General features: G+C 45.7%; 3 protein-coding genes across 3 annotated transcripts; 2 read left to right on the forward strand and 1 right to left on the reverse strand.

Annotated features, from left to right (window-relative positions):
• The first annotated feature begins 32,154 nt into the window (after positions 1-32,154).
• Positions 32,155-188,566, forward strand: Ankrd55 (ankyrin repeat domain 55). The gene is made up of 11 exons (XM_051183054.1): positions 32,155-32,306; positions 32,589-32,679; positions 52,182-52,304; positions 56,425-56,555; positions 61,262-61,371; positions 70,462-70,522; positions 81,421-81,549; positions 89,472-89,656; positions 95,920-96,087; positions 100,570-101,234; positions 187,872-188,566. Exons 2-11 carry the CDS (start codon positions 32,625-32,627, stop codon positions 188,564-188,566), a joined length of 2,322 nt encoding a protein of 773 aa, XP_051039011.1. The 5' UTR covers positions 32,155-32,306; positions 32,589-32,624.
• A 10,637-nt stretch (positions 188,567-199,203) lies between these two features.
• On the forward strand, positions 199,204-227,211 carry Il6st (interleukin 6 cytokine family signal transducer). The gene is made up of 15 exons (XM_051183066.1): positions 199,204-199,282; positions 204,445-204,750; positions 205,757-205,877; positions 208,923-209,083; positions 209,707-209,852; positions 212,508-212,667; positions 214,662-214,744; positions 215,687-215,897; positions 216,381-216,563; positions 218,328-218,429; positions 218,599-218,745; positions 219,296-219,436; positions 221,696-221,792; positions 223,447-223,528; positions 224,241-227,211. The coding sequence occupies exons 1-15, from the start codon at positions 199,219-199,221 to the stop codon at positions 224,979-224,981; spliced, it is 2,745 nt and encodes a 914-aa protein (XP_051039023.1). The 5' UTR covers positions 199,204-199,218; the 3' UTR covers positions 224,982-227,211.
• A 12,601-nt stretch (positions 227,212-239,812) lies between these two features.
• On the reverse strand, positions 239,813-270,977 carry Il31ra (interleukin 31 receptor A). Its single transcript, XM_051183060.1, has 14 exons — positions 270,884-270,977; positions 268,369-268,483; positions 265,678-265,841; positions 260,555-260,697; positions 259,373-259,526; positions 257,023-257,102; positions 254,578-254,794; positions 250,004-250,189; positions 247,439-247,540; positions 245,967-246,113; positions 244,512-244,652; positions 242,795-242,888; positions 241,372-241,453; positions 239,813-240,283 (listed from the first exon to the last, which is right to left on the reverse strand). The coding sequence occupies exons 1-14, from the start codon at positions 270,936-270,938 to the stop codon at positions 239,813-239,815; spliced, it is 2,151 nt and encodes a 716-aa protein (XP_051039017.1). The 5' UTR covers positions 270,939-270,977.
• Between the last annotated feature and the right edge of the window lie 17,381 nt (positions 270,978-288,358).

Genomic DNA, 288,358 nt, shown 5'->3' on the forward strand with positions numbered 1-288,358 from the left:
CTCGCTCCCCACCATAACGACAAATAGATTGACCTCTGAAACTGTAAGTCCCTAGTTAAATGCTTTCTTTTATAAGAATTGCCTTGGTCAAGGTGTCTCTTCACAGCAATAGATAGTGACTAAGGCAGCCATATTGCTTGCTACGAAGATATGTCACCTCTGGGGCTTAGTTTCCAAAGTTTCTGAAATTGAAGAGGAAATATTCCTGGTGACAGGGAGAATGGTGGCTCAATGGGCAGAAATACAGAACAGAACGGGAGAGGTAGGGGCCACATTTTTCCATACTGAACATGATGTGCTGACAGAGAAATCCTCAAGTAAGGCACAAAAGTCAGAGTGAAGATCCAGAACTAAACCCTTGGGAGATTGACACTATGCAGCTCTCCTTTTGGGAGAAAGCTAAGGGACCCCTTGGGATCCACTGCACACATGCAAGAGCCAGTGAAGGATTTACAGGGTAAGCAGAGAACCTCAAAGGAATGCTTCTGAAGGAAAGACATCTACAGAAGGGTGGTCTACAGTTCCAGTGCCCCATCCCCAAATCAAGACAATCAGAGGATAGGGAGCATCAGGGGATCCTGGTGACCTTCCAGAAGTTCTGGGGGGTCCAAGCCTGGGCACCGTGGTTAAGAAGAGGGTCGCAGAAGAAATGACCTGGATCAGGTAAGTGTGTGCTTCCTCTACAAGGAATATGGTGTCATCAGAGAAGTATGGTCATGACGTGCTGTCGAGAAGAATCCACCTTTGAGAGGTCTCCACACAACGCATGGGGACTACTTTGGGGATGACTTGTCATTTCTTCATTAAGATGTTTATCTTGTTCAACTCAGATCTTGGTCAACTTAGCATGGAAAGAACAACGCCCAAATCCTCTGATGCCCATCTTCCCTTCTGATACACAGTTGGTGTTGCCTGGAGCAGTTGTGCCTCACTGTTAAGAAAAACCCTAAAGCATTTTAAATGCCATATTCTGTAGGTCTTCGAAAGGTTTGAAGAATTCCTATCCATTTGAAATATATCTCTGTATATCTAGAACACATAACAAACTTAACGATATGTTTTGACTATTATAGGTAACTATAATCTGTACTAAATTATACATTATATTTTTTATTGAGCTATATAACACAATACCTAAACAAGAGGAGAAATATACATAACACAAAATCGACCTTAAATTTGTATCAATAAGTGAAAATCCATTCCAAAACAAATACCATAATCCCCTTTTTACCTTAAAAAAATTGGTTGTGATCATTAACCATTTATAACCAACCCCATTTAAATGAAAACAAACATTTATAAACAATATTTGGGAATTTGATAACTGTTATATATTTTACTATGTTAAAGTTAAAACCCTTATCATTTAGACAGAAAAGAGGAGATGATGGGAGATGTCATTCTGTAAATATGTTTCTCTTATTGGCTAATGAATAAAGCACTGTTGGCAAATAGGAAGGCAAGATAGGTGGGACTAGGAGACAAGGAGGCTTCTGGGAGATGTAAGAGAGGAGTCAAGATGTAGGGACTTGAGAGAAGAATGTCTGGACTCTCTCTTCAATAAGATAAAACCCCATGGTAATATATTTTGATTAATAGAAATGTGTTAATATTTAAGACAGAGCTAGCCAATAAGAAACACTAGTAACTGGCCAACAGCTTTATATCTAATGCAGCGTCTCTGTGTTATTTGGGGCTGGCACAGTGATGGGACCAGGCTGGTGGGAAAAGTGTCCGGAATACTCAGGTTGGGCACTTTTCACTCTGTGGAGAAGGAGTCGCAAACAAAAGGAGATGATTGCAGGGATAGAACCTTGGAGGCCAGGATCCAGGTGCAAAGGGAGCAGGGTCTAGTTCTGAAGCTGAGTCATCCATAACATCAGCTCCCCAAAAGTTTATTTGGGCTTGTGGTTCCAGGGGGTTCTAACACGAGAATGGAGTTAAGGCATGGTGGCGGCGGCCTAGCTGAGAGCTCACACCTTGAACGGCCTAGCTGAGAGCTCACACCTTGAACCACAGGCAGGAAGCTGAGCATTGGGGATGGTGTGGGGCTTTGAAACCTAAGTCTATACCCAGTAACACACCCCCTCCAGCAAGGCCACAGCTGCTAAACTTACCCCCTCCTGGCAGCTCCTCCATCTGGGAACAGGTATGCAAACACTGGAGCCTATGGGGGCTATGGGGATGGGGGGCATTCTTATTCAAACCACAGCCGGCTCCTGATGCCTACAGAGTCAACCTGGAAGGACTCCAACTCTCTGCCCCCTTCACCATAAATATATTCATGCCATCACTGCCATTTTTGCCTTTACATGTCTACAAGGCTGAGAGTGGCCTCTCCTCAGTCTGAGCCAGTTCCTGCCTTGACCCACACCTGCTTTTTCTACCTTACTTTGCTGCACTACCAGCTCCTCTCCGGAGCTACCAACTGGGCCGGGAGTTACTGCAGACTCCTCCTGCCTGAAACACTTGCCTTTGATCGCAGGCTTTGGCCCCTATGAGCCCTGCTCTTTCTTTTGTCACTAACTCTTCGGCACCCTTTCCTCAATCCCCTGCCATCTGGCGTCCACGTCTTTCTTTAGCCACCAGGTGGCCCCTGTGGGTCCTGCTCTCATCTCATGACTCCAGATCCCAGCCACCTTCTGCTTTTGTCTGTGTGGGTGACCACTCACACCTGCTCCAAATTCACTCCCATGAGCCTGCACTTCACGATTTCCTTCCTAACGTCTTCATTCAGTTAAGCAGACATGGGGAAATGGCTCAAAGGTTAAGAACACTGGCTGCTCTTCTAGAGGACCCAAGTTCAATTCCCAGCACCTACATTGTGCCTCACCAACATCTCCAACTCCAGTTCCAGGAGATCTAATGTCCTTTCCTAGCTTCCACAGGTGCCATGCATTTAGGTGGCGCACAGACACACATGCTTGAAAAATACCTATACACGCATAAACAAACAAACACACATTTTCTGGCCCTGCCATAGCTAGGGATGACACAGATCTAGGGATGAAGACAGCTGAGCTGTAGTGAGAAATTCACTCTGTCTGCACCTGTGGCACTGACCACGCCCATTGGGGGTGGGGACGGGCAGATGTGACCTGGGGAGTAGGTCTGGGGAAGGGGCCCCGAAGCACACTCTTGCTTGCTGGATGAGGACAGAGATCATCCGCAGGCATCCCTGGGACCAGGAACCTGTTGGTGTTCATCTGTCTCTGTTCTAAGTTATTCGCCTATGAATAAACATCTATTCAGCCTATCGGTTTTTCCCGATCCTTACTAATTCACAATACTGAGCCAATGCTTATTCTCATAAACAATGCTGTTTAATTGGAGACAAACTGCCAGACAGCTAAGAGTAAAGTATATGGGATTCTTGGCTTTCAGGGCAGCAATGTAAACACTGAGTGACTGAAGAATGATCCATGCCTCCGAGAGGAAGACAGGTCCAAGGTCCAACAAGTCTTGTGGTCATCAAGCAGTCACTTTCTGCTCATGTGTGTTTCTGTTTAAAGACACCCAACTTAATATATCTTTAAGGTAGTTAATTGCGTGAAGGACTTCTTTATTTAAGAAAAAACTACCAGCTAAAGAAGTTTAGTATTTCCTTGATCTTAAAACAGGAACTCTCCTATGTAAGGAGTAAGGTTTTTTCCTCCCGCCTCTGGTCTTGTCTCGCCGCCACAGCGCCAGCCCCAATTTAACACACTGAGACTCTGTATTTAATACAATGCTGTTGGCCCATTACTAGCTTCTTAAGGGCTAGCTCTGTCTTAAGTATTAACCCATTTCTGTTAATCTAGTATTTCCATGTGGTCTCATCTTACCAGGGAATACGGCAGTCGTGTGGTCTCCCCAGTCTCTCCATCTTGACTCCTCCTTACTACTTCCTCTTTCCTCCTTCTCTCCTAGTCCCTCCTATCTTGCTTTCCTATTGGCCAACAGTGCTTTATTCATTAACCAGTATGAGAAACATATTTACAGAGTGACATCTTCCATCGCTCCTAGATCGGAGTCTTCTTGTTCACTGAACGCATCTTCTAGGTCCTGAAACTTCAGAACCAGCAGCCTTAAACTGTGCCCTTGTTTGTGCAGATCTCCCCCAACCCACAGCCAAGCATAAAGCTACACAGTCATGTAGCATCTTTCAACTGTCAGCACCTGAGTCTCACCACCACCCTACAAATTATCCTGGCACTTGAGTTACATTTCTTCAACCAAAATTCATGGACTGCCATGATTAACTTTCAACCCAACAGGTTATGTTTTCCCAGGGACAAAGATGGAGCTGGCTTAGCCAGGACTGGGTGACTGAGTGTGAAGGTGGCAGCAGAGCCCTCAGTGGGCAGTGAACCTCAGGACAGTGCTATCCGGTGCCGACAAGACCTCAGACATAGGCATGTGTCTTCTCTGAGCCTCGACTAACTCATCCCTTAAATGGTAGGAGAAGGCTTGGAGGTTTTAAATGCATGCTGCAAGTGGATTGCTGCCTCATAGTGGGTCCTGACCACTGGTTAGCGCTGCAGGCTTCTGTTGGTTCCCTAGCATTCAGACTTCCTCGACTTTCAGGACTATGGCCCTGTCCACCTGGCTGGCTGACTCCCTGTGGGACACTGCAGTACCACCAGCCGTGTGAGAGCCTCTGCGGCACTTCAGGGGAGGGAACCCGCATGGATGACCTAAGGGAGAGACTTAAAGAAGAAGCAAGAACCTTGGGAAGGAAGAAAGGCAGGAGGGGAATGGAGGCCACTGTTACCATGGCAGTGGGCAGAAGACGGGCAATAAGGCCCAGTGATTGGGGAGGAAGGCCCCGGAGGGAAAGCATAAATCTATACGGAGACCACAAATGAACTGTCACAACACGAAACACAACCTCCTGATTCCCAGGGTGACTCGGGCTCGCCTTGGTCAGACTTGGCTCACGAGAAGAAGGGAAAGCACCAGCAGCAGGTCACACGGAAATGCTGTGTGATCCTGGCCAGGCTGTGTGAAGAAATGGGTTGACGGGGAATGTCTGGAGAAACCGGGGATCCCGGTTCTTATGGTTCTTATTCCTGGTTGTCCTGTGAGTTCTGAATCCCAAGTGAACCAAACACAAGGACCCAGATTTAACCCAAAGTCCAGCACTGTGCTGCTATACGCCTGACGATGACACAGATTTAGACATGCTCCCTGCGTGATGGTCACCTAGCGGTGACAGGTTTGGGGACCTCTTTTCCTAAGATAACCTCTCTGCAGAGACCCAACGCCCATGTATGAGCTTGGAATCCCTGGTTCAGTTTGAAATGAAATCCCACAAAAGTAAAGGAAGGACCCCCACTCAGTTTCTGAAGCTAACCCCTTCCCATACATGCAGAGAGAGAACTGGAGTCCTCGCGGTCCTCAAGTGAAGTCCTCCGAGGAAAAGGACCGCCGCCTCCCCTTCCTCGGTATCCCACAACAGCAAACCAGCACAGAGACGCCCTCGCTTCCTGAGTTTCCTTCTCATTCACTCCCCACACCCCCACTCTCCCCGTTTTTTCCAAATCCCTCTTCCCAGTGAGTCAGGGATTAAACATTCTTGGCATCCTTGTTGAATAAATAGTGTTGCCCACAGAGATACTGGTCAGTGGCAAATTGCCGTCACTCTGAGACAAGGAGGGGCTAGTACACACCCACGTGTCTGTCCAGGACCCTGGGTGTCAGGCTTGCTTATGCTCTCTTCCCCCAGCTCGCTGGACTGGCAAGCACAACCCGGAAGAGGTAAAGGGAGAGAAGAGAAAGGGACAGACAGACGGAAGGGAAGAGAGCCCCTTTGATACAACTCTCCTACTTGCTTGTGCCTGGCGTGCAGGTAAGACCCCTCCCATTTTGTTTTACAGATCTCCCAAGTACCGCGAGGGTAGAATTCTGACTCTTACATTCTGAGGGGACCCTGCTGTCCCTTGTACCACATCAAACCACTGGTATGGGTGGGCAATTAGCCGACCAAGCTCCGGTTCTGTTCTGCTGCCCGGAGGCTTCTGGAGACACGCTGCCCCTGGGAACATAAGCTGTTGCCTCCTCCCCTTCTGTCTTAGCCTCCCCCATGGAGAGAGCTGTGTGTTTGGGAAAAGTCTGAAAGGCACATATCCTGAAACCTACGGGTACAGACTAGCGCCCCCCACCCCGGAATCCCTGAAAATCCCACAGGGTTCGGCAGGAATCACTTACCTGCCCTAGCAGGCCCCGCCCAGCATCAGAGCCTTCATTAGCCAAGGAACTGGAGAGCTCTCTCTCTTATTTCCATAGGTTCGGGACCTCTGCTAATGCCCATGGTTAATACATTGAGTGTACAGATTAATAGGCCACCGCGGGGTATTTGCATACATGCACCAATCATGCCTTGGTTTTACCACTTCCCCTTCCCTTCTTCCTGGACGGTCTATTTCCAGATACAGACATCTGTTTGGATGCTTTTAAATTCGAGGGTTTGAAGGCTCACTCAACTTCCAGAGTCCATGTGTAATCAAGCCCCAAGCCCAAAGAGAGCGTGGGCAAGTGCTTGGAAAGACGGGCATCCTTCTCTGAAGCCACACAGCCAGGGAGTAAGAGCCCGAGACACAGTCACTCACCACGGTCAGTGGGTGCTTAGCAACCAGTGGGCACACCACTCTGCCTGCTCGAAGCTCATCACTCTCAGAATCATGCTTGGATGCCCCTGCTGCTGCTCCACTGTGCCCCTCTTCCGGAGACCCCCAAGGCCACGGGCAGCATTCCTGAAAACTTAGAAGAGGGGCCTTTGTGTGTAGCCCTTTTCCTCCGCCGCTGGAACCCTGGAATGCATCTTTATGGGGCTTGCCGATTCCCAGCCCTGCTGTCTTTCAAAGAATCCCCTGGCCTGCGTTGAGTCAACACATAAAAGAAAGGGCTGGTTAAAGTTCTGTCATGGAAGCCAGTTGTCCCTTGCGATAGCAGGATGCTTTCTTTAACCCCAGGCCTGACTCTGGCCTCTGAAAATGCACCATGGTCCCCCAAGTGCTCAGCGTCTGTGCAGGAGACTTCAAAGCTCCCTGTGATGAGGGTGATCAGCACAGCCTGTGCCCTATCCAACCTTGTTCCCTAGCGCTGGTCTAGCCTGTATCACATGTTGGGCGGTCCTGAACTGCCTTAAGGTTTGTTCTCAGGGTCATGTGGGCCCGGTTTCTCTGCTTCTCCATTGAAAACAGTTGCTACAGCCTGTTCGTGTTTACTAACCATTCTGAAACAAGGAATCTGTTCTATGATCTGTTCATTTGCCCATTTGTTCAAGGGGCTGAGACCTCGACTCTGCTCCAGGCCAAGCTACCCTCTCCCCAGCTGACAGGAGTACCAGTAGCTGGTGATTCACAGCCCAGTTCTCCCTGGGAGCCCTCCCTAGCCAAAGGGAGCTCTGCCCCTTGGGGAAATGCCTTTTCTTGGGGCAGCTAGCGTCCGAGGCCTGGTTGAGGTGGAAGTCTGTGCCTCTGTAGGCCCGGGCCTCTCTGTCTCACTGAACTCTGGAGCAGTGTTTAAACTTTAAGGACCTTAGGCATCTAAGCCCCTGCCACAGTTCATCACATTCCACCTGCTGCCACCCCCTCTGCCATGACCCCTTTGGTTATAGTTCCCGGGAACAGCCCTGCTCCAAGGAAGCCTTCTGCACTGCACATAAGTTCCCAGCTCGGAGTGCTGTTCCCAGGGAACTTGTCCTGAAGCACCTGCCAGCATGAAGTGTACATACTAGAGGAGAGACAAGATAAGCAAAACAAATAATCACAGCATGGGAACACGACACGGCTGTGGGAAAAACTAAAGCGGGCTCAGCAAATATGCAATATGGAATGGAGGATGATTAATTTTCGTAACTTTGTTTGTTTGTTTGTTTGTTTTGTGCGATGGCCCCATGTAGCCCAGCCTACCCTTAAACTTATTACATAGCCGAGGATGACCTTGAACCTCTCTCTGTCCTTCGTGCGTCCACCTCCTGAGTGCTGGGGTTACAGACCACACCCACTGGAAATGGAATCCAGAGTCTCAGGCATGCTAGGCAGGAGCTCCACAGTCCCAGCACTCATTTCCAAAGAGTGATGGGAGTTGAACTCTCTGAGACCTTTGAGCTGGCTTGAAATTAGCAAAATTGTTACTGGTAGAGCTCTCCAGAGAAACATAAGCAGAAGTGTGTGGTGTGCATGAGCCTGTGTGTGAGCATGCGCATGTGCATTGCTTGTGAGCATGTGCATGTGTGTGCATCCATGTGTGTGTTTGTGTGTGTGACTGTGTATGTGTGCATTGGGTACGTGTGCATTCATGTGTATGTGTGGTGTAAGTGTGTGTGTGTTTGTGTGTGTATGTGAAAGTGTACATGTGCATATAGGAAGGGTGTGTATGTGTGCATGGGGGTGTGCATGTGTGTGTGCATATGTGTGCGTGTGCACTCCTCGTGCACGGAAGTCTGAAATCATCAGCAGGCTGAACTAGAGTGGCCACAGTCCTGGGGCAGAATTTGTCCTTCTCAGGGGACCTCTTGTTTGCTTGTAGGGCTTCGGTTGATGAGACGACCACGTTGTCTAGAGAAGTCTGCTTTATTTAAAGTTCATCACAGTAGATCAAATCAGCGGGTACACTAGCCCTGCCAGTTTCACTGAGAAAAGGAACCCTCAAGCTGCTCTGCTCCTCCAGCCAACTCTGCCTCTCTCCACATTTGCCTTCCTCCTGGTACATCTCACGCCCTGTCTGCCTTCTTGTCTTCCCTCCCCATCACCAGAAGGTGCCTCACACCGAGGCAGGGATGCTCATCTTTTTTGTTCTCTGTTGCCTCTTTAAGGTCTAGAATATGCTGACCCATATAGGTGCCCAGTGATAACTTACAACTGAATAGTGAATGGATTTTAACCTCCCATATAGCAAGAAAGCTTTCCAAAATTTTGCAAAACCCGAGAGGGATCCAGGACACTAAAAATTGATATAAAGGAAAGGTCTCCTTCCGGGTGCTACTGGAAAGGGGGTCGGGAAGAGGGTTTTCTGACCAGAGATGCAAAACATGAGGATAATTTCCGAAATTCACCTTAGCAGTTCATGCAGGATCCAGGGAGGGGACGGTCAGAAGGAGAAGCAACAGAAGACGGCAATAGAACCCAGCTGTTTCATTTGTTCGGCTTTGTTTTCGATGTGGTGCTGGGATTAAAGGCGTGCGCCACCACCCAGCTTCCACGGGCTTCTGTAGCACGTACCTCACCAATCAAGCCATGCTCACAGGCCCCAGATTTGACTGCTGACATAGGATGCGAACTCAGTTCTCTATCGCCTCCTTGATCCCCAGTGATGCACACCGAGGCCACTTGTCACGTGGTACCCACTCGTCATGTGGTCCCTGCTTGATCTCCCGAATATATATCAAGTGGGTACTTTCCAGTTCGAGTACCTCAGAGAGAAAACAATCATATAAATAAAATATTAAGAGATGGAAATGTTAGCTACTGCCAATGAAGAGAATGACCCGGAAGGATGAAGTGACATGGTCCCAAAATAGCATAAATATTATGCCATCGTTAGTACTGCAGAGATTTGGAAACCAAGAGGGGTAAAGTACTTGCAAACCACACTTCTATCAAGGGTTGGTGTGCAGAATATGTAAGACATTTTAAAAACCCCAAGCAAACCAATGAAAAATTAGAGCAAGGTTGATTCGTGAGGCATTTCCCAAGGGAGCGTGCACAAACTATGGTGAGAGGGGCGGGGTAAATGCAGCATGGCTTATCGTAAGGGAAACAGCACCTCGCCCAGTAAAGACAGTCCATATCAAAAGGGAAAAGGTGACAAGCAGGAACCACAAGAGTGTGGAAGAAAGAGTACTTGTGTACACTGCGGTAGGCGTGTCAATAACACACAATGCAAAGCAGTGTGGTGGACCCCTCGGAAAATTAAAAAGAGAATTACAAAACGGCCGGGCCCTCCTGCTGCTCTGTTGATAACTAAAGGAAATAAAACTGGGAAGTCAGAGGCATCTCCACTCTGTGTTCACTGCTCAGGCTAGCCAAGAAAGCAGAATAAAGACGCACTATGAAATGCAATTCAGCCACACAGATAATGAAACCCTGCCATTTGCAACAACACAGGTGAAAACAGAGATCGTTGTGCAAAGTGAAAAAAAACAGACACAGAAAGACCAGTACCAGCTGACTCATATACGGAATGCTGAGCCAGGCATGGTGACACAGCCTGTAAACCACAGCACTTTCCAGGCCGAGGCAGGAGGAACAGTGGTTCAAGGCCAGCCTGGGCTACGTAGACTCTGTCTCCAAAAGTTGAAAAAGAAAACTAAAACGGTGAAACCTTGGCACTACTTCAGGCACACGCACATGCACACACACACGCACACACACACGCACACACGTGCACACACACACACACTTTACACAAATGGAAACCCAGGGATAACTTGAGGCAGTCAGCCCTCAGGCGTGACCTAGGGCATTCACCGTATGAGGGGTAAAAACAGGCCGATGGCAGAAAAGATTATATGATTGAAGAATAGAACTTAGCCCAAGAAAAGGAGAGAGTAGCCTCCGATGAAGACGCCGTTCTGAGTGAAGGGCAAGGTAGGAGCACACATACGTATTGGGCGACAGAATTCCTGCTGTTACCAAGTGCCACGGAAGCAGTGCAAAGCGAGGACACTTTTCAAACTTAGAACTAGCATGTGTAAAAGGACAGTAAGATTTCGCTTCTGATTTGTAAAGTCAGTTGTACAAATTCTCCCAATTTAGGAGACTGATGGGAGATGTCATTCTGTATATGTTTCTCATACTTGTTAATAATAAAGCACTGTTGGCCAACAGGAAAGGAAGATAGGAGGGACTAGGAGACAAGGAGGAAATAGGAAGTAGTAAGGAGGAGTCAAGATGGAGAGTCAGGAGAGAGCTGGACGCCAGCCGCCTCCCCGGTAAGAGAAGGCCATGTGAAAATACATAGATCAGCAGAAATGGGTTAATAATTAAGGCAGAGCTAGCCGATAAGAAACAAGTAACCGGGCCAACAGCATTGTATCAAATACAGAGTCTCTGTGTATTATTTGGGGCTGGCGCAGCAGCAGGACAAGACGAAGCAGCAGGCAGAAAAACCGTACTCCTTACAAGGAACACTTCTCTTAGGCCATAATAAACCACTCTGAGAAGAGCCGAGCCTTGCCCTGAGCTTTGCCCTGCTCAGGATGATTGTCCACGCCTTTCCTGTGTGCTGATCGATCATTTGTTGCTGCTCAACTCCAAACCTAACCTTTATGCCTTTGCCTTTGAACATGCTGGACCACAGCAGATCCGTCTGGGCTTTCCAGGAGGCCTTGTCAATAGAGACCTTGGTGTGTGACGGCGGGTGGCAGGAAGAAGGCAGGAAGTACCTTCCTGCACTTTCAGCTGTGGGGCTGGCTCCAGATTTCACCCACAATCAGCCTTTCCGTGCCCCTCTGAGGGACCAGCAGCAGGCTGAGGGTGCCAGAGATCTTCGTTCAGCCCTGGGTCGTCCTTAACAGAGTTCCCTTACTCTGCCGCTCCCCCCTCCCCATTCTCTTCACTGATAATTTATTTCTTTGTTATTTTTTTTCCTCTGAAGCTGACTTCAAATCACATAAATCATTTTAAAGCGCACAGCTCAGATAGCAGACATCATCACATACACCTTTAATATCAACACTCAGGAAGCAGGATCTCGGTGAGTTAAAGGCCAGCCTGCTCTACAGATTATACCCACCTGTCACTTAAGCAATGTGTTCAGACTGCCACAGATTGAAAAGTGTCCATACCAAGGAAATAAGGACTCAGGAAGTTGGCCTAGAGCCCTCAGTTCCAGGTTTCACACGCTGACTGTTCCAGGTTTCACACGCTGACTAAGCCAAGGAGATGACTTTCCTGTGTCCATGGCTGCTGAGCCCATGAAAGCTCTAACTCTACAATCTACACAAGTCTTGTTGCTGGAGAAAAGTGGGATAGGAAGATAACAGGTGGACGAAAGCATGGAATCCTCAGTGTTTTGAAGTCAAAGCCAATCCCATTGCTACGGTCCATGAGGTCAGATGCCTTCTCTCTTTTCGAGTGTCTCCTGTACCTGATCAGAGATGTGAACTCCAAAGGAGTTTACATCAGCTTAAAGACTCAGAGCTGGCTAGCTGTGGGCAAGGACTGGATGCTCTCTGAGATGAAGCACCTCTGACCCCCACTGGCTGCTGCTGTGCATTGCACCTCTAGATAATCAAGTCTTCCAAAGGGCTGCATCTTGACTTTCGTTATTGCTGCTGCTGCTGATGATGATGATGATGATGATGCTGATGATGCTATATTTCTCCCCTGTGGTGGTAGGTAATTATACTGTCACTAAATAGTTTATAGAATTCATCTGAACAGAAAATGAGTCTAGAGAAAGTCTGAAGGTTTTACATGTGTGGTTGGTTTCCATTTTTCACTCTCTGGTCCTTTTGCTGGTAAAACGCCAGGCCCTGATTCTTTGTTTAGGTCCTCCCTGAAGATTTCAGTGCTAGACATGGAACTTTGCCCATCAAGTTATTGGTCAGAGAGGCCCTGCAGGTACCCCAAACAGCAAAATCCATTGCCATTGGTGTAGGTTGCTGACATAACTAAATGGAAAAGCTCTATTGCTGAAGACACCATCCACTTGAGTTACAAAATAGTCTCAAACTGATCAGGGTGTTCTCTCCCTGCTGGCTAGCTTTCACAGTGCTGGAGGATGTTGTGAAACTGACTGGGGGAGAGAAAACACATCAGAGGTCTTTCCCAATGCTGGACCTGCACGCTACAATAGCAACCTGCAAGCAAGTTGTGCCCACTGCAGCAACAGTGCCACAGGGGTGATGGCACTGGATCTGAGACCTGTTCCATTGGAGGGATTTCACGTCTGGTACTGAAACCTAGTCAAAAGCTTATGACTAAAGAGACCACAGGTTCTAGAGGGGAACTTACTGACCTTTCTCTAAATGGTCATGTGTCAAACTGCCTTCTCACCATTTATGTTTATACTCATGGATTTGTGCTGATCTCTGAGGGGAGATGTCATTCTGTAAATATGTTTCTCTTATTGGTTAATGAATAAAGCACTCTTGGCCAATAGGAAAGCCAGATAGGCGGGACTAGGAGACAAGGAGGATTCTGGGAGATGTAGTGGAGAGGAATCAAGATGTAGGGACTTGAGAGGAAGAGGTCTGGACCCTCTCTCCAGTAAGATAAGACCACGTGGAAATACTTAGATTGATAGAAATGGGTTAATATTAAAGACAGAGCTAGCCAATAAGAAACACTAGTAACAGGCCAACAGCTTTATATCTAATACAGTGTCTCTGTGTGTTATTTGGGGCTGATGTGACTCTGGAACCAGGCTGGTGGGAAAACTTCTTGTTACAGATCTCAACCTAGGTCAGATAAATTTCTCTTTACAGTGGGTAGTAATTGATCCAAAGACTCAAACCTGACCACGGTTCTTACAATATGTGACTACAGAGCTTAGCAGTAGATGGCTCATCTGTATCAACCCTACCCACCCACACCCTTCAACTTACAGCAGCTCTGGCTGCCTACATAAGACCTGTACAAGATCAAGTCAGTCGAAATTCCAGCATGGATAGAGAGAGGTTTACAAAGACCCATTCCTAACATAGAAGCTACTGACAGATGGGTATTGAGGGACAGAGTCCCTTTTTTGGAAGAATGTTACCAATGGTGTTGTCTGTGCCCTCGTTTATCTCCACATTCTTATGCACACATTGAACTTAGGGAGTTATTGGTAGCATTATTACTCTAATAAGTGAAAGATGACATGAAATTGGGAGGAAGATGGGTTGGTAGTGTCCTAAAGCAGTCTGAGGGAGATAGTGAAGAGGAGATATGGTTACAATACATTAGATATAGGTACATATTTTTCAAAGGTCACCCACGGCACATGCGCCCTTGTGATGCCCTCGTAAACCAAAAGCTCTAAGTATAGTAGCCAAACAGGCCTGGGCCTGGCACCGAATCTCCACCGGAGCTGAAGCAGCCAATGAAGCCTGGGGACAGAGTCCTGGAGAGCGTTAGAGATCCTCCATCCGTGGGTGATTCCATTCACCCACTCTGTACTTCTACGGCATCTCTCTCCCTAGTACATACTGCTCTGGTTCATCTCAGTTCCCCTGCCTCTGCCTCCTAAGTGCTGGGATCACTGGCCTCCAACATCATCCCTAGCATCTTTCATCATTTCCCATTATGGCCAGATGAAGCCTCCTCTTTACTGAACAAGGATCTCCTTGCTTCTCCGGGTGTCAGTTTTCAGCCACAAAATCCACGCGTTCTGCTTCTGTTTCTCACAGGCAGCCTGAAGTCCAAGGCACTGCTCAGGCAAAGCGTGTGATTAGGTATTGGGCGTGGTGAAAGGGGCATTGCTTTCTTAGAGAGGCGACATTTAACCCCCAGGCTTTCCAGTGAACACACAAAAGATGTGAGAAACGCAGCTAGTGTTCAGGGATCACAGGTGCCCTCATCTTCATGTGGAGTAGAGAAGGCATTTGTAACCACATCCACCCCTGGCAGGAAGAAAGAAAGCAGTTTTGATACTTTTGAGAATAGAAAAAGCTAAAGGGGGGGGGAGGAGGTGGAGGAGGGCGAAGAGGAACAGGATGAGGAGGACAATGGAAGGAAGGAAGGCAGGAAGGAGGGAGGGAGGGAAGGAGGACGGGAAGGAGGGAGGGAAGGAAGGAAGGAGGGAAGGAAGGAAGGAGGGAGGGAGGGAAGGAAGGAATTATCCAGTGTTGGCATCTGTGATGGTTATTTTTATGTTTAACCTGGTTGGATCAAGGAAAACCTACATGATAGAGAAGCCAATGGAGAATGTGTCTGCAATGGCATTTCCAGACACTTGGACCATGCGTGCTCTCTTGAGGTCATAGATGAGTGCCTTGAAGGAGTCCTTATGCAACGGCATTTTTGAGAGGTAGCGAAAGACAGAAAAAGCGCAGAGAGCATGTCCTCTGGAAATGTGTCTGCCCTGGTCTCCTTCCTCTTCTCCCTCTCTTTTCTTGTCCTCAGTGAAAACAATCTTCTGCCACCATGATGTGTTGCCCAAGTGCGTGAGGCCAAGGAGCCATAGGCAAAGCCGTCTGAAACCAGGAGCTTACGTCTCACTGCTTAATTAAAACTGCTTCCCTCTTAGCTGCTTATCCTACATGGAAGCTCGCTAATACAACAGTATGCCCAGGCTGGGTGGAGGAGGAAGGAGATGGAGGAACTCAGAATCAACCTGTGCTCACTATAGTCCTTCAACTGAACAACTTTACAAATGTCCTATTTTTTCCAACAATGTTATTTTATTTTTTTGAGCATTCCTCTGCTTGTCTTGCAGCTTCCTGGCCTGACAGTATTCAACGTGTAGAAAATAAATTCTTTGCTTCTATAAATATCTATTAATATCAACAAACTACTCTATTTTGAATGGACCACTATCTAGTGAATAGTAGTGAATGGACAACTTTACCATTTCTTGGCACATGACTCTGTGATCATCAGCCAGTGTCTCGGTAGATTTACTATTTTAAAAAAAAAAATGAGGTGAATTTTATTTTATAATGCTAGGGAAGAATGGTTAATAGGTTGAAAAACATGGTCTATCTGTCATAGGTAGAGACTATTCAAGGCATTGCAAAGACCACCAAGACCCATTAAGTGTGGACTCTGAATCTTAAAGTTGACTGTCTACTCAGAAAGAAGTATAATCAAAAGCAATAAAAAGTATCAGTCTGTTTGATGCCAATGCTAGTGTTGAGTGCTGGAAGTTTATTTTGTTCCATCCTTCATACAAAGTACTTTATAAACTTTATCTCTTTAAATCCCTAGAGCTCCCTTATGAGGTTGAAGCTGCTATTATTATTCTCATCATAGGGATATGAAAACATACGCAAAGTTTAAACAACCTGTCAGGATTTCATTCCAAAGTGAAACCAGATCCTGCCCTTCAACATCAGGGTGTCGCCTGGCTAGGAAACTCACAGCATGTCTGGGGGGGGGTGGGGGGACATGCCTGGAACTGGAGCTTAGATGTGGCTCTTGGCTAGAGAAAGGAGAAGTTAGTCTTCTGGGGGAAAGAGAGACTGGGGACATGTGTGGCTGGCAAGTGAGAATCGTGGGTCACCTGGGTTCCAAGAGTGAAGCTGCCGCCTGCCGCATGTCACCCTTCGTGCAGGGAAATGGCTGGCGAAGGACAGCGGCCATTAATACATCCACACTGAAGTCAGGCCATGGGGTGACTGCCCTGAAAACCGCCACTAGAGACTGGCGTCGTAGAATGTAAAACATGACCAGAAGCTTTCAATGATTCTCTGTAAGAGGCTACAATGCATGGAGTTAAGATGTGGGTAGGAAATTCCAATAAAAAGTGAGAAAGCTTCCTAGGGTCTAGCTAAACCCAGCCTTGAGCATCTTCCATCATAGTCCTTATCAGGAGCTATCAGACACTAAGGTGTTTTCAACTTTGGTCCAGTGGTCTGAAATAACCATCTCAGACAAATCCTGTACCACGTCCTTTCCATGTGGCTTTCATTCTCATCAGTGAGCTTAGACACCATTGTCTCCATCAGCATCACATACCACAGTCACACACAGATGAGGTGCAGGGTGCTGAGGGTCGGGACCTAGGACTCCACACATGCCAGCTGTTCTATTGCTGTGGAGAGACCAGGGCAACTCTTATAAAGTAAAACACTTAACTGGGGCTGGCTTACAGTTTCAGAGGCTCGGTCCATTGTCATCATGGCAGGGAGCATGGTGGCCTGCAGGCAGATGTGGTGCTGGAGGAGTAGCTGGGGGTCCTACATGTCACAGGCAACAAGAAGTCAACTGATGCCCAGCACTATCGCCTTGCCTGCAAGAACGACGCTCAACAACAGGATTCTTCTGCAGCTATGTTTATTGCGCGGCTCATTACAGCAAGTTGAGGGAAGACCCCGAGGAGGAAAAAGGGCTCTGCTTATATATGCTCAGAGGAGTCGTGTCCATTACTGACAGGTGCAGCCCGCAACGCTTGTAACGGTCACCCCATGACGTGGATTGCGCATCCACGCCTTGCTGGCTTATGGACAGGAAACCGGCGCCATCTTTGGGAATGGCACCAGTGGCTCTCTACAAACTGAGACACTGGGTGGTGTCCTGAGCATAGCAAGCCTCAAAGCCCGCCCCCACAGTGACACACGTTCTCCAACAAAGCCACACCTCCTAATAGTGCTGCTCCCTGTGAGATTATGGGCCCACTACATTGAAGCTGCCACATTAGGCGCATACTCCTTCCCTGAACCATGCTCCCAGCACCCTTCCTTACGCGGATTTACAGAAGCGTCTCACATTTCACCAAGATGAAGTTCAACCCCAGATTATCTTACTCTGGTGTTCACTACTGTATTCTGCAAACATCAGCTGAGCAGTCACACGTACCGAGCATTATGCCAGGCAATAGGGACTCAGAAAGACGTGGCTTATAGCCACCGCTTTGGGGAATGCATGGAGACTGCAAGGATAAACTTAGTAGAGGTGGTAACTGTAGATGCCAACAGTACTCTGTTAACTGTCCCAGCATTCCTAACAGGGTCAATGTGTATAAAATATCCAAGAACTGTTTTCAAGAGGAAGGGGTCAATTCAAAGACAATTTATTTCATTTCTCACTCTTTGCATGAGGATAACTGAACAAGGCCAGCCATCGGTCCTTCATAATGGACCCCACAGTGATGAGGGATGATTTCTACTGTTGCTATTAAACTTCCTCTTTGCTCTTTGTAGGAGTGCTGACTGATACAAGCCTGCCACCTGCTGGAGCCAAGCAGAACTAAAGCCAGGTTCCAAGGGAATGCTGTGAGCCAAAGAGCAGAGTGGGTTTCCAACCCTGCTGTCTCCTTAGACTTCGATGTGCAAACACCCAGTAACCACTCCCAGCCAGCCCATCTTTAATGAGTGGAAGCTGATGAAATCAAACAGGAGAAGGTTTTAAGAAAAGAAGTGACAAAGAGACCTAAGCTCAAGTCACAACGGGGCAACTTGCCATCCATAGGGAAGTACTAAAGTTCTCCAAACCTCAGATTCCTTGTCTGCGACACAAGCCTGAGTGTCACAGCCCAGTGACTGGAGGGGACGGGGTGCATGGATGCATTTTGTGAGTGGGATTAGGAAAAAGAAAAACACATGCAGAGAATTTCCTGTGCACAGCACAGAATCACAAATAAGCAGTGGTGAGTGGTGTAGCCGAATAATCTAGTGTTTCTTTTCATAAAGGTATTGGGGGGGGGAACACGGTCCCCTTTCAGATCTATATAAACTGGAACCAGTCCAGTTTCTGCTCAACTGAGGTTCTGAGGTAACATACATACATACATACATACATACATACATACATACAGTTTGTACCATGCCTATCATCAACACAGGAGGTCACTCTGCCCATCTCATCTGTCCCCAGAGGAGGAACCAGATGCCCACTTGCATGTATTTGTGAGATGCTCAGGGCTTTCAGTAACTAGCTCTGAGGTAATTTCCTTTCATGGGAATCTGATACTCTGCAGGAGCACAATCCGAGGACAGCTGTGGCTGCAGTGAGCATCATGTAAGCCTGCTGCGTTCCAAGCATTGTTGCATTCCATCTTTCTAATAGCCATGTGGGTCAGCAGCTGTGTGGACCAGGCATTATCATCACTGTGTTGTGGATAAGAAAAGCAAGATTCGACAAACTCGAGTGTAGCAGACGGACACCAGCCGCTGGGCACCCGTACCCTCTTTTTTTTTTTTTTTTTTTTTTTTTTTTTTGTCCGCCAAGCTCAAATTTCATGGAATCACCCACCCATCCCACCCCAAGAGGCTGTGGCTCATATACAGATTTGGGAAACCCAGAGGGGAATTCTCCTGGCTTAGGTGGAAGCAATGTCCTCGGCTAGGGCACAGGGCACATTCTCTGGGAAAGGGTCACCAGCTCAGGAAGAGGAAAGCAAGGGTAGAAATGCGTTTCTTCCATCAGCCCTCCTATCTGGGTGTATCTCGGGGAAAAGAGAAGCTAACAATGGCAGAGACACTGAAGGAGACAGGATAGAAAGACGGCCGGGACCTGGCATCTTCCTGATGCTCTGGAACTATTTGGTCCCAGCCCTGGAGCACTTCTGTTCTGGCTCAGTAACAAGAGTTACTGTTCCGGAGGCTCTAGTTCATGCTTGCATTCGAAGGCTCCAGTGGAAACTCAATGGAGAAGATGGAAGGGCGGCATTAGCCCTCCCTCCTCCCTTCTACCCCTCAGCTCAGGTCCTCTGGTTAATGACAGCCTGAGAACACAGGGTGGGAAACATCAGTTTACCTGGACCCTCGGTTGCCCATGGGGTCACCAAACGGAAGGGGAGAGGTCAGAGGTGAGACAGACCCTCTGCATGCGACCCTTGTCCCAGGCTGAAAACCCCATTCCGCATGATTTCTACCCAGCCCTGCCCAGTCCTTCACCTCCTCCTCCCTGCACCGTCCAGCACTTCCTCGCCATGCCTCCGAATTCTCATGTGACTTTATTTCTGAGTTTTAGGGCTTGGTTGTGTGCTCTTTTTCAGGTTTATCACTGTGACAAACCCTGAGAAGGACAGCTTAGGACGAGGGGGGCACTTACGGTGCTCGTGGTGGGTGGGGCGTGGTGGAGTGTGGGGCGTGGTGGTGGGTGGGGCATGGTGGTGGGTGGGGCATGGTGGAGTGTGGGGCGTGGTGGTGGGTGGGGCATGGTGGTGGGTGGGGCATGGTGGTGGGTGGGGCATGGTGGTGGGTGGGGCATGGTGGTGGGTGGGGCATGGTGGTGGGTGGGGCATGGTGGTGGGTGGGGCATGGTGGTGGGTGGGGCATGGTGGTGGGTGGGGCATGGTGGAGTGTGGGGCGTGGTGGAGCTGTTTGCAGCATCACAATAGAAGACCCCTGGGGCTCATCTCCAGAAACCCCTGCTTCTTCCAACCTGACCTCACCTTCCACAGCCCTGCTCCCTCAATAGTATTCATTTCCTTTACACAAAGGGGCTAAACCGTACATCACCTCCAAGCCTCTGCACACACCTCGCAGACACATCCAAAGTTGTGCCTCATCAGACTAGGCATTATCACTCCAATGTCACAAGCAAGGTTAAATATCATAAGCTCCGTGGGCCCTTCCCAGCCAAGATAATAAAGGGCTATATACATTTTTAAATTGTAGCAGAAAGTGGGGGGGGGAAGGGGGTTGGGAATCTCTCTCTCTCTCTCTGCCCCCCCATGAATGTGACGTGAACCAGCCTGAATTTGGTTACGTTATTAAAGCTAATATTTTAATGTAATGTTTACCCCATTTTCTCTGGTTAGGGAAGCAGTCGGGCATTGCCAAACCTTCATCTCCTGTACAGTTCATTCCGAAAGCATCGTAACTGGCATCTTCTCATTCCCCCATCCCAGATGTTGGTTGAATCAATAGCATCTAAAAAAGGCACTCAGGAAATGTTAGAAGATCCCCTGCAAAAACGTTCTACACTACACTTGCATTAGCTGGAGCAGATTGCAGGTGCTAGAGATCAAAAATAAATTATTTTGTATTCAGAGAGTAGAATGCCACAGGATGTTTTTTTCTAAAGGATGTAGCTCATTGTGGAGGGATATGGTACTCACTCTAAGAAATACTGATATGATGGGGAGAATCCAAACACAGAGCTTGGGGCACAGTGTTCTATTGGTCAGGGTGAGACAGACTACAAGGTAGAGGCAATTTAATCATAAAATTATAATGGTTTAACACGGTACAGAGCTGAGTGTCTAGCTCATTCTTTATGCCCAGTACTGGTTGACGAGCTGAGTGTCTAGCTCATTCTTTATGCCCAGTACTGGTTGACGAGGATTCTCCTGCCCCTATTCCAGACTGAAGGATGCTCTAACTTATGACCCTGCCATGTAGCCAGTGGGCTTCCAGAATTGCTTCCTGCACCACTGTCTCAGGCCAGAATGGCAGCCCACCTGCTCACAGCCATTGCCTAGAGTTCTTACACGGACCACTCTGAAGTGAACCATGGCATTCTGTCAGCCTGAAGAGGAAGAAGGAACCTCTTATCCCATGGCTTGTGGTCCTACACTGGATGTAAGGGGAGGGGCTAAGCACCAGCTTCCTGACTGGGTGTCTAACCTTCCCACCACCACGCCTACAGCAAGATTTGCTGTGCTCCCTTGGAAACTGGACCCCAGACTGACAACTGGGAAACCAGCATAAGACCAGCCCAGACCCCCTGAATGTGGTGTTAGTTAGGAGGACTGGGCAGTCTATGGAGCCTCTGGTAGTGGATCAGTATTTATCCCTAGTATACAAATGGACTTTGGGAGCCCATTCCACATAGAGGGACACTCTCTCAGCCTAGACACATGGGGGAGGGCCTGGATCCTGCTCCAAATGATATGACAGACTTTGAAGACTCCCCATGGAAGTCTGCTCCCTGGAGAGCAGAAAGGGGATGGGATGGAGGGTTGGTAGGGGAAACAGGAGAGGGCAGGAGGGTACAAGAACTGGGATTGACATGTAAAACTTGTTTCTGATTTAAATTTTAAAAATTATGAAAAGATGTCAAATTTTTAGTTTAGTAATTGGTTTTTTTTTCTTTACAAACGTTTTATTTGTACCTATTTTTCTGTTGGAATTGATACTTTCCTAAATACAATATATTGTCTTCAAATATTTAAAATGCTAACTCTTTGGCATATTTGCGGGGAAAATTGTCCAAGAGCAGAGTTATCGTCATGATTTCCATGCTACTTTAAAATGAAGATTACTGAAGATGTGCTAGCCTTGTCAGTTGAGTATTGGCTTTTGTGAAATGAGACTCTGCCGTGTTTAGCTGTTTCTGACAGAGAAAAGAGGGGTTTCTGTAAAGCTGGTACTTTGTGTCAAGCAAAGGTTTGGGTGTTGGTTTGGGGAGTGAGGTGAACCAGATCTGAGGGAAGGCATACATACCCAGTTACAAAGCATGTTGGCACCTAGCATCTGGTGGGCACCCCGTGAGTACCTAGCATGTACCTTTCATCAACAGCCAACGGACGATGAGATCTAATCCACAGTCCTAACTCAGCGCTGGGCTTTCCACTTAGAGGAACACAGGCTTCCGGTTTGGATTTCTGTTGGTGTCTGGAACCATAAGACTTAATACACATGACTCTGGTCCATTCCAGTGGAATAGCATGATGTTTCTTCAAGCTGATTTCCCCATACAGGCTCTCTCCCTATCTCTTTTGATAACTTGGGAATCATCATGATGTATCTGGTTCCCAGTAATATTACTACCTTAATATTGGAAAATTATACATTATCTAATCAACCAAACAGAGTATTTCCAGTATATTCTTTGTACCCCCAATTGTTAGATTACAGTTTATGTGTTATGGGGATGTTGTAATCAGTGATAAGTATGTTCACAGGCTGTAGAATGCCAATTAGATTTCTTACTTGCCAAACTGAGGGAAGGGGACTTCGAATTTGTCATTTGAAGACTTGGAGATTAATTCAAATTTAGCTATTGAAAGTTAACTTCTTTGTTTTGCTAAACCCAGTTATGCCAAAGTTTTCACCCTGCAGACTGAGATCTCATTTTCCCATCAATTCTTCAATTTGAATTCAACAGTAGAATTCCCTTCCCTGAAGAAAAGAAGAAAAAGGAAAACATGTCAGAATATAAATTCCTGAGCACTGGAGCTGTAGCTATGTGACGTGTTGGGTAACAGCACCCTGTCATGAGGAACTCAGCAGGGCTGAACAGAACAATAGCTCCTAGTCATAAAGAATTGGTTACCCCAGCCTGACCATTCCGCTCTACCTGCAGAAACAATGTTCCCAGCTATTGAAAAGGGCTTCACACACACACCACACACACACACACATACGCACACACGCGCACACACCACACACACGTGCACACACGCGCACGCACGCGCACACACACGCACGCACGCGCGCACACACCACACACACACACACACACACACACACACCGGCTTCCAGCAAACCACAAACCAATAGCTGCAACTTCCTGGTAGCTACTTAAGTATGTTGTATGTACAGACACATGTCCCCAGCCCTACTAAGTGCACTCGACCTTCATCCCACGGCAAGGCTGAGGCCCCTCCCTGTCAATACAGCAGTTTTAACCGATTGAGAGCAAATCTGTCTGCCTCCATTTCCCTGCACACCCAAAATAGTATCAAAGAAATCAAGCTCATGAGAAGGCCGTAATATTGTTCTGACTATGCAAATGAGGAAACTAAGGCAGAGGCCACACCCTGGCAGCACGCTGAGTGAAGTCCCCACCCTGAAAGCAGGACCCAGGTAGTCCAGAAGCCAGGTTCTCAACGCTGGTGCACACCGGCCTCTCTGGGGAAAGCCCTTGGGTGTTCCGAAGAACGGAGATGGGGGGGGGGATCAAGACAGACAAAAATACGTGAGCACAGCAGGGTTGTAAGGAGAGTGAGCAGCTGCGGGAGACGGAGGCCTGTGCCCTGAGGAGTGTGGAGTAGAGGAGGGGGTTAGAAGACTAAGATGCTAGCATGGGCTCCAAAACAGGTGCCCGTGAGGCTGAGGGAGCCGGGAGGCCAGCATGTGCTTTGTCTGCTGACACCACAGGTAGCCTTCAGCCAGGGATAGGGAAAATGGCCCGGTTGGTGGAAAGGAACCGGCTTCCCAAGTTCCTGAGGAATGCCGGCTTTTGTCTAAGTGCCAGAATTTGGGGAAATGGAGTGTTCCTTGGACCTGATAAGCCTTAAGGTCCCTTAGGATCAGGAGAGTCAACCCCGTAGTCAGTGCGGCCCTCTTAAGGGATTGCCACGCTTTTTTCTGCAGCAGCTGGTGTCTTCCGATTAATGTACCAGCTACAATTGTGTAGGCGGATGTGTGAGTTTAGCAGCAAGTGTGGATTCAGATCCGCTACTTGCAGATTCTGGCACGCCTGCTATGTGTGAACTTTTGAAGAAATGGTCCAGCTTTGTTTTGGTATGTCTCCGAGGCTGAATGCTGCAAGCGTATGTTTAAGCGAAGAAGTGGGTCTATCTATCCTGAGACTGCACAGCTTGAAGTCTGATGCTTCCCCTGAAGGGGTTCAAGGCTTATGGAGCAACACACTCCAAAGGTCCGCGTCTGTGCTTAGGGTTCCTAGGAGATGGGAAGAGCAAATCACCAGTTCTAGACTGGGTGCGCCAGTCAGTGCTGTTATCCAGAAAATCTGGCTGCGCCCCTTGAACTTGGCACAGTGCCTCTGCGCACCCTGCCTCTGCGCACCCTGGCTGTGTGCACAGGCGCGGAGGTGCTCACTTCTCTCTTCTTCTGTTCTCTCTCTGAGGAGGCAGCTCTCTCTGTCTCCCAGTGTCTCTGTCTCTTCTTGTATCTTCATCTTCATCCTCTCTCCTCTCCTCTCCTCTCTCTCTCTCTCTCTCTCTCTCTCTCTCTCTCTCTCTCTCTCTCTCTCTCTCTCTCTCTCTCTCCCCAGTCCCTCCCCTTTCTAATAAACTTCCTTCCCGTGTAAGTTCTGCTTGATGGTGTGTTTGTCCTCTGCCATTGGATCTGTCAGGGTCCTAACTCAAGCTGTATTCCTAACGGTCAGAATTCTCTAGAAGAACAGAGCTTAATATATAGATTTATATTAGACACATAGAAGGGGGGATTTTTAGAATGGGTTACAGGGATGTGGATCAGTTAGTCCAACAATGGCTGTCTATTAACAGAAGGTACAAAACTCCAGTCCTTGAGTCTGGATGTCTCAGCTGGCCTTCAGTACGCGCTGGAGTCAGGAAGAAGTAGGCGCTAATGCCAGGGAAAGCAAGAGCAAGCAGAGAAAGCCAGAGCAGGCTTCCTTCATCCATGCCCTTTATAAAAGCTGCCAGCAGAAGGTGTGACCCAGGACAAAGGTGCAACTTCCCACTTCAGGGATCTGGTTTAGAAGTAGGTCTTCCCACTTTTACTTAAGAAAAAAGTCCCACACAAGTGTGCCCAATCATTTGGGTTTTAGTTAATTCCAGATGTTGTCAAATTGTCAACCAAGAATGTAGACGCAGTCTAGCTGACAGCTGGACATCGGCAAATGTTCACACTTGGTGCAGCTCTCACAACATGCACTGTTTCCTCTTCTTCTTTTATAATGGACAATTACTTATTTATTTGTTTTTACTTTACATGTCGATCCCAGTTCCCTCTCCCTCCCTCTTACCCTCTCTGCCCTCTCACATGCACCCTGACCACCCTCCCCTCCCATTCCCCCCACTCCAATTCCACATGTAGGGCAATGCCATCCTGGTGGGGTCATGGAGGTCTGACAGGTCATGTGAAGTAGGGACTAGGACTTCTCTCCTGTCTCTAGGTTAAGGGAGTTTCCCTCCATGGGGGATGTGCCCACAAGGTCCTTTTGTGCACCAGGGATACATCCTGGTTCCACTGTCTGAGGTCCCTTAGACTGCTCAGTCCTTCTGGCTGAGACCCATATTCAGGGGGGCCTGAGTCAGTCCCATGCTGGATTCCCAGCTATCAGTCTGGGGGCCCGTTAGCTCCTCCTTGTTCAGGTCAGCTGTCTCTGTGGGTTTCTGTAGCCTGGTCTTGTCCTCTCCCTCTGCATCCGGATTCTAGTTCGACTCAGTGTTTAGTTATGGGTGTTTGCTTCTGTTTCCAACAGGTACTAGATGAGGGCTCCATGATGGTGGATAAGTTAGTTGTTGATCTCACTCCGGGAAGGGCATTTATGGTGCATGCACTGTTTCTTAAAAAGAACTATTGATAAGGAAGTGGGTTTAAAACACACAGTGAAAAGCCATATCAGTCTGTAAGTACAGCTCTCGGCGTGCCGGTAGATACAGTCTGTAACCTTGGTAACCTTGGAAGGAAATCTGGAGAGCCAAATTCAATTACATACATTCCTTTCAAGGACCTCCTCTCAAAAAATTAACTAGATGAAAAAAAAATACTGCCCTGGATATTTCAGAGCTCCCAAGAAGGGACAGAATGGGGGAGTGATAGGGCTGGGACCAGCCCTCTCCACAATGCAAACTTAATTCACAGCACAAGACTGCATTTGAACCTACCAATCAATAGCGAGCTAAAAGTAGAAACAGAGACTGTGTGGTCCAAGTTAGAACTTTTTAAAGACACTTTGGGGGGTGTTCAGCAAATTCACCATCCACGTAAGTCTCAGGATGTGCTGCAGGTTGGGTTACCCCCCACACATTTGATTCCTTGTTCCCCTCAAATCTACTGTCTTGCTGAGGAAGTGGCTATAGTTCAGACATACGTGGATGCAAGTCCCCAAGGCTTCCATAGGAACAGAATGAAACAAACGCACTTCAGAAAATGAAAATAATCCAAAACCATCTATTAGAGATTTGAAAACAAAGGCCACATTTTTTCTGAGCAGTGGATACTATGGTAACAGGAAAGCCCACCAGCCAGTATGAGCCTAGTTACATCCAATTATCATAACCTTATTTCCATGTTTTATCCAGGCATGGTAGGCTAGCCAAAAAGAAAAAAGAATAAACAAAGGTCATGCCTTGAAGAGTTAGTTGCCACTTTGTATGCCACTGGAAGGTGGTAGAATCCTGAGGATGTGGGGCCTGCTGGTTGGAAGTTACAACGTAGGCGCATCCCCTGAAGGGACACTGGGCTTCCGGCTTTTTCCTTCCTCTTTGTTTCCTGGCATCCATGAAATGAGTAGTGTTTGTTCAGTCACTTTTTCCCCCCTGCATGACGATGCGTAGGCCCCAAACCAAGGCACTGACCATGGACTGAAACCCTGAAACTACGAGACAAAACATACATTTCCTCTTATTGTCTGGGTCAGGCATTTTGTCAGCATCAGAAAGCTGCCTAACACAGTCAACATTCACTGGAAATATAACTAAAACCATATTTCATAAACCTCAATGACAAGTTTTAAATGAAGAAATGTTGACCAAAAGATTGACTAAATGTTCAGCGAAGTGCTAGGTCGACATTAGCTTTTGTTTACATAAAATTTAAAAGTTTAAAATTAAAAAGTTTAGCAAAAACAGTATTTGCCTGTTACCATAAAATTTAATTTATTCTTATTTGTTATCTGTGCCTTATAAAGCTGTGTCTACTATTTAAAGAAGACACTAGAGATATCATGCTGAAACTTTTGCATTAATAGATCCAAAGTCTTTCCATTCATTTTCAGAATCTATAGACCTTGAAAAGTTTACAGAAGAGAACTGTTTGTTCACTTAAGTTGCAGCTTCAGATATCAGAAGAGATGCATATTTCCTGGTAATGTTACAAATAATTGACCTACCAAATGAGTTCATTTGAGTCTACTTTTACTTAGCATGGATGCGTGGACAAGATGGATAGATGATTGTCTTATGCTTCTAAAACCAATAGCAATACAGTTTTCTTTTTAACTGAATAAAGACATTCACAAGATTTCTTTAAGGTCAGCGCAAACTCTGATTCCCTGATAGGATAGCACTTCATGTACGTTACAACAGCCCCAATGGAATGACTACTGTATGCTACTTATAGTATGTGATGACTCGCTTATAGCTGAAGCAGTTTGTTTAGGATTGACAGCCTGAAATACGCTGTAATGGGATTTCAGTTCACAATTGAGTGGCCACACACCCAGAACAGCTCACATGTCCTCTGCCTGTGCTCTGCTTTCATCTGGGTAAAATATAGGACTTCTGAAAGCCTGTGTCCGTTCATTCTCCTGTGGTGGTCACGTGGTCGGAGCACGGTTCAAACTCACCAGCGTCTCAGAACTTCCCAGTGCTCACCCTCTTGCCCACACTGGAAGACAGCAAGGACATCAGAAAGTCCCAGTGTCCAGTAGTTAGTGGATTTTAACAACCCTTTGTCAATGAACAAGACCTCGGCTTAGGTGTGGAAAGTCCTTCAGAGACATTACATTGCTCACCGAATCTTCCTGGTTCCCTCTCTGCATTGTACTACAGAGACATGGAGTAGGCGATTGAAGACAGGCCTGTATGGAGTTCACGCTCTTGTGGAGAAGTACCATTTGCGGTTTTGCTTGTTTTATTTTTATAACATCTCAAGTAGCCCAGACTGATCTTGAATTCACTATACAACCAAGAGCAGTAACCTTGAACTCCTGATCCTTCTGCACCCAACTCCAGAGTGATGGGATTACAAGCAGAGTATCAGTTGTTTAACCCAAGCAGGCCCTAAGACGAGGATGCCATTTAGACACAGTTACAGCAATGAAACATTGCAGCAACCCCTAACCCTGCAACAACAGGTTTGCCTCACTGCACATGGGATCAACCACAGCAAGGCCAGAGGACATCTGGTGGGTTCTGGGTAGTATGGCTGTAGACTGAGCAAGGTCGGACTGGTGTGAAAAGCTCTAGATCAGGACAGTGGTAACTGTTTTAAAGTTAGTTTGCAACTATAAACATACCCTATAAATTATAAACATCTGAGTAATCATGTGCTCATTTTTGTGTTCATTTTTTAAAACCTTCTAATTTCCAGCATTGCTACTTTTAACCAATTTGCTTTGAAAACTTAGGTTGACATTATGAGATAAGTTACAGAAGATTGCACTGTTTATTTTGTCAGTCTATTAAAGTGTGAGTTTTATACATTTACCCTTTGAACAAAGTGCCAGGTGCTGTGAGCTTGACAAATGAATACAAGGTGTGTGCCCCAACCCCCCGCCAAGATGACTATTGACTATGAACTCTCTTGTGCCCCTTTTAGCTCATCCCTCTCTCTGGAAAGCACCCTTGAAATCTCTGTCTCCATGTTTTGTTTTTGTTTTTGCCAGGAGTGCTTTAAAGAGGGGATTTCAGTATGTGGCCCTGTCTGTCTGGTTTCTTTCACCCATCATCATGCACTTAAAATCCATCCTTTATCAGAGGTGCTCAGCTCAACAAAATAAGCTAGACTCAGAAAGACAAACTCCATATTTCCCCCTCACGTGCAGGGTGTGTGTGTGTGTGTGTGTGTGTGTGTGTGTGTGTGTGCTGTATGCATATGTGCGTGTGTGAATGTATGTGTGTGGAGTGTTTGTGTGTATGTGTGTACATGTGTATATGTATGCATGTGTGAATGTGTGAATATGTGTACATATGCATGCATGTGTGTGTGTGTATGTCTGTATGTGTATGTACATATGTGAATGTGTGTGTGTGTAAAAGAGAAGGAACAATATCTCTGGAAAGAGGAAAGGAATCAAGGGAGGGAAGGAGAGACAAGAGAAATAGATGTGAATATGACCAATGAATACAAATTACATGAATTAAAGTCTCATTACAAAATAAGTGTCATAGTGAAGGTATGCTTTAAAAAGTACAAAGCAAAATGAGCTTTATTATGTCTTTGTCCTTTGGAGCCTGTGCCGCTTTCTTACCATTGAGAGTTGGATTCTTTGTTGTCCACCAGCTTTATTGCCTCCACCCATGGCATGCCTTTTAATGCTCACCCCACCTCTCCAGGAGCAATGTCAAGTCACAGTTGTTACTGTGGTTGAGGAACTGAATTTATAAATTTAATTTTAACTTAAACATCCATATGTGGCCAGTGGATACTGTATATGACTGAACGGACACATTGATCCCCAGTGGTATGGGAATTTATAGCCTGGCCGCGTTTCCAATCCCGTCCTCTCTCCTTCCTGACCTACCAGTTTAACAAGCTACTTTCTCACACTTCCTCCAGCAGGGGGCTCCACAGAGCACGTGTGACTCTGCATTGTTCTTCCCATGATGGGCTGAACCCTTGAGCCAAATATAAATCTTACCTCCCTTAAGCTGCCGCTGCCAGGAAAAGTAGCCAATCAGCTGTGAGTATCTGCTTGTCAGGGGAGGGGCTAGCCATCATGGAATGCCAGAGAACTTTCAGAGCCATAGAAATATCCCGTATTTTGATTGCAGTGGGACGTTACTTGCTCACTCCAATGTACCCTAAAATACAGTTCTTAAAATATCCAAATTGTTTGAAGCCCAGAAAGGTGAAAGAATGATGATGAGCATGAATCCTCAAGGAGATTAGTGTGTGGGGTTGCCATGTAACAGATTACAAGGCAGAGCTCCACAAGGCTGTGCAGCCTGCCCAACCCACACCCATCAGACCCCAGTCATGTCCCTTTCGATCTACCTGCCCGCCTTCCTTCAGAATGAGCCCAAAGCAGCCCCCTTACAGCATGATGAAAATGTCTATACCTTTCCGCTGTGTAACGATAAATACTCTCACAGAAACGTACTGATCTGGGGAGATTGTATTTTGAGACTCCTCTGAGTTAATTTCTTGAAGCCGCTACAACAAAATTACCACAAACCTAGTGGCTTATAACAACAACAACAACAACGTGGCAAGCTCCCTCAAACCTCGGCCAACATGGCTTCCCACCGCGGTGGGCTGTACTCTCCAACTGCGAGCCAAACACTCCCTGCTTAAGTTGCTCTTTTCAAGTATTTTGTCACAGCAACAAGGAAAGTAGTGAATAGACTCCCCAATCTGTTCCCCCTCTCCCAGGTTGTGCTACGTCATTAACATAGGGATTGGTGTTGGGAGTCTTAAGACATTCGCCAATGAAGTATATTTGAGTACAGGGTTATTGAGCATATGTCTGGATGCATTCTTAGATTTTAATTGTATTTCTCTGTGTGTGCGTGCATGTGTGTTTGCTTGTGGGTTTGTATGTGTGGGTGAACATGTTTGCACATAGATGTAGGAGCCAGAGTTGACCTGGGGTGTCTTCCAAGCTTGTTCACCACTTTATAATTAAGGCATGGTCTCTGTCTTGAAATCAGAGCTCACTGATGGTCGAGCCACCTGCTTGCTCCTGAAACCCTGGCTCGCCCTCCCCAGCACTGAGATTACAGTCAGACGGCCGTGTCCACCCACTCTGAAATGCTAAAGTGAGAACTTGACCACTAAGCTGTCTTTCCAGCCTCTGCTTGGGTTTTTAAGTCAAGCGATGCAGAGTATTTTAAAGGAAGGAGCCCATAAGGGAAAGGAGAGTGATTAACAACATCGTTCGGAACGTAATAATCTGATGAGTAATAGTACTATGAAGTGAGTGACAGGGCTAGTTAGCGGCTGAGCGATAGTTTTATCAAGTGACTGTAATATTAATTGGGAGTGAGTATAATATTGTCACTGGGATATGAGGCCTTCCTCTTTTTTTTATGGAAAATAAATGATAGGAACCTAGGAAAACATGAGGCAAAAGATAAGAAAGGAATCTGCCTACAGAAGAACACAGAAAATAGATTAGGTCGCTGTGTCTAAACAACCGTAAAGGCTAAGAAGGCATTTCAGCGGTAGAGCTCTTATTTTAGTATATGAAGCCTGGGTTCAGTCCCCAGCACCACAAAAATTATCAATACAGCCATATGCAGAGAGAAATGATTACTGCATTTTTCCGAATTCAGATATTTGTTAGTTAAGAAGAAAAAGGGTCTGTCATTATCAGTGACACATAAAACTCCAGGTAATGTCACTTATTATCCCAGCACTAGGGGGGGACAGATAAGAGAATCCTGGGACTTACTGCCAGCCACCCTACTCACATGGCAAGGCCGAGCAAGGCTGAATCTAGAATTAAAGTTCCCTGAGATCAACCTCTGGTGGATCCACGCACATGCACACACATGCACATGTAGCTACACACGTGCAAACACACACAGATGTGACGCCCAAACACAAATTAAATGCATTCATTTCCTAAAAACGCAAACAAATGGGCTGTATAGATGCTTTCGCTTAGCAGTAGATAGTGCCATCCCGCAAATACGAGCAAGATTCCCCCCTCAGGGCTTTGAGCCTAGTGAATGAATTTGCTACCATTGTCTTAGCTGCTTCTCAAAGACATACATTTGGTGACGTGCGGTTCCAGGCTTGATGCAGTAACACCCACCCTCGTGACTGCAGGCTGTTTTGATTTAGTGGGCAGGGATACTCGAGCCTTGACAAGCGACCGTTCAAATGCCACTCCCCTCCCCCCAGGGCTCCGGGTCAGGAGGAAGGGGCTGGAGGGACCCTGGAGAAAGGCAGCAGCCCCAGCGCCTGACTGCTCAGCAGGGCGTGTGGCCTGCATCCTCCGCAACAGTATTTACATCCAGTCCCATTGAGATGGCCCCTCTCTGCTCACGTGACCGAAATGCAGTTCTCACTCCGCCAGGCACAAACAGCCCAAACGCAGTCAGCAAAAGCTTTGCACATGCTCCGTCTGGCCCTGTGAATCCTCACTCATTGAGATTTCTATTGGTTTAAAGCCACCTTCCAGCCGCTGAAGCTCCGAGACCCTGCAGCATTTCCCTGGCCCAGATCCAAGGTAGGCACCGGCACGGAGACTTTTATTTTGGGATTTGGACTCTGTCTGTTTGGGGGGAGGGCTGTGTACCTACTCACACAGATGATGACTGGGAGTCTGAGAGGAACTCTGCCTCTCCCAGTTTTTATAGGAAGAGTATTTTACATCTTTTTGACGTTGGCCTTGGAGGCAACCTGGAGATCTGATGCACACTTAATTTTCCAACAGGAGCCTCAGCCAACGATGCTGAGGCTGACTAACTTGTTGGCTGCAGCTTGTGAGACCCTGTTTTCTTCTCTCCAGATCCCTGCTTATTTTTTGCCGTTCTTGTGGTAAAGGATGAGACAGGCTACCATGGATTTCAGCACCTCGTCTGTGTTTGATCAGCAAAAAGGTAGAATGATGCTTTACTACGTCGTTGGGTGCTGAGTACAACAGAAGGGATTTCCAGTTGTAAGGAAAGGTGTGTGTGTGTGTGTGTGTGTGTGTGTGCGCGCGCGCGCGCGAGTGTGTGTGTGTAAAATCCCATTAAGAATTCTCTTTTAACTTGATAAGCTTTAAAGAAGAGAAAAAACAAAAAGCAAGCATATGGGTTTTCTGTCTTGTTGACGTATTCCTGCTCTCATTTTAAAGCTTGGGTTTAAGGCATACCAGGTAATTTAGATGGTGGGGTCTTTATGCAGTGTCTTAAAGTATATTAGAGAAAGTGATATCAGAATACACCCCATGTCTCTTTCAGCCTGTAAGTCTATTTCATTACTACCTCCACAAGCCCCTGTGGAATCCCCTCCAGGAGAGACATGACCCACAGACAGGATACGCCAACACAATAGCTCATTCAAGACTGTCAGTGACTTAATTCCAGTGACAGAGTATTTTCTTTCTTACCCTTCATTTGCATGGAGGAGGTCATCTTCCAAAGGAGACGCAGACTGAGATTAATTCATCCCATCCCCATCAGACACACAGCCCTTCAGGCTGTGCCTGTGGTTTTGCATTTGCCTCCATGTATGTATTTGTCATCCGTGTAAACTGCATGGTTCCTCTATGCATGATGGTGGGGCGGGGGAGTGTCCACCCCTCAAACATAACAGACTTTTCTAGAACCTTCCTATGAAATATCTGGCACCTAGCCCACTCTTCACACTGAGAATCTTCAGCACCTCCAGAGAGACCTTCGATGGTCTCTCTCCTTCAGCTACAGCATGAAATGGTGGCCTGGGGAAGCCTCATTAGGAAAATGCATTTCTTATTTCTCTTCCCCAATGCCGCTGCTTCAGGACAGTGTTACGTCCTCTGGATCTACATCTGGCTTTGTGAGGGAATGATGTTTGCTCGGTGGGGTTCTCAAATAATAACTAGATTTCTGAGGCAGCTGGTAGATAGAGTCTTAGAGTCTTCTCCAGTCTTATTGAGGGAGGAAGGGGGAGAGGGAGAGGGAGCCTTGAGGACACCTCCAGTCACCGAGCCTGGAGACAGGCACTGTAGGGAAGGGGCTTCTTCTCCTTCCCTTAAAACTCCCGTTTCCCTCCCTGTACGTTTTTTCTCCTGGTGTCAATCAGCAGAAATGAGAAGTCTGCTTAGAATCAGAAAACAGTGCTGCTGAGCCACGGAATCACAGGGAGACACACTGGGCTTATTCCGGGGGCTGTTTTGAGGGACCAGGGACTGACTATGGAAGGACAAGCCCTTCACAATAAATCAATCTGTCCTACCGGGGTGCTTCCTATCTGGGGTGAGCCCGGGACATCCCTAAGAGCTAATTTAGAAAACCTCTCTGCAGCATCTCTTATGGGAGCAATTTGCAACAATCCCTCTACCTGAGTCTTCCCATAAACAACATTAACCCTTCCACTGCTGTCTCTGTACATCTCCCTCCTTTCTCTATGGAATCAGTACCTGCTGGAAACAGGTACTGTTTCCTATAGTTGCAGCTCTGAATGGCAAATCTGTATAGCTTTGCAACCTTAGCATTCATTTTACCTAACCTCCTCTGGGCTTTCATTTCCTCAGCAGGAACATGATGGGAACGATGTTTATGTAGTAAGGTCCTCACAAAAATCCAAACTGACACTTAGGAAGCAGATCGCCAGGTCGCTGCGGTGCAGTGTGTTCAGACCATGGCTGCTGTGCCCTTGCTGGGTGTGAGCCACCTGATCTCCTCTTGGCTTCCAGTCAGGGCTCTCAGCCGCTGCCGCCGCTGGGGGACTAGACTGCATTCCATTTCCATTCAGAACAGCAGGGAATCGCCAAGAGTAAGTTCTGAGAGACCATGAACAGAAACAATGCCCCATAATTCTCTCACCCCATTAACCCTTCCCGAACCTCAAAATCATGGGACAGCCTAGCAAGTTTTAAGGCCTGAATAGATGTCAGGATTATGTCATTTAGCAGACTGGTAAAAGGCCCGGAAGCTGGGTGTGATCGCTTCGGCTTAGTGTCTGACATGGGAGGGAGGGAGGTAAAATGGGAGCTTGCCTTGTTCACTCTGTGCATCCGTCTGACCTGGTGGTGTCTCCGGGAATGGTGTACCTCTTCTGGAATACGTAAAAGTGGGCTGAGTGTGGAACTTCAGGGAAGGGTTTTCCCATGGATCCTAACAACCAGAGATGTGAAACCAATAGCACCAAGATCTCTAGGGACATGGAGACAAACGTCTGCCTCCTCCTTACGGACCACCGAGGACTGAGAAAACTAATCGGTTTGTTACACTTGCTTGTGAGCAAAGTTGAGGAGTGACCCCGAGCTGCCACACCACCAAAAAAACCTCACCTGACATGGTTGATAACTTCTATACTACTGCGTAGGAGTCCCTTCTTACTGAACCATCCACAGCCTGTATATTCTAGCACCTCCCAGGACCCCAAGGCCACATGCAGTTAGGGTAAAATTACATACACATGTCTAGGCTGTGTAGGAAGGAGTGGACAGAATCTAAGGCAATACTCCCGTGACCCCTCCGCCAATGCCTCCTTCCTGAAGCAGAGTTCAGGTAATAGGCTGTGTTTGGAGGGTCTCTGCAAGTAGCAAAGCTGCTCTGATGAAAATGGTAGCCATTGGGCTCAGAGGATAATGCTCTACAGTGGATATTACACAGCCCACTACATCTTGAACTTGGCTCGACAAAAATAGGCTGGGGGTTGGGAGGCAAATCCCACCTGTGGGCTTTTCAAAGAGATGGGTATGGCTGTGGCTTGGTCCCCATCCCAGCATGCCCCAACATGAAGCAAAGATTGTGACTGGCTCGGTTCATCCCGTTAACTCTTCAGGGGGTTATGAGGATAAGGCAGCTGAAGGTACCTCTAGCAAGGATCACAATCTGCCCGTTACTCACAGAGAGGACCCAGACCCCGGTGCTTTCTGTGCTTTCTGTGCAGACGAAGCCATCGTAAGCTTCCAATGTCTCAAGCTCTCGGGTCTAGCAACAGCTGGAGGTAAGCCCATGCCAGCTGTCAGCTCATGGCTTTGCAGAGGGCGGGGAGGCACATGCAGGGATCTAGGGAGTGACAATATTTCTCTAGAAAGTCTTGCTCCCAGCCTCGGTAGCCGCTGGGCTGGTGGCCCTGCTTGGCTTCAGTGTCCTCTCCCGTGTGCTGTGGATGGTTTCCCTGCGGGCTTCAGGTCAGGTTAACTACTGGCCCGGACTCTGGCCTGCTCTGTGTACTGCAGAGGGAGAAAGCCTCCCTGCGCCTGCGTCTTGTGCTATTCTGCTCTCACCGTAGCAACAGCTCTCATCCTACATGTCCCTGCTGGCTGTCTGCCCTCTCAAGGCCCACATGCAAGAAAGGAGTATAGTAAAGTGATTTACTACAGAACGCAGAGGGCTCTGCTCCTGGAGTCAACGTGCTCCCGCACTGAGGGGCGCCTGCATTTCCATGCCCGCCGCAACTCACAGAAAGAAAAGCTTTCTGTGTGTGGAGGGACCCCTGACCTCAGGGAGAACTCAGGAGGCACGGCCTCTCTCCACGGCCTCCTTTTTCCCAGTCAGCCCCGGTGCTGGTCAGAGGCTCTGATGTGATGTGACTGCGTGGACAGCGTGCGGCCACCTCGGAACGGGGCCTCCTCACAGCCTGGGTCTCCTGTAGAAGCTGCAAAGAGAGGGGGGTGGGTCTCCTGCTCAGCGGGGCACAGTTAGCCAGTGTCCTTGAGCACTGTCATGAAGCCCTATCCGAGGGGTGCCAACAGCAGAAGTCTTCTCTCTCACAGACCTGTATGGAATCAAGCTGTCAGCAGGAGCACACTCCTTCTAGAACTTTCAGGGAAGCCTCTCTCCTCGCCTCTTCCAGTTTCAGGCTGTCGTGACCTTAGTATTCCGCCTTTGTCCTCCATCTTTGTCTACCAGGCTGTGTGTACCCACCCTCTCTGTGTGCGCAGTACAGGGTGCGAGCCTCAAACTCCTTCTGCTCCAGACAATGCAGCATAAATGCCTCATAACCTATGACTCAGCCTCACTGTTTCACATCTAAGGCAAGTGTGTGTGCGTGCGTGCGTGTTATAAAGCGATCACCACAGGTTTCAGGACTTAAGGCATGAACACATCTCCAGAGCTACAGGAAATGAGTACTGTCAGAAAGATGTTCGGAATATTTTTTTGTCAGCCTGACACAAGTTGGGGCCATCAGGTAAGAGGAAACCTCAATTGAGAGCGTATCTCCAAAGACTGGCTTATAGCAAGTCTGTGGAGACATTTTCTTGATTAATGGTTGACATGGGAAGGCCCAGCCCATTGTGGGAGGGGCCATCCCTGGGCAGGGGGTCCTGGGCTCTATAAGAAAGCGGGCTGAGCCAGCCGTAGAGAGCAAGGCAGTAAGCAGCCCCTCCATGGCCTCTGTTCCAGCTCCCGCCTCCAGGTTGCCTTGAGCCCCTGTTCTGAATCCCCTTCATGATGGACTCCAAGCTACAAGATGACACAAACCCTTCCTACCTCAAGTTGCTCTTTCTTATGGTGTGCAACCCAATGCTAGAAAACCAAACTAGGATCTACGGCAAAGACATAACATAACATAACATAAGATGGCTTTCGGTAAAAACCCACTCCTATTTATGGTGTGTGGGCATTTGGCGTGTTAGAGATGAGAGAGAACATCCCTCTGGTGCTTCCTCTGAACAGACACGGGAAAAACACGGTAGGAGAGTTGATGTCTACTGAGCACCCAGCCTCCTGCGCTAACTCCTAGAATTCCATCAGCCTATTTGCTTTATTCCTCTATCAGCAGGTCAGGAAGCTTGTGACCTAACCCGACATTACCACAGAGTAGGACAGCGAAGCTGGGGTCACACCTTACGTCTGCCTCTCTCCAAACCCCTGCTTTTTTTGCCACGGTGTGTTGATTCATTGGACAGCTATAAAACTTAACAGAGAGACCACGGCAACAACAGCAAAAGAAATCAGTGAACCACTCCATTTTCTCAACCAAGCTGTTAACCTCATGGAATTTTAGGGTCAGCATGCAAATGTGCTGACTTTAAAACTCAGCCTCTCACCTAAGATGGTAACACCAAACAAAGAGGCTTGCACTTTGTAGAAAAAGCGAAAGTTACACTGACCTACCCCCAACTTCAGAAAAGAATGCAGGCTAGAGTCAGGGACATCCCGTTTAGTTATCATGCTGCGTTCCTTTATTTCTGTCTGGTACATTCCTGCAGGATCTCTTTGTCTCTTATGACATTGAGAGTTTTGAAATTATAGTCTTCCTCATTTGTTAAAAGTTGACTTGCTCATTTGTGTTTTGTATGAATCTTCCTCATTGCTCAAGTGAGATTCCGCCTTGCTCCCAAATGGTGTGTCTCCAGTTATCACAGTATTGTTCAAATCCTTTATAGTGACCAACCGGGGATGTCGCAGCATTCCATGTCAGTTCATTCTAACAGGGTCAAACTTTCCTATTTATGAAATTGATAACTTCTTCATTAAAGAAAAAAGGCAATACAAGAATAAGCAAAGGTTAACGGTGTAATACTGCCTTATGTAATGAAGAAATGTGTTCTTCACAGCCTCATCCCAGCCTGTTCCCAGTTCCTCATTAGCAAGACGGCTCCATGACCCTCTTGGGTATCCACTTCCAGAGAGAAACAGTCAGCAGAAGACTGTTAACCTCCAGTGACAGTTACAAGGAGAGTTAGAGCTCCATTTCCTGTAGGGGGCAGTGTGGCAAACTCTTCATTCCAGCCATCTCGTTTAATCCTTGCCACAGACTCTGAGATAGACTCGGTTCTTCTCTACCCCAGCCAACAAGATGAGGGGAAAGCAGCCATGCTAAGCCAGGTTTCTTGATTCCAGTCCCTTTTCACACCACCCTTGGCCCCCAGATGCGCCAGCCCTTTACTGACAGGTGTCAGTAGGAGGGTAAATGTAAGACAGCTGGGGTTCTTGGCACAGCGTGAGTCTTCCTCTCCTTTGCTGCCCCTGGGCTGCGCTTCTCTCTGCAGGGAAATGGGCTAAGAAACCTCAGCTCATAGTGGCAGCCCAAGCTCTTCCAGGGTGGGGTGGAACCCATTCCACAGAAGCTGGCTTGTGGAGCAAAGAATGGCCCCTACATCTGAATAGGGGAGGGGAGGGGGGGCTCAGAGCCTGAGAGAGCACTGGAATGTGACCTGTGGAAGCCCCGTGATGGCCCTGGCCCGTGGGGGAGGGGGGTTGCATGGACGGGGCTTGGCTTCCATCACAGAAGCTTCCCAGCCCCCCTCAGCTTCCCAGCCTCCCTTTCAGTCAGTTTGTTCTATGGAGCAACAAGTTGACATTTCTCCAGAAGACAATCCAGAGACCTGGGTGCATCGTAAACAAAGACACTGATAAAGAAGAATCTTTTCAACGGAGGGTGGGGTGGGGGATGGGGGTGCTCGTTGGGTATGGTCCTGGGGGGGGGATCTTCAATCAGAACTCAGCTATTTTTTAACACCTTGTTTTTTTTTAAATAGTTGAGGGGGCATCTAAATTCACCTGTATTGCTTCACCTGTATTCACCTCACTCTTTGCTTACATAATACTATATGAAGCCATCATCCTAGGCTTTGGGCCATGGGCAGGTTGACCGGTAGGGGTCATTGAACACAGGGCATGGTTGGCAAGGGATCTACTGACTGTCACAGAAGAAGCAATTATGTAAAGATGGACCCTAAACTGCTGTTTTAACACTTGGGTGCCACCCAAGTTTCTCAGCCTTAATTGTCATAGTAATCACTATGTTTTGAGGAAGACTGTCATTATTGTAATAATTATGCTTTTATAACATTTGTGTATTTCGCGGAAGAAATCTCCTTAGTTAAATTAGATGCCCTTACTGACTCCTTTGCTTCCTCTTTGTATTTGTTTCTGTTTGGAGGATGGTAGCACAGCCATGCCCTTTCTATAAATTATAATGGCACTTTTAGAGTTGGAAGTTAACTCAATGAACTCCCACACTCTACCTCTTTCCCTGTGAGGGCTGAGACACAGAGGGTACCCCGTGCTGGGAACTGTTTGGCCACTGAAGCCACACACAGACCGCTCAGATTCCAGGGGTGCCTCACACTGTTCAATGTCTCCGCCCCTAGCTCTTCCCACCTGGTAAGCCAAGATGGTGGTGCTAAAAAGGTGTGATACATAGGTTGAATTGATTGATATACACAAAGTACCTGGAACTGTGTCTGGCCCGTGGCAATTTCTTGGTAAGTGTGTGGGCTGTAGGTGACTTAAAAGGGTAGTTACAGCAATCCCCTTAAGATTTTCATCAAGACTTAATGAAGTAATACATTCAAAACCCTTGGAGCCATCCCAGCCCATTGTGATGACTTGGAAAGTGCTGGTGACTATTACAAATGACTCACCTAAGGTCATGTGGACAAGCCATCGGCCCAAAGCTCAAGCTAGCTCCTTCTCTGGATTCATGACAGAAAACCTCTTTTCAATTGATAGGTGCCGACATCACAGCAGAAGAAAACTAAGCTCCCTGGCAGCTGGTAGATCTTAGAGCATTGTTACTGAGTTTTTCTTACCTCGTCACCCTTTGTCAAAAATGGTGGGGGTAGTTTATTGGTGCATATGGCAAACCAACGTGTCCTTATGTCCTGTCTTCTAGTAGCAATAGAACTCACTTATCACTGGGTTTATCCTGTAGAATGTAATTTTCAACTTTGTGTTTACAAATTCAAATAATCCATAAATGCTTCTCTCTCTCTCTCTCTCTCTCTCTCTGTGTGTGTGTGGGGGGGGGGGAGTGCTTGCACGTGCATGTGAACACTCACACTTTAGAGTAAGCTAGAAAAAGAAAAGCTTCAGAGTATCATTCCCTTTCCCTTTCTGCACGAATTGCTCATTTCTCAGTCATTGTGGCGTCTACCCTCACATTTTAAGAAACCCCTCTCACATACCCTGTTGAGTTCCTGTCACCAGCTTCAACACCTCCCCTGGCTGCGATCAATGCCAGGCTGCGCTTCCTACTTGGGGTTGACTGTGAAAAGCATTTTTGCTGCAGTGAGCATAAACTCTGACACAATTACAGTTGTGAGCCACAGAGCTTGTACAATGGTAGAGAATGGGGACTAGGCTGCCCTAAGACAGAATGAAACGTGGGAATGTGGAGTGCCCGTCCTGAGCCAGAGAAAGGTCAAAGTTCATGGATTATATGGGGTCTTTGCAGGCTGGTGAAAGGGCAATTATAGGCCACAGTGCCCGGGCAGTTACAGGCCATGGTGTCTATGGGTCAGAGGGTAGAATCTGGGCCCAGCAGCCTTCAGCCGTGGTTGGGTTTCACCCATGCACCATTGGGTAAGTCACTTGCTCACTCTGAATCTGGGTTCCTTCACCCACAAATGAAAGTAATTGCAGTCCCCACTTCCTAAGGTGAGAATTAAATGGTCAGATGTGTGAAGAGTGCTCATCCCAGCGCCTGCCTAGACGGAGCATTATGTGAGGGTTTTCCACAACTGCAAATCTTACCCAGACAGTGGCACAGTCCTCCAAAGACCCCGAGAGCCCTGCAGTAACAGCGGATGCAGTGGGTTCCTTGCTGTGACGGGGAGCTGCCCTGTGAGGTAGTTTCTGCTAACGCTGGCTTTGCATTGTCCTTTCTCCAGAAGTGCACCCAAAGGTTTTAGAATCTCAAAACTACGTAAGAAATAGCAACAACAGAAAGCAAAGAACTTTTACTGCAGACATCCATGAGATCCCGGAATGTGGGTGTGGCACACATCACCAAACTCATGCACGAATCACAGCAGAGTGGGTAGTGCTAGGGATCCCTGCTTCTCACGCCAGAGTTCCACAGCAAGGGCTATATGAGGCCCCTCCTCAAAACTGTTGATGATTTAGTTTCTGACCAGGTAGCCATTATAAATTAGTGGGGGGAAATGAATTACCCAATAATTGACTGGTTGGGTAAAGTCAATTACCCAAAAATAAAATTTTAAAAATCATGTTAAGCACAGTTAAGCATTCACAAATAAGGCAATTTAAAGTTCAACAAGGAAGACCTTTCCGATCATAAATGCAAATGATGTAACTTTTTAAATGCAGTATACATAGATTTTTTTTGATTATATAAGCACTGAAAAGCTTGTTCTTAAAACCAAACAAAAATTAGCAAAGCCAAACTGAGAACTTAAGAAATAAACAGGGGATGAAGGAAGGTCAGCCTTGCTATCAGAGGAAGGATTTTAGGGTCCCTACTGCATTTGAAGCTCCTCCGGCAGACTGACACCTTGACGTAACAGAGTATAAAGGACAACAGTAGATAACTAATTCATAAATGTCCGCAAAAACTCTTAGGATAAAAGAACTGACTGTTGAAAATGACATAGTAGGCTCTTTTCACCGTAGCACTATTTGTGAAGAATATTATTTGTATGCTGTATCCTTGAGGCTGAAGCAAAACAGAATATTGAAATATCTAGTAGTGAGTAGATTATCAAATTAGCTGGGTTAAGTTCAGTTATTCACATTTTAGCCATACTTTACAAGTAATTTTAGATATTTTGACATGGTAACTTGTTTTTAATCTGGCATTATATAATCGTGTTTATATTGAAAGCAGAAAAAAAAACCCTAAACTATTTATAGTAACGTGGTTATACTGTTATGCGTAACTTGTACTCAAACCTGTTAGCTATTGTTATTTCAACATTACACTAGTTCCAAGGCCAGTGAGATTGCTCAGCAAGTAAATCCTCACCCTGCTCACCTATTTTTAGGTTCCCAAAGCTACCAAGGCTAGCACACAACCCTTTACAAAAATGAATGTAAAATTTATACTTGCCTAATTAATGAAGGACTAATGTAATATATTAACATCAAGAGTTCTACCAGAATTCAAAGGGTGAGAAACCCATTTCCATTTGGAAAAATGAACCTGAAATTGATCAATAAATACAAATATCCTATTTTAAAGGTTCTACAATTTAGGGGGGAAACCCCATCTTTTTAAGAGTTAGATTACTGACAGTGCATACTGAGGATGTTTTCTAAATTTGGAATGGCCATGTATTCATGCACTCTCAGCACGAGGGGAACTGAGGCAGGAGATTCACCAGCAGTTCAAAGCCAGTGAGTTCAAGGCAAGCCTGGCGATTTACAGAGACCCTGTCTCAAAACAAAAACAAAGCATCAAAACCCGAGGCATGGTGAAACATGCCTGTAATCCCAGCACTCAGAACAAAGAGGCAGGAGGGTTGCTGAGCAACTGAAGCCAGTCTACAAATCCAGAGTCCTGTTGTCGTCCCTCCCCCTCCCCCTCCCCCCCCAAAGGTTACATAACGTGGGAGGCTGCCTTTTAAAAAGTAACCATTTAATTAGTCGACAAATAAATAACCAAACATAAGAAAAAGGAAAACAAATATCTCCTAGACAGGCATCTTTACTTGTTCCTGAATGTCAGTCAGAGCACTCCATACTGGCTCTGAATTATATTCAAAGTTATCAGTGTTCCCCTGGCTCAGAGCCCAGGCAGGGACCATGGACTCTTCCTCACCAGCAGGGGGCAGTGTTGTCTCATGGAGCCATTATGGTGCCTCCTGAAACGAGATAAAGCCTTATTTCCTTATCAATAGTTAGGTCCTTCTAGGTTATAGAATAACTATATGGAAAGATAGAGGAATCCGAATTAGGAGAATACCGTGAAACATTCCTTTAATTGATTTTACTGCCCCATCATAACAGCCCGAGGAGGTCTCAATCACTGCCCAGACAGACATCTGTCTTCCCACTGGATCGTGTTGTTTTAAAGGACAGAGAGGCTACACCTTTGGGACCAGACTTTTGCAGAGTCCGTGGGTGCCTGAGTTTATTCAAGTTCTCCAGAGGCAACCAGTCCTATCTGAAAGAATAATCCAAGATCTGCAGATCTCTCTGTAAATGCTCAGAATGAATTCCGTCATGGGTGACTCAGTGGTGAGTTCAGTCACCCAGGGATTCTCAAAATAGAATAAAGTATCTCAAACCATCTAGTTTGGCCTCTGAAAACTAAAATGGCCTTTACCTTGACAGGATCCTTCCACAGAAAGGTCACAGCTTAATCAGTGCACATGTTAATCTGACCTCGAAGCAATTTCAACAAAATGGACTCAGTAACAGGGGCAATTGATGCTTTCCTAAGAACTCTCCAGCCGTCATTAAAACTCTAAAAGTGGAACCTTCATATATATCAAATCTGAGGAGCTGGAAGCACCCAAAACTTTGCTAAGAGCCAGTTGTATACCCGAAGCCCTAAAGTCAGCACTGGCCCTTGAGATTAAATAAACAATTTCTAATATAGCCAGAAACCAACTTTGTTTATGACCATGTAGAATAAGGAAAGAGATGATATCAAAAAATGTCTGCCTAGCCTTCCACTTTTTAGCTAACAATTAACCATTTAAAATGTCACCTGTTTTGTTTTGTGCTTACCCACAGAGTATTTAGAAAGGTCAGCACTGTCTCTAAGTTCACATCTTATTAGATGTAGCAGTCGGAAGCTACTCTGCAAAGCTGCTGTACGGTTCCTAAGCACGCAGACACTTCTCATCTGGCTGAAGGCTGCAAATAGCTCGCAGGCAATACCAAATAATACTACTTCAGCCCGGTTCTCGTTTTCCTTGATCATTACAACTTTTACCTTTATTTTCTTTCTACAACAACTGTATTGACATTAGTAATCACTCACTGAGTAAACCCCAAATCCCCTTTAAACAAAGCCCAGAAGTTAATCATGGCCTCGGGAGTAACCTACGACATGACTTTATGCTTTCCTGTTTGTGTGCAAATCAAGAGATATTTCCTGTATGTTCTCTATAACCCACAGTTAATGTTAGAAGGTTGGAATTTTAAAACACGGCTCTTTGGTTCTGAGGGTTTCGAATTATCCAGGAACTGTTTCCTTACATGTCATCTTATTGAAGCTTTTGCATAGCTCTGACCACATACTCAAAATTCACTTTGAGGGTTCAGTCCATTGTGCAGGCAAGACAGGGGAAACCATTCACATCACAGTAGTAAGAAAGTATCGTAAAGACAAGAGACCCCAAGGACCCACCCCAACATGGCTTCCCCTAGCTAGAACCTCCTAATGATCTCAGAACCTAATGGCGTCACCACTTGAATGCCAATCCCCCAACGCATGAACCTTTTGGGGCAACAAATTCTATCCAAACGGTTAACAGCGATCACTGCACAAAGCTCTGCCTAGTAGTAAAATACTACTGGGAAGCAGCAAGCCACATCGCCCTCAACATCCAAGAGGGAAAAAGCTTGGTTGCCTCTGTTGAGCATAAACAGTGTAAATTCGCCATAAAGTCTGGAAAGTAAAATAGGTTCAGAACATGTCCAGGACATCCAACTCTTCACAGATGCTCTTCTGGTCCTTCCCGCGTTTCGTGTATATACACACATAAAATGTTTTAGAACATACAGCCGACATGTGTCCACATGGTGCTTCCTGTTCCTTCACGTGTCATGTGTCCCCCACTCATGCCAGCCTCCTCCTCTGTGTGCTTTCTAGACTGCCTCTGCACGCAGCAGACATGCCAGCCTCCTCCTCTGTGTGCTTTCTACACTGCCTCTGCACGCAGCAGACATGCCAGCCTCCTCCTCTGTGTGCTTTCTACACTGCCTCTGCACGCAGCAGACATGCCAGCCTCCTCCTCTGTGTGCTTTCTAGACTGCCTCTGCACGCAGCAGACATGCCAGCCTCCTCCTCTGTGTGCTTTCTAGACTGCCTCTGCACGCAGCAGACATGCCAGCCTCCTCCTCTGTGTGCTTTCTACACTGCCTCTGCACGCACCCCTGTCTCAGCCTATCTGTTTAGGCTTCAGAGAGGCGAGGAGCGCTCAAAACATGCTTCCTGGGAAGAACGTTAGACATACAACCATGCACTAAACAGGTAGATGATAAAAGACAGATACATAATACATACATACATACATACATGGAAAGATACATAGAGGAAAGAAAGGCTGTGTGCTGGTTAATTATATAGAGTTACTGGAAGATGTTGAGTTATGATCTTCTATTTTAAAAAACAAAAACAACAAAAGAAACCCCGCCAACAACCAAACCTCCTGCCCCATTTTAGATTCCAAGGGACCATCTGCCGCTCTTTCCTTCACACCTGCTATTTCAGCAACATCTTTTCTAATTTCTGCAAACACTTCTTTGTCCCAGCTACAAGGTTAGGCCTAGGGCTCTCCACTCCCCCTGCTTTAGACTGAACATTTCTACACGGCCGCTAGGGAAGTGTCTCTCAGTTCCTAATCACTAGTTGCGTAGCATAACCTAAGCTAAACAAACTCTGAAGCTCATTTTAATCTGCCTTGTAGATCTTCCCTTCCCCCTTCTCTGTTCTTCGCTCCCAATTCCTTCTAAGCACACTTCCCGAATGGCCTTCTAGCCAAGACTACCCATCTTCAATAACAATTGAATAACAATCACCGCTGACTGCGACCTGGAACATTTCGGTCAAGCTCTAATAACTCAGATACCATTTCCTGTCACTCAGTCACTGTTACTTCTAACTGCTTAGGAGTCACCGGACAATTTCATTGTAGGAATGTTTGCCTAAAAGTCCTCTGAGAGCAATGATATTCACAACAATAACAAAAGAATAAAGTACTTAGGGATAAACCCAACCTAGAAAGCAAAAGATTTGCGTACCCCAAACCACAGTGAGTTACTAAAGTAAATTGAAGATGTTGCCAATAAATGAAAAGACGTCCTGTGTTTCCTGAGTCAGAAAATCATATCAAGGCGTCACTGCTTCCCAAAGAAGTTTGTAGATTGAGTACACTCTCTGCTGAAACTCAATGACAGTTTTACAGAAATGGACTCCCAGACATTTAAGACAATTTTACAGAAGAAAAACAAAATTAGAGGGGGGCCTCACCTCTCCTGATTTTAGAAGTTATTATAAAGCTACAATAATCAAAAAGTGTGGTACCGGCATGAAGATGGTAGTCATATAGAGCAATGGGATGGAACTGGGGGCTCAGAAATGATCCCATACAGCTATGTTTTTATTTTGTTTTGTTTTTCAAGGCAGGGTTTCTCTGTGTAGCTCTAGCTGTCCTGGAACTCACTCTGTAGATCAGGCTGGCCTCAAGCTCATAGAGGTCTGCCTGCATCTGGGATTAAAGGCATGCACCACCACCATCTGGCTTGATTAGCTAATTTTTAAGAAGGGGCTAAGATCACTCAGTGATGATCTTCAAAATAGAATGCTTGAGAAATTAGATAGTCATAGGAAAGGAGGATCTTAGACTCTCACCTTACAGCATATCGGAGACCCAATCATAATGCCCAGAACCATAAAACTCTCTTTAAAAGGCCTAAAGAAATCCATCTAGCAATGGATTTGGTAGTGCTTTCCTGGATATGATGTCAACTGTACAGGTAACGAAAAAGAAACATAGACGAACTGAATTGAAAGACGCTATTAACAGTGCCAACAGGAAAGCCATAGAGTATGAGAAGATGTGTATGCACCAAACATCTCATACAGGAGTTAATATCAGTAATAGAGTTCTTCATATATCCCTACAAGACGGCACCACAAAACAACAACAGTCCTATTCCAACGTGAACAAAGGATTCTAACAAGCCTTCCCCCAAAATTCCTCCAAAAACAGAGGGACAGGGACAGCCAAGGATACATGAAAAGTTGTTCAACATTGCCAGTCATTAGGGAAATGTAATTTAGAACCACAACCAAATACTGCTTCATACTGGAAAGGATGGCTGTTACACATAATAATTCATTTTCACACATAAGTAAGTACAATGCGATGTGGGGAGCTAGAAGCTGTGGGCAGATACGGTGATAAAAAACGATAAAGCTGCCTTGAAAAATAGTGTCCAGGTAGGGGGTTTCCATCGCTGTGGCAAAATACCATGGCCAAGAGCAACTTGAGGGAAGCATTTACTTCATCGTGAAACCCTCAGGTCACAGCCCATCACTGAGGGAGGTCAGAGCAGGAACCCGGGAGCAAGAAGTCAGAGAGTCAGAGAGAGGCCATGGAGGAGCGCGGCTTACCGCCTGTTCCCCATGGCTTGCTCAGCCTGCTTCTGTGTATAATTCAAGACCGCCTGCACAGGGATGGCACCACCCATCATGGGCGGGGCCCTTCCACATCAATCCTAAAACAAGACAATGGCCTTAGACTTGCCTACAAGCCCATCCTATGGAGGCATTTTCTCAACGGACAGTCCCTCTTCCCAAATGACTCTAGCTCGGGTCAAGTTGATGCAAAACTAACCAACACGAACATCTGGTGGACTGTTAAAAGCTGAACATAAGAACAGTAATCATGATCGGCGGTTCCACTTCTGAGGGCATGTCCAAGAGAGCTGAAAGCAGCGTCAGCAATCTGTGCACACATGCTCACTGCAGCATTACTCACAGAGGCCAAGAGAGCAGCAGAGAAAAACCAAGTGTCCATGGAAAGATCAACAGAGAACAGAGAAAAACCAACTGTCCATCGACAGATCAACAGAGAACAGAGAAAAACCAACTGTCCATCGAGAGATCAACAGAGAACAGAGAAAAACCAACTGTCCATCGACAGATCAACAGAGAACGACCAAGAAAAACCAACTGTCCATCGAGAGATCAACAGAGAACAGAGAAAAACCAAGTGTCCATCGACAGATCAACAGAGAAGGGCAGTATGGTCGGTTCACGTATAGGAGAAAATACCACTCAATATTCAAAAGGAAGGAAAATCAGATACGCATTCCTCCATGGATGAGCCTTGAAGACACTTTGCTGAGGGAAATCATCTAGTCACAAAGAGGCAAATACTGTTGATTCACGCAGATTAAATAAAAGAAGAAGAACCTAGAGTCACATTCACAGTGTCGTGCTTTCTGGGGGCTGGGCAGGAAAACATGGGGCTACTGCTTAATGGGACAGAGTTCTGGAAAGAGAAAAGGACTTGGAGAGGGTGGCGGTAGTGGTTATGCGATGCTACAAATGCCTTAAGGCCATAGAACTGAATGGCTAGAAATGGGTAAAACGGTAAAATGTATATTGTGCGTGCAAACTACCTAGACCACGATCTTGACCTCATGGAACTCTCTCCAGAACAAACCCACCTACTCTCCTGAACCACTCATGAGACACAAATGAAAGCCACTGCCTCTCATTCTAGCCACTCTCAACATCCCCAGCCTCCTCCAGTCACATTTAACCCACAGGCTAGAGATCTCAGTAGACACTGATCCGTGAAGGATGGGAGGGCCCTGTCACCTCCTCCGTATGACTACAGTCAGTTTCTGCTAGTGCGTTGAACATCAGTTCCTGTGGGCTAACATCCGTCTGACACCTTGTGCCCTTTGCTAACGTACCTCTGCCCTCACTGTCCTTGCTCAGAGCTCCCCCACAGACTGAAAAGAAAACCGAAGCTCACCCACAGATGGTACAAAACGGCAAGCCAGGAGAACAAACTAATAAAGGAACATATCGGCATATGCAAATGTTCCAGAGACACTGTTGACCTAAGTAAGGGGTGCTGTTCAGGTGTTAAGCCCTCTGCTTCATCTATATTCTTCTTAGACAGCTTTCCATGTAGAAGCTGCCTGCAGGCTTCTGAGAGAGAGAGAGACAGAGAGACAGAGAGAAAGCGCGCACAGCGCCCTCAACCACCCCAGTTAGATATGCTTGCTTTTTACAAACTCTAATCGGGTCACAGCCCTGAATACGTCACCTTGGCCACGATGATGCAAAATCTTAATAGCTTCGTTCCAGGTCACATGCCCCACCTCTAGAGCAGGACAAACTAATCCACTGAAGCAGCTGTTTGTCTGAAAGAGAGTGCTCAGAGTAAAGCCAGCATCGGTGGTGTGAGGGGAGGTTGAGTGACAGAGAGGACAGCGTCAGCCACCTGCCCGTGAGTCCCAGTAGGTAGTTCACAGATTCAGACATGCTGCACATTAAAGGCGACATTCCAACCCTCCTGACTAAATATTTAGGGTCCCAATCTAGGAGGCTGTGCAGTTCACACTGTGATGAAGGTGCTGTCGCTACCTTATCACACTCAGTCATGAACCGAACAGGAACACGCTATTACATAGCACATAGTCTACAAAAGCCCACAGTTGAATCTGGCTTGATGGTATTCACCTGTAATCTCAGCACAGGGGAGACAGAGGCAGGAGGATCGTCTTAAATTTGAGACCAGTCTGGTCTACAGAGTGAGTTCCCGGCCAGCAAGAGCTACATAGTGATGCCCTGTCTCAAAACAGAAAGAGACAGAAAGCTCCATGGTTCTGTTGTTACCTCTTGCAGCTCCCTGAGCCAATCACAGTCCTCCTGCCAAGGTACCCTCATCAGCATCTTTGAATGTATAGCTGAAAGCAGGTTCATCTCTTAGGCCGGGGCCCTACTTCTTACGCCCAGAGACTGGGAGTCACCATAACAAAATTCCAGACTTATGTGAAGATTTGTCATGAGTTCTAAGTGATATATGGCTTCTTTGATAGCCATAATTGAGAGAACCCCTTTTAAACATATGCCTCAGACATGAAATGCTATCTAAAGAAGCCAAACTTCTAAGTGGAGCAATAGTCATATGATGCTTACTAAATGCCAGGCTGTTCCTGGGCACACAGGACTCATATCAATGCGGTGTCACCCCACACAGATTCCTAGGGGAGGTAGTCACTAGTGTTGCCAAGATCACTTTCATTTTACAGACAATGAAACTGAAAGCCAGGTGAGGGTGACTGACCCACGCTTCCAAGCAGCTGTGCAAGCATAGCTTGTACCGACGGCATCTGGCTCCAAAGTCATCAGACCGAGCACACACGGGTGTTTTCAAGACACACACCCTTCACCCAGCATGCAAATGAGCCTGCTTCAAAATACAAAGCACAAAGCCAAGCGTGGACAAGTTAGAAAGCAGTCACTCACTTTACAGAACAATGTCATCGTAAGGGAGCCATTCTCAGTGACAAGCTTGCCCTGTACCTGGTTTACTGGTTAAAAGTCATTAATGGTTTCTCAGAAATACGGGGACAGAGGAACTAAGCCAAAACTTAGTACTTGTGCCAGCTAAAGTTCAAAGAACCGAAAAGCCTGGTGTCCACACTAGAAGAAGACAACGTTAAGACTGTTGAGATTCCTCCTCTGAACATCAGTTACACTTGGAGAAAACGCCACTGGGGGCAGCTGTAACAGGGGACCTTGGCACAGCCTCCTTCCAGGAGTCCCCACGTGAGAATTGCCTCCTAGCCCTCTGCACACCCCGGGGTCACCTGACGCAGTCTGTTGTCACCCTTGGCAGCAAAATCTGTTGGATCAATCCTTCACAAAGGTGCAGAGGCGAACAGGTGGCTACCTCATTCAAAGAAGTTTATTCAATCTTAGTTCTTCTAGAAATAGCTTCTATGCAAACCCAGGTGGTTGAAAATGAACAGACTTAGCTGGGCAGTGGTGGCGCACGCCTTTAATCCCAGCACTTGGGAGGCAGAGGCAGGCGGATCTCTGAGTTCCAGGCCAGTCTGGTCTACAGAGTGAGTTCCAGGACAGCCAGGGCTACACAATGGGAACTCTGTCTTGAAAATAAAAAATGAGAGAGAGAGAGAGAGAGATCCAAATATAAATCAACAGTTGCACAGCAGTGGAGAGCAAATACTCATCTTACAGATGAAGGACAATGGTGGTGGACAGATTATGAGGGGCTAAGTGAGAGCCAGCTCCTGGTTGAAAGGGGCAGCTACTGCCAGAGGCTGATTGAGGGGCAGCCCATCTTTCCTTTCCCAGCTGCCAGTGCCTCCCTCATGCAGCAAGAGGGTGAGGGCATCTGGAGAAGATACAGTCAGCAAAGAAGAGGACCGGAAAAGAGGAGAGAATCTCCAGAAGAGAAAGGAGGGGAAGCATAATGCTTCTCCCAGTGGATGTTCTAGGAAGACAGGCCATGCGCCCACGGATGTAGCGCAGTTCATAGAGGCACACGCTTTCAGTCACCAACATCTGCATGAAACCAGTCAGGGTAGCCCACATCTGTAGCACCAACACTCAAGAGGAACAGAAATCCAAGGCCAACCTCAGCTATTCAGAACGTTCGAGGCCAACCTGGGGGACACGAAGCCCTGCCTCTAAAACAAGGAGCAAAAGCGAAGAACATTAATTAGGATGTTTCAGGTCTGGCAGAGTAGACGGGCCCCAAGGGCAGGGCCTTCTTCCTCACTGCTCGCTCTAATTTTGGGAAACCCAAATGCCTAAAGAGTCATAACAGGTCAAAGGGTGCCTAATTAAGGCTCCTTACCAACACGTGGTGTTGCCAATGCCCCCAGTCGCCCACTCTTCCTCAGAAGTGTCCAGGGAGCGTTTGGCCAGGCTGACTCAGCCTCTGCCGGATTCGCTGGGGTGGGAGGGTTAGTGAATCGCCTGTGTGGGTGAGAGTTTGGACTGAATTCACTTCCACCCGCTAACAGAATCTGTTTGATTCATGGAGGTGACTCATCTGAGGAGGTTGACCTGACCATGGTGTATCAGGCGGCATCTAACGGAGATGTCAATGCTCTGACTGCCGTGATTCGAGAGGACCCGTCCATCCTGGAATGCTACGACAGCGAAGGTGAGATGTCTGTGCATTGCTTTTTAAAACCAGGCTGCAATGCTTTACTTCTCAGGGATGGTCTTTGGAGATGAGCCATACAGTTGACATCCTTTTTGACTGGCCAAGTGATAGTAGAGGTACCTGGCCAGTGGTTCCGTGTAGTGCCCCTTGGCATTTCTCTGCATAAAGGTGTTAGACCCAGACCCTCAGCATCTTGCTTCACGTGGAAATTAGATTTTAAAAAAATGGGGTAATAATTAAGACAGAGCTAGCCGATAAGAAACAAGTAACTGGCCAACAGCATTATATCTCGGTGTGTTAATTGGGGCTGGTGCTGCGGTGGGTCCAGGCCAGCAGGGAAAACCTACTCCTTACATTTCTCACTGGAATTTGGAACGTACCAAATAGGCTTACCTCGCTGGCCAGAGAGCCCCAAGTATATGACTGTCCCCATCTTCCCAGGGCCAAGATTACAAGCACAAAACATCGTGCCTGGCTTTCTTAAGTGTGTTCCCACTATCCTACTTAGATCCCTGTGGTTGCACAGCAAGCACTTAAGGTCATGAGCCTTCTTTGACCACCAGTATTTGTAGCAATTGTCTAAAAAGAGATGGTGAATTTAGAAGAAATGGGTGTGGTGCAAGGGTAGGTGTCATTGTCCTTTGGAGAGCAGAGGATTTGGCTCATAGGAAGACAGCATGGTGGTATCTCCCCCTCTATTCTTTCTAAATGCAACTACAAACCCTGATATGAAAAAAAATAACTCTGGAAAACAAAGAGAAAGTGATGCATTGACTAAGTCCTGGGATCTGAGGACTGGCATGGTGGTGATTTCTCTGGATCATCTTTTTGTCTTACACATCCCAGGGTTGGGGATGAAGGAGCTGGTAACACAGAATGCCAACAGATATGAACAATAGAAAAGTTCCTGAAAACTTGCATTATCTAGGCAAAACACCAGGATCAACAATGTGAAAATACTGTTAAAAAGAAACTCTATGTACTAACGCATGGCTTCACAAAGAGAGAATACTTCCATCATTGGTCTTATCAGGAATAAACCAAGGGCATGAAACTACCACAATGGACAGGAATACGCACACTTAGTGAGTGTTAATAAACTATTTTAATGTAAGCTACCATAAATCCCTCTAGTATGAAGTAGACAATTTGAATATTCCTATAACTATTTAAGAAATTAAATTCATAATTTAAAGATTCCTCAAGAGGAGTACATTCAGCCCCAGATGATCTTACAGATTTCTATAATTCGTTTATTTATCTGTTACTTGGATTTATTTTGTGTGTATGAGTGCTTACATGTTTGTGTATCACATGTGCACTGTCCACAGAGGCCTGAAGAGGGCGCCAGACCCTCATAACTGCAGTTTCAGAGGGTTGAGAGCGGCCATGTGGCTGCGGGAGCCAACCCCAGGTCCTCTAAGAGCAACAAGTGTTCTTAATCACTGAGCTGTGAGATGTCTCTCCCGACCCTCGACAGGTGTTTAAGGAATAATCAGCCCTAATTTTTTAAATGATTTCTTTCAAAAAGAGAAAAGCAGAAAATACTTCTTAGCTGTATTTATGAACTAGAATTACACTAACATCAATACCAGATGTTTTAAATCCCTGCATTTAGCAACTGTCCTCATAAATACAGATGAAAAAAAAAGACAACATATGAATTCATGAATATATGAATTATATCATGATCGAGTCTTTGAGAAATATAAGGATATGACAATACTTAACAAACCAACAAAAGTCTCCTGAACTAGCTGGTTAACTAGCAGGATAAAGAAGGAAAATCATGTAATCATATTAATTGGCATGGAAGCATTTGATGAAATTCAATACACATCCTTACTTTTAAAAAGCAGGAAACAGAATGGAGAGGAGCTTTCTCAGTATGACAGAGATCAAGGCCAGGCGAGCTAAAATGCAAGAGTACAAGGCTATGCTGGGTAACTTAGCAAAGCTCCATCTCCGGTTTTCCAGTCTAGATCAGTGGTTCTCACCCTTCCTAATTCTCTGATGCGCTAATACAGTTCCTCGTATTGTGGTGACGCCCACCATAAAATGACTGCTGCTGCCACTTCATGGCGTTCTGAATCATAATGTAAATATCTCTATTTTCTGATGGTCTTAGGCAACTCCAGTGAAAAGGTCCTTTAATCCCCAAAGGGGTCACGACCCACATGCTGAGAACCAGTGGTCTAGAGGAGCAGTATCACTGTTGTTAAAGGATGAATGTTTTGACTCTGAGGTTAGGAACACAAGAGGCATGTCCACTCTTGGCACCCATATTCAATGCAATATAAATTCAAAAGGCCAGGGGCAGACGGCAAGGAGAGGAAATCTCTTACATACGTAAGAGAACAGCAAAAATGTCTGCTTTTTGAACAACTTAATTGTCACCATAGACCACCCTAAGGTGAGAGTTCAGAGGTCACAGGTACAAGATGAGTACATCGACCTGTGTACTAGCAACTAGTATATAGAAAACAAAATTTAAAATACAATACTGTTAAAAGGAATTCATTAATAAACAAGTACATATATATACATACATATACATATATCATATGCAGAACACATAAAATACCAATGAGATAAATATAAGAAAATCTAAATAAATTTCATGGTCATGGAAAACAGTATAATAAACACATAATATTTATATAGGATTAACACAATTTCTAAAAGTAGACAGGTCACAACTCTGTCAAAACCTGACAAGGGGTGTGTGTGTGTGTGTGTGTGTGTTTACACAGGCACACTCACAAGCAAACATGCAGAGGCAAATTTCTTTTCAAACAGAAAAAAAAACCTAGTATTTGTATTTGTAGCAATTTCCTCTCAGCTATTTACATCTTGGAGGGAAGTTCTTAAGGTATAAGATGTCTAAGAGGAGTTGGAATATTCTATCCTGGAGGAACTCTCCTTTAAGTTAGGGGGGAAAAAAACCTCAAAAGCTTTAGGAAGTCCCTGAAACTGACCAGATGCACTAGGCCCCTCCCTCACCAAGCATATATAAGCAACAGGAACTGATGAGGAAAACTCTCAGACTAGCCAAGTCACCTAAAAGAGAAAGGCCAGCTCACTCCAGCTGAGCTGCCTGAAAGAGATGCTCCACATTATTGTTCTCTGAATAAACTTATATAGAAAGTACAATCTCAAAACTGATATAAACTAGTCAGGCAGAACATACACTTTCACAAAAAACAGTTTGCAAAAATCTATTTGCTTTATTTACTGAATATCTCAGATTCACAAATTGCTTCCTTTTCTTATCCATTTGTCCTTCCCCTTCTAATGGTCATAACTCAGAAAGGACGGCTGCTGGGTCACCAGCTGCCTTGTTCAGTGAGAACGGCAGTCCAGACATCCATCCATTCTCAGGGCTCTCCGTGGACCACAGCTGGGTCACCCAGAGAGAACCACAATCTCACCGTGGGTCTCCAGCTCAGTAGAATCCAAGTATGCCATTTCGGCAAGGGGCTGGATCTAAGCTTGGTCTCTTGGACTGAAGGAATGTGACATTCCTTGCTTGTACCAACAGACCCACAAAGTTAAACAAAATGGGTCCATTCATCTCTATTTTTATTCAGAAAGAAAACACACTGGAAAAAAATGCCATTGGCTGTATTGATTCAGAAAGAGAAGGATTCAGTGAGGTGAATCCTACTGAGAATCTGTGGAGCCCAAGGCTACCATCAGCTTTACCACCCACATGTGCTGAACTTGTCTGCCTGGGTGGACCAGAAGCTATTCCGGATTCTTCTGTACTTCCGCTTAGTCAAGATAAACTTACCTTAGTCAAGATAAACTCACATCCCTGAGGCAACAACAGCCAGTTTTGGCCATCTGCCCAAAGTGTTTTAGCTCACCAGCAATCGCAGACAATTGAGCAGGAGGAGAGGGGAGACTTACAGACGGTTGCAGGAAGGGAGGTTAGAAAGAAACCAATACTTATGCAACCAGAAGCCATCATCTTCCTCTCCCTTCAGCCCCACAGAATCCAGCAGCTGGATCTCTGTTACAGAAAAGCAAAATAAATGAATGAACAGACAAGTGGGCTGCTCAGAAATCTCGAAGGTTAAACGCTGGTAAAGGCTGCTGAAATGTCTTATTCCAGGGTGCACACCCTTGATGCACGCCGTCTCTGGGCGTCAAGTGGACACGGTGAAACTGCTGTTGAAGATGGGCGCCAACATTAATACCCAGGATGCTTATGGCCGCACCAGCTTATGCCTGGCAACCTATCTGGTATGAATTTATGTTTGTTAATGGGGCTACAGAACAAGGAACCTAAAAATGTCGTGTGGATGAGGCTCGTAGAACGGTGCCCACGGGCTGACACAGTAGACCAGGGAAAGCAGGACTTCCGGCTTCCCGGATTATCTTCAAGGCTTGCTTGAATCCTTCACGAGCTGTGGAGAGGTGGTGTGGCCACCAGGGAAATGTTTTCTCTTTCTATCTCAGCACCAGAATTTCACCTGGGACATTTCGGGCCCTCTAGATCTTTCTAAGAGGGCTGATATAAATAACCCCCAGAGGGTGGTAATGATTTGAATATCCAGCTAACAGCATTGGGGTGGGTTTACATGGAGATTAACTGAGTGGAAGCTTCAGGCTGAAGAATGTGAGAAATGGTGAGAATTGGGAAGAGCAAGAGGGCAAGGGCGTAGGTCACAGGGCAACGCCAAACGAAGGACTTGGCTCATAGCGAGTGCTCACGTTAGAAACTCTAATGCCATCCCTAAGTTCAGCATGGCCCAACACAGAAGCAAGGCTTGGCTAAGACTCACTGCACATCCACTCAGCTGTCCTTTGCGATCCTTCTGGGGTCTCCCGGGGCTGGCTTAAGTCCCTGTGACACAGGCCTACCCACCAGGAGAGGGACAATGCTTTTCTCCTCCAGCACCATGGTGCCACCCTGTCACATGTGCTCCCTCTTACATTTGTCACTGCTGCCAGTGGGTAGCAGTGGGTTCACCCCAACCCAGCCCTCTACGGCGGCGTCTCACTGAGGTGAAAACGCTTCCCTTCCCCAAACACGGCCAGCCCTTCCCGCCACAATTCACAGTCTGCAAGGATGCATTGCTCAATTCCCACAGAGATTTTTCTCCTTCCCTAAAGCCCTAAAACAAATCTGGGCAGAATATTTTGAAGGGTGGTCCACAGGACTCTTGGAGCAATATCCCTTAGAGGTCTTGTTTGCAAGGCAGGTTCTGAGGTACACTAAGGTGTCTTAGTTGGATGCCCTCTTGAGTGTGGTGGGACGGAGGGGGGGGGAGTCTGCAGGTTAAACTAACCTCCCTGGAAACCTTTGTCCACTTGAGTTGAAGCCCACTGCTCTGTGTGTGCTAGCCGAGTGAGCTTCCACGTCTCAGACAGGTGTACGTCCTCCCTCTCAATTACCTCCCTTTGTAGCATAACGGCTCTTGCTACAAACCTTTTTTGTGTCTGACCTAAAGAAAAGCAAACATCTAGATTAAGGGGCAGAAGGGAGGGGTGGAAATGGTCTCCAAAGCCGATCAACACCAGACTCTTTAATATGGCGGAAACAAATCATATGTCCTTTAAAAGTCTAAAATTCAAAATTTGAAAGGACCGGAAGGGAGCGCTCCTCCAAACATCGATTACGAGGGGCAACTTGGATCCTAGAGAGTAACATCTTGGCAGGCAGCTCTTCCCATTCTGAAGGGCTGTGTGACATGACACCAGATAGGAAGGCCTTCTTACCTGTGGCTGGGGTTCTCCAGCCAGGACCCCTCCCTGTCTGCTGAGGCTCTGGGGAGAGGGGCATCTAGCAACACCTAGACTTGATCATTAAGAGAAACTTGGTAAAGGAGACAGGTAGAAACTGGTTCTCAACTCAGGGTGCAAAGGAGTTTGTAGAAATGTGATCTTTTGATGCCTCTATCCTTATTTTGGGAGGTACAGGATAAAGTCACCTAAACTGGTCACACCTGAAGGAAAGGGTGAGATCAGCTAGCACGTGGTAGGGATGAGGCTCATTTGTTTCCAAATGGGATCAAGGGCTTCAAATATCTTCACTGATTTCTAACTTTTTTTATCCTGAAGTAGGAAGAATGAAGAAAACCACATAGACACATTGGGTTCCAGGAAACATTGCGAAATGTTTTAGATGTTTCAAAGCTTACCCCACCAAAAGATCTGCTTTTTCAAAAGCCATTTGTAAATCTTGGGCAACGCTGACGTTTGCGTGGTGTGCCTTGATTTTGGGTTCCCTGATCAATTTTTTCTCCTTTTGAGCAGAGAACTTGATGACTTGTACATTAGCAACTAGAAACATATTTAATACATTATTAAACTATGACTCAATACTGGCAATGCCCCCCCCCAAATATTTGTTTCTACTATAGACAGATTTTGCTGGCCAATTCTATAGAATCTTACCTGGTATTATAGTCCATGAAAGTTTTTAGTTTTGGTTTTTTGTGGCATGGTCTCATGTAGTCCAGGCTGGCTTCAAAGTCACTATGTTGCAGAGGATAGCCCTTAACTCCTGATCCTCTTGCTGATAGCCTCTCAAATTCTGGAATTCTAGGTCTATATCTCCATGCCTGGCTTAGCCCAGGAATTTGGATATGCTTCTCGTTAGCAGATATTATCTAGCCTCTTCTAAAGCACAAGGTTCTGTTCATATTATTATTTCCTTTCTTCAATAAGTTTGTTAACTCTTTAGGTTCTGATGCATCCAATACTGTCACAGTAGAAGCTTCAGCTGACTCACCTCACTGGGACATGTCCAGGCTTGACTGTATATGCATGGAAGAAGCCTAGAAACAGCTTTGAAATAAAAGATCCTCACATCATTCTTCTCTTATATATTATTGTATATACTATATATGTATATTATATACAATATAATATTATATATATTTGTCTGGTTATAAGTAGTTGAGTAGCCCAAGGGCTGTAAGTAAATGTAGAAGGTCTTCTGCTTAGCAATGAGAACCAAGCTTGCTTATCAGCAAGGGTAGGTTAGCTAAAGAAGTATAAATTAAGAAAGCAGTGTAAATCTGGGCGGGGCTAGCTGTAACTAGACGTTTCTCTCCTGCCTGCCAGTTCACAAACACTCTGAGGCTTAATATTAATTATAAATATTTGTCCAATGGCTCAGGCTTTTACTAGCTGGCTTTTACAACTTAAATTAACTCATTTCTATTCATCTGTGTATGGACACGAAGCCTGTGGCTCATTACGTCACATCTTGCTTCTGTCATCTCCCTGGCCCTGCCTTCTTTATCCCTGTATCTTCGCTTGGATTTCCCACCTGGCTATATTATATTCTGCCTGGCTATTGGCCAAATCAGCTTCTTTGTTAACCAATGGTAATAAAGCATATTCATGGCCAAAGAGAGACATCCCACATTAGCTAATCTCAGGTCACTAATGTGGCTGGAGAGATGGTTCAGAGATCCAGAGCTCTTTCAGAGGTCCAGAGTTCAATTCCCAGGACCACGTGCTGGCTCACAACCATCTATAATCAGACGCAATGTTCTCTTTTGGCCTGCAGGCAAACATGCAGACAGAATACTGTATACATATTTATAATGCATTTTTTTTTAAAAGATCCACCTGGACATGCCGGTGATAATATCAAGTTTCAGTTGGTACAGTTATGGTGCAGGGAATTCACACAGCCTCCTAAGAAATATGTAGGTGCATAAAACCTTCCACTGTGTATCCCTTGGGGAACGTTAGTTGTGCTTTCACCTTCGAGATTCAGGGTGTCAGCATTAGAAGTGCAGCTCCTGGCAGGGCATGCGGGCTATGAGTCTAAGCACCGGGGTTTCACTGACTCAAGAAAGCAAGATGCTGTCCTTCGGGTTACTAGGAACAGAGCATGAGGTGATAAAGAACCAGGACCTACAGGTTAGACATGGGGAACCGTCTGAGCATGGGCGCGGGACGCAGACATGGTGTAGGAATCCAGCTTTCAGAGGCGGGTGTTGTCATCCAAGTTAGACAGTGTTTGGAGCTAAGCCGCATGCCAGGGCAGGTGGCCACCCCCTGTAACAGGCTACCTTTGTAGCCACTGAATCCCGGTGAGTGGTCCTGGAAAGGGGAGGGGGAGACAAGAGAGCCTCTGCATCAGTCTGATGTGAAAGGCCAACAAGCATACAGAAACCCTGGGGAAGCTCAGGCTCCTCTCTGCTGAGGGCCAGAGTTGAAAATGTGGGCTTTAATGATTTCAGCTTAAACAAGCTCTGAGCCAAACTAAAGATGTGGTCAACACCACACACACACACACACACACACACACCACCACCACCACCACACACACACACATACCACAAACACACACACATACCACCACCACACAAACACAGACACACACACCACACACACACACCACACATACCACCACCACAAACACACAAACATACCACCACCACACAAACACAGACACACACACCACACCACCACAACACAGACACACACATATACACACACACCACACCACACACACACACACACCACACACACCACACACACAAACACACACACACACACATACTACCACCACACAAACACAGACACACACACCACAAACACACACCACACACACACACCACACACACCACAAACACACACACATACCACCACCACAAACACACAAACATACCACCACCACACAAACACAGACACACACACCACACCACCACAACACAGACACACACATATACACACACACCACACCACACACACACACACCACACACACATGCCACCACACACATACACACACACCACACACATGCGCACACACACACACACCACCACCACACAGACAACACACACATACACACACCACACACACCACACACACACACCACACACACACACACACACACAGGTGTGTGCGCTATAGAAAGCTTCTTGACTCCTCATATTATATGAGGCTGTGTTATACAATGATGTTATTGCGCTGCCTTTCAGGGCTGGCTTGAAGGCTGTGTGAGTCTGCTCAGAAACGGGGCCAAGCACAACATCCCAGATAAAAATGGCCGCCTGCCACTGCACGCTGCCACTGCGGAGCCCGATGTGAGGTAAGCAACCCATAATACGCCAGATGGAAAAGACCCAGCTTGCATGAGAACAGCATGGAATCCATCCCTCTGTGGCTGTTAAAAATGAAACTTACCATTTTTGCAGACAGGACCTCAACACAATGTTCTAGAGTAGTCATGAGTTCCAATATCACTCCCTTCTTACTTCAGTGACAGCCTCTCCTCACAGTCTTTTATTTTAGAAGAAAGGCTACCTGTTAACTATTATTGGAACTTCATTATGAAGCAAGCAGAAATTTAGTCCCTAACAATGCCACAGTGAGCAAGGCAGTCTCTGATGTCCCAGAGCAGACACTGTTGTGAAGGAACCGAGTGGCTCACCAGTGAACAAAGGAACAAGATACTTTCCAATAGTGACAAGTGCGTGGCAGACACCCAGACAAGCTAAAGCAGCCATGCCGTGCATGCGTGGCAGAGAGGTGAATGCCCCAATGGAGTGTGCTGCTGGATTTGAAGAGGACCGGAGCCTGAGGCAGAAGTCCGGGGCATGGAAGGAAAACCAGCAAGGTAACACACATGGGCTCGTGTGAAGAGAGCTACCCAAAGGAAGCCAATGATCGAGGAGGCCACCATTTGCTGAGATTGAGAAACCAAGAGGAAAAACTCCCCAGTCCAGTGAGCTCATTCCTCGCTGTCAGATTGGCCGCTGTCTCCATCGTTTTGAAAGCTCCTACAGCAAAGCTGGTGATAATGTTCCCAACCCCAGGCCCTGGCCTGCAGCATGGGGGGGGGTGTGCCTCGCCCTCAGCACCCAGAGCCTGAAGGAAGACCTGACTGATGCTCTGTGGGTCTGAAGACGGGGAAACATCCTCCAGGCAGGAAGATGACAGGATCTCTTCATTCCAGTCACTTTTATAGAAAGTAAAAGGCTTGGAAAATCCCAGGACTATCCCTGAGGCTCGCCACTTAACTACCTTGGACTACGTCCAGAAATAACAGAATTTACCCAAAGCCGGATAAAGCAAGCAAAGTTAGAGATGAAAGTGCCAGCCCAGACCAGCAATTATCAGTAAATACCATAGGTAAGGGTGTGGTCTGTTTTCAGAAGAAACGGGAAGGGGAGGAGGAGGGGAGAGGGGGCAGAGGGGAGGGAGGGCAGCAGAAGACATTTGTTTTTAGACAACTCCCGCAAATATTTAGCCACAAAAGTAAACTGTTTCTGCAAGAGTGACCTTGAGAAAATAAGTTTTGAAAACATACCTTCTAAGAATTATTCTGCCTTGATTACTGAACAGTAACTGACTTTATCTGTTCCTCCTGAGTAATTTTAAAAGCTACTTATTCTGAAAGATAAATGCCTGCTTAAGTGGTGGTAATTATAGGTGTTGTAGCCAGTAAAACCCAAAGCTAGAATGTTTCACATCCAAGTTTTGGTTCTCAGACCTATCAGTCCCAATGTGGGGGTTACTAAGTGATGGCTGTCTCCCCTCCACATGGTGATTCAGGGACCCGAGCATCTCCCATCTCGTAACTCCCATCCTGAATGACCACAGAATGTCCCTCACTTGGCCTGGTAATGGGCAAAGAGGAGCAAAGCGAGCCTTGTCCATTCATACAGAACCTCAGGCAAGCATCACTGTTCACCTTTGTCCTCTTCCCATTAACAAGAAGTAGTCATTTGTGCAGGCTTGAACAGCACGAACTGCAGGAAACACTGTCCCCGACAGACTCCGTCCACCATTGGTGATTCCAATCCATGAACTGGGAACTCAGATTTGGATGAGAAGTTCTCTCTGCCATCGCCCTCTACACCTGAGGTGTGAATTAAGTCTTTTCAATCAAAATTACATGGATTAGTTAGGTTCAACCTCTGAAATGATTAGTAGAAAAACCAAAACAAATTTATGCCCTCTTCCATGGACTTTTTCTTTTCCTTTCTTCTTTCCCTTTCTTCCTTCCTTCCTTTCTGCATCCCTCTCTCCCCCCCTTCTCTCCCTTCCTTCCTTTCTTTCTTTCTTTCTTGTTTGGTTGGTTTTTGGTTTTTTTTTCAAGACATGGTTTCTCTGTGTAGCTGTGACTGTCCTGGAAATCATTTTATAGACCAGGCTGCTCTTGAACTCAGAGATTCGCCAGCCTCTACCATACCAGCAGGCCCAAGTGCTGGGATGAAAGGTGTGAGCCACCACGGCCCACTCTGTGGACTTATACTATATATAGCCATGTCTCTGGACACTCTCGGATCTATCCCACGTAGATGGAACTTTGAAAGCAAAGAGTTGAGGCTTCCTCGTCTCTGGATATTATACCTAATGACCTAGCCAACATCCGCCAGTGAGCTGAATCCAGAAAAGTTAACAACCTTCTGTGTGTCAAATGTAACAGCTTTCTTCTTGGAAATGGATAGATGATAGGGAATGGTAAAGCCCTGCTTTAGTTAAATGCTACTCAACTAATGAAAGCTGAAGCTGTGACAAACTATTTTGAAAGCAATATTTTGTTAGTGAATCTTCTTCAAAATGGATTAGGTCAAATGCCTTGCAACCCATAGACAATAAAGAAGTTAGTGGAATTACCTGCAGACTCTCTGGGAAGCAGCTCGTCCTAAAGGCTTCCTCCTGGGAATGAACTGATAAATAATAATGATGATAATGTATTTTACAGTTGTCTTATGAGAATTCATGGCACAGTTTCATCTGCATTAGCAGATGGTTAGCATTTGAAGAAGCTAACCAAGTCATGTTTTGTAACAGCATTAGGCCAAACCTGGTTTGAGCATCAGCATACTCTTGCTTTCTGAAGAAGGCAGACTGTCTTAGTTAGGGTTTCTGTTGCTGTGAAGAGACACCGGGCCACAGCAACCCTTATAAAGGAAACATTTAATCGGGTTGCTAGCTTAGGTGTTCTGCGTTCAGCCCATTATCCTCATGACAGTGTGCAGGCAGACATGGTGCTGGCTACATCTTGACGTAACCTGAGCAAAGCTTAAGTAAAAGAGACCTCAAAGCCTGCACACAGTGACACTCTTCCTTCAACAAGGCCACACCTCCCAGTAACGTCACTCTCTGTGAGCTGATGGGGACTAGGACTAATTAGCCTACCATACAGACTTCGTCTGGCTTTATAGGCAACCACACTGAGAACAGAGAGTCTCTCCCATTCGGCACATGAGCCTAGTTTCTTAAATGAACACAACCTTTAAAAAAACGTATTTATTTACTTTGTGTGTGCACGCATGTATGGGTGCACAGCATGGCATACACGTGAAGTCAGAGGGTAACGTACAGAAGTTAGTTCTCCCCTTCACCCACATGAGTTCAAACTTAGGATCAAACTTAGGTCCTCGGACGTGCAGGAAAGCGTGTGTACCCACTGAGTGAGCATCTCACCAGGCCATCCATGGGTATAACCTTAGACCGGTTAAGCAAACATTTAGGTCTGAATTAAACCAATAGCAAATAATGACAATGATGAGGAGGAGGCAGGTAATGTTCATTGACGAGGAGGAGGATGGTATTGCCTTTTGTTTTTCGAGACAGCATTTCTCTGTGTAGCTCTGTCCTGGAACTGGCTCTGTAGGTCAGGCTGGCCTTGAACTTAGAGATCCCCTGCCTCTGCCTCCAGAGTGCCGGGACTAAAGGTGTGCACCACCACCCAGTGGATATTAGTTATTATCAGTAATGCTCTGAACAAGATTCTTGGTGTTTTCTAGGTCTTGAACCATCTAACACACCACTTTTCTAGACAATGTGTAAAACTTTTACCCCCACTTCACAGAAGAGAAACTGAGGCAAATGGAAGCTGACTAACTAACGCACACATGAAGGAAACCTGCCTGATGGGTCTGCTGTCTTCCCCAGAGCCACTGTTGCGGGCCTTGCAGAGTTTATTGCAATGGTCACGTTTTTATCAATAAGCCCTTGGCCTGTGCTGCCAGGCCTTATGAGAAACAGCCTTTCAAAACTCACTGGCTCATGATCAGGTCATATTTTATTCATTACAACATCTTTTAAAATCCTATATACGAAACCACGGGGGGGGGGGGAGGGGGAACTTTCACTAAAGGGAGGGATTACTCTGCTTCTCCAGAGAAAATAGTGGAATTCAAATTATAGGAACACCATGGTTTATGAACCTGGGCTTCACTCTCCGTGCTTAGAAAATTCAAAACTCAGTTTGGAACCCAGACATACACACAGGACTGTACATATGTCTTCCATCTTCTGCCCTGTTTTCTCTAGCTAATTTTTTCACTCACCTTGTTTTTATTTGTGAACCAAAACTCACTCACAATCCTCGTTGGGTTGAATGAGGTCGAGCGTGGCTGGGCGTTGAACCAAACTTGAATCCGGCCTTATCTGACCAGCCACTTCGTCTTGAATAAGTTACTATGTGAAGGCCCAATGTGGCTCTTTTCTAGAAAGTAAATGGAATCCAATCCTTCCCTTATTAAGAAGGTCGGCAGAAATAGAGGAAAACACATTGAAGCCACTGAGTGCAGTACCTAATGCGCTCTGCTCTGAAAGCGCGGATGCTGAGTGGGATATTAATGGCGATAGGAGGAAGTAGATGAACATGAATACAACGTGCTGGCATTAAAGAGTAGGCCCCACCTTCTGCCACCCGCCGGCTCCCACCGTGGCGCACACGGCTATTTGTGCACACAGCCCTGTGGCAGCATACAATACCCATTTGTTGCAAAGGATGCTGGGCTAGGAACACTCATTCCCCTTTGTGTAGACGCTGTTGGGCTTCAGAATCTCAAGCCATTCAGTTCCCCCAGAAGCTCCCTGTGCAGCCTTCGTGAGCACAGGGCCATCTGTATTTTCTCCATATTAGTCAGCAGAACAAACAGCCACCTGGGGACCTTGTGAAAATATGTTTACACTGGCTTAAAAATCTGCTGACGCTCAGGTTTCCAAACATCGAGTCCCTCCCATGTGACACTCACTGGAGGCTATTGAGAGGGAAGCTTCAGACTGAAGTTGGCTTCAAACAGTCCAGAGGGATGCTCACTCCGCCCTCAGCTAAGGCCCAGGGAAGAGGGGGCTGGAGCAGACACTGGATAATTGATTTGCACATTAGAACACAAAAGAGCCCAGGCTTCATCCCTCAAGCCCTGTGCCTGCTCCGAGCTCTCTGCCTCTCAGGAGGTCCAGGTTTTCTCCATTTCAGTGCCCCCAGCCTTTGGCCGGGACATGCCGAGGGTGCCAGAGTGAGAAGGGGGACAGGATCATTAGGACAAAGTCGCAAAGACACGGAGTTGTGTGGGTAGAGCCCTGTACAGTCCTGAAAGGCAATTGGCAATTTCCTCTGAAAGCAGCCACTGGGCTCTCTAAAGGGCTTCATGGTCTCCGTGGTAACAGAAAGATTTCCCCCTTTTTTCTGTGGTTTCCCTTGCCAAGGCTCCAGCAGTTCCACACCCTTTCATTGCCCTTGACTTCAGCCAGAGGGTTTCCTGGCTCTGAGTTACTAACGCTCTGACCTGGGTGCATATGTCATTATACCAGAGTCTTGCATCCAGATATCATTAGGGCACGAAGGGGAGATGGCTGGCTTGGGCTGGGAGCCTGTGGGGTCAGCAAAGGAGAAGAGATTACAGAAGCAAGCCATCCTGTGTTGTCTCTTGCTGATCCCTGCTGCCACCAGAATTACCAGAAGGTGATCAGGAAAGACCCAGAAAAGGCAAGACCCAGCAAGGTTTTTAAAAATGAACCATTACAGAGGAGTTGGGAATAGGGACATGAAAGCTATCCTACCTGCTTCGTAAGCATTGCCTCCACTAAAAATTATAGCAAGTCTTTAGGAATAAGAAGGTACCCATTTCACAGACAAGAAAATGAGCTCCTTAGAGTGTTGTAACCCTGTCAAGGCCCCTGGCTAGTTGGTGAGAAGGGGGGATTGTAACAGCATGTGTGTTCTCATTACTCAATCGTGGCCCTGGGTGAGGGAAGGCACCTCCTGGGGATCCCTGTTTGCTGGAACCTGGTGTGTAGAGATCTGGAGCTGTTGCTCTGAGATCTGGGGGCAGTTTGAGCAGGTTCCCGGGGGATGGCTGATGGGATGTTTCTGGCCATAGCATCACACTGGAGAGGCTCTAGGAGAATAAAACTGGGGCCAGCAAGAGATCCAGAGCCGAGATAGATGGGGACTGAGCCACAGTCCATCCACACCACGGAACAGCAGGGTCACTGTTAGTGTTCAGGCATCTGTGCTGACCTGTCCTTGGGGTTCCGACAGGATACGTCCTCAGCTGCAGCCACTAAGAGCACCCCCTGTGCACATTTGCTACACTCCCTTTTAAAAAGGCCCCTCCCACCTCCCATCCCTCTCTCCCTCTCTCCCTCTCTCTCTCCCTCTCCCTCTCTCTCTCTCTCTCTCTCTTTCCTCACCCTTGTCCCCAGAAACTACATAGTGACCATCTAGTCTCCAGTTCAGGCTGAACCTCAGAAACACTGGCAGGGGTTGGGGGTGGGGTGGGGGACGACACACAGGACTCTCCGTTTGAATATCTGTGTCCAGTAATGAAAACCCCTGAATCTTGAAGGCTTCAAATTCAAAAAGTTAGATAGCACAGATTGATCCATTAGACAGAGAAAACAGGAGATTACAAAAGGTAGCAACTGAGGAAAATCCAGTGAGAGCAAGAGACAGAGGTCTCTGTTCACCTAGCACAATGGCACATGCCTGTTACCCCAAGCTGAGGGAGGACGCAGAATCACAGGTTTGATGTCAGCCAACATAACCTAGGAGCTCAAAACCAGCCTGGGGGACACATGAAGACACAAAAACAAAATCAGACTCAGAAGGTCACTTGGCAGTGGGGCAAGAATTGAGCCCCGGCAGCAGCTTTTAGCTCCCCCAGAAGAAGGTGGAAAACTAGATTCAAACCCAGCCATGTCCTGTCCACAGCAAATAAGGGTTATCACATCCCCGTCCAAGCTTGCCTTGCTCCGCGTCTGTTACAGAAGCCATAGGATTGTTCTTTCTTGTTGGCAGTAATTTAATTCACAGGATTGGGAATGTCATCTAAGCCTAGGCACAATGACATCTGGATGCAGAGACTGGGAAGATGGGCTCCACCACTAAAAGGGCTTTCCACTGAGTGTGGATCCCCAGCACCAAGTAAAATCATGGCACCCCAAATCTGTACCTCAGAGACAAGACAATCGCTCACAGGCCAGCCTGGACATCAGTAAGTCCCAAGCTCAGAGAGAGACCCTGTTTCCAAAAAAGATGGAGAGCAACTCAGGGCGACACCTGGTGTCTGCCCTGTCCTACACACACACACACACACCCACCCACCCACACACACACACACACACACACACACACACACACACGAACGCACGCACGCACGCACGCATACATAAGAACACATGAACACATAGGACACACATGAACATATAGAACATGCACAGAGAAATAGGAAAACTGGATTGGGAAACAGAAATAACCAATTTCATTTTGCAAATGATTTTTACAGAAAAAAAAAAATCACTTGAAGCTCTTTGCCTGCACCGTTCTCAGCCGGCATGGTGGGAATTCATTAACCAGCACTTTCTCGAAGGTCTCCAAACATGGCTGTTTACCAGACTGGCCTGCAAAGGTGCTTTTCAGCTCTAACGACTAGGCTCCTCCAAGACCCACGGAGTACAAACCAGTTGTTTGCGGTTTAAAAACAAAAATTCCCCCTGGTGGTTCAGAGCTGGTGCCAAGGCTCAGCAATCTAGGACTAAGGATTCTAGAAATAACACTTTGTGTCTCAGCCATAGTCTACATGCTCTGTGCATGTCACCTCACTCAATGCTCACAATGAGCTGTGAGACCAGGGCTTATTACCCCAACACAGGATGCTTGGGCAGAGGTCACCTGCCTCAGAGTACAGTTCGCAGGTCTGCCATGAGAGCCCAGACAGTCTGGCTCCAGAGCTGGCCCTAGGACCAGGGCAACCACCCGCCTCTCCCTCACAGAGGGAGGTGACTTCAGCCAACCAAGCACAAGCCAGTGAAGCTGGACTTGAGTGAGAATCACTGGCCTGCCTCTCACTGAATCCTGTCATCCCTGCTCAGGTGTCCCTGTCTGTGTCACCAGTGAGCAAAGGTGTAAAACAGCAGCACCGTGCATTCAAAGTGACTGAGCTCTCCACACAGCTCTCAGGAACAGCTTTGGCTTTGGGCTACCAGCTCACAAAAAAATGACATGGAGGCTTAGTATTAATTATGAAAGATCAGACTATAGCTTAGGCTTGTTTCTAACTACCTCTTATAACTTAAATTAACCCATTTCTATTGTCTATGATGGGGGAAGTCCTTCTGTATATACGTTTCTCTTATTGGTTGATGAATAAAACACTGATTGTCCAGTAGCCAGGCAGGAAGGATAGGCAGGGCTACCATAGGAGAAGAATTGTCGGGAGAGGAAGGCAGTGAGGAGCAGCCAGAAGGTAGGATGCCTGGGCATTGTCTGGTAAGTGAAGACCACATGGAAACACTTAGATTAATAGAAATGGGTTGGTAGTTAAGAGAGAGATAGCCGACAAGAAGCCTGAGCCATTGGTCAGACAGTTTATAATTAATATAAGCCCCTGTGTGTTTACTCGGGACTAAACGACTACAGGACCAGGCGGAAAAGAAACTTGCGTTACACATTTACATGCTGTCACCTGGCTGGCGCTTTTACCTCTCCATCCAGCTAGTGATTCCCCCTTTCTTCTTCCCGGAGATCTTCCTATTTGGAAGTCCCAACCACACCTCCTGCTGCCTAGCTACTGGTCATTCAGCTCATCATTAAACCAATCACAGTGACACATCTTCACACAGCGCAAAGGAACATTCCACAACAGTGCTTGAGTTTGGCTACTGAGGTTCTACCTAGGTGACCGAAGGGGAGGCTAAAGGCTCACTGTCCTGCCTCCCCTCCGTCCCCAGCAGCACCAAGATGCCAAGAAGCTGGAGAAGACAGCGGTGTTTCTCTGTTTCCCTGCTCACGTCTTCCCGTAGCTCTTTCTCTTGGGTCAGCGGGGAGAGCCTCGTTTTATCTGGAGGCCTCCAACTGTATCTGTGCTCCGATGTCCATTCTAAGCGCCCACGACTGTCAGTGCTGTTGAGCCTCTCTTGTTCTTCCCAACAGGGTCCTCATAGCCCTGCTGCAGCAGTCCAGCCTCTGTGAAATCAACCACCAGGACACAGAGGTGAGTCGCTGTCCTCGGCCACGGGGAGGGCAGAAGGCACCCTTTGCCTACAAGCAAGCTTCTCTGCTCCTACCTTCAGGCTGAACTCTATCATCTTGGGTGTGGGCAGCTTCTACCAGGGAGAGGCTTTCTTGCATTAAGTACTTAGGCGTCAATCATGTGACTGAAATTTCCTAATTTCTCTCTGGGCATTCCCTCTCCTGTCCTCTTGAGTCCCCCAGACATAAACAGCAAGCCGTGACTCCAGATGTGTTCTTTCCATGTTCAGAGGACATGCAGACTAGTCCCAGGCCAGCATCACTAGTTAATCATAATTGCTATTTCCTTCACATTGCTAAATGTCAGCCTGGCAGACAGAAGCTTCCAAACCATCAGTCCCCACCCCTGAGCAGAGTTCTCGGTTAGACCCTGTAGTGCTGTTCCAGACCAGCTAAGGGCTTTGTTATAGCTATGTCCAGTTGTTCAAAAATGAGTACTGATTTTCATCAGTCAGTGGATTTTTATTACAATTGTCCTGAATCCAATTGAAGTGCCTGGGCTCTTAGTGGGCTCTCTGTATAAACATGTGTTCGGTTAGGTTGTGTAAGCAGTACGGTTTTTCCTCCTGCTGCCTAGTCTTGTCCCACCGTCGCGCCAGCCCCAAATAACACACAGAGACTCTATTTGATACAATGCTGTTGGCCTGCTTACTTGTTTCTTATCCGCTAGCTCTGTCTTAATTATTAACCCATTTCTATGTATTTCCACATGGTTTCCTTACCAGCGAGAGATGGCTGGCTGTTATGCTTTCTCCTGATTCTCCATCTTGACTCCTCCTTACTACTTCCTCTTTCCTCCTTGTCTCCTAGTCCCTCCTACCTTGCTTTCCTATTGGCCAACAGTGCTTTATTCATTAACCAGTATGAGAAACATATATACAGAATGACATCTCCCATCAAGGTTGCTCTTCAGTTAAGAAGGGCCGGTAACAGTGAGAAAGGCTATTCACACTAAAAACACACGCACACGAGATGCCACGCTACACTGGTTTTGATAAATCCAGGCAGTCCCAGACACTGAGGAGGCAGTCAGCCCCTCTTAGCTTCCTCCTGGCCTGCCCCCATCTGTCTTGAGTCTTTCATCAAAGGCTTCCTCCTGACCATCATGATTACCACACCAAAAAGCCCCTGTTTGCAGCTTGGGTTTGAGATTGGACGTCTCTCTGATTTGTGGTCACATCCTGTGTTCGTCCCACACATCTCCAGTGAACCAAAGCCAAACCTCAGAGGACAGAGCAGTACACCTTCTTAGACTTCTGCTTTACAAAGGAGAACCAGGGCCAGCTGGGAGATGTGTGCGCTTATCACTCTGGACCCACATGGGAAGCAAGTGCTTGGAAGATTGCGCTTGTCAGCACAAGGGGATGTCTAGACCCTAAGCTACCAACTACTTCCTCTACCTCAGCCTCACCGCAAAGTGGGTCTGACTTAGGTAACTGGCGATTGAGTCATCCACACCCTAACGCCACTTGCAGACTGCAACCCTGGCTACTCTGAAGCTGAACTAGCTTCCCCCAGCAAAGCCATAGTTACCACCCTACTCCCATGGATGCAGAGGCAAACTCTTTCAAATGGTTCTTCCTCTGTATAAAAAAAATAAATCTGAGGGACATCGTGTTCATGTCTTTAATCCCAGAACAACTCGGGAGTCAGAGGAAGGAGGATCTCTGTGAGTTTGAGACCAGACTCCAGCAGAAATACGTAGAGATACCCTGTCTCAAAATGACGAGTTTTCTTGTTATCACATCACCATTTAGACCCACTGAATGCTAAGCTCAGAGAATGGCGGCCTTGACGATGATGATTGATGCTGATTCCTACCCGAGGCCACACTTCCCTCTTTAGCCTGTGTCTCATCAGGACCACATTTGAAACTATCCTCTAAGCAGCTTCCTGCTGCAGAGCGCATGGCCTGCGGGCTCTGAGGTGTTCGGCAATTAGGATGTCCGCGCAAAATTTGTCTTTCAAATATGCTTGGTTTAGTCACACAAATATCCCTTATAGGACCATGCCAACAGATGTGTCAGCAAGCGGGGAACAGCTAGTGAGCAGGATTCAGCTGGAGATGCTTCTATGGTCAGGATGCCTCAGGAGCTTCGTGGGCTCCTCCACAGTTCGGTTGTGTCAGGCCAGGACTACGGCACTGGTGGAATTCACAAGGTTCTGGCCACAGGCTAGTGCTAGCAGGTGGGCAGTCATGTGTGAGCCCAGCAACTGTGCCAAAAGTTCAAAGGTCACTGAAGCCAGGGCCACACACAGGCCTCTCGGGTCCTCTAGTAATGAGTGTCAACACAAGAGGCCAGAGAAGCCGAGTCTTGGGGACATGGCAGCAAGGTCCTAGAGCCCATTACCAAAGTTCCAGCCTTGTGTGTCATTTCACTGGGCGGTGGGTTTGGGCTGTGCCGGCTCAACACGGAGGGACTAGTTCTCTAACATAACAATGCCATCTTGCAGGTTGCAGGAGCCTGGCTGGTGCATTAACTTCATCAGACCCTCTTACCAGAGCTGCCTGGTGTCAAGCTTACAGGCCTATTCTAAGTCACACAAAATGGTTGTGAAGTTACACAAAATGGTCACTTCTGTTCCTAACACCCGTTTTTCATACTGTGCGGACCTATATTAAAACATGTAGGTTTAATATAGAGTCAGTCCTCTGTATTTATGGGGAACTAGTCCTGAGTTGTCTCTGGGATCCCAAAAATCTTAAGTTCGAGTGCCTTCTACGACACGGTGTAGTTTTTGCCAGTAACCTATGCACATCTTCTCTCGGACCTCAACTCTTCCCTAGATCACGTACAGTACCTAATGCCATGTAAGCAATGTGTTAATGGTTATTATACTGCATTGTTAATGACAAGGAACACTATGCATGATTAACACAGGTATGATTTCCACAATTCCTTTAATCCTCATTTGGTTGAAATGAGGCTTAACATGAATGTGAAGCCCACAGGTGTGAAGACTTATGAAAAGAAGAAAGGAAAAAAAAAATCAACTTCTGAAATCATTCTAAAACTAGAATGTGATGCCCTTAATGTGGCAGAAATGGGTATCGTCTCCAAGAATGTCCTACGTGAGTTCAGAGACGTGAAACGACTCTGCTGTGGTCCAGTTTTTGTATAATCACATTTTCTTGCTGCTCAGTAACATCAGTGCTACAGGTAACACTGGAAAGACCCTCACCAACTCCGCCCCAAACGCCTTTGCCTCCAGGGAAACAACTCACTTCCCAGTCTTCCCAGGCATTCGTAGGAGGCACGGAACATCGCGTAGGAAGTGTCACACGGGTTTCCTTTTTCAATTCTCCATGTTTATAAGCGGAAATCTGGTCCATTCCTTTTAAGGGCTCTGTAGTGTTCCATACTATGAAAACACTTTGGTCCATTTTGCTACTCCCCTGTGGATTCAGGCTGCCCTCCAGTTGTCCCACGGTCATTACACTAATCTAAAGCAGTCTTACACAAGTCTCCTTGAGTCTCTTAGGGAAGACCTCTAGAGAAACAGCTTCTATGTTGGATTTTAGTTTGATACAGTCTGCCTACTTGTTCCCGGAAACAGCCATTTACAGCGCCACCAGTAGGCTAAGTAACCTCCTCTCTGATGCTCTTTCTGTATCTACTTTCACGATTTCCATTAATTAATTAATTAATCTACAGGGGTGCCTGTCACTTTCTTGTTCCACATATTCTGAAGGCTAGTCCTTTGTCCCTGCTGGGTTTAAAATATATTTCCACAGTCTGTTGGACTGTTTACAGTTCCATATTCTGAAACTTGTGATTGTTCTTGCCTGTTAACTGATTTTGCTTTGGTACACCGCCCCGCCCCCCACTTTTTTTTAAAGAATGCCTAGTTTCCCTCAGAAACTTGATCACAGTGTGCTAGGTTTTCTCTTAGTTTATGGGTACTTTCATCTCTGAACTCTTTGTTCTACTCCAGGGACTGACTTGCTTTTCCTGTTTCGTTCACACTGTGCTGTGTGATTGTGCGGTGACTTCTGTAGAAGCCATCCACACAGAAGGGTTTCACACGGTGGGAAAAGCATGATGGATTCCAGGCGTCCTTTGCATAGTTAGTCTAAAAGGTGCTCAGAGAAATAGATGGTTTAGAGAGAGGTTTGTCATTTTCAGAGAGAGGGAACTATGGAGTTGGCGAACATCTGGAATCTAGCCTCTCCTGCTCCCTCTGAGCTTTCGCAGGGAAGGCTGTGCACTGTCGGCGTCTGGGTTAGTAGTCTCGGCATGCACTCAGAGAAGCACCTTCCTTTAGCATGGTATTTAGGATGTAGTGTTGCTCTTATGCACAATTTTATTGCAGTAGAGTTTTAGGAGCAGCTTCATAATCCAAATACCAGTTATAACAGTACTCCAAGAAAACAAATTCAACTTGCAAAACCAGATGTGAAGTTTTGGACATAATTCACAGCTCTGGCTCCATTCTGCAATTCCTAATGTGTAACCCTAGCCAGTGTGCACTCAAAAGCAAAATCAGCAGACACAGTCCCAGACTTCACACATCTCACTTGAAGTTAACTGAAGGCAAAATGTTACAGCACCTCCAAATACCCCAAAACTGTGCATTTCAAAGTGGAGTAAGGTCATTATTACTCAACAGCCCTCAACCCCTCTATCCCTGACCCTAGAAGTCCGTAAGTTTCTGAGGACATTGTCTCTTCCTTCTTTGTATCCTTGACTCCATCTCAGTAATTTACACAGAATGAATATCAAGAAGTACGTGTGTGAGCCGGGTGTTGGTGGCACACGCCTTGAATCCCAGCACTTGGGAGGCAGAGGCAGGTGGACCTCGGCCTGGTCTACAGAGCAAGTTCCAGGACAGGCTCCAAAGCAATACAGAGAAACCTGTCTCGAAACCTCCCCCACCAAAAACAAAACAAAACAAAACAAAAACCAGTGTGTGTGTGTGTGTGTGTGTGTGTGTGTGTGTGTGTTTTACTGGAGAGAGGGCTGAGTGGGCAACAGCATGTACTACTCTTGCAGAGACCCCAAATTTAGCTCCCAACACCCATTGCAGGGTGCCTCACAATCACTGTAACTCAGGATGTCAATTCCCCTGGTCTTTATAGACACCGGGGACACACTTTATAGACACACACACACACACACACTTCTTAAAATAATAAACATCTTTAAAACTATGTGCATATTTACAAATGATCTATCTTAATCAATATGATACATACGCACATTACATATACACATTCTAGAAGGAAGCTAAAAATTTAAACTCAACAAAGTCACACGATTCATGTTATTTTTACATTGATGACCCTTCCCCCCGTTTGTTACCTAACTCAATTATACATTTCACAAGTCAGACAGTTCCAGGTAACATTAGTTATTTCCCGCATCTACTCTGACAAATAAGATTGTGTATCGCTTAGCATCTTCCAAAACTGTCCTGTAGACTCAAGAGTAAGGGTCCTTCCCCGTGTTTTGCAGCCTGAATCCCTCTCACCTGCTGATGAGATCTGTGGACTTCTCTGGAATTACACAAAACAAAATATATAGGGTTACAGAAGTCATCTGCTGTTTTTGAAATATAGTTATCAGACTGGTGTAAAGAACAAATCGATAATGGTAACACGGACATGGCTGCGGTGCCTATTAACATGTGAAAGCCAAGGCTGGCGATCTCTCCCACCTTCACTGAATGCCTGTGGCTTTTCCCAGCACTCTCACCCCTACCCTGAACTTCTTCCTCCCTGAGCTGGGTTCTGCTTCCCTTCCCCCAGCTTCTCTTTCCATTTGGGACACCTGGTCTCTTGGCTCTTTGGGCTCCCAGCATGCTCCTGGCCACCTAACCACCCTCTCCCACTCTGCCCTCTGCCTCTGCTCTCAAGGCCCGGTTCATCTGCTGGCCATGCTCAGTCTGGCCTTTCCAGATGCCTCTAGCTGAATTCTCCCTCATATCAGCCCATGCCTACAAACAGTCATGTCCTTATTTTCTTATGTCAGTTTTGAAATGTCAGCCAGGAAGAGACTAAGCTTCTTGGCAGTTCTAGACCCTTCAAGATGTGGAGCTGTTTTTCTGAACTCTCAGACGCTGCTTTTGTTCTGTCCTCTGCATACCTAGACAAGCCAGGCCCTGCATGTGACCACGACATTGTTCTCTGTCCTTCATTGTTAAGTAGCAATGGTAAAATTGCTTCACATGAGTCAGATTTCTGGTTCAGAAAACAAAACTAACCCATTCCCCCACCCCCCAACACACACCCAAAGTTAGCAACGGCTGTCAGAGGGAGACCTAAGATTCTTGTAGAACCTGTCAGCTACGCCGGACTGAAACTGCACAGCACAGGCTCAAGGCACAGGATTACTCATCTGCAAATGAGTGCCATTTCACAACAGCCCACCAGCTATGGTGTGCAGACTCCTGCAACAGTCAGGACACGTCCTGAGTCAAAGGAACACGTTCTGAAGACGTTCCTAACTGAATGTGAATTATTCTCCAGTCATTGAACCAACGCTGGTTTATATTTCATTTTAAAATGGAGTCCTGCAGCCACCAAGGCCATCTGGGCACTTATTTGCACCATATCTGTGATTTCTTGAGTTTTTACCTCCTGAATGTTTCCAGGGTCTAAGTAAATCCTCAGTGGAGCCAAGGAGACAGATGGTGGGAAAAGCAGATGAGGGAAGGCTATCTCATGTCCAATGGGTTCCATACTCCCCATGTCCAACAGATCCTTCATAACCTGAAACTCACTACTTCTAGAGAACATGTCTCAGACACTTGCCGTGTGCTCGGTGCAGTAGACAGCATCTCCATTTACCTGTGACACTCTGCTGTGGTATCGGCTTCCAAGCCTGAAGCCAAGCCTTCACCATACACAGCTTGACTGTCTGCAGGCTCCACAGGATCTGAAGAAAAGAGGAAACATTGTAGGGAAGCGTTCCTCAATGAAGAGTTGCACAATACCAATGGTTGGTTACCCATGAACTTTTGAAAGCTTTGGCTTTCAGAGTACTCATGCTACAAGGATTTATTTTTATTTCTCATTAGCTCAGCAAGGGGAAAAAACAGCAACAGGAAATTTCTCTTGACTGAAAGTTTACAAATTCTTTACATTGTAATAGTACTCAGGGAAGTTTAATCAAGTCGTAGTAGATAGCCACAAAGAGTCATTTCTAGGCAGCCGCGGTGGTGGCAGGCCTTAATCCCAACACTCAAGGGATAAAGGCAGGAGGCTCTCTAAGTTCAAGGCCAGTCTGATCTACATGAAGAGTTCTAGGACAGCCAGGGCTACACAGAGAAACTCTACACAGAAACATAGCAACGAGAAAGGAGTAGTTTCTAAAGGTCCGCTAGTTATTCTTTTAGGAGGAACCTAGAGACAAATAGCGTAGCCAATACTATAGGATGGCACCCTGTACTCTCGTGATAACACCACTGCATAAAGTGGCAAGACTTGAATCAGTAAGATGTCTGACACACACAAAAACAGAATTTCCAGCACCTGAACTTCTTTCCAAACATGGTGTCTACCAACATAATGAAGATCATTTTTCTTTGGAACCACAGACATGTGAATCTGAATTCCAGCCTTACCAAGCCCTGAGCCACTGGCTTTAGGCAAGTTGGTTGACCTGTCTGCTTCAACTTCCTCGCTCCAAAAGTGATTCTAAAACTCCTACCCTTGGGATCACTGTAAACTCCAATAAGACAATGCACACAGACTTCTTAGTGCCAAAAAGGTCACAAAGGTATGTGTGGGGGCTACTGGATAGCTAAACAGGAAGAGACGGTTGCCAGCAAGCCCAGCAACCTGAGTTCTACAAGCTGGGCGCGGCCCCCCAACCTCATATACACACTTGGTGACATTTTATTTCTGCAGGACACAATAATCACAGTTTAATTTACAACCACGTTTTCACAATGAGTTCTTGCATTCTTAAGTCATCCGTTCTACATAATCATTGCTGCCCATTGCATGTTTTCCCTTGCGTGTTGTATACATTTGTGCTTTTGTGTGTGTTAAGACGTCAATGTCGGCTGTCTTTCTCAGTTGCTCTCCGCCTTACTTTTTGAGACAGGTTCTCTCCCTGAACCTGAGGCTCACCGTTTCAGCTACACTGACTAGCCAGCCAGCCCCTGGGAACTTCCCACCTCCATATCCCCAGCATTGGCGTTACAGATGTGCGCTGCTAGGCCTGGCCTTTTAACAGGGCTGCTGGGGATCTGGGTTCAGCTTCTCTTGCTTTTGAGCCAAGTGCTTTACAAGCTGAGCTGCCTCCTCAGCTGGAAAGCAGTACACAATGAGGTCTTCTGGAACGCTCCCCCCCAAATTCTGAAGAGTGGGTTGATAAGTTGGTTACAGTGATCATTGAAAAGGTTACCTTGTATGGAGAATTCATTTTACTTCTTCTCTTTTAAGTGTGTAAAGCTGGGGAAGTGGCTCTGTCAACAAAATCCTCCTCCATCATGAGGACAGACCCAAGTTTGGATGCCCAGGCCCACATAAAAGGATGGGCACAATGTGTACCCATAATTCTAGCACTAGGAAAGCTAGAGTGGGTCCCTGGCGCTCAGCTGCCAGTATGCATAGCCTAGCCCATTCAGTGAGCTCCAATTGTTTCAAAAATCAGGAAGACCCTGGTCGTCAACTTCTGGCTTCTACATATACACATACTCACAATGACACACTTTTTCACCCACACGCCCACGCGAGCACATGCATGAACATACACACACATATACCACACATACACAAATTAAAAAATGATAAAAAAGCAAAGCCAGATTTTACAAAATCAAGCAATGCAGTCAGGAACTGTGGGGATTCATTCACTGGCTTAATTAATGAGTGGTATTTCCTTAGCCTCTACAATGCGCTCACTGTCCAAAGCTCTTGGCATTGAGACAGGCAGACGAGAGCAGCTATCATGAACCCAATGGTTAAGATGGGATCTCACAACTTGAAAAAGACTAATCAATGTGAAATAAAAGAAAAAGAATCCGGCTCCCTTGTGTTTGGATTTCCAATCCCAGTGGCCTAGTGAAAAATGAAGATCCATAGAAACTCATGCAGTGACTGTATTCCAAGAAAACGCAGCAAGTAGGCAACACCCAGTCTTTAGTCCAGTACTCTTTTCCATGTGGAATCAATCTGTTAACTAGCCCCAAGAACAGCTCTAGAGGGTTAGCCTTAGAGGACACTGGGAACTTGAAACCCCGCCAGCATGCCATAAATTACAGACTCAAACTACAAAACTGGTTGGGGGGATTTAGCATCCTGAGCCCAGCACCCCACAGACCTCAAACCCTGGGCTAAAGAGGTCTGTTCTCACTCAGAATTGAATACTTTGCTAGGGCTGTTTCCTCTTCTAGAAAATAAAAGAATGATGGCATAGATCAGGGTTAGCTAGCTGCCGTGGTAACTCAAAAACTCTCAGTCTCCTGGCACAAGAAAACGGAGTTCGGTTCACATCAGGGTCAAATGCTGACTAAAGAGGCGGGTCTGTTTACCTCAGCAGTTAGGGGCTCTGTAGTTTCATGGCCCCGTCACCTTCTACAGCCCTGGCCCCCTCCACATTCCGTGGCGGATGAGAAGACCTGTGGAGAAGGGTTTGCTTTCTAGACAGGCCTCCGGGAGTGCTTGTCCCTTCTCGCTTTCCAATGGGCTGAACCTGGAGTAGAAAGCTTAGGCTGTGGTCTGACTGTGTGTCCTGGGAGGAGAGGAAGTAGCTTGGGAGCATGGGAGAGATTTCACCACAATCCTTACCCAAGAAGTGAGATAGTAGCTGTGAGAACTCAAACGAAATCCTGGGTCAGCGGGTACCCGGGGTAGCGAGGTCGAGGCCTGTCTCCCCCTCCCAGCTCATCCTCTGCAGCAGAACAGCCTCTTACCCACCACCCCCATGCTCTTTGCAGGAATAACAGAGAGGCTAGGAGGCTGCTCCAGTCCATTGCAGCCTCGGTGGGTGCCCTGGTCTAAGTCATGTTGGAGGTTTCCGTGTGGAGGAGAGGAGTGATCCGGGAGAGGCCACCTTTTGTGGCTTACTCCCAAATACTACTGTTCCTTTGGAGCTACCATTGCCCAGCAGGAAATCACTTGCCACGAAGGCATTCCTTAACTGTACACCTTCAGTTTTCTCAGAGACGCTGAGGTTCATCGGCGAGACCTATCTAGCTCCCCGCTCCCGGCTGCCAAGAAAGGGTTTCCTCTCAGCAGGGTAAATCGGATCATTCCAGCACCCCCTTCCACTGATGCGGAAAATAATCCAAATGATTTGCGCAGATCAGTAGCCCTACTGGCCTCCCAGGATCAATTTCATTTCTCCTGTGCCCTAGTTCACTCCTCCATCCATTCATTCACACAGTCACCCCACAGCCATGCAGTCTCAGCTCCAGGGACTGGGAAGTCAGCAGCCACGTAACGTTCAGGACTTGACAGGGGATTGGTTGTATCCCTGCATGACCGCAGTCTCAGATGCTGTCCTTGAGCACACCCTCAGCTATGTGGCTTGGTGCTAGTGTCCCTCCTTCCCTCCTTCTCACAGAAGCCTGTACAGACCGGCGTTGCTCCTCTGGCTATGCTCTGTGTGCCAACCAGGAAAAGCCCACGGCTCGTCCGAGTGCATTTACCGCCTGTCTTCCTTTATTTTGCCGCAGCCAACTCCCATGAGGGCAGGGATTTTGTTTCTCATCCTCACTTTTGTAATCCCGACACCTGTTAACCTGGCAAAAAGTTAATCATCAACGATGGCTCCAACAATGGTTTAATAAACGAAGGATTGCGTTGGTGCTCGGGTGATGGCCAGCTGGCTGGGGGAGGGGGATGAGAACCTGAGTCCTCTTAGGAGCCCGTGCTCATTTCTGTCCCCTCTGGTCATTATATTGCAGGGGATGACACCACTCCATTGGGCAGCTTTCCACAACCGGCCTCAACACACCCAAATGCTGTTGAAGAAGGGGGCAGACCCCACCCTCGTGGACAAGGACTTTAAAACAGCTCTCCACTGGGCCGTCCAGGTGAGGGGCAGGCTGTGAGCTTGTCTCACGTTTAAATGATGGGAAGCTGTGTTAACTGTTTCCTGAACAGGTGTGACCACCACGCGCGCCAGTCCTGATAGTTACTTGAGATGTAGATGACAGAGCAAACAATCTCTTCTCTGCCCTCCTCCCATATCCAGAAAGGCAACTGCAAGCCTGCCACTTACACACACACATACACACACACACACACACACACACACACACACACACACGCACGCACGCACGCACACACGCACGCACGCACGCACGCACGCACGCACACGCCCTTAATGCGCTCTCTTCACCCTCGAGGCTTACCATTGATGTACAGAAACCCTCGGAGGATCACTGGGCACTTCCCTTCAAAACCTTTGGACCAGAGCTCGCTGACTTCCCTCCATCCCAGCCCTCCGCAGCCGTGCACTGCAGAGGCACAGAGCAATGAAATGAATGATCCACACTGCCCGTCACTGTCACAGGAGACGAGCCACATGGGTTCACACAGCCAAAGATGGCAGAATAGGCCTGTGGGTCCCAGAGTGTGAGGAAAGAGTGAAGACAGCTAAGAGCTCTGAAGTCTATCCTCCTGCCAAGGGGGTGGGGAGTAACACATCAGTGGAGACTCGTGTGTGTGTGTGTGCGTGCCTGTGTGTGCACAGATCCCCGCTCGCTCCCGCCATTGGCCAGCCCGCTCCCGCCATTGGCCAGCCCGGGTAGCTTTTGAGAACCGCTGCCAGCCTCATTGCGTGAGTCATCTCTGCTGCCCGGCTATGGTTTCACTCAGGGTTTTCATGCCACACAAGTAGCACCTGGGACTTTCAGGGCTCACAGATGTGCCCCAGGGAAGGGGAAAACAGAAGCAATTTGGAAACCCCTCTGGTTTTTTGTGTGCGTCTCTAAGCTTGGCTTCAGTTACTCACAGGGCACTGGACCCAGCCCTGGGCAAAATTACAGAGTGAACCAGACCTGTTTTTGTCATCCCCACCTGCTGTGCCATCTCCTACAAACTTTCATTATCTAACCATGTGCCCCGCCCCCACCCCGCCGCAGGCTCTGTTCGGGGCACTGAGAGACCTGGCTCCAGCACCCCAGCAATGTCCTGTACACATTGGTTCTGGGCTTAAGTGAAAATGGTGTCTGAAGTAAGCATTTTCTACCTATCCCCTCTCAATACCCTGGCACTCTGACTCCTGCTTCTGGGCGCTGTGCCCTCAGGATGCCCCCGCCCCGGCCGCCGCCAGTAATTTTGATGGACTTTTGATGGACGTGCATCACTTGCTCTCTCTTCCTCCATCCCAGCCACAGTTTAGCCCCTTTTAAATTAGCCCTTGCCATGGAATGAATCCCCAGCAGGCCTGGCCCAAGGGCAGACTCCTTAACTCCACCCCACACCTTCTGAGTCTGGCCCTCTGGACATGAAACCTCTGTCCCTATCCTCTAGGTGGCAGTTTGGCTAAGCCAGGGCAACAACACACTGAATTCCCATGACAGCCCTGGATTTGATCTAAGGAGAGCCACCCACATCTGTGCAGCTTAACTCCAAATGCACGTGACAGCTCTAGGGTGTGATGGACTGGAAGAGACAAGTCACTTAGTTGTGTTCTCTGACTCTCACAGAGACTTGATTGGCGAACTGATTATTCTACTCTCTAAAATTTAGAGTCTGAATGACCGTGCTGTCAAGGATATTTATTGCTCCCAGCCTGCCATACTTATGAGATTCATCTAAAGAGCTTTAAGTGCCGTGGATACTTAGGCCCAACTCTTAGATTCCCCTTCAGTTATTCTAAGATGGAACCCAGGCACGGATATTTAAAAAAAAAAAAAAAACAAAACAAAACTCCTTCCTTCTCCCAGAAAGTTACAAAGGGGTCCCAGGATTAAAAGCTGCTGTCATAGTCAGACTCATGTTAATGGATGCCAATATCTTATCTACTCTTTGCTTCGAGTCTTGGGTTTTCACCACAATCGCACACATGAAATGCCTCACGTACTTGCTCCATCACGACGCAATACACTTTCTGCAACATCTACTCTATATCTGGCTCCGGCACTGAAGAGAAAATGAAACACCCAAGTACAAGGAATAACCCTACAGTATTGTGTGTGCAGGCCGTGTGTGCTCGCATCCATTCTTCTGAGCCCACAGGTTTCTTCAGTCACTCGATGGCAGTCGATAAGTACATCAGCGTGGAAAGAAGCGTGCTCTGGAGGGCCTGAGCTCCTGCTCCCTTCCATGTGGTTAGTACTGGTAGAAGCATTCCCAGGCTGCGTGTGCTGCCCTTTACACTGCAAGCGCGAGGGGTAACCGGAAACCTCACTGGTCTTCTGTGCTTGCTCCTCATTGCACAGGGCCAGCACGACACTCTCTTTAAAGTGTTTCCGCAAGATGAGTCCACTTCCCATTGTCGTTTATTCCTTTGCCCAACTTCCTGCTTTCCTCTTGGACTGTGTGCAGTGAGATCACATTTAAAGATACGATGCTTGGAAATAATAAAGCCTTTGTATTTGACCCAAACCACCAAGGCATAAAGACGTGAAACATCAGGCCCAGAAACCAACTTACGCTGCTACTTTATAGGTCCCTTATTAGCTAGGGATACACTACAATGGCCATTGCCCTTTTTCCTATTCTCCTATCTGTCTAGAAGATACCACTGTGTGGCTGTAGCTGGGCTAACAAAGCATGTCGCTTGCTGCCTGTCATAATCTTACTAAGTGTCCCCAGACCCACAGGACCATGTTCTCACCTCCCTGGGATGGCACTAGCTTGTCAGGTATCTCTGCCTTGTCTCCCTCTACAGCCAGGCATGGAATGACACCCCTGGTGTAATTACCTCTTAAATGGCCATTGGTCAGTGCTATTACTTGGCAGAGGAGGCTGGGGGATTGGCAAAATGACTGCTGTACAAACCTGGGGACCTGAGTTGGAATCCCTGGCACCCACATAAAAAGCCAGGCATGATGGTACACACCTGTAATCCCCGTGCTGGGGAGGACACCTGGAGCTCACCTGCCAACTAACTAGTCTGTGAGCTCTGTGTTCAACATCAGGCTCTGTCAGCAAACAAGGTAGAGAGTGACAGGGAAAGATGCTCAACATGAACCTCTGGCTCCCACACATACGGCTGTGCACCAGTACACAAATACAGGCATACACTATCCATATCTATATACCACTATCCATCATCTATCTGTCTATTCATCTATCATCCATCATCTATCTATCTGTCTACCATCTATCTATCTATCATCTATCTATCATCTGTCTACCATCTAGCTATCTATCATCTATCTATCCATCATCTATCTGTCTATCATCTATCTATCATCTATCATCCATCATCTATCTGTCTACCATCTATCTATCTATCATCTATCTATCCATCATCTATCTACCCATCATCTATCTGTCTATCTATCATCTATCTATCCATCATCTATCTGTCTATTTATCTATCATCCATCATCTATCTATCTGTCTACCATCTAGCTATCTATCATCTATCCATCATCTATCATCCATCATCTATCTATCCATCATCTATCTGTCTACCTATCATCTGTCTATCCATCATCTATCTGTCTATCCCCCCTTCTCTCTCACACAAGCAAACACAAACAAATGACATTGGGTTGGAAATTAAATTTCACAATGGGTTTTATCAGAGACAAACCACATCCAAAACAATAGTTTCTAACTTCAAATTCTATTTGTGCATTGCCAGTACATAGAAAAACAATTTTGTCTTCTCTAAAATGTGTGTCTTCTATTTTGAAAACTTGTTACAATTGTTTCTTAGTTTCGGGGCTCTGAGCTTCATCTGTTTTTCAAATATTCTACATAGAAAACCAACGTTAGATGCAAAAAGTCATTGCCGCTCTCCCTTCGCAGCCATCTTCTTTGCTTTCCTTCTCCTGTCTTAGTGCAATAGTTAGGACTCTGGCCCGCGAAAGGCTAACTGAGGACAGCTCCGATCCTAATAGTTCAGAGGTATTATGTGCGTTCTTTCCTCCTGCTGGTTAGCCTGCAGCCCATTCCTGAATGCTTACTCTGTGGACTCACTATCTGCATTCCGGTCTGGTTTGTCTGGCTACCCTGCATCATAAATCCCTCAGGCCTTTAAGGAGACGTGACCAAAGCGCAGACACTAACACAGTGGCCTGATTCGTATACTCACGAGTACGTGCCAAGTGATGTTGACATCCCCTCACTCAAGGCGGAAAGAATAACAGACTCCCCTGGAAAAGGAAGGCGCCACACAACTTATTCTGCATTAATAACTGTGCTTGTTGCTATGGCAAAGGCAGCAGAAGGATAGGTGCGCAGTACACAGTGGAAGGAGTGTGCTGGCAGGAGCTGGAGGCCGCTGGTCACGTGGCAGCCACAGTCAGGTAGCAGAGAGACGGATGCCGATGCCGGTGCTCAGCTCCTCTCCTCCTATATTTATATACAGTCTGCGATTCCACCCACAGCATGGTGCTGCTCGCGTTCAGGGTTAAGTCTTCCATCCCCCTAAACTTCTGTGGGAGCATCTTCACACACACCCAGAGACGTGTTTCCATGGCGATTCAATGATGCTAACCCAGTCAAGTTGATAATGAAGAGTTCCCCAGACATATGCTGATAATCAGCTGGTCCCACAGCTTCCCAATGGACCTCTTTCGGAGGACACTGTCTTAGTTACTGTCCCATTGCTGTGATGATACACCATGGCCAAGGCAACTCTTATAAAGGAAGCGCATAAGTAGGGGCTTGCTTGCAGTTTCAGAGAGTCCATGATCATTGTGGACAGGTGCGTGGCAGTGGGCAGGCAGACATGGTGCTGGAGGAGCGGCTACGAGCTTATATCCTAATCCACAGGCAGGAGAGGAGAGGAGAGAGGGAGAGAGAGACAGAGAGAGACAGAGAGAGAGAGAGAGAGAGAGAGAGAGAGAGAGAGAGAGAGAGAGGAGAGAGAAAGTAGACCTAACCTGGCTTGGGCCTTTGAAACCTCAAAGCAAGTCTCCTTCAGCAACCAACCGGGGACCAGCCATTCAAATATATGAGCCTATACGGGCCATCCTCATCCAAACCACTTCAGGCACCTAAAATATAAGGAGACCACAGCCGGGCTACTCTGCTTTTTACACATAGCAACATTATTGTCTCTCAATTCCGCTTTCTCTTTGGCAAGCCTTCTTCTGAGTCAAGCTCCTCTGCAGTGCCCTCTGCTCGTGAGGGATATAGAGAAAACAACTAGAACACAACAGTCCTTAGAGGCCATGAAGGCAACACGATGGTGATTATCCAGCAGCAAAAGCAAAGGGAAGAAATACACCAAAACAACCCATGTCTCGGATCTAGCTTCCCGGTGCAGAACCCAAGAGCACAAGAACAGGCTGCGTGTGGATTTGTTATTCCCCTGGTGTAGTAGCTTTTCCCACTGCTCTTCCTGTAGTCCCGTCTGGGCATCCCTACCTGTGCTCTCTTACTTCTTGGCCTCAGTGACCTCCCTGGCCCCCTCCCGCCTCCGTCTGCACCTCCCTTTGGCCGATGGCATCCAGAGTGCTTGTGGGAGTCCAGTGTGTCACCAAGAGATGATCATCCCTGGTCTATGGCTTATAAATCAGTGCCGCTGGGTGCCTCGGATTCTCAGGAGGGCACCATGGCGACCTTCCTAGGAGAGGCTTTTCAAATGCCTACGGATGAACTCATCCTCAGTGGGCAAGGCTCCTCATAACTACTTATGTGCCGGGTCTGAACAGCGGCTTTCCCTCCAGCTTCCTCGGTGTGAACATGCAGGGCCCTTTTCTCAAAGATCCAAGCCTACAAACTCCACAGAGTCTATCCCGGCTCAGCCGGTTCCTACCTGTGACCCAGAGCAAATTCCTTAGCCCCCTGGCCTCTGTTCTCTGACCTCTCCGTCTACCTCTGGGGGTAATTGTCAGGAGTGGCTTAGGAAGGAACTAAGAAGCAAGCCTTCCCTCGTGCAGATAGCTATCATCATTATTACTGAGGAATGCTTACAAATAAAAGGAAACTACAAATGGTAATGCTACATGTGAGACCCAGGAGCAGGCAAAGGAATTATCTAGAAAACCCATGACAGCAAAAGGCAGGCTGGAAAACGTGTAAAGTGAGGTCATTCGTCTTGCCTAGCCTCATCCAGAGGGGTGGCCTACAGCATTCAAGCTTCCAAGACACATGGGGAAAGTTGTCAGATTTCAGAGGAGGCCCACACAGGTGTCCTAGGCTGTAGCCATTCCTCCGTGAATCCTCCCAAGGGTCAGGCGAGGAGAAGGCGCAGCAGGGTGAGGCGTGTCCTTTAGTTTTTCCCATCTATCCTTAATGCTCCCTCTTCTACAAAGAGGGGAAGCTGAACAGAGCTGTTTTGCCCTTTGAATCCCCTTGGCAACCCAAATGCCTTTTCCCTTCCAGGAAACTATAAACAAAACAAATCCAGCAAGCTGGCAGGTCTTCTCTGCCTTCCTTCCCCAGCAGCTGGTACTTTCCAAGAAAAACGAGTCTTGACTGCTTTCAGCTCTACTGCAGACCCCTTCGACATGCACTGAATGACCCTAGGAAAAAACTGTGAAGCCCTAGCTATGCGTTCAGCGTGGCGGCAGGCTTCTTGCAACAGGCAGGCATGGCACACTAAATAGTCGGTCGAGTTATATCGAAGGCGTGTAGAGCAAAGGCTAGATGGGAAGAGGAAGGCAGTAAACACATGAGAGATAAGAGAGAGAGAGAGAGAGAGAGAGAGGGTCCACCCTCCAGCTGCGTGGCCAAGATCCCGGAGACAGCGGAATGCAATGTTCTGCGGTCAGCACCGAAACTGAAATTCTGTTTTTAAGTGAAGTCGGCTGAGGCAGCACCAGCCTTCACGCACACAACTCCAACCCCCAAACTCCCGTGTCAGGAGCCCAAGTCCTGCCCAGCCTCTGCCCTGTTCTCTGGCAGGGGCCTTTCCTCGTTCTGTGGGAGGGAAGAGCTCAGCCTGTGCCCTGTTGCAGGATGGACCTTGGGTAACTGGAGGTGTGGTTTGAATCTCCAACACAAGCAGTGACTAAAAATCACCATGCCAGACCGAGGGGCAGGCCTTTCCCACAGCCCCTCCTCCTCACTGAGTTAATATCGAATTTAGGTGGGCACGTGTCTTCATGGCCACCTTGTCCAGTGAAATGGGAAGTCAAATGAGCAGATCGAATGAGTAATTTGTTGTCTAGGTGACCCATCCGTCAGGCTAGCTCTGACATCAGTTGACATTTGTCAACAAATCTGTCATCAGTCCACTAGGTGTGGGTGTGGAGGACATTAACCCCAGCGGGGACAAAACTCCCGGCAGAAAATTGAGATAAATGGAAATTTGTTGAAGAAATTGGATATGAGTTAGCCATTGTTTGGGATTAGATTTCTGTACTGGCCCCGACAAAGCAAACTAAAAGTAAAAATGGAGTCACCACACTTAAGCTCCATCTCACGAACGCCAAGCTAAGCTGTTATCTGAACTTCTGAGAGGGAGAGACAGAGAGACAGAGAGAGATCATAGAAAAAAGCCACATGATCATGAAGTTCACTCCTTTCTAACTCTTCCCCCTTCCAAGCCTGCCTCACCTTTCACAGAACTGTGAACTTACTTAAAACATTGTGAGGTTTTGTTTATTTGTTTGAAAAAGAATGGGGATAGTTTATGTAATTCTAGAGTGTGAACTTAGGACAAAGTACCCACGCTGGGAAGCCAAGGGGCTGGCCCTGCCTGTGAGTACAGGGCATGCTGATTTAACTAAGCAGATGGGCTGTGGCTCCTTCTTCTTTGTTTCTGTTTGTTTTGTTCCCTTTAGCCACCCTCTGTCTTTAAAGCACCTCCCCCGCACCACGCGTGGATAAGAACATGCACAGGGCTGCTCATGATGGGCCCCTCTGATTCTTTTTCCAGAGTGGAAACAGGATTCTGTGCTCCATCATTCTGAGTCACCACCAGGGCCCATCCATTATCAACTACGACGATGAGAGTGGGAAGACGTGTGTCCACATCGCCGCAGCTTCCGGTTTCGGTGACATTATCAGCGATCTGGCAAAAGTCCCCGAGTGTAACCTGCAGGCCCTGGATGTGGATGACAGGTATCCATGGCAACTCAGAAAGCGATGGGAACTCCCAGTCATCATCCCCTAATGTTAATCTTAAAACAAAGGTACTAGAGGCACCATCCTTTCCGACTATATCCTTATTGCTGGTAATAGGTGTGTCTGTGACATCAAGCCTGGGTCTATTTTAGTAAGAGAAGGAAAAATCATTGTTGTGAACAGAGGTCATGACTACGGTATGGTCAGATTTTCCACTTTTAACTGAATATCAGCAATGTTCTCAGAAGGCTGACATGGGCCTTGGTTCTTAGCGAAGTTTGTATTTCCTTCTTCATTCCTGAGTTATATCATAACACCCACAATTTCTTATCCAGGATGGTGAGATAAGAGGACGAGAGGACTTTTTTTTTTTTTTTAGTCACTGATGACATATTGGTTGGAAAAGGAAGTTGGGTGCAGAACGGGAAAAATGATTTGTCTCAGGCGTTGTTATTAATCGACTGAAGGATTGCACCTGTGTCTTGTAAATGTAATGCTCACCGCTCACCTACAATGACATGCTTACTAGCCTTTGTTTAGTTTAGTCACTGAGTCTGGGGAAATGCAAGGGAAAAATATAACAGTAAGCAAAACTATTGAAAGTAAGTGTAAGAATTACAAACTGAGTATGTAGTCACCATTTTCTGTTAAAGTGAGACCTGAGCATATGACAATCTTAGAAGTCCCACATATCTGAAGTTCTTTTAGCGTGTGTGTGTGTGTGTGTGTGTGTGTGTGTGTGTGTGTGTGTATGTGTGTGCAGGGGTCTTGTGTCCTGCCTGGGTCTCAGGGGCTGGAGGTGGATAACCTGATGATTTTGATTGAAACTGAAGGCTACTTTTTTCTAAGAGCTGGTGTTGATCCTGAGAAGGTATGAAAGGGGAAGTTAGTCACACCAGGCGTGAGTGGAAGATCTGAACACATTGTAGCACTGAGATGAAAGGAAGTTTGCCTGCTTCAAAAGCTCCCCGTTTTGTAGAACCACACGTTAAAACAAGAAAATCCATTTTCCTAAGCTTCAGGGAAGGGAACCCAGAGAGGACAATCAATACAGAAGATTAGGTCTGATGAGCAGGAAAGTGCAGTTCTGTGATCACACGCACACGCACACACACACACGCACACACACGCGCACACGCACACGCACACACGCACGCGTACGCACACGCACGCAACGCACACACGCACACGCGTGCGCACACACATGCACACATACACGCACGCACATGCACGCACACACACACACACGCACACACACAGGCACACACACACCAAAGCACTGGGTAAGCCATTCCAGGGCCTGCATCTTGTGTTCTCATGCTAAACATGAAACTGTCTTTTCCGAGTAACTATGAATTTCTGCTAATAGTTGAACTGTTCAAAATCCTCAGAAGCTTAAAGACATCTGTTTGACTTCTGTCCTGCTCTTCCCTCCCCCCCCCCTTTTCTAGTGAAAGATTTTCCCCAAAGAAAGGTTTTGTGGGAAGAGAATCATACGATTGGAATGAGAGGTATGCAGGTAAGGGGAGGGATTTGGAGAACTAGTCTGCCCGTTATTAGCATACATCAGAAAGAAGGCAAGGTGGTACACCCTGGAACCACAGGCCCCAGAAGGCTGCGGTAGGAGGTGCACAAGTTAGAGGTGAACATGGGCCACAGCAACACACACCCTTTTTTTTTTTTTTTGGCCAGGAGGATGGCTCAGGAGATAAAGGCACAGGCACTTCTATATGTAATGGAAGGAGAGAACAGATTCCCACAAAGTTATCCTCTGGTCCCCACATAAGTGTCATTGTATGCAACCATGCAGAGGCACGTCCACACATAAGAAATAAGCGCAGGGATAAAACTAAGTCACGCGATACAAATATGGAGGTACTCACCTAAGATTAATGCCAAATCACAAATAAGGCAGAAGCAGCCTGTACTGTATGTTTTAAATATCCCAACTTTATCAGTCTATGAGGTCATAATTCACTTCAACAAACAACTCATTCCCTTCAGGGAGGACAGCCTTTTATCAGATTCTCCTCTCTGCACATTTCTGGAAATTCTCCAGATGTTCACAGGCCTCACAGAGCAACCCTTAGGAACTGACAGCTGTTGTGGCCCTGCGTCCTTCCAGCTGTCAACCCTCACCACCCAGGAACCCCCCCCCTCCGCCCATGTCAGTGCTGGTCTCTGTTGGATTGCCTTAAATCACAAATCACAGGCCCTGACCTTCCACTCCTCGACGGCCGCGGCCGGCTTGCAGGATCACGCTGCAGCCTTGAGATGGGAAAGAAACTGCAGCTCAGACAATGTGGCAGCTGTGTCACAAATTTGCCAGAGAGGCGCTCAGGATGTAAATCAAAGGTTGTCAACGTGTTCCCTTAGTCTCTGTACCCCTCCCGTGGCCGGGGGAATTAAAACAGTCGATCTCAGCAAGTGTAAGGCAGGGTTTATTTCACAAACCTTCAAAGTGAATTGTTGCATGTTGGTAAGCCTCCATCAACTGAACTCACTGGCAGTTTTTCCCTCTACATGGAGAGGATGACCTGCTGTAGCATTTCAGATACACGGTGTGGTAGGTCACGGGCCACCGCACACTCTGAGATATCGCTGTGTTGATGAGACATTGCCCTCAAAAGTGTCACAATGTGGAGAGGAGTGTTACAGAGAACACAGTCTGAGTGTGGGACAAAGGCCACACTGTGTGCCTAGACCCTCTCTATGTGCTTGGGCCCGAGACCCTTCTCTGCCCACGTCCAGGCACTCCCAGGCCTGGGGGTTATGTGGCTCTCTCCTGTGTGCCCTTCTGCCTAGAGCCCAGGTCCTAGAGCAAAGCTCAGGAGAGATCTGGCATCCTGTGCCCTTCCTTGCTGCCCCATTGAGGGGGACAGGAAGCTTGGTGATTCTCTATAAGGGAGACCTCGTCCATAGAAATGATACCATTTTGCCTTCCTAATCCCAGTGCCGGAGGGGGGAGGGGGATAGAACCTGATAGTGTGCCATTTCATCATCCTAAAAATGCCCTTCCCGATCTTGACTAAAACTATAGTAGCTTCAATGTCTAGTCCCTTTATTCAGTATTTTCCAGAAGCCTAATGTCCACAGTCACTCATCACCTCTGCCTAATGGCCACGGCTACTCACCACCTCTGATCTGATAGGCATTTCCAAGCAATTACAAGTCTACAACATCCAAACAGGCAAGAGCACAAGACAGCACGTAGCTGAGCAAATCAGAGTACACTCACTCTGAAGAGATACAATGCTCTCACTCCACCCCACTCCCAAGCCACTGCCTCAAGCTCCGCTTTAGACACAAAGTTCCCATGTACACCGGAATACTTAAAGGCCCCCTGAAATGGCGCATCAAAATGAACTGTCCAAATTCCGCTATGGAGCTGTGGAAAGTCACAGTGCACTGTTACCCAGAACTGTTTTGTCCATGATATAATTAAGACAGCATTATCATCAAGGCATCCTGTCAGTAACCATTTGATTGAGATCCTAGGGAGGCTAGGAGTCACAGTATGTGCTGGAGGTACAACACACTGTGTGAAATGTTCTCAGAACATTTCCTTCTTGCCTGTGTGTAAAGTATACCCAAGGGAAAGAGTGGAAAGCAAAGCTTTGTCACAACCAAGATTTTTAGAAATCGTAATCATTTTTACTATCTATAATTTAATCCTTTTCCCCCCAGTATAGAAACCGAGAATTGAACCTAAACCTTCAGTATGCTAGGCAAGCACACCACCACAGAGCTTTCACACCAGCCCTATAATTTCTCGTTCTTACCATCTTTTGGCTGACTACAGAATTTCTCACAGTCCCAGAGTATGTAAGAATCGAGGTGGGAGATGGCCTTCTTGCCACTTGTCTTTGTCCTTTTGGGTCTGATGAGCCTTCACCCTGGGCTGTACCTGGGAGGAAGGTGATCTTGGGCTGCAGGGGGTCCCATTGGCTAGACATCACTAGACATGACAGGCCCCGCCCCCGCCCTCCCAGAAGCTCTATCAAAGATGCTAAACTCGGGTGCCTATTGTTTAGCCCCGTAGTCCCTTATGCCCTTATCAACCTCAATTTTTTAATGGTACTGGGGTTCAAATCCAGTGCCTGGCACATGCTAGGCTGGCCCTTTACCACCCTGTGTCACGTCTGTCTTGACATCTGAGGGAGAATTCGCTGTCTAAGGTTGGGAAGGACAACTTCTTCCGCATGCGCTTCCAATCTGCTCCCAGTTCTGAGCCTGGCTTTTGGGAGCAGGAAAACACTATTTGTCATATTCACCCTGCCACATCTCTCCTCTAAGATTAAGTACAAAGTTAACCATACCTTTAAATAGAGGACAGAAGAAAAGCAGAAAAGATTCTAGTCACATGGATGAATGGTGTTGAGAAAGTGTGCCGTGTATTAGAAAAACACACACCCACGCGATGCTGTGATGGGAAGCATTTCAGGTTTCTGAGGTGTTGGTATGGGAAGACTTTCATACATGAAATGAGACATGTTGAAATGAAGCCAAATCTAAGTGTGTTTAAACACACAGCCTGGAAAAGCAATCCTATCAAACACTTTGAGTGTGCTTGCACTTAAGCCCTGACTTGTCCTACAGGGTCAGATGCAGAATTTTCCCTTGGTGGCATCCAACATGTCAGTGCTCAGAGCACTTCAGAGTTCAGATTTTTAGAAGAGGGAAGGTCACTGTGGGACCTTTTGCGATTGGCTCACATCGCTTAGCAGAACGCACTTGCGGCTCATCTCTACCGGCCTGCACTGGTACCCTGCATGTTCATTATGTCACTAAGTCATTTACACAGAGAAGAGGAACCACGGTTTGTTTACCCATTGACCCCTGGAAGGATGGTGGCTTGCTTCCATTTGGGGAAGTTGTCACCAGTTGCTATAAACATTTGAGGGCAAGCTTTTCATTTCTCTACCTAGATACATAGAAGTGAGATTTCTGGGTCACATAGTTGAGATATAATTAACCCCGTAAATCTTCCACTAAGATTGTAGACAAATTCCAGGTTGCATTTTTGCTTTGTCAAGCTTTGTTGGCCTTTGCCTCGTTTTAATCATTTTTACAGGCATGTGGGCAATCCTTGCCATTTTATCTTGCATTTCCCTAATGACAATTTCATTGTTGAGACAGGGCATCACTCTGTAGGGCAGGTTGGCCTGGAATCTCCTGGGTACTAGGACTTCAGGTGTATGCCACCACACTGGCTTGGCAAGTGTTTTTGAGCCCGGGGCACCTCATCTATCTTTTTTTGACAAAATTTCTATCCTGATCCTCTGCTATTCTTCAAGTGAGTTTGTTTTCTTGTTCAGTACTGAAAAAATGTTATGCATTCTAATTATAAGCCTTTTTGTTGAACACGTGGTTTGCAAATATTTTCTCCTGCTTCCTGACTGGTCTTTATTAAGAAAACACTAGTTTTACATTTTAACAAATGGTTAGATATTGGTGAATATCTCTCCTGGTTAAGTAAGGACTTTGTGAACAATAAAGAGATAAGACAAAATGCAATTGAATGTGAATGCTTTCCATTTTTTATAGAAAAAAAATCACCAAAAATTTAAAGGTTAAATAACAATATTTTTGAAGTTTGTATAGATGACCTATAAATGATCGATATCTTTAGTATGCAAAGAGCCCATTCAGATTAGTAAGAAGAACATTAATGTTATAATAGAAAGTAGCAATAGATAGAAGCCGGCAGAGTGGCAAGTGCCTGTAATCCCCACATTTGGGAGGCTGAAGCAGAAAGAGTTGCCTATTCAAGGCTAATGCATTCTATACAGTGAGAATCTGCCTTTTTAAGAAAGCAGAACAAACGTGATTTCAAGGAAGAAATACAAATGGCAAATTTAACCTCATCCGTAAATGAAGAAATACATAGGAAAACAACAAAGTATCATTTGCCACCCAAATTGACAAAAGATTCTAAAGATGGTGGTGGACTGGGTGTTCAAGAGGAGTATGAGGGTAAAGTGAAGGCAGTCGGCACCGTATATAAAGAGACTTAAAGCCTCTCGTGCTTAGGGGATTCTCAGGAAGAGCAGAGATGGGGAACCAGGGAGAAAGCACAAGGTGGAGGAAGCCTCTGGTACTCGCCCTAGACTCTTACGCAGGGCCAGGCACACCATTCCATACTATGGACAGCAATGGGATCGTCCGCCTTCAGCCTGACTCTGGGTGGAAGCCGACCACGGCTAAACAGCCTGTAAGGTTCTGATTGGGCCCTTGTGTTTCTTCTGTGACTCCTCCAGGACACCCCTGCACTGGGCTGCGGCTGCCGGCAAAGCAGAGTGTGTCCAGTCATTGCTGGAGCTGGGCATGGACAGCAACCTGAGGGACATTAACGAGAGCACGCCCCTGGCCTACGCCCTGTACTGTGGTCACACAGCCTGTGTTAGGCTCCTCTCCCAAGAAGGCCGGTGAGTTTATCTAGTGTCTTCCTCTCAAAGATTTATAACATTAACGTTTCTCTAAACCACCAGTATGTAAACCCAGCAACAACAACATTGCCTCTGGGGTGTGTGTGTGTGTGTGTGTGTGTGTGTGTGTACATTTGGAGATCAGAGAGCACTTTTCAGAAACGTCTCTTCTTCCGTGATGTGAGGTCCAGGCTGGAACGCAGGTCATCAGGCTTGGTGACAGGCATTTTTATCCACTGATCCATCTAGTGGCCACAGTAATTTAATAATATCAGTATTTCATAATATAAGTTACAGTATTAATTACCCAATTAACTATGTGTGTTTGCTGTCATCTGACACACGGTGAAACGACCTCCATTATGTGGGACACAGTAATAGGAACAAGCTTGAACCCGTCAAATATGGGTCTTAGGACGTGAATGCCCTCTTTCCTTCCCCCTTCCTCTGCCCAGGACATTTTTTCTCGAGACCCTTATACACTCAAAACTTACTGAAGATGCCAGAGGGCTTTTTAAAATCTGTTACACCCATCACTATTACGGTGTCAAAACATTTAATTAAGAAAATTTTAATAAAATATTTGATTTGTTATTTAAGTATTAATAAGTTTGTGATTGCTACATGTTAGAATAAAAAACATATTTTAAGTCAAACAGTACTGTACCTATAATCCTGGGAAGCTGAAGTGGGAAGGGTCATGAGTTTGAGGCTAGTTAGGGCTGTCTGTATAAGGAGACACTGTTGATAAATGGGTAAATAAATAACTTGACTTCATTTAATGCACCTATTTTCCAAAACAAGAAAAATTAATAAGAGCAGCACTGTTTTCCATTCTTGGCAAATCTCTCTCTCTCTCTCTCTCTCTCTCTCTCTCTCTCTCTCTCTCTCTCTCTCACTACTAGACAATTAAGTCCACTTTGATTGAATTTTGCACTGTGGTACAGAAATTTCATATGGTCAAAGCCCAACACCAGTGAAGAGAGAAATTACTGGCACCAAGATTTTCCCTTCTCTCATCACACTGGGGCTGATTACCAGTCAATCTACAGGTTTTGTGTCCCTCTGGGCTCCGTTCTGTGCAAATCCATGCAAGCTTTCCACATCAGAGTTCTTAATTCTCCTGGGGTTGGAGCTGGGGGCTATCAAACCTCAAGGCAACAAAAGGTCATCAGATCTACTGGGTCCAAGACCAAAATTTAGTTTAAGCACTGTCCCTCCAAACAGAGCGTGCCAGTCGCTAGGTGTGACACCCGTTGCTGAGTGAGACAGATAAAGGTGATTGACAGCTGCATCAATGAAGCATCTGATCAACAGCGTGCTTAAAATCCATGAAACTGTTCCCACCCATTGCATTTCAAACCAAGAAAACTAGGGAGTGTGTTTAAAAAAACACTAGAGACTGTTTCACTTATAAATCCAGAAGCAACGAAATGTCACTCCATCAGTTCAGAAAGTATCACGAAAAAAAATGTGAAGACAATAAATACAAAATTCATAGTCAGCTTTTCTCTTTTTCCCTCAGTTGCTTTTATAATACCACCTCTAAGATATACACGCTTGAAAGCCTGGATTTCTTGTCCAGGCCCATTAAGTATTTCTAGAATGTTTTGTCTCATCATTCACACATTATTCGACATGGCTACCTGGGTAACTTGAGTAGTCCTCATTCTGGGCAGTCATTCATTGATTGTGTGATCGTCATGTTGAAAGGGAGACAAAAATGTATTAGTAATTAAAAGATACAAATGGAGGTATGCGCGAGCAAAGATCCACAGTGAGAGAACATGCATTGTCCGAAGAGTAGTCGTGCGCCCCCCCCCCCTTGACAGCCTGTCCACGGGTCCAGTTTCATGGCTGACCCCTAACGCAGAAAGCTTCGACTTGACTGTGGCTTCAAAAGAGACAGCACGGAGTTCCCAGAGAACTGGAACAGAACAACACCTCAGGGAAACTCGGCTTGAGCAAGCCTGCCAAACAGCTGCCACAAACATTTTTCCCTTTGAGTTTGCTTGTGAGTTGAGCATTGCTCACATCTGCCACGCCCAACCTCTGGCACACACGGCTTCCTCTTCCGCTGGAACTAAGTCTTCGCTGCCTGTTTCCTTTAGTAGAGCATTTTTCACAGCCATATTTAGAGGGTATTTTTTTTTTAGATGTGAAACAAAGAACAAACGGCATAAAACGGGCAAGATGCTGGGTGCATGACGTCAGAGCTGCTGGATCCCCTGGGGTCTTTCACTCAGAGCAGACGCCTTACTCTTCGCCTCTAAGGCCGATGTCACTGTGCACTGTCCCTGAGAGAGTGGGGACACTTGAAGGTGTTTTCAGCTTACTCAGCTGACAATTGAAAACACCGCTGTGCGGTCATTGAAAGGCTATACCCTCTGGAGGTCAAGGGGATGACTCAGCCGGCACGAGGGTCTGACTTTGACCCTCAGCACCACGTAAAAGACAGGCATAGGAGGCTGCAGCTGTAACCCCAGCACTGGGGAAATGGAGACAAGGGTGCTTGTGGCTTGGCGGCCAGTCAGTCTGGGAGCCACAGATTCAGTGAGAGGCCCGGTCTCAAGTAATGAACATATAATGATGTTGGTTCAGAGACGTGGTTCAGCAGGTAAAGAGGCTTGCCGTGCAAGTTTATGCCTGAGTTCTATCCTCGGAGCCCACACAGAGTTCAAAGGAGAGAACCAGATTCACAGGGCTGCCCTCTGCCCTCCACAGACATGCCCTCTGTACAAGCACCTGTATGTACACCATGCTATGTCAACACAGACACACAACTCTCCCCTCAGAAGGAACCCTGAGATGGTTTGTTCCCGAGCCAAGTATGAGTGGCCAGTGGCCTAGGAACATAGGTTTAGGTCACCTCATGTCCACGTTCCAAGGTAAGGTTCTTACAGAAACAGAACAAAGACATTGTGCATCAAGGCACCTTGCAGATACATTGCTGGAAACATTTGGTAGGCAGGTTAGAACAGAGCAGGGGAATTTCTGACATTCTTAGCCTTTTGGTTGATGGGAGCGAGGCTTCAGTTTGTTCATTCCAAAGGATTTACCTAATGGTCAGAGGAGGGCAATGAATGGCTATCGGCTATGGAGAGGGCTGAAAATGGCCGGATGTAGTCGGCTCTGAATTGTAACATTCCAAACCCTCCCCAGTCACTGACGATTTAATCAGTTCATTACAGAAGGGTCAGTGGGGGGGGGTTGCAGCCTTTTTCAGAGAACTGTCATTCACATGCTCAACAATGATAAATAATGTCAAAGACTAATAAACAAGCAAGGTTGACAGACACAGAGGAAGACACAAACAACAACCTCTGATCTCCACACGTAGGGAGAAGAGGAAGGAGGGGCGGGGAGGAAAGAGAGGAAGAGAGAAAATAGCCCCCGTGGAAGTTAATGCAGAAACCCATAAAGTGGCCAAAGAGCCAAAAATAAACAATAGTGGGGTACGGGGTCCCACATAGGACGGTTGTGTCACGCAGGCCAAGGCTCAGGGAACGTCACAAAGACAGGGGACAAAGGAGCCGGCGCTTGGAAAGATGTGCAGCAAACCGACGTCTCCTGGACGTGACTCACCCATCGCACTCACGAACCCACTCTGCTGGGCTATCTGCATAAGACCCCTACATTTCATCACGGATGGGGAGTGGTCCTCCCTAAGGAATTATTGCCTGGAACTCACTGCGATCTGCTGTCTGCCTCCTGGGTGCTGGGATTAAAGGTGTGCACCACCAGGCTAAGAAGTCATTTTCTTACCATGCTATAACGATGATAAGGTGCTTATATGAGCCAGTCAAATCTCTCCCACACTCATGCAAGAAACATTAATTAACAGCAGTGGGAATGCCAGAAAGGAGAGGTTTCAGTGGGAGAGGGAGAGGGGGTCTGGGGTGAAATGACCAAAATTTCTACATGCATGTATAGTATTACGTTACATACATGTACAATACTGTCAAAGAACAACAAAGAAACAGGAACTAACCCATGAGGAGTCGAGAGACATGGGTAGCATATGCTTATAAGCACAGCACTCAGGAGGCTGAAGTAAAAAGATTACGGGCTTGAGGCTACATTATACAGAGAGTCCCTGTCTCAGGGATAGAGAGAGGTGTTGAGTACGTCTCTACAAGGAGTTAATTGAAGGTAGGGTTCTATTTTGGTTTTCCGAGACAGGGTTTCTCTGTGTAGCTTTGGAGCCTGTCCTGGAACTCACTCTGTAGACCAGGCTGACCTGGAACTCACAGAGATCTGCCTGCCTCTGCCTCCCGAGTGCTGGGATTAAAGGCGTGCACCGCCACCGTCCGGCAGAAGGTGGGGTTCTTGAGCAAGGCCTTGACTTGAAGACTGCAGGCATCTGGGGATGAGCCCAGACAAGCTGACCAAGCAGATGACATAAAAGGGGGTTTGGGGTGTCAGTATCTTGTTCTTTCTCGTTTCCTGTCATGGCATTCTTGTTCTTTTCTGTTGCTCTAGAGCAGAACCTTCTCAGCCTCTCCCTTCCCAGAACAGCCGACCCCAGAAGAAGGAAGGACGATTCAGTGTGCTCAACCAAATCTTCTGCAAGAACAAGAAAGAAGAGCAGACAGCCCACCAGAAAGACCACACCAGGGGCAGATACAAGGAGGGCGACACCTCGGAAGTCAATGACATCATCGCCACCTTTGACAGCGTCGTGGATACCAACTGCCAAGATCAGCCTGGTGGCCAGGTGGCTATGGTTGTCTTTAAGAAGAGGACCTCAGAGAATTCAAAGTATCTCTTGCCAGAAAGGAAACCTCTGGCCCGGAAGGGGCTTCCACCAATCAGAACACAGAGTCTCCCGCCCATCACCCTGGGCAATCACTTCCTGACAGGCTCCCATGGAGCTACTTCCCATGTAGGCCTGAGTTCTGGTCCTCAGCACACTGCCCCACGTTCTCAGAAGAGTCGGAGCGAGCAGGACTTATTAAATAATGTGGCTGGCTGCCAGGTGTCACTAGATCATCCCTGGAAGGGTGACACTAACCCCGTGTTCTCCTGCAAGGCTTGGACCGTGTCTTCTTCTGATAAGTTGCTAGACAAGCTATTTGCTGGCCAGCCTGGTCACCAGGAGCCCTCTGGGCCACTTCATCTTCCTCATCTACATAACTCCTCACCAGGTAACGGCCTTCCTGTCTCCTTCTCCTTCCCAAAGGCCTCCCTCATACAGGGCGTGTCTCTCGTAGAGTTAAGCTAGGAACTGCCAGGCCAGTAGCCTGCAGGCAAGGGCAATAAGATGCAACCACAACACGTTTTTATTTCCTCCCGAACAAAATAAAAGTCTGAAGATTTCTGGGAAGTGAAAACTTTCAGCTTTTCCGCCCTGAGTGTGCTGAGGTAAAAGTATTCTTGGGGTGTAAGGGGCGGGGAGAGGGTATTGCTATTTCCTCTAAAAGTTATTTGCTGTAGTGTGACACTTTTACGCCCACAATGCTAATTTTCTTGTGCACAACCTACCGCACCAACAGCTTTGGTGCGGAAAATGGCAATAGCGTATTTGAACCTGTGTAGAAAGGTGACATATTTGCATATTTGCACGTGTATGGTTTGTATCTCCCCACACACCAAAGGCTTGCATGGGCCCTGCTCCCCTTGTCCCTTGCCCGGAGCTACCAATGTCATTCGATTTTCTTTTTTCTCTTCTTGCCTTTCTGCTTATGCCCCCAAACACATTCTAAAGAACTGTGTGTAGGTGGTCTACTGCATAAGCATGAGGTCGCCTTTGTCCTCTCTGTGTCCCTGTTTGCAGGAGTCTTAGATTTTCTCTACTGCTGTTTGCTCTCAAACTCAAACAAATTGTCCTGAGCCTTAAAAACCATCATTGCTACAAAGAAACATCAACTCTGTGCAGAACCCCTTGTAGTAATTACCATACTAAAGAACTTAAAATGTTTTCTCACACCTTTAATCCCTTAGGAGGCAGATGTGAGTGGATCTCTCTGAGTGTATCAAGGCCAGCCTGGCCAACGTAGATAGATAACTCCTGGCCATCCAAACCTACATAGTGAGGCCCTTTCTCAAAAGAGTAATTTTTAAAAGCCTGACATTTTATATTCATATTAATATCATATATTAAAAGATATTAATATATTTATATCATTACTATGCTCATTATAAATAAAGCATCACACCATGCTAAACAATTCATTTTGCTGTTTGCTTTTTGACAGGGTTAGCACTGAACTTACTATGTAGCTAAAGATAACCTTCACTCCTAATTTTCTGCCTCTGCCCCTCACATGCTGGGTTATAAGTTTATGCCATCTCGCCCAGCTCTTATTTTCTACATATATATACCACTTTTCTAAAGTAATATATATATATGGGGTTGTCAACCCCTCTGAGGCTGTGAAACAACTTTGCTCACTTGGTTTGCTTTTAGATGAACCAATTGCCAATACTTAAAACATGACATTGTATTTACAAATCTAAAGAAAGATGCTAGATTTCTCTTGAGAAATGGCAGCCAGCATTCTCATGTGACAATAACTGATTACCTCTGAATAATTAAGGTACCCTGGGACACCACTGTTTCCAGTATAATTCAGAATTATTTGCATCACTATTCTCTATCAATATACTTCAGGTATGTTTTTTCCTTAGAGTAGGCTAAGGGAGAAGAATATATTTATTTAACCCATATTTCAGTCTAAGTATGAAAAAAAGAAAAACTAAGGTTTTTTGTTGTTGTTGTTGTTTTGTTTTGTTTTTTTAAGTATGGAAGGGTCATGTTTGAATGTGGAATTTTTCCTACTATTTTTTAACTTGAGGTGGTCAAGGGGCAGTTTTGGATGTCACCCTTGGGAACACCATCCACCTGTTTGAGGCAGATTCTCTCACTGACCTGGGGTATACCAACTGAGCCATCTTTGTAGTGGTTTCAGTAGGAATGGCTCATGTGTTTGAATGACTGGTCATCAGCCAATAGCACCGTTAGGAGGTGTGGCCTTGTTGGAGGAAGTGTGTTCCCGGGGGTGGGCTCTGAGGTTTCAGATTCTCAAGCCAGACCCAGTGTTACTCTCTCTTCCCGCTGCCTTGGGATCCAGTTGTAGAACTCAGCTCCTTCTCCAGCACCATGTCTGCCTGCATGCTGCCATGTCCCACCCTGACAATGATGGACTGAAGCTCTGAACTGTAAGCCAGCCCCAGCTAAATGTCTTCTTTTATAGAGTTGCTGAGGTCATGGTGTCTCTTCACAGTCATGAAACCCTAACTAAGACACCACTCCAGCCCCAGCATGCTGGGCACTCCTCCATCATTGACACATGCTTGATGTGTGAAGCTTTCAAAGAAGAATGTGGCTCTTCTCATGTATGTAAATATGCATATATGTGTCTCAACACAGGATAACTATGGATGTCCACATGAAGGCTATTTGCTGATATCTGAGATGAACCCCTTAAGATTTTACTTACTCCACAGAGCACTGAAATCTTTGGCTGGTTGCATGAATGTTGACGTGGGTAACAAGAGAACACACTGTTCTCTTTGACAATTTGGTGGCCACTGAAGCTATTGTCTAGTCTTCCTTTTGGAGTTAGTTTTGACCTGGCAAGCTAATAATGCTTCCTCTAGGGAGCCCTTTGAAAACTTGGAGCTCTTGTCCTTTTCTGTCTGTTTAATGTAAGTGACTGAGTTCAGTAATATAAGGGTTGGTTTTAGCTACCTATAACAGAAATCCAAAGTCACGGTTGGTTGGTTGCTGGTTCAACAGCATAGGGGTTAACACACTGACAGCGGCACAGTCCTCTAATAGCAGCACTCAGGAGACTGAGGCAGGGGTCTTTGTTCTAAGTCAAAGTCTGGTGAGACCCTGTCTCAAAAAGAGGGAGGTGGTACTTCACTTGCTATCCAAACATGCATACTACGCTACCCTCTTCAAACTTTACTAAATTGCTGAAATCAGTGTTTGCAAAAGACAAAAAGTTGATTGGCAACAGGGCCAAGAAAAGATGCAGGGACCCAAATCACCTCCCCAGGTCCAGGGTTTGAGACTATTTATCGGCTACAGATGCCAGTGCGCTAGGGCGCGGGGAAAGATAATCGGAGGTGAGGGGACCCTTTCATTCATCGTCACAGCTCTTCAAAGATGCGTGTTCAGGGTGGCACTGCCAGCATGAACTGAGGGTGGGGTTTTGCCTTCTTACCGCAAAGGGTCCCTACCAGACATCTGCACCAATCCAAGTGAATAGTTGGTAATTTCTGTAAAATCACCTCAAGTCCATGAAAACTGTTAGTCATCATGACCTATGCATCGGAGATGTTAGGCATTGCCCCGATTTTTGGTGGATATGTCATCACCAGAGACACAGCTTCCTTCCATCTGCATGCCCGCCCCTCAGCCTAATTCCTAGCTCCCTGTCTGCAGGTCACTTCACAGTCCAGGGCTGATGTAGCAGGAGGAGAGGAGGGGTAGAGGGAGGCCTCCCAGCTCAGTAGCTCCCACCCAGGAGTCCTCTGTCATAAGCTCACACACGCGCTTGCATCTCACTGGCCGGCTGGGGGACATACTCATACCTATCTACAGAGAGGATTGGGAACTGTAGTCTTTACATCTGGGTACCGTGTTCTGACCAGCAAATACGATCTCTGCTTCTAAGGGAGGAGAAAGTAGATATTGGGAAGGAAACTAGCAGAGTGTACCTGGCGTATCATCCAAAACATCTACATTACTTAAACAAGAGCACATTAAATGCAATGGCTTTGAGATTTGGTCAGGCCCTCAAGAAGTCACCGGTGAAGTCCGCAAGCAACAGAACAATGAAAAGGAGTAGTGAACGTCGCTAAGGGATTCGGAAGATCTGAACAATGCGTATAGCAAAATGTTAGTTTTATTTTAGCCGGTACTTACTAGTGCTAGTTATAGGTAGGAGACATGCATGGAAACTGAGTCATGATAACAAAAATCTAAGAGTCTTAATCCTATAAGTGACTTTTCAGGGAGACGGAACTGCTAGATGATCATGCAGCTGAACTTGGGGTCTCCTAAATGTGAGCAAGCACCCCATCCCAGCCCCCAGCGAGGCACTGGGCGATGTGAGCTAACTTTATGGATAGGCCTGGGAAAGGAGAGAAGGACTTCAAAGGATTGAAGTCGAGATACAGTCTCCAGGGGCACAGCTGGCTCCAAGGAGCCGCTCCCTTGAAATCCATCTCCCTCCTAAGTTCCTATCGCATCCGTGTAGCGTGTTGGATTGTGAATATGCAATGGAGTAGTCACTTCCCAAAATCCCTGTCACTGCACACTGCTTCATGGAGAGCCAAGTCTTCCGTGCGTGAGCCTTTGGGGGTCGTTTCAGTTCCTAGACCATAGCGTTTCTCATTTGCAAAGTGGGAGAAAGTGCCTAACTCACCGGGTCGGGGGCAACTGTTGGGATTGAGTGAGTTGAAGGCTGGGGAGATGGCCCAGAGCTTGATAGGAAAGCGTGAGCTTAGATTATGTAGGTATGGCAGCCTTGGAAGACAGAAACAAGGAACCCCAAGAGCAAGCTCCCTAGGAAAACTAGCCATATCAGCCAGTTTGGGGCTTGATTGACAGAGCCTGACTCAAAGAATAAGTGTGATTATTAACACCAACTTCAGGCCACCACACGCAAGTGCCTATACACTCGCAAAATAACTAGCAGCACACACTTTCACATTCTCGAACACATACTCGCATACACAGACACACACACTCACATACACATACTGTAGGCAGAGTTTTCCTGTCCTGTAGCCTCTCTCAGATAAACACACTGAGGCTTGTATTAATTATAAATGCTCAACCAATAGCTCAGGCTCACTACTAACTAGCTTTTACATTTTAAGTTAACCCATATTCGTTATTCATGTGGCAGTATCTTTATTAGCATGGCACACTCATCTCCTGTTCCCTCTGCATCTGACTGGTGACTCCAGATTCTTCCCTTCCTCGTCCCATCAGTTTGGCTTTCCCACCCAACTGTATCCTGTTCAGCTATTGGACAGTCAGCTTACTTATTAAACCAATCATAGCAACATATATTCACAGAGTGTACAGAAGGATTGTTCCACAGAACTCACACACACGTACACTCACACACACACACACTCTCACACATTCACACATTCTCACTCACATACTTACACACTCATGCTTACACACTCATGCTCTCACACCTAATCATACACACACCCCTACTCTCCCTCACACTGACACATAAGGAAATAGAGTGAGTTGGTGTGGACAAAGTGATTGCCAGATGCTCCTAGGCAGATATGTTTTGCTGTTGGTATTGGCGTTATTTTGGTTTGATTGGGTTGTTTTGGGGATTGTTGATTTGCTTTTAGTTTTTTGAGACAAGTCCCACTCTGCAACTCAGCATAGCCTTGAACTCACAGTAATCCTCCTGCCTTAGCTCCCAAATGTTGGATTATAGGAGTAAAACAGTACCTGGCCTCCAGCTTGTTTATAGATGTGAGTCAGTCCCTATGCTAAGCAATACACATTGGAAACAAGCTACTAATAACCTGTATTTAAAAACTGATGAGTTCTGCCAGGTGTAGTGGCATGCCTAGAGTATACTCACAGCTCTCGGGATGCTGGGGCGTCTTATTAATACAGCATAGGCTACACGATGAGACCTACGAAGGGAAGGCAGCAGAAGTGTGTGGAGCATGCCTTGGTCCTACTCCACCTGGTTGCCCAGGGCTGTGCTTCCCAGGCTCCTGGCCTGCTGACTTCAGTTAGTATCATCCGGTAGGAGGCAGAGGCGTAGGAACCCAGTGAATCTCCATGGCAACCCTGCCTCCTGGGGGAGCTGCAGTAGGCATCATCCCCTTCAGCTCCCTCAGAAGTGGCTCGGTGCTATGACTCCCACTCAGTTTCTGGCCATGGTAGCATCGTCTCCTCCTATTATTACTCCTCCAGCAACGGACAGAACAATCCCTCAATCTAGGGCCTGTGTTTGGTTCCCCTGGTTTTTTCTATAACAAACATCTGTATTAAATTCCCTCTCTTTGAAAGGGCCTTTTAACGAAGCAAGAAATGCCTTTCTGGACTACAGTGTCAGAGAACCATCAAGACATGGGGGTTATGACATGTTCATGTCATAAGGTCCTTTCTTGTTATAATTCATCACCTAGAAAAAGTTAAATGATTTACTCAATGATGTTCCAGTCAATTGGTAATATATTCAGAACTTGAGCCCAGCACTCCTGCACAGGAATATCCTAGTGCTGACACTGAATTTATTGATATGTTTACCAATTGTATATCATGATTTCCTTCATCAGTTATACTGGCCCCAAATGAACAGACTTCCTTATCTTCCGAACTTTATTTTTGTGGATTTGTGGATTTGTGGATTTGATACATTGCTTTCAGAACTACTAAGTCTTTTGCCTTAAACGCAAATGGCATGGGCCAGCAAGGTGACTCAGAAGGTACAGGAGCTTAGTGACCTGAGTTTAGTCCCTGGAAGCCACAGGAAGGAGGAGAGAACCCCTATTCCCACAGGTTGTCCCTGACATCCTCACACAAGCCATGGCCCAAGTACACATAGGGAGAGAGAGAGAGAGAGAGAGAGAGAGAGAGAGAGAGAATAGGTAGGTAGATAGATGGATAGATAGATGCATACATACATAAATGTAATAACATTTTCCTTAAAAGTCAAAAGGGTTCACAGCAGTGATTGAAACTGTTACTTCGAGCAGGTTGAAATTCCATGAAACTTGCGGGTTTTTACGGCAAAACCTTACTGTGGGGAAGTGTGTGGGTAGTTCTACAGCACTGGCCTTTGTTGAACGGTCTCTTTAGCTCAGGATCTCTCTTCTCCGCTGCCTCAGTCCAGCAAGGCCAATAGGAGCTAATGGTGCAGCTGTCCGAGTTCCTGGCATCCGCCCCTTTGTGCTTGCTCAGCAACCCCAAACATTCAGCATTAGCTAGGGTTGCTCGGCGCATTTATCGAGACCTGTCAGTGGGCGGCATGAGTGATGAGGGAGAACGCTCAGCTTAATGAGTTGGAATTTGGAGTGCCTTAGCTCAATCCATTGCCATCAGCGTGCAGAGGAAATAACAGAAAGGGCTGTGTGTGTGTGTGGGGGGGGTCCTGCTAGCCTGTTATTTACAGGCCATGGCGGGGCGCGGGTTGGGAGGAGCTCACTTCCTTGTTTCCCTCAAGAAAAAGCTATCCCCAGAACTTTCTAGATTATCCCAGCAACAATGCACTCTTCAGGCTAGGTAGGTCAGCACCAATGACCCCTGCATTGAAACCCAACAGTGCTTTTCCAGGCCCAAAGCCAAATTCCTAACCCGGGTAAACACAGTGCTCACAGTGTGGACTGCCTGCTCCTGGCTCCCAGCGTACGTCCCTTCTCTAAGCCCGACACACAGCCCCGGCAGTTCCCAACTAGCTCTCGGTTTCTTGAAGACCTGCCTGTATTAATTTAGCTTCTTTCTACTATGTTTGACTGATTCGGACAATATTTAAAGAGCCAGCTCAAGCTGGGCACACACCCGTAATTCTAGCACTGAATTTAGTTGGAGGCCAGCCTGGGCTACATAGGAGACCCTTTCTCAGGGTCTTAGGTCAAAACGCATCTTCTCTTTGAAGGTCACAATGACACCTGTAGATGGCGGTTCCTCCTTACTGAGTACTTTCCATCGGTGACATTGGAAGAAAGATCTTTATTCTCAGTTCCCACTTTCGAGACGCAGTGCTTGAGACTCAGAAGTTAGCTCACCTGCCTAAGGTCTCAGAGCTGGATAGAAAGGGACAGACATAACAACCAAGGCCTGTAGGATTCAAAGACGTCTCTTTCGTAGGGCTTGGGTCTGAGATGCCCTCTGAAGCATTGTGCACAGACACAGAGTAACTAATGCAGCCCCCTTGTCCACCGAGGTGACTTGGCATAAAGTGTCTCAGCCCTTCCTGAGGGACATCAGGATTCTGTGTAAACACAAACTAGATCTGGAATAAGTGAGCTCTAAACAAAACAGGTAATCACTAACTTTATCATTTATTGTCCCCAATGGGGTGTGCTCCCTGAAGCCTGAGATACCAATAAGAGAGCTTTGGGCTATGCACAGATCCATCCTGACCCTCATAACAGAGCAAGGGGCCAGCATGGAACCTTCCAGATCACTGTCCATTCTCCCATCCAAAGTCTAGGGACATTCTCAATGTGAGTGTTAAGGTCAGATATAGATAGTCTGGAGCCTGGGTTCTGTCCTTTCCCAGAAAGTGACCTCGAACAAATTTAGAATTCCTCCAAACCTCAAGGTCCTCGTTTGACAAATGAAGAAGATAATAGTTATCAAGACAGAGCGAGATCATGCCTACAGCAGTTTGCCCGGTCCCGGAAACAGTGCTGTTTAATAAACAACATCCATAAGTAGCTGTATGTAGTATGACTTTCTTCCCAAGTATGACCCCAGTGGGGACTAAAAATGATTCTACTCAAGAATGTTTCCTCTCTAAATAATGGATCCTGGAGTTATTTTGCTTTCAAAGTTAAAGGAATAAATATTCTGGCAAAATGTCAATCACAGAAACGAACCTTGGAGCAGGCTCTTCTATGGCATTGCTTAGGCAGTGGTGCATAGCATGCCCTTGGAATCTCTTCAGTGGATGGAATCTTGGCTCATGCTCTCCTGCCCCTATGCTACGGATCGCTTTGTCCAAACAGAAGGGCTTGAACTCAGTGAAATTTGCTGCAGTCGGGTTCCTTATTAGACTACCAGGCAAAAGATAATTTTTTTGCGTGTGCACGTAAGGGGTGTTGGTTTTGTTGTTGTTTGTTTTGTTTCTGCTAAGATTGATTACTTTATCCTGTAAGCCAGTGGTCCTCAACCTTCCTAATGCTGTGACCCTTTAATACAGTTCCTCATGTCATGGTGACCCTCAACCATAATGTAAATATCTGATACGCAGGATATTGACCCCCCCATAAAGGGTCACGACCACCCCCTCCTTAGGGGGTCACAACCCACAGGCTGAGAACCACTACTGTAAGCTAGAAGCTGATGATGTATTTATTCTCCAACTGTCTCAGGACAATCGGAAAGAAAGAAAATTTCTATCACTTTACATATTCGGAAGTTGGGGCTTAGAGAGGTTATTGTCACTCGAGCAAGATCACCCAGCCAGAGCATGGTGAAGCAGGAAAAGAAGCTGATCCTGCCTGGTGTCAAATTGGAACTCTTGCCCACCATTTCTCCATCAGAGCTTAAAAAGGACTTCAGGAACTTTTTAATGTACATATGTTTTCACTTTTACTTTTTTATACGTATGGGTGGTTTGCCTGTGTGTATGTCTGTGTACCACAGACTGATGACTGATGTCCAAGGAGACCAGAAGAGTGTATTACATCCCCTGAAACTGGAGATATAGCCAGTTGTGAGCCACACCATGTGGGGCTGGGAATTGAACCTGGGTCCTCTGGAAGACTAGCCAGTGCTGTTAACTGCGGAGCCATCTCTCCAGCCCCTAACCTTTTCCCTGTGTGTGAGTGTTTGCCTGCATGTATGTATGCATATCATATATGTACAGTGCCCAGAATGGCCCAAAGAAGGTGCTGGACCTGGAGTTACAAACAGTTGTGAGCTGCCATGTGGGTATTAGGAACTGAACCCTCTTCCTCAGCAAGAGCTGGGGACAATCTTAATGGCAAAGCCTTCCCTCCAGGCACCCCACCCCACCCCTTTAAAACTAACTTACATTTCCTAGTGCTTTCGGATAGCTTGAAAATCCATCTCTCGAGATCAGCAACATGCTGAATTTTTAACAAGTGGCCTTCAAAGGTCAGTCCTTGTTAATTTCTGTGGTGGAAATATTGCCACTCGATGGCCACAGACAAAACACCGGGTGTCCTTAAAAGCTTGTGAGAGTGTCAACGGAAAACTAGGTCTTCATGCACACATTGCTCCAGAACACCAAAGCCCTTAAAGCTAAGCCATTTCTTGGCCAGTCATGGTGGCACATGCCTTTAGCCCAGCACTTGGGAAGGCAGAGCGGGGTGGATCTCTGGTAAGTCTGAGGGAAGCCTGGTCTACATATCAAGTTCCAGGACAGTCATCGCTACATAACAGAGACCCCCGTCTCCAGAATAAACAAGCAAGCAAACAAACAAATAAAACACAAAACAGACAGGCCATTTCCCAAGTGCATCCTAAGTTTCTCATAGGTCAGTCATTTTTAACTCTGACTGCACGCTTGAGTCAGTGTTGAAAATCCTGACCGGTCGAGCTGCAGAGATTCTGATTTAATCCACTCAGGGTGTGGTTTGTAAACTCAACCTCAGTCTTATCAGCTTGCGAATGAAGACTCAGGTGTCAGATGTGGGGTGGAAACCTGCTGCTCAGAGAGGCTGAGGAACAATCAGCTGGCTCCCTCCTTAGCTGATTCCCAGGAAATAAGAGCTTCTCTTCCTAGGTCCTGATCCCAAAAGGCCGCCAAACTCACAGTCCCTCCTTCCTACTTCCTGCGTATGTCTGTCTATTTTCCTGATTCCCTCTGACTCTCTGTGACTACTTCCTGTCAACTAACTAATTGCTGGCTCTACCTCTTGCCCCATGGTTGATTTTATTTAATTAACACAATCTCAGGGTTCACAGTATGATCAAATATCCCGCAACAGGGTGTGGCCCAGACAGCAGTAACTTTAACCTAAGCTCAACTCATGGTCTGTGCAGCAGAGATTGAGAACACTATTCCAGGACAATGATACCCTAGCCATCACTCACACTCAGTAGAGACGCCAAGGCAGGTGATAGCACGAATATGCATGACTGGCATTTCCCCGACATTAAATTTGTGAGTTTAACTCTCTAGAGCACTGATTATGCTCGCTTATGACATTTTATGTAAATTAGTTCACTTGAAAAAACGACTTCTGGATGTGGCCAGCCATCTCAGTGGGTAAGGGTGACTTGCCACCAAGTCTCCTGACCAGTGTTCTAGCCCTGGGATGGTGGTGGGAAAATTTTTACATGGTGAGATTAGTTAGGTAACACATAGCACCACCCAGAGCAAAGCCAGAGGCTAAGCATAGCGGCTCATGCCTGGGATGGCAGGCTGAAAAATGCTGAGCCCTGCGCTCACACGAGTGTGCCAACACACACTGAAAGAGTGTGGCCGTCACTGCCGTCATTGTAACTGCCATGGGATCTTCAACAACTTCGATAACCCTCTTGTCCGTTGGACTTCTTAATTTGCTTTTGGTTAAGTCTCAAGTGATTGATACGAATGTGTTTGTTCCCAGGACATACTCTTCAGCATCTCTCCCCAAACAGACCCAAATTCAGGGATCTCCCTTTCACTCGGAAAAGCCTTGCACCTCTGCCGGACCAAAAGTGTAAGTCCTCACAACCCCACCCCACCCACCCCCAGCTTCCTCCACGGGCATTAACACGTGTAGACAAACCCAGCGGCATCTTACTTTATTTTTATTTTTCAAACGAACGTCAGGTGCCAACACTTGAGGACAGAGAAAAATCCCTAAAAGGCTCTTGACATTAGTATCGCCTTTTTCCCATCAGGGAATTTTGTTTGAAATGCAAACACAATAGCGGAAGTTCATTCAGCTATGCATTATTTAATGTCTTTAAGAATGTACTTTGAGCTGGAGATGCTGGGGCATGGCTTTAGTTCCAGCACTCAGGAGGAGCAGAAGTTCAAGTGTAGTCTTAGAAGTATAAGGATGGGATGGATTTGAGACTGGCCTGTCTGTGCTGCATGCGAGGAATCTCAGCAAGGGGGAGGGGCCTGAATATGCTCGATGTCTTTGCTCTGTGGGGCCCAGAAATCATTTGCTTCTAGGGCAAACATTCCTAAGCAGAAAGGAAGTACTTGACTTGTTTGGCTCTGTTCTGTCTTGTTTGAGACACAGACTCACTGTATAGCCCAACCTGAACTGAAATTCTTCTGCTTCAGCTTCACAAATGTAGGGTTGCCAGTCTACCCAGCATGCCTAGGGTTGCCGGTCTATCCCAGCATGCCTAGTGTCTTTCGCTTTCTTTAGTTAGCCTTATGTATTTTAGGTAAAACTCTCAAAATGTAAAACATACTCTCTTAGACCAGAAATCTTCAAACAGAATGAGCCCAAGTATCACCCAGAATGCGTATTATAGGGGGCCCAACACCTGGGGTTATGAGTTTACGCACCCTTATATCCACATTAGGCAGGCTGTCTCACGTTTGCATTAGACAGGCAGGGAAGCTAACTTCAGAAAGGACTTTCCCAGCGTTACTTAGGTAGTAGCACCTAGCACAACCAGGAGCAAGGCAGAGGCCACTCGTAGTGCCTGGCGCCTGTAGAGCTTAGTGCTCAAACGGCTGAAGCAAGGGGCAGTATGAAATGCCAGCCTCTGTTACATAGCTAGTTCAAGTACAGCCTGAACGATATAGACACTATCTTAAAAAACAAACGAACCATAAAAGATAATCAGTGGTCTCAAGAAACAAGCCAGTTAGTTTCTTCTTCTTTACACAGTCCTACCCTGTTACACACACACACACACACACACACACACACACACACACACGCACGCACGCATGCACACGCGCGCCTAACTGGCCTAACAATTCCAGACAAGTTCCTAAGCCTTTCCCTCTAGAGCTGCAACTATAAAGTCAGTAGGGTGAAACTGTCAAGGGCTTAAGCGAGACTTAGGCATTGACATACCTAAGACACCTAGCATATTTATTTACACTGAATAAGTGGGCAACGCCCCTTTCGTCCCTAGGCTATAGTTTGAATGGGGCCAACCAAGAGTTCTAGGGCTCTAAGTCAAAGCAGTGAGCTATGGGGTCATGGTTCAATGTCAGCTTTTCAAAGTGTGGTAAACTCAGAGCGGGAGCCGTTGGTCCAAAGTCAGAGTTAGAAGTAGAAAGCCAGGGTCTCTTCCTGACAGACTGATCCTCTGCCCTGCTGATTTGTGCAAAGTGAGGGCTCTGAGTGGTGTTAAGTTTTCTCACTTGGGGAACCTCCGGCCAGCACTTGGCCTTGAATGTGGCCTGGTAAAGACAAAGAGGCCTTCACAATTAAATTCCAGGAGACAAGACCAAGATCTCTAATCAATTCAGCTGATCACAGAAGAAATTGGACAAGCTGAACTCTTCATAAAGTAAACCTGAGAGTCTTTGGAGGTTTACATGAAAGCAAATATCTCCAGGCTTGTTCAGATCTGTGTGCTCAGCTGCTCCAGCCCAGAAAACTGTGCCCCTCGCTGCCAGGCATGCACAGCCACACGTCGTGGGTCCTGAGCTGTTGCAATCCTGTATTTGTGCGTTTTTCAAGTCCCTGACCTGTAGTAAGCCTGATTAGATATGAACGCACAGCTTTGCGTCTTAGTCCAGCTCCCACCAACACTGGTTTCTTAAAACGCTCCCTCTCCCTGCGAAATCACAGGGGTTCTATGACACCATCCCATCGCAGCCTCTGGGAGACACGCATCTCCAGTGTGTCTCATTCTCCTGCTCTTTCTCCAACCCCAGTTCTCTCTGGAGAACCCCTGAGGACAAACCGAGTGCTTCCAGCGATCCCAAGCCAGCGGGGACGTGGCCCACCAGCTGAAGAGAACGCGCCATCTGCCGTCCCCACCCTGGATGAAAACTGACTGCGGCCGCCCTCTGTGGAAATCTAGAAGACATAAATTTTTCAACTCTCCAAGGGTGAGATTATTCTAGTTTATATGAACAAAGTCTTAATTTAGTAAGCTGTGTCCTACAAGCCATTCATGGTTTTTATAATTCAAGATTCCTTATTTCGAATAAATATACTTCCTGACTATGAACTTAGAATCTTCAGGTGTGCAAACATTACCAAGCCTATGAATTTCTGTGAGCCCTCTACACACTGTAATTCAGGGGGGAAAGAAAAAGAAAAAGACATTATAAGCAAGAAGATTTAGTACGTTTCATTCATGTTTGTGGCATGTTTGTTATCTTGTCTGTTTTTTTTTTCTTTTGCTTGTTAGAAGATTTTATGTATTTTTAAGTGTATGCTTTGTTAAATAAAAAATATATATATATATATATATATATATATATATATATATATATATGAAAAGTAAACCCTAGGCTTGTTCTTACATTTATTCCCATCCTACCTGGGCCCAACGAAACTTCATTAAAATTTCAATACTAAATTCCTATCATGGTGAGAGTGAGTGACTTTGAAACACACAATCTCCTGCCAAATTATTTCTGATATTGCCAGCTCTTGGCTAAAGCCCAACTCATCTGACAGTGTTTATGTCTCGTCTCTGTTGTTTAATTATTTCCACCTTCTGTTGTCTTCAGCTACATCTGACCTCCAATAATAGGAAGGGTCATGGGATCTAGCAGGGTGTGTGTGCTTCCTGGCCTGACAGAATTTCCCAACCATCCCTCAAACAGTCCACATGTCAAGAATTTTCTTATGTTTCGGAACATTATCACCGGGTCCGCAGGTTTTGGAAATGTGTCACGTGTAACGCGACTTTATAGTATGGGTACTCTCTAGTGAGAACAGACCCTGCTGTCATGACACAGAGCTGCCTTCTTCTCGTGGGATGTTACAGGATGCAGTGCAGACCCTCAGACAGTGACTCCCTGCCCCCCACCCGCCCCTGGAAGGGAGAGGAGATGCAGAGAGGGAGTTGTCAAGGGCAGGGAAGGTAAGAAGTGATAAGAGGTGGAATCCATCCATCCAGTCTGTGATGGCTGCGCTTGCATCTGTGGAAGAGAAAGCTGACTGCTCCACCTCCCACAATGAGCAGAAGCCAGGGAAAAAAGCAAATCCCATCTCTATTGTCTAATTCTTTTTTAATTAAATCATTTATTCTACATCCCAACTACACTTTCTCCCCCTCCTCTCCCCTCGCCCCCTCCCCTCCCTGTATCCACTCCTCCTCCGTTTATGTTCAGAAAGGGACAGGGGTGGGGGGGGACACACATGGAGCTCCCTGGGAAGACAAAACAGAAGAAATCTCACGGGTAGACTGGGGCCGGGTGGAGGTGGAAACAGGAGGGATCAGGTGTGGGGAGAATACTGAAGCTCCCAGGGTCCACACGGATGACCCCAGCTCCCAAGGGTCCACACGGATGACCCCAGCTCCCAAGGGTCCACACGGATGACCCCAGCTCCCAAGGGTCCACACGGATGACCCCAGCGAAGCCTGGAAGCAGAGCCTGAACCGACCATCTCCTGTGACCAGGCAAGACTTCCAGTGGAGGGACCAACCCAGCCACACAACCTTTGACCTCCAGTCTGTCCTGGCTATGGGATACGATGGGGTAAGGCTAGTGCAGAGATTGTGGGAGTGGCCAACCGATAACTGGTCCAGCCTGAGACGATGCCACAAGAGTGAGCCTACCCTTGACACAGCCTGGAGTGTCAGAGCCCAGAGGCTGGATGGCCCGGGGACCAGGCGAGAAAAATGTCAAGGTCACGATGCCTGGCGACACTCTGCTATGCTCATAGGTTGGTGAGTGCCCCAGTTACCATCAGAGAGCCTTCACCAATAAGACAGAAACAGATACAGATCCACAACTGAACACTGGGCCAAGTCCAGGAGCCCGCTGAGGAGAGGGAAGAGAGATCAAGGAACCTTTAAAACGAAGCTTCCCGAAAGGTTTTCTTTTTCCATTGTTTTTGTTTGTGGGGCACTTTTGTCTGTGAAGCCTACTTTGAAGCATCAGACTGTTAACTTGTTCTTCGTCTCTCCAGGCTGCTTTAGAATCTGTTTCCACCCATTTGTAAATGCCTTTCCCTGTGCTGCCTAGACTAGCCAGGATAGGCCAGCTTCTGCTTCAATAATAAACATCCCCAAAGTCTCACTGGTCAAGGCATTTTGTTCATCAGCCACTACACATGTCCCCTACCTGCTGGCAGAGTTGGCTAGTATAGATTCCATCGCAGCACGGTTTCCATGGTGATCAAGGCAGAGGAAATGAGCTGAGTGAGTCATGGTTTCCTCTCAAGTTTCCTTTGTCAAATCAAACTGTGTGAATGTGAGGCCTCTCAAATGGGGAAGGAGCACAAGAATTCAGTCTGTCGGTATTTGTAGAAAAGGGGGGATTCAAATATTTGCAAATGATTCCCAACCATGACCGCACTCACCAAAACAGAGAGGGCCTGGTTGAATGAGTGGATAGACCGAAACAAAAATTTAAATGCATTCAACTACGGGTAAGGTCACCATCACCTAACATCTGGATTGACTTGGGTGGAATGTTCCAGGGTTTGGCCATTTTGTTCAATTTGCCATGAGAATTTTTGTTAGCGATAAAGATGAGCTACCCTGCCTGTGCGCCTCCTCAAAAGGAGCAGCTACCCTTCGGCCACCAGATAAGTTGCTTAGGGCACACATTAATCATTGGCTACTCTTTAATGTACAAAACCAGATGCTGAGCACTACAATCTGCATCTTAAATGGTTTTCAAAGGACTGTGTGTTATAGGCGTCCTCTCTGGCTTGGTGCGATTAGGTAGTGGTAGAATCTAAAAGGGATGGGGCTCCATAGAAACTCTTGAAAGGATCAAGGCTATGACCTCATATTCTTTGTGTTACTCATCCTGGACATGAACTTCCCAGTATGGTGTGTTGCCTCCCATGGACCGAGAACCAACAAGGACAATTGTTCAGGAATCTAGACCTCCAAAACCACAAGTTAAAATAAGGAGTTCCTCTTAGGGCTGAGTACTCAGTGCTGTATGTCAATGCAGTCATGGAAAGCTCTCTCGCTAACACACTAAGGATTCGCCAGGGTTGCAGTTACACTCCAGGGTGGAGTGTCTACCTCCTGCACATGTGGCCACACACTCAATCCCCAGTACTACAGAGAGGAAACACCAATCAGCCCTTTTCAAACGATGCCAGCAGGACTTCCTTCTACAATGAGTATTTGTTGTGTTTATCACTTCCCTTCATTACTAGGCATGTGTCATCTGCTTGCATGAATAAACAAATTCTTTGATTCGACTTACTCTGTCACATATACAATTGGCCCAGGCATTCCACCTCTCCCTCTTACAATTTGAGACAGAAAGAGAAGTTAAGAAACTTGCCCCAAATTATATGGCTAATAAATGGTAGAGCCAGGCTTGTCAAGATTTCTTTTGTCCCGCAGCCCACACACAGAATGCCCAGACCACCGTCTTCACGATCCAGAAATTCTCTCTCATTTCATAGTGCAGTAAGTAGGCCTTCATGACTTGCCTGCGTCTGCCTGTCTATCTATGTGGGCAAAGTAAAGATACTGTCACTGCTCGCAGAAGGGACACAGAAACCGAGTACTTTGTGTTAAACCATCAGCGCTGTGGGGAGTTGTGATTATTTTCCCTGCACTACTTAGTTCCCTGTGGAAATCACCTGGCTTAACACTGGTGTCACTTCTAGTAAGTACGTAATTCCATTGTTCTCATCTTCTTGGAATTAAGCCAGTATAAATAGATTTCTGCCACTCCAGATTATTTCTTTTAACTCCAGGACAACACTGTTTGACGTTCAGTGCGACTTTAGAAAAGGCCACTAAGTGACAGATTAGAAGGAAGACAAACGTAAGCATTAATATTGCTTTGGCCGTTAGTCTTTTAAATTAACCCATGCTTGTCTTCCGGTAAATGGTTTCTTGGTACTTGGAAGGTAGTCTTGAAAACAACCCTGTGGAATCTTTGACAACCACCCCTGGAGACAGGGTTGGAATGAGGTAACTAAGAAAGCATCATATCTGACCTTAGCATAAAATTTAATAGTCAAGTGAACAATTTTTTTTTAAAGGAACATGATAACAACTCTTGCATATAGAGAGCTAGTCTCTTAGTGTGTCGGGGGGGGGGGGATAACATTTAAAATCAAGTAATTAAATTAGGATTGCAAAGTTTTCAGACATTAACATGGAAATATTAACACTGGTAGGTGAAGACTGCCAGCAAACGCTTGTAGCTTAGTGGTAGAGAGTTTGGCTGATGAGTGAGAGGGGGTGATGAGGTGGTTTTATTGTAGATAGGAAGGCCAGGGGTACGGAGAGTGCGCAGCCAGAAAGCAGATTGAACTGGACCATGAGTGGAGACTGGGGGAGGGTCAAGAGAGCCAGGGGGAGGGGGAGAAGAGGTGAGAGGGAGAGGAATGAGCAAGAGAGGAAGCAAAGGAGACAGGGAGAGGACGGAAGGAGCGAGGGCCTAGAGTAAGTACCAAGAGGAAGCAAGCCGAAATGGCAGTTATATGGGAGTCAGGGCTGGGGGAGGGGAGCCAAGCACCCCATTGGCTGGAGAGGTTTTGGTTAGGGGCTGGTGAGAGGAGCTCAGAGGAGGCTCAGGGGCTCAGTGTAGACAGAAGTTTCTGTCCCGCCTGGTCCTGCAGCCCTTCAGTCCCAAATAAACACACAGAGGCTTGCATTAGTGATAAACTGGCCAATGACACAGGCTTATTATTGCCTAGCTCTCTGCGTATTAATCTGTGTATCTCCATGTGGTCTTGGCTTACCGTGGCTTGATGGTGACGCCCAGATCTCTTCCTTCCTCTGCAGCTACATGGCGTCTTGCTCAAGATTCCTTCTCTGCCTTCCTCTTCCCAGCATTCTAGTCAGGTAGCCCTGCCTACACTTCCCGCCTGGCTACATCCTGCCTGTCCATTGGCCTAAACAGCTTTATTCACCAACCAATAAGAGAAACATATATTCACAGCATACAGAAGGATATCACCCATCAGCTCAGTGAGCCTACAGGCCTGTGTGCAGTACAATTAGCCGTTTGTCCTGGGTTTCTTTTGGACCTGATGCCTAACACGTGCAAGGTTCTGGATTAGATCCCTAGCGAATACATACACACACACACACACACACACACACACACACACACACACACGCACGCACGCACGCACGTGCACGCGCGCCACACACACTACACCTCTCTCTCTCTCTCTCTCTCATAGTCTCTCCATAATGACTTCCATTCAAGTCTTTGGTTTTCTTGGGTAATTTACTGGGTTTTAGAAGTCAAATCTGGGAAATTAGTTAAGTAAATTACATCAAAAGCTAGAGAGTTTCCAGTCAGCAGGGTATACATACATAGCTGTGACCAGGAGGATGAATGAAAACCAGGAAACGGGTTGTTGATCATTAGATCCCTAGTCTAAAATTTTCATTAACGGTGACACACCTTGCAGTTGCTAACAGTCTGTAGGCTACAAGAAAGTCACCCGGTCAGCTCGGGAGGGTGGGGGCAGAATGGACTGGCTGACACTGAGCTGGGCAAGCTGACCATTTTCAACCCTGAGCTCATGTGCCACAGGAAGGCGGGGTTGGGGCTGGGTAAAGGTAATTGACCACTCAGGAACGGTGGATGCAGCTACAGCAGATAACCCCCATCTCTGGTGCGTGTACTGACAGGGGACCACCTGAGCCTGAAGAGTGAACTACAATGTAACCAGAGCTTTCAGGGTACAAGCCTGGGCTCCAGTGACACCAACAAGCAAGGTTTGGCCACTCATCCTAACCTGCCAATTAAAGAGACAAGTAACAGTGACGAGCAAAGAAGAGAATAGAGATACAGAGGTCCGGACAGCCCCAAGTTCATTTCCCGGGTCCTCTCGGGAGCTTTGGGTTTAAATAGAGAGAGAATTGGGGGAGGGGCAAGAGAAACGGACAGTTAAGCAAACTATTCAAGGTGTGGTCTCCTTGGTCATCGTCTCAGTTCAGAGCCTGAAAAGCTCAGAGAAGGAAGGACCCACAGCCCTTATTGTCTGAGCAGACACGGTTCTCGGGAGACGATTATTTCTACTCCAGAGGACAGCCTGGCCCTCGTGGATAACCGCCCTCATCTGGCAGGTTGTCTGTCAGCTAAAGTTTTAGTTTTCTTTCAAATCAAGATAACAGGTTTATGACAGTGGGTGGGACAGATCTGTCAGGCACTCCCCCATGATTGGCAGGCCAACCTGCAGAGATAAGGCCTGAGAAGTAGGCTTTTCCTCCCTCTACATTTAGTTCTCACTGAGTGGGAAGTCAATGCTATGTGTTAGCAAAGACAGCTTCAATCAGTAGAAAGAATGAAGGATGTTGTCTCTATTGCTGATATGATGTAAAACTACCCCTCCAAAGCTTTTAAGATAAGCCAAGAATACACATTGAATACTTAGACACTGATAATAGATTAGTTATGAGGAAACGATTGAGTCCAGAGATGTGTTTCCTGCAATGAGCCAGTGAAGGCCTGGGCTCGACCTCAGGAAGAGACCCACTTCCCAACTCAACTAACATCTCATGCCACCCAGAAGATCCATCCCCTCCCAAAAAAATACTAGGTTCTCCCTTCCCCATCAGAGCCAATACAACACTGGAAAACATTCCAACAGAGAACTAGTGTTGGTGAAGGGAGGGACTAAAGTCTGTCCCCTGAAGTGATGTGTCTTCCCAACTCTAGGAAATAAAGCAGTAAAAGCAATAGAATGGATGTGGGCAGTAGGAGAGGGAAGACTGGGCAGATGAACGAGGCAAATATTCATGACTCTTCCAGGAAATCCCCACTTTGTCTCCAAGTAGTCTGTTTTCAATGAACACTCCCTAGCCATTCTTGGCCAGTTCTAAGGGTTGTCATAGTAACTATAAGCTGCCCTGATGCTAGTGGTCCAGAAACTGACTGTGGAAATGAAGTTAGCTTGCAGATGCTACACAGAATGGCTTACAAACTTGCCCAAGTCAGTCTGCCTCTGGAGGAACACAAGATTGGCCTCAAATGTAGGCACACATGACTGAGGAGACACTTTGGTGGGCACTTGTCATAACATCTGTAGAGGACCTGAGTTCCGATCCCCATAATCCATGTAAAAGCTAGGACATGGTAGTGTGTGTGCGTGCAATCCCAAGGCTCTCAGCAACATGGGATGTGAAGATGTACGGTCTCTATGTGCTCCTTCTCAGATCCTCTTATATCTAAGTAATAAACAGCAAATCCAGTAAAGAACACAAGATGGGAAGGAAATACATACACTTGTTTCCTTGAAGCCTATTCTGCCAGAATAAAGAGAATTACTATGGTTTGGATGTGACACAGTGTGTCTCTAGGATGAGGCAGATGAGGGCATCAGGGTGGAAGTCTGGGATGAGTAATGGTGGCTTTGCAAGAACAGGGAGAGATGGACACACACCACACGTACACTCAGACTCCTGTGCACAGATGTGGCACATCTTTGTCGCCTATGGGCAATCCCACGACTGCCAATGAGAGGCCATGCATCACGTGAGGTGACAGTGAGAAGCCATGCATCACGTGAGGTGACTTCTCTACCTTGGACTCAGAACTGTGAACCAGAATAAATAGTTTCCCCTGCTGTGGAGTTGTGCTGTTGGTGACAGAGAGTGACCTAATTCGGAGAAACAAGCGCCCTGCGATATCCACAGGAGACAGACTCTTTCCACAGAAGTGGACATGAACAGGTTCCAATTGCATGGTTAGTAACTGGGATACCCGGTGACAATTGTTGCGTGAAGAACAGTTATCGTGCATGGCACCGACACTCAGACATCGCCCAGTGGGCAGGAAGGCTGCAGAGATCCTGTCCCCGTGCTAAGACCTAGGAAGCTTATTTCGTGAGACAGGGTCTCACTCTGTAGTCTACCAAAGGCAGGGTTTATGGTGAGTGTGGCCCACTCGGCCAGGTCCTGAATGTGTATCTACCACCACCGTTTTTTTTTTTTTTTTTAAATCACCTGTTCTCTGGACTGGGCTGGATGTGTTTCTGCTAAAAATACAAATGACTGTAATATATTTGTACATTTACTCAGCCAACAAATATTTACTGGCTGCTTAGCTCTGCAGCAAAAAGAGACCGACTAGAAAAAGAGCAAGTTGAAAAGGGTATGGAATAATAAACTTTCTTAAACTTAATGGAGAAAAAACACTCACTGAATTATGAGTTTTACTCAGGGTGTGTGTGTGTGTGTGTGTGTGTGTGTGTGTGTGTGTGTGTGGTGTGAAATGGAGCCCTTCTGTAAGACTATAGCTGGGAACTGAAGCATGAATTCCAGCTCCTGAGAGGTAGAGACAAAGGGGTCAGGGGTGTGTGGTTAGAGGGAGGCCAGCCTGTGCGACATGGGACCCTGTCCCAGAGAACAAAACATAGACCGTGGTTTAGGAGTGGTGGCACACATAGATAATCCCAGGGCTCTGGAGGCCGAGGGTTAAGAGCTAGAGGTTAATGTGGACAATATAGCAAGTCTGAGCTACACAGCACGACTGTGTAGGAAAGAGGAAAGAAAAGAGCATTCTGAGTATGAGCGACACTCACTGCAAATTAAAGGGATCGCACAAGGTGTTCACACTGTGCCGCTTCAGGGTCCGGAAGCTCAGGGATGGAGTTTACTTTTGGCTGTTGTCACACGATCAGAATGTGAGCACATCTGCAATGTCCTTACAAATGCCATCCTACTCTCAGGGACAAAGAACTCCCAGGAGGTTACAAAGCTCCCCCAGACTCAGTATCTTTCTTTCTTTTTCTCAATGACCCCTCAGGTCCACACACCAGTTCTGCATCAGCGGGCCTAGGGGAAAGGAGACCCAAATCCTGAGCTCTAGAATGTGTGAGGGAGTAATGCGCCTCTTCACCAGCCACCTCCAGTTTGGTCAGGCCCTGGGGTCTCAGAATTTGTGGATTAGCTTCTTCCAGGGGAGGCCATCAGGATGTAGCAACTTTGATGTCTCTTTCTGAGCCCTGTTGTTCTAGACCTCACTTATATAGAGCAGGCTGGCTTGCACTGGAACTCACAGAGATCTGCCTGCTAGCCTCTGCCTCCCCAGAGCAGGGGGTTAGACATGTGTGCCAACATGTCCAGTTTTCACTCAACCTCACACTGTTTTTAAAAACATAGAACAGCCTGGTTCTTGAGTTCCTGTTTTTCCTAACCACTTGTTTATCTTGGAGTCACCTCATGAACTCTGACTGGGAAACCTAGAAGATCTGTCACCTCTGTACACAGAGCCCTGGGAATGAAGAGTGAGCATCACACATCCAGATGTGTGTGAGCACAAAGTCAGGGAACACAGAGTACAGCCTCTCCTACTGTGATCTCAACACTCAGCTAGTTCTCATTACAGAAGCTCAGAACACCACATTCTAGAATCTTCTTAGGTGTGTCTCATCTTCAATTTTTGAAAGTTAACTATAGAACACTTGAAATTAAAAAATTAACTTAATACAGTATTTTAGCTTCCTGTGACTTTAACATTTCACCCACATGAATATATGAGGAATGACCCGTTCCCCATTATGCATAATCTGGAAAATACGTCTGGTTGATGTTTGAAGAGAAAATTATGAGGGGAGAGAATGTCCATTTAGCTCCTAAAGATATGCATACAAGTCCTTCCATCATTGCTGGCATCCTCCTGGCTGCAAAGAAAAATATCCATCAACAAAGACTTTATCCTTTAATTTTAAAATGCCATCAGAAGTAAGATGCTGTAAAGCAAAAGACACTGCTCAGTCTTCCGGAAGTTTGGCCCCCTATTCCCGTCAGCCAGCCCCTATCTCTTACTTTCATTCCAGTCCCATAGATAAACACTGATCACACACAAACAGTTCCGAAAACCTATTGCACACACTGCTCCAGGTGGGGAATCAACTGTTCCAAATACAAGGGACCTGCTCTCCTAAAGCTGCCAGTCACAGGACGCCAGCCCAAATCCTCCAGGTGGTGTTAAATCTGTTAATCTATCTCATGGAAAGGGAGGTCGGGCCCCCTCAGGGTCAGTGCAGGACACACCCAGACACCAAATTCTCAGTTTAAAGGAGATTTATTACTCCCAGAGGTGGAGTGGGGGGTGGGGATGGGGGTGGGGGCTGGGCTGCAGAAGCAGACAGCAAGCAAGCAAGCAGAGAGCAAGTGGTTTTCTGTTTGTTTTGCAGAGCTCGGTTTTTATGGAGAGAAAACAGAGACTCTGGGCGGGGGGGGGGGAGTTGGTAAACCCTGATTTGGCTTGTTAGCCAAATAACGAATTTTGATTGTTGGACCTTGGTGCTTTGTCTAGTAATGAGCCCACGGCCAAATAAGGGGATAGGCCTTGGGGACTAACTTTAGGAATGCAATCTAATGGCTTTTAACACGAGGGAGAAGGGTAAAAAGGCAAAACCTACCACACCAAGTTTGCTGTGCTGGGCCTGCTAGTGACCCTGCACTCAGGTTCTGTCCCACATTATAAAATCTGTTGACTATTTCATTTAGGTCCCAGAGACGCCATAAACCCTGATTCCCAGTGGAGTCTGCAGCAGCTAATGGCCCTGACTCCCTTGCCTTGGAAAAGCAGAAGAGACAAGGCCGCTTAATTTAGAGACATTCTTGAACTGCGCGACAAAGACCAGATTTCTTTCCGAGGAAGCTCTCAGCAGGCATTTGATGGAGAAGGAACTGGGCGGGGCGTAGACAGCAGGGACTTCTACAGCCGCACTCTGCGGCGAGGAGGAGGGAAATGAAAGCTGTAGACAGAAACGGCCGATTAAAACTCCAGCAAAGAAGAGAAGCAGATGGCGAATCTCAGGTGGAGAGTTCTGGACATGCGAAAACCGCGTGTTTCGTCAAGGTCGCCAACGAGATCGGCAGTAAGTAGCTGTTAACAAAACCTGTGGGGCCGGTGGTTCCCACTGACCCCGACTGACCTCCCTCACTAAGCCTTACAAGGAGTCACTCCAAAGTTCTACACTCCCAAGAAAGGGGACAGCGGAATCTCCAAACCGACACACAGCTTCAGGTGGCAAAGTCAAGACCGACTCCACCCTGGCAAGGAAAGAAACTTAGAAACAATTAACCCTTTCTTTGCTAGTTCTACTTTCCCGAGCCTTCCCTTTCCTTCTGCAGTTCTTTGCTCAGTTCCAGAGCCCTTGTTTTGTTGTAGGATGAAGTGTTGCCCAATTCTAGACTCACAAATAAGTGTGTATAGTAATTTTGTCTGTAGACATAGCCGACCTGGTCTCTTATGTGAGCCCTGTGCTCTGTTTCACACTCAGTACAAATAGCTAATATTTACCTGGTATTTCAAAGCTACAGCCACTGCTCTAAAACTGGTACACATATGAGTCACCATGTTTAATCCTAGCAACAACACCATAACCATTGTTGTACGAAGTATCTTATCTGGGAAGAGATGAGACGAGAATTCTAGTCCTAGCAGTCTGGTTCTGACCCTCTAACCCCTGCACAACAGTTCCTCAGAGTGCCTGACCGGATCCTGCCAGCACTCAAGGCCTTGGAGCTTCTTTCCTTGGTGTGTGGGGGAAGGGCCCTCCTGGCCCTGGGAGGAGATAAGTATGGGACTGTGCCCTTGAGTCTCTGTGATGTGCCCATCTTCATCTGCTCATAACATAAGGTCGTTGGCTCAGTCTCTGTTCCTTCTCCAGAAGTCAAGTGCAGAGGCTAGTGAAGGTCTCCAAGGCCCTTGAAGACAGGGAAATGCTAGACACAGCTGGCTCAGTTCCCTTATGAAACATTCCACTAACCTTCAGTGTTTTCAAGAACTAACCCCGTTGAGTCTCAAATGTCGGATGTGCAGCTATTTCAATAGTTATGATGACCCCCATCCGTTGATCAATATGATGGCTGAGGTCAAGGATCCTATTGGGTGATTTTCATCAGGGCGTTTTCAAAACAAGACACCATGAACAAGAGTTAGGACTCCTTGTTCCATTCAAGCATGAAAAAGAATCTCAGTGGGGGCTGGAGAGATGGCTCAGCTGAGCCCACACTGATCTTCCAGAGGTCCTGAGTTCAATCCCCAGCACTCCAGTCAGGTGCCTTATAAAGACTGTAACTCCAGCTCCAGAGAGATTGGACATCTTCAGCCCCTGCTGGCACTGCACTCAAGTATACACACACACACACACACACACACACTCAAATACATACACACACACTCAAATACACACACAGAGAGAGAGACACACACACACTCAAATACATACACACACATTCAAATACATACACACACACACTCAAATACATACACACACACTCAAATACATACACACTCAAATACACACACACACTCAAATACACACACACACAGAGACACACACACACTCAAATACACACACAGACACACACACACACTCAAATACATACACACACTCAAATACATACACACACACACAGACACACACACTCACATACACACACAGAGAGAGAGAGAGACACACACACACTCAAATACATACACACCCACCCACACAGACACACACTCACATACACACACACACACACAACTTGACAATTAAAAATGAGTATTTAAAAAGGAGAAGCTCATCAAACAAGACAGGTTGTGTTTGACTTCTTCAAGACAAAGGAGCTGGCTAATGAGGAGACCCTGCACTGTTTGTTGGAGGCTGAGGTGGCTTTCTGCACAGAACAGGGGCAAGAATCTGTCAGTACCGTCACCCTCACACTGGGCTGGGGGAATCCTCAGAGTCTGCCTGTCTCTGTCCTCAGGTTCCTCCTTGCAGAAAGGTCAGTGAGACCAGACCCCGGGGTTATGACAATGAGGAGCTTTCTCAAGGCCCTGGTCCACTCGGCTCTGGACAAATGAGCTACTCAGTCACTCCAGCTGCTGAGGGCTGTGACCACTGGGAGTAATACAGAGGATACAGATTGAACAAATGCCTGCCAGGTTCCCTGGGGAGACACGTGCCTTTCTTCCTTCATCTGTGTATATACTGCACAATGTCATTGCCTGTGAAGGGCAAGGCAGAAGCAATTTGATGATATTAGAGAACTGAGAAGGAAGAAGTAAATGAAGCGCGGCCATCGTCTACTTCTCTGTCCCCCTGCCTTAAATAAAGGCCCTTGGAAGAACATTCTGGGTTTACCTATGTCATGTAGATAGGAAGAAAACAATCTCAGAGTCATGGTCCTATAGGAAGACCAATATTGTACAAGTCTGTGAACTAAATACCTGAACAGAACGGGACCCAGATGTTCTCGAAATGTGACTTGACATGATCTTGTCTAAAACAAAGGCAATTGGAAAACTCTCCGAGTTGAGTTTCCCAGGCTTGGCTTTTGGTCAAATACTGCAGTTGTTTAGGTTGTCAGGTCTCCAGTTTAATTAAAAAGGAGAAAGGAAAGAACAAAATTGTCACAATCCTCCCTGTAAGCTCTGCAAGAAGCAGTGAGCCACCTTGTGTCCTGAACACTGCCCAGCAGCACAGACGTCCTGAGAGTTCTAAAACAGCCTGGTGTGTATCTTGTAAGACAGATACCATTTCAGTCTCTTTCATGAGTAACTGTAAGAACCATAAAATTACCGGCGTGCTCAGAGAACCTCTGAAACTTCATTACCCTATTTCCCCTTTGTACGATGAATATGTTAAATGAGAACATCTTTAAATATCCTAGCAACTGTGGAAGTCCCAAATCATGTATACAGATACAATGTATCTATCTGTATGCCCATGACATAGCTACATAAGAGAAGTACTGAAGAATCAAGCTGCACTGTTAAAATAGATAGACAGACACCCTGAAAGCTTTACATAACTCTTTCTTTTTCCTCCCTCTCTTTCTTTCTCCCTCCCTCCCTCCCTCCTTCCTTCCTTCCTTCCTTTCTTTTTCTTTCTTTCTTTTTTTTTTTTTAAAGAAGTTAGCCTCAGCAGAATGTAAACATGAAAGCTGACTTAGGGTTTCTATTGCTGTGGTGAAACACTATGACCAAACGAAACTTGGGAAAGTTTTATTCCACTTACACTTCCGTATCACAGTTCATCATTGAGTGATTCAGGGCAGGAACTCAAACAGGACAGGAACCTGGAGGTAGGAGCTGATGCAGAGGCTGTGGAGGGGTGCTGCTGACTGGCTTGCTCCCCATGGCTTGCCCAGCCTGCTTTCTTATAGAACCCAGGACCATCAGCCCAGGGGTGACCCCACCTGTAATGAATGGGCTGGGCGCTCCTTCATCAGTCACTAGTTAAGAAGATGCCGTACACAGCTGCCTACAAGTCTGACCTTATGGAGGCATTTTCTTAAATGAGGGTCCCTCCTCTTGGATGAATTTAGCTTGTGTCAAGTAGTCATAAAACCACCCAGCACAAAAGCTATTTTAATCCTGCCTTCACTCTATAATAAACTCACAGTGTAGACCTTTTTTCTTTTTTTCTTTTTCTTTTTTTTTTTTTTTAAGATACAGATAAAATCTCAAGCAGATTCCATTGTCTTTTTAGGTGCCCAAACATTCTGTCACATGAAAAGTTCAGAACTGTTTAGGGCTGAGGCTTTAGCTCGGTGTCAGGGTCTTTACACAGCATGTGCAAGGCCTTGGGTCCAATTTCTAGTGACAAACACAGTTCAAAGCAGTTTGGAACCAAGATTCTGAGATCCCAACTTTGTGCACCCGGAGTCCTAGCCAGACATCCAGGGGAGGGCTGAGTGGCTCTGGCTTCTGCCCCTGAAACCAGCTCCCTTTCTAATGTGTAACTGTTTTAGCCTTCTCAGGAGCACCCGGGGAGAAATGATGAAGAAGACAGGACATAAAACAGCAGCTTCGTCTGTGGTGACTTGCTGGGATGACACTTCCGGGTGGCGGTCTCTAACCAGGCTTTCATTTCAAGCTCAGCCTTCTGTTGGAGTGCCCTTTCTCTTGGGCAAGAGCATTTTTAAAGATGCCACTGGTCCCTACTGACACTTGCTCCTGAGACAGACATTTTTTTACTCATGAATGGTCTCACTTTCAAGTCTTTCTCTTGTGGCTGGACGTTGGGGGAAGCATCCTCCTGGTTCATAATGGTGGGGAGGTCTTCTTGGAGCATAACCGGGAGAGGCCTCTCTGCCAGACTTCTTCTCTCGATTAGTTTCCTATCCTCCCAGCCTTCATAGAGTTCATAGAGAGCTTAGTTAGGATAGAAGGCTGATTCTGTCAAAAATGGGTCTGTCTTTCGATGTGTTCTAATAGGGGCTCTAACAAACCCAGTTTTCTATGAAGGGATGTTTAACACTTACTCCTTTATCTTTAAGTCAAATTCAAAAACGTCTGAGCTTCTGAGCTTGGAGAAACTTAAATGTCCCAAGAGTCATTTGTCTTCAGTTATAGCTAGGGTTTCACAAGAAACATCTCTTCAGTTCAGGTTCTATGTAAGGACTACTGGATTTGGTGGGTTTTGTCCTAATTCAAACATTTATAGAGAAAAGAAATAAGTTTTATGATCTAACTCTTGGTCTTAGTAGTGAGATAGTCCTTCTGTGGCACTGACCACGCCCATTGGGGTGGAGCCATGGGCGGAAGTGACCTGTAGAAGGACTATCTAACTATCTCACTACACTTACTGATTCCAACAACTGAGGGTTTCTTTTTAAAGAAGAAAATAGAAATAAGATCTAGTACAAATAAAACAAAATTTAAAAAAGAATATTTTGATTTGGCTCAGGCAATGCATTCCCGTTTACTCAGTTCCCGATTCGTCCTTCCATGTGGACTCTGACAATAAACTTACCACATTGTCACATCCATTCCTCAGGCGGCTCCAGGAAGCATTCGGTAGTACAATTTCCTCTCTGTGAAGACAGAAATGGAATGACTTCATCCAGGAAGCCTGTCTTTTCTATCAGCAAATCTATGTGTGACAAGTGTGTGTTTGGGTTCCTCCGATGGGGACTGCAGTAGTCAGCTATGTAAGATCCTTGTTACTTACAGTCTGCATCAGATAAGCTCCCAATACCAGACAAGTAAATATGTTTTCTCCAGGGAACCATTGAGAATTCCACTAACTCACAAATAATGACTCCGACAGCCTTTGCCTCGAGGGACGTAACTAACTGAAAAGTCAGCTTGTTCATGTATTATCCATCTAATTATGAGAGACAAGTGGTGCAGCCTAACAAGTTCAAGAAGAGTCCTTGAACAGCTCCAGTGTTAAAGAACATTATTCTGCCACTTCAGTGGCCAATAAATATAAACACAAACAGCAAATCCATCACCCAGAGATCACTATCGCTCAAAGTTGATGCTTAGTCTCTGCCATATATATCTACACACCAATTCTCAACCGCCACAGGGATTGCGTATCAGATATCCTGCACATTAGATAATTACATAGAGCCTAGAACTCACCCACTAGGCTCAACTGGCCATCCAGAGAGTCCCAAGCATCTCCCTGTCTCTTTCCCCAGTGCTAGGATTACAGGCACACACTTACAACCCCCGGCACCCATCTCTTTACATAAGGGCACTAGAGAGCCAACTAAGTCTTCCTGCTTGCACAACAAACGCTGTGTCGTCCGGAGAGCACTATTTTAAGGAGGTGGTGGGGAAGATGCCTGGGCTCTTTAAGTCAGTAGCAAATGAAGCAGAAGGAGAGAAGAGGAGTCCGTGTCAGGGCTGTCTAAAAGGCTGCAAGGAAAACCCAATGCCTTGAGCCTGGCAATGAGAAGCAATCACTTCAGTTGTGATGAAGTGGAAGGAGGAAATGACGATTACTACTGCAGGTAAGTTTGTGGCAAGAATCAGAGGAAGTTCCTGTCTTGTGGTTTTATTTTCTCATCAAGTACAGAAGTATTCCACCAACAGAAAATTGGTTTCTTAAGTATGTGTACCAATGTTATGATCATGAATTTTCTCTGATTGTGGTTTCTTCTATGAGTAAAGCAAAAACATACCACTAAATAATTCCTTATCTTCCTTTAACAAGGAGATCTTAAGGCCCAGCCACTATCTGTGGTCCCAAGAGGTACTCAAGCCGAGATTCAGTGAGCACTGCGTATTGCCCACTTTTGGGTGGCTCCCTAGACTACAGGAGTGATGCTAGTGGCTTTATGTGGGGGAGGGATGCCCAACCTCACAGACGACCTGAAATGTGACAGGTACCCCTGCGTGCACTGCGACCCCATCCGAGAGTGTATATCAGGAGTCCCCTCTATTGTGAGTAGTCACCAAAAAACAAGACCTGGCTTTCCTAGCCATCCTCAGCACAGAGCTTTCCATTGCAGCCTCAAACAACATGGCAGTCAGTTTTTGTGCCAAAATGACCAAGACTCCACCCAGATCGGGGAGAGGGGAGCAGAGAAGCTTCTCCCTGGTCTCTGTCCTCATTCCATGTATCCAGTTTGGGTGTATCACAGGGGAGGATCCTTGAGAAGTCTCCTAATTGGCCCTTCCCCTCCCATAAACACACCCACACCACACCCACACCACACCCACACACCCTTCCTGTGCTGTTTCAAAAAGGAAGGACTCAGACCCCTCCTTGAGCAAAACTTCGGAAGAGAATTATTTCATAAACTTCCACGGTGACTATTTCAAAACGAAGTAGCAATTCTAAATGTGTCGGTGAGATGAAAGGAGGGAAAGAAACAGGTGGGAAGCGTCGTGGCAGAAATGATGAACAGTGGATAGAGAAAGCATGGAAGGGCCGTACTGACCCATCACCCGAGAATTCAGCTGAGGATATAATGCAGCCCCCACCCTTTATTATTTAGCAAGCATTTTACCGTATTCCAGAAGAATAAAACATGACCCACTCCGCCACCAGAAATGTAGCTATTAGAGATTTTATTTTTTTCTTGTAAATAGCAAGTACAAAGCTACAAGCAGCGAGCCAAACCCAACAGTTAGATATTCATTTCCAGCTGGAGAAACTGTCTTTTTAGGGTTCCCGGCCACACCCTTCACTGGCTTTGGCTCCCTTCTCTTTAGGCCCAGAGTTTTCCTGTTTTCTGACGTGACCTTAGCTCGGGGTCTCTGACACAAGCACAACTGTTTAGCGGCTCCCACCCCCTCCCCAGCCTGTAATGCCATCACCTGTGGAGTAACAGGTGGGCCCTGCTCTTCCTGGCCTGTTGGCTGTCATCTCAGCCAAGGCAATTCCCTATTGACTGTGGCCCAGACCACTCACTTCCCAGGAAAAGCAATGGAAAATTCTTTTATATGGCCCCAACCACCACAGTTCTGGTATAAGCAACCACAAGTGTCTGCCTGGAGACACGCCAGGACCAGAGTGAGTTGGGGCTACCCGACCTTATGTCACTTGAAAAACAGGTTGTTTTTCTGGGGTGAATTTAGATTTTATGGCGTTTATAAAAAGAAGCTTCATTTTGGAAAACAATGGTGGCTACTAGCCATAATACAGACTGACAGCCATGAGTTCGGAGGGCTCCCACCTGTCCAAGCCTGCAGCCGAGGCCATCAAGTGTAGGGCGATGGGTCCTTCTGTGTGGGTCCTTCTCACTTGGAAGCCCTGTCCAACCAGAAAAGAGGAAGCCAGGAAGAAGACGGTGGAAGACAGGTCAGGTAAGCTGTCTGTCCTCAGTCAGTGACCCTGGAAATCTGCAATCATAGGAAGACAAAGAAGAAAATAAAAATGCAAGCTTGCTGCAAGTGTGGGAGAGTCCCCCTGTGCTTCTCGGCCAGCTCCAGCCCAGATCTAGAGGGCATTAAGCAGGGATGTGAAACGCACCTGGCCTGGCTTCTTCAGCAACCCTGGCGCCTGGGAAAAGGAAGATGGGAAGTTGGAGGTAGGACAGCTAAATGCAGTGTGCGGTCCATGTGGCCGATCTGTCCGAATAAACCAGCTACAAAAGACCTGCTGAGAGCAATCGGTGACACTGGGGAGTAATTTATTTTCTTAAGTCTGACCATGATATACGTTTATGAGAAGAGGTTTTTATTTTCAGAGATGGGTATTTGAGCATTTACGGTTGGAATATTGCTTCTGGAGTTCACTTTGAAATGTCTGGGTTAAAAAAAAAAAAAAAAAAAACCCAAGGTAGATAGTGTAATAAGTTAACAATTACCTTAGATATTTGAGACACTTGAGTGTTAATTATACTCTATGCTTTTTGTTTATTGAAAATACATAATTGGGAAAGCTTTAAAAAAAAATAAAACAAGCAAAAAGTGAAAGACAGTTTAAAAAAGATTAGAAAGTACCTACAGGTCAACTATTGCCCAACATCTCTTGCGCAACTAAGGGCCAGGTGCAGAATCAAGAACACTCGGGCCACAAAATCCATGCCGTTCTCCAGGAGGCAGCAGCTGGCAAGCAGAACAATATTCAGACCAAAGGAACAATGGGTCAGGCTGCACGGAAGCAGGGAGGAGGTGAAGGGGGATGGGTGGGAGCCAGGAGGGATTTGGGGGAGGGAATCAGTCCTGAGCTGAGGCTTGCCCAAGGGGAAGGCCAGTTGGAGAGAGAAGCCCTTCCCTTTTAGCCAGAGAGCCCTTTCAGAACCTGAGCAGGGTCAATATGCCTCGGGGTGACATAAAACCTGAAAATGGAAAAGAGCACTGGAGTAGAGTGTATCTGGTCAAACAAGCTATCTCTCAGCGCGGTGGTTTCAATAAGAATGGTCCCCATAGGCTTGTCTATGTGAATGTGTAGTCTAGGGTGTATAAATGTTTGAAAGGGTTATGACGATTAGGAGGTGTAGCCTTGTTGGGGTAAGTGTGGCCTTGTTAGGGAAATTGTGTCACAGAGGGTGGGCTTTGAAGCTTTAAAAGTCCAGGTTCTCCTCCTCTCTCCCCCACCCACCGTCCGCTCCCCCTTCCCTTCAGATCAGGATGGAGTTCTCCCTTACTCCCCAAGCAGTGTGCACGCCAACATGCGGAAGGCGGGAATAATGAACTGGCCCTCTGGAACTGTAAGCATGCCACCCCATTAAATGCTTGCTTTTATAAGAGTTGTCTTTTTCAGAGTATTGCAGCAATCGAACAGTAACCAAAACCCTCAGAAAAAACTAAAAGTGAGCCACAGCAAGGCAAAGTTCTTAAGACTTTACAGAAACAGAGCAGGGGTGGGTCAGAAGCAGACAGGAGCTGTACTCATCCCCCAGATGTCAGGCCCTCGGAGCCTGCTGACCCAAGTGGACACCTCGCTCCTCTCCTGCTCCTTCTTGGCCTTCTCCCCCTTGCAGCCAGCCTGCAGACCCACTTTGCTATCTCTGTTTCTGCCTGCAGCTTCACGCACAGCTCACTTTCGCTCTCAACCTCCCTTGGAGCTTACAGGAACAAGCTCGCATGGAGTTCCAGTTTGTGACCCTCTCTCTCCCTCCACAGTCTCAGATTTCATTACATCTTCGCCTACGGACAAACCAAAGGCCAAAACCAAATTCTCACAAATTGTTAACAGTCACTGCTGCCACAAAGGATCCCCAAACATTATGCCTAAACTTGCTCTGCTACACTTCCAAAGTCCCTTACCTCTAAGGCTCAGTTTCCCCGCTCCTAAAAATCTTTTTTCTCTGGGTTCTTTACACCCTGCTCTCATAAAGCATAATAACATTTTAAGATTATGCTGTCTGAGAGGCAGCTTTGGATTAGCTGGCCTCCAGCTTCTGATCCTTCTGCCTCAACCTCCTGATCAGAGCAGTTGGTTTTCTTTAATCCATTTTCTCATTCCGTTTTGTAAGGTCTCGCTGACACACACAAGTGTATTATGACCGAGCACAACAAGCTGATGCTTTGTTTTCTAGAAACCCGAGAAGAACTCAGAATGTTAGATCAACAGAGGACAAGTGGACAGTTCACCAGCGGACGAATACCCCTTGGTTTGGGAAGCTATTAAAGCATCTGGTAGTAAGTGGTGGCACACTCCTGTAATCCCTGTACCGGGGAAGCTGAGGCAGGTGGAGTACTATGAATCTGAACGCTAGACTGGATTGCAGCATTGAGTCCCAGACTAGGCTATGCTACAGACTGGGGCTCTGTCTCAAATAAGCAAGTGTGTGCCAACAGCATCCCTGCGAGCCCATGGGCTGGGGAAGGCCTTGTGGCATGTGTAACCCCCACAGCAGGCCGGCCGGCCGGCAGGGCTACATCTTGCCTGCCACTTAACGGTTGTGTGACTTGGAGGGCATCACAGTCTCACTTCCCTTACAAGTGGATAATAATAGCTCAGACTTCCAAATGCTGTTATTAGAATTTAGTAAGATAAGGCATGAAAGTCGTGAGCACCTGGCACAGAATGAGTGCTTAATGAGAATTATTAATAATAATAACCAGCAGGGCTATCGAGGATCAGAAGAATTTAGATGAGTAGGAGGGGACAAACCATTTTGAGTGCGGCACGGGCTCCTCATTCGCTCAGTTATGACCTCACAGGATTATGACAACACGAACTTCTTACGAAGCTCAGCATAGTACCTTGACAGGCACACAGATTTCCTTTGTGTGTATCTTGAGCTATGCCTTTGGCTTGCTCTCAGGGTTTTAAAACGCTAATCTCGAAAGACATATGGAAGGCCAGCCAAAGCCTCGTCTGTAGCAGCTCTTAAGTGGGAACGGTTGTTAAGTTACTATGGTACAAGCCCACATTCTTTCTCACCTTGCTAAACAGGGTAGAGAGTGAGTTCGGAAACAGACTGAAATGCCCTATTTTGAAAAAGGAAGTCTACAAATCAAATGCCAAAGTCATGCTTCAGCTTCTTAAGAACCAAACTGGGGGCTTGCACAATAGCTCAGTGGGCAAAAGAGATTTGCCTTCTAATCTGATGAGTTCACTTCCTGGGGTCCACATGGTGCTATAGACAAGCTTTCCTCTGAACCGCACACATGCACTGTGATACTTTCCACAAAATAAACAAACGTGCAATAAAGCTCTCTGCTTTTTTTATGTGTACTTTCAAGCACTTACTTTCCAGCAATGTGAATTTACATAAGAGTGACTGACTCCATTCCCCCATCCCCCACCCCCCACGCCAAACCCCCAACCCCCACCCCGTTTTGGGCACTTAAAGCAATCCCAGAGGGATTATTTATTTCTACAGCTATATAACGGTAAAGGAATATGCCTCAAATTATCACACTTACATTTGTTCTTAAAGCTAATGTATAATTTAAGTTTTTAATCAAACACAGACCTCTTTGAGACTGTTCTGAGTAGCGGTCTGCCTTAAAAGAATGTGTTATTGATAGGTTCACACTCAGACACTTCCACTAAAGAGCTTCACCTCAGGGCCTTCTGAACCATAATTTAGAGGTTGGAGCTAGCTCTGTGGTCGAGTACAGTACACACTGCTCTCGCAGCGGAAGAGATCGGTTGCCAACATCCACGATGGGCGGCTCACAAGCTCCTAGAACTCCAGCTCTGGGAACGGAACGCTGACACCCTCTTCTGGCCTCCTTGGGCACATACACTCACACACACATACCCATACTCACAGGCGTACACTAATGCACATGATTTTAAAATTTACAAAAAACTTACAACTCAACTCTGATGTGTGCCCCAAAGAAAGCAGGCGGAATGAGATCTGGGGACAAGCACAGCTGACTTCTTACAAAAGGGCAGGCTTCTCTGTAAGAGACTCTTACGACGTTGGCTGAGGACAGGGACCAGGGCCAGTGGGGACAAATAGAATGGACGAGGCCATAGCGAACCCCCAAAGCCCAATAGCTTCCTATGTGCAACACCTTATGCTAAGGCCACAGGCCATTCCAGGCAACGACTGTAGACTTGTGTGAGTTCTAGGACCTTCAGCGGCCTCCCAGCTCTGTCTTGAAAAGGTCTGTCACGGTCCTGTTCACCAGAATTTCCCTTTGACATAGCGAGTGTGTCTTCTCCATATACAGGACCTTAGATTTTTTTAAATACCCTCCCTCCCTATTTCTTGTGTGTTATTCATTTTCCCACACAGTTTCCTACGCTCTTCCTGGCAGTTGTGTGCCCACCCCACAAGTACAGGCAAAACACTTCCCGGGTTTCTTCAGAGGTCATGGGTCAGAGGTCAAACAATCCGCCCTAAGGAACCCAGCTTTGCTGTCTGTCCAGCCTTGGCACAGAGCCCTAGTTGCCCTCAGTCACACATCTGGGGCTCCTCCAGGCACACCAGCTAAGGGCCCTCCGAGGAGCTCACTGCCACAGCTGTGAAGGCAGGGGTACTAGGAGGCGCCATAGTTTGCACCTGGAATCTTCCTGTGCTAATTTCTTTTTCTTTTTTTTTTTTTTAAATCTGATCACTCTACATTCAGTGTTGAAACAAAACAAAACAAACATTCGGCCTTGCCTTTCTAGAGATAAACTTAGCCTGACTCTGTTTTTCCCTTTCACTCCAGGAAGCCTATTGTTTGACAAATATGCTAACACTGCTTAAATTCCAGAGTGAATTTACAAGAAACAGAGGGAGCACTAAGCACAGCCCACGGGATTGAAATTTCGCTTTCAAATGTGCTTATCCTATCCTATTTCCCCCCCCACCAAGTCATATATAAGATTGTTCCAGAAGTACAATTTTACATCTATTCTTCAGAGATGGTTTCCTGTCTGGCCTTTTTTCCTTCCCAAAAGTTAAAATTTCTCACAGCTTGTCAACACAAAAGTGAGCATTGCCCTTTGCGGGAGAAATTAAATCAGTTCTATTGGATTAAGGAGAAGACGGCCCACAAAACACACCTCCCCACAGAGCAGAGAAAGTCTCACATTCCTCGTTTGACACCAGAAAACTTTTCTGGAAAGTCTCTTGCATGGCAGCCAAGGACACCCCTATTTGGAGCCCTGTGGGCTAGGAAAGGGTACATCATCCCTCCACAAGAAGGAAGCCCAGAGCTATTATTTCTTCCAGCCGGATATGAGGTCATATCCAAAGAAGTGAAGGCCTTGATTTATTTGGGATCTTGTTAATATCGACTCTCTGATACTTACAGTATCAGAGAAAACTTGGCCTTTTCCTAAAGATGGATTGAATGACGGGAACTTGAGGAGTTGTGCTGACAGGCAGTGAATTCTTTCGCTCACAATGACCCCGTGAGTGCAGGAGGGTTAGCTGCTGGTGGGAAATGAAGGCAGGTCACATTCAGGAATTGATCGTATGGGAGCATTTCTGGTAAATGGATCGCCGTAGCTGGGGTCATATCTAGGGCCTGGAACATACTAAGCAAATCTGTCATTTCCCTACACTGACAGCCCTGCAGACAGAGTTTGTTGATTTCATTTCTCTTTCTGTATACTTATTTTCAGACTAAATTTTGTATGCATTTTTTTTTTTTCATTCTTAGAGTGTGCTCAAAATTGTAGAAGCTTCAGGACTCACACCATCTGGCCCCGTCACTGTATAAGAATGAATAATATTGAATTCTGATTTACTGTGTAGTCTCTCAGTCACCATGCTCTTGATTGGAGGCCCCTTTTCCATTTAAAAACAAACGTTATATAACCTTTCCTTCGTTTGGCTATCATTTTCTAAAAGAAAACACAGGGGGAAAAATTGTGTGTATATGAGCACGCGTACGTTGCCTGTTAAGATACGGGGCCTGGAATAGTGTGGCTCTTCAAAACTGTGAATACATACTGAGACGTCAAAGAAACCACCACTGCCACCGCCCATTGTCCTCAGAGGAGAATGTTCTGAACCCAAAGATGCTGTCAGAGAGAGCTTGTCGCTAAGACTCCGCAGAGGAAATAATGGAGCACAATTTGACATTTCCATACTGTCTCTTTATAGAAGATTCTCCAATAGTTTTTCTGACCTTAGTTCCAGGGACAGTTATGCTTCTTGGGCTGTTGCTCTTTTTATCTTATCGACTGTGTACACAGGCAGCCACAGTTCAGATTTGGAGCCGGTTGTGGGTAGGGCCCAAGGTCAGATCTGCAGCCGAGTCACGCCTGGCAATTATGGTAGAGTCGCGTTCCAGGCTCCACGTTGCTGTCTTTCTTGTTTCTATGTATTTCTTGTGGTGTGATGCTGTGTTTTACATATCTTTCCTTAAGAGGGAATTGGGAACATGCATTAATAAAACATTCTTTCTTTTGATTTATAGAGACAAGATCTCTCCACACAGCCCCGGCCAATCTTGAACTGTGTCTCCCAAACTAGCCTCAAACTCAGAGTGATCCCCCTGTCTCTCCTCCCTGAATGCTGAGATCACAGACAGGCACCATCATGCATGGTTGAACTAAGATATTGTTTCAAAATAATTCTGGCCATAGATTTAGCATAGGCATGTAGCTATGCAGAAAAGGAAAAGAAGCTACTTATTTACCATACCAAAATAAAACTATTTTGAATGAAGGTGTGTGTGGCACAGCACACTTCAAAGACCCTTCCTCCTCCCCACAGGCAGCGGCTTCATCTCAGTATGTGTCTGACATCATCCTCGCACTCCTAACCACACAAAAAACTCGCCCATCTTTGCTGTGTTCAGAATGTGCACCTCCCATCTCTTCTTACCCTCCATCCTAATAAGACACAATGCTCTACCTGCTAGCTCCCATCCAAACTGGACACGGGCAGACGCACGCAGAAGGAGTTTAACAGAAGGTTCTCAGACATCTGGGAAACGGTAGGAAGGATGTCTAGTCCTAAACAGCTTCACTGACAAATGTAGACAGAGTGTAAGCTGGCTGGGGGACAGGGAGACCCAGCCTTCCTGGACCATCCCGAAGACCTGAGCATCCTAGATTTCATGGAGGATGCAGGGGGACTGGTGTGCCAGAGAACTACAAGGAGAAAAGCAGCTTCCTAGCAGGAAAGGAGTTTGAAACCTGAAGGCTCAGTCTTACTGGAGCAGATCTGACCGGAGAGCCTTGTCTCAAATTTCTCACTGTTCAAAATGCCAATTCAAATCAAAGAGAGTATTAAATCTTACCATCACCCAGGACTTCTAGTTCTAGTGTTCCAACCACGATTATGGGAACACCCAGCCCCGAGACTTCCCCTATGCCACCTCCCTCTGGCCTCACACTGCTGGAAATCCTCGCTGACATCACCAAACCCTTTTCTCTCTTTCTATCAGGTCTGTCTTTCTCTGACTCCCTGTTCCTAAAAAGACGGGGTGAGTTAACTGTGGGGACCTGTGAGACTCTACACGCACCAGATTAAATCTTTTCTTTCCACCCACAAATTGAGATGACTACTACAGGGTTATGTCACTGAGAAGAGTAAGTCAGCACTCAAAAATCGATGCTAAGGGCTGCAGAGATAGCTCCATCTGTAAGGTACCTGCCACACAAGCATGGAAGTTTGGATCCCAAGAACCAATGAAGAGGATGAGCATAGTTTGGCAGGTGAAGGTGTTTGCCGCTGAGCTTAACAACTCGAGTTCAATCCCTGGAACCCACATGGTGAAAGACACACACACACACACACACACACACACACACACGCACGCACGCACGCACGCACGCACGCACGCACGCACACACGCACACACACACACACGTCCACTGGACAACCATGTCTCAGATTCATTGAGCCCTTTCCCAGCTAGAAATAAGCTAACTCATCTAGACTGGTTATAGTATCCAATTTCGTCTTACCGAAGCAAGAAGAGGTATGTGGGGTGACGCAGAGATGGAGTTAGATGACACATTGATGTCAGTGGAACACGGGGGCTAAGATAGGCCTCTCACCCGCTCTTCTCACCGTGAAGCACAATGACCACTGTTGTCATGCAGAGGAGGTAAAGAACACAAGTCTTTAGTCACATCTTCAGGTCACTGAATTGATCAACTCCAGATGTCCCTCCCTGCTAGAACCATTAAAGAGAGATAGTACAGATTTCTGAATTTAAACTATGCTCACTTCTGTGCTTGCATTAGGTGTATGTTGCATTGCTACCAATGGCCAGAGTCAGGGGGGACAAAGCACACCGCTTCTGCTCTCGGCCTGTGAGCAGAGCTAGAGACACTCGCCTTGGAGCCATCAAGGTTCACAAGGAGCCCAAGAAGCATCAATTTCACTTTCACAAGTACCTTTTACATTACGATTCATTTGGCCAAAGTTACAGCTGCCATCATTTGCCATCCAGGCATTTTCCTTGAGTTATGTTATTCTCATGGCCTTTTTTTTTTTTTTTTTTTTTTTTTTTTTGCAGCTGGTTGTAAGTCAACAAACTTTTGCAGTGAAGAGAGGTAAGTATTTTGATCTGTAGGCCAGGCTGTCTCTATCACATCTGTTGTACTCTGTCCCGCTAACCCAAGAGTAGCCATAGATGACACATGCCTGAATGAGTGTGGCTGGCCTTCAGTTGAACTTGATACTGAGATCTGCATTTTAGAACATCTTCACACATCTATCATTTCTAACCAATTACACATGTAAAAACCTTTAATGCCAGTGCTCAGGAGAATCTCTGTGAGTTTGAGGCCAGCCTACTTTACAAAGAGAGTTCCAGGACAGCCAGGGCTGTATCACAAAACATATCATTTTAGAAGAGTTTATTAATAATCAACATTAAGTACACTCATGTTTTTGTACAATCACAACAACCATTCAGCTCCAGAACATTTTTATTCTCCCCAAATAAAGCTCTACTTTTCTCCCTTAAAAACAAACAAAAACACCTTCCTATTACTCTCTACCACAGCTCCTCAAGCTCCTCCCTGTCCCCAAGAATCCAATTGTTCTAAGGATGTCATTACGGAATCATATCATATTTATCATTTTGGGTAGTTTATTTCACTTAGTATATTCAAAGTTCATCCAAGGTGTAATATTCATAAGAATTCCATCCTTTCCTAAGGCAGGGTAAACGCCGGTGTGTTCATCGATCACATTTTACTTATTCTTTCATCTGTTAATGGACATTGCTGTTCCATGTTTTGGCTGCTATGCGTGATGGTACGGTGAACACTGATGTACAAGGTTCTGTTCAGCTGCCTGCTCTTGGAGATATATACTGAGAAGAAGAATCACCGGATTCTGTGATAATTAAATAGAATAGAATATGAGCTAAAGACATGGTTCAGCAGTTAAGAGCACTGTCTGCTCTTTCAGAGGACCTTGATTTGATTTCCAGCACCCACAAGGAGATTAACAACCATCTGTAACTCAAGTTTTAGGGGATCTGATTCCCTCTTCTGGTGTGTATGGGCACTGAGTGTTCATGGCACACAGACATACATGCAGGCAAAATACCCATACACATAGAATAAAAATAAATCTTGGTGTGTGTGTGTGTGTGTGAGAGAGAGAGAGAGTACACAGTAATATTTTCCCACAACAGCTGCACCATTTTTTATTTCCACCCATAGCGCACAGGGTTTCAAATTTCCCTCCATCCCTGCCCATTTGTTTACTGACTTCTTGGGAACACTGGTCCCTGTGGGTATGAAATAGTCTCCCTGTGGTTTTGATCTGCATGCCCCCTAACAGTTATTTAAGATGAGCGTTTGTTCATGTGCTTATTGGCCATTTGTGTTTCTTTAAAGAAATGCCTGTCCAATTCCTTCACCCGTGTTTTGGTAGAGTTGTGTTGTTGATCCATAGAACATTTAAAAGAATACTTTGGATATTAATTTCTTGCCAAAAATATCTTGCAATTGTTTTTCCTTCTGTGAAATGTCTTTTCATTCTTGACGGTGCCCTTTTGAGGGACAATGTTTTGTTTTGATGAAGTTCGTTTTACTTATTATTTTTCTATTCTTCTTAATATTAACTACATATAAACATAGTTACCAAAATCTTAAAGGGTTTCTGTTGCTTTCATTTTGCAGTGTCGGGATCTGAACCCACGGCCTTGTATCTGCTAGGCAAACACTACCTCTGAGCAGCTCCCCCGCTTTAATTAAATCTAAAAGCTTAATCAAACACAATGCAAAGATCATTTGCAGTTCATGGGCTTAGGCCACAAGTCAGTCTGCAAACCCTGCCACAGAATTAAAAATGGAGTTGTCAGAAGTACTGTTTTGCATTAAAAATGCTTATCTAACGCCTTTAATCCCAGCACTTAAGAGGCAGAGAGGCAGGCAGATCTCTGTGAGTTTGAGGCCAGCTTGGTCTACATACAGAGCTAGTTCCAGAAGAGGCTCCAAAACCCTATCTCAAAAAACAAAAACAAAACAAAAAATTGCTTATCTGGGCCAGGCATGTTGTCACACCCCTGCAATCCCAGCAACTCGGGAGGCTGAGGCAGGGATGTAGGAAGTTTGAGCCCAGCTTGGACTATATAGTGAGTTTGTCTCAAACACACACACACACACACACACACACACACACACACACACACACACACACAGAGTGAGTCTATCTCAAACATACACACCTATGTATCTGGTTTCCTTTTATTTGTTTCAAAAGTCAAACTAGGAAACAAACTATAGATAACTACAGTGCCATATTTGATTATGAGAAACTATCACCCCAGGTTGTTAATGCCCTTGAGAACTCTCCTCTTAATGTGGTTATATGCTCTTTGCTGCTTTGTAGCAGAGGATTTCTGAATTTGCCACCTTGGCCAGGGCCATGTAACCAGCCTGGCCTCCTGGGAATCCTTCTTCCCCTCCCTTACACGGATTGTCTGCATCTCTGGCTTCCCACAGCCCCCAGAGGCAGCCACTTCTAATGCCTCAGAGTGCAATTAGAAAGTCCGGCCTTGCATTTACAAGGACAGTTTGCAATCTCATCTAAACCCTGAATATAGCCTCTTGTTTAAAGAAAGTGCTACTCTTGGGTGCCCCCCCACTCCCAACCCCTCATTCCCCGGCCTCCTGCTCCTCCTCCCCCCTCCCCCCCCTGCACTGCTCACAGAGGTCCCCCAATTTAGCTGGAAATGCCCGTTTGTATCCAGGCCTTTGGGAAGTAATTTGGACTGAATTAGGTTGTGAGGATGTGGCCTCCCAGGTGACATTAGTGGTTTTATTAAAAGAAGAGGAGAGCGCAGAGCTAGCAAACCTGTTCTGATCCCCACCTGACACAGGTGCCCTTACTCTTCCCAGACTCTAGAATCATGCACCAGACCCCACTCTGTTCTTTATAAATCATAGTCCTGGGCTGGCAAGATACATCAGCAGGTGAAGGCGTTTGTCACCAAGCCTGACAACCTAAGCCCGATTCTGGTGACTCACCTGGCAGGAGGAGAGAACTTCCAGCAAGTTGTTCTTTGACTTAGAGTACAAGCCATGGCAGGCATGTGTTCAAACACTCCTGTGTGTGAGCACATACACATGTACTTGTGCGTGTACATGCCTGTGTACACACACGACACATACATGTACTATGTGTTTTTGTGTACCATGTGCACGCCTAGTGCCCTCCGAGGCAGAAGAAGGCATTGGGTGTCCTGGAGCTGGAGTGATAGATGGTTGTGAGCCACCATATGAATGCTGGGACTCTAACTCATGTCCTTGGAAGAGCAGCCTGTGCTCATAACCATAGGGCTGTCTGTCCAGCCCTAAATATATGACCATGAATTAAAAATGATCAGTCACAACGAAACACACCAAGATAGGGCTTTTTGTTTTGTTTATTTGTTTATTTTTTATTTTGTAACAATAATGTCCTATTTCTGAGCCGAGGAGATGGTTTTGCATATTTTCATTATGCACTTGAGAAGATGCCACTGGCCCTTCTTATTTCAATCAAAAACCATTGTCAATCATCAGTGGAAACCTTCTCAGGGGCTTGTGTGGTTAACAAAAGCCATCTTCAAGGTACAGTCCTAACCCAAGCCCCACAGCTCAACAAGCTCCTCACACTCAGACAGACTGGCCTTTCCCTGCATTCCTGAACTGCAGGGAGCTTGGCCTATTTAAAACCACACATGGTGAGGCCACCTTTTCACCTATGATATTTTAGTGCTTTCTCCTTGTTCTCACAATAGAAGCCAAAATCCCTTCAACAGTCAGCAAAGCCTAATGTTGGCACTGCCTAGTCTCGTCTCCCTGTGAGACTCCAAGTGACAGTCCCTTAGATTTGTCATGACCTTCGATCTGAATGCTCTTTATTCACCACACAAAGCACTCCCTGCCCAGTTATGGATTTTAAACAGATTTGTTTTATTTTTAATTTTGTGTGTGTGTGTGTGTGTGTATACACGCGCGCCTGCGCGCGCACTCGCGCACATCCATTTGTGTACATGTGTACTGGAAGAGAGTGTTGGACCCTTTAGAGCTGGAGTTACAGGTGGTTGTGAGTCATTCAGCATGAGTGCTGGGAACCAAAACTCAGCTGCTCTGCGCATGCTCTTAACCACTAGGCGATCTCTTTAGCCCCGCCCCCGCCCCCGCCCCCTTACATAATTTCATCTCTCCTGACTAAACAGGTAAGAGTGAAATTGTTACACTATATATTACGCGTACATCTGACTTGATGGGAAATGTCCAAATTATTTTCCAAACTGTCGTTATCATTTTACATTCCCGTCATTAACGTTCAAATGTTCCAGACGCTTCCACCCCTTGTTAGCAATGGGTATTAGTAGCTTTGTTCTATCTACATGTTTAACAAAGCATAGAGTAAAATCTGATGAGGAGGCTCTGGCAGCGTGCTGTGGAGATGAGAGACTCCTTTTAACCCATTTCAGAGAGTACTACAGTCTGTCCCTCCCACTTACCCCCCAACCTCCACAAAAATAGCCTGTCGCCAAACTGCTTCGAAAGTACTGGGGGATTTAACACGCTTAACCGCAGAGGTTGTTTTTCAATCTGGACTGATAAAACGAGAGCTTTAAAGTCTTGCCATTGAGCATGTCTCCAACCACGAGCTCTCTGCTGGAATCAAAGCAGTGAATGTCAGTGTCTGATGTGTGGAAATGTCACAGAGGCCAAAGTCACTGACGGTTCAAAGACTTGCAGGAGTGGAAAGACTTCTGAAGTTTGGTTGGTTAGCATATTTTCCAGATCAACTGCTAACTTAATTCTGCAGAAAACTACCTGCAAATGATTTTCTCCCTCTGTTCCCTTTAACAAAAGGTTTTCGTTTGTTTGTTTGTTTGGTTGGCTGGTTTTTCTGTTTGCTTTTGAGACTGGGTCTCATGACATAGCTCTGGCTGTCCTGGAACTCACCACGCAGCCTAAGAGAACACCTACATGTTGATAGGCACTAGGAGCCACAGGTGCTCCTGACAGCTGCGCCCTACAGTGTTGAGTACGAGGGTTATCACATTAGGCCAATTAAAAGACAGATGTGCAAACTGTTAGGAAGATAGTGTAGCTTGCTTTTTATTGCATCAGAGTATTCCAGTGAGAATGCCTTTCTAATAAAGTAATAGCAAGCTGGCTCTGGAGCTGGCTTTTATTAAGGTGACATTAATGACTCACCAGAAGCTGTAAATAGAACTCGGTTTGGATCTCTGTCCACAGTCACACTGAAATTCCCACAAAGAGAGAGGCTACTAATGGCGGAAGGCAGCCTGCCAGCCACTTTGACAGGTGTAGCTAAGGGAACCACACTCTTGTGGGACAGGGGCCCTGGGGACTGATTTGTCATCATGTCATGTGTTTCTTGGTGTACTTCATAGCCTTTGAAACAGTTCTATTGTTCTCGTTAAAAATCACCATCAATGTGTGCGTGTGTATCCAGTCGTCTCTGATGATAAATCCAAGAAAATGACTGCCCTGGGTCAATTATTTATCTTTGTCGCCTCTCTTTTCCGGTATGCAACATAGTTTATTGTAAAGTATGGGGACACACACACAGGAGGGCTCAGTCAGGTTTTGCTGATGGATGAATAGATGGATTGTGCACATTAACTGTTCTAACATAATACATTTAATTGTCTCCCTATTCAAAAAAATGCCTCAAAATCTGATCATGGCAGCACACATTTATAATCCCAGGATGGAAGGATGGGGCTGCATAGTGACATCCTATCTCAACAATAACACCAGAAGTACCTACCATTTCCCTCACACCCCAACCCCACTCCTCCCTAAATCCTGCGGTGAGAAGATAAACCATCACCTGGAAGCAGAAAGAAGTAAAACATGAAGACCCCATCTTCACCACAGCTAAGGACCAGTGTTCCTCCAGCTCGGAGGGGAAGATGGGAGACAGGAGAGGTAGGACTGAGGAAAGAGATGTGGTAAGAAGCGGTCTAGATCACACAGTTCTCCTAGAGAAGACAGGCAGAACTGTCCATCCTGGGTAGATTCTGCTAAAGCAATCAGGACCTGGGAGAAAATGAAGAGACAAGAAACTATATTTCCTATGATCTTGTAAGTTTGTGTGGTTGCCCTTCCTCCCGGTGGCCAAATGCTTGGCGAATGCATCTAGGCTCTCGTCGGTCTGAGAAGGCAGAGGGGCTCAGGAAGGTGAGGTACACATGGTGGGCTGTCCTCTCCTCTCATCGCTTTGTGCAGGCGACATCTAAGTGGGGATTCACCTGTCCTTTCTCTTCCTGACACTGTATGAACAAATCTGCCTTTGAGCCACCCTCCATCTCAACTTAAATCCAGTCCTGTCTACCTCTGTCTTCATAAAACCTAGCAGTTAAATGGCAAAGCCGGTCAGCAAGTAGAAAGGCAAGTATCCGAAACTGCAATACTGTGATGAATCTCTCTGCAGAGGCTCCATTCCAAGGAGCAAGGAAAGGAGAGAGAGAGAGAGAGAGAGAGAGAGAGAGAGAGAGAGAGAGAGAGAGAGAGAGAGAGAGAGGAGAGTCTCCCGGAGTCTTTGGCCTAGAGAGAGTCTCTCCCGGAGTCCTTGGCCAGGGTCCTCTGAATCTCGTAATAAGAAGCCGATACATGTCTTTACATGTCTTCTTCAGGTTGTAGGGCTTAGCTTTTTTGGAAAGGGGCAGGGCTGGGATGTTATCTGTAAAAGGAACCCCTTACTGCGATACCACAGCGGCTGGGGAAACCGAGAGGGACAGAGCTCAACTCTGAGCCCAACTCCCAGCCATCGTCTTCTTCTTTAAATCACCTTCCCTTCAAAGGTGTTTATCTGAGGTTTGATAGCTGGCTAAAAATTCAAGTGAGGGGCCAAGGAGTTGGCCCAGAGGGCAACTGAACATATGTCAGCATCTGAGTTTGGTACCCACCACCTGTAGCTCAGAAGGGGCTGGAGAATGGCTCAGCAGTTAACAGTAGGCTCTGCTGCCCCAGAGGACTTGAGCTTGATTCCAGCAACCATGGCAGGTGTCTGTACCTCTAGCTCAAAGTCAGAAGCTCTGCACATACTTATGCATAGCTAAAAATAATAAAAACGGATCTTTTAAAACATTAAAAGGCCGAGTAGAGGTGCATGCTGAGAGTATGCATGCAAACTGTGCACCTGCACACACGCGCACACATGTAAACCACACGTGCGCACTCACACACACACACACACAAAGCTCAGGTGATGCGGCAGCAAAGTCAAAAACAGGAAGTGACGTAAGGCAGCAGAGGTTGGAATGGCGGGCGGATGTTTATGAGCTCCTGGGAGCATTCGGTCTCTGCTGCCTCTGCGTCTCTGTGTGTTTAAAGATGCAGGAGAGGCCACGGCCAGGGTCTCCCGTATCACTGCTCTATGCCCTTCTTACCTCACGCCTGGCTTGTTTTTCTCATAGCTGAAGGCCTGCCGTGTTCTAATGTAGCTAGGACTGTGCATAGCAGGTATCACATAGTTGGTGTTGTCTTGTTCCAGTGAATGAGGTTTCATCTATTTAGTGATTGGAATAAACAACTGTATCTTAGTGGTTAACAGGTAAAACTTGAGCTGGAGCGGTAGCTCAGCAGCTTAGAGTGCTTGCTGTATAATCATGAGAGTCAGGGTTCGGATCCCGGTACCCAAGTAACAAGTCAGGGATGCTGCACACACTTGCAACCCAAGCTCTGAGGGGGCGGAGACAGAAGCATTGCTGAGACTCGATGGCCCCCAGCACAGCCACGAAAACACGAGCCTCAGGTTTGAAGAGACAGACCCTGCCTCAAAGGCACAGACACAGAGTGATCTAGGAGGACACTCCACATCCTCTCCTGCTCTCCACACATGTGCAGGCATGTACGCTTACTTCTATGTGTGCACACACATACCCACAAAAGTGAATTAACCATTAAAACAACTTTAAAATGGCTTTAAAATGAAAACAAACAGCAAAGCTTCCAGAAGGATGCAAATTCATAGCCAGCCAATCCTAAGATTCTAAAATTATTTCGTGGCTGAAGAGATGGCCCAGTGATTAAGAGCACGTGTTGCTCCTCATGGGGAATCCATGTCCATTTCTCAGCACTCACCTGGCAGCTCACAACCCTCTGTAACTCCAGTTCAAGGGATCTTAATATTCTTTTCTGACCTAGGGTGGCACCAGGCGTGCACATAGTATACGTACATACATGTAAGCAAAATGCTCCCCCAGCCTACACACAACGGTTGTAAAAACTTGTTTTTTAACAAACTCTGGTGTAGTCAGACTTTCCTTTGGGCCACCAGCTCCCAATAACCACACAAAGACTTTGTATTATTACCAATGCTCGGCCTATAGCTTAGGCGTGTTCCTAACTAGCTCTTCTAACTTAACTTAACCCATTTATCTAGATCTGCGTTCTGTCACATGGCTCGTTACCTCATCTCTCCATACTGCCCAGGCTACTTCTCAGTATCTGGCTAGCAACCCTGCTTTCTTCCTCCCAGTGTCCCCTCTCTGCGCTGAAGTCCCCAATCCCTCCTGCCTAGCTATTGGCTATTCATGTTTTTGTTACACCAATCACAGCAATGCATCTTCTCACGGTGTACAAATATCTGACAACACTCCAGGGTTCACAGTCTCAATAATCTGGCTGTGACTTTGGAACAAACACTCATAGTGAATTATACTTTGTCTTTTTATCTTGTTAATATTAATGAGACTGCTTTGATTATATTTCCTTACAGGCATAGACAGAGGCAAAACCTCATGCATTCCAAATGATTTTTCCTGTCAGTTCCCTGTCCACCCACAACCAGAATATAGTGTATGAAAAAAAAAAAAAAAAAATAAAACCACCCATTTTCAAAACACTAATTAAAAAAAAAAAAAAGATAGCCATTGTTTGAAGGCATAACAGTCTTTGTGCAAAACACTTGGTCATTTAAAACATTCCCACTCTAGAGCATCTTGATTTTTTTTCCCCACAAAATGAGATAGCTCTTTTACAGAAACAAAAACAAGATCTTTACTTAACCAGGATCCAAAACAGATCAATAGTATGTTTCACGGTAGACTTCTCAAACAATCCTAGGCACTTCCATTGTTAAAAACATCATGGAACTCATCCAGAAGGAGTGTGCAGACATTACATACAAAACGTACTTCTCAGTCCAGGACCCTGTGGAGCCTTCAGAGCTCTTGTTGGAGCAGGCATCAGATGTGGGAGCGATCACCAAGGGCCACATAAGCTAGTTGACCTGCCAACCACCAAAAGTGGATAGGTTTTCTAAGGAAATTTCAGCATGCTACAAACTTGTGAGGAGAAAGTTGGGCCAAGACTCAAAGCTTGACAAAAGTGCAGACATTTTGGAAGATGAAGCCCACCCGGAGACAATCTTCTAGGTCAGACTTCCAAACAGCAACAGTGTATAGTTTTCTGTCAGGACCACCAGGCAGCACTGTCCAGCCAGCTGGCTCCCAAATGACTGCAGAAACTTACTAATAGTTACATTTGATCTGCCCATAGCTTAGGCTTGTTACTAACTAGCTCTTACATCTTAAATTAACCCATATTCCTTATCTGTGCTCTACCATGTGGCTGTACCTTTTCTCAACATGGCATGTTCGTCTCCTGATTCCTCCGTGTCTCACTGCATTTCTTCTTCCCATCCTCCTCTCCCACCTAACCTCTCTCTGCCTAGCTGTGGACCAGCCAGATCTTTACTAATCTAATCAGAAGGAGCCTTGGCAAAGACACATCTTCACGGCATACAGTGTACATAACAACAGTGTGAAAGTATTGTAGTCGCCACGCCAGCCCCAATTAACACACTGAGACTCTGTATTTGATATAATTCTGTTGGCCAGTTACTTGTTTCTTATGGGCTAACTCTGTCTTAATTATTAACCCATTTCTATCTATTTCCACGTGCTCTCCTTACTGGGAATGGGACAAGCATCTGGTCTCCCCAGTCTCTCCATGCTGACTCCTCCTTACTACTTCCTCTCTCCTCCTTCTCTCCTAGTCCCTCCTATCTTCATTTCCTATTGGCCAACAGTGCTTTATTCATTAACCAGCATGAGAAACATATATACCTAATGGCATCTCCCATCATCTCCTCTTTTCTGTCTAAATAAAAAGAAGGGTTTTAACCTTGACATAGCAAAATATATCACACAACAGTTATCAAATAAGAATCAGTTAACAATATTTAGTCCATTAACATTTAGCAAGATTTAAGAAAATATTCCATCATCTATCCTATCTTTGCATGTCTAAAGTCTATGTAACTTATCTTTAATCTAACGAAGAAAAACTATAACCATAACTACATGTCTTCAACTCCTTCAAAGACCACAGAAGGATAGTATATAAACTCTAGAAATGTCAGAAACATCTTGCCTGATCAGTCACCTGAAGTTCTTCTGTAATCTTCCATCTTCAGCCCATAGGCCATAGTGTGTCTAGCAGACTCTTCAGCAAAGTAGGAAACTTTAAACTGTCTTCTTGTATTAGCAGTTTGTCAGTCACTTTTCTCTGTGTCTTGCAGACTGTCTGGCAGACTCTTCCATGAAGCAGGAACGCTGTAGCAATGTCCATCTTGAATCAGCAGTCACTTTTCTGTGGGTCCTGCCTGTCCAGTTTATACAGCACAAAGTCAAACAGTCCAGACAGAGCAGTATCTTCTCCAAATGGCTAGTCTTGCTATATTGGAAGCAAACTCCATAACGTGTTTCTTTAATGTCCATCTTCCTTTCTGACGCAGGTGGTGTAGCCAGGAGCAGTTGTGCCTCATTGTCAAGAAAAACCCTAAACCATTTTAAATGCAATATTCTGTAGGTCTTTGAAAGGTTTGAAGAATGCCTGTCTATCTCAAATACATCTCTGTGTATCTTGAAAACCTAACTAACTTAACTCTAAGCTTTGACTATCATAGGTAATTATCTATAATCTGTACTACATTATACATTACATTTCTAAATGAGCTATATAAACACAATACCTAAACAAGAGGAGAAATATTCATATCACAAAATTGACCTTAAATTGTATCAATAAATGAAAATCCATTCCAAAGCAAAGTATCCATTTCTATATCATAAGCCCCTTTTTACCTTTAAAAAATAATTGGCTGTGATCATTAACCATTTATAACCAAGCCCAGTTATTTAAGTTGAAATAAAATAAATATGGCATAAAGCAGCCATTAACTATTTTAAAGTGTACCACTGAGTGGCATTTAGTACATTATGTTGTGTAACATTTACTGCTATTTCCAAGGCATTTCCAAAGCGCCCAGTAAGAAAGCACAGGAAGGGATACTTTAAACTGTGTTCTAGCCAGGCAGTGGTGGCACACACTTTTAATCCCAGCACTCAGGAGGCAGAGGCAAGCCTATCTCTGAGAGTTCAAGGCCAGCCTGTTCTACAGACTAAGTTCCAGGTGGCCAGAGAAACCCTGTCTTTACTGTCCCCCACTCCCCCTAAAAAAAACAAAACAAAACAATGACAAAAAACCCTGTCATTCTGTGGACCTGGAAATGTGTCTTAAAACTTCCCGAGTATCTCATTCCTAGGTATTTATCCGAGCAAAAGGAAAATGTGTGCGTACCATGACTATACATGTGTTTTAGTTATTCCAAAGCTAGGAATAACTGAATTGTCTTTCAGACGAACAATACATAAATAATCTGATCTCTTCACATGGTAGGCCTCAGTTAGCACGAGGAACTCAGCACAGCAAGGTGGCTCCTCACCAGCACATGGGACAGAGACCTGTGATGATTAGGGCTAGTCTGTACACCACTTCCATAGCGCCCTAGAAAATAGGAGACTACACTGACAAAGAACAGATTTCTCAAGGTCTCTGGGGCCGAAGGGCAGGGGACAGACTGAGTGTTAAGGAAAGCACAGAGGACTTTGGGGATGGTAACAGTATTACTGTACATCTTGTTTGTGATGGCGGCTACTGGCATTTGTCAAAACTCACAGAAATTGAGCCCGCCAAAGTAAAGCTTCCCAGAGTTTGTTTTCATTCTTAAAATCAACTTAATTTCTGAACTAGTCCATGCATTTCGGAATGAGCAGCCTGTCTGAGGAACTTGGGTGATTACGAACACAGTTACCATAACAATTCATATGTAGAAGGCAGTTCACCAACAATCCGGGGCAGCCTGGTGTTTGGTCACCCCGCCCATTGCCCAACTGCCGTCACTTTCCTCTGGTTGTCTTCAGAGCACCCTGGTATGTTCCAGAGACTAGACTCATACGTGCCAGCTGTCCTACCTGGATCTGGCACACACTTGAGTGTGTATTTGGACAACTCTGGGGCCCACAGTACACTCCAGCTTTGCCCCAGCCTCTGTCAACGTCCCCAGAGTCCTCTGTGCCGTCCTTGGCACTCAGTACACTCCGGCCTCTGTCAAAGTGAGATGCTCACCAAACAGAATGGCTTCAGACTTTCATTAGTGACTTCTAGTTTGTCTTTCTGATTTATTTTCAGAGGGTAATCACCCTCAGTGGGATGGGGCTCGTTCTGTGAGTTTTTGAACTAAGGCTTACCTGAATGAGCATACAAACATCTACACATTGGTTCCCGGGTTTCCATGCTTCTAATGTTCACCAATGGCCCCTGTAGGATTTAGCAAGTCTACTGGCAGGCACGCCGCTGACTCCCTCTGGAGGGAAAAGAAAACTAGATGTTCCCTACCATCAACTAGGCATCAGCCTTTGAAACATAATGATATCCACAGGAACTGGGTGTGATTGTAGATTTGGCACATGAAACCTGGATGTAACCATACATTCAGATATCTTACTCCCGTCTCTCCTGACATCAACCTAGATTGATGTGGCTAAAAACTCACTCCAACATATCCAAGACTCAGACAGAACAAGACAAGGGAAGAAAGCAGTAAGTTAGTGATGTGCATGGGAAGGCAAAGCTATTTTCGACCCTGAGCACAGGAAGTAAAGGCGCATCTCCCTCCGTGGTCCTGCCTCCAGTGTGTGCCAACTTGGATTTTGCGATACTCTTGGCTGCTTCAGCCAGATGAGCTCTGCCAGTGCAACTCTTTGCTCTCTCATCAATTTGCAGAAGATAGCTACAACTTCTCTGGGACCTTCTGCTCACACAGCTTCTTTTTTTAGAGCTGCTGCTGCCTGGGAGGAAGCAGAGCTCCGCGTGTTTCCTTTCCATCCGAAGCTGGCTCTTTGGGGTGGTGGAGGGAGGTAGCCGAGGGCTCACAGTTTGCTCTAACAGCTTGTAACAGTATTGTGTTTTCTTATATGCCTCTCATGCAATTCTTGTCCTATAAATTATTTATAAATTGTTTCAAAACCTCCAGGAAACAAGTTGGGCAAACTCTCTCTGCCCGTGCCAGATGGCTTGGCAGACTTTGGCTGCTGCTCATTGCACAGTCCTCTTCTCTCACCCCAAATCCCAAAAGACATCCAACAAGAAAGTGAATAACAAACCCATCACTTCCCCGGGTTCCCAGACAAAATCCCTTCCGCCAGAAGAACACGCGGTGGGGAGGGGGATACTGAATCTCTCTTAAACACAGAATGATGACAATGGTCCTCCAAACTTTCCCACCAAGTGTCTTTAGGTAGAAAAGCATGCGCACCTCCCAAGCGCCTGGACTCGACCTCACAAAACATTGTGTTTAATCATGAGTATCTATGGTTAAAACAAACTAATGATGAATTCCAAGAGGATAAGAGCAACAACACAGACCGAGGGAACTGCTTCACACTGAGAACAGAGTGTTTTTATCCCGAGGATTCTCCCGTTTCCAGGCAAGAGGCCTCAGAACAATATTTTAAAAATACTATATTAATAACAGTTTTAGAAGTATCGACATGTGTGTCAGGCCTCAAGAGGCCTCAAATCTGAGGTCCCGGGAAGGCTTCCCTAGGGAATAGCTGTCCTTACTCTCTGATAAAGCGTTGGCTGCACAGTGGCAACCTCAAGGGGCTGTGTGAGACAAGACAGACGAAGGAATTAGAAACCCTCCTTTAGAAAAATCGACGGGGTTCACATCTAGGAAGAGAAAGAGCAAGGGTGGACACGGCATCTAAAGTGACGAGTAGTGCCAAATCCAAACACAGTGTCAAACCTGAAATCTCGTTTCCTTTTCTTTCCAGGGTCTAAACTGGACTACATTCCCCAGCATTCCGTGTACTTAGGTATTGTCCCGTGACTCGCTAATGTGCTAAGGGACAAAGTGCTGTGTGCCACTTTCAGACCTGGCCCTGCGTTATCTACCACGACCTCTCCCTTCTTCTGAAGACTGGTTACAGATGATCCAGTCACAGCGAGGAGGAAGCTCAGGCTCCCGGGATCTACACTGATCAGGCCGCTTTAACCCCTGCTTATATGACATGAGTTCAGAAGTAATGTTTATTGCTATTGCTAACTTACTTCAATGGCACTTGTTACCTGCAGCGGTTGATTGGTCCTAATACACACTTCTTCACTCCATCGACTCCTAAATCTTCGATAGTCTACTGTTCATATAAGAGCTCCATAGCAATGAAAGGGAGGGTGAGTTTCAAGCCAGCGTTAACCAGGCATGAAACAGTCATGGAAATCAACATGTCCCCTGGCTTTAACTGTCTTTCCCTTTTTTTCTATTTTACTTTTTAATTGAAAAAAATTTCATACGATAGATTTTGATCATGTTTTCCCCTGTTCCAATTCTTCCCAGATCCTACCCACCCAAATTCATATTTGTTCTCTCTCCATCAAAGAAAGAAAGAAAGAAACACATACACAAGCGCACTCCCACACAAACCAAATCAAACAAAGACAAATAAGACAAAAACAGCAACAAAAAAACAAAACCTAACAAAACTCTACCATATTGTTCATTAAGACGTTACCAGTTGTCTTAGTTAGGATTGCTATTGCTGCAATAAGACACCATGACCAAAGCAGCTTTGGGAGTAAAGGGTTTATTTGGAAACTTTCACATCAATGTTCATCACTGAAGGAAGTCAGGACAGGAACTCAAACAGTCAGAGCAGAAACCTGGAGGCAGGAGCTGCTACAGAGGCCACAGAGGAGCTGCTCACTGGCTTGCTCCTCATGGCTTGCTCAGCCTGCTTTCTAATAGATCCTAGGACCACCAGCCCAGGGATGGCCCCACCCACGTGGGCTGGACCCTTCCACATCAATCATTGATCAAGAAGATATTCTCCAGATCTTATGGAGGCATTCTCTCAGTTTAAGCTCCCTCCTTTCAGACGACTCGAGCTTGTGCCAAGGTGACACGCAAAAGCAGTCAGTGCACTCTCTAATAAACACACTGGTATGTTTATTGTGGCTTTTAAAACAGATGTATGCCCCCCCTTCCCCTCACTAGGCTCTGATCTCATTGAGGACAAGAGCTTTGTCTGCTTTACCCTCCACAGCTCATGGTTATTTGCTAAAATGTGCAGCTGTAGGCCCCTCGAACAGCCTTGCGTTGGTCTTGGAGAATTCACCTCTTAGCCAATGCACCTTTAGCTATATTGTCATAGAAAATGTGGCACTTCCAGGGTGCACCTCAGTTGGCAAAATGCTTGCCTTACAAGCATGAAAATTTGATTTTTTTTTTAAGTAAAGAGAGAGAAGGAGCAGAGACAGACAGAGAGAGAGAGACAGAGTCTCAAAGGAAAAGCAAATCTGGGTGTGGTGGTGCACACTTGTAATGCCAGCATTGAGGAGGCAGAGATGCATGTATCCCTGGGGCTCCCTGGATGTCTTCTAACCTACTACAAGCTCAAGGCCAGTGGGTAGACCTGTCTGAAAAAACAAGATAGACAACACCCGAGGAATGACAGCCAGGATTGTCTTCTGGCCTACACACACACACACACACACACACACACACACACACACACACACACACACACACACTCACACACTCACACACACTCACACACATACGCACTCACACACATGCACACACACTCACTCACACACACTCACACTCACACACACTCACACACTCACACACACTAACATGCACACACTCACACACTCACATACACACCCACACACTCACACTCACATGCTCACACACTCACATGTACACTCACACTCACATGCTCACACACTCACATGTACACTCACACTCACACACACTCACTCACACACACACATGCACACACACTCACATGCACACACGCGCACGCACGCACACAAGCATACACATATCCCCCACATACCTACACACACATGCACACATACCCATACCCCCCCCACACACACACATATCCCACACACACATGCATACATATACCCCCATACACATACCTACACACACATGCACACAAATACACCTACACACACACACACAAAGAAAATGCTTTATTAGCTGAAAATAACACATCATTCACTCATGCTATGCCCATACATTAATTTCACAACAGCTAGGTAGATTTTTGTCTTCCTGCCGGTAATTTTTCTTTTCTAGAAAACACGGAAATTGATTTTCTGTATGTTGTAGCCAAGACTGGGCTTAAAAGCAAACGTGCCCTGCCCCCTTGGGCCCAGACAGCTGGAACATTAGTAAAAGGTTCCCTGGCTGCCCCTTGGCTGACCCTCTGACTGGAACCTTTCTATCAGAGTTCCAGGAATGGACTGCTTTTGTTTTTAAGAAGCAGATATTGAGAGCGCATAGTAATACCATCTTCCTGCTCTGCTTTTGTATGAATCTCACAGTCCTCTCTCTCACTCACTCACGGAGCCTCGCTTTCACCCAGCCATAGGAAGCCAAACTCCTCACCTCCATCTTGGTATCTTGTGTGGTGAAAGAGACATTAACTATATACTTTCTGCTTCCTTTGCTTTGCTTGTAAGCTTACCGGAGCAGAGGCGGTGGAGACTTCATGGCTTCCTTTTCTCCCTTATTTTCAGAATGAGCCCTTGGGATCACTGCCGCTTTTTACAGCAGTAGAAAGGATAGTGATTAAATTCTGTCTCACAGCCCAGTGAAATGGCTTCAGTGGGTGGAGGCGCTTGCCACTAAACCTGGTGATCTGAGTTTGATTCCTCCCAGAACCCACTATGACTATGATGGAAGAAGAGAATCAATTCCTGAAAGTTACGCTCTACTCACGTGCACACGCGTGCGAGCGCGCGCACACACACACGTATTAAAATTTTTGGAAAAACATAAATTCTGTCTGAGCCACTCCTTTTATAGATGAGGCAACTACGACTTGAGCTTAGTTCAGACTGGGCTGAGTTCAGCCAGTCAATAGCAGATCACCGCCCTCTGACGTTACTTCAGTATCGTTATATGTTGGCATTGTTTGCAATTGGAGAGCCGGTACCTCTGCACCGTGAGTAATAAATGACAATTCTCCAAGGCTGTGGGCATCGGTCATTGCAACACATGCTTAGCTTATGTGAAGCCTGAGTTCAAACCCCAGCATCAGAAAAACAGAAAGAAGGTAGCGCTGCTTCATAATAAAATAAAATAAACATCACACACTGTAGCTCTCCATTCTGCAGAGGAGTTTTGCTACTCACCAGGCATGATCTCCTTTACCTCGAAGTGAACTGAATGGAACCATGACCACCCTTTCTCTGCATAAAGGATAAAAATTAGTGGGGCAATAAGCAAATATTTTTGAACACATTCTATGTCTCCAGCTGCATGGGAATGATCTTAAGAGCTTTAAGAGATGCATATCCTGATATAAGTAAACATCTATTCAAATCCCTATAATTAAAAATATTTATAATTATGTCCAACCAAGGTCTCCTTTTAAGGTCTTGTATTTGCAGTCCTGGGGATCAAATTCAGATTCTTATTCATAATAGGTAATTCCCTTCCTGATCCACTTCTTAACACTTCAAATAATAATAGTAGTGACAATAATGACGATGTTTATTGAACACGTGCCAGGAGCTGGCTTGTTTTACAAATACAAATTTAAACCTCACAACACAACACCCTGTAAGGTACCAGTGACCCCTGACTCAGTCCATTTTGTGTTGCTATAACAAGATGCCTAAGGCTAAGCTGTAAATAATAGAGTTGTACTTAGCTTAAGACTTCTTAATGTTTTTTCCATTTATGACCTAGGAAATTTTTACATGGCACTAGCTATATAAGCATATAAAACAGGCACACAAATAAAAATTTTGCTTTTAAGCCATCCTTTGGTACCATGATTTTTTAAAATAAAGATGAAAGCGAATCTTCATGCTTATACTCATTTTTTCTTTGGTAGTCACTTGTTTTTACTCCAGAATCAAATTCTCGGCTGAATATTTGATACTACAGGACACACTACACTTTCAATATTTTTTTTAGAGTTGATCAATATTTTGATTTCGTGAGTTTCAACACTGAGAAGAACACTGAACTGTGTAAATATGTACCACAAATGGCAGACATTAATTTAGAGGCAATTCAGAAATTGTTGGAGATTGTGTCTTAATGTCAAGAAATATAATTTAGCCTAGAGACAGACATAATTCTATCTCTTGAGAGAGACAGTAACTTGCTTGTGAGAGTGATTTCCCTCATCACCCAGAAAACACCCCGCCCCCTGACGTTGGCACATTAAGGGATGCAAACTCGGCATGAACAAACCATAGCACCTTTCATGAGTAAGTAACAATACACACACACACACACACACACACACACACACACACACACACACAGCTTTCTTCACAAGATCTTACAGTTGGTGGGAGCTGAGCTAAGACTTGGGTCTCGATTTGCTTACTACCAAACCTGGTTTCTTAACAATGGTAATACATTATCTTTCTTACGCTTCAAACAATTACTCAAACTTGGTCTTCTAGATAGTTCTCAGTTGATCCTGAAAATAAGGTAGATATATCTTCCAAATAGCTGGGTTTCTTTGGACTTTCTCTCTAAAAGCCCTGAGTTACCAGATAAGAAATATGACTCCCCTAACACCATCATGCCAGACATGACATAAGATGACTGGCTGAGCCCAAACTTCTAACCAAGGTCAGACTTTCAAGTGTGGGTTCTCTAGGCCAGCCTGTTCATGTGTTGGCTGTCACTAAGATGACTGTCCGATTGTTAATTACTAGGAGGATCCAGCCCATCGTATTCTACATGCAGGTGGCTGTATAGGAAACCAGGCTATGCATGAACCTCAAAGACCCAGCCAGCAAGCAGGGTTTCTCCATGGTTTCTATTTCAATTTTCTACTTGCGCTCTCTTCCCGACTTTCCTCAACAGCAGGCTGTATGTAACCTGTAAGCCGGAATTCCTCCTCTCTTCCCCTGACTTGCTTTGGATCAGAATGCCCTATGGTAACAACAAAAAAGGAAACAAAGCACCAGCCTAAAGCAGCCTTTTGTGTGCGTGCGTGTGTGTGCGTGCGTGTGTGTGCGTGTGTGCGTGCATGTGTGTGTGTGCGTGTGTGTGTGTGTGTGTGCGCACGCGCGCGTGTGTGTGTGTGTGTGTGTCTTCCATGCGCTGTGGTTCGAGAACCCAGGGATTCAGAAGGAAGCAACACAATGTTTCCTGTCACCGTAGAGTCCTCTACATTCCAGAAAGCAAAACTGCTTACTAAGTGAGCAGATAGCCAAGATCGTTATGGATTATTGTAAACGCCTTGAAGAACAGAAACAGGATGCTTGGAGAGCAGACAGGACCAAGGTACAGACAGCAAACAGGAAGCCTGGATGGAACCAGCTGCTAACACATGCCAGGAGAGAGGCAGAGGGCATGACGGGTCCAGAGGCCTTGGGTTGAAATGCTCTCGCTGTGTTGTCGGCAAAGAAACCATCAGAGTGAAAGTAATGCAGAGATCAAGGGGAAGAGGAAGAGGAAGGGATAAATGACTGGGAGTCCAGGCTGAGTCTGTATTTTATTCTAAGTGCTAGGGAAAGTCCTCGGTAAGGAAATGCATCCTGGTTTACAGCTCTTAAATATTAATTTGCAAAAATAATAGAGGAAGAAGAGGCAATTTAGGAAGCTATTAGAAGACTCATAGTAGAGTTGCTGGTGGTAACCGGGAGGATGGAGACAGGTGCACGGCGGGCCTTGGCCACCGAGACATGGTCTGACCTCTGAGAGAGAGGGACGAAAAGCTAACATTGGGCTGAGATGCGTGTTTGCAATGTCTTTCCTCAATGGAGAGGCTGTGGCCCTTGCCCCAGGGCTTCGGCAGCAGGAAGGGAGACTGGGTGGGCAAAGGTGGCAGGTCACTAACCACAAAAATCAGTTCAGCCCACAGCTGTCCCGGGCAAGCCCCTAGCCAGAACCCAGGCCTGAGACAGTGAGGCCTGCAGCCCGGGCGTCTTCCCTCCTCCCTTCCCGGACAGGCATCGGCTCCCCGCCCCCACACCACACCCCCTGTCCTCCACACCCCACACCCCACACCCCACTCCCCACACCACACCCCACACCCCACACCACACCCCACACCCCACACCCCACACCACACCCCACACCACACCCCACACCCCATACCACACCCCACACCACACCCCACACCACACCCCACACCCCACACCCCACCCCTGCACCCCTGCACCCCACCCCACACACCACACCCCACACCCCACCCCACACCCCACCACCACACCCCACACCCCACACCCCCACACCCCACACCCCCACCCCCCACCCCCCACCCCACACCCCACACCCCACACCCCACACCCCACCCACACCCCACACCCCACACCCCACACCCCACACCCCACACCCCACACCCCACCCCACACCCCACCCCACCCCACACCCCACACCCCACACCCCACACCCCACACCCCACACCCCACACCCCACACCCCCCCACACCCCACACCCCACACCCCACACCCCACACCCCACACCCCACCCCCCCACACCCCACACCCCACACCCCACACCCCACACCCCACACCCCACACCCCACACCCCCACACCCCCACACCCCACACCCCACACCCCACACCCCACACCCCACACCCACACCCCACACCCACACCCCACACCCCACACCCCACACCCCACCCCACACCACACCCACACCCCCACACCCCACACCCCACACCCCACACCCCACACCCCACACCACACCCCCACACCCCCCCCCCACACCCCACACCCCACACCCCACACCCCACACCCCCCCACACCCCCCACCCCACACCCCCCCCCCACACCCCCCACACCCCACACCCCACACCCCACACCCCCCACACCCCACACCCACACCCCACACCCACACCCCACACCCACACCCCCACCCACACCCCACACCCCACACCCCACACCCCACCCCCACCCACACCCCCACCACACCCCACACCCACACCCCACACCCCACACCACACCCCACACCCCACACCCCACACCACCCCACACCCCACACCCCACACCCCACACCCCACACCCCACACCCCACACCCCACCCCACACCCACACCCCACACCCCACACCCCACACCCCACACCCCACACCCCACCACACCCCACACCCCACACCCCACACCCCACACCACACCCCACACCCCACACCCCACACCCCACACCCCCACCCCACACCCCACACCACACCCCACACCCCACACCCACACCCCACACCCCACACCCCACACCCCACACCCCACACCCCACACCCCACACCCCACACCACACCACACCCCACCACACCCCACACCCCACACCCCCACACCCCACACCCACACCCCACACCCCACACCCCACACCCCACCCCCCACACCACACCCCACACCCCACACCCCACACCCCACACCCCACACCACACACCACACACCACACCACACCCCCACCCCACACCCCACACCCCACACCCCCATACCCCACACCACACCCCACACCCCACACCCCACCACACCCCACACCACACCCCACACACCACACACCCACCCCACACCCCTGCCCCCACACCCCACACCCCACACCCCACACCCCACACCACACCCCACCCCACACCCCACACCCCACACCACACCCCACACCCCACACCACACCCCACACCCCACACCCCACACCCCACACCCCACACCCCACACCCCACCCCACACCCCACACCCCACACCACACCACACCCCACACCCCACACCCCATACCACACCCCACACCCCACACCCCACACCACACCCACACCCCTGCACCCCACACCCCACACCCCCGCCCCCGCCCAGCCTCGCCTTTGGTTGGGTCTCTCTTTTTGCTGTGAGAGTGAACAGGAAAGAAAGATTGCTTTAGATACTGCATTTCTCATGCATTTTTCAGTAATCCCTAATATCCCTGAAACGGAATAAGCGATAGAATGATTTGGAAGATACTAATATCACTGCTAGATAATCTGGTTATACGCTTTAAAAATCCAGCTGCTCCCATTATAAAGCTTTTACTAATCCAAAGAGCACTGGAATACAAAGTACCCAGCAACCTCTAGGTTATCTTGATGTTATATATATATATATGATGTAGAAGGAGAAACACCCATTTGCAATTCAAAAATATTAAAAATCATAGAAATGCCCTAAGCAAGAAATTGGTAGGTCCGCATGAAAATAGGCAATAAACAACAGCAAATTTGTAAAAAAAGAAAATAGCTCCCAAATGCTAAGAACATAATTATAATAATTGAAGGAATATTCTGTGTTCCTAAAACACAAATAAGTTTGATCTACTTTAAAAGACTGCTTTATGAACTTATAATGATAATGTTAACATAAATGAAAACTTAAGCATTCAAGGATAGCAAAGGAAATCTTGAAAGAGAAAAGCTGTAAACCCTAACCTAAAATAATTAAAATAGCATTGGTTTGAGGAAAAAACAAAAACAAAAATCCTGAATCTCTTAGAACACTACAAAACAGACTACAGAAGATGTGTCCATTCAACTCATGGGTGGTAAAATATATGGTACAAACCACTGTTATAATATAATTATTGAACCAACAATTCAAGTTCTAATATTGGATTGTAAAGATACTAGATAGTGTACTGGCTGGTTTTGTGTGTCAGCTTGATACAAGCTAGATACATCAGAGAGGAAGGAGCCTCAGCTAAGGAAAGGCCTCCATGAGATCCAGTGTAATCAATGGGAGAGGGTCCAGCCCTGGTGGGTGCTGCCATCTCTGGGCTGCTGGTCCTGGGTTCTGTAAGAAAGCAGGCTGAGCAAGCCATAGGGAGCAAGCCAGTAAGCAGCACCCTCCATGGCCTCTGCATCAGCTCCTGCCTCCAGGTTCCTGCCCTGCTGTGTTCCTGTCCTGACTTCCTGTCCTGACTTCCTGTCCTGACTTCCTCCAATGATGAATGTGATATGGAAGTGGGAGGCAAATAAACCCTTTCCTCCCCAGCTTGCTACAATAGAAGCCCCAACTAAGACAGACAGAGAAACAAAGAATTATGTCAAGATGTTTGATTACAGGATTATTTTTTAGAACAGAAAACTTGGATGCAAAGCCACGTAATGGCTCACACCTGTGATCCCAGCACACAAAAGGCCGAGGCAGGGAGAATGCAGGGAATCTGAATCTGACACCAGTTACAAGCCAGCCAGGGGTGTATAGTGAGAGCCTGTCTCAAAGACCCAACTAATAAATAATAAATGCCATATAAAACATAGGCCCCAGACCTAATGTCCAATAATAGGAAAGCATTTAAATAATCTGTAGCACATTCATTAAATAAATATGCGAGTTTTAAAGAAAACTTTCATGGTGTAGGGAGACGTATTAATATACATTCCTAAGTGAAATGGCAAGATGGAAAACACCATGTGCAGAGCTGGTAGTAGTGTTAGGGCGTGCCCACAGCCACATCTACTCAGAGGCCGACGCAGCAGCTGCAAACACTACAAGCTTTGCACCTTGACTTTTTTACGTAAAGAAAAAGTCCTCAAACATTTCAAAGGGAATGACAGAGATCACTTTGGGGGATAGAATGTATTTCCTCATTATAATCTCAGCACATTTCCCAAAATGACACCCACAAAATTTCTTTTATAATCAGCAAACTGACAGTACACTTACAAGAATTGTCACGAATGTGATTTTAAAGGACTTTCACCCTCGTAAGGAGGGAAACTGGACACGGGCCAGACGTTCCCCGTGCTGGTGCCACCACAGCAAATAACCTGAAGCGGTTTACGAAGTAAAAGCGTTGCTTAGCTCACAGCTCTGGAGGTTTCAGCCTGTGACCTGGCAGACCCTTGGTTCGGGGCCTAAACAGAGCAGGATATCCTATCGGGAGTGCACAGTAAAAGCCCACCCACTCCCTTCAGCCGCAGAGTCCAAAGAGAAGGGAGAAGGGTCTTCTCCAGGGGCAGGCTGCTAAAGATCTGGGCCACACACTAAGCCCCACCGCCTAAAGCTCCCACTGCCTCTCAGTGGGAAGCCTTCATACAGTCGTAACACCTAATAGGTTTATTGTTTAAGCAGAGGCCGAGAAGAGAGAAGAGATGAATGGAACATCCAGGTTTGTTGCTGTTGGTGTTGGTGGTGACGGTGGTGGTGGTGATGGTGATGGTGGTGGTGGTGATGGTGATGGTGGTGATGGTGGTGATAGTGATGGTGATGGTGGCGGTGGCGATGGTCACGGTGGTGATGGTGATGGAGACGGTGGTGGTGATGGTGATGGTGGTGGTGGTGATGGTGATGGTGGTGGTGATGGTGGTGATGGTGGTGGTGATGGTGGTGGTGACGGTGACGGTGGTGGTGGCAGTGCATGTGTGTTGCTGGGAATGAAACCCAAGCAGGACCTTTCACGTGCTGGACAAGTACTTACTTACCCATTGAGCTACACCAGAGCTTGGTGTAGACTCATTATTGGTTCTAACCACTTTTCACATAGTAATTCATTTGATCCTTATGTTGACCTTTGAAGTTATGATATTATAATATTACACACAAACACATGGGGAAGTAGTAACAGACTAGCTGGCTTGTCCAATGTCACTCGGCGGATAATGGATAGCACTGGTATTTCTATAAGACAGTGTGCCTTTAAAACCCTACCCTCAACCATTAGTGCTACACCCTGAAAAAGAAGTAAACATTTACAAAGCACTTGCTGTATCCCAGACTTGGCTGATGCTATGTTGTCTCTACTGTTTTCCTTTCTAAAGGCATAAAACTATATTTCAGGAAGGTTCAGAAACCTACCCAGAAGTCCTCTCCTAGCAAGCCAGGTTGGTGGCTTGAACTCAGGTCATCGAATCCCAAAGCACATGGGTTTTTTCTTATTGTTTGGTTTTTCTTAGGTTGAGTCAAAACCATTGTGTAACTCAAACTGGCCTATAACTTGCTATGTAGATGGGATGGTCTCAGACTTCTGATCCCCCTGCCTTTACCTGCCGTTCTGGAATTATGGGTATATGCCATTAGATCCATTTTATGTAGGCCTAGAGATCTAAAAGAGGCCTCTTTAAATATGAGGCAAGCAGCATTCTACGGCCCAAATGAAAAATAACACATGCTGTTAAGAAGATCATTAGGCTTCACCACAGGCTTTCCTTAAAGGAGGACATGGGTGGTGAGGAAGACCTGGAGATCTCTATGGGGAAGATGTGGACAAGGCTACCATGGAAACTCATCTGTGCTCAGTGAAGAGGTTGGCTGTTTTAAGTAACATGGCAATTTGAGGAAGTTAAATGGAAGATTGCTGGCTGTGTTTCACATTGGGAAATGTACTTGCATTTTTAGTTCCTGTGGCTTGAAACGAAATCTCAGAGTGAATCATTACTAGTGCACTCTGAGATGAAGCATGTCTTCTACCCCAGCAAGGGCGACTGACTGACTTCTCAACAATTTATGAGCTCCTTGAAACTGGTAAGCTCTAAAACCACCTAACGCTTGGCTCTGTGTCCTCTTGTAATCCAACATGATCCCAAGTCCCAGATAATATTCAATCATAAAAGATGTATGAAAGCGATCAAGCGGGAAGCTTTTCCTGGGATAACACAAGTCCTCTGCAGTTAAGATGTTGCCTCAATCCTCATGGATACAATTGAAAGTTGGGGAGATGACAATAGAAAATATACTAGCCATATACAAAAATTTATATCCAAAAGTTCCATCAGAAAGCATTGGAGACAAACACATTGAAAAGCTTAACCTTCTGTCCCTCTCTTGGTACCCGTGAGCAGTCTACCTTGACACCAGCAGTAAGATTATATGGTAGAGTTATTGATACATCCCCATGGGACATATTGGCTTACCATTGCTTAGAGTGTTTTCTAGTGTTTTGTCTAGCACAGAACTTGTTTTATGATATTTACTATGTTTGGAAATATTCCTTGACTATTATTGAGTAGGTTAAAATATAAAATATAAACTCAGAGTCAATTCAAAAAGAGCTTTAGCGTACAGGGAAAGATAGCTATACAAGTAGTGTGGTTTTCTGGGAAGGGGTCTTTTCTTCTAAACAAAGCTACCTGTATGGGGAAAATATTTGTTTGGTTGAAAGTTGGAAAGACGAGGGTATGCAAGATGGACAACAAAGACACCCCTCCATCTACAAAGGTCCATATCTAAGAGGAGAAGAGTGAGCAATACGATGAAACAAATATGGCAGATTCCTACTTTGAACCTTTTCTCCTACCCTATCTTTTAACATTCCTAGTCTTCTTCTGCACTCACCAATGCCCAGAGCACAGAGAATCCCGTATCCCACAGGCTGGCCCTGGAGTGCTCTGTAACTTTTAATTACAGAGGACTTTTGACATAAAATGTAAACACAAAACCCGGAAAGAGGTAAGTCCTCTGAGGACAGGTGTAAATGGGGAGTGCATTAAGGGGCTCTGAGCTTCCAAATATGAAGCAAAAGACTTGCGACACTGAAACCCGAGGTCCTCGCTACAGTGCCAACACTTCCTGAGTGACTACAGGAAAGGGATTTAACTTCCCGGAATCTCACACTTACCTACATAGGAGATGAGGAAACCATGTTAACATATCGACCCGAGAGCAATCATGAAGCCAACAGTATGTTCCTTACATAAATTAAACAAAATAATCAAATGCTCATACTAGAAATATAGCCACTGGCTTGGAATACACTGTCATTTTAGATTTCCTTTGTTTGCATATGTAACTATGTACTAACAAAACCCAAGAATTCCAGGGTATAATTCTGTGGCAGCAGTGCTAATATATGTGCGCATAATCCAGTCCTCTAAGTAATAAGCAGTTCACGAACACATGTCAGCTAAATGATGGATGACTCATCAATTGATTGAATGAAGCGTCTTAATAATCAAATATACTGCTACTAAATAAAATCGCAAGCTGTTAGTCTAAATAAATAAGTCAGTGACCATTTTCCAAGCCGAATTAATGACCATATTCAACAACAACCTTGCATTAGGCATATGTGAAATATGTAGTACATTTCTAAATTAATCACTTTACTCACGGCTGGGTTGGAGGCAATAAGTAGAAGCAGAAAGGGTACTAATCACATTAGTGGGATCTGCTATGGGGTCTATGCCATGATGAAAACGCTGTATGTGTGCCTCGCGTTCCTAGCCTGCTGTGTGTTTTTCCACAGCAGCTAGTATCTTCTAAAAGAATATGTAGCTGACTTCTTTATTATGCTTGCTGTTTTCGTTCAGCTCCCTCACTCCAGTATATAAGTATTGCAAAGCTAGAGATCTTTCATTGACCTATACCAGTTCTTGAACATTTGACTCATAGTAGTTCCTCAATAAACACGTGTTAAATTCATAAGCAAGTTTATTCACTAATAGCTTATACCGCCCCTGTCCAGTGTTCATATTTCTCATGCCTGTCTTGAGGTATGAACAAGACCTTAGAGATTAGTTAAGATCAGTGGTTCCTAAAGTTCAGTCAGTGAAACTTTTTGGTCAGTTCTTAGAGTGAAAGTGTGTTAAATTTGTTGGCCGTTACTGTGTGTTGCTCTTCCTTTTCTGGTCTTAAGTTTGTAAAACAGTAGTTGTGGCAGGTGGAAATTAGGTGTGTGTGTGTGTGTGTGTGTGTGTGTGTGTGTGTGTGTGTGTGTATGAGAGAGAGAGAGAGAGAACATACACATGTTCCTTACCTTAAGTAGGAGTTTTATTTCTGTGTGGGCTGGAAAAATCTCACACCCAAAAAGCCAGCACGATTTTGTCTGGGAAGATGGGACTGGCTGCTCTTCCAGAGGACTAGGGTTCACTGCCCAGCACCTGCATGGTAGTTCACAATTGTCTATAACTCTAGTACCAGAGGATCTGACATCTCTTCTGTCCTCCATGGACACCAGGCATTCACACAGTGCACAAACATGTATTTGAGCAAAACATCCATACACATAGAATAATCGTTATTATTTTTTAAAGAGCCATTTACTTGGTTCAAGGTAAGGAAACTCATGGATACAAACTACCAGTGTTCCTTAGATTATCACTTGGAAAGTGACAGTTGAATTTAGTTCTTCTAACCCTGAGTCCGAATTTGAATTTGGCTTTGGTGTTGTTTGCAGTCTTTTTGTCTTGGTTTGGTTTTGGATTTTGGTACTCAAATTGAATTCAGGACCTATCACACACTAAGCATACATACTGTCTACCACAGACCTGCATACCCAGTGCTCAGTCTACACAGCATCAACTTTTTAGTTTGTTTTTCAAAGACAGGGTTTCTCTGAGTCTCAGCCCTGACTGTTATGTAACTCTCTCTGTAGACCAGGCTGGCCTTGAACTCACAGAGATCCACCTGGCTCTGCCTCCCAAGTGCTGGGATTAAAAGCATGTGCTACCACATCCAGCATAGTATCAACTTTTAAATAGGAAATCTTTTTGTGCTAGGCTAGACTTTAAGTACAGAAATTGTTTTGCCACAGAGCCAGTCAGCTCTTGGAGTTCACATTCGTGTGTTGAAATAGCATTCTTTAAAATCTCCACATTTTAAAACTAGGATTTCATACTTGGGAATTCGAGAGATTACTTGCAAAGTCCAGGATGAAGCTCAACTAACTGCTACAAGGATTGCAAGCATCAACACGTTTAATCTGTGTATAATGTGTTTCATGGTGGATTTTGTTGTAGGTAGGGGATGGATGGAGGTCAGCTTGCTTTCTGGTTTTGGTGTTGATGGCTGCGGTAGGCTTTTGTTTTTTATAGTGTTGAAGATAGAACTCAGAGCTTCATGCATGTTAGTCAAGTGTTCTTCCCTTGAGCTATACCTCGTGTGTGTTTTTTTAAAGAGCAAATCAGCATGGTTTTATGTGTGGTCCACAAGAAGACATGAAGTCTCAATGCACTCAGCTACCATGTAGAGTTCTGACAAGAAGATTTTGGCGAGGCCAACACAGCTGCAGTGACTTCGAATTAGGCGTTCAATCTGGACAGCAACCTAGCCATAGTATAAGGAGAGGAATTCACCGCAAAGTTTAATTTTAGAGAACGGACGGGCGCTATGTTTAGTGTGATGACCAGCAAGTCAAAGCGCTTGTTGTACAAGAATGTTGTGGAAGGAAAAGAACTGACTCCTGAAAGCTATCCTCTGACCTCCACATCCTCCACATGCACTCAGTGACGTACACGCTGCCAGGTTCACACACACACACACACACACACACACACACACACACACACACACACACACAATTATAGCAATTATAGTAATGGGGAGGAGGAGCAGACATGAGGGGGGATAATGAATGGCTTGATAACGTTAAAGAGTAGGATAGGCATAGAAAAGGATGTACATACACCATGTCTCATTCAGCTCAGCCTGTCATACCATACTCTAGGCGACTTTCAAAAGGAAAAGGAATTGATTCCTGACAGTTCTGGAGGCTGTGAAGTCTAACATCAAGGCGATGGTAGTTTGGTTCTAATGGGATCTCTGTGCTTTGCAGACAGCCACTCCCTTGGTGTGCTCTGCCATGGCTTAGAGAGAGTCCCTTTGAGAGAGTTTCCTTAGAGAGAGTCCCTCTCTTTCTTGCTTGTCTTGTAGAGCCACCAATCATTTGACTCCCACCTCTATGACTTTAGTTGTCATAGCCCTGTCTCTGAAACCAGTTAAACTGCAGGCCAGAGCTCCAGCAGCTGGGTTTTAGGAGGACACAATGCATGGTGTCCTTCCGTCTACAGTACCCTGAAGTAAGTGTGCTCAGCCACACAGTGTCCCTCACTCTATGAAAGCGTTGTAGCCGAAGCCACTCAACAGTAACACCAGCGGCCCACTCTCTGAGGCTGTGCCTCCGTGTCCCTCCAGAATGATGAGAAACACATTCCTACGATGAATGGAGTGTGGAACAGAAAACACTTCGAATCTCTCCAGCTCAAAACTTCTGCAGCATTTGAAATGTTCTGGCATTGCTGTGAATGGACGCACTGAGAATTGCCCTTGTTCTGAAAGACTGGATCTGTACAGGATTATTTCATCATACAGAGAGAGTCTAACAGAAGACCTAAAATGACATCCAGACAATGTGTGATGAACTAAAATTTCACAATTCTTGGCTTTGCTGTGAGGTCTGATTCTAATCTTGATTGTTCACCGGTTTGTAATTTTGTTCAGGCTTAGGGTGTAGCTTAAGTCAATTCTTGAATGGTGTCCTCAACACTCCTACTTATCAGTTTCTTAAGAAAAACCTTCCAAGAGGTGAGATTAGAAACGTCTAATTGATGAGCTTATTTTAAACAAAGCACATGTAACTATTAGCTGGAAAAGCCCAGAAAAATAAACTAGACTAGGGGAGGAAACAAGAATATTCTTTCACTGTTTTCCTTACAAAACTCGATGATCTCCCAGTAAGTCTACAGATATAAATCATGCAATTAAGGCTCATCCAGAATTACTTAAAAACCAACCCTATTTATTAATTCTGAGCTCTGTTTTCCTGTGAACTGAGACATGGCTGATTTGTATGTACATGCTATTTTTAGCTTAATACACGGGTATTAGTATTAGTAAAAGTCATTGAATATAAGACAATAAAACAAGTGGCAGTTGGTGTCCCACTATTTGGTAAAATGAATCATGCTATTAATGTTAAGCAAAATGAGTTTCAAGAAATGTACACACACACACACACACACACACACACACACATTGACCGTGAACTCTGTAGTCTAGGCAAGTCCTATTTCAATAAAATAGTACAACGAAGGAAGGTCTAAGATGTCATCATGTGTCTTCCACCTTCCCACACACATAGCACACATGTACTTACAGCACACACACACACACACACACACACACACACACACATCTTGTAACAATGTAAAAGAAAAGTATGTATGGCTCTAGAGCCCAAAGTCTGTTTTTAACCTATGGAAGAAAATACATGAGATTGTCTGGTTGCTAAAACTTCTTGCTAATGATACCAGGTTTTTGTAAAGAAGTTAAAAAAAATCCTGATTACTGTTAGATATCATGGGCTATCTATTTTGTTGCTAATGTTCAACTAATCACCCTTAACCATGAACAATAGCTCTGTCCCCTAAGTGCAATGCCACAGAAGATTCACCAGCTCCCATCAAAGCATCTCCAACTTAAAGGGAGTTTACCAAACAATAGCAAAGACTTACAGTGTCTTCATCTTCTTCCTCCTTGCCAGGTTTGAATTCTTCCATAATTTCTTAGATCCTTCTCTTAAGAAAGGTGGGCCTCTTGATCCAATATGAATGATGTGCTTAGACTAGAAGAGTCTGAGAGAGAGATACAAAGGAGATGACTATGTGAAGATAGAGGGCATGATTAAAGTGATGATTCTATAGATCAGGGTACTCGAAAAGACTGCCCATAACCAGCAGAATGAATTGGGTAGGGGAGTGGGGTTGGGAGGGAGACTCCACTCGGTGCTTCCGGAGAAGCAACCAGTCGATCTGACAGCTGTGCTTTCAACTTCTACCCTCTAGAGCTGTGAGGGTTCCCCCAGAGTATGCTCATGAGTATACATACATACATACATACATACATACATATATATATATATATGTTTACTGCTACACACAAGGAATAAAAAGTACCACGTTTTTATTATCCTCTTGTTAATTGACGAACATGTAGACTGGTTCCAATCCCTAATCTACTGTGAGGAGAGCAGCAACAAATGTGGAAGAGAAAGGGCCCCTGCAATAACGTCCTATAGATGTCCTTTGGGTGTACGTCCATCTCTATAATAATGTCCTATGGATGTCCTTTGGATGTACGTCCATCTCTATAATAATGTCCTATGGATGTCCTTTGGGTGTATGTCCATCTCTATAATAATGTCCTATGGATGTCCTTTGGATGTACGTCCATCTCTACAATAATGTCCTATGGATGTCCTTTGGATGTACGTCCATCTCTACAATAATGTCCTATGGATGTCCTTTGGATGTACGTCCATCTCTATAATAATGTCCTATGGATGTCCTTTGGATGTACGGCCATCTCTATAAAGCGGGCGGGGTCCATCTCTACAATAATGTCCTATGGATGTCCTTTGGATGTACGTCCATCTCTATAATGTCCTATGGATGTCCTTTGGGTGTACGTCCATCTCTACAATAATGTCCTATGGATGTCCTTTGGGTGTATGTCCATCTCTACAATAATGTCCTATGGATGTCCTTTGGGTGTACGTCCATCTCTACAATAATGTCCTATGGATGTCCTTTGGTGACGTCCATCTCTACAATAATGTCCTATGGATGTCCTTTGGATACGTCCTCTACGACCGGGGCCTGGGGGGTGCCGCCCGTCCATCTCTACAATAATGTCCTATGGATGTCCTTTGGGTGTATGCCACCACAATAATGCCGGATGTCCTTTGGGTGTACGTCCATCTCTACAATAATGTCCTATGGATGTCCTTTGGATGTACGTCCATCTCTACAATAATGTCCTATGGATGTCCTTTGGATGTACGTCCATCTCTACAATAATGTCCTATGGATGTCCTTTGGGTGTAGCAGAGCTGGGTCTTTAGGAAGATATGGTCCTAGGTCTTTGAGGAACCTCTATACTAATTCCCATACTGGCAGCATCAGCTTACACTCTCTCAACAGTGGATGAACTCTTTCAATCACCAGTGGATTTGTTCTATACACACAGCTGAAGAGTAAGGCAAAGCGATGCTGGGCCATGTTTGCCCTGTGTAGAACTGGGTGGAATTTCTGCTTCTGTGCAGTAGAGTAGGCACCACACCTCTGGATTCCATCCTGTTATCTCTCTTGGAACCAAGAAAAATAACAACAGGCGGAAAGAGCAACTAATTGAGCAAGTGTGGTCATTTCTGCTGCTGTGTGATAGGAACTGCCTGGGATCCCTCAGGTGTCTTAAGTGAAGAATATTCCAGAAAGGTTAAGAGCATGTCGAGGACGAGCGCACTTATTTCATAATATTTCTCATCATTCTCTCACTTACTAACTTCATCAGATTTTCTCTCCTTGTCTCTCTCCTGTCTCTGAGCCCAACTTCTTCTCACAGTAGCTAATTTATCCTGCTTTTTCTCATCGCCCATTCTTGGGGCCATTGATTTGTTTGTATAGTTACATTGTAACCTGGGCCATTGGACCAGTACCAAACAACTATGAGCTCCAACTTCCACAGATATCCGGTAGGTGCTTGGATTCCATCACTTAAAGGCAATCCTCACTTCTGAGAATTTCTGAGATGGGGTAACTGAATGAATTGCTTCCTTCCTTCCTTCCTTCCTTCCTTCCTTCCTTCCTTCCTTCCTTTCTTCCTTCTTTCCTTCCTTCCTTTCTTCCTTCCTTCCTTTCTTTTTTTTAAAGACAGGGTTTCTCTGTGTAGCCTTGGCTCTCCTAGAGCTTTCTCTGTAGACCAGGTTGTCGTGTGAGTCACTGTCCTTTTAGGTTCTTCCTGAAGCTGACATTCCGAAGGCCTATCACCAATTTGAAAATCTCTTACTGATTACCCAATAAAAATAGATGGATAAGTAGATAATGATTTCTTTCTAGTAGAAGAACAACTTAAACTTATTTTCTGCCATTTATTTAAACTATTCACTCATTTTAACATCACATCACTTTGGAGACAGCAAAGGAAATACGATGGCAATAGACCCTGAAAATGGAGGGTTACGTCCTGCCTGCTCCCACAGCCACTTTGCCCCAAATAAACACACACAAACCTATAGGAAGCACAAAATGTTGGCCGATGGCTTAGGCTTCTTATTGGCTAACTCTGTCTTAATTATTAACCCATTTCTATTAATCTATGTATTGTCACAAGGTCGGGCTTACCCATAACCTGACATGTTATTCCTTTGGGGGCATGGCCTCTCTTTGTCATGAAAAAACTCTAATAAATCATTTTAAATGCTATATTCTGTAGGTCTTTGAAATGTTTTTAAGAATGCCTATCCATTTGAAATATACTCTGTATATCTAAACACCTAACATAACTATAAAATTTGACTATTATAGGTGACTATAATCTGTATTTAATTATACATTACACCTTTTAATGAGCTATATAAACGATACCTAAGCAAGAGAAGAAATATACATATCACAAATTGACCTTAAATTTGTATCAATAAATCAAAGTCCATACTGATACTGAGTATTCATTTCTACATCAAGAACCATTGGTGCCCGATCCCCATGCCATGTGCTTACCAAGACTTTCTATGTTTCTAAAGCTCCCCTTTCTCCTTTGTGGGCTAGAAAAGACTGCCAAGGTAACCAGTAACTAAACTGCCAATTAGCTCTTGCTCCATTCTCTGTCCAGTGCTTGGGGCTTGTTGGGCCCGTATTAGAGATCAAAGTCTTCTCCTGTCTAGTCCTTTTCTCTCCCCAACGCCACTCTGCTCCCCTTTTCAAAGTATTAATCTCTAATAAAGGATTTCTACTTTCAAAACCCAAAACACAGGCTCTTTATTAAACTACAGCCATTTGGATGTCAAGTGTCTATGTAAAAATGGCGGAGCCCTTTTGAGAGTGGAGAGTTCTGTAACCTCATCAACTCCAGAATAAAGAAGCAGGCAAAACAGGACACTGGGCTGCCTGTCTTGGGGACCATGGCTGATGTGTCATTGTTTGTCACCCTCGCATATTTTATGCTGGTCTTTAAAGTGTGACCCTAGAACAGCAATGCTATTGTGATATGGCAGCTCATTTTGGCAAAACAACCCCGATCTACATCATCAGAACCCCTGGCCCTGTTTTTTTCACAGGTCGATGCTTGAGATCCACGAATGGAAGCCAGTCATAGTCCCCCCCCCCCCACCCCTTTGTTGCTGTTTATACAGGAGCAGACCGGGGTAGAACCAGATGGAGCCAATGAAATGTAAAGAAAGGCCATCTTGTGGTATCTAGGAGAGACAAGGCATCTCTCTTGTGGATGTTCAAGAAGGAGTACATTGCCTGATTGCTATGGTGCTGTGAGCCAAATACTGGCTCCTTCCTGGCACTCTGTGGCTATTGATTCACTCCATCCAGAAACCCACCCTACCTCTAGAGTGTGAACAGGTATGTCATTTAAGCCAATTCTTTCCTTTCTTACTTTCCTCCATGCCTACCCTGGAGAGTGCCGAAGTTATCGGTATGCACCATCATGATGGACTGTTTAAGGCATTTCCATTTCAAGTAGCTGAAGGCATCCCAAGACCAGCACTCATTTCTACTTGCTTGCAGCCTGCTGTTGCCCTATCTACTCCTCACATTGTCATTTTCTCTAAGTTCTCTCCATCGGCCTCCTTCACTTTTCATTGAGCCAGATCCCATCCACCCTTCCAAGTCCTTCACAGGTCAGTCAAGATGCCTCGATCGCTCCCCGAGAACAGTCTCCCATCCCAGGTGCCATCACTTGTGAGCTAAAGTCTCAGTGTGTTTCCATCCGGTATGGCCTTCTGCTTTCTCTCCTGTGTAAGTGCACCAGCACCCGGCACCGAACGTGACATCCCACAGTTGTTAAGTAAACATACGAGTGATGACTTGCACCCGTCTTTGGAGAAGGAAATGCTGGGCTACCAGATGCTGCCTCCATCAGTAAGCTGTGGGTTCCCTTTAGCTGTGATCACGGCACCAAACCCTCACTGTACTGTGATCTGTCTGGAGTCAGATGCGGACGGACGCCTGTACAGGGAGGAAGAAATGGGGTGTGGGCCCCACGCCCCACCCGTCTTCTGTGTCTGTGTCTGCTCTCTTCAGAAGCTAGACATCACCAGCAGCAGGTCTGTGTCCTGTGGCAGGAAGCAGAGAGTGTGGGGATTGGACAGAGCAGTGTAGCTTAGCCTTTGAGGATGTGGGTTTTAGAGCCAGAATGGAACTCTCTAAGAGGAAGCTGTTGTCTAATTACAGTCTCAAGCAAGCTGATGGACTTCTCTGACCATCTGTTTCCTTGTCTGTAAAATGGGAATTCTAATCATTTTGGCCTCATTTTAAGACATGAGAAATTTCTTTTGGAAAAGGTCATGTTCATCAACCACTTAGCGTCCTGTCTGGCACGCAGTAGGAACTCAATAAATAGTAGTCACTGTTAGGGACCCAACCTCTCTGTAGCTCAGCGCTGGCTTCCCATTCATCTGTGATTATTAGCAAAGGCCTCTCTATACACCCTCCCATTGCATTAATCTGCCTTCTGCCACTGTAATAAAAGATCTGAGGCCAACTTAATAAATGAAAGGTTTGATCTGTATCGGAACTTTCAATTCATGGCCGCTTGCCTCTGTTGCTTTGGGCTTGAAGTGGCAAAACACACTAGCAGGAGTGTGTGGTAGAGGAGGTTTGCACACTACAAAGCAGCTGAGAAGCCAAGAGGAAACCAAAAAGGGTCCAGGTACCTAATCCCCTTCAGGAGCATGCGTGCATGCCTTCACCATCTCCCACTATCTGTCCCCCGAAGCCCCCGCCCACCACCAATAGTTAACAGAGGCAAACCTTTCATCACATGGGCCTTCAGGGGACATTCAAGATTCAAAGCACAGCAGCTGTCCATACTCAGGGAAGCTAAGGGACCATGAAAACAGGGAGCTAGGACCTGAGCACAGCTTGGCCTGGCACCCCGCCTGCTCAGCTGCTGTGCCTGTGAACACCTGGACGTAATCGCCAACACCCTCCTCCTAACGGCCCCCACCACCCCTGTCCCCCACCAGAACTAGAGGGCTCTGCGGTGGGCGTTGTGCCCGGCACTCCCCCAGCTTCTCTGGTACTCATTTCTACTGCACACCAGCCTTGGGAACGGCTAAGGACAGCGTTTGTTAAGTCTCCTTTTATCTATTACACATGCAAAGTCCAGTGGCTGCGCCTCTGCCCGTCTGCCAAAGACTGGAGAGTCGGGGAGTCACAGTGAGGGCTCAGCCCCAGATGCTCTGGGCCAGACTTAGTCATTCCCACCCCCTCGTGGCCTTGTGTCCTGGGATTTTCCAGTGAAACACATAACACGCATTTTTTTTTTATGTACAAATTCTTTCAGCCATGTAACAGAGCTGTGAAGAATGGGTCCTTGGGACCCATTGTATACCGTGCCCAACATAAAGAGGCATAGCCCTTTCAACTAACTGGCTATCTTTACTGTCATCAAAGCATGGTAATGCAGGGAGGTGAGGCAGGGGAGTCATTGCAAGTCTGAAGTCAGCCTGGGCTCACAGACTGACCTTGTCTCGAGCAAACAAACAAAAATACATTTACTCCCCTATCTTACCCTAAATTGTAAGCAAAGTCCTTTGAACCCGAGCGTTTGCCCTTCTCTTCAGCTTTCGTGTTTACTCGGCCAGTGTACACCATTGTTTAATGCATACAATTGTTATTTCCTTCCTTTATATTCCAGCAAGGAATCTCAAGTGTAATGGGAACTGGAGAGGGAGACCACGGAGAAAGGGAAAGGTTTGGGAGTCAGCCGGCACCAGGCAAAGGGTGATGGTCAGCCCTTGCTGGGATCCTATCGGTGCAGGGTGCCAGGCAGGCAGCTCCGTGTGCGCACTGCCAATCGGTGCACAGAAGTTTCATTTTTTGGGTGTGGCCACTCTTAGACGATTGGTCCCAGTCTCTGAGTCATCCATACACACTCAGCGTATGTGGTGGAAAAATGTCAGGATCTTAAGACCCAACTTAGTACCCTGGCTCTGACACCCAACAGCGCTGTGACCTTCAGCGAGTTCCTTGGTGTCCTAGTCGGGGTTTCTATTGCTGTGATTAGACACAGTGACAAAAAGCAGCTGGGGAGGAAAGGGTACACTTCCTCTTACACGTCACAGCCATCATCAAAGGGAGCCAGGGTAGGAACTCAAGGCAGCAATCATGGAGGACCATTGCTTACTGGCCTGTTTCCTCGGGCTTGCTCAGCCTGCTTTCTTACACACCCCAGAGCTACCTGCCTGGGCGTGGCACTGCCACCATGGGCAGGCCCCTCCTACACTAATCACTCAGTAAGAAAGTACCTCACAGGCTTGCCCACAGCCCAAACTTGTGAAGGCAATCTTAATTATAGTTCCCTCTTCTCAGATAACTTCCTACCTATGTCAAGTTGTCAAACAAAACAAGCAAATAACAAGAACAAAACTAGAGCACTTGGCCTCCCAGATCTTTGATTTGATCTGTACTAGGGGAGAGCAATACTAACATTCATAATGGTGAAAGGTTGAAGCTGTGTGCTTAGCTTGTTATGAGAGTAGACTATCTGGTGCATAGTCTTGATTGACATATGGTGGGTATTATTTCTTGTCCTAAGCCACTGGTAAGCAATGTCCTCGAAGCTACACCCTCACAGATAATACAAATAAGTAACATAAGAAAACCACCAGAATCCAATGTTTATTCTCTGGCCTCCATTGCTCAAGAGAATTTCAGATTCTCTTGTCCTACAGACAAAAGATTCTGCAGCCAGGCATGGTGTCACAGGTCTGCAATGCCAGTCCTAAGTGGTCTGTAGCAGGAGGATTCTAAGTTCAGGATGAGCCCTAGTTACTGACTCTGTGTGTGTGTGTGTGTGTGTGTGTGTGTGTGTGTGTGTGTGTGTGAGAGAGAGAGAGAGAGAGAGAGCATGTGTGAGTGTGTGTGAATATGTGTGTGTGTCCATGAGTGTGTGAGTGTGTGTGTGAGCATGTGTGAGTGTATGTGAATATGAGTGTGTGTGAGTGTGTGAGCATGTGTGAGTGTGTGTGAGCATGTGTGTGTCCATGAGTGTGTGAGTGTGTGTGTGAGCATGTGTGAGTGTGTGTGAATATGTGTGTGTCCATGAGTGTGTGAGTGTGTGTTCATGAGTGTATGTATGAGTGTGTGTCCATGAGCGTGCGTGTGAGTGTGTGTCCATGAGTGTGAGTGTGTGTGAGTATGTGTGTGTGTCCATGAGTGTGTGAGTGTGTATGTTAAGGATCGGCCACTTCTGTTTTCACTGTTACTTTGAGATCATAGACCACAAATTCCAACTTAAGCTATCAGAGTCTACCAATCACATTGTAAGTCTTCACAAGTAATCACTAAAAACAACGACAGCAATATACCTGGAAATTATGGGAAATGATTTTCACATTGATGGGAGATGCCATTCTGTATATGTTTCTCATACTGGTTAATGAATAAAGCTCTGTTGGCCAATAGGAAAGGAAGATAGGAGGGACTAGGAGACAAGGAGAGAGGAAGTAGTAAGGAGGAGACAAGATGGAGAGTCTGGAGAGAGCTGGACGCCAGCCGCCTCCCCGGTAAGAGAAGGCCATGTGAAAATACATAGATCAGCAGAAATGGGTTAATACTTAAGACAGAGCTAGCCAATAAGAAACTAGTACCTGGCCAATAGCATTCTATCAAACACAGAGTCTCTGTGCATTATTTGGGGCTGGCGGCGTGGCGGCAGGACAAGACCAGGCGGCGGGCGGAAAAACCATACATACTCCTTACATCACATAGATGACATTCTTCCGATTTCGTAATCCTTCAGTAGAAGAGACCATATTCCCATTTCACAGACAAGGAAACCAAGCTTCGCTGTCTCCATGACGGAGCCTCCTAGTTTTCCATCTCTGAATCTAGACATTCCTCCCGAATTCTTCATCAGAGATAGCAAACATTAAGACTTCTGTTAGATACAAGAGATGTTTTACTTCCGTAAGATGCAAGAGATGGTGCCTGGCTTTCTCTACCCAAGTGTTGCGGTCTCCAAGGCCCAACAAAGTGGCAGAGACGGCTGCCTCTCACCCCTTTGCTTACAATATGGCTACTTTACCATGAGCTTGGGCATCACACGCAGCATCAAGCCAGCTGAAGTCACAAATGCAGCCCATCCTTCTCCCAATATCAGAATTGTCCTCCTTTCTAGAATATTATTTTTGCAAAGGCTATCATATAATTTCCTCCAGGCAGTTGTACTGACATGCCCTGTTTCCTTATGTAAGAAAGCCTCATGAAAAATACTGGAACTCACTAGTTTATCAAAGAAGATAAATATTTTTGTTGGCACACTGTCAACTATTAATTCCCAAGCTCAACTTGACTACTTTGCTCACAAATTTAGGATCTGAAACATCCTGGGAAAAGCCTAAAGAAATTGGCCTTCTTACCCATGAAAATTCCAACCCAAAAGAGAACCACATTTCACAGAGGTGTTTCTGTGTTTCTTAAGAGACCAGTCAGTGCCAGGGAGCGCTGATGGTTCTCAGGTCATCTGATACCAACTCCTTCCACCTCGGATCTCCAGAGCCCTAGCGATGACTTCTCCCACTTTGGCACGTTTTCACGTAAGATGGAAAGTGTCCAAAGCTACGAGGAAGTGTGAATTGGTGTGTCGTGTTTTCCTTATTAGGAAATGGCGGTGACAGGCAAAAGGGCCACAATGTGGACCTGATGCTCGAATCGACCTTCTCCCCTCCCCAGAAGCCTCAGAAGCCACACAGGGAAGGTACTCGCAAGGCTTGACTGTGGCAGAGGAAAGACTAACGGGAAAAACAGGGTGGCTCCTCCTCCCAGGACCTTAACTCAGGGCAATCTGAAGGCCACACAGCTGCCAGCTGGGCTACTGCTCTACTGGGAAATTTCACTGGGCTAATAAAGATGTCATCACTGTAGCCAGTAAAGTGAGTTTACAAACAACATAGGGGGTTCTTTAGGCCAGAGGGGCAACAAAAGAAACAAGGGTAAGTCCATGTAGAAACAGAAAAACAAAAAGCTAAGGAATGCACCAACATGGCAATACCCCGAAAGAGAGAAGGACAATGGGGTGGCCTCCTCGCTGCGCCTCCCTGCCAGTGTACATGTCCTCCAAGAAGCCAGTCTTTGCTTTTGGGAAACACCCCCTTTCACGCCTAGAGGTAGAGCAGGATTGAGTTACAGACAGGGGATCCAGTGAACTGAGGGCACTCATCCTACGCCCACTGTGTGCGGACACGTGGGAGTTTTCTAGGCTTCGAGGGAAGACAAGAGTTCACACTTCTGCTGGAATGGTGTGGCGGAGGGAGACTTGAAACCACTGTAGTCATTCACTTACCACAGTGTGAAAACCCGAAAATGACTCAGGCAACCACGGAGCAGAAACCAAAGCTCCAGCCATACTGTCAAGGCTGAACGGACAGATGGAGAGAGTTCTGTCTGGTGAGGACCAGCAATGCGGATCGAAGCTTACCCAAGGCCTGTCAACTTCTCAGAGATGTTAAGGGGCTCTCGCTGATACTCTTTGCGAAGACAGATTCTAAGTTGTAAAAGTACGATCTACTCTGTAGTTTGTGAATGCTATTTCCACAGTGTTTAAGAGCCCGAGGATCAAATCCCAGTGTCTGTAGACACTGCGTTCCTACTCTGACAGTCACTTACTTTGTCTGTGTATTATACAATCAATGGAATGCTAGCTATTTCATTGTTGGAAGAGTTAACTATCCTGACACAAAGCACAGAAGTGAACATTATTATTGCCATTCTGATTTCCTTTTTAAATTTTATTTGTTAGGATTGTGTGTGTTTTTGTGTGTGCGCTTATATAATTTATGTATGACATAAATGGTATACACATCTTATGGCTGGGGTATTACCGTGTCAGTGCATTGTTTGGGTTGTTGTTTTGGGTTCTTGTTTTGTTTGTTTTCTGCTAACAGTGTTTTTTACATGTAGAGAGCCAGGCATGCTGTCTCCTTCTTGTACCCATTTTTTCTCACCCCTAGACTGCGCAGCTCTCATCACCCGATACTTTTGTCTTTTCGTGGTCTTATTGTTTCTCGTCTTCCTGATCCTCTTCCTGGAACTACCCCCCACCCCACCCCGAGTTCTCAGCTACTGAGATCATCTTTCAAGAACTTGCTTCAGGGACTGGGAGATGCTTCGGTGGATAAAGTTCTTGCTCTCCATGCATGCGGGGCTAGCTCCATAACAACCTCCTCTAATGAGATCAACAGTAATTCATCCCGAGGTGCTTCCTCTGCAACAAGGCTACCTTCCGCTAGGCACTAACTTTTAAAGGCGCCATCTCCTCTCCACAGCACCACACTGACAACCAAACTTGGGGGAGTCACAGCCAATCAATATCACACCCAAATCATCACACTCTCTTTTTTACTCTACCGCTTCCCTACCCCACACCCCATGGTCAGAAGTCTCCAACCTCCTCAATTCCTTTTCTAAGAGGAGAGGTCATTCATTTGAAATTATTTGAATTTTTGCTGTGAGTTTCTCATGGCCTAGAGTCGACTTCTGGGAGGAAACAAGTCCTTAGATGAATATTGAAAACTGGCAAGCAATTCAGTCCATGAGAACAGCATAAGCTGTCTTCTTCTTGGCTTGGAAGCAGAAAACAGTATATTGGATCTTGGCCCAGGAGCCATTAGCAAATAGGTAATATGATCCCCTAGAGCACCTACAGCCGGAGGTCGCCTTAGGAGATGAGGCTGTGGGAGAGGCCAGGTCAGGAGAAGGATCAGGGCATATAAAAGGGTTTAGGTAATAGAAACTGCTGATAGCTTCAGGGAGTAAGATGGCCAGATTTTCAGTATTTTGCATCACTAGTTTGAGGGTTTTTTATTTTATTTACTACACTTAACAAAACAGTGATTTACTGTTACATTTTAACGAGTACTATAATTTCTGAGCTGGAGATTGGACAGGGCTGATCTAGACAATTCTGCATTGGTGTCATTGATTGGGATCACTTATTCACTCATGGTCGAGCTGATCTAAAAGTTCCAAGATGGGCCTCTCTCACATGATCATGGACCAATTAGCACCCCCCCTTAATTCATGGACTTTAGGACCCCAAAATAGTACATTGCCTGCTTGATATACTTTCATTCTCCCGATGAAGACCTTAAGAAAAGTTTGATTGAATGTAAATGATATTCCTTATGAACATTTTTGTGAAGGACCTCTTTTGGGGAGACAGAAGGATAAAGAGGAAATGGATACATGTCTACAGTTGTTGAATCCTAAACTGAAAAAGTAAGTCAAAGATGTTCACAAGTGGTAGGTAGACCTGATCTTTCCCGGGACTAATGAGATGCCTTTCTGTACTAAGATAGGCATTGGATGCAGTCTAAGGGAAGGGAAAATTGTTAGCACCTAGGTTGATAATGCAAACATGGCTGAAGAGCAAGGTACCTGAAGATACAAGTGAGAATATGGTTAAAAAGGTTTCTCATTGCTTGGGAAGATAAGAAAGAGCAGGTAGGAAATAGCTGATAAGCTCAGAGAGAAAAAGTCTGGAGGTCACACTGAGGACAAACTGCAGATTCCGTGGGAGGGAGCCCAAAAGGGAGGTACAGACGCAGACTGCCGAAGATACTGAGAATGAACCACAGCCCCAAGTTTGGGAGATGGAGTAACTTCATGAAATGACTAGGATGAGGGTGTGGCTTTACCTGTGGGCTTCTTGCATATAAAATGAAAAGGATGAGAAGTTGTGAGCTCGGAGTACTCACTGACTCATCAGCAAGGACACTGAGATCATTAGGTAACGGGGCGTGTGACTGAGTGCACGGGTGACACAGAGTTTCGGAAACATTGCGGGGCACAGACAAGGAATTATGCTTATATCCTTATGCTATATCAGACGTAGGGAAACAGAAGCAGGTAAAGTTTGTCTTCAACACATGGTACCTTCGCCCGAGAGCACGTGCCGTTCATTAGTTTGTTCACCTGTCCCAAACACAGTTGAAGCGTGGGTCATTGACACCCCTCTGCCCAGCCTTCTCGTCCATCCTTCCTTCCACAATCCAGTACTTATTATCAGTCAATTTAGAAACAAGACGTTACAACTGAAAAAAAAAAAAAAGTGCACGCTGCAAGATTTGACAGGGCTGTCTAATGACAAATTCTTAATCAGAAATGGTCATTCCAGGATCAACATTTTACAGAGGGGTCTGGAAAAATTAAACAACCTCCACAGATGGGTGTTTCCTAGTGCCTTACAGTTCTGGAATATCTTGGTCCAACACTGATTAATCTTTTCTGTTTAGGGTTGTTTTTTAAGGTTTTTTTTTTCCTTCTTCTTTTTGTAGTGTGTGTGTGTGTGTGCGCGCGCGCTTGTGTCCTTTTGAGTTAATGTACACCGTTCCTATGCAGGTGTCCTTGGAGGTCAGAAGAAGGCATTGGATTCCCTGGAACTGAATTTACAGTGGCTATGAGCCACTCGATACGGGTACCGGGAATTGAACTTGGATCCTTTGCAAAAGCATCAAGTGTTTTAACTTCTGAGCCATCTCTCTGGCCCCTTGAGGCGAGCCATACTGACAGCCACGAATAAAGCGATAAGGTATATATGTGTGAGAGGCTGCATAGATCTTTGCATCCTCCAAGGCAGGAGAATGTGTTTTAAGATACTGACCTCCTCCTACCCATGATTACCACAGGGAGACAGAATTGTAAATGAATGCTGGAATGCAGGAAGGTCTGAGGAGCGATGGCCTAAGAGACGATCAAAGGTAACCGATATGTACTAAACAGCTACCAGGTGTCAACCCTCTGTGTTTAAAATAATTTCATTCTCACAACTTAGCAGGTCAGAACCTTTATCCTCATCTTGCAGACAAAAAACCTCGAGACTGCCAGGGTCACAGCGATGGAAAGCAGCAGTGCTAGGATCTGCTCTCAGATGGTCTGGATGGGAAGTACCACTGGATGGGAAGTACCACTGGATGGGAAGTACCACTGGCCTGCTATGCACTGCCTCAGAGCCATGCTAGCTGCGCCCTTGTGAGAGTTTCAGTGGAACAAGGACTCTCCCCGCCCGTTTCTATCTTGTCCCACCCCGAGGGTGAGCAGGCAGGGGCCACGAGAACTGAACACATCTTTAGTTGAAGCATTAACCTCAAATGTGTCTGGGACTCCTTAAAGGTGTCTCTTCAAATACCTTGCCAGCAGCTAAGGGGTCAAAACTTAGAGCTGGGGTAGAGGGAAGGGAAAGGGGCAGGGAGAGAGAGTGCACTTTGATACACTTTATTCCAGCAGAATCTTCAACGTAACAGAGGACTTAAAAACGACTAATTATGGGTATGATTTGCTCCTTAAGTCATCACAGGGGCCTATCATTCTTCCAAAAGTTCTTCACCCGCAGTCTCTCTCTTCTGGAACCATTTCTTTACTTTTAATCTTTTTACAAAACATTTTATTGAGAATTCTATACAGTATGTTTTTACCACATTACCTGCTGTCCACCAACTCTTTCCACACACCTATCCATCCATCCAACTCTCTGTTCTCCCCTTTCGAATAAAACAAAAACAAAAAGATGGGTGTTGGGAAAGAGAATCAGTTTTCTTCACTGGAGTAACACTGATTATATCAACCACACTCCAGGGCAGGCCCCATGCTCAACTGACCAACATAAATGGCGTTTCTTCAGAGATTCATATCGCTTATAAGTTTCTCATCTTTGTGTGTGTGTGTGTGTGTGTGAGAGAGAGAGAAGGACGCGCGCGCGCACACACACACACACACACACACACACACACACACACACACACACACACACGTCTTTTGGGTCATTTTCCATTCTAGGAGGGTGATGAATTACAATGAAATTGGTTTTTCCGCGGTATTTCTAATCACAGATCAGGAGACGCAAACTACAAAACCACGAGTTTCTTGGCAGGGCAGGTCCCCAGTTCTGGGACTCAATGATCGATCAATCGATCAATCACACCCGAACTCTTTTACTAACAACAACAACAAATGGCACAGTAGCAAGACTCAGGCGCGGGGTTTAATCAGTGTCCACCGGCGCGTGCATCACAGGCACCAAGCCCTGCCCGGTCCCTAGGGAGCTGCCGCGCCTGCAGAGTCCCCAGGGCTCCCGCGGTCTCCGCGGGCCCTCGGGGGAGAGACCGCCGGGGGAGGCAGCCGAGCGGGATCGCGGGCGACCTCCGGGCTGCGGTCCGCGACCCGATCCCCTGGGGGAGACGCAGCCTCCCGCCGCGGCCACCCGCGGAGGAGCAGCGGCGGGGCCTTGGACGCCGTCCGGGAGAGGCGGCGGGGCTCGGCCTCCCGAATCCGGGACGCCTGCCGGGAGCCGCGTTACGGGAATCGCCGAGGCACGCAGCCCCGCCCCTTCGTCTCCTGCGACCCCGGACCAATGGCCACACGCTCCGGGACTGGCCAGGGCCAATCAGCTCCGGGTCTCCGCCGTGGGGGCGGGGCCACAAGGGGCGGGGCCAGGAGAGCCTCGGTCTTCGGCGGCGGCGGCGGCGGTGGCGGAGGTGGCGGTGCCGGCGCGAGCTCTGCGATCCGAGCCAGCCGGGCTGCGGCTCAGCCGAGGGGCGGGCGGAGCGGAGCGGGCCCGGGTCGGCGGGGCTGCGGCACGGCCTGAGGCGAGGCGAGGTGAGCAGGCCGGGCGGGCGGGCGGGCGGGCGGGAGCGCGCGCACCGGGCCCACGGGCCCTCGGGCCGGCCGGGAACCCCCACATTCCTCGCGTCCCCGCCCCCGGCTCCCGCGGGGCCGCGCGCCCTGCCCGGGTGACCGCGTCCCCGGGGTCCCCTGAAATTGCCGCCCCCGCCCCTCATTTCTCTTACCCGGAGCGAACTTTCTCATCCAGAAGTCGCAACGCTTTGGCGATGTTATGGAAGTTGAGCGGTTACAGATCCTGGCGTCCCCTCGGTTCCTTCCCCGCACCCCTCCTGATGAGCCCCGCGCGCCTTCACATCCGACAGGGCCCCGTCTCTCTGTCCTTTTGTAAATTTTCACCTCCTCTCCTGGGCGAACTCCCAACAGAAATAATACCAGAGGCTGGGCCCACTGCTTTACTTGTTGTTATTTTCCCATTAAAAGCAGGCTCCTTGGGGCTTAATTTGGATAGCTATTGGACGTCCCCACAGCTGCACTGCTTCAAAGTAGTGAGTTGATTCTGGAATGTCAGGGTGAATCCTCTGAAAGATTGAGCTGTTTGGTCTGGTCAGTGCTGTAAACAAACCCTTTTAGACCATGTGTGACTGCCAGCCAGCTCCAGTTGGAACCACTCTTAATTTGAAGTTACTGACTCATTATCCGAAGGGATGATCGCCATTGGCTTAATTTCCTAAGTGCATGTTCATATTTTTGAACTCTCAAGCTGGAATGCTGTATTTATAAGATGAAGCTGACCGGATTAAGTTGTGTTTTCCACAGATTTCTTTTGGGGAATCATTGTGCCCGTTTGCTTCTACTCACAAGTGTGAGAAAGGGAAAATTGCAAGGAGGAAATGTCAGAGAAGGGTAAACTTCAGAGTAGACTTTTTTTCCCATTCACCTTATCTCTATTGTTCACATAGGTGATTTAGAATTTTATAAATACCGTCACTTGCTAATTTAATGAAACATTCTTCTGTGACTAGACATTTTGTCCTATTTTATTTATGACTTCGCGTTTTCATTTAAAAATATTTTACTTAAGAGAATGTGGCATTTCAGTTAAATACTAGAATGAATGCTGTTTATTATATACCTATGAAGTAGACATTACAGTGTCTCCTTTTTAGAAATGGAAACAGATTAAAAAATGTACTACTCCAAATCCTGTGCTCACAAACTGTCCTGTTGGCAGATTTCTTACAGAAGATGCATTAGAATGATTTGATCTGGGAGGCTGTTTCCCCTCTGCGCTGCAGTAGCAGCGAGGTGTTTTCCCTAGATGTGGTTTCAGACTTGCTGCAGATCACCTGGCCCTGACATTTGTAGCTTGTTTGCTGAAAAAGACATGGAAATTCTCACAGCTCTTCCATGTCTTTGATCACGGTTGAAGTTTCTGTTGAGGTTATTTTACTAAACATTCAGCCTGCTGTGGAATTAATAAAGATGCCTGAGATAGCATCTAGGTGCTTGAAAGGTCACCAAATTGTGTTGACAAACTGGTGTATGAAAAATTACGTGGATCCAGAGCAGTTTCAAGTGAATAATAAAGGATGTAGGAAGTGCTGTGGGTCTTTAAGGATTGGAATTGAAATAGTGTTTCCTAGATGTCAGCCTTAAAACATGGATAAGGTTTAGATAAAGGGGAAACTAGAGAGCTCCTTCTCCTAATATAGAACAAAGGGCAGAATGGAGACTCTAGAACTTTGTAAAAGACTGCCCTGTCCTGTTACTACAGTATATTCAGTTTAAAACCAGCAACTTACACAATTTTGTATGTCAGTCTATGAACACAGCTTTATTGAAGTAGGTCTTATTAGCATCTTCTACATAAAGGCAAACCCCCCAAACAGACATTATTGTCAGATTCTATATTTATTCTTGGATATCCTGAGTTCAAGCTCTATACTTATTCTTGGATATCCTGAGTTCAAGCTCTTAACTATAATACATCACTTTTTTTATATTGTCTACATGAATGACAGATTAAGATGGTTATACCAGGTCTTCTAACCTCATTATTAGGCTGGGAATGTAACCCATAGTGAGTGCCTGCTTAGCATGTGCCATCCCTGGGTTCAGTCCTCAGTTCTGCATACATGCATGTATTTTCCATCAGTACCACTTACATGCGTACATGCGTACATAAACTAACCATTGTCTTAGCCGTTCACTACAGTCTTCAAGGTTCTCAGCCTGTGAAGTTGTGGTTACTGTGCTACATTCTGAACCCTGTGAGGGAACTCTCAAAGTGCAGTGGGAACACAGCTGTTTGTAGACGAGGGGGAAATTCCACAGGAGAAATGCTCGTTTGGTTTATAAATGGAGCTAGGCAGAGTCAGCAGGGCACAGGCATTGCAAAATCAAACTCTTAGTGCATGTTCAAGCACACGGTCGAGGAGGTGTCTTAGACAAAGTCTAGACTTTGTTGTAAGTTGAGCTTACCATCTAGGTGTGGTTGACACTGGAATGATGGAAATTGAGACCAGTTTGCTGAGGCCATGAAAAAGGAGGGACTTGGGTATTTGCTTTGCAGTTGGTAAACTAAAAGAATAATTTCATCACAATTGGAGTAAAAAGCCAGATTGCTTGCCATTCTCTCTGGGATTATAGCACGATAGTTTGAGAGAAAGACTTCTAAAGAAAGAGTTTTCTATATGTAGCGGGCTGGGGGTGGACCAGGGCCTGTCCACATTGGAAGCAGTGCTCTACCATGGACTGAACCCCAGCCTCCTCTGTTACTGTTATTTTAGAATACCCTGATACTGGGGGTGCAGGTAGGTGAGGCCAGTCCTTAGGTTCTGGGAATATTGTAAGTGCTGCGATCAGAGTAGGAGGAAGCTGTGGTTCAGGAGCGGCCGGGACCACTAGAAGGGCTTTGGCCTTCCAGGTCCTGTCACTGATAAAGAAGGGCTGGTGAGAAGGCCATGGAGAAGTCTGGGTAAGACGTGTAACTGGTACAAGGGTAAGATCAGAGAATAACAGGCCTTACTGACCTAGGCAACCGAAAATGATGAGTTGTTTATAAATGTGTGTGGGCAAATAAGTTTCTGTGATTAGAAATCCTGCCAAGTATTGGTGCATTATGTTGTATGTGTACATGGACATGTGCATTTGTAGGTACTTTTGAGGGGAGATTTACTAAATTGATTTGCATCAAATGCAGAATATCTAAGATGACACATAACTAGAATCGAAGATTCAAGCCAAGATTCTTAAAATTTAGCTTGAAGGTAAGGTAATAGTTGAAGTTACATGTCTTCAATGTAAATATTTTAAAACAAAAGTAGATCCTGAGTACTTTATTTTTGGGTACATTCTGGCCAGGAGATAAAAGCTAGCAGAGAATACCAAAAAAAGTGGATAAGGGAAAGAATCGGCTGCACCAGATGGTCACATTTGAATCGGAACTAGCCATGAGGAATTTTAAACGCAAGGGTGGTAAATGGAGACTTCAGAAACACTTTGTGGTGTGACACAGGGCTGCCAGAACTTTTTCATTCTGTGGCTAGCTGGTATATTTTAGAACAATTTTGCGAGTTTCTCTGATCCCAAATCAGAGAGCTGTTAATGTATGGTGAAACATTAGATTGATGCCTTAAAGCTACCTGTACTCGTATCCAGAGCATCGACTTAAATTCCTTACAGTAAACAAACAAAACCAGTTGCCCTGTTAAAAGTTGAATGTTGCCCTGCCTCCAAAAATTCCGATTCTCTTTAGTAGTCACTCTGTTCTTTGCTATAAGAAGAGTGGGTTAATTATTACTTATAAGTAGTGGGCCACGTGCTGTCTTCTGCAGCCCTTTCTTGTTTGGATGTCCTGTCTTTTAGTCCCCGCAGCTGCACCCCCTAAGGCAAGCAGAGGTCATGGAGCTGTGTCTCGGATAGCTGGTTGGTGGTCTTCAAACCCACCCCACCACCACTGTTTTCTCATTCTTGGAACTCTGACTTTATAGCTGAGTGTTCCTGAGCCCTGAATAGGGTTTCTGTTCCCAAAGCACTTTGCACAAATTTCGCCTGTTAGCTTTGAGCTTCCTGTAGTCAAGAACCATTTGGCATCAATTGTTTTATGTCTTAAGTGATGATGAGAACATGGATCTTTACCAGAGTACTCATGAAACTCTCATTTGACTAAAACAGGCAAGATAATTTATAAAAGTTTTTTCTCCTCAATAGCCATATACATATTTCATTTTTCAGTATGTATATAATCTGACTTTTTTACTTATTTCTTTATTAACTCAGGAATATGTATAATAAAAATATCTTTTTGTATTTTTCCTCATAGGACTAGTTGTCACAAAGTATATCTCTGAATAATGATAGGAGATGCCACATATATGTATTTTTAAATCAGATTTTGTTTTGCATGTATTGTCTCCCTTGTATTGCCCAGGCTAGTTGCCAAGTCTTAGGCTCAGTTGGCTTTCCTTCCTCAGCCCTCAAGCTGAGACTTACAGGTGTGTACTTGCCCAACTTGTAAATCCTTTATTATTTGTCTGGGTTGCTTTGTTTTGTGATACCAGGGGGCAAAACAGAGTCACACACATGAGCTGCATCTGAGTACTACAAGTACTTGCATGCACTTGAGTTTCTTTTATTTCATACTGTTGACTTGTCTGTTCTTCGGTGCGCATGCATACTTTAATCTTTATAGTCTATCTGAATGATGTTACATCAAATCCTCTTTTTGTTGTTTGAAATTAGTCTCTAATTTTTAATGTGAAGTTTCAATTGATGTGTAAGGTTCTATAATAAACTACCTTATTATTTGGGTTAGTTGTGTTCCGTTGTTATACCGTGAAATTCTTATATATTTCTGACGGGATTTCTCCTATTCTAGTATTGCTTTTGGTGCTATTATGAGTAGCATTTTTTCTATTATATTTCTTAGTTGGTTATTACTGATGTGCAGAAGTGCTATTTTTTAAATAATCATTTATTCAAACACTACATTAAGTATCTAGAAGTCCAACTAGTTTAACATTTTATTTTTGACATTGTAGCAGCTACATATTTCAAAACCACAACAGTAACAAAGTTACATAAGAATAAGCAAATGGATGGGAACAAGTAAATTATAGCCTACCTCTAAGTTTTTTCTTTTTGCTTGCTTATTTTTATAAACTATTATAAGAACACAATACATGCACACACTAAAAAAGTTCTTAAAATTTTTTTTATGTTTTTTAGTTGTGAGCCTAGCCTTTAACGGCTGAGCCATCTCTCCAGCCCCTTAAAATTTTTTTAAATAAAACTACAGGCCACAGACTGCAGAACACTTTGTAAAAAATCAAATTTCTAGCAAAGGTCTTATATCCAGAATATATGTTCAAATTTGTCAAACCCAATAATAATGAAACAAGTCTAATTAAAAATTAGCAAACTAATTGAAATGGTCATACCATCCAGGAAGCTCTATAGCTAAACATAACACCTACATGGCCCAAGCCACTAGTCTAGTTATATTGCAGTATTATAGTCCCACTGGGGCACGCCTTTAATCCTAGCACTTGGGAGGGAGGCAGAGGCAGATGGATCTCTGTGATTTTGAGGCCAACCTGGTCTACAGAGTGAGTTCCAGGACAGCCAGGGCTATACAGAGAAACTCTGTCTTGGGAAAAAGAAAAAAAGAAAGAAAAAAAAAAGTTGCAGTTTTATATGTCATGTACACATTTGAATATTGTTTACCTAATAATCATATGCAAAGTGTGGTTTTGAATTCTAGAGATATGTCAAGAACACAAAATTGCTTCTTTTGATTACAGTCTGTTTGGGTAATATACACACTGTGTTCATTTCTTAGAACTAATGTAACAAAGCATCATAAATTGGGTGATTTAAAAATACCAGGCAATGGTGTTACACAACTTTAGTCACAGCACCCAGGAGGCAGAGGTAGGTGGATCAAGGCCAGCCTGGTTTACAGAGTGAGTTCCAGGACAGCCAGGGCTACACATGTAAAGCCAGTCTGAAAAAAACAAAAAACAACCAAACAAATAAATGCAATTACAGAGCTGTTACTTTCTCCCAAAGCCGGGAGCCTTTCTGAGGCTGGGAGTGGCCGTGTGTTGTCATTTCTTAGCTTGAGCTGTATTACTCCATTCTCCGCCTTCTGTCGTCTGGTGTTTTCTGTGTCTCTTATAAAAGCCATGTTGTTGGAATGTCCTACCCAAGCCCACTCGGGCTCCTTTGATGTAATTACATCAGCAGTGGTCCTGTTTCCAAAGAGGACCGTATCTTGAGGTTCTAGGAGTTAGGACTTGAATGCATCTTTTGAAGTGGACACAGTTCAACCTTGAACAGACAATGAGCAAAATAACATTATGTGTGGCATTTTAGAATTGGGCTTGACAAAATAATGGCCTGAAGACCAAATCTGGCTTGCTATCTTTTTGTAAAGAAAGTCTCATTACATAAAGTGTTTGCCAGTGTGTTACAGATGTCTCAAATGTTAGAAAGGAGAAGACAAACCAGGAGAGCAGGGTTGTGGAAGCAGTTCAGAGAGGCCAAGAAAGAGCCCAGTGGGAAGGAGGGTGCAAAGGCCGTAAAACTTAACCTGTGTGGTGCATAGAGTTCCAGTCTGTAGTGTTACAACTCTCATCCCTGTGGACCTGACTTTCTAAAGTGAGAAATGTACACTTACTTACACAATGTAGAGTTTAGGTGTAGAATTTTGCAGCACTATCCAGCAACGTTTTCATTGGAGACTTTACATGCCTGCACCCTTTTTCATTTGAAATTTTAAAAATGTTACAAATTTAATTCCTTGTTTTTGTGTCATACCAAAGATGTAGAACATGGCAATGCTGGATTCAATTCTTTGCCTAAATTTTATGTTACTTAAAAAAGAAGCTACACTTCTCAGTTTAATCTAGTACTGAGCATAGCTGGACAGTTGAGGAGTTAGCAGTTTTAACTCAGATGAGAACAAGGGGTATCAACCTTCTAAGGACCTGCTGTTGTTAATAACAAAATGCCCTTACATAGACATCAATGGGGTTGAATTAGATGTTGTTGACTTTAATAGCTTCAACTATGTATTAAACCAGTAGATCTCAACCTGCCTAACACTGTAAACCTTTAATACAGGACTTCATGTTGTGCTGACTCCCAACCAAAAAAAAAATATTTTTATTGCTATTTCATAACTGTAATCTTGCTACTATTATGAGCCATAATATGAATATCTATGTTTTGTGATGGTCTTAGGCGACTCCTTGTGAAAAGGTCATTTGACCCCCAAAGAGTTGGGAGCCTCAGATTGAGAACCACTACTAAACATAACTTTAGGCCCTAATGGTTCCAAAGGCTTGAGGCAAGAAGATTAACTCAATAGTTAATGGCCAACCAGGACAACATAGCAAAACCTTGTCTCAAAGGGAAAATAAAGACATAGTAATAACCACTGGGTTATTAAATACCGTCACCCAAGTATTTGTGGGGTTATTTTATTCTGAAGTTCTCGAACATGTGCTACATGGTGCAAACCCAACACGTGTGTAGTGGATCCAGGAGCCAGAGAAGTAGGGGTGAATCTGAACAGAATATCCTGTGTGTGCGTAGTATGAAGTCCTCAAAGATTGTAGTAAAGAAGCAGATGCATGGCACTGGCCAAGTAGGTGAGAGACCCCATGGAAGGAGCATGGCGGTTGGAGGCGGCGGACTTGCTTCAGATTCATGCCTTTGCATTTGCTAATTCTGTGAGTTGAGTAAGTGATTTGTGTCTGAATTTTTGTTTTTCTTCTATTAAAATCCAGTAAATAATCCCAGCCCTACCTATCTGCCTCCCAAGGATATGGGGAGAAAGGACAAATGTGATAGCATTCTGTGCGACAGAACAGTCCAACGTCTGTTAGCATGAGCTGGAAAGGAGCTGGATGATTGTAGAGTCATTTAGCTCAGTTTAAGTAGTTAGGGCAGATGGATTCAGAGTAACAGGTTCTGTAAAGATCACCCCATCCCTACCCAACTCACCAGTAAACACAATTTGCTTTATTTCTGACAGCTGGGCTTCATACATGGCTCTGCAGTTACAACAATTACCTTGCTGAGTAACAGTTTATACTGATATCTTTCTCATGAATGCAGTCCTTATTCAGGCTTTATTTTGTCCCTGGGTTAGATTTTTAAAAATGGAAATAAATATAAAAGTCACAATGTAGGCAATAAAAATATTTAAAGCATCGTGGTGCAGTTACTAAGTATTCATCGGTTATAATTGCATTGCTTTTCCCACTTGAGGAAAGCCGTGCAGTGAAAGAGCTAGCAGTTTCTGCATGTTTGTTCTGAGTGCTCAGGCAATTATCTGTGTGATGAGCAGTACTGGAAGACACTTGTGACATGCCTTTCAGCATACCACTGTTGGTTGGCCAGAATCTAGGAATTACCAGTACGGAAGAGCCACCCCGTTCTGAATAAGCCTTTCTTGCGCATACAGTTACTAGTCATGTCTTTTGTTTTGTAAAAGCTTCCTAGAAAGCTTTTACAAATTCAAGGAAGTCATTGTACGCAGCATTTTTGCAATATGTGCATATTCTGCAAGAGCTGTGGAGTAAGAGGAACATGAATACACCTTTTCTTTGAATGTTTGCTCTCAGCGCATCAAAAGAGAAATCCAGCAGAATACTGTCCATTTTAAAACAAACTGAGCCGCAAACGAAGTTAGTTGTACAGGACACCACGCCGAGCACGTTTGTACCCTGATGTCTGGCGCTTTAGTAGACACTCCTTCCTCATCTCTCAGTGACAGTTAGAATTAGGAAGTAATACTCCTAGTCCTTAGGCAAAGAAAGGGCTTTCCATTTCCTCGTGGCACTGCCCAGTCTCAGGCCCACCCTGCTCTAGTTCTGTATTGCACGTGACTGTTAACCGGGCTGCGCATGTTCGTACATTCTTGCTAATTGCTCTGGCGCAGTTACTTGACTCTGCCAGTTTGTCTGGCTGCTTCTCATCAGCTTTTGGTTGTATGTTGGTTTTTCTTGTTGTTGGGGACTGAACCTATGCCCTGTGTATACTGGGAACCTGAGCTGTGGAACTGCACCTGCCTTGGGCATCTGTGGAACATTCCTAGGTATATACCCTTTGGAAGACAGTAGTGCCCGTTTCCGTCGGTGTGCGCACCTTGTCTGTATAGTGTAGGTCATGATTTTTGTATACTACATGTCTTAGCTGCAAAAGCCCTGACTGCCCACCCTTGCTATCATCTCAAGGGTGCTGAAACACTGCTTCAATTAGGAAGGCTCGCTTGAGTTTGAAAAGACAGCTGTGATGGCCCCTGCTAGAGTAAAAGGCCACAATGTGTCTGCTCACGTTAAAGCATGGGTTTAAGCCTCACTTCAAGGCTTTGGGGTTTATTTATTTATTATTTATTTATTTAAGTAAAAAATATTATTTCACATAACAATCTCAATCCCCTCTTCCTCCCATCCTCCTATGTCCCCCGCCAACCCCCACTCATTCCCCAGGGAGGATGATCCTATTGGGGATCATCAAAGTCTGTCACATCATTTGGGGCAGGGCCCTCCCCTGAGTATCTATAAGTCAGGTCTTCATGTCCTGTAAGATAACTTGTGTGCAGGTGTCACCTGACTTCACAGCACCCTGAAGATGAGCTGGTAGTTAGCAAAGGAAGCTATGGATACATTGCTGCTGCTGCTATGAATCGTGTCTTTTGTTTCTAACTCCTGTCTTACAATGTTTTGCTGGTATTCATGAAACTGCAGCAAACTATCAGCTTCCCAGTAGAGTAGTCTCAGGTCAGAGCCTTTGTAATGTTGGCACAATTCAGTGGATCTTCACAAATACCTACAGTCTATAAAGCCACCACCAAAACCAAGTTATCGACGGTTTCATCACCCAAAAGATTCTATGGCTCCTCCCCAGTGCCACCTCTGCCTCGGGATCCCTGGCCTGCTCTGTGTCACCTTAGTTTGCTCATGCAACCTGTTGTGGCTGGCACCTTTCATTGCACACACTTGGGCTTGATGTATCAGTAGTTTGTTCCCATTTGTTGATACTCTGTTTTGTAATATGCCCGAACTGGTTTTCGTTTCCAGTCACCAGTTGATAGACATTTAGGTTGTTTCCAGTTTGAGACTTTTCTGAATAAACATTTGAGTATGTTTTTGTGTGGACATATGTTGCTTCTGGTGTTCCTCGGATACGTTGTTAGGTGTGTAATGCCAGGCCTTACTGTGCTTTTTACCTTGCTAATGACTCCCCTGCGCACCATTTTCCAGAGTGTTTGTACCACTTTTCATTCCTATCTTCTTTTTAATTTGCACCTCATTGTGAGAAGCTTAAAATTGTCTTCTCAAATATTTTAGTTACATGTGTTCCTTTTCCTATAAACTGACTACTCAAAAAAGAAAGTGCCTGTTTTTCTATGATGTATTAGCTCTTTTAGTACTTTGCACTTACCCTCCTGATATCAGGGACAGTTTTTGGTCACACTGAGCTAAATTTCCCATCTGTCCAGTCCTTGCTGAGGTTCTTCAGAGGGAGCTTTGCCATTCAGACATTTCCCCATCTCATGGTTACTTGTATGTATGATTTCACACCATGAAAAGGTGGGATCGGCCCTTAACTCTCCATGTCACCGAGCAGTTTTGTGAGCCATAACTTTAGTGAACAGAGAAAAGAATCCCTCTCTGCATTCACACGGGTATTTTACCACCTTTCAGAAAAATAGCTGCACAGGAAAAACAAGCCTGTGTTTGAGCTTGTGTGTAAAGAACGGGTTTTTAAATTTCACATTATGTCTTTCACAGGACTATCCATGCAAGATGTCAGCTCTGAGGATTTGGCTAACACAAGCTTTGTTTATTTTCCTCACTACTGAATCTATAGGTAAGCTTCATGAAATGTCCCAACTCCACCAATTTGGCTTATATGTTTTACATACTGTATAATTAGGCTCATGTTTAATAATTACATAATTATTTATATATTCTTTCTAGTGTCATTATTGGGAGAAATGTCATTGATACAAATACTCTGATGATTTGTTTTATATCATTCATTTGAGTTTCATAAATACTGAATGCTAATTAGTTACATTTCAGTAATATTAAGATAGTTGGTGTACAAAAATGTTTTTAAATAAAGGAATAGGAGAAAAATCTGTCAATTCTTAGCACTTTTTTCCTTCAGTTACTCAAAAGACATCAAGCAGTGTGGTTGCATACCGGGACGAAGGGGGTAGAAACAGTACCGTTGATACTAGCCGGATGACTTCCGGAGAGCTGGTAGTCTAAAGTGAGATGAATGAAGAATTAAGAATATATATGTGGAAAACTTTTGAACAGTTTACCTGGATGGGTATTTTGCCTGCATATATGTCTTTTCATGTACCATGTACGTTCCTGGTGCCTGGGAAGGCCAAATGAGCATGTCAAATACCCTGGGACTGGAGTTATAGATTGTGAGTTGCTATGTGGGTGCTGGGACTCAAACTCCAGTCCTCCAGAGGTCAGCAAGTCTTCCTAATCGCTGAGCCATCTCTCGGGCCCCTAGAAACGGTTTGATATAGCTATGACAGCCGAGCATATGGCCAGTGGAGTCAGCAAACAAAAACCCAAATCTGCCAGTTGGAAGAAGACACCTGACCTCTTTGACCGTTTGAAAACACTGCTGTAGTCAGCTCTCTTCACGGGGAGGAGTTCAGCTTCACTTTGAACAGTTTCCAATGACAGGAAATTTTATGTCAAACTAATGTCCAAATAAGACAAGAGACAACCCAGAACCCACTTGCAAGCATTGGCGAGAAATCAGCCTTATGCTCATGGATGCTTAAACTGCAGAGCGATGTGGAAGGCTACTACAAGGCATATGGCCTGGATAAATGGAAGGAGGTAGAGAAATAAGCAGAAGTAGTAGTAAGCTTGAGCTAAGCACACTAGCATGTATCTGTAATCTTAGCACTCAGGAAACTGAGGCAGCAGGATTTCAAGTTCAAGGCCAGTCTGCACTACATAGCAATGCCCTGTGCCATTACTTTGAAAACACCAGACCAGACAACACCCAAATCTAGAAGCTACATACCAGTATCCTTATGAACATAGACACAGAAAGTCTTGGTAAAACACTAGGAACAGTATTCAATAGCACATTATTTACTCTATAAAATACATGCATTGCAGAGATAACAAGACTACCACATACAGATGAGTGAGATTGGCAGATGAAAGGGCAAAAACTGTATCGTTACCTTAGGTGCATTTGATAGACTTCATGTAAAACATTTCATACCCACAGCAGTAAATTAGGAATAGGAAGACTATTTCAGCATAATAAAATTTCACACACACACACACACACACACCTCAAGTCCATAGCTAACGTGCTGAATGGAGAGAAGCTGAGAGCCTTTTCTCTAAGATACAGGCTATTTTCACTACCTGTATTCCTAACCATTCCTATTAAATGTGATATTTGAAAACTGTACTGGCTGGTTTCGTGTGTCAGCTTGACACAAGCTAGAGTCATCAGAGAGGAAGGAGCTTCAGTTGATACAGCTGTAAGGCATTTCCTCAATTAGTAATCAATGGGGGCGGGGGAGGGCCACCCCTGGGCTGGTGATCTGGGTTCTATAAGAAGGTGGGCTGAGCAAGCTGTGGGAAGCAGCACCCCTCCATGGCCTCTGCATCAGCTCCTGCCTCCGGCATCTTGCCCTGTTGAGTTCCTGTGCTGACTTCCTTCAGTGATGAACAGCAATGCTGAAGAGTAATCCAGATAAACCTTTCCCCCCCCAACTTGCATTTTGGTTATGGCATTTCATTACAGCAATAGATTCCCTAACTAAGACAAAGACTTAACCAGAGCAGTTAATCAGGCAAAAGAAGGAAATGTAAAAGGCATCTTGATTGGGAAAAATGTCAGATTGTCTCATGTAGATGACATAGTCTTATATAGTGGAAACCCCAAAGAATCTACAAAAATAAACCAAACAACAACAACAAAAACTTGTCAATGAATTCAGAAAAGTTGCTGGCTAAAAAAGTTAATACACATTGGTCAGTAGCATTTCCATATGCTAATGGTAAAGTATCTGAAAAATCAATTTTACTTACAAATAAACATAAGTAAATTTAGTCAGAGTTAAAGTATCTCTAAAATATAAATTATAAAACCTAATTGTGATATATTATTAATGATTTATTAAAGCCTGAGGGTTTAGAAAGCAAAGTCGGCCTCAAGCTATAGCGGTCAGGCAGTGGTGATACACAGCCTTAATCCCAGCAGCCAGAGAGCTAGGTGATGGAGATGCACACCTTTAATCCCAGGACTCAGGGTTGAGAAGTAGATGGATCTCTATCTGCACGAAATTGATCCAGTCCTAAAAGACACAGCTCACACAAAGGTGGTCTCAGCCCCTGAGATCACACGCCCACACCCGCCCACGCCTTTGATCTTAGCACTAGGGAGGTGGAGACAGGGTGATGTGGCTGGGCAGAGGGAGGAGCACAAGGCGGGAGGAGACGGGAACTCAGAACTATTTGCCTCTGAAGGTTCATGGAGTCAGCTGGGTAGAGGCAAGACCTACAGGCTTGGCTGCTTTGCTTCTCTGATCTTTAGGCAAGCTTTAATCATAAATATGTCACCACACCCAATGAAAGAATTTTTGAAAAGACTACAGAAATGTAGAAAGATAATCCATGTGCATGAATTAAGAGTCCATATTGTTAAGATTTCTGTACTTTTCAAAGCAGTCTACAGAATTACAAAAAAAAATATTTCTAAAATTGATATGGAACCACAAAACACCCAAATACCCAGAGTAGTCTTGAGCAAAATAAAACATAAAGACATTATACTACTTGACTTCAAAATATTTTACAAATCTGCAGTAATTAAAACAGCATTGTGTGGGAATAAAAACAGCAGTAGAAAAGACTAGAGAGCATAGAGGTATTTTCATTATGTATAGCTACCAAACTTTGATAAGGGTTCTAAGATACTAAAGTAGTCTCTTTGGATCAAGATGTAGGATAATTGGATATCCAGTTTTTCTCTATTTGTCAACAGTTTGAAAAGTCAACTCAAAACAAATTAGAGGCTTATTTTGTTTTCTTTTGAGACATGGTCTCCTGTATGACTCTGGCCACCCTGGAACTCACTGTGTAGACTGGGTTGACCTTGAATTTGCAGTGATCTGTCTGCCTCTGCCTCTGAGTATGCACACCACAACCATCTGGATTAGAGACTATAACACAAGACCTAAAACTGTGAAATCACTAGAAGAAAATGTAGGGGGAATGCTTTAGGATACTGGAACAGGATCCCAAAGCTTAGGAATAAAACAAGAGTAGACAAATTAGAGTGTATTACACTTTAGCTTCTGTGTGGCAAGGAAAATGTACCAAGGGAAAAGACACTCATCAAATAGGGCAATACTCCAAATCATACACCTGATAAGGGATTAATATTGATCATGCAAAGAATTCAAATTACTTAATAGAAAAATTAAATAATTTTTAAAGGTATAGTAGACCTAGGTGGACATTTCTCAAGGGAAGACATGCAAACAGATAATAATTCCATGGAAACATACTCAGTACTAATCATCAGGGAAGTCATAGTAAGGAACAACCTGTTTCCTCTTAGACTGTTAGCACAAAAAAATCTAAGGGGTGTGTGTGTGTGTGTGTGTGTGTGTGTGTGTGTGTGTGTGTGTGTGTGTATGTATGTATGTATGCTGGCAGGTAGAGAAAAGGAAACCCAGCACACTATTGGTGGGATTTTATATTAGTACAGCTATTATCAAAACTAATACAGAGGCTCTTAATGAAAAGGCGGATCCACTAGCAGACATATAATAGTTACTTTTCTCATTGTTATGACAAAATACTTGACAAGCAGCCAGAGAAGGTCTGACTTGAGCGGGTAGTCCCATCGGGCTGGGGAAGGCAACAGGAGTTTGGTACAGCAGGGTCACAATGTGTGTGCACTTAGGAAAATGATGCATGTTAGTGCGCAGCTTGCTTTACCCTCTTATTCACTCCAGAACCCCAGCCCATGCATTAAGAGTGTGTCTTCCTGCCTCAGTTAACCCAATCTAAAACCGCCTCGTGGACATGCCTAGAAGTTTGTCTCCTAGGCAAGTCTGAATCATGTCAAATGCATCCTCACTATTGGATAAATAACAGAAAAGAAATTAAATTGGTATGTCGAAATGAGACCTGCATTCCTGTAGCCAAGAGGTACATAAGTGGAAAATGGAAATGAGTGTGTTCATAATGGAATAGTATTCCATTTTAGAAAATGGTGAAATTTCTTTCATTTTCGACAGCATAAATAGAACTGAAAACATGTTAAGTGAAATAAACCAGACCCTGAAAGACAAATACCACATGGTCTCACGTCTTACAGTTCAACTATATATTGGGTTTTATTTTTTGATCCTATCTGGTTCTTTTCTTTTTCCTTCTATTTTAAATAGAAAATTTTATTCCATGCATTGATGGATAAAACACATATCCTCTCTACTTTGTTAAAACATATACATTTGCCCGTATTTTCTAGTCTTTCTGGTTTGGGTTGCTGACTTGCTGTCGTCTGAATTTTGATATATGGACAGTATGTCTCCCTCTCTTCCTGTAGCTTCGCCTCCCTGGCATTCAGAGCTGGAGGGGAAGACAGCCACCTGTTTTCTGGAGTTTAGTTTAAGCTGTCTGTGTCAGGGAGCGTGTAGAGGATGGGCAGCTTTGAGTCATGCTGGAAGCAGTCTGTTTTCTAAGGAAAGTCAGAATATTGGACCATGGGCTCAGTGATTTTTGTACTTTGTATGTTATAATTTGTGTATTTCTTTACAAATTTAGGTATTAAATTTTGTTTTCCTCCGGAGAATTTTTATATGACTCTATGGAGTCTACACTGAGAGCTGCTCTCCAGATACCATTTTGTGCTGGAAATATTCAGGGTTTGTTCTTTTGCCTTGTCCCTGTGCCAGTGCCAGGCGTCACATGTGCCCGGCAAGCTCAGGACACTTAGCACAGTCTGTTTGTTTTCAGGTCAGATTGTGGAACCGTGTGGTTATATCTACCCCGAATTTCCAGTTGTGCAGCGTGGCTCAAACTTCACTGCCATTTGTGTGCTCAAGGAAAAGTGTCTCCAGCAGTACTATGTGAACGCTAGCTTCATTGTATGGAAGACAAACCATGCTGCTGTTCCCAAGGAGCAGGTCACTGTCATCAACAGAACCACATCTAGTGTCACCTTCACAAACATGGTCCTCCAGAGTGTGCAGCTCACCTGCAACATCCTGTCATTCGGGCAGATCGAGCAGAACGTGTATGGGACCACCGTCCTTTCAGGCTGTGAGTTCTGTGTCAGACTCTTGAACTACATGTGTAATGGTTTCTGTTAGCCTTCCCAAGGACAGTGACTCAGTTCAGTAGCTTTTGGATATACTTCTCGTATAAAAATATTTACAAGTACTACGCATGTTTTCACTGTTACACACAAATTCAGAAGAGTTAACATGGCTGCCATGTCTTTGCTAAAAGACAAACATTTGTCAGATTCTTGAGAAATGCTTTGGTAGAGTGTTACTGATTTCAGGGCTTCTGTTGATATCTGCCTCTACCTCCTTATTTCTGAGACAGGCTCAAGTTGACATGTCTCTGGATGCAGAAAATGGAGAAACCCTGAAGAAAGAGGCTGCGGATTGAAGAGAGCAAGGGGGGGGGGGAATATAGGGCTTAGAGGGAGGAGAGGGAAGGGGAATGATGTAATTACAATCTTGAAAAAGTAGTTTTTAAAGAGAGTGGAACCAGTGATCCAGACAGATGGGGCCAGCTAGGAGTTAACAGTCAGCGTTTACATTTCTCCCATGCCAGGGTCAGAACGCACCGGGAATGCTGGGACATGCCAGAGACCCCAGCACCTGGGGTGTGGAACAAGAGGGTTGGGAGTTTGAGGCCAGCCTGGGTTACGTAGTAGGACCCTGTCCCAAAATACAAAAGTAAAATAAAGTATATGTGAATCATTTTTGCTCTTGTAACTTCCCTTTATTATTTATTATGTGTGATTAGTTTTAAAATACTTGGTAGAGACATTACTGATACTCATCTGGTTATAAATAAAAATTTATTTTTATATAGAAAACTAATGTGAAAGCAATAAATTGACAGCTACACTTGAAAATATATATATTTAAGAGTTTGAAGAAAAAAATATACTAATCTGTTTCTTGTTTGCCCATACCTTTATCTTGGGTTTGTTTATCTAATTGAGGTGGGTCTTAGGTGTTATATAGGTTGGATAATATTTGTGTATATAAGGGTTCTTTTTGATAATAAATAAATGCATATTTCATTTTAGTCCCCCCAGATATACCTACAAATCTGAGTTGCATTGTGCATGAAGGGAAGAATATGCTGTGTCATTGGGACCCAGGAAGGGAGACATACCTAGAAACAAACTACACTTTGAAATCGGAGTGGTAAGTTACTCGAGATGGGCCCTCTGCTGGATTATCAGCCCCTGTTGCTGGGACGCTGACTCTGTCAGCAGTGGTATTGGGTGAATATTTCAGGACATGGCACGTCTCTGACAGTAGAATTAACGTGTTCCTCGCATGCTCCTGTCATCAGGGTCAGCGTGAGCTGTGTGTGTCCTCAGGAGAGGCCCGGCCATGGTCTGCCCATGGATATCACAGTGCATAGCTCTAAGTGATGGCTCCCAAACACATTCACATGCTATTTAGAGTCTTTGTCAATGTTCTACTGCTGTGAAGAGACACCATGGCAACTCTTATAAAGGAAAACATGTAATTGGCTTACATTCAGGGTTAGGGTTAGTCCACTATCAGCATGGTGGGAAGCGTAGTATCAAGCAGACAGACATGGGGTGATGCTCGAGCTGAGAGTCCTACATCCAGGTCATCAGGCAGCAGGAAGAGCGGACAGGCCCAGGGTACGGCTGCCCTTTGAAACCCCAGAGTCTACCCCTCGTCACACACTTCCTCAGCAGAGCCACGCTTACCCCAGCAAGACACACTTCCTAGTAGTGACTCTCCCTCATGCCAGGCATTCAGATACATGAGTCTATGGGCCATTTCTGTGTGAACCACCACACTCTTGTTCTGCCCCAACAGTTTGAAATATTTTAACACCCAACTCTCATTTCTCTCATAAAATGTTTTCTTATAAAAATATTCTTTGAACTGCTAATTTTTTTATAAACAAAACAATCAGAAACCCTCCCTACCTTTTAAGTTGATAAATTCTTTCTTCTCTTTCTTGTTTTTTTTTTGTTTGTTTGTTTGTTTGTTTGTTTTTGTTTTTCGAGACAGGGTTTCTCTGTGTAGTTTTGGAGCCTGTCCTGGAACTTGCTCTGTAGACCAGGCTGGCCTTGAACTCACAGAGATCTGCCTGCCTCTGCCTCCTGAGTGCTGGGACTAAAGGCGTGCGCCACCAATGCCCAGCTCAATTCTTCTCTTTCTCAGATGGCAGGGTCTCCTTCTGTTTCCTTTCCATGTAATGGGTTACTTGTTGGATATTGTGTAACCTATTCTCATGTCCTTTTATTTCCTAAAACGGTTGTTAGGTCTGCAAATGAAGACCCAGTAGAATGTGCAGTCATTACGGGGCGTGGTGGCATCAAACCACAGAGCATAGATTCTCTGGTCCGTGTGGTCCCGTTCAGTCAGGGTATGACGTGCACTTACATGCTTAGCTGCCTGTGTTCTGTGTTCTGGTAGCATCATTAATGTGGAGGAGACACGCCCCTCCTGTGTGCTGGTTCCGTCAATGCTTTATCCAGGAAGGGGAAAAACCCTTCCTGGATAAAGTCCTACTAACAGTAGATGGTGCATAGACTGTTATCAAGGAGTCAAGTAGCTGGCAGAGGCCCCTTGTGCCTGCCTGGTATTGTGTTCAACCAGCAACTGGTAGAAACCCTAGTTTGTACGTAGCATGCTGTAGGTGGTGCGCCGTTTCTGGGATGGTAACAGTCATAGAAACTCCATGGAAATGCCTGCTGCTAAGTTTATAGAGTAGTGAATGCTTTTCAAAGTTTACAGGGAAGACAGGAGAACCGTTCACATGGCAGACACACACACACACACACACACACACACACACACACACACACACACACACGAGCTAGAGAACAATTGTCTGACATGTGGAACAGCGTTGAAGGCTCTGAGAAGCGCTAGTGAATGAGGAGTGGGCCATCTTGCTGAGTCATCTACAGAAGAGGATGAAGGGGAAAGGAAAGCATAACCAGCAATGAACACATTATAGAAACAGCCGCATAACAAACATTTCAGAACCCAGGGACCCTGCAGGGTTTGAATTACACAGGCCATAGTCCTTGGAGAAATACAACATAAAGGCGTGCTGCTGATCACAGGCAAACACAGCCTTTCTAAGCAATCCTTTAATGAGTTAGATACAGGGTTCTTCTAGTAGCTTCCAGCAATGGCATCACCAACCATGGACATAATCTGCCCCAAATGGCATCATGGCTGCATGTAGGATACCTGAAACAAGATGGTCCTTGTCTTAGTTAGTTTCTGTTGCTGGGAACAGACACCATGACCAAGTGACTCATAAAAGAAGACATTTAACTGGAGGCTTGCTTACAGTTTCAGAGCTGAGTCCATTAACATCGTGCAGGGAGCACGGTGCCGGGCGGGCAGGCGGGCAGGCGGGCAGGCTGCTGCTAGAGAGGCAGCAGGGTTCTACTTCCAGATCCACAGGCAGCAGCAGGAGAGACTCTGGGCCTGGCTTGGGCTTCTGAACCCTCCAAGCCCACCCCCCAGTGACACTCCAAGGCCACAGCCCTATTCTCAAACGGTGCCATTCCCTAATGACTAAAGCACTCGAATATATGAGCCCTGGGGCACTCTTACTGGAACCCACAGTCCTCTTTCTGAATTATTGTCAGGGCTCTCAGGACTGATACCGTTCACCTCAAATAGTCTTTTATGCAATGTCTTACAGTGTGACAAGAAAAAGTGAGTACAATACAGTACTTAGGGAGAAACTGCATTCACTTAGCTGTTATGTTAGAGTTGTTCATCTACCATGTGTAATTTAGAGATTAAATACCATCATAGTGAAGCATGTATAGGCCAAACCATAGTATACCTAGGATTTGGTTATTACCCAACGTTTCAGGCATCCTCAGGGGACGCTGAAACATGTCTCTATGGATGAGGTGGCTGCTGTTCTGAAATCACATAAGAAATAGATAATTTTTAGTGAAGGGTCAATAAGGACATAACATAAAATTCTAAAATGAAATTCTCTTAGATTAAAAATGTAGGAATAATGGGCTGGAGAGATGGCTTAGCCATTAAAGGCTAGGCTCACAACCAAAAATATAAAAATGTTGAAATAAGACCTTGGTGACCAACATTTATTGCAAACTTAGCTGCAACACTTTGTGACATATCCAACTCTTTTCCAGTAACTTTTTTCACCTTTATATTTTCAAGTTTATTTTTAATGGCTGATTCTTCCAATTTTATTTTTAGGCCAACAGAGAAGTTTGCTGATTGTCACTCCAAGCGTGGCACCTCGTGCTTGGTTAGCTTTTCTCCTATCTACTTTGTCAACATTGAAGTCTGGGTGGAAGCAGAAAACGCCCTCGGGAAGGTCTTATCAGAGGCTATCAATTTCGACCCCGTGGACAAAGGTACCTAAAGCCTGCATTTGAGACTTTATCAGGCTACTTGATGCTTTGTAAATTACTTTTCAGACTCCAACTAATGTCAAAGTGTTTATTATTAGTATAGTAATTTTCATAGTCTTTTTATATATTATTAAATGTAATTTGGAAACAGAAAAATAGCTGTTCAGTCATACTCAGCCGTTTTCAGTGTGCTTTTAGAAGGTTTTATCATTGCTATTTGTTTTTTTTTTTTTTTTTTTTTTTTTGAGACTAGGTGTCAAGTAGCCCAGCCTGGTTTAAAACTGACTCTATATCTGAGTCCAACATTGAATTGACCCTCCCCAAGCGTTACCTTTTGGTATCCGTTCAATTTTCCAATATCTCATACCATTGGCAATCACAGTGACTTCATTTGTAAAAAAAATTTTCAGTATTTTTTATACCAACATCTGAAAATTAGCAAATATACTGAACAGCCAAGGAAAAGCTTCCTAAGCATCTCTTCCTATCATATAGCCGAGTGTCATTTCTAAAGAAGTTTTATGTGGTAAGAATAATCTTATAAAGAAGATCATGGTTTGTTGACTTTGCATATGAAATTATAAAAGTAAAACATTACCAACATTAGGACTTGTTTTATTCTTCAGTGAAACCCAACCCACCATATAATTTATCAGTGAGCAACTCAGAGGAATTATCCAGTATATTAAAGCTAACATGGAATAATTCAGTTCCTTTAAGACTGAAATCTGACATTCAATATAGGACCAAAGATGCCTCAGATTGGATCCAGGTAAATTGAAAGTTGCTGTTTATTCTAATAGTGTTTTTTGTTTGTGTGTTTGCTTGTTTTGTTTGTTTTTAATGCTAGTAATAAGTTTTACCTCTTCTCTCAATGTGTTAAGTTTCTGCCTATGTGAAACATTTCATTTCACAGCCATGCCAATAGAAACAGTGACATTTGAGGAAGTGATGCAGGGTCTTAGGAAGAGCATTTTGGATGGAACTGTAAGGCATGCAGGTTGATGCAGAGATTTTAATAAGCATGAAATAGAGCAGGGTGTGGCATACATAGTGCAGACCATCTTTGCTACAGCAGGCTAAAACCTGCCATCAGCTTTTATAAATTTTACTGGGGCATGTCTCTTGTCTTTATTTTGGGGGTTAGAGTGGAAGAATTGTATGGTTGTAACAGATTTTTCTGGCCCACAGCCCACAATCCTTACCCTGTAGCCCTTGATAGAAGGAAGGTTGCCAACTGCTAGTACAGGGTCAATGGGAATTTCAGGATTGGAAGGGAAGGAGTGATGTGCCCAGAACTAATGCTCTCAGCACCGGAAGTACTGGCACCCATGCCAACGCCAGCACGTCGTGACTGCCTGGGCTACTCTGCTGCAACCCCACTTATTACAATTAATTACAATCAATTAAAGCAAAAGTGATTGCGTTATGAACTTATATGGGTATTGAGCCCAAAACCTTGGAACTACTTTCTGCTGCTCCAGTTCTCATGGGCTTGGAGCACAGTCACAATCAACAAAACGGAGTAGAGAGGACATGTGCCTAAAGGTCTTCAATATATATTGTAATTGATGTCATAGAGTCTTAATTCAGTAGTGCAACAAAAACCCTACCAAGCTTAACAACTAGTTTTGTATCCAGTATCGAAATCTCAAAAGTGGAAGAAAGAAGTAGTAATTTTGTATATTTCATCTCCCCACACCCAAATAAAAGACAAATTTATTTATTAGGCTAGCTTCTAGTTTTTTTTCTTTTCAACACCTGTCTATCTATCTGTCTGCCTGTCTATCATCTATCTATGTATCTGTCATCTATCTATTATCTATCATCTATGTATCTATGTATCATCTATCTATTACCTATCATCTATCTATTACCTATGTATCATCTATCTATTACCTATCATCTATCTATTATCTATGTATCATCTATTATCTATCATCTATCTATGTATTTATGTATTATCTGTCTATTATCTATCATCTATCTACCTATTTTTGTGTGTATGCATGTGCACGCATACATACCACAACACAACTTCTTTGTGGAAGTCATAACAACTTAAAGAAGGGATTTTCTCTTTTCTTTGTGTGGACCCCAGAACTCATGTTATGCTAGGGGCAGCCACCTTCACCATTTGAGCCGTCTCGCCAGCCCTTGCTTTATTTCCTTCATGGGGTTGGATAGCCACCTTTCCCCTGGCAAAGGCATATCCTTTTTGTCCACACAGCTCTTGTCATGGTATACTGGCCTGCATGAGGTCAGGGTAGGCTCCCTTCCCATCTACCTTCCCATGGGTTAGTGCATGGAAGGGGCTTGATGGCAAAGAAGAGGTATAGGACTGAGAACATGTTTGTTTCTTCCCTCTGTGGAGTAAGCTGTCTCTCTAAGGCTGTGCCTATCAGTGCCGCCCTCTCTGACTCCTCATTCAGGCTCTTTGACCCTTTAGACATAGAGTTAGTTGGTAACAGTACAATTCCTAGGATACTGACCACTCAGATTCGTGTGTGTGTGTGTGTGTGTGTGTGTGTGTGTGTATCTATATATATGCTGAAAACTAGAGATTCATCTTACATAGTTTTGATACATACAAAACTAAAGTATTTTATTTATTAACAAAAACAATACTTGATTCCGTCGAGCTCAAGAATGTAAACACAAATCATATATAAAAATAATAAAATGAAGATTGAAAACATAAGCATACAATACACTAGAACATGGGAACTATGTGGCTTAACAGAGTAAGTAAAATTCAAGGGAATAGACTTCTCTAACAAAATTTAAGCTGTCTTATAGTATGAAGGTCATTTAAATTACTATTATTTTGCTTCTGAGGTTTTCTACATTGCAAAGGAAATTCACTTTACTTTGAGAAGGATGACATTCAAATGCCAGTTGCCATTTGGAGTACATGGACCATTCTCATTCCTTTGACATAATACCTAACAAAAGTATTTTAAAGAAAGAAGGGTTTATTTCTGCTGACATTTGGAGGAGACACAGCCTTCCCTAACAGGATGAACTGTGTCTCCTGCAGTATATATATGCTTGCCCATGTCTTTTTACTGTGCCTCCCTCAAGTGTTTTGTTTTTGCTTATATAAGTTTGTGTTTGTTGGTTCCTTTGTTTGCTTGGTTTGGGTCTTTGGGATAGGATTTACTTCAATCCTACTTGCTCTATCTTCACTAGGGCAATCCTCCTGCCTGATGTTACAAGCACATGTCATCTCTTTCATGTTGAAAATCTGAGTGTTACAGTCTCATAGAAAAAAGAAAGAACAGATGATGTCAGCTATAGAGTGTCATATTTTTACCTTCCTGTCTCTGTAGAGGTTGATTCATTGATCTCACGTTAATTGATTTCTAGTGTACTCAGTGTGGGAAACTCATGCGTTGGTGCTGATGCTGCGGTGATTTCTTTTCAGGTCCCTCTTGAAGACACAGTGTCTCCCCGCACATCCTTCACTATTCAGGACCTTAAACCTTTTACAGAGTATGTGTTCAGGATCCGCACCGTCAAGGAAGATGGCAAAGGCTACTGGAGTGACTGGAGTGAGGAAGCAAGTGGAATCACATACGAAGACAGTAAGACCTGATGCTTAGACATGGCCACCTTTCCCCTGACAAAGGCGGCTACCACAGTCAGGGTCGGGGAAAACAGATAGAGTGATAGATGTGTATTCAGGGAGAAATCATTTACCACAGAGACAGATGGCCGCCAGCAGGCTCCTGTCCCAAGGATGCCGCTAGATGCTCTTTGTCTCCGACCAGGAAACGAGAGAACTCTGAGATGTCCAGCCCCAGACCTGGTTCTCCCAGGTCATGTCTCACCAGTCCCCATCCCCCAATGGGCGTGGTCAGTGCAACAGGTTCAGGTGGAATATCTCACTGCAAGTGAGACCCTGTCTCAGAAAACAAAATACTGTCAAAAATATGTGTTATGCATTTTTCTTCCTACCAGCATTTGGTAAGACCTTGGAAAAGGCCTGATTTGGGGTTTGGGTTGGTTTGCTTTAATTTTCCTTTTTTCATCATGATTACATTATAATTACACATGCTCTACAGAATACAAAAGCACAAAAAGGTGTAAGAGTCTAGAAAGGGTCTCTCAGGGTCTGGTGAGATGGCTTAGTGAGTAAGAGCACTGGTTGCTCTTTTAGAGGCCTGGAGTTCAATTTCCGACACCCACATGGCAGCTCACAATCTGTAACTCCAGCTCAAAGGACCCCACACGGCTCTGGCCTCCATGGGCAGTGCATACTAGACCTACATGCAGGTAAAACACTCATAAAATTAAAACAATCTGAAGAAATAAGACTGGTGATACCTTGTACAAATAAAGCCTGTCTGAAGGTCAGAGAATGACCTTGCCACTAGCTAACCATAGAGAGTGGGACAGAAACTTCATCTACATAAGACTCTCTTCACAGAGCTGCTAGCATTACTGCTCTCCTGTGTGGGCACCAAGAAGCGATCCTTTGGCAGAGACTCTTCTCCTAACAGCCCCTTAGCTCTCAAACCCCATCCCTTCACACCGTCTTGCTGGAGGGTTAGGTCACTGTGTGAACTGAGTGTCAGGCAGGAGAGTCCCCTCGTTTGTTTTATAAGGGTTTTCTGTTGTTCTCATAAGCACAGTGAAGAAAGCAGTCTTGCTATGGCCAATGTGAAAATGTTCAGTCAAATAACTAAGCTCCTTTGGCTTGCTGGATTTTTTTTTTTTTTTTTTTTTTTTTTTTTTATACCTTGCAGGGTAATTCCTACTCTGTAACACAGGCTTGCTAAGTGGGAATTCTTAAAGTGGTTTTTAGAGGGTTGTGGGTCCATTTGTTCATGTTCATGAAACACCTCAGAATGTAAGCAACATCCAGTTAAGTGTGCATTCAGAGTTCTCAGAGCCAAAACCTTACAAACCATCAGATGAAGCTTTTTTTTTTTTTTTTTTAAATCAGTACTATGAAGTGATTGCCAAGATCTATTAAATTAGGTATGATGGCATGTTCTTGGAATCATAGCTATCTGAGAAGCAGGTTGGAACGTCACAGCTTCAGGCCCAGCTTGGCCAGGCACAGGATCCCATTTGCTTTTCAAGAAAGAACTACTGTTAAAACCATGAAGATACATGAATCAAGAGAGTGAGAGAGTTGCACACATTTGCATAAAGTAGTGGGTTTGCTGGCCATGAAGGAGCCATTAGAACAGGCAAAGGGAAGGCTAGAGAACCTAGGAGGCTGCTTCGAGAGGGGAGGGTGAGCGTCTGCGCAGAAGAAAGCTTGCAAACAGTAGCGATGTCCTCTTGTCTGTTTACTAGCATATACTTCTATGTCTATAGCAGTGAGATGAAAGAATTCCACTGTAATCCACTGCCAAACACCATGGTACAGCTGTTCAGGAATCTAGATTACCAGCCGTCACCTGCCTAATGAAAGACCCAAATACCTTGTACCAGTGGGCCTGCTGCTGGAAAGACAAATATTGTGGCTGAAGGACCAGACCATTAAGAACAAAGAGAATCACTTCAGAATTTTACTGTATTGTTAAGATAAAAGCATTTTATTATATGAAGTTTGTGTTTTCTTTAGGACCATCCAATCCACCAAGTTTCTGGTATAAGATAAATCCATCCCATACCCAGGAATCTAGATCTGCAAGGCTCATATGGAAGGTAAAAAACTTAAAAAACAAACAAAAAGATTTTTACTGTTATTCTATGTAAATGCATTTAAATGTTATTTTAAGTTTTTTAACATTTAAATTTTTATTCTGTGCATCTTAATTTCCTCCAGGCATTTAGTAATGTTACTGTATAGAAATGCAAAATCTTATGCAAGCTGATGAAGCCAACCAGGTTGAGTGACTTAGCTGACCCCTCACGTGGGAGTTCAGCAGTCTGTGAAAGTGTACCTCTGTAGAGCAAGGCCTGTGTTCTGAGTTTCTCTGAACTCACTAGGGAGCCTCTTAGGAGGAAACTGAAAGAGGCTTGCAAACGGCAGAGTGTGGGCTGCTGAGGCCATGCATATGTTGATTCAATAGGTCATACTTTACAAGGGGAAAATGCCGAAGCTTAGATAATGTGGACTAGCATCTCAGCTGTGCAGAACAGCACAGACCCAGGAGCTCGGCTGTGCCACAGCCCCGGTTCAGTTAAGGGTTTCCTGTTTGTCTATATTCCTTCTTAGTGAGTAGTACTAAATTCTGTTTGTCTATATTCCTTCTTAGTGAGTAGTACTAAATTCTGTTTGTCTATATTCCTTCTTAGTGAGTAGTACTAAATCTAAGTGAGCTCAGGCTGAAGAGACAGCTCAGCATATGAGCACTGCTTGCTCTTCCAGAGGACCCAGGTCTGGTTTCTAGTGCCCACAGGGCAGCTCACAGCTGTCTGTAAGTCCAGGTCAGGGGATCTAGCACCAACCATGCATACAGTACACGTGCAGACATGCAGGCCAAACATTAGTACACATAAACATAAACTAGCCTTCTTTATAATGAGTTTGCTTTTTCCTTCCAGTTAAATATTTACAGGTTTCACATACTGGCAGAATTTGTGGATGTAAAAAAATGATTATTGAGGATCCATAAAATAATTTTTGGTAATATTTTATTATAGGAATTGCCTCTTTCTGAAGCCAATGGAAAAATCTTGGATTATGAAGTGATTCTTACACAGTGGAAATCATTTTCACAAAATTACACCACTAATGGTACAGAATTGATAGTAAATCTCACAAATAATCACTATATAGCATCTCTAGCAGCAAGAAATATGGTTGGCAAATCAGATGCGGCTGTCCTCACCATCCCCAGCTCGCACTTCAAAGGTGTGTGTAAGTGGGGCCTCACGTGTGGGTGTCGGGGTTAAGTGTGGACAGGGGGATCCACAAAGCAGCATAGAGAGGCGGCTCTGTGCTCAGATCAGCGGGACCCATCCATCAGGGCTTAGGAAGTTCGGCCAACTCTTCAAGTGCTTCCCGTTGGTTGGTTGGTTGGTTGGTTGGTTGGTTGGTTGGTTGGTTTGGTTTGTTTGAAATACGTTTCAAGGTTCTCAGAACTGCCTCTGCATGTGCCATAAACATATTGTTTATCTCTGTCTGTTAAGGACAAAGACACAGTTTAAACTTAAATACACAAAGCCTTTGAAGATTTGGGGAAAAGAATTTGCGTATAAAAATGAACTATCTATGTGTGAGTGTTTTTACTTTGGAGGTTTATAAGCCACGTGCTTTGGATATGACAGTAAAATATTGAAATATCAGATCTGTGAATGTTAACTGATTTTATCCACATTCAACTTTGTCTTAAAGCTTCTCACCCTGTAGTGGATCTTAAAGCTTTCCCGAAAGATAATAAGCTCTGGGTAGAATGGACTGCTCCACATAAACCTGTGAAGAAGTACATTATCGAGTGGTGTGTGCTGTCAGATAACTCACCCTGTGTCCCAGACTGGCAGCAAGAAGGTGGTAGTGTGACACAGGCCTACTTAAGAGGTACACCTCCCTAACTGCTCGCCTTCTGTCCGGCTCCCTGACACAGCTGTCTTTGCATGCTTTTGTCCTTCTTTTTGGTTTGTAGGTGTCGTGAGCCACTGAAAAGACTTAGAGCCGCGGTAGAGATTAGATGTGTGACTCCTGGCGAGTTACACTGAACACTTAGCCTCTGAGCTGTAGGGTCTCTGTGTGGAGAAAAGGCTAATGCTTTTCTAGACAATCACAAAACTAGTGGAGAATCAACTCCAGCCCTCACTGCCTGTTTGGTTGTTACCTGTGCTCAACTCAGCTAACTCCCTAATAATACTCCAGATATAACATAATTCCCCAGTTCATAGGGCCATCGAGTACAGGGAGTCCAACCCGAACACAGGCTTCCCTGTGCTTTCCAGTTCTACCATAGAGTAGTAATGGTATCACAGGTTCTAAAAGCACTGCTGTGTGACTGCACCTGCTACCTACAGCTGTATGATTGCAGCACTGCCTATGTGGTTATGGAGTCATAGAATAGCTTTTAGTGAAACAGAGCACGCCACGTGTTTCCTTTCATAAAGAAGGGCGACCATCAGAGTCATAGGCAGGCAGGGGTGGCTGCTGTAAACCACGGGTACTTGTAAAGTGGCATGTTTGCCTCTTACCAACCTGCTCTTCAGTGTTAACAAGCTTGAAAAAAAAAAAATATATATATATATATATATACACACACACACACACACACACACACACACACACACACACACACACAGCCTTACCATATAAAAACCATGGAGCTTAAAGAGTATAGGGTCAGCCAGGCGGTGGTGGCACGCCTTTAATCCCAGCACTTGAGAGGCAGCAGCAGGTGGATCTCTGAGTTCGAGGCCAGCCTGACCTACAAGAGCTAGTTCCAGGACAGGCTCCAAAGCTACACAGAGAAACCCTGGCTCAAAAAACAGTAATAATTTTAAAAAAAGAGAGCATGGGGTCATCCAGAGACAAGGGTTCAGGACCCAGTACCCTGGAAGCATCGTTGTTAGAGCAACATTTAGAAGTAGCTCACTTTTTGGTGATAGTATTGAGAAAAGGGAAAGTTGCTCTTCTTAGGAAGACAAAGGTTTGTATAATTCTATGGATGTTAGTGAGGGGAATAGAAATTCATGTTGAAGGTATAAACAGTGTAATAACCACCTTATTTTCTGGAATGATTGAGACATGTTTTATAAAAGACCATTTTAACTGTTGCCCGCTAACCCATACTTTAGTTACCTGCTAAAACTACTTTGATCCCTTGGAAGGGTTAGAAATAAACCAAGTACTGCATTCAAGAAGTACCCTTGGTTGTTTTCCTGACACCCCTGGGCTCCCACAGCTGTGCAATGGTGCTTGTCCCATGGTATTACTGTCTTACTGTGGGCACCTGGGCAGGTCTCAAAAGCGGCCAAAATACCTAAGCTGTCCTGAACATAAAGACACTCTACTTTTATTAACAGCATAAATATTTTTTATACTTTTCGGTTCATTGTATTGGCAATAAAAGTAGCCTTTTAGGTTTTGTTTTTCTGGCCCAGAATAGCTCCCAGCTCATTATCGTCCTCCCTCCCCTACCATTAGAATGCTAGGCTTTCACAGCCAACATTCATTATTTTAAGTTTTCATTTGGTATACAAGACAATTTTATATATAAAACTGCAGTTTTAGAAGAAAGGAAAATTAAGTAGTCATAAATTATAAGGTAAAAATCATTCCTCATTTGGGAGGGAAATTTTACTTTTTCTGTTCTTGTAGGAAGCCTCCTGGAGAGCAAATGCTATTTGATCACTGTGACACCGGCGTTTACCAGTGGGCCTGGGAGCTCTGAGTCGGTAAAGGCCTACCTTAAGCAAGCCGGTGAGTCCGCCCTTACTTGCTTTGAAAAAATGCTTTTAACATGAACAAAACCATTTGATCACTTTTAAATAAGAATGTTCAAATAATTGTATTAACAGACTTTTCACTAACGTGTTATTTCCTAAATTGTAATGCTTTCCGGTTACCAGATGCATTTACTGTCTTCCAGCACCTTCTAGAGGACCTACTGTTCGGACAAAGAAAGTGGGGAAAAATGAGGCTGTCTTAGAATGGGACCAACTTCCTGTTGATGACCAGAATGGATTTATTAGAAACTACTCTATATCTTATAGAACCATTTTTGGAAATGAAATTGGTAATAAAATTGTAATAATTACTAAGAATATGTTACTAAAACTTTTTCTTAAGCTTTTAGATACTAGTTTCTCGTATAATGTGTCTTGTACTATATAGCATCCTTAGCAGACACTTGCAAATGTCTGTTTCAGTTGTGTTTATGACTCTGGTTTTTGAAATACTGATAGTGTGGCTTAGCAGGCAAAGGCACTTGCCACCAAACCTAATGACCTCAGTTCAACCCCAGCCTCACATGGTGGAGGGTGAGGGGAGCAAAGTGAGGATATTAATTATTAATTCTCAAAAGTTGTTCTCTGACCCTCTCTCTCTCTCTCTCTCTCTCCCTCTTTCTCTCCCACCCCCCCTCTCACGCACGCACACACATACAGAGTAACTGATTTTGCACTTTTAAGCTTTAAATATATATTGTTTTGTCCTTAAAGAGTTTTTAGTTATAAATGTTTGCTGGGAAAATATTTTTATTCCTCTTGAATACTTCATAATATATATGTCAAATATATGACAAATAGATAAAAAACATTGGCTAAAAGAAGCATTTTTCCTTCCAGTTGTGAACGTGGATTCTTCGCACACGGAGTACACACTGTCCCCTTTGAGTAGCGATACGTTGTACTTGGTACGAATGGCAGCGTACACAGATGAAGGCGGAAAAGACGGCCCAGAGTTCACGTTCACAACACCCAAGTTTGGTAAGAAGTCATGACGGTTTATATGTTTTAATTCAGCTAGAAACGGATTTTCTGTGCTAAAATGTTGTTTGAAAGTGCACCGTTGGAAGATGGAGACGCCGTCCAGTGGTAGAGTGCTTAACAGCGTCAAAGCCCTGGCTGTGTGGGGCCGGGTGAGATTCACAGAGTGGAGTGGAGACGTTAGGACGCTTATGTTGTTCATCTGGTTTAGGTTGCTGCTCTGTACGTTTCCCCCCACTTTGGAGCCTGCTTAACTGTGGTGGCTGAGCCACCTGTACTGTAAATCCCAGGAGCTTACTGACCATTCTCTGTGGGTTCCCTTATTCACGGGGTGGTTTGTGTCAGCTGTCCATCTTTCCTACACCCGATCCTTCTGCTTACAGACACACTGCTTAAGAAACTAGTCTGGCCCATTGACTGTCCTGCTGAAGTCGGTTCCCAGCCCTACTGCTCCTAGGGAGACTGCCTGTGCCGCTACTTATCGACCACCCGGTCCTAGCCAGCCAATCCTAGCCAGTGCTGACTTTAGCTTGACCTGTTTTTCTGATCTTGGCTGGGAATCTGTTGGCCGTTGCATGCTTTAAGTCCCTGGTGTCCCTGGTTCTTACAGCCATGCTTTTGTTTTCCTGCCTGCACTGCACCTTCTCAAGTTCTGGATTCTGCAGAGCTCTGTTATTGGTCCAATTTCCTTCTGTGCCCATTTAGACTCCCTACATGGGTTCAGCTACCTTCTCCCTGCCACAACCGTCCAGCTATTTGTGAAAACCATTTCTCCCTCCCAAAATCTAAGAAAGTTGGGTTGCTTGTGCTTTGTCCCCTGTTGTTAATCAGCTTGCCCCTTTGACCAGAGGTTCATTGCTGTCTTACCCTCATCCTGTCTAAGTGGACCGTCCTGGGTTACATCTGTTTTGGCTTTTCTGTAGCCTTCCTGAAGGTTTACAATACATTCTTTTTTGAATCATTATAGACTTTCTCTTATTTTATTGTATTTATAATTCTCCAAATGCCGCCAGGGGAATGGTCTATAGTAATGTCCATGTTCATTGTGGGTTGAATGTAAAGATAATGTATGAGTGTGATTACATAAAATCCTGATGTTTCCTACAAGGGAAAAATTAATGTAGTTTCTGAAATGAGATCCCATGTAATGACATGTTAATAAATCCATAACACTTAATACTTGAAACAAACACTGAAAAATAATTAGTAAAACCTTAGAAGTATTTCCCTAGCTGCAAAAGTCATACTCAGTATAGAAAATTTTTACAATACAGTATAAAAGGGAATAGGAATTTACTCAAATTCCATTCTCAAAAATAACCTAGATTTGTTTCTTCTCTATTTACATTTTTTAAATGGATCAGTAATACTGAAACTATAATTTGATGTTATTCTGATGGTGGTTACCTAGCTACAGTTTCCTTTACAACTTCCTCAAATGGCATGGGAATCTTGCCCCAAAAGACTTTCGCTTAGTTGAGAGATACTGCCAAAAGTAATTAAAACAGAGCTATTTGGGAAGTTTCCTCGAGTGGTTAAAACAGAGCTATTTGGGAAGTTTAACTCGTAAGCAATACAAGTCTAAACCCATCAGCAGAGGGTGTTTCACCTTTAAAGAAGGTTCTTGGAGAAGACAAAGCTGTAGACTCGATGTAGAAAGTAGGATGAAGAAGTGTCTGGAGACAGCATGCATGGGCTCAGGACAGGCACATGAGAGATGCAGAGCTTGGCTTAACAGCAGTTATGAGAGCAGTTATACCTAAGTTGTCACCACTGTGCCCACTCAACTTTCCTGCTCTTTAGCGATTGTCTACTAGAGCCACCTTGGTGCCTCGTGAGCATCCCTCCTTAAATTCTGTGGCCTACGTACAGTAGATGCTCAGCATGCTGATAATCGTTCCCAGGAAGCTGAGCCAATTCTCCCCCAGTGTGTATTCCTTGCTTTTGTATAGCCCGGTGTGCAGCGTAAGGACAAGTGGCTGGGATTAACATGGACAGAGAGAGGGAGAAAGGCTACCCCCAACCCGAAAACCAACAGGCGGGCTGAAGGAGTGTTGGCTTTGTTGATAATCTGCAGTGCAGGCACTTGGAGGACAGACGGGAGGCTGGGTGGGTTCCCTAGTGAGCCCAGGTCAGTCTGGGTACACTGTGAGATACGGGCTCCATAAACAGAAAATCAGGCAGCGCCCAATGAGGACATACGTTCTTCCCTTTCTGCACGTGTTAACAGTTTCTTCTCCTTTACCCTTTGGTTTTTAGCTCAAGGAGAAATAGAAGCCATAGTGGTGCCTGTGTGCTTAGCATTCCTCTTGACAACTCTGCTGGGCGTCTTGTTCTGCTTTAATAAGCGAGACCTGTAAGTACCGGCTGTCACATTTTGAGCTGCAGTTTACTCACATAACAGTATGTCACTGTCTGAAGATCACAGTTGAATTGATTGTGCACAGAGGCATCCCCGCCATGCATCCCCACCCCTGCAAAGCTTCCTCGCTCATCGCTAGCCTGCCCTCCCAGCCGCTGTCTCACACAGACTGCCCTGTGCATGGGGCCAGGTGGTTCGCAGTCTGCTGTGTCTCACTCACGCATGCTCATGCATGCTGTTATCTAATTCTTCTCCTCAGTGCTGCTGCTACATCATGTTCTGTCGTGTGGTGTGTAAGGGAGTTAGAGGTCCCTAACGCTTGCCTAGTGTCCTACTGCTATGAATGTCCACATTCCAAGCTCCGTATGGGCACATGTTTTCACGGATCTCAGATAACTACTTAAACTTCATAAGAAGCTGCTGGAACCAGGCATGTAGCTCTGTAGTAGAGCATTCAGATGACACGTGCAAGGCTCCAAGTGCAATTCCAGCACCACAAGAAGATAAAGAAACAGCCCCACGTGTCCCTACACCCCCACGCGGCCAGCCCCACGCTCCCTCGGCGTCCCGCCACCCCCACGCGGCCAGCATGACCAGCACTTGGTGCTGGGGCGCTCGCTTGGTTGTTCTGAGAGTGGGGGTGAGCAGAGTACTCACTGTTTCAAATCCATTTTCCCGACTCTCTTCATGTGTCACCTCGCTTGATGATGGTGTGTCTGTTGAAGTCTTGTCCAATTTTAAGTTAGGTTGTTTTGCAAATACTGAATTATAAATATTCTTTTTGTTCGAGAACAAAAATTTTTGACAAATACATGTTTTGCAAATTTTGTCCCAGTTCGTGAAGTTTGTTTAACTCTGACTTTTGGAAAGCAGAAGTTTTTAATTTTGAAGTTCCTTTTTCTTCTGATTCTTGTATTTTGTAACCTTTTAAATAAATCTGTCTAACCCAGTGTCGTATGTTTTCTACTAGAAGTTCACTAGTTCTTTTTTTTTAGAGAGTTTTTAGCTCTTTAGCATCTGTTGTCCATCTGAACATGCTATGGGGCATGCTATGGGTCAGAGTTAGGTCCCTCTCCCCAAATCTAGTTCTGCTGATTTTGACAATAGCTCTCTTTTCAAGTAAATGTATTTGTTCCTCTGCCAAAAATCAGTTGTTTCTGTAAGTTCATAGTTACTTCTAGACTCTCATTTCTGTTCCCCAAAACTATGTTTATTCTTTTTTAATGTCTATGTTTTGAGATTGGGTTTTCCATAGGCCAGTCTTGAATGGAGCCTGTTCTGGCTTCTGAGTGCGTTACCACTGTCACTTTGTGTCTGCTGCACAATATTTTACAGCAAACCATCTTTATTTTCTGACTGGATATTTTTAACTGAAAGTTAAATGTCTTTGCATTTGTTTCTGATGGGACACATCATAACATCTAAGACTTAAAGTTCTTAATTGATTTTATTAGAGAATCTAATCAAGAGATTTTTTTTAATTGAATATTGTTAACCATTTTCCATTAGGAATACAAACAATCTATTTGTCTTTTTAGCAGTATCCTTTTTGGCTTTAGGTTAACAGATTATTTTTGTTGGTTGACAGAAAAAAAGCTTCTCATTGTTACATGTGATTTTACATATGCCTTGCTTCTTTTCTCTTCAGAATTAAAAAACATATCTGGCCTAATGTTCCAGATCCTTCAAAGAGTCATATTGCTCAGTGGTCACCTCACACTCCCCCAAGGGTAAGAGACTGTCTTCTAATTGTTTCTAGTGTCTAGGCTTATTTATTAGGATGTTTGTGGAGTTTAATCAAAAGATACTCATACCTGGTGAAAATAAACTAGTTCTCAAATAGCAGCTGTCAGAATCATGAGCAATCCTCACACAGTGGTTACCACAGCATGTTTGTGCCAGCGCCCCTTACCCTGTTCTGTAAACTCAACACAGACTGTTGAAAATGGAATCTGAGAACATGCTATACAGGGATCTGGGACTGGATGTTAATTAAGAGCTGGCTAACACTCTGCCATCTTCACACTGCGCAGATGAGTTCTGAGAACTGTACTAGACTTCACTCTGAGCGCACAGCCTACAGGGCAGTCCTCCATTATCCCCCAGTATTTCTGAGGTGTTTTTTTTTTTTTTGGTCTTATTTAATTCTAGGCGTACTGTAAATATGAAATATTTAGTACTATTTATAACCTATTTGTAGCTTACAGCAGTACTGATTTGGAAATTTTACATACAGACTGATTCAAACTTGTTTGGCTGTCCACTTGCTTACTGGTTACAGAGACTTGCTGAGAGGGTTGGTTCCACCCTGAAAGTCACTGAAAAGTTTCAAAGCTGCGCCAACTCTTAACTCTTAGAACAATAGAGGGCCTGGAGAGATGGCTCAGCGGTCACAAAGTTGGAATATGCCCAAAGTAATCATTCATTTTTCTTCTTTTCTAGCACAATTTTAGCTCCAAAGATCAAATGTATTCAGATGGCAATTTCACTGATGTGAGCGTTGTGGAAATAGAAGCAGACAACAGAAAGCCATGTCCAGATGACCTGAAGTCATTGGACCTGTTCAAGAAGGAAAAAATAAGCACAGAAGGCCACAGCAGTGGCATCGGGGGGTCCTCATGCCTGTCGTCTTCCAGGCCCAGCATCTCCAGCAGCGAGGAGACCGAGTGTGCGCAGAACACGGCCAGTACTGTCCAGTACTCCACTGTGGTGCACAGTGGCTACAGGCACCAGGTCCCCTCAGTGCAAGTCTTCTCCAGGTCCGAGTCCACCCAGCCCCTGTTAGACTCCGAGGAGCGGCCAGAGGATCTGCAGTTGGCAGACAACGTGGACAGCAATGATGAGATCTTGCCCAGGCAACAGTATTTCAAACAGAGCTGTGGTCAGCCGGAAGCCAGCCCAGACAGTTCGCATTTTGAAAGGTCAAACCAAGTGTCATCAGGCAGTGAGGAAGATTTTGTCAGACTGAAACAGCAGCAGGTTTCAGATCACATCTCCCAGCCCTGTGGGTCAGAGCAGCAGAGGCTGTTTCAGCAGGGCCCTCCCGCAGGCGCTCTTGGCGCAGGGACTGGCGGCCAAGTAGAGCAGTTTGAATCGGTTGGAATGCAGACTCCAATGGATGAAGAAATCCCTAAAAGTTACTTGCCACAGACTGTGAGACAGGGTGGCTACATGCCGCAGTGACGTTCTGGGTCCTGCAGACCTTCGGCGGGACCTGTAGAGGAAAAATCATCTTCCCTCCCTGAAGATTGTCACTGCCCTTAAGGACAAAGTCCCAACCGGGCCTCTCGGCTGCAGAGTGTCCCGGCCCCTCCTTCTGACACTACATGAGCTGACCCTGCCCTCGAGATAGCTGAAGGGCTCCTGCTGTTTAGATGTCTGCACTGAAGAAAAAGTGCCTGAGATTTGCAAAGCTTTTGTCACGTAGAAAAGGGAATTCACAGAGCTGTGGTGTAGTACAGCAGTGCTGGTTTTAATGACATCAGTCATCCAGATGCCAGGTGCAAAGTTCAAGGCCCTCCTCAGCCAGTAGCATCATTGAAAAGGACTGTAGGGCAGAGTGTTCAGACTTTGTCATCTGGCAAAATAGTGAGGGTGGGTTCATTTCTGGTTCTAGCAGTTAGAGAGTGTTCGCTTCCTCCCAGCTGTTTTTATCAGTGTTGCTAGTTGTTAGAAAAAAAGGATGAAATTTAAAAATGAGCAATGTAGATGTTCCCATTTTCTTAACATTACCCAGACCTCACAGAAATCTGGTTATTATTGATAACCTCTTTCAAAACCTGTAGAGGGCGCTGACGGGGCCAGCAATGAACACTGGAAACTATGTCAAGCATTTAAAAATTGCTGTTTAAGCTGTGTTTTCTGAACACACACAAACACCGGGACAGATGACCCCGCAGGCTGGATAAGAAGCACTTTATACAGCATGTCTTCAGCTTGAAGCTGTTTTAACTGACTCCACCTTGTTTTATTTTCAAGAACAGTAAAGAGGTGTTTGTTGAAGGGAACATTTGCCCCAGCCACAAGCATCATCCCAGAGTAAACAGAGATCTCAGCGACCACCCTGGTGGAGGTCCGTGTTATACTACGGAGCTGAAGAAGCCTTAAGGGTTTTGTAAAGTTTGCTGGGTGGGAATTGAACCCATGGCCTTGCACATGCTGGACATTCACTTTACCACTGAGCTACCCACCCACACATCTCATTCTGTTTAGGCTCAAGTGATCCTCCTGTCCCAGCTTCCTGAGGATCTGGGACTTTGGGTTTGTGCTGCCACACCCAACAAAAGATGGTATTTTAATATCTGCCATTTCTGAGGTAGAGTTTTACATGTGACTTAGGAGTGTCTTAAACCTAGTCCTGGGCGCTCTGTTAAGGAACAGTCCAGGTATCTGGGGTTTAGTACCAAAGCCGTTAACATATTTGTACCTGACTTTCCAGTGTGACATGGAGGCAGGGGCTAAAGCTAGAAGTGGCCGGTTACCACTAAGTGTGCTCACCGGAAAAGCTCTGGAGTTTCAGAGCATGCGCACACTGAAATACTTCTAGCGATACCAAACAGAAGGCTAAGAAGGAGCGATACTCATGGGGTGGGTGTGGCTTCACTTTTTACTCTCAGATGGTGTTATATTAGACTTGCAGATATATATTATCATTTATATTTTTATAATAGCTAATACTTTCTGAGTTCTTTCTCATGTATAATCCTCGTGAGACATAGACATTTTTGTCCTCATATATTCAGTTGCCCACTTGGCAAAACCGATCTGAAACTGGGAAAATGGCAGAATTGGAAGTAGATGAAAGTCAGGCTGGGAGAGGTCAGGTGCGGTCAAAGACCAGAGTTCACACTACATGCGATGCATCGCCACCCTTCAGCTAGACATCAAAGCCTGGTCCGCTCGGGACTAATTTTCTATGTATGTATGTCAAGAGATTAACACTTGCTAAAATTTTCCATTTTCTCACAGAAGACAGTGTAGTCGGGTTGCTGTGTCCGTGTTTAGCTGTAGACCTTCCTATCAGATAGTGGTACTGGGAACTTTGTAGTGTGAGTCTGCACCGGGGCAGGGGCAGGTACCCAGTGTTGAGTTCATGAATGAGCGTGAGAGACCATGAAGGGGGGGGCTCACTAAAACAAGTTTCCATGTCGACTCCCATTCAGAAAACGTCCCAGTGAGCCAGTGCCCCCACCAATGGAGATGGTTGTGTGGAGCCGCGTGAAGACTCGTTCAAGGAGTATATAATGGATCAGTTTTGTCCTCAGAGAGAAAAACCAATCATGAACTCCGTCTTAAATACAGACTTTTCTATAGCATGTTCTAGAATAATCTGGATGCATGTGTTTTAGGTAGGCAAAGAAACTAATCTGGCTTCTTTATGTAAAACCAATGTAATAAAGCTAGTTGTGTAGTTGCTCTTCAATTCTTTCGTGTGTAAAGGTGTAATTTAAGGCACACCAGAAAACAGCCTCTCTTGTGGCCAAAACTAATGCACTGCTTCCAATGTAGGTGCCTCAGGATTCAGAGAGAATGGAAAGTCTTAAGTTACACATCCTACCAGCATCTCATAAAGGAGTAATCCTAACCACTGTTACAAAACTTAGAACTTCAACCTTTTACCCACTTAACACAACATCTGAGCCCTTTGAAAGTCCGAGTGGTTATTGAAGAACACATCACAGGCAGCAGCAGGAGGAGTACAATCCCCTGCGTATTGTGTCTACTCGGCTCATTCAGCTCTGCAGAGCTCCTGCGCGTGTTTATCAGTTCAGCCAGGGGCCCTAGTTCTTACAGTCAAGCTAAGTGGTTATGGAGACACTATTAAAGCTCGTGTTTAAAGCAGGACAGCTCAGGTACCTTCAGACCTTAAATCCTATTTTTTAAAGCTGTCTTTTTTTTTTCTACCCACATAATTAGGAAAACTGTGCCATAAATTTAGACCTAATAATCATAGGATTCCTCAGTGTGTGTTCCAGATGTGTACTGACAAGGTAGGACAAGCCAGGAGACTGCCCTGTTATGTTCACTCTTCTGTTCCATGTTACTGAGTTTGTTTTAAAAGCAAGTTTTTAACCCATCTGTTAAACTGCAAAAAACGTAAAGATCAGTTATTAAAAATAACCACTTAGGCTAGCTTTCTCTTGCACGTATTACTGTTGGGTTATTTTGCCTGGGTAAGATTAGTTTTTGGGGTTTTTTTTTTTGTTTGTTTGTTTTTTTTAAATGTGTCTTCCTATAAATTAAAAAACACAGCCATAAAATGTCAAACTATTTAGGGCTAGCATAAAGTGGGACACTCCAGAGTTCAAAGGAATAAACTAGCAGACCTACTCTGGGGCCCGGGTGCCATCATCTTTTCAGGTTATTCATCAACAGTTCATATGTCAAGACAAAATTTTCTCAAGCCAGATGTATTTTCTCTTGGATTCATGTTTTGTTTTCCAGTCACACGTAGATTAGCATGTGCTCACCGCATCAAAGATAAAAAGGAAACAATAGCTCCAGGTTGAGTGCTGGGGTGATAGTCACTTGTTCTATACCTTTCAGGGTTTTTGCCCCTCGTACGCGCCGCCAAGTGGTTGGTTTCTTATTAACCAGCTGTCAATACTGTAGCTGGATCTGGGTGAAGTGCACTAGGCTGGTTCGATAGAGTTTTTAGTCCTGCTTCCACCATCATGGCAGGAACTGGAGGCTGCAAGTGCTATTCATGAACAGTGAGACGTGATGTGTTAGAAGCAGGGATGTTACAGAGGCGAGTATTTGAAAACTAGCCTTACTGTTGTGTGTAATGTACTCCGAAAGCAAGTGCCCTTTGCTAGCGCGCTAGCGCCGTGCGGCAGTAGGCGTTAGGTATGGCTCCTTTTCCTGTCTTTGCCCTTAGCTGAACTTCATGCGAGCGCAGTTCTTTTCGGGTTTGCCCACTGTTTTAGCACCCCACCCCCACCCCTGCGGCCCCGTTTGGAAAGCTTGTGCGTGTATTACCTCTGTAGTGAGTTGCATGCGATCAGTATAACCAAAGTGATCATTTTTATGTTGACTCTACCACCAGTGTCTTACTATGTCAGCTCTAATCCTTTAAGTAAATTTAAGAAAGAAATAGTTGTCCTTTCTGTGTGTGGTCGCCACTATCTGACTGCCATGCATAATGATTTGGTATTTATCAGTACTGGTGTTAATTAATACGGGTCTTGGTGGAGATATTTTATAGGGGGTCTATGGCTTTTTAAAATGCTATTTTGGCAACATGGAATGGGAATTAGAATAAACTGCTACACCACATTGGCCCCAATAACAAGATGAGACCGTCAGTTACAGTGTTCAGATAGCATCTTCGCTCCGTGGATGACCCCTCTGAACTTACTCAGGGACAAGTGTAGCCTGCTGCGCCACCTTGTGTGTCCTCTGCGGAGCTGCAGTCTCCACGCTCGCCTCTTGGGGAAGCTAAGTCAGCTGGCAACCTACAAACTGGGCAAGAAGTAGACTTCTCTCCTTCAGATCTACCTGGGACTTACACAAAACCCTTCACTTTGGAGTAATTGTTTAAATCCCATATTTACTGCAGGTCCTAGAGGAACAGCCTGCCTTTAATGTACGCTGTGTGGGTGACAGTCCTTCCTGCTTTCAGAAGGACCCTTGTTTCCCTAGAGGGAAATCCTTCCTCATCTTACTGAGAGCTGCTCACCTTTCTATTGGTTTGATTTGCCTTAGAGGAATATATGAAAATCCTTCCACAAACTACATGTGTCCTGTTCCACACCAAGGGCTCGGTGTGGGTGTGGGCATTTCGCAGAGTGGGGCATACTCTATGTCCTCCAAATTACTGACTCTGAGACGGGCAGAAGATCGACAGAGGACATAAAGTTGGAAATTGGGAGCCACTGGGGAATGTGTCTTTGATCTGGGTGAAGTCTGAAGCGGCTGAGAGCAACAGAAAGCGGGATGGCAAAGACCTCAGCATAACCGACAGACCAGGGCTTGAGAGAGGCAACCTGCTGGGTGTGCGGCCAGGGACACACCTAACAGCCCTCCCTCTGTAAGAGCTCAAGAGGGCGGGGCCAATGGCAAAGTGCCCGCCCTAGTCAGGCTGACTTCACTCAAGGGCTGACGGCAAGGGGCTGAAAAATAGCTCTCTTCCTTTCACGGAAATTGCACGCACATGCGTACACACACACACACACACACACACGGCAAGAAAATGTGTTCCCGTTAACAATTGGTCCTCACCTTCATGAGTTCAACCCCTTCCAGTCAGAGACCCATCCCCAAGCTAAGCAGTGCAAAGCCATGCTTAGAGTTGGCACTTTGGAGGACTTGGTGCAGCCTTAGACACTCTTCCTTGAGATTACAACAACAACAAAAAACACCTCCGTTGTTCACAGAGCACACGCGCATCCCAAACCCAGCACAGAACTGTCACTACTAGGTTCAATCTTCAGTCACAGAGTGTGATACTATTTCCCCACTTTACAGATTAAAGCAACGGAGCTTAGGAAATTATCAAGCCATAGGTGAGTAGGCCCAAATCTGAGGCTCAAATATGGGTGAAGGCACGGTGATGCCCCCAGTTGAGCCTGGCAGGCCTGCCTCGCTGCTCCTGCTCAGCATCTCTATGGCAGAGAAGCTGGCTGGGGTGTACTGTCCCGCGGGGATAGATAGGCTCAAGCAATGGCCGAGCAGTTTGGCAGTGTGAGCGCCCAGCCCCTTGCCCAGGGCGGACATGCTCGGAGGAGCACATCACTCACCTTTAGAGTCCTCATGCACCAGGCAGGAGCTGTCCCTCTCCAGGCATCTCCCCATCCTACCCAGCTTCTCCATCCCTTACCAGTCCCACCCGGGGGCCGGCCTTTAAGTCACTGCACCTGTGTTTGTACCCTGACTTGTTTCTGGGGAACTTCCACACCATCCCTGCCCGCCCTTCTGTACAGAAGCATCATTCTGATTTGTAACAGTCCTGTGGAGTGACGTGGTCAGGTGAGCACAAGGAGGGACCCAGTGATGGTTAGTTGTGGAGTCATCCAAAGTGACAGGCTCATTGGACCCCAGTTCACCAAACTTCAGGGCTCATGGGGTTGCCTGCTTGGGTGTCATTTTTAACAGCCAGTGGGCCACTGGCTCCATTTGGAAAACTGGCCAGGATCCTGTGAACCTGGAAGCTCCCTGCTGCTACACCTCACACAGCTGATCCCTGACCCATGCCTGCCACCCGAAATCAGCTGCCTCCAAAGGAATAGCAATGCCCTCTTCTGTTTCATGGCCATATCTAAATGATGGTGGTCACCAAAGTGATTTCAGGTTAAATGTTAGTCGGGTATGTCCATTTTAACACTCAGCACCCACCTGTACATCTGCATGAGAGGCCAGATCCAAGGCTATTGAGTTCTTTAGGACCTACAAAAAGATATATTTAACCTAAATAAAAGAGCTCTTGTCAGCAAGCCAAGAGAAAGATTATGAAATTGAAATAAAAGACTGTCTCATTAAATGTGTAATAAAACATGTCAGCATCTTTCTCTTGGAATTTATAAAAAAATGTTACTCATTTATAAAACATTTGCAAATATGACTACAATTGATGGTTGTTTTGTTAATTGACACCTTCGAGTCCTGAGTGGCATACACCTGTAATCACAGGAAGTACAACACAAACAGCAGAAGGTAGCAAATTCATGGTGAGTTTAGCAGCATGAGCTGTCTCCAAAAATTCCTGAACAAGTGAGTGATTCCTAAGAAGTCATAAATACTTCCAACCCTTCCTAGTTAGAGACCCACCCAATACTTTCAAAAACAACACATTAAAACCTTTAAAAAATGATTTCTTTCTTTCTTGATTAGAACTTGGATGGCTCTTGTTATGACATTGGAAGATATAATACATTTTTCTTCAACACACTAAAGATCTGAGAATATTACAAGTTGGAATAATTTCTTACAAATAGTTTAAGCGGTAGAATCATCACTGTCACTTTAGATGAATTTTACTTACATTAAAAACCAGAGCTCATAAAGAAAAGTTAAAATGGGTCTCCGTAATTTTATGAAAAGATCCTAATTGCTTTTTTTACTAACACATTTTGTTCATTGACTTTTTTTTTAAAAGTTGTAGTCAAAAGACATATAGTTAATAATGAAAGACTTAAACTAGCAAAGAAATGAAATGAAGCCCAAAATAATTGGAATGCTGGGTGGAATTTGCTAACCTCTGGCCCTGAGATACCAGGATACCAAGAATTCACACTGCCCCTCCTTTCCGTGAGTCAGCAGGTGGTGAATAGGGTCCTTAAGAAACAGAGAGACAGCTGCAACTCCAGTTTGCCCAGACAAGATTAATTAACACACCCCGAGGCCCTAAGGTCTGCTGACCCTAACAGCGAGACCATCTGGCCTCAAAGGGTTGGTACTCAAAGGACAGAGGGTCACACCCCCCTCCCTAAACTTGTGGGATTTACCTTTAAAAAGGCCTGTTCCTGGAGAATGACGTTTCTCTCTTAGCCTGCTTGCTGGAGCAGCCCGTTTGCCCAAACGTTTCCTGTTCATTAAAGCCTTTTGTGTGTGGCATCAACTGGACTGGACATTGAGTTCTTGGGGGTACCGACCGACACTGGGACACTCCTCATTCTGAGGGTCTTACAATATGAAGTGAGTTAAGTTTGTTTTTTGTTTGTTTTTGGTTTTTTGTTTTTGGTTTGTTTGTTTATTTGTTTTGAGACAGGTTCTCTCTACAGAACCCTGGCTGTCCTGGAACTCACTTTGTAGACCAAGCTGGCCTCACACTCACAGAGATCTGCCTGCCTCGGCCTCCTGGGATTAAAGGTGGGTGTCACCAAGCCCAGTTAACTCAGAGTTTTTGATAGGATGCAGAACCCTGGCATAAGACAGCTCTCAGAGGACCCGCCTTTAAAAAATGCTAAGCCAGATCCACCCACTTTCACTAATCAGCAAGCTCTAAATTATCCAAAATCCTGATGGACAGGCCAGCAGCCAATCAGAATCCAGTGCACTCTCCAGTCTGGTGCAGAAGGGCTGTTCGGACAGACCCCTGGGCAGCCTGCAGTGCTCTCAAATGAGAACGACAGACACTGCAGGCTGTCCCAACGGCTTCTCCTACTTCCATCCTGGGAGAGTGGCTTCCTTGTGCTCCCGCGTCCCTAAGGAGACGAAACAAAGCAAAGCTTCAGCTTGGGCCCCACGCTCACTGGCTGCACAGTAAGAACACGTTACAAAGGACCGCAGTCACACAGTGTGGCAGGCTGCCTGATGCTGCTGCGAGGAAGGAAGGTACGTCTGATGCTGACTCTGCGACATGACTCCAGGTCTCATGAGTTCCCCTAGGGAGTCTATTTCTAGTCGCCCCAAACAGAGAAGGCAGTGAGAAACCAAAGGAACGATCCCACCCAAGTCCAGTCGGACGAGCGAATGCGTTGATGTACAGCAGCCTAGTGAGGAGTGACAGAGATGTGGCAGCTTGCATATAGGCAGCAGTAAAGTCACTGCTTCCTGCCCTCAGCAGCTGTGTGTCGTGCTCTGATTGCAGCAACAACAGCGATGTCATGCTCAGAGGACAGAGCTTCCGAATACTCCTGCTGTCCTTTGCCTAGGCTGACAGTACCAAATGTAGTACCTCTTGCAGCACGGGCCTTAAATTGAATCTGGAAGTAATTGGTTGCACCTCTAATAGTCATGCCACAATTACATTTATAGGCACATTTTGCCTGGCATACTTCTGATGGAGTAACATGCCAGGTAGGACCACTGGCAACCACTACTAATGGAAGCCGGGGAATGGGGGTGGGGGGCAGGGTCAGAAAGGTTCTGGGCTGATGCCTCAGGCCTGACAATTGGTTACACACACCTAGCTGATTCAAGGGCCCCAAGAAGAATGGACAGGACAACCTGTACCTCAAACTGCCTCTTTCAGGTGAGAAGTGAACACACTTGCCCATACTTGAGACAGACTGTCCTTCATACCGATCCATCTCCACATCCGCTCACAGATGCCCACTGTTGTAGATGTCCCAGGAGCCAGGACACACTGGACCCCAGGTCCACCACGCCCACATGCCTTCTAAGAGACCAACGAGTCCGCCATGCCAGGTGAGGTCATCAGTCGTCTTCACCTGTAGGCAGCCTTGGCCATCCTCTAGAGAAGCTGTTAGAACCATTCCAAGCCTATGAGGGCTCCCTCCCTCCAAAACAGTGGGTGTAACACAATGAGATCTCCTGAACCCCTTCTACCCTTTGATGGAGTGTGTAGTTGTAGCTGGAAGACCTCCAGGAACTCAAAATCACGTTTGTCATTTTTTTGCCCTAGGAACTCCAGCTTAGCACAAACCCTGTCATACAGGACCCTGGTGGGTCCTGTATCATCTTGTTTCTTCCCCCCCTGGTTGCTTTAGCACAGTGGTTCTCAACCTTTCTAGTATTTTAACCCTTTAATAAAGTTCCTCGTGTTGTGGTGAGCCCCACACTGCAACCATAAAAGTGTTGCCTTCGCTACTTCAGAACTATACTTTTGCTTCTGTTATGAATCGTAATGTAAATAAATATCAGATATGCAGGATATCTTTCCTGTGAAAGGGTCCTGACCCACAGGTTGAGAATTGCTGCAAAGTGCTTTTTTGGGCACTGGCCTGAGTCACTCCGGACCCACCAACCCTTGTAAAGATCATGAACCACCCATGGGGCTCAGCCCACACCAGTTCCGACATCAGCTACTAACTTGCTACAGCGACTGGTTGTGTGGACAGACCAGAGGAGTCATCAGGGTGTGTGACTACAGTGCAAAAACCCCAGTGTCCTAGGCATATGAGAAGGTGTGACGTCACAGCGCAGCTGGCTTCTGTCCCCTCTCATCCTGACCCCTCTCCTTAATTCCAGAGAGCCACACACTTATACCTACATTAGCTGGGTGTGAGGTGGCAACTGCTCCCAGCCCCCTAGCTAGCTTGTGCCTGATGAGCCCACTCCGACGAGCACCACAATGACAGGAGAGAAAGTCGTTGGCCACGGGAGTGGAGGTGGCGGCTACAGAGGAAGGCTGTGTTACTTGCATTATACAGAGCGTTACAGGCAGAAAATGAGTCGGATAACTCTTTGTCATTGAGCCCATAATTTAATGATGGTGTGGCCTGGGATTGCAGTGACCAAAGTGTGTAAATGTCCCCGGGGCTCTACCGACTCTCCCTCCCTCCCCTCACACGTGGAATCTGCTGGGCCCTGCAAGCCTGACTTTCTTCCCACACATCAAGTTCCTCTCACACACTGATCCGTTTTTTATGGGGACAGTGCCCCATCTGCGAACCTTAAGCAGCCATACTGCTATGCTGCAAGGGCCTCTGATACCACACACCCTGCTCAGGCGACTGTTCTGGGCCCCTTCCCTCAGCTTTCCCAGCCCAGGACTTCAGGGGAGGGTTCAGAGCACACTCATAAGGCAGGGATCCCTTGTTCTCTAGTTTGCATAGAAGACTTTTGTATTGGGTTGTGTTGTCTTTGCTGTTTCTGGTTTTAATTTGGGCTTTTGGAGGACTGGTGAGGTTCTATTCTAGAAAAGGGGAAGGAAATATTGAAGGTCTGAGAGCAGTTGCCTTTGGGTGGAGCATACCCCCAACCCCACCCCCCTCTGACTAAAGGATAAAAAATGTTCCCTGGAGATGCTGACTCCATCCGCGAGGAGGCTGTTGCCAGGCTTGTGTAGAAACTAGCAAGTCTGTCATTTTTCCTGGAACTCCTATTTATTTTCTGGAGGGCAGCACAGCCTGGTGGGTAAACATAGGTCGGGAGGGGCTAGATAGACCCCTTAGTACATGCTGATGCATGGAGAAATAGGCAAGCCTAGTGTCTAAGCAAGCTGTCGGTTGCTCTTTCAAGGTGTTTCCTCTAAAGCCAGTTTTGAAGCACAGAAACCAGAGATGTCCACATGTCTAGCTGTGGTTGTTTGGTTGGCTGGTTGGATAGATGGAAGGGTGGATGAACAAATGGACAGATGAATCATTGGTTGGTTGGCTTTTGTTGTTTTGAGACAGGGTCCATTACATACTCTAACTTGGCTTCAAACTCTCTTCCCTGTCTCCCACGTGGTATGCGGGGATTACTGTCTACACCACCATCACTAGCCCACTCTGAGTTTCAGCCCCCCTGGGGCTCTGCAGGTTTCATTAGTTGGTGTCCTGTGGGCCATCTGGGATTCTGACTTGAGATGAACGTGCTCAGCCCCACCCTCCCACGCTCCTTTGCTCTTGGAGCCTGCCTAGCAGATGATGCCCATTCATTTGCTCTGTGCCCCAAATAAGGCTGAAGGGCTATCTCTGCAAAACAGAAGGACAGAAGTTTAACCGGGGGGTCGTGGCCTGGTGGGAGTTAGGGAGTGTTAGCGACCCAATTCTAGGTGTAGGTTTTCCAGTCAAGTGTTAGCAATGAGATGAATTCCAAGCCTCAAGCTGACTGCAGGCCCAACAGGCTGAGGAGACATGGCCGTGAGAAAGCAGAGGAACACATCCCCGATGACTTGGTACAGGAAGGACGACGCCACAGCCCCAGGAGGAGGACACATTCCAGGAGCTAGAAAGGCCAGCATGCTTCCCCAGAACATGGCGCAGCTGTAATGTGGGCACAGAGAGACCAAGCTGGACTTCCAACCTATCCAACTCTAGAACAAGCACGTTTGCTTAGTTAAATGTATACTGGTGTGCTACAGTAATGATGCGCTGACAGATTCCGTGGGAGATGGGAACCAAGAGTGTGGTGACCTAGAGAGTCCTGCTCACCCGGGGTCCACCCCTTAACTCCCACAGCCTCGGTCTCCATCCGTGGTGTACTGCCCCTGCCCTCTGGAATCATGGCCGTCTTTCTGCGTAGACCATGCTGGCTTCAAACTTGCAGCAATCCTCCTGCCTCTGCCTCTCCTCGGCACCATCACACCTGGCCAGGCATACAGACTGAAGAATGAAGAATCGCAGACAATTTTAAAGGTGGCCCTGTGGGTTCATTATGTGGATGGTCGAAGTACACACGTGTTGACAGTCAAGAGCCTGGAACCCTCCTCTGCCAGCAACCGTATGTTTCCATCCTCACTCTGCACCACAGAGCTGCCTTTCGCTTGCATTAATTACCCAGACACACACCAAATCTGTGGAGAAGTGGACATGGCCAGCCTTGAGGGACGCAGGCCTGGTGTTCATCGTTGCTGCAACCGTTCGGGACTGTGTGGCCTTCCTGGTTCCGTTTTTATTTCCATCTCAAGTTTAGGCCTCGGGACAGGTTCTCTCCTGTCTTACCCCACCCACAACAGACTGCAGTTGAGAAAGACGAAGATGCCATGTCTAAGAGTGAAACTGACAGCCTGTGCATCCAATCTCCTTCTCTGAGGGGCCCTGGAAGCCCCTGATGGCTCAGTTTTTCCTCTCAGGGCAGGTCGCTTGCTCAGGACTGCGCATGAAGAACCCAATACTGAGGGCAGTTGTGACCACTGGGCTCTCCCACCATGGACTGGAGCTGCCTGTGCTCCTGTAAATCTGCCACTGACCCCGTCATATCCCCTTCTAGGCTCGATTCTCTCAGACCCCACACCAACACCTCACAGGACTGATTATGGATCCGCATTATATATTAACAGCGCCTAAAACAAAAGCAAACTCAAGCTCACAGCAGTGAGACCCTGTATGGGGAAGGGAAGGACAAACCACCCCTCAGACATCTTCTGTAACACTGAAATTCGCTGTAGCCTTCTGAGGTTGACTCAAAAAAAGAGGTGATCATAAAACCTTAGCAAATTCAACTTTGTAGACAGCCCCAAGTGGGCAGGGCAAAGGTAAGAAAGGACACTTTGAACAAAGATATTCTCATGTCTCCATGTTCAGCCTAGCCCTGTTGACCAAGGACTGTCTCACAGGCCACAGCACGCAAGCACACGGAAGTTTGGGGTGGCTGCTCTAAGTAGTCAACCTCGGCGCTGCTGCCATTTGGAGACCAGTAACCCTCAGCCGCGAGGGTGAGGTTGGCTGTGAACCATAGGATGGAGCTCAGCACTGCAGGCTGAAGCCCACTAGATGCCAGTGGCGTCTCCCAGCCACGGCAGTCAAAGCGTGTCCTGGCATGGCTCCTCTGTCTGGCGTGGGAGGTAGGAGGCCAAACACCCTGGTCAAGAAGAACCAGTACACAGACAAATGGCTGCCTACCCTCCACAGGGTTGGGAAAAGGCAGCGAGTGATAAGAGCGGGTGGGCCCTGAGTGTGTGTCCTTCTCCAGGAGACAGGTGCTCAACTAGAAAACCAGAAAGGTGTCCTGATTTTGTCTGTGGGTTTGCATCTACCATACGTATGTGATCCTCATGTGTGCCTAGAGGTCTGAGAGGGGTATCGGGTGTCCTGTGTTATCTCTCTCTTATGCCCTTGAGACAGGGTCTCTTCGCTGAATGTGGAGCCAGGCTGGAGATTGGCATGCCCTAGGAACCCTCCCATCTCCATCCCCTGAATCCCTGAGGTCACAGGCACACATGGTGGCAGCCAGCTCTTTATGTGGGTGCTGGGGATTTGAACTTGGGCCCTCATGCTTGTTCAGCAGTCACTCTTCCCTGCTAAACTTCCTCCCAGTCCCTAGGTTTTTTGTTTTTTTTTTCTTTTTACTTCAGCAGCTAATTCAGAGTTAAAACAATCTGAGTCTTACCCAGGAATAGATGTCCACAGACCTTCAGCAAAGGGGCAGCTGGGAAACACCACAGGCTCCGAAGTCCTAAGTCCCTGCCATAGTTAACTGAGGTTGTGTTTTTGGGTGGGGAGGGGAGGAGCCACAGACAATATGCAAATTAAGTATGGCAAGGCCCCTCCTCCAGTAAGCTTCATGTGTAAGCACTGGAAATTTAACCTTATCTAATTCACGTTATAAATATTCAGCCATTTAAAAATGCCAAACACCACTATTAGCTTATAGCTCTACACAAACAGCACCAAGACTGGTCTGGGGGCACATGTAGTCTGAGAGCCTTGGGCCACAGGGTACCTAGCTGTCTGCTATACCTCAGAGCCTGATGGAAAGGAGATGAAGACCATCGCCGGCATTGATGGAGCTGTTGCATGGTCCCCAGGGTCCTGGGAAGCTCTTTATCCTGAGCTCCATCATTTCTTACAGACTTTGCCGCTTAATGACTTCCCTGAGTCCTCCCAGCATCCTTTTTCTTTGACAGTAAGGACAGAAAGGCAGGTGGCCTTCTCTACCCACGGAGGCAACCCCCTGGATGCCCAGGGTAGAGCTGCTGTGTACTGCATGCCCCAGGCCCTGATTGTGAGCGCTGGGAGAGACCTTTAGCGTCTACTCTATAAGCACTCCTGGTCTTCGAGCCAGTGTGAGGGGCAATGTCTCAAAACAAAAGTCGCTGCAGGGTGGGGTGCCCACTGCTCCCAGGAACAGCACAGAGAGAGAGGAGCAGCAGGAGCTGGGAAATGGCTCACAGAGCAGGCAGACCTGCTATCTGGCCCACAGTCCATGCTGGTCTTTCTGGAGGGTTCTCAAATTTCTTGATGTGCCAGCCGTCAATGTGTAATAAACTTGGGGTGGATGGGATGGGTAGAGCGCTTGCCTAGCACAAACAAGACCCTCTGGGTTTAAGCCCCAGTGCGGCAAAATAGAAAACCAATAGAAATTGGAGATGAAGAGTCCCGGGAAGGGCGCTGATGACTCTTGAGAGGGAGCAGGGGCCCAGGAGCCCCGCAAACGTTCAGAAATCCACTCCACTCCCTGGCTTCTGCACCAAGAAGAGAAACCGCCCAGGGACAGGGTGGGGAAAGGTGGAGACCAGGGTCCCAACAGGAACAAGTACCAATGGAAACAACTGCTTTTCCCTGTAAAGGACTCCCTTCTTCCCAGCACAAGTTCACATCTGTGTCACCAAGTTCCAGGAAGTTTAGTTTAGCAGCAAAATGAACTGGGAGGGGTAAGGGCCAAAGACGGCTTCTGGAAGTCTCCCTGTCTTTGCTAGGGAAGGGATCCATTCAGTCTCAGAGGGCCTCACATCACAGCGGCACTTAGATTTCTCTCTTGCTGAGCTCTGGGACAGTCTCATGCACAAGAAACTCCCTGGTTGTCACTGAGTTTTTCAGATATGGATTCGGAGCTTGCTCCTCACAGAGAGGCTCTGGTTCGGGACTCTGACTGGAAGAGAGAGGTTGCTCGTTGAATTCTGTGTATATCTCTTCTGTCATTCCCAAGCACTGGTTGTGGGCATCTCCAGGAGCAACCTCGGTTAAAACTGAGGGCTCCTTAAAACTTTTCCCCTGGGGACAGTCAGGCCTAGACGGAGAGGTCACGTATTCATTCGCCTCTCCTCCCAAAATGCTCTCCTGACCTTTTCTAGCTTCCTCTGTGGAAACAACTTCCAGAAAATTCTCAAAGTTTACCACCAACTTGTCAATGAGGTCGGCGGGGACAGAACACGGTTTTAAGGCCCTGTCTTCTGTGTTCCCAGAGTTTCCAGATTCCTTCGGACTTGACCTCCCCTACAAAAGGAAAGGGGACACCCCAGAGTCATGCAAGCCGAGCATCCTTAGATTCTGGACACAGAAGCCCTGCCCCCACACAGCCCCTCATCCCTCACTGGTCCAGATGATGACCCACCAGTCACTTCCTCAGGAGCTTGGCAACAGGGCTCCATTTCCTGAGAAGTAGCAGCCCAGGGCCCGCCATCCTAGACAGCTCAAGGCTTCCCACAGCATATTATAAATCTGGACGTGAGATGAGAGCCCTTAGGGGAAAACCATCAAGGCAGCGCCACCTTGCAATGAATCAGTGCATGTTGTAGAGGCCTGGCCTGCACACTCTATGCAAAGTCCAATTCACCAACTCAATAAACAGGAGAGCGAAGAGGTCAATATATAACACAAATGAAGGAAAGAGCTAAAATAGTTCATTATTACAAAAACGCCTCTGGAAAAATAAATTCTAAGTTTAAAAAAAAAAAAAAAAAGACTAACATTTTAAATTCTTGAATCAAGAAAAACCTGCAAAGGGACGTTTAATAACAACTTAAGAGCTACAGTTCACTGGGCTGGTTTATACTTAAGGGGGAGATTCGTAACTTAGACACTTTTCAAGTTTCCTGGTTAAAAATGTACTTAAAAGGGGGATTTCTACTTGGAAAAATACGCCAGGAACCCTGCTGCCAATGAAACAGTATCTGACTCTAACTCTCGCAGTTGGAGCTGCCTTTGGGTTGCCATTTCCCACAGTAACTCTGGCCCCCAGATTAATGTGCTCTTGGCTGTTTTTCAAATGGCCAGAGTTGACAGCCAGGTCCTCTGGCTCTGCATAGCAGAGCTGTGAAACAGCCCCCTTGTGTGGCGTCCGTCCAGGGCCGCCCGATGTTGGGAACACCTCAGGCCCTGCCGACGCCCTTTCTCTAGTCCAGAGCGTGTGTGGAAATTCACAGTGGGGGCCGATTCCACCGGTCCACCCCCCCTTCTCTTCCCTGGGTCTCTCACACTTGGTTCTTTCCCTGTGAACCCCGAGGAAAGCCCGCCCACTCCCATCCACCTCCCCCAGCCAGCCTGCAGAGTTTCCTGGACAAATCCCACCCAGCCGTGGGTACCTTGAAATCATCTCTGGTCCACGTGGCTAAACTACTTTCAGCGGGGTTGGGAACATCAGGACAACACAGACGAGTCAACCTGCTATTAAAAGATGAGATTTCAGATGAGGTTAGCGTGGGGCACGGTCCTTGTGTGGTGTGTGGCTAAGCTAAGGGTGAGGCTGGACTCCCTAGTCAAGAAGAATGTGGTTATTCGAATTAGAGTGCCCCGCCCCAGGCTCACATGGTTCAATACTGGACCCCAGTTGGCAGAACTGTGTGGGGATGACTAGTGTGCTACTGAGGGCCAGGCCTCGATGTTTCAGAAGCCCACCCATCTGTCTCATATGGCTGTGTCTGGGGATGTGGGCGCTCAGCTGCTGCTCTGGAGCCAGTCCAGCCTCATGCTCTCAACTATACCTATCATGGACCCTAACCTTCTGAAACCATAAATTAAATTAATAATTTAATTAATAATTTAATTTAATTAATTTAATAATTAATAATTTAATGATTAAATTAAAAGTGTGTAAGTTGCCTTGATGGAGTGTCTTATCATAGCTATCGAAAACAAAAGATAGAAGGCAACTGTGAAACTCCCTATTCAATAAGAGTGAGCTTCCACACTCTTGCCTGACGGGAAACCTGAGCCATTGTCTGTGGAACAACACTGAAGGAGATGCACGCTTCCCCCATGGAATTATATCCTTACATCCTTTCTCCATCACCCCTGTATCTGCACCCTGGTCCTGATGTTAGAAACTGCATTATAGTCACCCTTGGCAAATATAACAACTACTACTAACTACTCACACCTCCTCATAGCGGTTCCCAAAGTATGTTCCCAACTTCAGCACCCATCACCAGCTAATCAAAATCCGGATTCCCAGACTTTATTCCAGAACTCTGACTCAGAAGCCCTTGGGGCGGGACCTGATTTTGACATGTGCCAAGATAAAAGATTACCACTTAAGAGCGTGATGTTCAAAAATGTGTGCTGTGACTTGGCTGCGCCATACTGTCGGTAATCGAGGTGACATTAGCTTAGTCACAAATGAATCACAGCTGCTGGTCTGAGCAAGCTCACGGGGCAGTGTAGGGCTGCCTAAGCTGGCTAACTGGATGAGAACCCAGCTCCAATTCCAGGGGTCAGGTCTCTGTCCACTCTAACCTCAGGTGGTAGGCAGATCAGCAGACAGGCAAGGTACTCCTTGGCCCCAGAGGACTCTAGACTTGGTGTCCCGATCTGTACAAATACATCCTCGTCTTTGTCAGAGTCCTGATGAATCTGAGGGTGTGCCCTTTAATTTTTTCCACAAAGATGGACCAAACAAATGAAAGAATGACCCCCACCCCCAGGGAGGAGTACCCTCTGACACCACAATGCCTTCCACTGGTTTTCGCTGCTCGTTTTAAAGGCATCCACTGTCAATTATGAACTCACTTTGGCTTTTTGAGACCAGAGGTCAGTGTGAAGACACTAAGCAGAAGAAGGCCTCCTCCAACCAGAGATGTCAGGAGGATAATTTCCAAGACACCTTTGCAACAAAGAGAACAAAATACTACTGTCAATATAGTTCCCCAAGTCATTGACAAATCATTTAATTTTGCACTATTTTTCAGAAGGGATCTCACTGTATAGCCCAACCTAGCCTGAACTCACTGTGTGGGCTGATCTAGCCTTAGATGTCACATCTTCCTGTCTCTGCCTCCTGAGTGCTGAGGGTGGCATGCAGACCATACCTGGCTAGATATGATCACAGGAAAGAGGCTGCCCTGTACAATTACAGGGAAAAGTACCCCAGAGAGACGAACCAGTTTTGGAGAGAGAGCAAGTTAGAGAGGCAGAGGCAGGAAGTGAAGGAAATGAGGTAAGGGGCAGGTAGTGACTGGTGGGCTTTCCCCAGGGAATGTAAGATTCAAACTGTGGCTGCTGTGGCTGAGTGGGCTATAAAGGGCCGAGAGAGACTTAGGGGCACTGGCTGTCCTTGCAGAGGACCCAGGTCTAGCTCTCAGCACCTACAAGGCTGCTCACAATTCCCCGTAAATCCAGTTCCGGGCGATGAGAACTCTCTTCGGACCCTGCAGGCTCTTACATGTGTGTGGCTCACATAAGTTCACTCAGCTACACATACACACACATTAATAATAATAATCTTTCAGAAAAAAAAAGGTGGCTCGAAGAGGATCCAGAACAGAAGTAGAGCGTTCTATAATCTAATCACAGACCAAGGAGAGACATTCCGGGTTCCAACAACACAGGATCTTGCTTTCAATTTGACCCTGAGGGAAAATTCCATGACCTGTCCTAACTTGTATGCAGCGCTCTGAGAAATCCAAATGATTGTTTTAAACGTTTCTCAAAGCAATGTCAAAGAGAATTCCAAGAAGCACCGCCAGCCCACAGAGCAGCCATATGCTCTGCTCACAGCTTCCAGAGCCACGAGTTCCCTTCATCCTTTTGGCACATAAATAACACGAGGATTTTGAGATGCTTCAAGAAGAAACTTTTTGGCTTATGCTAGTTATTGCAGAACAAGTGCCGCTTGTTTTTTGTTTTCCCAGTGTTTTGAGACAGGGTCCTTCTGTGTAGCACCGGCTACCCTGGAATCACTCTCTAGACCAGGCTTCCCCTTCTTTTTCTGTCATCTGGTCCATACACACTGCTTCCCCGTTAAATATCTTCCTTAGCCAACAACCAGATGAAACTACTGCATGCTAGCTACATTATGTGTTACATCTAGCAAATTCTTCTTGCTCTCTGTGTTTTCAATGTGAAAACTGGTAAAGTTGAACACATAAATCTTCCTGCTCACCATCCCACAGACGGTAGCATTAAGTCTCTTCCCCTTGTCAATGACCTTTGATCAATCAGCTTTTCCTTCCAAGGTCCCGCGGCACAACTCCTGACGTTTAGCTGGTGAGCATGACGCTCTCGCTCATGGAACTAGCCGTGACTGAGGCTCCCCCAAAGGTTGCCTATCAGGAAGGGGGAGAAAATGACCAGCCTGTCTAACTCAGCTCTCAATGTACCTGCTCCTCTGCAACCCCTTACTGCTCACCTTCCAGGGGGGTGGATGGAGCCAGAGCGTGTGCACAGGCGTCACACAAATGACATTTCCAACCCAAAGTAAACCACAAGGCCTGAGGCTAGTACTCACTGATTGATGAGGTCCTGAAGTTTACTGTTCCCCCGCTGGCTCCCCCAGCTCCATTGTTGGCCACAACCCAAACAGTATAGGAAGTCCTTCGCGTCAGGGACCCCAGGTCGTACCGCAGGACATGGGAGTTAACTGTCATGGCTGAAGGGAAAAATAGAAGCTGAACAGTGCAGCGAGCCAAACTGAAAATGTGCATCGGTGCCGACCCTCCTAGCCCTGGCCCGCAGTTCTACCCGGCCCTCTCTCAACTTCTGCTCAACACAAGTCCACCAAGATGGACCAAAGACCCACACAGAAGAGCTAAATCTGTAGAGCTCTTCAAAAGCCAAAATAATAAATAAATCACAGCTTCGAACTGTTTTCAGAATAGGATACCCAAAACACGAGCAACTTTATAAGACAATATTAAACTGAACTTTATTAAAATTAAAGAGCTTTTGCTCATCAAAAGACGGTATGAGACTTAAATGACTACAAAATTAAACAAAATATTTGTAACATAAATTTGATAGGGAGCTTATAACTCAAAACCACAAAGACAACCCAATGTTACAATGGGTGAAGAAGTTAGGAGACCATTTCCCTGAGGACGATAGACAAGCAGACAACAGCTACACAGAGGGTTGCTCCAAACCTTGAGAGCTAGGGGGAAACACTTTTCTAAATGAGATACCTGGGACCCACATGCTGTCAGATTTATTTGTTTCATTTGCAGTGAACTTGAAACCTCCTGCATACTAAATAAGTGCTTAGCGCGTGAGTAGCGTCTGAGCTGTCCCCTCAGCCCCAACTCTTCTTTGAAATAAACCAAAAAGGCAATTGACGGATACAGTCCGGTGGTTGCCAGAGGCTGTGGGAGGAGGGAAATAAGGAGCTACTGATAGAGAGGAAATTGAGGAAGGTGATGGCTACACCATATTGTAAACGTTAAGACCTTAAAATGTTCAGTGCTAAATGTTGCATTATGTATGCTCTGCCACGACAAAAATCAAATTTAGCCTAAATGGGAATCCAAGCATAGCCCAGCACTTACGGTGTCAGGAGATACTATGGACTCAAGAATAAAGTGCCCAGGGCAGTGGGCAGAACTCATGCTTAAAGAGCTCTGCAGCAAGGCAGGTACACACCCGACAAGGTCTGTCCCTGCATATGAAGCCACTCTAAGCTGGGCAGATCCCACCAGAAATAATGCTCATCAAAGTCTGAGGGGCTGGGTCAAACCATTCCTTGATGGAGCGGGAGAAATCACATCAGTGTCTCCCCTCCAGGACTTGCCTACATTCGTCCTTAGACTTCTCCAGCTCATGAGGTGGTGTTCTTGACTACACTTTCAGAGAGGTACAAAGAGGCTAAGTATTTGTGAAGGCTACACAGGTCACAGCCCTGGAAGCCACCCCTGTGTCCGGGCTAGTCACATCATCTGAGGGGGAGTTTGCTTGACTTGCGCACACTTACAGAATTCTTTTCCACCTTCAGCTTGGTAAAATACGGTGTAATTGTTGATGAATCCATTTCTACTGCTCTTGGGAATCTCTTGCCATATGATTGTGGCTGTCTTCAGTCCGATGTTCTCCACCCTGGTCTTAGGACCTCTTGAAGGAGCTTCAGAGGACAGGGACATAGAAAACCAGGCTGATCACGCCCTGAAGATCCACCCTTGCCCCATTGTTCAAGCAAGACCCACAATGCTGGGGGTAGGATCAGGTGGTTGAATGGGGTGGGGAGGGAATTGTAGAGATTGCTTGTTTGTTCATTCATTCCTTCTTGTTTGTTTTCAGTCAGGCATCTGTTACAAGTGGTTTTTCCTGCCAGTCTGTCTGGACCCACAGCTGTGCCAGCCCCAAATAATACACAGAGATGCTGTATTAGATATCATTCTGTCGGCTAGTTACTAGTTTCTTATCGGCTAGCTCTGTCTTAATTATTAGCCCATATCTATTAATCTAAGTATTTCCACATGGTCTCATCTTACCAGAGAGAGGGGCTGGCGTTCTACTCTCTGTCCTCCATGACGGATCTCCTCCCTCCCACTTCCTGTCTCCTCCTTGTCTCCTAGTCCCGCCTATCTTGCTTTTCTAATGGCCATCAGTGCATTATTCATTAACCAATATGAGAAACACATTTACAGAATGACATCCCCCATCAGGCATCTTATATAACAAGGAATTTCAGAGTTCCCCCAAAATGTACTTTTTTTTATAGGTATTTTTATTATAGCTAATTAACATCCAGCTCTCATTCCTATCTGTAAAGCATAGCTAGGATCAGCTGAAGACTAACCTCCCTGGTCCAACTTTGCACAGCAGGAGATAGTTTCCAGTGTTGAATCTAGAAGGTATTAACGTTCAAAAGGATGAAATAAAGTCTGAGTAATGTGTCATGAGTCCATGCTCATTGTTTCATAAGCATCATTTGGCAGGCAGAAAGATAGCCCAGGTGGAAAAGCCTTTGCGTGCCAGCATGAGGTTCACCTACAAAGCCGCCATGGTGACCCATGCTTATATCAGAGCTGAGAGGTGGGATGGCCAGCCTGGACTAATAGGCAAGCCCCAGGTCCCAGAGCGACCCCCTTAAAAAGTAAACCAGGTGGATGGCCCCTGGGGCTGAGAAGCGAGGCTGACATATGACCTCCATACATGTGCACCAAGACACACTTGGCATGCACACACATGTACACACTCAGAGAAGCGTTTTTAACATGGGTATGATGGACTGGGTAGGCTCCCTGGACCGATCTTAGTTAGTGTTAACTTTGGTTACAGCTCTAGTTGCTGCTTTGTGGTGTCCTTGGAGGAATCGTTTCACCTCCGTGAAGCCCGGTGTCCCGTTTGTAAAGGTGAAGATTAAGGTGTTGTAGAAATGGACCTCACGACAACCCGGCATATGAATTTGTAGAATGTGCGCCCTGCAAGGCCATCCACACGTACCTCCTTCTTTGGCATAAGCTTGGACTGTGTATGGCTGGCCTACTTGCTGCCCCAACACTGGATACACTGATATGTTGTAGCACACGAGAGGCTTTAATTTATCTTGAGGCGAGAGGGGGTGGGGTGGAGAGAGAGAACAAGACTTGCGTAAGTACACAGGACAGCAGAATGAACAAAATGAAGGACAGTCCGTTTTCTAGGTGAGATGGCCACTACCATCTGCTCCTGCTGTAAAACGTTCCAAACTGACTAAATGGAGGGCAATCCTAGTAAAATCACAGCTCCGTCATGAACAGGGGAAAAGCCGGTCATCACTCCTCCATGGCTGACTTCATCACATGTGCTGAATAAAATTTAGCCCTGACGAAGCACACCCGCAAATACTGAATTCTAGGTCCTCTGCCTGCCTGTGTCCCGCCATAGACTTTTTGTTTGTTTTTGGAGACAAAGTCTCATGATACAGCACAGGCTACAAACCGCCGTGCCTGGCTAGCAGATTTCTTACTGTGGATTCCATTAAGTCCTGGGAAACAGCTGGACTGGAGAGAGCTTGACTCATATATCACACGGGGACTGGGCTTTCTTGAAATAAAATCTGACTTAGTCTGTCAGTCCCTGAGGAAGGGCCTAACTCTTAAATCAGATGGAGTTCTGAGGTAGGACAAATGGTTCCCTGAGTCTGGTGTTACCCGAGGATAAAGGGGCTCTCCTCAGGTAAGTGACAACTCATGGCCTCACAGCCGCTGTGAAGTGGGGAGGAGCCCACGAGACCCAGCCCCAGCCTTGATGGCTGACAGCCCAGGGAGAGTTAGCTGCCTCTAAGGGCGTGTCCCCACCCCCCAGGAGGCCAGGCACCGCCCAGTGACGGCCACAGACCTGAAGGGGAGGAGCCAGCCAGGGGAGGAGTCAGTCAGGGGGAGGAGTCAGGGGAGGGGCCAGCCAGGGGAGGAGCCAGCCAGGGGAGGAGCCAGCCAGGGGAGGGGCCAGCCAGGGGAGGAGCCGGCCAGGGGAGGAGCCAGCCAGGGGAGGAGCCAGCCAGGGGAGGAGCCAGCCAGGGGAGGAGCCAGCCAGGGGAGGAGCCAGCCAGGGGAGGAGCCAGCCAGGGGAGGAGCCAGCCAGGGGAGGAGTCGGTCAGGGGGAGGAGTCAGTCAGGGGAGGAGTCAGTCAGGGGAGGAGCCAGTCAGGGGAGGAGCCAGCCAGGGGGAGGAGTCAGCCAGGGGAGGAGCCAGCCAGGGGAGGAGCCAGCCAGGGGAGGAGCCCGCCAGGGGAGGAGTCGGTCAGGGGGAGGAGTCAGCCAGGGGGAGGAGTCAGTCAGGGGAGGAGTCAGTCAGGGGAGGAGCCAGCCAGGGGAGGAGCCAGCCAGGGGAGGAGCCAGCCAGGGGAGGAGCCAGCCAGGGGAGGAGCCCGCCAGGGGAGGAGTCAGTCAGGGGAGGAGTCAGTCAGGGGGAGGAGTCAGGGGAGGAGTCGGTCAGGGGAGGAGTCAGTCAGGGGAGGAGCCAGGCAGGGGAGGAGTCAGTCAGGGGAGGAGCCAGCCAGGGGAGGAGCCAGCCAGGGGAGGAGCCAGCCAGGGGAGGAGCCAGCCAGGGGAGGAGCCAGCCAGGGGAGGAGCCAGCCAGGGGGAGGAGTCAGTCAGGGGAGGAGCCAGCCAGGGGAGGAGTCAGCCAGGGGAGGAGTCAGTCAGGGGAGGAGCCAGCCAGGGGAGGAGTCAGCCAGGGGAGGAGTCAGTCAGGGGAGGAGTCAGCCAGGGGAGGAGCCAGCCAGGGGAGGAGCCAGCCAGGGGAGGAGTCAGCCAGGGGAGGAGTCAGTCAGGGGAGGAGTCAGCCAGGGGAGGAGTCAGTCAGGGGAGGAGCCAGCCAGGGGAGGAGTCAGTCAGGGGAGGAGCCAGCCAGGGGAGGAGTCAGTCAGGGGAGGAGCCAGTCAGGGAAGGAGTCAGTCAGGGGGAGGAGTCGGGGGAGGAGTCAGCCAGGGGGAGGAGTCAGCCAGGGGGAGGAGCCAGCCAGGGGAGGAGTCAGTCAGGGGAGGAGCCAGCCAGGGGAGGAGTCGGTCAGGGGAGGAGTCAGGGGGAGGAGTCAGTCAGGGGGAGGAGTCGGTCAGGGGAGGAGTCAGGGGAGGAGTCGGTCAGGGGGAGGAGTCAGTCAGGGGAGGAGCCAGTCAGGGGAGGAGTCGGTCAGGGGGAGGAGTCAGTAAGGGGGAGGAGTCGGGGGAGGAGTCAGTCAGGGGGAGGAGCCAGTCAGGGGAGGAGTCGGTCAGGGGGAGGAGTCAGGATAGAGTGGGTAAAATGTTTTGAACGCTCACATGAAATTGTCTGACTCAATTAAGACTTCCTTGTAAAAGCCTTCCTTTGCTACGTGCACTGTGATTAGCACTGGCAGGGTGGCCCGTGAGCGCCATTATTGCCTGCGTCTCCATGCACAGGTGTGGGTAAGCCTGTGTTTGCTTCTGTGCCAGCTTCGCCTGGGAAGGGTGAGAACCAGGGCAATAACGCAGCTTCCCCAGGGCCGCCCTCCTATTTGCAGCCTTTGAGGAGAATTGACGCTGACTGAAACGAAGCCTGCTGCCAGCTACCTTGCTCGATGCTCCAGGTTGTGGCCTGAGACACGGATTCCCAGGACAGGGCGGCGAACGCGGACTCTGCGGTTTCAGGGATCCACTCCACCATCCAAGTGTCCACCTCTGGGACGGAGCTGACCCACTGCAGCACCAGCAGGGGCTCGGCAAGGCGGGCCTGCACGCCTTTGATGCACTGGACGGCTGGAGAGACGGGAAAGGACTGAGCACAGCTGCCACCCTCAGCCCAATGCAGCAACGTCGGTCAGCCACTGCGGCCAGGCCACGTGACACAGAAACACATACAAAAGAGAGGGAGGGAGGGAGGGAGGGAGGGAGGGAGAGAGGGAGGGAGGGAGAGAGGGAGGGAAGGAGGAAGGGAGAGAGGGAAGGAGGGAGGGAGAGAGGGAGGGAGGGAGGGAGAGAGGGAGGGAGGGAAAGAGGGAGGGAGGGAGGGAGGGAGGGAGGGAAAGAGGGAGGGAGGATGGGAAATTGGAGCTGCCCCAAGCCAGAGCCTAGGGCCATACGAAGCAGGAAAGGTAAAGAAGGGTCCTCCTCTAGGGGCTCTGGGGAAGCATGGTCCAGTCCACAACTTGCCTTTTATATCCCCAGCCTCAAGAGGCACAGGACAACTTGTCCCTGTCGTTTTAAGCCGCCCAGTTGGCGGTAGTATAGTAAGGTAGTCCCTGGGCATAACTGGCCTGTCCTTCTTCCTCTGGTCTCCCGGAAGCACTTTCTTAACAAGTGATTTGGCAAGGCGTCCCGCCCTGAAGATGAATGAGTTTGGCTTCCAAACCTCACACTCTTCCTGCTCACCACTCCTGGAGCTCAGAAAGAGCCGGAGAGCCAGCTTAAGGTGCCGGGCATGAGGCTGAGGAGGACACATGGGGAGGCTGGAAAGGAGTTCAGAAACTGTGAGTCAGCCATGCAAGAGGGGAGGTCTGGCTCATTAGGGGTGCTGAGAGACGAGTTTCTAAGTCGTCCTACGCAATAAAGACTAATCGTCAGCTTCCTCTGCTCCTCCATCACCTGCCCCCGACATCACTCAAGAGTAAGAGGAGAATAAATCATCCCTGGAAGCAGGGAAGAGGGTGGACCTCGAGCATCGCTGATGTCTCACGACAGATGTGGAGACAGCCACCCCAGATCTAGCAAATACCACACTCAGAGTCATCCTCAACTCTCCCTGATGCTGTCCTGATGCCTGATGCTGTTCCTCTGCCAACTCACCACAGGTGGCTTTGCTTTGCCACACCCTATACCAGACCACTCCTTCCTGGGACGGCAGACACATAAAATTCAAGTAGGGGACCCTGAAGGGTTATCTCTGCCAACCCTCACAGAGGCTAATAACCATCCTGGCTCCCAGCATCTGTGACCAGAATCCCAAAATCGCCTCATGAACACTAATTTCAACAGTTTAGTTCGTATATACCATCTAGAATCGCACTGGAAAAATCTTGCACGGATTACAAAGGCTCCCTGGAGCTTTTCATCATGTAGAAGATAGATCTAACAGCAAGTGCATCATGGTCATTTCATGGCTGAGATAGCCTACACTGTCTTATCACAGTGCCTGACATAGCTTAACGCATGTCACGTGATGACCATATTAATCCAATAATACATAAGCATTAGATTGTTATTCCTTAACTTTCTCAGAGCTCATTTTGTTTTGTTAAACAAAAATGTGTAGTCTTAGTTCTCCGTGATAAATTCTTACAGCTACAGGCATGATGGACAGTATCTTTTCCGGTATCTACATTAACACACTTGTGCACTGCGCCAAATATTGCTGTCGCAGTGGTCACTGGCAGTCAAGGGATGATTTAAGCTTTCCTAGCCGTCTACTACAACGTTCTGCAAACTTCCTCGGTCAGAGCTGGACAGTAAGTGTTTTAGTGCTCACAGGACACACAGTTCACCATCACCTACTACACAACTGTCAGACAAAGACGGCCCAGAGCACACGTGAAGACGCACATGGCAACACTTCAAACTTAGTCTGGGACCATTACAGGCAATAGTTTCAATATGGTTTTTAAAATACCAGGTGAATTTAGCGTAACTTTAACATGCATTTTTTAAGTTGACAATCCATATCTAGTAGGAATGTAGTTCATCAGAACTCTACTGAGAACGATGATAGTGGGCTAGGGCTCTACCCAATAGAGAGATTTGCTGAATAGCACCCACAGTGTCCTGCCATTAGTCCCCAGGACTGGAGAGGGAGAAAAGGAGACAGAGACAAACAGACACTCGCAGACAACAGTGGTAACAGGAGCAGAGATGTAACTCAATTCACTGGTAGAGGGTTTAAGCCCGGATCCAGTCCGCGGCACAGCGTCACCCTGGTTTGGTAGAACACTTGGAAAGAAGGAACACAGGAGTCAGAAACTGAAGGCCACCCTCTCCCGTGTGAGTCTGAGGACAGCCCAGTTACATGAGACCCTGTCTCCACGCAAACAAAGATGGTAACGGCCAGCCTGGACGACATTTGCAGAGAGGAGGACCCCATTTGTTCCTCACTCATTGTGAGAGGCGCGTCCAGTTTACACCCATCTCAAAGAGCGGAAACAGCTTGCCCAAGCGCAGGGTCCTTGTGGAAGAGCAAAGATTTGAACCCAGGGCTGCTAGACTCCACAGACCACACCTCCACCCCCTGCTCTCTATGGCATCCCGTTAGGCAGCCATGGTGGGAACTGAGGTTAATTACTTAGGCAGCACTCCCATTTAACGAAGAGTGCATGCTCCAACTGCACATCATTTGTTGGAAACATCACTGGACTCCTAGACACTGGAACAAGGGTGCAAAGGACCAGTCGGGCAAGGTGGGTGGTGAGCACCTTTAATTCCAGCACTCAGCAGGCAGAGGCTGCTGGATCTCTGAGTTCGAGGGCAGCCTGTTCTACAGAGGGAGTTCTAGGACAGCCAGGGTGACCCAGAGAGACCCTGGCTCAATACTCTTAAACACTGACTCAATACTGAAAGGAGGAGGAAGTGTGTCAGGGTTAAGAGAAGGGGGAAGGATGGGCAGAAAAGTCTAGAGCGTCTTGTACAAACGCCGGAACCAGGCTGGGCTAAGCAAACAGGTATGAATTAGCGAGAACAATTCTTAGATATCTGTGCCAGCTGCTATGTTATTTGGCCAGAAATCTGACAAACAAAATCTGGCAAATGAACAAACAAAACCCTGCCCTCTGGGCCCACTCTCAAGCGTAGCTGGACAACACAAGCTAGATTGGCGTGGGAGGGGGGACGACAGAGAAGAAGAAAACTCTATGGGGGGGCTAAGGAGGATGGGGGGAGAGGGCGGATCTAGGAGGAGGTAGGAAAAGGAGATGGAGGTGTCAAATGCATCATATGACATGCTCAAGAATTAATAAAAATATTTAAAAATTACTGCCCTCATCAGGTGTGCATCCTCTTCAAGAAGAAAATGTTGGCGGGAGGGATGGATGGATGGATGGATAGAGGAAAGGAGGGAGGAATGGAGGAAGGGAGGAGGGAGGGGGAAAGGGAGGGAGGGAGGGAGTGTAATAAGTTTGACGGAGGAAGTAGAACCCTGAGGATGAGCAGCTCCAGGTGCAGATAGCAAGTTTGAAATACAAATCCCAAAGTGAGGAGGCTCGGTGGGTTGCTTGCTACACATGTGTGAGGGCCTGGGTCTGGGTCCCCGCACCCATGTAAAAGCCAGGTGTGGCAGAGCGTGTCTGCAATCAGAGCATGAGAGGAAGACAGGAGGCCCCAGAGTTTCCTGCCAGCAATTTAGTCAGCGAGAGACCCTGTCCCAAAAATAGTGTGGTGAGCAATAGAGGAAAGTATCAACCTCTGGTCTCCACAGTGGTGTGTGCTCACACGTGTGTACGCTCACACACAACACACATACACAGGCATGCACGAATCTATACTCACATTCGACCCAGGGATCACTCCCTCACACACAATCCAACAAGGCTTTTTATTCCAAAACATAGAAAATCAGGCTTTGCCACTTTGCCTGGGTTTGGTAAAACATTCAGAACTCCTAAACCTAAAGTGTAGATGCCAGGCGTGGTGGCTGGTGTCAGCAACACCATCACTCACGAGGCTGAAGCCGAGTGGCCCGTAAGTTAGAGGCCAGCTACCGAGTGAGACCTTGTCTCAAGAGAATTTACCTAGCAACTTACGGGCAAGTCCGTGCACACATACAAGCGGTGTTAGCTGGGCCATCAAATGGGAAAGAGAAGGAGAGCAGAGAGGAGAGTAAGCACAGAGCCCGGCAGAAGAGTTCAGGAGAGGATGCAGGCGCTGAGGACTCAGATATGACTGCTGTGTACGGCCCTGCCCAGAGCCCTTCCCTGTGGGCCAGAGTCACTAAGAGCAGGGCCAGCCTTTAAATTCCCAGCACAGGCTTTACTCCAAGGCAACTGTATTTCAGGATGGAAGGATGGGCTTGTTAGTTACCAGCAGGTTCTGTCTCCCCACGGCAACCTACAGAGCCCTTGTTGCCCCGACCCCTCAATTTGATTCAAGAGGAACAACTACCCGAGGGCACTGACTGCTCCTTCTTCAACCAGATGGGACTAGACACCCGAGGGAGAGGTACTTACTCTCCTCATGAACAGCTGGGATCCTCAGGACCGCCTCTCGGGACTTCCCAAGAGAATTAAAAGAAGTCACAGACACACAGTGTGTCTGGCCTGTCAGAAGCAGCTCATATTGCTGCTTAGTGACATTGTTTATCTCTGTAAGGTTGGTGCTGTTTTCTGGAAAGTACTGTATGTTGTAGCCAAGTGTTCTCTCCAAGACTGGGGCTCCTTTTGCCTTCTGTATCCAAAGAAAACAAAGGTAAATGCCAATACCAGAAGGAGAAAAAGGGACAGAGACTGTGATAAATGGAGCAATGTCACATTAGCCATCAGACACTAAGCTATGTTCAGGTCCAACACAAATAACTTCTGTTGTGTGGTGATGCCTGCCTTCCAAGCGCCAGGAGAGATATTTACCAAATGGTCCCTTGGTATCAACTCTTAACAAGAGTTCAGTTTCATGGATCCAAACTGGTACTAGCAAGCTGTGTACTTTCTTCTCTGTCCTTCATTCTACCATGCATAGGCAAAGGTATAAACGCTAAAAAGTGAAGGCATTCAGTTCCGGGCCAAAAGTCCAGAAGTTATCAAGGATGGTTGGGTAGCTGTGCCTTTATCTTTTACTTCCATAGTTACCCTTCTACAGAGGGAAGACAGCTGTCCTAGACCAAACATCCAGCTAGAAGGACCAAAATATTCAGGACTTCCCTGCCAGTCCCCTTAGCAGAGAGGCCAACATGCAAGCCCAGAGACTCTGACTCAGAATCTTATTTCTAGTCTTGAACTTAGACCCACTGACCAGACCAGATGTTTTCCTGTGAGTAAGCATATGGGATATTTTCTGGGAATTATGGGGACTGCAAGTCTTTTGGTACTTGTCACAAACATCATGGAGCAGAATAATTGGATGTGCGGTCAGCTAGTGTTTCAATCCACTTTGACCCAGCATCATCACCGTCCAGGAATTTCCCTTCCATTGATCACAACAATAAAAGGCCAGCTAGAAATTCTAACGGCAAGGGTCCCCTGTCTCTCCAGACAATGCCTTATCTTTGCTGTTATGGGCCTCATGTTTTATAAACTTTGTGAGTTTTATTTGTCTGCTCATTTTCAGTGCTGGGAATCATGCCCACAACCTTACCAGTGCTAACCAAACACCCCACCACAGAGCCCATCATCTTCACTATGTGTACAAGTCAGTGATTTTTCAAGACAGTCATAAAAATCAACCTTTATAACTACCAGCCTCTGCTAAATAAATTGAATTCTTAGAAAACCCTCTCCTACTGAGGCATAGACATAGAGACCAGTCCTCCAGCAAGAGGGAGGAGGAGGCAGGCAGGAACGTCTGGCTACTTACTTCCCGGGCTGGCCTCTTGACTCCTACCTACCACAGTATAGCTAAAGCCTTGCAAGGGTATACATCGTTGTTCACTTTCCTCCCCCAAGATGTGCAAAACCATCTCTCGCTGCATCTGGATTAGTGTCAAAGATTTCCAAGCATCCCCGGATGTGCGCTCCTGTGCCCATGCCTCTGGATGTCCCAAGGAGATGGACCAAAGCAGCACCAACCTTGCGATTATTGGTTTCTGGTGTCACTCACCAAGCCAGGGTGATGTCTCCATTTAAAAAGATTTAAGTTGCCAAACTCTAGCAAATAGATGACTTCCTCCCTGGTAGCCCTGGAGACGCACTAGAGCCGCAACTTTTCTCGGACCCTTCAACCTCCCATTTTTCTTTTCTGTTTCCTGTAGCGTTTCTTCTAACTGCCCCTTCCTTTCCTGTTTACCTTTCCGCTCTCGCTTTCTGTTCCTTCCCCTCTTCTTCTCTTATTAGTTCATCCTTCCCTCTCTTCCCTGTATCACCTACCATCTTCTTTACCCCTCTGGTCCAGATTTTCACCTTAGAAAGGATCATGTTACCATTCTTCTAACTTTGCACAGCACACGAGTACTTAAAGGCACACACATATCAAATGTGTTGGTCATATCAGATGACCAGTCAGTGTTCTTCTTGGTATAAGGATGAGACTGCAAAAATCTTACACTGTAGTCTCGGGCACGGCAGCCAGGGTAGCATCCTGTAGATGCGCCCTGTAACTGCCCCAAATATTAGTGATTCAGATCAAAGAGAGCAGCCTGTGTCTGTGAAGTGTCCTGGGGCCATCTACAGGGAAACTCTGGGGAGTTTCTGACCTGCACAGCTGTGAGCTCTGCGGCCACACAAGGAAGGGGATGTTGGGGGCAAATCATCGAGAACCACGGTGTTTTAAGGGGAAGAGACCAAAGGTTTTCTGTTTTGTTTTTTCCACCAGTTTTCGGAGACAAGGTTTCTCTGTGTAGCCCTGCCTGTCCTGAACTCGCTTTGTAGACCGGGCTGGCCTTGAACCCACAGAGACCTGCCTGCCTCTGCCTCCCGAGTGCGCCACCTTCAGAGGTTTTTAAGCAGGGGTTCAGTGTGACTCACCTTCCACAGCAACAGCACCTTCCTTACTCCGTTCACGTCTGCCGGCCCCAGGACTCTCCACAGATCCGGGCTATGAGGAACTGGAAAGAGCAAGAGGAAGCTGGTAACCACGGGGATAGGGCTGCAGCAGCAGATCTCCACTGGGCCCCTGGGCGAGGCCCTGGGCGAGGAGACGCTTGAGGGGACAAATAAGGCAGAGAGGAGGGAGTCAGCCTTGTAATGCCCAACAAGGTCTTCATTTTGCTGAAGAACTGGAGTTGACCACATTTCAAAATAAATCTGCTCTTGTTGTGATAATGTAAATGGGGGGGCAGGTAAAATATACTCCATTGGGTACACCTGGTCCGCTAAAGCTGGGAGGAAACGCACAGTCTGGCGTCCTCTGAGATTTGACACCGGGTGTGTTACTACGGAAGCCTTTCCACCTCGATAGACCCCCCCAGTAGAAACGCTAATAACCAACAGTGAGAGCAGCTAACTCCCGGCAAGCACCGCTGCACGAAGAGTCTTCCCTGCATGAGCAAATGCAATGCCTATAGCCTCATCACTGTGGGGATTTGGCGGTGCTACCCTCATAGAGAAATCAAGGAACTGCCCAATCATACAAGCTCCAAGTAATACAGCCGGGATTTAAATCCTCGATATGCACCGTATGAACAGATATTTAAATAAAACTTTTCAAATCAATAGGTAGATAGCCTATAATCAATAGGTTGAAAGAAAAAAAGTAACAGCAGCATTTCAGTTTGGCTTAGAACTTTTGAACAATTATAAGGTCTGAGGTGACGTGAGTCAGACAATCATCACCCCATTATGAAGCAGGGAAACTTATGAGTTGGAAAACAAGAAGTTAGGAATTTCTGGAGTTGAGGCCATCCGATGATCTAGCTCTCTAAGATCCCAAAAAAGAATGAAGGAAAACAATAGCAGTGGAAAGGCCCCACTCAGAGCCAGCGTCCTCGGGGGGTGACATGTAAGTGTTGGCACGGTTTAGTCAGCAAATGGCAGCCAGCTGAACTAATGAGCAGAAGAAACGACAAACTGTGATGGGGGGGGGCATGAGGACGGTCTGCACTGAAAGGCAGGCTGGGCTTGAGACTGAGCCATGCTAGCACCATGGAAGAGAAAGGGTAGCCACAGAAAGACATCTGGACAAGCCACAGCCACACTCCGGGCACTGTTCAATCTCCGAATGCCGCGGTGAAAGGTGTCCCGGGGGAGAGGACAGCATGGGCAGGGGTACAACAATGGGTTCCTTCTGAAGATTTTAGGGAGAGTTCAGCTCGGACACGGCACTGACTATCCCAGCACCATTTGGCCATTTCTTACTGAGCATTTTATGTGATGTCTTATTCCGGTAGTTATTTGAGTTGTCCGAGCACTCAGAGATAATGTCTATAGAATGCATGCATGCCAATACAGTTTTAATCAGAAAGTTGATTCTTTAACACAGCCATCATTACATGTTAGGCCTGGTCCTAAACCTTAAGCATGTGGTTTTGGATTTTCTATGGTCTGTTGACCACATTACCAGAGCACGGAAGAAGCGAATCTCAGATGAGAAGGGCATAATTCTCCAGATGATGCATGGAGAGAAAGTTAGAGACTAAGCCTGAACGCCTCCAATGGGGATGGAAAGGAGAAGCTATCAGATGTTCCAGAATCTAACCTGGAATATGCTAAAGCTGAATATGGTAAATATCTGGATGTTCCAAGCTGGTCTCATGGAAACTCAAGCAAAATCAGGAAGAACTCGGGGCCGTGAGTACAGAAGTTGATCCCAGAGGCCAGAGTGTGAATTGACTTTTTCTTTCCCTTGCCGTCATTAAAAACATGACCTAATTTTCTTGTATTAGCACTACATTCATATACTCAGTAGCCATTTTTAAGGTTTAAGATGTATAGCTTCAACTCACTGTAGGATGTCTTCAGAGGAAATGATACCACTTCTTCTAGAGTGTAAGAATCTCCTAAGAAGGGCTGGAGAGATGGCTCAGTGGTTAAGAGCACTGACTGTTCTTCTAGAGGTCTTGAGTTCAATTCCCAGCAACCACATGGTGGCTTCCAACCATCTACAGTGGGATCCGATGCACTCTTCTGGCATAAAGTACATGCAGATAGAGCAATCATATACATAAAATAAATACAATTTTTAAAACTCTCCTAAAGAGTGTGAGAGAGAAGATCCTAGATCTCTGGGATCATAAAGCTGCTGTAGTAACTACACTCTCTGAGGAGCATGGCTCACTCCCAGGCGCTCAGCGGACACCATTAGTGCTTATGGAGAAGGGAGCTGCAGACACTCTGGGCCATGAGATTAAGGCACCAGGGACAGTGGAGAGTGGCGTACCTTCCTCCATAGTCACCCCCGTTTCTTCTTTACTCCAGTTGCTCCTAAATCTCGACTCGCTGGTTCTGAATCGTAGAGCTATGACATATTCCGTGAAAGCCTGAAGCCCAGTGAGGTTGTAGACCAAGTCGTGATCCTCGAAACTGACTTCTGTCTGAAAGGCAGAGTGGGCTCTGAGCAGAAGCGGGGGCAGCGTTCTGTTTCCTGCTTCTCTGCTTTGGCCTTGGTGCTTTCTCGCTGAGACATTTGGACCACGCCCCGAATCACTCTCGCGCTCCCCATCTCCATTTTGGAAGTTTGTGGGACTCAGGGTCCATGTCCACTGCCTTGGAGGCGCCACGCAGAGCCCCGGGACCCAGGAGCACCTAAAGTGACTCTGGGGCTCAGAAACTCAGCCTCACACTACTCCAAAGACTTAAGTGGCCTCAGGGTTAACCCTAATGTCTGTGACCAGCAAGGGGAGATTTCTCTAAGGCAGCGGCTCTCCACCTCCCTCCCTAATGCTGTGGCCCTTCAATACAGTTCCTCGTGTTGTGGTGAACCCCAACCATAAGACTATTTCATAGCTGTAATGTTGCTGCTGCTGTGAATCACAATGTGAGTGCCTCACATGCAGGATATCCGATGTGTGACCCCCGTGAAAGGTCGTGTGGCCCCCAAAGGGGTCACGATCCACCGGTTGAGAGCCAGTGGCCATCGGGAAAGTGTGAGGAAAAGACTATGGAGAACTGGATGCTGTGTTCCCAATTACGGTGGGTTTTACATGAATGCTGACTTAATAACAGTTTCCTAGATGCAATGTATATTTTGTTCACTTAAAATGTGATGTATATCTCATAAAAGATTAAAAAAAAATTAAAGTGGCCAAACCATAGTGTCTGGTGGCCAGTACTGCCATTCACAAACCAGGTTATAACACAAAAGCAAATCCCTACGTTTTTAGGCTGTCCCTGTGCTCAGAATACAAAATGCAAATTGTACAATGTGCTTCCAAGCTGAAAAATACAAACGGAAACAGGAAAGAACAGTAGACACTATTGATTTTTCTCCTGATTTCCATGCAAAAAGTGAAAAACACAGTTCCATGTAACGTGTATGGTTTTTCCGCCTGCTGCCCCTTATTTACCGCAATAGTTCCAGGCGAACAAAAGTTGTCAGTGCAGTGTTAATGCTGTAACTTACCCAGTGGGTGCTGTTGACAGTCCTGAACCGGACTGTGCCCCTTAGGTGATACAAAAGAAGCCTTTCCTGGGGTTTCCACCGTATCTGGAGCATTTTATTCGAAATTGGATTCACACTTAAAATTATAGGTGGTTCCGTTTTCACTAAAAATAAATAAATAAATGAAAACACAATCCTCATATTTACAAACAGAAGATACTAACAACATCCACCCAGAGTTAATGTCACAGTAACCCTAGACACCAAGGACAGTCCATACCCTGTGGTTCATTACACACAGATCCATGAGCAGACATCGCGGTTAAATAAGGATCAGGATAAACAAAATAGGCCGAACAGATGTTTATTCAGGGAGAAATAACTTACAACCTAGACAGACGAAAACCAGAAAATTCAACCCGATCCTCTCCTGTCCGAGTCCTGCCAGCAAGAGAGCTTTTTCCCCGGCTCCCCTCCGACCTCCTTCCACAGGTCACCTCCGCCCATGGCTCCCCCCCAATGGGCGTGGTCAGTGCCACAGAAGGACTATCTCACTATAAGGAGGAGCAAGAGAGAGCAAGGACAGGAAGTCAGGGATCAACCACCCAGCAACCCAGCCAGCGTGGAGTGAAAGGAAAGTTATTCAGAAGTAAGAAAGCTAAAGGCCCAGAGGGAAAAGGCAGGCGGTTAATTTAAGAAAAGCTGAGATAAGGCCAGGCATTTAGAGGTAAGAGTAAAGCTCCATGTTTGAGTTATTTGGGAGCTGGGTGATGGGCACCTCAAAAAGCCAAAAGAGCAGAAACAACAACAACCATGCCTTTTTATTTAATTTTAATAATGTGTGGTGATGCGGGTGTGTACACACACACACACACACACACACACACACACACACGGGTACAGGTGCTCGTGGAGGCCAGAGGAGCTGAAGGTGACTGTGGGCTGCCTGACGTGGGTGCTGGGGTTTGAACTTGGGTCTCTAGCTCCCTGGGATAGGTTTTAAAGATAGCATTAACTGTGTGGATCAGCTTTACGGATACAGTTACTGATACTGTTACTATAGCACATGTCTGGACAATTTGTAAAGAGAAAGGACTTGCTTTAGGGGGCTCAGCCTGGGCCAGCCGGCCCCATTGCCTCAAAGCTATTTACTTCATGACTGGGGTGCAACACAGAAGAGAGAGGAAGTGGCCAGGGCTCTGCTGTCCTCTTAAACACCCGGTGGCCACCACCCCTTAAAATGACACACCCCTCCAGTAGCCATGGGTGAGAACCGAACTCCCAACACAGGAACCTACGGAGAAGCTGAGTACATTCTTTTGGAAAACTAAAACTGTTTCTGCTTTGGGATTTTTAAAGAAAAGTGTTTGTTTATTTAAGCCAAGGTATCAGCCAGATACAGAAGTTGTCAGACGTTTCTTGCCTCAGTCTCTCACATGCTGGGACTACGAATGTGAGCATCCATGCTGGTGATCCTACATTCAAAACAGCTTGGACAAATCAGCCTTGCAGACTACAACCAGGATTTCTGCATCTTCTTAGGATTCCCCCATGACAGCGCCCTTTACCAACAGGAAGTAGTTTGGAAAGAACGACGCCCAAATTCCCAAATATTGTTTATAAATGTTTGTTTTCATTTAAATGGGATTGGTTATAAATGGTTAATGATCACAGCCAATTCTTTTTAAAGGTAAAAAAGGGGATTATGATATAGATATGAATACTTTGTTTTGGAATGGATTTTCATTTATTGATTACTTTGTTTTGTAATGGATTTTCATTTATTGATACAATTTAAGGTCAATTTTGTGATGTGTATATTTCTCCTTTTGTTTAGGTATTGTGTTTATATAGCTCATTCAGAAATGTATAATGTAGTACAGATTATAGATAATTACCTATGATAGTCAAAATTTAGTGTTAAGTTAGTTAGGTTTTTCAAGATACACAGAGATGTATTTGAGATAGATAGGCATTCTTCAAACCTTTCAAAGACCTATAGAATATGGCATTTAAAAATGGTTTAGGGTTTTTCTTGACAGTGAGACATAAATGCTCCTGGCAACACCACCTGAACCAGAAAGGAAGATGGTAGATGGACATCGAAGAAATGCATTATAAAGTTACTTCTAATATGGCAAGACTAGCCATGTGGACAAGACACTGCTCTTGTCTGGACTGTTTGACTTTATGCTGTATAAAATGGACATGCAGGACCCACAGAAAAGTGACTGCTGATTCAAGATGGACATTGCTACAGAGTTCCTGCTTCATGGAAGAGTCTGCCAGACAGTCTGCAGGACACAGAGGAGAGTGACGGACAAACTGCCAATACAAGAAGACAGTTTAAAGTTTCCTGCTTTGCTGAGGAGTTTGCCAGACACACTATGGCCTATGGGCTGAAGATGGAAGATTACAAAAGAACTTCGGGTGACCAGGCAGTGAGTTGTCTCTGTCATTTCTAGAGTTTATATATTAGCCTTCTATGGTCTTTAAAGGAGTTGAAGACGGATAGTTATGGTTATAGTTTTCCTTAGTTAGGATTAAAGATAAGTTACTTAGACTTTAGACACACAAAGATAAAATAGATTATGGAATATTTTCTTCAAATCTTGCTAAATGTTAATGGACTAAATATTGTTAACTGTGATTCTTATTTGATAACTGTTGTGTTATATATTTTGCTATTTTAAGGTTAAAACCCTTCTTTTTATTTAGACAGAAAAGAGGAGATGATGGGAGATGCCATTATGTAAATATGTTTCTCATACTGGTTAATAATAAAGCACTGTTGGCCAATAGGAAAGGAAGATAGGAGGGACTAGGAGACGAGGAGGAAGAGGAAGTAGTAAGGAGAGTCAAGATGGAGAGTCAGGAGAAAGCAGTATGCTGCCGGCTCCCCGGTAAGAGAAATACATAGATCAGCAGAAATGGGTTAATAATTAAGACAGAGCTAGCCGATAAGAAACAAGTAACCGGGCCAACAGTATTGTATCAAATACAGAGTCTCTGTGCATTATTTGGGGCTGGCCCAGCGGCGGGACAGGACCAGCGGAGGCAGGCGGAAAAAACGTACTCCTTACATCTCCTCCTTCCTCTGTCTCCTCCTATTTATCCTCTCCGCCTGCCAGCCCCGCCTGTCCTTGCTCCTGCCTCGCTATTGGCCGTTCAGCTCTTTATTAGACCATCGGGTGCCTTCGACAGGAAAAGAATCACAGCTTCGCAGAGTTAAACAAATGCAGCACAAACGAGAGCCCACACCTGAAAGTAATTCTCTACCACAAGGCACCTTTCAAAAAGTGAACTCAATGGCCTGGACATGGCAGTCCAAGATTATGACCCTAGCACCTGAGAGGTGGAGACAGGAGAACCAGGGGTTCAAATCCAGTCTTAGCTATAGAGTGTGAGGCCAACCTGCCCCAAAGCACAAAATCAAACCAACAAGACAATTACTCAGAATGGACCGAGTGGACTAAAGTGTGGCAAGTTAGGAACTTTAGGAGACAGCACAGCAAAAAACTAAGGTTGGTAATAATTTCTTTCTTAGATGCAATTCCTGAAATACAAGTAACAACAGAGAAACAGATACACTGATTTCATCAATTTATTTTGTCTAAAAAGACACCATGAAAAAATGTAAAGGATCAGCGAAACAAAGGGAGAAAATATGTGTACAACACCTAATCCCAGTAGAAAGAAAACTGGGCGGTGGTGGCGCACGCCTTCAATCCCAGCACTCGGGAGGCAGAGGCAGGCGGATCTCTGTGAGTTCGAGGCCAGCCTGGTCTACAGAGCGGGTTCCAGGACAGGCTCCAAAGCAATACAGGGAAACCCTGTCTCAAAAACAAAGCTGGGAAGAGGCCAGTGGAGTAGGACAGGGAAAAGTAATTGGAAGGACATAGTCAAAATATATTTTATATGTGTGTGAAAGGTCATGATGGCAGTCACTGTTAATTGTAATTAGTGTGGCTAATAAAATCCTTTTAAAAGACAACAAAAATGGGCAAACTTTTTAAATGAAAGGGTCACTGAAGATGCCACCGTGTGAGTCAGGACCACAATGAGGTCGTAATTCACACTCACCAGCCAGGACAAGTGTAAAGAGAGGGACTAAGTGTGTCGGAGAGGGCACGCAGAAACTGGAGGCGTCATAGACAGCCACGGTCGCAAATCTTCAAGCGGGCACACTGAGTTACCACACAGCACGGCAACTGCAGTAGATATAGACCTGAGGGAATTTAACGCATTTTCAAGCAAAGGTTTACAGATAGTCACAGATGCACCATTCATACTAATCCAAAAGTAGAAACAGCCTAAATGCACATTAACTGACAAATGGATAAACATAACATGATATATCCACTTCATGGGATGCAATTCGACCATTACAATGGAACAGAGTCCTAATAAATGACAGACTTGAAAACATAGAAGCCACATTTTTTTTTAAAGCCACATATTACATGACTCTATTTATATGAAAAGTTCCTAATAGGCAAATCTGTAGGGATAAAAAAAACGTGTTTGAAGTTGCTGGATGTTGGAGGAAAAGGCAAATAACTGATTGGGAACTTGCTACTGAGAAGTGTGAATCTTTTTATTACATTGAACTTAATCCTGTTACTGAATTAGTAGTAACATTTACACAACTTTGTGCATATAATAAAGTCACTGAATCGCACACTTTAACACGTTGAATTTCTAGTATATTAATTATAGTTAAGGGAAGCAGTTACTTTAAGTTATATGGTAAAGAAATGACTTTTGAAAAAAGCTTGAAAGATGACAATTGGTGACACTTTTTAAGAATAAGAGCTCCTCTTTTCCTTCCGGAGCCATGGTGACATGTTGGGGAAGGCCGTTCTTATTTCTCTGAGAACCATTGGTGTCCCATACTGCACGCGATCGATGGCCAGCCAGAAATCCCTTGTTTACCATTCTCCTTTCTCAGTGAATTCGGCGCCCTCTCCCTTCTCTCCATGTCTTCCCCCTTCCTTCTTTAACACTGTTTACCTTCTGTAGCCCCGCAGCACATACCTAATATTTCCTCAAAGCCCGAGTCTGCTAGAAAGTTCCTCTATTTTGAGAAGGAATTAGAATTACTCTCTAATTGTTCAGCGTCACCTACATCATCAGCCACTCACCTATGTGGTCCAAGTTCCAGCTTGTGACGTCAGATTTCACTTTCCCATCTCCATTTTGAGCTTCCACTTCGACCCCGCAGATATCTGGGGGTAATACACACGGGGGGTAAAAAGAACACGATGCCTTTCTGGCGGGAGCCGTACAGCTGTTTTTCCCAAAGGAGCTTTGAAAGGAAGAGGAATTCAACATGAGTTCAGTACAGACGTTTGAAAACAAAATCACACTTAAAAGTACTAAGCCGTATTGGTTAGTTTTGCTCTGTCAGGAGAATTGTGTGGTCCAGGATTTGTTTGGTGCATCTCTCTGCCAAGGATACCTGCTTCCTGCCTGAGATGCTGTAAACCACACAGACCTGACAGACTGTTGGAAGTCCAAATTGCAATCAACCCTGTAGACTACATGACAACACATTCCTGCTTTAAGGTATAAAGAACAGATTGTTCAAATTCCAGGCTAGAATCAGAATATCAAAGCCAGGGTCTTAACACTTTATCCTTTCAAGCCAGGGAGTGGTGGTCCATACCTTTCCTTCCAGCACTCGGAGGCAGAGGCAGGTGGATCTCTGTGAGTTCCAAGCCAGTCTGGTCTACCGAGTGTGTTCTAAGACAGCCAGGGCTGCATAGAGAAACCATCAGGGTGTTTGCTAAATAAATTATTACAAATATAAATAATATTTAAAATTATAGCTATTAATGTACTCATGGTTACCGGTATGGAAAGATGTCCCACCTTCTAATAGGATACATAGCATCTACAGATCCATCAGTTTTATAAAAACATACATCTATGTGATTTACCAGAGGTATTTGGGAAGCTCTTCATAAAAACATTAAATTATTGCCTTTTGATGGTGCAATTAAAAAACATTCATGTATTTTATGCTGAACTTTTTAGTCATTTATATATCAATTTTAAAAACTCATTGAGATAGATATCTATGCATACAGATAAGAGCTTGATAGAGAGATGAGATGATAAAGATAGAGGATAGGTAGATGTGCTGATCTGAATGAAAATGACTCCCATAGGTTCAGATATTTGCATGCTTAGTCCCCAGTTGATGAATCATTTGGGAAGGATTAGGGGGTGTGGCCTTATTGGAGGAGATGTGTCACTGGGGGTGGGCTTTGAACCCTCAAAAGCGCACAGTGTGTGTGTGTGTGTGTGTGTGTGTGTGTGTGTCCTCTCTCTCCCCCACCCCCTTCTTTCCCATCTCTCTTCCTCCTCTTTCCCCCCCCCCCCCGCTTGCTGCACAAGTGGATAAGGATGCGAAGTTCCAGTCTGTCACGCTCCCTGCCTGGTATAAAGGACTGACCTCTGGGCTGTAATCAAGCTCCCAATGAAGTGTTTTCTTTATAAGAGTTGCCTTGGCCACGGTGTGTCTTCACGGCAATAGAACGGGAAGGTGAGAGCAGGTGACCAAAAGATGATACATAAAGGGTAAGACCCGTGACTGATGGCTGGTTGACAGGCCTCTCAAGCTGTAACTGTCATGTCACTGACAGGAATCATGGGTAAGACGCGGGCACACGGGCCAGGAATGGAGTCGTGTGAGGAGAGTTCTGAGTGTTTGTGAGAAAGCTCCAAGAAAACAGGACAGGAGTCTTGTGGCCTCAGTTTCTGCAGAGCTCAGAACTGTTCTTGGGATGTGTTTGCATGTTCCTCCCAGGTGTAGCCGATAGGCGTGGGTTTACTTCAGATTACTCATTATTGCTTGCTTTAGGTCTTCAATTAAAGGGTTAAACTATCCCATGTATGCCTGTGTGGAAAAACGTGTTCTTGTCACATGCCGCTTGTGCTTGGGACTGTACACAGCTTGACCTCATGAGAGCTTTACTCATGTGACCCTTCTTAACCCTCAGAGTATAAGCTGCCTGGGCTCTGAACAAAGTCGGCTACTGCACGAGACTTCACCCCATCTCATTCACAGGCCCCGTTCTCCCCGGCGCCACGGCCTCCAGAGCACTCACAGGTGGGCACGGCCTATGCGGTCCTGAATTTGCAGAGATATAACAGAACTGAATAGGAGGCTCCATTGGCAAGTTTCCAGTGTGTGCTAGGGAGGGGCAGAGCTTAGACATAAGGAATCTGAGGATCCCAAAGGACCTGCAGGGTTTCTCATGCAAAATTGGCTCCCAGGGAAGTGTTGTGTCCTGGACACAGGCAGAGGCTATAGGAGGCGCTGTGTTTGAATGTTGGGTTTGTCTTCAATAGCCCTGTGACTCCAACTAGTTCCTGTACCTCTCTGTGCTGACATTGTCTGTAAAGTAGGGGGAGGTGACGTTTGTACTGCATAGGGGTCTGTGCAGAATGAAGTGAACCGTCATGCTATACTCTATGAATGAAGTAATCAGTAAGTGTGGGCTGTGACAGTTGTGACTGCTGTGGTTAACGTTTGCAGGTACACTCATGTCACAATCTTTGAATGGCGGCCACCATGTTCTTCTCTTCTACACTTCCAGATAGCTTTGAAGTCTCAACTTAAAAACTACCAGCCACAGGGTAGTGCCCGGGTCCTCTCTCTTCCCCAGGCTCCCCAGGGGGAGGTTTGGTCTGTTTTTCTTTTTCTATGTAAATATAAAGTAGACTTCTCTTTAGTGCACATATTCATGAGCACACACACTTGCGCGCGCACACACACACACACAGTCTCTGCCTCCTGCTGGAGCACACTCAGCTCCCACACTTACTAAGTCATCCTCACGGTGTAGTTGGTATCACCAGTCTCCTCTGGACTCCAAGTGCATGTCAAATTTCTTCCAAAGTATAAGATGCAGGAAATGTTCTCGGGTTTAGCTGGCAGGGCTAGGGTAAAGTCATGGAAACACATCTTTAGTGGACAAGAACCACTGTTAGCACTAAATAATTTAATCAACACCTTGCAAATGGCATTTTCAAGGTACAGCCTCCTAATGAGACTCAGGGAAAACATGTCACTTCTGATATCCCCTTTGAAGAGTAGATTTCTACTTTAAAACATACCTTTATATCCCTAATAAAAATAAGCACTTAGAAGCCAAACCTTGTAAATAAATATTAGAAGCAGGTAAACCACCCGGCAAGGCATCAAATAAACTCCTCAGAGAGCGTGCTTGTGATAGGACTTAAGAAAAATTAAAAAATGCTGATCTATGCCGTACCTTTGTGTGTCAGTCAATTATCCCTAAAGAAAGCATGTCTTAGAGCTGATAGCCTTGGCAGCTCTCTCCTGAACACTCTACTGAACATAACGCTTCACTGTAAACAGGGCTCTAGAGTTACATATTCACAAACAGCAAGGGAAATAAACATCAGAGCAGAGTCCAAGAATGGCGTTGTGTGAGAATTCTGAGTGCTTGTGGGAAAGTTCCAGGAAAACACGTGTCTCGTGACCTCAGTGACTTCAAAGCATGGGACTGTTCTTGGGATGTGCTTCTGTGTTCTTCCCAGCGTGGTTACTTCAGATTACTCATTACAGCTGGCTACTGTTATTTGTTTATACACCTCTATGGGAAAACATGTTTTTGCCATGTGTGGCTTGTCCTTCTTATTGGATACTTTACTCAGGTGACTCTTCTTAACACTCATAGCATAAATTGTTTGATACTCTGAATAACGTTGGCTATTGCATGAAGAAGTCAGCTTAAGTTAGGATCACATATTAAATCAAAGCCTTAGAGCTTCCTAGAAAGGAAGTCCCTGTGTGTCAAGGGATAGGGAGGGCTGTGTTGGGGAGGCAGCTCAGTGGGTAGAGGGCTTTTCTGTAGAAGCCCGAGGACTTGGTTCGGTTCCCTAGCAGCTACATAAGAAGCTGGGCAAGGCCAGTCATGAGCCTTGAACCAGCACTGTGGAGGAAGGAGATAGGATTGTAGCCTTACTGACTGCCAGTCTAGCTTCAGAGTCTTCACCACAAGAGCCCTGAAGAGATAGGCCAGAGAGTGAGAGAGCAGGACACCCGATACCCTCTTCTGGGCTTGGTGTGGGCACAAGCACAGGCAAGCACACACATGCACATGGACATGCATGAGCGCATGTGTGTGCGTGCACACACACACCCACACACACCTGCATGAGCACACACACATGCACACGGACATGCATGAGCACACACATACACACATACACACACACACACACACACCTGCATGAGCACACACACACCTGCATGAGCACACACACACCTGCATGAGCACACACACACACCTGCATAAGCACACACACACACATGCACATGCATGAGCACACACACACACACACACATACACACACGCGCACATGCATGCTCATGCTCGCACACCCACCCTCATAGGAAAGGAGGGAAAGAGGAGGAGGAGGCATTGACGGTAGCGGCAAACCCATCCCTCCCTCCAGTAAGGACCAAGTAAAGAGGAGATTGGAAGGGAGGGAGGGCAGGGCATGACAAGTATGCGAATGAGCCCAACCAACCATCTCGGGCTGGTACCCAATTTACAGGGCTCAGCATGAAACAGTGGGAAGTCTAGAAGAAGCTAGATTTTGGCATCAAATCCAGCAAAAGGCATCTACGACCTGAGTGGAAGAGGGGAGGCCTAGAGCAACTCTTCAGGTGAGCTACCTCTAGGTGAGTGTAGCATCCAGGGATTCAGAACCCTTACTGAGCTTCAGGCGTGGGCTGGGCTGAGGGTGGGATCAGGACGAAGGATCAGAGGGACTTCCAGACCAAACGACGTGGTCATGAACTTTAAGGGTAGATATAAACACGATGCCCCAATAAGTAAAGCCAGCCACCCCACAATGAGTAAGAGGAAAGACTGGGCCGTACCACATGGTCCAGAGAAGAACACTGGAGCGGAAGGACCCATCCTACCAACCCTGTGTAGCACAGGCCGCTCTAACGCACAGACGATCAGAAGACGGGACAACAGGGAACTGCAGGGATTTTGGCAGTGGAAGTTCTTATCTCAGAAGGACCGAGTTAACCAAAAGACACCGGAAACCAGAAGAAAGCAGGGTTAACAGATTTAAGGGATTGCTAACCCTCCTCTATTTCTGCAGCCCAGCCTGACATCTTCCAGCAGGCAAGGGACTTTTTTGTTTGATTTAGATTGATCACAGAAAACACAGTGTTCCTACTCCTCTGCAGTACCTGAAACGATGGGATCTGCATTCTAATTCTGCCTGAGTTAAGTGACCCTGGCCTAGAACCAAGTCATAGTGCACGATTCATGGAGATTAAAGCTGGCCTACCTGCCAGGCTGACTCTGCAGAGTACTGGGAGCATCCACAGTGCCCAGGTCTGCATTGTTCCGGAATTCACACCCAGAGGCTGGAGACAGCTCAAAATGTCATCAGTCAAGTGAGCGGTTGCTTCCTGTCTCTCTCTAACAGCACGACTCCAAAGACAGATTCTAGGCATTTGGGCAAGAAGAGTGTTATTTCCATCCTACACCATCCCCTCCATCCTCCCTTCCACCCCCCATCCCATTGGCCGTCTGTCACCACACAGATCTTTTCACATTTATTATATCACCCCAGTCCCATTTTAAAAATGTGTACTGGCAACGGGCTTTCCTTTTGTCCACAAAGCACACCACTCTGCAATACCCAAAGCAAATGGCCACGGATCTGTACAGGTTGGAGGCCAGCTTCTAGCCTTTGCCTCGGTTACTGAGCTCTGGACCAAATAGAAGAACACAGAGCTTCCCAGAAGTCCTATTCTATTTCATGTCTCCAAACTGTGTGTGTGCGCCTACCAAGGCCCTTTCCCTTTGTAAGATTATGTATACACTTTGCTTTTGTACCTGGTTCTTAGCTTTGTAACTCCTTCCCCCGAGGCAGACCATAGAAAGTAAAACTTTTTTCCTGAGATGAGTCACGGAGACTCATTATGATGGGAATTCTGATTCCCCCACTTCCCTTTATCCTTTTCTCCTTCCTTGCTTCCTTTGCTAAGACAGGGTCTCACACTGAAACTAAGGTTAGCCAAAAGCTTTATTGGCCAAGACTAACCTTGAACTCACAGCAGCAATCTTCCTGTCCCAGCTACCCTAAGTGCTAGGATTCCAGGCATGAGTAACCATGCCAGCTTCTCCTACATCTCTGTCTAATGGGCACACATGAACCCTCTGATCTACCCGCCCTTCCCTGTGGGATCAAGTGCCATATAACTCTTGTCACTGCAGAGGAAGCCCACTCCATTCCCTAGAGAAAGAGGGCCTTCACACACAGACTTGCTGGTTTTTTCCACCCAACCTACTAGCAATCAAGGCTATACAGTGTGTGTGTGTGTGGAGGGGGAGCTCAGAGCCCAAAGGACATGGCTCCAGGAGCTCTGAGAGAGATGAAGATTTAGATGAATTAGAGGCTTCTGGAGATGTGTGGAAGCTCCACACCTCCACACCTTCTGTGCATCTCTTTATCTGTATGTTTTCTAATAACCTTTCATAGCAACCTGAGAAGCCTGCTTCTCTAAGTTCAGTAGGTTGTTAAAAAAAAAAAAAAATTAGCTGAATTCAAGGAGGAAGTCCTAACAACAATGATTTATAGTCAGTTGGGCAAAAAGGACAAATAAAACCACCCAAGGCTAGCAGCTGCATTTTTGGGGGAGGGAATCTTGGGAGTTTGTGCTTCAACCTGGGGGGTCTGATGTTATCTCCGGGAAGATAGTATCAAACTGAATCATAGTAGAGGACATCTGCTACGGAATCAATTGTTTGCTATGCAAAAAAAAATCTCCACCCATCTGCTATCAGAAGTTTCTGTGATAACTGCGGTGTAGCAGCAGAAGAAATGAAGGCATTTTGTTTTGCCCACCACATCCTTATTCCTGGCAAGTTAATCACTTTCTTAGATGAATGTAAAGACCAGTCTATCCTAGGATGCCTTCCCTGAGCACACGCTGTACCTTCTTTTGAGCCTCACCCCCTGAGTTGCATGAGTGGTTCTCAGAATATTCTTGCTGCCTTACCCACATCCTGGCAGCTTCGGGAGAATGAAGCCTACTATATGGGAGACACTCAGTACTGCTTATGTAGCGTAGCTGATAATAAGGAATAAAACAAACGCTAGCTCAAGGCTAGGAAACTCAAAAGATGAGGTAATGTAAAAGCATAACTTATTCCAGGAAAAAATGAACAATGCTACATTTTCCTGTGACAGATCATGCATCTGTGGCACACGGACGGTGCTAAACAAAACAAACAAAACAAACATCAAATTTCTGGAAAAAGCTACAGGGATAAAATTCTCTTACACATAGGAGGACAAAAATGCCTACTAAATGAAAATACCCAATCAGTCCAGATGAGGGCTTGGACCTACAGGAGTAGAACCGGTCAGGTTCAGGAGCGGTGACGCATGCCTGCAATCCCAGCACTCAGGGGGCTGAGGTCTAGGTCCAGTTGTGAGTTCAATACCATCCTACTCGCCTTAACAAGTTTGAGGACAGTTTAGGAACAAGCTCAGTTCCTAAAGCCGAGAAAACAGCACAAAAAATGGAAACGTTATCAATGAAATAGAGGACTGCTGGATGTAAAACAGCAGCAGTCAATGCCTAATGCTACTCGAGAACTTCTTCACTTGACACGAAGCCACTTGGATTTAAATGAGCATAGAACACCGAGGGGAACATTTAATCACCCAATGAAGAACAGATAAGTTTTTAAAAATTTAGCATGCTGGCCAGCAAGATGCCTTAATGGGTAAAGACATCTAGTTCCAAGCCTGACTCCCCAAGTTCAGTCCCCAGGCTCCACAGAGTAGAAAAGAATTAACCCCTGCAAGCTGTCCTCTGACCTCCAAAGGCACATTGAGATATGCACCACACAAATGTAATAAAATAATTTATCAAGACAAAAATATAAAAAAAACCAACAATTAATCATTGCACAATAACATTCTTCTGCTTCTCATTGTTAGAAATGTGTAATAATCTGTTTCTAGTTTTAGGAGAAAATGTGTCTTTTAGTCTTCACTTTATTCACATGTTCAAAAGGCATTATTAGAAAGGGAGGGAGGTCTGGATATGGAAAGTCCATAAAACAGATGACACCAGTCCAATAATTGAGTCAATGAATAATTATCTATATAATAAAACTGAAACCGTTACCAATAAGTTACTTTTCATTTCTAAACCCATGGCTATTTCATGCTAATGGTTTAACCTATGATATTTTTAATTAAAGCTCATCATCCCTTCATTGCTTCATTGTGAGAACACTCACCTGTTATCTGTGAAAGATTAAAAAGAAGCTCACAGCAATATCACAGCCGGAGAACTCGCAGTTGAAGAGAGAGACTTTCTAGAAGCCAGACACACTGGCAGCTGGATTCCTCGGATTCATTCAGCACTGCGCACAGAGAGAAGAGCCCAGCTCCCACGTCCAAGAGCTGGGTCCTGGCTTCTTAACAAGGCATACAGAGACAGAGGACAGCCAGAGCTAGCAACACCAGAGCGAGCTGCTGTGACTGATGGTGATAGCTGTCATGCTGTAATTCCTCCAGAGAGTTTGAGCACAAAACTGGTAGAAGTCTTGGGTTTCCTGGTAGAGTTGGAAACCGATTGTGACCTTAAATATCGCGTGGCAATGATAGCTATGCAGGGAGGACACAGACTACAGCAAGAGCTGCTCTTAGGATGTGGGTCCCACTGTAATGTGCATTTGCACAGGGACTTTTCCTCTTGCCATTCTTACTGTAAAGAATCAGAAAGAACTGTCTGTTGGCTGGAAGTGTTAGTAGATGAGTGGACCCTTCCAGTAGTTCAGAAACAAACTCAGGGACTTCAACTAGTCAGTTCTGCGTACGGAGGAAAGAGGGAATCGGGTGGTGGTCCCTACACAATTGAAGGGCCCGAGTTCACTCAAAGCCCCAGCCAAGGACCTGTACATCGTCTCAGAGAGGGAGATATGGAGAATCTATCTTCATAGCTGGATTTCAGGTGGAACAATCCACATGGGAAAGTTAGACCACTGCGCTTTATTAAGCCAATTAAGAATGAACTGAATTCTCTGGCCAGCCGACCAGCAAGCTCACGCCTAGGAAGAACGCTAGCTACTCTATTAGGAGCCAGCCTCCATCTGAATCCCCCTAACATCCTTAGGGTCCTAGTCCGGCAGTGAATAGTACACACCCCTATGAAAGAGGCCCCTCACACTGTGCATCCTCCACCAATGCGCTGTGTCCTTATGCTTTATTGCAATCCCTCCCTCTAGGCCCTAGCCCTAGGCTCTCTTTCTCAGCCAATAGAATTAACTCCTATTGTAAGGGTCACTAGGCCACAGGTTTAAATGCGGAAGAAAAGTAAGTCTCAAGGTGGGTCTCTGGAAGGCTCCAACCAAGTGCCTGTAAGACGGATCCGTGTCAAGTTTCAGCCTTCACTTTCTGTGAGTCATCCCTGCCTGCCCCCTGCCACCCCCACACACACACAAAAGGCAGTGAGGCTTCACTGATGCTCTTAAAAAACAGGAGTGATTCACTGTGTAATAGTTGCTGCACAACCACTAGGACCTGAGTTCTAATCCCCAGAACCCACGTAAAACCCAGGTATAGTCACACCCATGCCTGTAACCCCCAGCTTTGGGGTGGATGGGTGATCACTGGGGTTTGGAGCTTCCAACCCAGCTCCAATGAGAAATCTTTTCTCAAGGGAATGTGGTACCCAGTGCTAGAGCAGGATGCTCTCATTCTGTTAGATGCTGATTCGGACCCTACAATAACAATAATGGTCTCAGCTTTATACAGCACTTACACAAATATTTTCACTTAGGTCCTTGAAGTAAATTAGATAACTTATTTGTTTCGTATTTATTTACATTATTTAAAATTATGTAAAATATATTTTATCTATTATGTTTTAGGTTAAGTTATATAAAATTGCTATTTTCATAAGCCAAACTCAGCCAAATATTAGCAATTTAAACTTAATAAGTAATGGTTCCCTTACTTTTTATATGAGGGTATCAAACGCTTACCCAGTATGATATTAAGAGATGGCAGATAGCCACCTTCAGTCCTAACGTCAGTAAGCCCATTGGGGAAGTGAGCTATTCCAAGGAAGACTGCTCTAAAAGGCTAGACTGGCAATCACACTACCACATGTACTAGTAAGAGCCCACCGGGTGTCAATTTCGTTGCATAAATTGTACCCTCAGCTACAAATCTCAGTAGAGCTGGCATTATCTCCACTTCATAGATAAGCAAATTGAACATCAGAGATAAATATTTTTGAAATGTTCACAGAAGAAAAAAGCTTACAGTCTGTGAAGGATAAAGGCAAACAAACCCAACCCCCACCCCCACCCCCAGTACAAGTTCTAGACTAACACTGTATGGTAGCTCTCAGTGACTAATTCTCCTCATTGTCCCTGCTTCAGAACTCTACTACCCACAAGGATTTTGCTTCAACTCATCAAGGTGTAATTTTCTATAGTCTACAGTTTAAATAGAAATATTTCATTAAGAAAAATTTCCCAACCTCTCCCTCTCGATGCCCATGACTCCTCATAAAAAAAAAACCATGATTTTCTAAAGGAGTCTACTAACTGTCAAAAGCTCTCAGGAGTGAGCCAGGTGATGGGTTCCAACCCATAATTTCAGTAAGCAGACCCATACACAGTAGGAAAAAGGGAGTTTGACTATCAACAAATGAGTCCTCACGCTCACCTCCACGATTGGATGGTACCTGACAAAGTCCAGTTGGTTCAGAGGATTCTCATGGAAGCCGATGCTATGCACAACCCAGAATCTAGAGGGAGGTGTGCACTCCACCCTCAGGGAGATGAGAACTTCCTCTGCTTCTCTGAGGGCTTTCCTTTGGCTTTTAAATCCAGCCCAACCCAGGGTGGCACTTACCCACTTGTGCTGGGAAATGGGTTGCATTACTGTAACTGCACAATTAAATAAATAATCGCCAGCTTCTGCTAGACCACTCAACTTTAAAGGAAGAGCAATCAGAGAGGCCATAAACAGCTCCAGAAAATCTCTCAACTTTCAAGTTTGTATTCGGGAAGTCCTAACAAATGTGGCAAGGGATAAGAAATCCAGGAAGTATGCAACCGTGACATGTGTAAGCCAGGAAATATGCAACCGTGACATATGTAAGCCAGGAAGTATGCAACCGTAACATGTGTAAGCCAGGAAGTGTGTAACCGTGACATGTGTAGGCCAGGAAGTATGCAACCGTGACATGTGTAGGCCAGGAAGTATGCAACCGTGACATGTGTAAGCCAGGAAGTATGCAACCGTGACATGTGTAGGCCAGGAAGTATGTAACTATGACATGTGTAGGCCAGGAAGTATGTAACTGTGACATGTGTAGGCCAGGAAGTATGTAACTGTGACATGTGTAGGCCAGGAAGTATGTAACTGTGACATGTGTAGGCCAGGAAGTATGTAACTGTGACATGTGTAGGCCAGGAAGTATGCAACCATGACATGTGTAGGCCAGGAAGGCGCTAGAAGGAAGAGGTAATGGTATTTAAGTCTGAAGGGGGTTTGTAGTTCTTATATCTGAACAGAGCTGTGCACCTACTGTGAACTGAGCAGAAACGTGGCTTAGTTAGCAGCACTAACGCTGAATGCTAACAATGCATGGGTCCTGCTTCGTGCTGGGGCTAGTAAAAGGACTTTCATTTTCTCACTTGGTCCTCACAGTAACCCTGTGAGACTGACAGTAACCCCACTGCACAGGTAAAGAAACTGAATTCAAAGTGGTTGAGAAGCTGCACAAACTGTGGAGCTGTGCTTGCTAATTTCGTGTCAGCTTGACACAAGCTATAACCATCTGAGAGGAAGGCGCCTGAGCTGAGAAAATGCCTCTGTGAGATCTGGCTGTCGGCAAGACTGTAAGGTATTTTCTTCATTAGTCATGGATGTCAGGAAGCCCCGTCAGTTGTGGGTGGAGCCACCCCTGGGCTGGTGCTCCTGGGTTCTATAAGAAAAGCAGGCTGAGCAAGCCATGGGGAGCATGCCAGTGAGCAGCATCCCTCCACAGCCTCTGCATCAGTTCCTGCTTACAGGTTCCTGTCCTGCTTGAGTTCCTGTCCTGACTTCCCTCAATGGCCTGGAATTCAGGAACTGTCAAACAAATAAAACCTTTCCTCTATAAGTTGCCTCTGGTCTCAGTGTTGAACCACAGCAATCGAAAAGCAACTAAGACAGGAGCCAAGAACCAAGGCCATCCAATATGGCTTCCTCTACACCACGGTCACATTAAATGATCTAGGAAACCCTTTTGAGTGCCACAATTTTGCATCCTTTTGCAACAGGGATGAAACACAGCCTACGTTTTAAAATAAGGTATGTTTTCTAGACTGGTGCTTTTTAATTTTAAAGCACTTCCCATCTCCTTTAGGCAATGCTCCACTACGTAAAGAAATTCGCTGAAACATGGGGGTGAGGTGCAGACTTGGGTTGTTTATGTGGTAAACATATTCAGTCTTGCTATAATGTCCTACATAGAGAAGATAAATAATAGCAGAAAATATAAAGCACTTCTTTATTCAACCAATACTTATCCCCTAATATATGTGTAACACCTGCCCAAAGTGTATATTGAAGGGAATGCTAGTTAAGATATAGTCTGCCTTCATTCTCAAGAAGCTATAGAACCACAAACAAAATGAACGGGAAAGGAGACCTCAGCAAATAAGAGATGCTGATTGGTTTTGATAGTGGGATTCAAGGGGATGTCAATGTAGATGAAGAGGGAAGGTGGGTGACCAAGGATATTTGATAAAGCCTCAAGGAATCATATTATTTCATGTTTACCTAAAATTATACACAACACACACACGGGCACACACAATACATGTACAAATGAAAGTATGCCATGTGGGCTGGCAATGAACCCTGTAAGAACAACACACTAACAAAACTCCCAGTACAGCCACGAGAAACCTCCATTTGAATTGTTGGTCAGGGTAGTCCAAGTGACTTCCAAAACAACATTGGCTTTGGCTGCCCCTGAGGTTGAAGGCTAAGCTCCTGCTGCATACTTTGGACACAGGACTCAGATTTGAGTTGGCTCTAACCTAAAGGCCTCCTTCCTGTGGTCTAGTGTTCCTAACACCAGAAAATGTTATGCAGACTACCAAGGCTGAGTTGGAATCAACAGTGTGATACTAATGAATTGTAACAACAACCAATGGCAAGATATCCCAAAAGATGCAATATCTTGGCAGTAATTAATAACTATCTAATGGGATTTCAAGCCTACTCAACACAAGGGAAATCATGCCTGGTATTAGAAACCCACCCTACTACCCAGGACTACTGAGGTCAGGTCATGAATCTTAGAAGAGATTACCACCACTTTTCTAGACTGGCGTGACTCCTAATTGAAGTCTTAAAACTTATCTGTATATCCACAGACAACTGAGGCTCTCACTCCTCACCAAAGAGAGCAAAGAGAGACCATTACTAAAAACCACAACACCTTACAATGTGGAGATCAATAGATTATGTTGATTTATATTACATTACGTTATATATACTACAATGTGGAGATCAATAGATTATGTTGATTTATATTACATTACATTATATACTAGACATATCTTCAGCACAACCCCTGCATCTGAGGCTCAGGGGGTATCTCAGAAGAGCGGGCAGAAACATATAAGAGCCAGAGGACCAGGAAGTTTGCGTTGAGAGTGTGTCTCCTAGAAATGACACATCAACAATATATCTGACAAAACAAGACCTGAACAAATGCTAATATCAACAGATATATTAACAGGGAGGGAGGAAAGCCTACAGGGTTCTACCCCCACACCAAGACCGTATGGCTGCTGAGAGAGAGCGACAATCTCCCCCAGGGATGAACACCCTCATTGGTTACCTGGTACAAAGCTGCCAGCCCTGAAATTATATACACCCAAGCCACACTAAACAGACTCAGCAGGCTGTGTTTGTGCATTTTTATTATATGTAACAATAGTAATAAAATGAGGCCATCGATTTGAGAGGGAGCGGGGGACAGGAGGAGTTTGAGAGAAGGGGAATGGGAAGGTTGGAGTTCAGAAGAGGGAAGAGGGCGCCATGCAATTACATTTTAATTAAAATTTTAAGTATATTTTTTCAAGAAAAAGTAGCAAGTGGAAAAATGGTAGATGAATTGTTAAACAAGAATGCTGATACCTAAAAATATCTAAAGAATGTCAATAGGAAATAAGCATAATTATGTTGTGTAATCACACATGGTTCAGGAAATTTGCAGCACCAGTTGGCACAACTGACCTTAATTTCTCATGGCTTTTATTTCCAAATTTGCCTACTTGCTACCACTTATTTGTAAACTCTCAAGTGAACATAGTATTTTTGGCTATTTGTAGATGTTTCGAATGACCACATGCATAGTTTGGAGTGCTAATTACCACTCACAAGTCTATGGGATGTGCCTTATGAAGCAAATGTTAGACAAAGGTTCATCCAGGCATGAATTACAGTGTTTAGCCTGGAGTTGAGTTCAGTGTTGATAAATCAACAATATGCTACAAATAAGGAATCTTTCAAAATGGAAACACACTAAGAAACACACTAGGTTATGCATTATTTAGGTAATGGAAAGATCATGAGAGAACTAATATAATTCTGAGAATTGAAGAGTGCTTGTTCCTAGACAGAAAAGTCCTACTGCTACCTAGCATAGTAACTGAAAACAAATCCACACTAAAGTACAAAACAGAGCAAAGGCCCAAACCCAGCCCTGTATTCCCCATAGGGAAATGGTTCAATATTTGCTAATTCAGTATTTTCAGTGACTTCAGAGAACAAAACTGTCAGAAATAACAACAATTGATTTTTGGGGAAATGACGATGTGAAATATTGGTTAAAAATCTTCAGATAAAATATACTACTAGAATTTTCCCCTACCCCAGAAAGCTGAATTGATGTATTTTCCCCCTCCACGCTTGCATTAAAATAAGTGGGAAAAAAGAGATGCGTTGTACAATACAACGTATATTTAATTATGAACTTATTATATATTACTAATGCCCTTAGGAAAATAAGGGAAAGACCATACCTATGCAATAAGAATAACATGCTTTAAAAAAGAGCTCTGGGTAGAGAATAAAATCCCTAAGAAATCAAACACACGGGAAGTGAAAACTAGGTTGGCACAGTGTCCCACAGCGCAGAAGAAAAAGCAAGGATGAGGAATGAATAACATCTCACAACAGCTGCTTCCAGAAAGAGAGAAGTGACAGGGAGAAATGGCGAAAAGTTTCAATTCCCCAAACTGAAGAACACTGCTGACTGTGATGGCTCAAATGAGTGAAGGAAAACACGACAGGCATTGAAACCGGAAAGGATTTGTGTTCTGTCAGAAAGTTTGGAATAAATAAACAGTAAAGCGTGGGGTCTGTGGAATGGCTCAGTGAGCAGAGGCACTCTGCCTGCAAGCCTGACAACCTGAGTTCAATCTGAGACAGGCATGGTAGAGGAAGACCTTCGATTTCCACAAACAATCTTCCATTCACTGCATACATACTATGATACATGTGTGCCCATGCAAATGCACATGTACTCACAAGAATTTTAAATAAATATAATTTTAAAATAAAAATAGTGAATTGTGGGGGTTATGTTTCCAAGAAAAAGAAAAACTACATATAAATCTTTTTACAGTTTGTTGTGTAGCTCAGCTATGAACCACTACATACTAATCATAATTAAACCCTGATAGACTCAAAGATTGTGAGATAACTATATTGCAAGAAGGAATTAGAAAAGTGTGTGTGTGTGTGTGTGTGTGTGTGTGATTAACAAGGGGGTTCTTCTTTTGCTCATTTTTCACTCATGAGAGTTAAGTTATTATAACAAGAGTATATAAATACCAAATTATAGTATTGAGTATGAGGATGCATGCCCTTCATTCCAGCTCCTGCAAGGCTGAAGCAGGAGGATCCTGAGTTAGAAACTACCTCGTACTATACAGTGAGAAAAACTGAAGAGACAGTACCCTGGGGGGGAAATTTGGGAAGAGATCTGGCACTGGGTTGTCTCAACCCTACCCTGGGATGCTCTCTGAAGTGCACACCTGTCAACAGAATACTGTGATCGTGCATAACATTATAATGAGAGTTACTAGATGAATTAACAAGTGTTCTTCACACTACTGGCTGTGGGCAATGTCACTCAACCTGATATTTAAACCATATCATGAGGGACAAAAGGAACCAGTTTCCTGGGTAACTAGAGAATGTAAGAGGGATCTTTGTTTTATTTCTTTTGTTTCCTTTTTCTTTGTTGATTGGTTTTGAAAGGGGGAAGTCAGAGACTAAGGGCTAAAGGACAAATTGATTAACGAACAGTTTCCTATGGAATCGTCTTTGAGCTACAGCCTGAGGCTGCTCCACTCACCACCACACCCTGGGCAACAGCCATGCCATAGTTCATTAGTGGAAAGCGCAGACTAAGCAGGGCGTGCCTTTGACCCAGGATTTCCACTTTTAGACATTTACCAAAAATGGATAATGATGGGAGTTTTCTGGAGCCCCGCCCTTGATGGTGATTAGCATGGCAGTGTTTATAAAACCCAAACAGGTGCTGAAGAGAGGGCTCAGAAGAACGCTGGATGCTCTTCCAGAGGCCAGGGTTTGGCTCCCAGCATCCACTTGGGGTGGCTCACAAATGTCTGTGGTTCTCATCCAGGGCCGCCGTCTAGGTCCCCCAGAGTCTGCGTCATATACTGCGGCCGTCAGTGCCCGTGCACACAAGCACGTGACATAAATCTATTTTAAAACACGGGTTTAAATTGTAGTTTAATTTTTAATTTAAAAATTGTAATTAAAAAAGAGCTCCAGCTGGGCGTTGGTGGCACACGCCCTTAATACCAGCACTCGGGAGGCAGAGGCAGGCGGATCTCTGTGAGTTCAAGCCCAGCCTGGTCTACAGAGCAAGTTCCAGGACAGGCTCCAAAACAATACACAGATCTAGAAAAACCAAAAAGAAAAAGGGGGAGGGTGGGAGAGAGAGAGAGAGAGAGAGAGAGAGAGAGAGAGAGAGAGAGAGAGAGAGAGAGATTCTGAGGAATGACATCTGAATTGACCTCTGACTTCCATGTACTTTCTTACACACATGTACAGATACACAGGAATACATACATTTGTACACAGACATAGACACACACACACACACACACACACACACACACAGAGAGAGAGAGAGAGAGAGAGAGAGAGCTCCTTGGACCTCACTGACCTGACCTAGAACCTAGAACAGAGGGCTGAAACAAACCCTTTCAGCTCAAGGCATTTTACCAGAGCAATGAAACTTATACAGCAAGAGAACCATGACCAGAGTAAAGAGACTGCCTTAGAAAGTGGGGACAGGGTACACATCAACAAATACTATAAAACAGGGGATCCATTTCTAAGATATGACTCAGAATAGCAAGCATCAAGAAAACAAATGACAAATCTTAAACAGGATATGGGGAGAGAAAAAACATTAACTCATTGCTGGTTGAAATATAAATTTGTGCAGCCACGGTGAAAATGAGTATGGTAGTTCTTCCAGAAACTGAAAATAGAATCACCACCCAAAGTCAGTATATCACAAAGATGACCACACATCCAGGGTTCTGGCTATATTGTTCACAATAGCCAGATAAAGGAACTAGAGTAAATATCCATTCATATTTATAAATGGATTAAAAATGTGAACCATATTCACAAAGTAATTTTATGTGGCCATAAAGAAAAATGAGATGATTATGACAACTGCAAGAAAATGGATGCCACTGGAAATTCCTATGCCAATTAAAATAAATCAGACTCAGCAAGATAAATGCTGTATAGTTTTGCTAATACTAGAACCTAAAGTGAAAGTGTGTGTGTGCACACATGTGTGTGTGAGTGTGCTGTGTGTGCTGTGTGTGCATGTGTGTATGTGTGTGCATGTGTGTGTGCATGTGTGCATGTGTGTGTGCATGTGTGTATGTGTGTGTGCATGTGTGTGGTGTGTATGCGTGTGTGCATGTGTGTGATGTATATGCGTGTGTGCATGTGTGTGCATGTGTGTATGTGTGTGTATGTGTGTGCATGTGTGTATGTGTGTGCATGTGTGTGGTGTGCATGTGTGTATGTGTGTGCATGTGTGTGCATGTGTGTATGTGTGTGCATGTGTGTGGTGTGCATGCGTGTGTGCACGTGTGTATGTGTGTGCATGTGTGTGGTGTGCATGCGTGTGTGCACATGTGTGCATGTGTGTGGTGTGTGTGCATGTGTGCGTGGGTGATGAATATAGAAAGGAGATGAGGAGAGGATCTTAAGGGAGGTGGCAAATACTGAGATAATGGGGAAGCAGAAAGAGGGTGAACTGGAGAAGGATGGCAGCTGCTGGGAAGGAAGAGCAGTCTGGAGAGGGATGGTGGTGACGGATGAATGAGGACAAGGTATAATGACATACATGTATGAAGACACTATGACAATACCCAAGCTCTGTTAAGTAACCTAAAAAACTAATGTTAAAAACCCCAACCAGCCTGATCCCGGGTATCTTTCTCTAGGGTCTAATGTGCCAGAGCTACCCCCCACATTGCTGGCTTGGACCAACATGACCATCCTGCATATCAACCCAGTCGTCTCTGTCCAACCAACTTCATGTCACCTAAGCCATTTCCAATCTCTAGGCCCAACCTGCCCATACAACCTCTCTTCTGCCCCAACCTGCTCTGTCCACACCAGACACAGAACAAAAGAAGTCCACAGGCTCAGAGATCATTGCAAAAATACACACAATATGAAAATCAAATCAATCTCTCTTTTCCATAACCTACCAGTCCTATGGAAATGTTTGCCAGTGATAATTACCTGGATGCACCTCAAGATACAAAATTTAAAAGAACAGTTACAAACTTCATCAAAGAATACAAGGAATTTAAACAAGAAAACACAAAGAAACCGCTCAATGAACAAGAAGAAAGAACTTAAGAAGACTATGTACCCAAGTGATGCCCAAGAAAACACCAAAGATAGGTTGATGGATGTGATGAAGAGAATACAGGACTTCCTAATTAAATTCATAAAGAGATAAAAAACAGTGAAAAGGATTTACACTGAAATGAAGACGAAATTCAAAAGCTCAATAACTCGCGAGAAAACCCAAATAGAAAGCATCAAGCAAAAGACAGAACACCAGCACTCAGTATCAAGATCAAATAAACTAGAATATAACCAATTTTTAAAACATAAGGAAGGAACATTCAGGAAATGTGGGACACCATGAAAAGACCAAACTTTCAGATTATAGGCACAGATGGGGGAGAAGAATTTCAAGATCTTAAACTACATCGTAGAAGAAAACATCCCCAAACTAAGGAAACACATACCTATACAGAAGCACGAAGCAGACAGAGTGACAAATAAGGCAAGACAAGAAAAGAAAATCTTCACAGCATATCATAGTTAAAACACGAAGCATGTGGAACAAAGAAAGTGTACTGAAAGCTGATGGGAGATGTCACTCTGTAAATATGCTTCTCATACTGATTAATGAATAAAGCACCGTTGGCCAATAAGAAAGGAAGATAGGAGGGACTAGGAGACAAGGAGGAAAGAGGAAGTAGTAAAGAGGAGTCAACATGGAGAAACCAGGGAGAGCACAACGCCAGCCCCTCTCCAGTAAGATGAGACGACGTGGAAATACTTAGATTAATAGAAATAAGTTAATATTTAAGACAGAGCTAGCCGATAAGAAACTAGTAACTGGCCAACAGTGTTGTATCAAATACAATGTGTGTTAATTGGGGCTGGAGCCATGGTGAGACCAGGCTGGTGGAAAACCTACTCGTAAAAGAAAGCTGCAAGAGAGAAAACACAAGTCTCACATAAAAGAAAAATTCATCAGAATAACAGCTAGTCTCTCAAATGCAAACTTTGGAAGACAGAAGAACCTGGAGCATGCATTCTAAGTCCTAAAAGACCATGAGGACCAGCCTGGACTAATATCACCAGCAAAAGTATTTATCATAATTGAAGGAGAAAGAAAATCTCCCATGATAAAAAAACCTTACATAGAAATTGCATCCAACAAATCAAACCTAAAGAAAATACAAGAAGCAATATTTTGGGCTGAAGAGAAGAATGAGAAGAGCCGAGAGACGGTGGAAAATACAAGAACACTAGAGCACAGACAATGACACCCAAAGTCAGCAACAGGGTTACTGCAGTGACTTTAAATACCTATAGCCTCAATTTTCCAATCAAAAGACAGGCTGGCTGGATGGGTCAAACAACAAAATTCATCTGCATCTACAAGAAATGCATTTGACTCTAAAGATAGGCATCACCTTATAGTAAAAGATGAACAAAATACTCCAAGTGGAAGCGAGCGGGCATCCCTATCCTAATACATGGCAAAATAGACTTCAACTTAAAATTAATCAGAAGAAATCAAAGGGACACTTCATTCTAAACAAGGGAACAGTTAACTAAGAAGAGATTACTATCTTAAATATATATGCACCAAACTCTGGTATAACCAATTTCATTTAAAATGTACTGTTGGATTTAAAGAAACAGATTAATTTCAATAAATTATTAGTAGGGATTTCAATCCTCCCCACCTTCTGCGTTAGACAGGTCATCGATAGAAAAACTGAACATTAGAATTCATTGACATCATATATGAGATGTACTTAACAGATATCTACAGAATATTCCACCCAAAGACCAAAGAATACTCAGTAACACACTGAAGTGTCTCTAAAAAAACATCACACCCTGGGATATAAGAAAAATCTTTACAAATTCAAAAAGACTGAAATAAAACTGTGTATCCTTTTGGTTGCAATGCAATAAAATAAAACTGACAGCAAATAAATCTCTAGTAAATACCAAAATCAAGGAAATTAAGCAACTCATTACTGAATGGATCAAAGGAAAAAAATCAAGAAGTAAAATATTTTCTAGAATTAAATGAAAATGAAAAGAATACAACAAAACCTCTAGAACATAACACAGTCCTGCAAGAAAACTTTGTAGTGATAGTAACTACATTAAAAAAAAAACAAAGCACAAGTAAATAATTTAATGATATGACTCAAAGATTTACAAAACAAGAACAAACCAAATCCAAACAGTTGATGACAAGAAATAATAAACATCAGAGCATAAATTAATGAAATGGAAACAAACAAGCAAACACAAAGAACCACAAATCAAAGGGCCTGGTTCTTGGATGACAAGACTGATAGGCCCTTGACCCAACTACCCAAAAAGAATAGAGGAACCAAATTAACAGAATTGGAAATGGACAAGAAAACATTACAACAGATACTAAAGAAATTCAGAATAACTTAAGGGAATACTATAAAAACTTGTACTCTATTATGTTGGAAAACCTAAAAGAAATGAATTTATACATTCAAATCATCAAAGCCAAAAAGAAGTCAATGACTTAAATAAACCCCAATTAAATGAAGAGATTGAAAATAGTAATAAAAAGGCTTCTAGGTACAAAAGGTCCAGGCTCTGATAGACTAGCAGAATTCTACTTTCTGCTTCAAAGACTACAGCCAACTCTTCTTAAACCATTAAAAAACAAAAAACGAACCAAACAGAAAAAAGGAACACTCCAATACTCATATGAAGTCAGTGTCACTCTACTACCAAAACCAGGTAAAGTAAGGAAAAAAGAAAACCATAGGCCAATATCTCAGATGAACTAGACTCAAATACATTCAATAAAATACTTAGAAACAAAATACAGGCATACATCAAAAACATAATCTACTATTACCAAGTTGGCTTCATCCCTGAAATATAGGAATGGTTTAACATAGACAGGCCAATAAATGTAATAAAACACATAAATTGACTTAAGGAAAAACAATCACATGATAATTTTAATAGATGCAAAAAAAAAAAAAAAGGCCTTTGGCAAAATACAACATGACTACATAAAGAAATCCTAGAGACTATTGATAGGAGATGTCATTATGTATATATGTTTTTCATACTGGTTAATAAAGCACTGTTGGCCAATAGGAAAGGGAGATAGGAGGGGCTAGGAGACAAGGAGGAAAGAGGAAGTAGAAAGAAGGAGCCAAGATGGAGAGTGGGAGAAAGCAGTATGCCGGCCGGCTCCCCGGTAAGAGAAATACATAGATCAGCAGAAATGGGTTAATACTTAAGACAGAGCTAGCTGATAAGTAACTAGAACCTGGCCAATAGCATTGTATCAAATACAGAGTCTCTGTGCATTATTTGGGGCTGGCGCGGCGGCTGGCGCAGCGGCGGCAGGCGGAAAATCCATACTCCTTACAGACTATAGGGCTAGGGTGAGTACAGAAGTTGGAGAATTCTCAAACTAATTTCTCACTAATAACACCCTAGAAAAGCCAACTGAAGGGATTATCCAAAGGGGGGGAGGAATTAAATGTTGAATATATTTGCAATCTCATGACACTGCTGGTCAACATTTCCTTAGGTCAATAAGATCTGATTGGTTTTCAAACACAAATCTTTAAGCTATACATTCTTGCCTCTTGTAGCTATCCTTTCCAACTGTGTACTTTCAAGAAGCAACTATCCATTGCTGCCTCAGGAGCTTAGCAGGTTGACTGCAGACTGCAATTATGGCTTCACTGCCTCAGAGCAGGAAAGCTGCAAAGGTGCGATTCCACTTGAAAACAGTGCAAATCAGGCACTTTGTGGGGTTCCAAAACTTCCTTTACTCAAATACAAATACAACAGAATGACACAGAGGTAATC

This window comes from Phodopus roborovskii, unplaced genomic scaffold, assembly GCF_943737965.1.
Source record: "Phodopus roborovskii unplaced genomic scaffold, PHOROB, whole genome shotgun sequence".
NCBI classification, from domain to species: domain Eukaryota; kingdom Metazoa; phylum Chordata; class Mammalia; order Rodentia; family Cricetidae; genus Phodopus; species Phodopus roborovskii.

Excerpts from the sequence above, each read along its gene's own strand:
- Ankrd55 (XM_051183054.1), top strand. The coding sequence starts at position 32,625 with ATGAGACAGGCTACCATGGATTTCAGCACCTCGTCTGTGTTTGATCAG. Across the intron at positions 81,550-89,471 it reads CTCTCCACTGGGCCGTCCAG|AGTGGAAACAGGATTCTGTG; the intron begins GTGAGGGGCAGG and ends TTCTTTTTCCAG. Across the intron at positions 101,235-187,871 it reads TCTACATAACTCCTCACCAG|GGAGCTGCCGCGCCTGCAGA; the intron begins GTAACGGCCTTC and ends CCCGGTCCCTAG.
- Il6st (XM_051183066.1), top strand. The coding sequence starts at position 199,219 with ATGTCAGCTCTGAGGATTTGGCTAACACAAGCTTTGTTTATTTTCCTC. Across the intron at positions 214,745-215,686 it reads CTGCAAGGCTCATATGGAAG|GAATTGCCTCTTTCTGAAGC; the intron begins GTAAAAAACTTA and ends ATTTTATTATAG. Across the intron at positions 218,430-218,598 it reads GGCCTACCTTAAGCAAGCCG|CACCTTCTAGAGGACCTACT; the intron begins GTGAGTCCGCCC and ends ACTGTCTTCCAG.
- Il31ra (XM_051183060.1), bottom strand. The coding sequence starts at position 270,938 with ATGCAGACCTGGGCACTGTGGATGCTCCCAGTACTCTGCAGAGTCAGC. Across the intron at positions 260,698-265,677 it reads CTGGAACTTGGACCACATAG|TGAAAACGGAACCACCTATA; the intron begins GTGAGTGGCTGA and ends ATTTATTTTTAG. Across the intron at positions 250,190-254,577 it reads CCCAGCTGTTCATGAGGAGA|CCGTCCAGTGCATCAAAGGC; the intron begins GTAAGTACCTCT and ends CCGTCTCTCCAG.